Genomic DNA, 277,192 nt, shown 5'->3' on the forward strand with positions numbered 1-277,192 from the left:
GTCACAACTGTTGCTGCATGCACAGGATCTGACCCACAGTGAATGAATCACTGCCATATCATCCCTTACGGCCAATTCTGACCCCTCCCGTTATTCACATATAGAAAATAGGCTATGATTGTAGTTATGACATGGTGGTCCAGACGGGTGTGACGTAGTCCGATGGTTCCTTTATATACTCCACTCTTGCACACCTCACACCATTCAAGTTTAACTGACTTTCATACAGAACTCAATGAACTACTGTGCGTGAAACTGCTGCTTTAATACTCACCAGCTATGGAACGAACTGAACTGAAGCATCATTTCTCAGAAAGTGACATTATTCTCTAAGCCTATCTATTAAGAAACAAAAACTACATTTGTCAAGTCACTGCCAATTAACAACCAGTGACCGGCTGTAAATCGGACTGTGAATCGGACCATTTAATTCATCATTGTCCTACCTAACAAGAAGTGACTTCTTCACATCCGAAAAGTTTTTGGGGGAACAGTTTTTAAAACTCATCTCTCCAAGTTTTAAACTTTTACAACAGCGAATAACACGCTAAACCTTTTTGCAGATAATTTCACACATCGGTCTATCTTTCTGTATAAAAAGCCACACACAGAAACTGCCAGCATGTCAAGCAGTAATGCACATTACTATGACGACAGCCATCCACCACAGTACTACCAGGGCACTGACAACTCTGAAGGGGACAAGGAAGACGAGATGCCGGCTACAGAGATGGACCTTGCCGAGGATGCGCCATGGAAGAAAATACAACAGAACACTTTCACCAGGTGGTGCAATGAGCACCTCAAGTGCATCAACAAGAGCATCACTGACTTACAGAAGGATGTTGGCGACGGTTTAAAGCTGATCGGGCTCCTGGAAGTTCTGAGTCAGAAGAAGATGTACAGAAAGCATCACAATAGACCCAACTTCAGACAGATGAAACTGGAAAATGTATCGGTGGCCCTTGAATTCTTGGACGGGGAACACATCAAGTTGGTGTCTATTGGTAAGAGATAATTTAGCTTTTGGGGACAATTCTTTATTTATTGTTATTCATCTTTGGGAGAGAAAGGGGGGGAGAGAGAGAGAGGGAGAGAAGAGGGAGTTCAATCAAACTCCGGTGCATAATCGGGACAGAGGGAGTAACAGAACAGGACAATACATGTGCCTGTATTTATTTTAACAAAATATATCAAGATAATAGCTTTTTTACTGATTCATAAATCTATTTTCTTTAGGTTACAATATAGACTCTACAGATATTAATGAATTAATCAATGGATAATACATTCACTATAGACTGTCAGTGTCATGTCACAAAATATTTGTACTTAATACACAGTAGAGTAATAGTATGGGTTAACACATAAGTGGATCTTAGATTGTCGACCACATATAATGGAAAGACCAATTTGAATCATTCAGCTGAGTGACTAAACATCCATCCACACTGCAGTATTATGGCACCTCTGTAAACCCAGTTTGGAGTAGAGGTGTGTGGGTAAAATCACTGATGAAGCCAAGTCAGTAAAAAAGCCATATTAGGTTGTGATAATTGTGTTGTTTGCTCTATAACCTATTCGTTCATACGCCAACGTGATATACAATAAGGCCTAGACAACAAAAAGACAAGTCACACATTGTCAGAATAAATTCAACAACACATATGTTTGTTTCATCACAAAACTGGAGAGCAGTTCATGAAGCAAATACTGCACATACCAAACAGTTATATCACCTGCAGTATGGTCAAGCAAGATTTAGAACCACAGAGTTACCGCAAGTCAGCACAAAGACAACAGGAGCACTGCCTCTGCTATTTCAGCACCATTTCAACTTAAACATTTAAACATCATCAAATCAACAAGACTATATATGCTTAGTTTAATACACTAAAAACAAACTTAAAGATACCAAAAACAATTTAGTCTAATCAATGTTGCTAAAAAAATCATGTGGCTGTCCATGGCAAAAATATTGAAAAAAGGGAGACCATATGCTTGCTGGCATCAATCAATCAAATGCTACGGCGGCAACATGTTATACTCTTTTGGTCCAGATAGCATCAGATACATGGGGTACACATACTGAGACAGAGAGGCGCTCTTTCCCTCGCTCGGATGATTTCTCCAGTGAGATTCAGCCACTTGCTAATTTAGTGAAAACACAGAGAGAGACGGGATATAACATATTTTATAATTGTATTTATACAATGCCACTGCCAGTTTGTCAGGTGCTCTACTGAAGCATGGCTTTCACAAAGTAGAAATGGGTTAGTCAGCACTCTGGAAACTCTTACAGCAGAGGTGCCGTTGCGATCTCTCCCTCATGGGGCTCCTGAGTGGCGCAGCAGTCTAAGGCACTGCATCTCAGTGCAAGAGGTGTATCACAACTGGCTGTGATTGGGAGTACCATAAGGCGGTGCACAATTGGCCCAGTGTTGTCTGGGTTAGGGTTTGGCCGGGGTAGGCCATAATTGTAAATAAGAATTTGTTCATAACTGACTTGACTAGTTAAATAAAGTTTTAATAAAAAAATTTCAGGGCCAAGGCTGAAGCCAGCCATCCATCCTAAACTCTCAAATCTACTGAGGTGGGCAGTGGCAGGCCATCACTCTGGCCTCTGAAAATTTAGTAAGACCATGTTAATGAGAATCACACACAACGATGTTGTGCATGCGTGCACAGATGGACACACCCACAACACACACACCCCTCTCACTCTGCACTCACTCCACACCTCATAATCACACTCACTGAAGATCAGATGAGTCAGGCCAAGGGACAGGAAATGACACTAAAATAGCCTGGTGGTCCCAGATCAGTTAGGGCTGCATAGCCAAATCCGATGTTCATTGTTTTGTAGATCAATTATGAGAAATTATGAGAAAGATGATAGGAGTTGGCTGTAATACAAAACTGATCTAGGCCCAGTCTAGCTGAACAGTGGGTGCATGGCTAGAATCCTCCTGGGATGGTGTGATTATGAGGTGAGGTTTAGGCTGGCTGCAAGCATGTGCGATGTGTTAGGGATAATCATAGAGGTATTCTGTTCAAAGAGGTAGCTAAACCCCGGGATGAGTGATTGAGGCATAGATTGCTGAACCTTGGACTCTGTGGACCCTGGACTCCCTTAGCAGCAACTACTAGCTAGACATAGACACATACAGTACTTCCACTGGATAGAGCTGGTTGCAATAATGTCATTTTATACGGGCCAGGTTGTGTACTGGTTGAATAAGCAGGGGGCAAACTTAGCAGTAGCTTTAGATAAACAGTTATCTCGGTTAACCCAGAACTAATGCTCAATAGTCAGTCGACGAGAGACTAGGTAAATAGAGATACTGAACAGTAGCCTAAGTTTATGTCTGAGGTAAGAGGGCATCCTGGACATGTTGGCGCCATGCCTGCGAACATTCAAAGTTTTAAGTTTAAGCATAAGCCAATTTAAATAATTGACGCAGTTGCACGTGATCAAAAGCTGTTCCCATCATGCAACCTGGTAAATGTAGCCCTATGCTAACGTCACCATTTAGCTGTGATTTAATCCGGTTCAAACTCAATATTAACTCTTTAAAATCACTGACGTAGTTGGAAGGGATAGAACACTTTACCATGAGAGCGTCCTTAACAGCAGTCAAACGGCCCCATCTGCTAATGAAAGTTTTTAAAACACGCATTGGTTTAGCTGACAGATTAGCTGACAGTGTTGCAAGCCTGGCTTCTGGTGATTTTTGCTATGTTCTGCAAGTTCGAATACCAGCAGAAATATACGTTTTTCTTTTGAAATGTAGAATTACATTTATTGTGTTAGCATGTTGAGAAGGGAAGTGCAGCCAAAATACGTTTACTGAGAAGCTTCTTGTTGGAATCGCACTTGCAGACGGACATAAATAATCATTGCTACATAGACGTGTAGGGCTACATTTACATGTACAACCAAGGTTTTATACACATTCTTATAATCATCTGCTTCGTCGCATATGTGTGGACCAGCAGTGAACAGTGTTTTCCTTAAGAAAAATGCTTGAAATTCTTTAGCAGTTATTCACCATGAAAGCAGTTATGAATACAGTACATGACAGGATGCATGGCTCTCAACCTTCGCCTCCACCGAGTCCATATGGGAGTTGAAGCATTGGGACAAGACTAACTACTAACTACTAATAAAAAAGTACAAAAATATATATATATAAAATTAAAAAGGCTTCATTCTGGTTCACAGAGGAACTCTGGAGCTCTGTCACCTCCCTGACCAAGGCACTTATCCCCTGATTGCTCAGTTTGGCCGGGCTGCCAGCTCTAGGAAGAGTCTTGGTGGTTCCAAACTTCTTCCATTTAAGAATGATGGAGGCCACTCTGTTCTTGAGGACCTTCAATGCTGCAGAAATGTTTTGGTACCCTTCCCCAGATCTGTGCCTTGACAAGTCCTTCATGGCTTTGTTTTTGCTCTGACATTCATTGTCAACTGTGGGACCTTATATAGACAGGTGTGTTCCTTTCCAAATCATGTCAAATTAATTTAATTTACCACTGGTGGACTCCAATCAAGTTGTAGAAACATCTCAAGGATGATCAATCGGAACAGGATGCACCTGAGATCAATTTCGAGTCTAATAGCAAAGAGTCTGAATACTTATGTAAATAAGGTAGGCTATGATTGTAGTTTTAAGGTATTCTGTTTTCTATTCTATTCTGTTTTTTTTTATGTATATAAACATTTCCAAAAACCTGTTCTTGCTTTGTCAGAATGGGGTATTGTGTGTAAATTGATGAGGATTTATTTTTATATATTTACATTTTAGAATAAGGCTGTAACGTAACAAAATGTGGGAAAAGGGAAGGGGTCTGAAAACTTTCCGAATGCACTAAATAGCATTTACAAAAAATAATAGAATATAATCTATGAATTAGATATCTGAGAACAGCAATATTTTACACACACAAATGTACCCATAAGTAATCATTTCTGATGAAAACAAATGTGAAAAATTGGTGGATTTAGCGTTTTGGAAAGAAACTCTTCATATTGACATTTTGATTCATTTCAATATTGATGTGTCACAAAGATACAGATAGAGGGTTTTTGTTTCTTTGTTTCTTTTGTTCCATCTTATGATATGATAAGGGTTAGGACTATGAGAAGCCTAGCTAGCGTTTTCCAGACTCACATTTCACTAAGTAGATGTGTTATTAAACCCATGACACTGGTGACTGATTTCTCTCCCCACACTGCGCGATGAAATTCCTAGTGTGACCGCCGCTTTGAGCGGGTGGTTGTGAAGGGCATGGCGTGTGTGTCGTGATGCCCGGGGGTAGTCTCTATGGAGAGCGATGGACCTCATACCTCTGGAATGTCCCAACGTCCTGCAGTATAGTGTCAGCAAAGAAGTTAGGGGTCATTCACACAATGCCCACCTCAAAGTGTGTTTGTTGGGGAGTGGCAGGCAGAGAAGGTGTTTATACTTGCGACCTTGTCAGTCTGACAGAAACGGGACACGATAACGGCAGCACTGTCATTCCTCTCCTGACGCCTGCCTCTTGAGACTTGATGCAGCAACACCAAGTGACCAGTGAAAACAAACCATGAAATAACTTTTCTGTGTTGTCACTGCAACTGAGTATGTGATACTGAGTACGTGTCACTGGCACACACTTTTTGATAGGTGGTGATAGGCAGTATTAAAACTACATCAAGCCAAACAACCCTCCTACCTGTTGAGCTTGAAAATCAAGGCAGTGGTGCAGATCTTGACACAAACCGATGCGCCTGGCACCAACTACCATACCCCGTTCAAAGGAACATCAATCTTTTGTCTTGCCCATTCCCTCCCTGAATACATTGAGTATACAATACATGGATTACTGTGTATCTTCCTCTATATTTTTTACTACAAAACATAGAAACCTGCCATGTTCACATATGTTGATGTTGGGCTGGTGCTGGAGATGATGAATATGAAGTTGAAAATGGCCCTTATATATATAGTTGAAGTTGTAAGTTTACATGCACTTAGGTTGGAGTCATTCACATTCGTATTTCAACCACTCCACAAATGTCTTGTTAACAAACTATAGTGTTGGCAAGTCGGTTAGGACATCTACTTTGTGCATGGCACAAGTAATTTTTCCAACAATGGTTTACAGACAGATTATTTCACTTATAATTTACTGTATGACAATTCCAGTGGGTCAGCAGGAGTTGACATACACTAAGTTGACTGTGTCTTTAAACAGCTTGTAAAATTGAAGAAAATTATGTAATGGCTTTAGAAGCTTCTGATAGGCTAATTGACATCATTAGGGTCAATTTGAGGTGTATCTGTGGATGCATTTCAAGGCCTACCTTCAAACTCAGTGCCTCTTCGCTTGACATCATGGGAAAACCAAAATAAATCAGTCAAGACCTCAATTTTTTTTGTAGACCTCTGCAAGGAAGTCTACAATTTGGGAGCAATTGGGAGCAATTTCCTGAAGGTACCACTTTCATCTTTACAAACAATAGGACCCAAGTATAAACACCATGGGACCACGCAGCCATTATACCGCTCAGGAAGGAGACGTGTTCTGTCTCCTGGAGATGAACGTACTTTGGGGCAAAAAATGTAAATCAATCCCAGAACAACTGCAAAGGACCTTGTGAAGATACTGGAGGAAACAGGTACAAAAGTATCTATATCCACAGCAAAACGAGTCCCCAATATCGACATAACCTGAAAGGCTGCTCAGCAAGGAAGAAGCCACTGCTCCAAAACCGCAACTGCACATGGGGACAAAGATTGTACTTTTTGGAGAAATGTCCTCTGGTCTGATGAAACAAAAACTGTTTGGCCATAATGACCATCGTTATGTTTGGAGGAAAAATGGGGAGGCTTGCAAGCCAAAGAATACCATCCCAACCGTGAAGCACGGGGGTGGCAGCATCATGTTGTGGGGGTGCTTTGCTGCAGGAGGGACTGGTGCACTTCACAAAATTGATGTCAGGAAAAGGATGTGGATATATTGAAGCAACATCTCAAGACATATGTCAGGAAGTTGAAGCTTGGTCGCAAATGGGTCTTCCAAATGGACAATGACCCCAAGCATACTTCCAAAGTTGTGGCAACATGGCTTAAGGACAACAAAGTCAAGGTATTGGAGTGGCCATCACAAAGCCCTGACCTCAATCCTATAGAAAATGTGTGGGCAGAACTGAAAAAGTGTGTGTGAGCAAGGAGGCCTACAAACCTGACTCAGTTACCCCAGCTCTATCAGGAGGAATGGGCCAAAATTCACCCGTCTTATTGTGGGAAGCTTGTGGAAGGCTACCCAAAACGTTTGACCCAAGTTAAACAATTTAAAGGCAATGCTACCAAATACTAATTGAGTGTATGTACATTTACATTTACATTTAAGTCATTTAGCAGACGCTCTTATCCAGAGCGACTTACAAATTGGTGAATTCACCTTCTGACATCCAGTGGAACAGCCACTTTACAATAGTGCATCTAAATCATTTAAGGGGGGGGGTGAGAAGGATTACTTTGTCCTATCCTAGGTATTCCTGCAAGAGGTGGGGTTTCAGGTGTCTCCGGAAGGTGGTGATTGACTCCGCTGTCCTGGCGTCGTGAGGGAGTTTGTTCCACCATTGGGGGGCCAGAGCAGCGAACAGTTTTGACTGGGCTGAGCGGGAACTGTACTTCCTCAGTGGTAGGGAGGCGAGCAGGCCAGAGGTGGATGAACGCAGTGCCCTTGTTTGGGTGTAGGGCCTGATCAGAGCCTGGAGGTACTGCGGTGCCGTTCCCCTCACAGCTCCGTAGGCAAGCACCATGGTCTTGTAGCGGATGCGAGCTTCAACTGGAAGCCAGTGGAGAGAGCGGAGGAGCGGGGTGACGTGAGAGAACTTGGGAAGGTTGAACACCAGGCGGGCTGCGGCGTTCTGGATGAGTTGTAGGGGTTTAATGGCACAGGCAGGGAGCCCAGCCAACAGCGAGTTGCAGTAATCCAGACGGGAGATGACAAGTGCCTGGATTAGGACCTGCGCCGCTTCCTGTGTGAGGCAGGGTCGTACTCTGCGGATGTTGTAGAGCATGAAACCTGACTGATTTGGATCAAGAAGGTCATTCTGAGAGAGATAGCGGGAGAGCTGGCCAAGGACGGCACGTTCAAGAGTTTTGGAGAGAAAAGAAAGAAGGGATACTGGTCTGTAGTTGTTGACATCGGAGGGATTGAGTGTAGGTTTTTTCAGAAGCGGTGCAACTCTCGCTCTCTTGAAGACGGAAGGGACGTAGCCAGCGGTCAGGGATGAGTTGATGAGCGAGGTGAGGTAAGGGAGAAGGTCTCCGGAAATGGTCTGGAGAAGAGAGGAGGGGATAGGGTCAAGCGGGCAGGTTGTTGGGCGGCCGGCCGTCACAAGAAGCGAGATTTCATCTGGAGAGAGAGGGCAGAAAGAGGTCAGAGCACAGGGTAGGGCAGTGTGAGCGGAACCAGCGGTGTCGTTTGACTTAGCAAACGAGGATCGGATGTCGTCGACCTTCTTTTCAAAATGGTTGACGAAGTCATCTGCAGAGAGGGAGGAGGGGGGAGGGGGAGGAGGATTCAGGAGGGAGGAGAAGGTGGCAAAGAGCTTCCTAGGGTTAGAGGCAGATGCTTGGAATTTAGAGTGGTAGAAAGTGGCTTTAGCAGCAGAGACAGAGGAGGAAAATGTAGAGAGGAGGGAGTGAAAGGATGCCAGGTCCGCAGGGAGGCGAGTTTTCCTCCATTTCCGCTCGGCTGCCCGGAGCCCTGTTCTGTGAGCTCGCAATGAGTCGTCGAGCCACGGAGCGGGAGGGGAGGACCGAGCCGGCCTGGAGGATAGGGGACATAGAGAGTCAAAGGATGCAGAAAGGGAAGAGAGGAGGGTTGAGGAGGCAGAATCAGGAGATAGGTTGGAGAAGGTATGAGCAGAGGGAAGAGATGATAGGATGGAAGAGGAGAGAGTAGCGGGGGAGAGAGAGCGAAGGTTGGGACGGCGCGATACCATCCGAGTAGGGGCAGTGTGGGAAGTGTTGGATGAGAGCGAGAGGGAAAAGGATACAAGGTAGTGGTCGGAGACTTGGAGGGGAGTTGCAATGAGGTTAGTGGAAGAACAGCATCTAGTAAAGATGAGGTCGAGCGTATTGCCTGCCTTGTGAGTAGGGGGGGAAGGTGAGAGGGTGAGGTCAAAAGAGGAGAGGAGTGGAAAGAAGGAGGCAGAGAGGAATGAGTCAAAGGTAGACGTGGGGATGTTAAAGTCGCCCAGGACTGTGAGAGGTGAGCCGTCCTCAGGAAAGGAGCTTATCAAGGCATCAAGCTCATTGATGAACTCTCCGAGGGAACCTGGAGGGCGATAAATGATAAGGATGTTAAGCTTGAAAGGGCTGGTAACTGTGACAGCATGGAATTCAAAGGAGGCGATAGACAGATGGGTAAGGGGAGAAAGAGAGAATGACCACTTGGGAGAGATGAGGATCCCGGTGCCACCACCCCGCTGACCAGAAGCTCTCGGGGTGTGCGAGAACACGTGGGCGGACGAAGAGAGAGCAGTAGGAGTAGCAGTGTTATCTGTGGTGATCCATGTTTCCGTCAGTGCCAAGAAGTCGAGGGACTGGAGGGAGGCATAGGCTGAGATGAACTCTGCCTTGTTGGCCGCAGATCGGCAGTTCCAGAGGCTACCGGAGACCTGGAACTCCACGTGGGTCGTGCGCGCTGGGACCACCAGATTAGGGTGGCCGCGGCCACGCGGTGTGGAGCGTTTGTATGGTCTGTGCAGAGAGGAGAGAACAGGGATAGATAGACACATAGTTGACAGGCTACAGAAGAGGCTACACTAATGCAAAGGAGATTGGAATGACAAGTGGACTACACGTCTCGAATGTTCAGAAAGTTAAGCTTACGTAGCAAGAATCTTATTGACTAAAATGAATGAAATGATACAGTACTGCTGGAGTAGGCTAGCTGGCAGTGGCTGCGTTGTTGACTTTGTAGGCTAGCTGGCAGTGGCTGCGTTGTTGACACTACACTAATCAAGTCGTTCCGTCGAGTGTAATAGTTTCTACAGTGCTGCTATTCGGGGGCTAGCTGGCTAGCTAGCAGTGTTGATTACGTTACGTTACGTTAAAAGAACGACAATAGCTGGCTAGCTAACCTAGAAAATTGCTCTAGACTACACAATTGTCTTAGATACAAAGACGGCTATGTAGCTAGCTAGCTACGATCAAACAAATCAAACTGTTGTACTGTAATGAAGTGAAATGAAAATGTAGCTACCTGTGGAGCGAAGCGGAATGTTGACCGGGTTGTTGAAGTTCTATTCGGTAGACGCTGGCTAGCTGTTGGCTAGCTAGCTAGCAGTATCTCCTACGTTAAGGACGACAAATAGCTGGCTAGCTAACCTCGGTAAATTAAGATAATCACTCTAAGTCTACACACTCTAAACTACACAATTATCTTGGATACGAAGACAGCAAAGACAACTATGTAGCTAGCTAACACTGCACTAATCGAGTCGTTCCAGTTGAGTGTAATAGTTTCTACAGTTTCTACAGTGCTGGTAGACGGTGGACATTAGCTAGCTGCTGGGCAGATAGCAGTTAGGACGACGAAATACGATAATTACGCAATTATCTTTGATACAAAGACGGCTATGTAGCTAGCTAAGAAGAAATTGCTAAGATTAGACAAATCAAACCGTTGTACTATAATGAAATGTAATGAAAATGTAATGAAAAGTTATACTACCTGCGGACCGAAGTGTAGATGCGACCGCTCGCTCCAACCCGTAAACTTCTGACCCACTGGGAATGTGATGAAATAAATTAAAGCTGAAATAAATCATTCTCTCTATTATTATTCTAACATTTCACATTCTTAAAATAAAGTGGTGATCCTAACTGACCTAAAACAGGGAATGTTTTCTAGGATTCAATGTCAGGAATTGTGAAAAGCTTAGTTCAAATGTATTTTGCTAAGGTGTATGTAAACATCCGACTTCAACTCTGTATGTATTAGCCTATTTGACAATGGTTTTGGGTACACTTTACCCTCTCTAGTTTGTCTACTCTTAATCAAAGTATGAGACTATTGTTTGGTTTATTTAGTCTCTGAGTTTGGTTAGTTTTGAAGAGGTACGAAGAGTGATGACTGATCTAAGAATACACTGGTTAAGTTTGTTGGCATGATTACCAGCCTCTTTACTGTCCTACTACTTAGTGCATCTTCCTGGATTTATCTCACACTAAGATAACTTATTTTCCAAAGTACTTTCAAAGCAATTGAAATGCAAGTGCTGTTGACTTAGGGAAGGATTCCATATCAACATACTCTATGTCCTCAGCTGTTGAGCCAACCATGCCCCATTGTCTGTATGTGGAATTCCAGGGATACTCAGTCACTCTTGTGTTGGAGAGGAGTGTCTGGGGTGGGGTGAGAGAGTGGAAGTCAGGAAAGACTTGATAGATGTGATAGTAACTCGCTCTGAATAAGAGCGTCTGCTAAATGACTAAAATGTAGATGTAATATCACAAGGCCATTTTGATTATCTAAAGACTCAGATAGAATCAGATACCAAACAGTCCATTTGGCCTGAGAAAAAGCCATTGCTTCTTTCCATGATGAATGGGAACTAAAATCTGATTCTAGATCTGTGTTTCTCTCCCCTCCAGACTCCAAGGCCATCGTGGATGGGAACCTGAAGTTGATCCTGGGTCTGATCTGGACTCTGATCTTGCACTACTCCATCTCCATGCCCATGTGGGAGGACGAGGATGATGAGGAGGCCAAGGAACTGACCCCCAAGCAGAAGCTGCTTGGCTGGATCCGGAACAAGGTGCCTGAGCTGCCTATCAACAACTTCCACCGTGATTGGAGGGATGGCAAGGCCCTAGGAGCCCTGGTAGACAACTGTGCCCCTGGTTAGTACATGTGGATTTCATGTTGCCCCTTATATGTTCCCAGGATACACCTCACTGACAGACACAGCACTCCTCCCATGGGAAATTTAGTTCCTGGTAGGATAACATATATTCATCAGAACCCAATTACATACAAAACATCACAAACATCAAGATGTCAATTTCTGGTCGAGGCAGAAATCCTAACATCTCGCAATGTTGAAGATAACAATTTCAATTTGAGGCAGAAATGTATAAAACATCTTGGTATGGTCAATATACACATTTTTGGTAGACAGAAAATCTTTTTTTTAAATTATTAATTTTATACCTTTTTCATGGTATCCAATTGATAGTCATAGTCTTGTCTCATCGCTGCAACTCCTGTACGGACTCGGAGAGGCAAAGGTCGAGAGCCATGTATACTCGGGGACACAACCCAACCAAGCAGCACTGCTTCTTGACACAATGCCTGCTTAACCTGGAAGCCAGCCACATCAATGTGTTGGAGGAAACACTGTACACCTGGCGACCGTGTCAGCGTGCATGCGCCCGGCCCGCCACAGGAGTTGTGATGTGACAAGGATCTCCCTGCCGGCCAAACCCTCACCTAACCCAGACAGCGCTGGGCCAATTGTGCACCGCCCCATGGGTCTTCCAGTCACAGCCAGATGCGACCGACCCTGGACTCGAACCAGGATCTCAAGTGTCACAGTTAGCAACTTCAATGCAGTCCCTTAGACCACTGCGCCACTCGGGAGGCCTGAGAGACAGAAATTCTATGTAACATCTCGGGATGCTCAAGATACCGATTTCCCTAACTGTGCCCCTGGTAAGAACTGACTCGGGAACAGTTTAGTGCTAGTTAATGTGACTAAAGGACAATGGTAGTTTCCTGGTACGAACTGAATTGGGAACAGTTTGGTGCTATTAATGTGACAAATGGAGAATGGTAGATCCCTGGTAAGTGCTGTGCCAGGTCATTTCGTCTTCCATCAGACACATGTGTGGGAAGTTACTGTGGTGAGATGTCAGTGTCATACACAACACCCCCAAATTTGGGCACGATTCCTCTTCATCTGTCAAGGAAGATGTGCTTATATGCTTGGCATGGTGTTAAAAAGCAGGCCGTTCTGTGCTAGGGATTGATGGCACGAGGATAAGCATTGGAGGAGGAGTGGAGATTCACAGAGATGACTCGTTGACTTGAAATGCCTCCAATTTGACCAGAAGTTACTGCACAATCTGACCCTCTGACATAAAGCTTTAAATGTCTCATTTTGAGTTATAGAACAGAGAGAGGAGTCTAGAACACTGTGGTTGAATGTTTACATGACTCAGAAAGCCTGACGTGAAACAGCGACTTTCAAACACCTAACTAGCTACAGCTGAGACCATACAAGGCCCAGGTTCCTTACTGAATATGTGATATCATTTAGGAAGTTGACAAATCCTGCCCTGCTCAAATCCTTAGAGTTAGTTTGTAATGTACACTACTGTTCAACAATTTGGGGTCACTTAAAAATGTCTTGTTCTCCATGAAAACATACATGAAATTAGTTGCAAAATGAAGAGGAAATATAGTCAAGACATTGACAAGGTTATAAATAATGATTTTAAATTGAAATAATAATTGTCGTTCAAACTTTGCTTTTGTCAAAGAATCCTCAATTTGCAGCAATTGCAGCCTTGCAGAGACCTTTGGCATTCTAGGTTGTCAATTTGTTGAGTTATCTGAACAGATTTCACCCCATGCTTCCTGAAGCAACTCCCACAAGTAGGATTGGCTTGATGGGCACTTCTTACGTACGATACGGTCAAGCTGTTCCCACAACAGCTCAATAGGGTTGAGATCCGGTGACTGTGCTGGCCACTCCATTATAGACAGAACACCAGCTGACTGCTTTTTCCCTAAATAGTCATTGCATAGTTTGGAGCTGTGCTTTGGGTCGTTGTCCTGTTGTTGGAGGTAATTGGCTCCAATTAAGCGCTGTCCACAGGGTATGGCATGGCATTGCAAAATGGAGTGATAGCCTTCCTTCTTCAAGATCCCTTTTACCCTGTACAAATCCCCCACTTTACCACCACCAAAGCACTCCCAGACCATCACATTGCCTCCACCATGCTTGACAGATGGCGTCAAGTACTCCTCTAGCATCTTAAAAAATGTTCTGCGTCTCGCGAATTTGCTTTGTGATCCGAACACCTCAAATTAATATTTGTCTGTCCATAACACTTTTTTCCAATCTTCCTCTGTCCTGTGTCTGTTTTATTTTACCCATCTTAATCTTTTCTTTTTATTGGCCAGTCTGAGATATGGCTTTTTCTTTGCATCTCTGCCAAGAAGGCCAAGTTCCCAGAATCGCCTCTTTAATTTGGATGTTGAGACTGGTGTTTTGCGGGTAGTATTCAATGAAGCCAGATGAGGACATGTGAGGCTAGACACTAGACACTCTAATGTACTTGTCCTCTTGCTCAGTTGTGCACCGGGGCCTCCCAGTCCTCTTTCTATTCTGGTTAGAGCCAGTTTGCGCTGTTCTGTGAAGGGAGTAATACACAGTGTTGTACTCGATCTTCAGTTTCTTGGCAATTTCTCACATGGAATAGCCTTCATTTCTCAGAACAAGAATAGACTGACGAGTTTCAGAACAAAGTTCTTTGTTTCTGGCCATTTTGAGCCTGTAATCAAACCCGCAAATGCTGACGCTCCAGATACTCAACTAGTCTAAGAAGGACAGTTTTATTGCTTATTTAATCAAAACAACAGTTTTCAGCTATGCTAACATCATTGCATAATGATAAATTATTCTTTTAAAATTATAAACTTGGATTAACTAACACAATGTACCATTGGAACACAGGAGTGCCTCTGTACGCCTATGTAGATATTCCATAAAAAATCTGCCGTTTCCAGCTACAATAGTAATTTACAACATTAACCATGTCTATACTGTATTTCTCATCAATTTGATGTTATTTTAATGTACAAAAAATGTGCTTTTCTTTCAAAAACAAGGACATTTCTAAGTGACCCCAAACATTTGAACGGTAGTGTATTTATTCTTAACAGACAGTTTTGTTACAGATAGAGATTAGGTAGAACAAGAGTCGTCCCCACCTTTGTTTGAGAAAGTATTTCTCGTATATCCCTGCCAATATTCCAGCGCCAGATCAATGTAATGTAAACGTTTAAACGTCACGATAATGTTACAGGAACACAGCAGCACTGCGGTGTCAGTAATAATGACATACTAGACTTGTTGAGCTCTGGGTTCTTTGAGTCAGTGAACTCACTGCATTGATAACAGATAATTAAGCATTAGCAGCACAAGGCACATCATTTATGGCCTCACGAGTGGCACAGTGGTTTACGGCACTGCATCGCAGTGCTAGAGGCGTTACTACAGACCCGGGTTTGGTCCCTGGTTGTATCACAACTGGCCGTGATCGGGAGTCCAATAGGGCGGCGCACAATTGGCCAGCGTTGTCCCTGTTAGGTGAGGGTTTGGCCGGGGTAGGCCGTCATTGTACATAAGAATTTGTTCTTAATTAACTGACTTGCCTAGTTAAATAAAGGTACTTTAAAAATATAAAAAAATAAGCACATAGAAATAGAATTACATTGCGGTCCACACATCATAGACCCATTGACTTGAATGGGAATGCTAATTCCAATAATTCTATTTCTAGTGTTTAGCCTGTTTGCTTTAGCCCTCAGTGTCCGACAGGGAAAGTGAAAGGAAGTCTGTTGCTTTAGTTGAGGATGCCATCTTAACCCTGAGAGGATGCCATCTTAATCCACTTAGTCACTCCCTCCTTCCTCCCTCTCTACCTCTCTCCCATTGTTTCCCTCTCTCTTTCCCTGTAGGTCTGTGCCCTGACTGGCAGGTCTGGGACACTAACCAGCCTGTGGAGAATGCCAGAGAGGCTATGCAGCAGGCTGACGACTGGCTGGGTGTTCCCCAGGTAAGACACACTACTCTGGGGACTACTGGAGCCCCTTGAGGCTTGTCAAATTTGCAGTTTAACATGTTCAAATCACATGTTCAAATCCAAGTTCACATGTGAAAGTAAATCACATGTTCAAATCTAATTTGCAATTTCACATGTAAGAAAATTCCACGTGTGAAAATCTCACTTTCACATGTGTAATTGCAAGTTCAAATGTAGTGATGAAATAGCGTTATTCTCCTCACGTGAAAAGGTGGTGTTAACATGTTGCAGTAGCAATGTTACAGTATGTAATGCCATTCTGGAAGAAGGTAACTTAGCCTCCACGAGTATAATAATTAAGGTGCTTTAAAAATAATAATTTCTTATTTCTGAGCCATCCATTCGGAGTGTTACTCAATATTCTTGTAATGCTTAAATTACAGCTCAATTTGAGCAAATTATGAATTTTATGACTGACGTGCCCAAAGTAAACTGCCTGTTGTTCAGACCCTGAAGCTAGGAAATGCATATAATTGGTACCATTGGAAAGAAGACACTTTGAGGTTTGTAGACATTTTTAAATAATGTAGGAGACTATAACACAATAGATATGGTAGGAGAAAATCCAAAGAAAAACCAGAGAGCCCATGCTTTTACAATGGAAAGTACAGAGGAAAAATTAGTAAATTAGTAAATCTCCCAGTATGCAATTCCTATGTCGTCCACTGGGTGGCAACACTCAATGCTCAAGGTTTCTTCCAAAATGAGTAAGAATAATGAGTTTTACGACAGGGACATGGTCTTGGAAATACGTGTATGCGTGCCCGAAGAAGAGGAGACACATTGAACATACCTCTTTTCCTCTTTTACATTTTAGGGTTTCTGAGGAGTCAATAGAAAAGTATTTTGACTTGTTCTAACAAAGTTTATCGGTAAATGTTTGGATTAATTTCCCTGCATGTTGAACGAGTGGATTAATCAAATCGATGGCGCCAACTGAACAGACTTTTTGGGATATAAAGAAGGATTTTATCTAACAAAATGACACTATATGTTATAGCTGGGACCCTTTGGTTGACAAATCAGAGGAAGATTTTGAAAAAGGAAGTGAATATTTAATCGCTATTTGTGAATTTATGAAGCCTTTGTCGGTCAGTAAAATATTTTGATGTGGGGCTCCGTCCTCAAACAATCACATGGCATGCTTTCGATGTAATGGCTACTGTAAATCGGACAGTGCAGTTAGATTAACATGAATTTAACCTTTCAACCGATATAAGACACTTGTATGTACCTAAATGTTTAAAATCCATAATTTTTCTGATTATTTATTTGAATTGCACGCCCTCCAGTTTCATCGGAAGTTGTCCCGCTATAGCGGGGCCCCTAGCCTTAAGAAGTTTTAAAACTCGTTTTTCAAAAACTCCACAAATTTCTTGTTAATAAACTATAGTTTTGGAAAGCCAGTTAGGACATCTACTTTGTGCATGATACAAGGATTTTTTTACAACAATTGTTAACAGACAGATTATTTCACTTATAATTCACTGTATCACAATTCCAGTGGGTCAGAAGTTTACATACACTAAGTTGACTCTGCCTTTAAACAGCTTGGCCAATTCCAGAAAATGGTGTTATGGCTATAGAAGCTTCTGATAAGCTAATTGACATAATTTGAGTAAATTTGAGGTGTACCTGTGGATGTATTTCAACACCTACCTTTAAACTCAGTGCCTCTTTGCTTGGCATCATGGGAAAATCAAAAGAAATCAGCAAAGACACCAGAATTTTTTTTGTAGACCTCCACAAGTCTGGTTCATTCTTGACTGATGTCTTGAGATGATACTTCAATATATCCACATAATTCTCCTGCCTCATGATGCCATCAATTTTGTGAAGTGCACCACACCCTCCTGCAGCAAAGCACCCCCACAACGTGATGCTGCCACCCCAGTGCTTCACGGTTGGGATGGTGTTCTTCAGGTTGCAAGCCTCCCCCTTTTAATTTGTTTGAGTGTTGAGTAGGTGCATGAGTAGGTGCATGATTATAGCATATCATAGATTTATATGCTGAGATATAGATTTGCTAAATTCAATTCCAATACTGACACTGTCAGATGTACAATTTGAGTGCTTGTTTATCTAGTTGTTCACTTGTTTATCTGATACAACACGTGCATAAGTCTCAGTGAAGCATAGCCATTCATGACAAGGCATCACCCAAGGGTGGGATTCAAGCTGAGATGGCTTAGGGTGGATATTGAGCTGGCCTAGGGTGTATCTTCTTGTGACTAGGGGGCAGTATTTTCATTTTTGGAAAAATAACGTTCCCAAAGTAAACAGGATATTTGGACAGGACAAGATGCTAGAATATGCATATAATTGACAGCTTAGGATAGAAAAAAACTCTAAAGTTTCCAAAACTGTAAAAATATTGTCTGTGAGTATAACAGAACTGATATTGCAGGCGAAAGCCTAAGGAAAATCCAATCCGGAAGTGACTCATGTTTTGAAAGCTCTGCGTTCCGATGCGTGCCTATTGGGCAATGAATGGGCTATCAACCAGATTACTTTTTCTACGTATTTTTCTACGTATTCCCCAAAGTGTTTACAACATTGTGATGTAGTTTTACGCCTTTATGTTGAAGAATAAGCGTAAGCGGCTACATTGTGTAAGTGGTCACCTGATGGCTCTTGCGTAAAATAGCCATTTTTCCAATCGGTCCTACTGAAAAACCAATTGTCCTGGTGGATATATTATCGAATAGACATTTGAAAAACACCTTGAGGATTGGTTATAAACAACGTTTGCAATGTTTCTGTCGATATTATGGAGCTAATTTGGAATATTTTTCGGCGTTGTCGTGACCGCAATTTCCGGTCGATTTCTCAGCCAAACATGAAGAACAAACGAAGCTATTTCGCCTACAAAAATAATATTTTGGGAAAAAAGGAATATTTGCTATCTAACTGGGAGTCTCGTGAGTGAAAATGTCTGAAGCTCATCAAAGGTAAACAATTTCATTTGATTGCTTTTCTGATTTTCGTGACCGAGTTACCTGCTGCTAGCTTGACATAATGCTATGCTAGGCTATCGATAAACTTACACAAATGCTTGTCTTGCTTTGGCTGTAAAGCATATTTTGAAAATCTGAGATGACAGTGTGATTAACAAAAGGCTAAGCTGTGTTTCAATATATTTCACTTGTGATTTCATGAATAGGAATATTTTCTAGTAATATTTATGTGCGTTGCGTTATGCTATTAGGGTCAGTTGAGGATTACACTCCCGGACCCGGGATGGTGAGTCACTAAATATTGAGCTGGTGTAACGGATGTGAAATGCTTGCTTAGTTAGCGGTGGTGTGCGCTAAATAGTGTTTCAATCGGTGACGTCACTTGCTCTGAGACCTTGAAGTAGTGGTTCCACTTGCTCTGTAAGGGCCGCGGCGTTTGTGGAGCGATGGGTAACCATGCTTCGTGGGTGACTGTTGTTGATGTGTGCAGAGGGTCCCTGGTTCGCACCCGGGTATGGGTGAGGGGATGGTCTAAAGTTATACTGTTACATTGATGCTGTTGACGCGGATCACACTTAGGTAGTGGTGCTGCGCGCTAAATAGCGTTTCAATTGGTGACGTCACTTGCTCTGAGACCTTGAAGTAGTGGTTCCCCTTGCTCTGCAAGGGCTGTGGCTTTTGTGGAGCGATGGGTAACCATGCTTTGTGGGTGACTGTTGTTGATGTGTGCAAAGTGTCCCTGGTTCGCGGCCGGGTATGGGCGAGGGGACGGTCTAAAGTTATACTGTAACACTGGCCTAGGTTATACTGTATATTGAGCTGGCCTAGCGTGTGTATTGTAGTGAGAGATAAGGCCAAAGGTATGTTGTCTTGGATACCCAGGTCCCAAGGACTAGGGGGCTGAATTCTCCCCGGGCTGAGGGCTGTCTTGTGAGCTGTAGATGAGGTGGGGGAGAGGGCTTGGCTCTGGGCTAAATCATGGCTTACTGAGGCCGCAGTGCTTAACCCTGCTGTACTGGGGTCAAGATATTTACACCACACTGTGATATGGCCAAAAACAGGGAGGGAGGGGGAAAGAGAGTGGAGGAGGAGGGAGTCAATGAAATAGAATATAAATAGAATCTATGCAATGTGGAAATGTGCATTCACATTGGTGTATTTTATGCCTGTCTGTTATGTCTATGTCCTTAAATAAAGTTATACCTTTTGCCAAGTAGACAGGCCTACGAAGTCATTTAGTCCTGTATCGATTTCTTAAAAACTATTTACAGTAAAGACCAGACAACAATCCTCTTTAAGGGTAAATACAGATGTGCTTTGACCTATGCTTCCCATGGGGCAAAAGTGTTTAAGTCAAGTAAGACATTTGTGGCTATGTTGACCCCTAACCCAATGTTTGCCAACCATTTATTTTTATGTGGCACACCTAAAATGTTCCTATTAATTAATTTAGTGGTAATGACCTCCTTCTTGGCAGATCCATACTGCAAATCCTCTATTTTCAGTGTCAAATATTTTTTACAGATTAAATAGGGTTTATTTGAACTATTGTCATAGTTCATTTGTGTGTACCTCTTTAAGTGTCCCGTGAATCCCCACTAGGAAGATATTTGTTTAGCTCTGGTAAAAAATTAATTTAGTTTTGAACGTTTTGGGCTACAGACGAGCGGTTTTGTGCATTGGGGTGCAATCACGGACACTCAGCTAAGCCTAATCAGCCTAATCAGACCTGCCTGTGCTAATGCTTCTCACAGGCTAAGTAAAATGACAACCTTTGCTCATGATGCGCTCCCCTCAAATGATAATGAAACAACAATGCACCAGACTTGAAACAGTGATACAGAAGTAACCATGTACCATTCAATGTAGTGGCACTGTTGCTACCAAGTCAAAATTCCATATGCATTCCACATGTCACGTGGTGTGTGTTCCAAAAAAATTTACAAGATCAGGAAGACTTTTGTGGCACACCTGAGTTCCTCAAGGCACCGGTTAAAAATCACTTCCTAACCCATGACTTTCTGCTTGTTGACTAGGTAAGTAATTTTTCACACTCTCCTTGTGGCCTAGGTGATCAACCCTGAGGAGATTGTAGATCCGGAAGTGGATGAACAGTCCATGATGACATACCTGTCCCAGTTCCCCAAGTCTAAACTGAGGCCTGGCGCTCCCCTCAAACCTAAAGGGGATCAGCTGTACCCCAAAAAAGCTGAGTCTTACGGACCAGGTGGGTACCACTGGGATTGGGACCATACTTTACCACAGTGGTGAGTTGAATCTATCACTGATTTAGTAGATAAAGAAAGTTTTACTTGCAATAATTGTGAGGTTGTTTTACCTACTGTAGTTGAATGCACTTGGGGATAAAGCATCTGCCCAATGACTAAAGTAATGTAAGTGAATCAGGATCTCTGATAAGCATAATTTATTGTTTCATATACTGCCCATAGACCCAAACACATCTAACTGTCAGGACTTCCGCCGAAGTCAGTTCCTCTCCTTGTTTGGGCTGCATTCGGCGGTTGACGTCACCGGTCTTCTAGCCAATGCCGATCCACCTGTCATTTTCCATTTGTTTTGTCTTGTTTTGCCACACAGCTGGTTTACATTCCCTCATTACTTTTCGTGTATATAACCCTCTGTTCCCCCCATGTCTGTGTGTGAAATTGTTTGTTGTCAAGTGTTTGTGCACTATGACTTGTATGCAACGGGTTATTTAGTACCCATATTTTGTTGTTCTGGGTGCCGTTGGTTTTGCTTATTAAACTGCTCCGGTTTTTACCCAGTTCTGCTCTCCTGCGCCTGACTTCCCTGCAGCCAGTCACGCACTTCTTACACCAACTCTCTATTTTACACATATTTTTCTAACTATAAATTCTGCTGGAAGTTCATGGACATTGTACAATGAAGTAATCTTCCTCTCTCTCCCATAGGTATTGAGGCAAATGGTAATGTGGTTCTGAAGCCAGCAGTGTTCACGGTGGAAACTCTAAAGGCAGGTCAGGCTGAGGTGCTGGTGTATGTCATTGATCCTGAGGGACACACTGAGGAGGCTAAGGTGGTCTTCAACAATGACAAGAACAGGACCCACACTGTCATTTACATCCCCAAGGTTGAGGGCGCCCACAAGGTAACTGATCACTACCATCAATATCCCATATAGACTTATTTTACTTAACTTTACATTCTTACTTGATTTGACTTTACTATACACACATCTCATCATCACAATGTACTACTAGCCCATTGAAACTCTTTAAAGGAAAACTTAAAGGCCCAATACAGTCAAAAGTCATTTTCCCCTGTTTTGTATCATATTGTACAACAGCTGATGAAACTAACACTGTAAAAGTGTGAAAATATGTGATCAGTGTTATTTCCTGAAAGCTGCTGGTTGAAAATACCATCTACACAGGACCTTCTAATCACCAGGTTTGCATGGGCGGGAGTTTCAGCTTTCCATGGTGACATCACCATGCAGTAAATTGGTTAATAAACCAATAACAAAGTTCCAAACCTCTGCCAAACCTCAGCTAATTTTCACACCACTCCCACATTTTGCCAATGTAACTCTATTACAGTAAGCTATTTAATTGTTACCCAGAAATTATTTGAAATATATACTTTTTTTTAAAGTCTGCATTGGGCCTTCAAAGGAACATTTTACTGGTTCTTTTCTCAGGTGAAAGTGCTATTTGCTGGGCAGGATGTTGATAAGAGCCCCTACACAGTGAACATGGCCAAGGCCATAGGTGATCCCAACAAGGTCCAGGCCAGAGGACCAGGGCTGGAAGCTACCAGCAACATGGCCAACAAACCCACCTACTTTGACATCTACACTGCAGGTAAGGAGTGGGGACACACCAGACAAGGAACACATTAGTAGCAGTGATCAGATGAGTTCCTTGCAAAACTGCTAAAACTAGAGAAGGAATTTACTGTGAGGGCCCTAAACAATGTCCCACGTTTCCTTGTTTTGATCACAGGGTTGGTTAACAGTGTTTTGATTGATCTCTTCCTGTTATCCTGTCTAGGTGCTGGTAATGGTGATGTGAGCGTTGACATCATGGACCCTGAGGGGAAGAAAGACACGGTGAAACTGATCTTGGAAAACAAGGGGGACAGTGTTTTCCGTTGCACCTACCGGCCCATGTTGGAAGGCCCCCACACCATCCATATCCTGTTTGCAGGTCAGGAGATCCTTAAGAGCCCCTTCAAGCTTCAAATCACAGAGGGTAAGTTATCACTGAGCCAACTGTCCACTAACAGTTACCAACTGTCACTACACAAATCACTGTTGTTGGCACTACTGTTGCATTGTGTCATTCTGATGTTGATCTATCACTCTCTAGTTCCACAGTTATTTCAATCACTCGCCGCAGCCAACATGTCACCACAATGACCAGTCAGTGTTATGTTGAAGTTAAACCAACTTCCTGTCTGTGATGTTTCGCTCCTCCCTCTATCGTGGGTCCTCTTCCAGTTCAGATAAATCCCCAGTGGGGAGAAGGACCCAGAGGGCAAGAAGGGTGGTGTCCCTACCCTCAGAGGCAAAAAGTGCAGACCAAGTTAGTATGGGTTGTCTAGGTGGAGGCCTGCGCCCATTGGTATGCTAGCCGGGCCCCACTATACCTATGTCCTGTGCCCTATGCCATTTTCCCGATGCCCTGTATGCTTCCTGTGGCAATGCCATGCCCTCTGAGGGCCAAGAAAGAGTGCCTTGCTTGGACAGTTGCTGCCTTGCCTGTGGCAGCTTGGTGTTGGAGACAAATATCTCATACATTTCTATTATGCAGCCAAGTGAATGTTCTTGACTAGTAGGAAACTTTCCAGGAAAGTGATTTTAGTCTAAGTGAGTCAGTGCTTCCCAGATTGCATTATGAAATGTTGCATTTTAAATGTTTTGGCTTGTTGTGTTTCCTTGATTTGGGTTAGTATTCATAGGTGTTATTGCTTCAAACTTTTAAGTGTAACCAAGCCTGCAATCAATGTTTCTATTAGACTGACAAATTGTTAAGTCAGTTGTTGCCTGGAAGCTCAATTAGTTTCTTCATGCTGCAAGCAATACATCGTTGTATTGATATACAGTACTTGTCAAGTTTGGATACACCTACTCATTCAAGGGTTTTTCTTTATTTGTACTATTTTCTACATTGTAGAATAATAGTGGAGACATCAACACTCTGAAATAACACATATGGAATCATATAGTAACCCAAAAAGTGTTAAACAAATCTAAATATATTTCATATTTTTTTATTCTTCAAAGTAGCCACCCTTTTCCTTGATGACAGCTTTGCACACTCTTGGCATTCTCTCTTGTGATATTCCAATTGTGTCAAAGTTTGAAACTAGCATCATATGGAATTGATTGAATGATTATGTTCATTGACCTTAATAATGAAATTCATTATAGCCTCTTGCCTGCATCATGTTTGCATACGACATTGTTTCGTATGTGAATGTTCCTGCCAGGTTAGTCTGTCAATCTGTCAGTCTGTGTACCACTCTCCTTAATAAATCCTCAACTGACTCCCCATCCCGCATGCGGGAGCGTAATCATCGCCTGAATCTAATTAGCATAACGCAACGCACATAAATATCCCTAGAAAGTATTCATGTTCATGAAAATCACAAATGAAATATATTGAGACACAGCTTAGCCTTTTGTTAATCACCCTGTCATCTCAGATTTTAAAAATATGCTTTACAGCCAAAGCTAGACAAGCATTTGTGTAAGTTTATCAATAGCCTAGCATAGCAGGTAACTTGGTCACGGAAATCAGAAAAGCAATCAAATTAAATTGTTTACCTTTGATGAGCTTAGGATGTTTTCACTCACGAGACTTCCAGTTAGCTAGCCAATGTTCCTTTTTTCAAAAAATATTATTTTTCGTAGGCGAAATAGCTCCGTTTGTTCTTCATGTTTGGCTGAGAAATCGCCCGGAAATTGCAGTCACGAAAACAGCAAAAAATATTCCAAATTAGCTCCATAATATCGACAGAAACATGGCAAACATTGTTTATAATCAATCCTCAAGGTGTTTTTCAAATATCTATTTGATAATATATCCGTCGGGACAATTCGTTTTTCAGTAGGACCGATTGGAGTAATAGCTACCTCTGTATTTTACTCGAGAGTCACCCTGGGAGCCATCAGGTGACCACTTACGCAATGTCGCCGCCTACGGCTATTCTTCAACATAAATGCGTAAAACTATGTCACAATGCTGTAGACACCTTGGGGAATACGTAGAAAGTGTACGCTGGTTGATAGCACATTCACAGCTCAATAGGGACTCATTTGAACGCAGCGCTTTCAAAACATGAGGCACTTTCGGATTGGATTTTTCTCAGGCTTTCGCCTGCAACATCAGTTCTGTTATACTCACAGAAAATATCTTTACAGTTTGGGAAATGTTAGAGTGTTTTCTATCCAAGGCTGTCAATGCATATTCTAGCATCTTGTCCTGACAAAATATCCTGTTTAAAACGAAAATGAAAATACTGCCCCTAGAGTCGCAACAGGTTCCACCCCTTTCCTTCTCTCCAGCCATCAATGCCGACACGTGTCGTGCCACGGGCAGAGGCCTTCAGCCAAAAGGGGTGCGGGTCAAGGAGGTGGCAGACTTCAAGGTCTTCACCAAGGGAGCTGGCAACGGAGAGCTCAAGGTCTCAGTGACTGGACCATGTGGAGATGAGGAGCCAGTGAAAGTAAAAGATATTGGTGATGGTGTCTATGAATGTGAATATCTTCCTAACCAGACTGGTAAATACACCGTCAACATCACCTGGGGAGGACAGCCCATCCCACACAGGTAATGACTTTCAATAAGCTGTTTTAAATGCTTAGAAATGTGTAGAAATGCTTAATTAATTATAATGCTTTTTTAATGTTCTATTTGTGCTTGTTAATTATTAAATCCTAATTAATAATAGCATAGAAAGTATTTATAAAGTTATCATAATGTGTTTACTACACTTCCCAATGTCCAGCACCTACATAGTCTACTGCAACAGTCTCCTTTTCTTTACCTATTTCTGTGTGTCTCTTTCAGCCCCTTCGATGTGGAGGTGAGTGAGGTGGCAGGCCCTCAGAAGGTGAGAGCCTGGGGTCCTGGTCTGTTGACCGGCCGGGTGGGCAAGTCGGCTGACTTCATAGTGGAGGCCATCGGCACGGAAGTGGGAACTCTGGGTAAGCCAAGACATGAGGGGCATTATGGGTAAAGTAGTTGAACAAGTAGAGTAATGGATTAGATGACAGTAACAAAATCAAACTTCTTTAGTGGAATTTATCTTTACATTTTCTAAGAAAAGGCACATTACTTCTTCTTTATAGTCACAATTTCAGTTGGTATTCTAGCAGGTGTGCAGAGGAAAATGACCTATATGCTTCTTGACTAAAGTAAAACGTTCTCTCTCCAGGCTTCTCTATCGAGGGTCCATCCCAGGCTAAGATAGAGTGTGATGATAAAGGTGACGGCTCCTGCGATGTCCGCTATTGGCCCACTAAGCCAGATTACTATGCTGTCCATGTCATATGTGATGACGAAGACATCAAGGGCAGCCCCTTCATGGCCGACATCCTCTCTGAAACCAATGACTGCTTCCCTGATAAGGTTAGCTCCTCCCACTACACCAGCCTAGCTCCACCCTTACGGGAGTAGTTTTTATGACACACAAAAACACACTGATGTACAAACAACACACACATGTAGTTGTACCTCTATGCAACTCACATTAATGTTTACCTCTCTGTTGCAGGTGAAAGCTTTCGGTCCAGGCCTGGAGCCCATAGGGGTCATCGTAAACAAACCTGCAGAGTTCACCATCGATGCCCGCAGGGCTGGCAAAGGCCATCTGAAGATCTACGCCAAGGATACAGAGAGCGTCACCATCGACATTAAGATAACTGATAAGGGAGACGGGACCTTCTTGTGTGTGTACGTTCCCATCAAGCCCATCAAACACACCATCATCATCACCTGGGGAGATGTCAAAGTGCCCAACAGCCACTTCAGGGTGAGTAGGACCGACCCACTGGGATTTGAACCCGGGACCTCCTGTGTGTCACTAAACCGTGTTAGCCCACTGAGCTAAAGACTAGGCATTAGGTAAAGGACGGGGAGCCAATACAAGTCTTTATGTCTCATACAAGTTTACATAAGCCCAGCTAGCCTACTCTTATTTAGGGAAAATGATACTCCACTAGAAAGGGATATGAGTACTTTAGGTAGCAACAATAGTGTTGTGTGTCAAGTGTTGCCTATGTCTGAATAACACTGTGTGTTTCTGTGTGTATAGGTGATTGTTGGAGAGGGCTGCCACCCAGACAAGGTCAAGGTGTATGGTCCAGGAGTGGAGAAGACAGGACTCAAGGCAAACGAGCCCAACTTCTTCACTGTGGACTGCTTAGAGGCTGGACAAGGTATATGTGTTAATAGGAAATACTACTCAAAGTGTTCTTCGGCTTCTTCCTGTAGAAGAACCCTGTAGAGTTCTAGGTATAACATTTTCACCCTGCTGGAACCCTTTTAAAACCATTTCTTCCATTGAGAAGGCAGTTTATTTATTTTTTATGCAACTGTAAAAGATCAGAAAGTTATTGATACTGATAGGCACAGTATTATGAGATTTCTTCATATGTACCGGTAGATATACATATATATTGACCTCCCACAGGAGACATCAGTATTGGGATCAAGTGTGCTCCAGGAGTGGTGGGTCCAGCTGAGGCTGACATCAACTTTGACATTATCAAGAACGACAATGACACCTTCACTGTCAAATACACCCCCCCCGGTGCAGGGAAATACACCATCATGGTGTTGTTCGCTGAACAGGTGAGACTAAAACTACACTACCCAGGGTCCCTCAGTAGAGAGTTACTGTTACAATGGACATCAAATGTGGAGACACTATGGAGGCTCTAATCTAGAGCGCCCAGTTAATTTGTGTTTGAGCGCATTTTTTAACTCTCTAAATGGTTAAATGAGCGAGAAATAGATAGCGAGAAATAGCAACATATACTATCATCTTAAATTGACATGTTGAATTATTTTGCCATATTCAATTATTGTATATTTTGCACTAATTTCCCTAATGTGGACATTTGTTTTACTACCTTACACAATCTTGCATTTTCACCATAAAATTAAGTGGAATTCAACATCCTTTTTACCTCAGATTGGTGATGTTAGAATAAAAGTTTAGTCATCATGATAACATAAGATTGATTAAAACAGATCAATATCTTTGATCAATATCAATATCCGTTGAGTTTGTCACACGTGCTGGGACGCATCGGACTTAAAACGCAGAGTGGCCAGGAAATGGCACAGAAAATTAGTGGGTGGTCTCTCTATAAAAGTTACTGGCCACACACCAATAGAAGGTTTTGACAGTCAAACTAGCAGTTAAATAGCAACCAACCGTTGTCACTGTTGATATCCTATGCCGCGTCGTGATATGTTGAAGTTAACTAACAGAAAAAGTGGTCTGTTCCCTTTTCCGTGATGGCAGCCTCCCAAAATCAACATCCAAATTAAAATATAGATATAAGTTCTCATCTAACCAACTATGTATAGGTTATTCCAAGTTTCCATGTGCCCTTTGAATAGTGTTAGTTTAAACAGTGCAACACCCCAAACATTTGTCCCCTATTCTATAGATTTTGGCGTAATATCAATGGAAGTGATTAACAAAAAAAAGTGTTGTGTTACACTTACCCGGTTTGCGAGCCACCTGAAAACAAATGCAACACTTCAAAATGTAGCTAGCTGTCTTTTACAAATTGTCCTCTAACCAGTAATGTACACATTATTTTGAGATTCCGTGTGGTTTTTGAGCTTTATTAGTTTTAACAAGATGTGCAACCTCATCTCCTCCCTCTAGCGCCATTGAACTCAACAATGATATCGACATGAGTGATTGACAAATAGGTGTTGTGTTTCTCTTTCCATTTTGGCGACCCCCAAATCAAAATGCATCCCTCCAAAATGTAGCTGACTGTCATCTGCAGGTTGTTCTCTAACCAGCGATGTAAATAATAACTCCAGTTTCCATGTGTTTTTTTAGTTGTGTTAGTTTCAGCAATGCGTACAACCTGATTTTAAACCCTATTCGATAGGGTTTTTGGTGCATGTGCAGTTTATACAAAAACACATGTAATATGATTACTATTGTTGCACATTTACTTCATGTGTAGATACTACATTTAATATTTAGATTTTCAATACAGTATATCACAAACTGTTTCTGCGTATTGGTTATTGATTTGGACATGTTAAATCTGTGTTTTAATATTGGGATTCTTATCAAAATGTCTTCTCAACAGGAAGCAGCGACAGCATCATTTTCAACTTAAGTTTTAGGAATATAAATTGAACATTCAGCATTCATTTCCAGTGTTATTGTACCTGATCGGGTAAAAACTCCTGAATGAATCCAAAAATGTGCTATGGTTTATTTATTTTGATGATATACCAGAAATCACCTAAACAGGTTTGCCCTGCTTACTGTTACTATGTGGCTTAGCATTGGAACTATAATAATTATAACTATTCATTCTAAGGATGACCCGAATGGTACAAAAGTTGCCGTAGTTGGGATCTCGATTTGTGTTTGAATTTAAAAAAAAAATCGTACAGCTGCAAAACCATTCCATATTTATGTTACAGGAAATCCCCATTAGTCCGTTTAGAGTGAAGGTGAATCGTTCCCATGATGCTGGCAATGTGAGGGCTGAGGGTCCAGGACTCAACAAGACAGGCGTGGAGGCGGGCACTCCGACCCACTTCACCATCTTCACAAAGGGAGCAGGCAAGGCCAAGCCAAAGGTCCAGTTCAAGGCAGCAGAACTGAAGGGAGAGACTGTCAGGGACTTTGAGATCATAGACAACCATGACTACTCCTACACCGTTAAGTACACCGCTGTTCATCAGGGTCAGATGACCATCTCCGTCACCCATGGAGGGGACGCCATTCCCAAGAGCCCCTTCAATATTACTGTGGCTCCTCCTGTAGATCTGGGAAAGGTCAAGGTTACAGGACTGGACACCAGTAAGTTCTCAACATTTTACACAGTAACTTTGCAACGTAAAGCCAACAATGTAATTAATGTTAAAACTGGGTCTTGTTATCTTATTCATTTTCTTCTCCTTGGGATCATGTACATCTGACATTGCCCTAGATTATAGCTATATACCATAGCTAATTGTTATTTGCAATGGTGTTGTCAATAGTTTCAATGAGTAGCTGTTAAATGTGATGAATTTAAGATTTAAGCATGTTTGTTCTTGTTATTTTACAGAGGTGGACGTTGGCAAGGATCAAGAGTTCTACATCAACACCCAGGGAGCCGGAGGACAGGGTGAGGTGGCTGTCAAGATGACCTCACCCTCTGGCCGACCAATCCCTTACAAGCTGGATTCGGACACAGCCAATGGAGCCCACTCGGTGAAGTACATCCCCCCAGAGGAGGGGCCTTACAAGGTGGACGCCAGCTATGATTGCAACCCCGTCCCTGGATCCCCCTTCGCTGTGGAGGGAGTGATGCCTGCTGACCCATCAAAGGTGACTACAACATTTGACCCTATGAGTCTCAGTGGGATTTATTTTAATGCGAGGCTCATGAAAAGACAGTAACTGCCCGCTGACTGATACTCCAAAATGTAAAATGTAATCTGTACTGAAGCTTAGTGAAGCATTATGGATGTTTTTTGTCCTAATGTTTACACTACTGGCATCGACTTCTTATTTCTTCTTCATGACATTATGAGTCTCTCTAACATCTATTAACTTTATCCTTCAGGTGCGCGCATACGGCCCAGGCCTGAAGGGAGGCATTGTGGGTAAACCAGCCCCCTTTGCCATTGACACCAATGGAGCGGGCCCCGGCGGGCTGGGCCTGACTGTGGAAGGGTCGTGCAAGGCTAAGATCGAGTGCCAGGACAATGGACACAGTCCCTGCTCGGTGTCTTACATGCCTCCCGAGGCTGGAGAACATGCCGTCAATATCTTTTTTGGAAAGCAGCACATCCCTGGGTCTCCTTTCAAGGCAGCTGTTAAGCCATGCCTGGACCCCAGCCAGGTGAGATGATACTTTATTTAATATACTTTATGCCTTCGATATGCCAAGTTATTGATTTATTGACATGCCTATTGGTTGTGTATTCAGGCTGATTATATAGTTTATATATTTTCCATGTTTTTTAGGAATGTATGACATCAAATTTGAGATTGTGTGTATGTTTCTGCATCTCTAAAAATATCAACTAAACCTACAGGTAACCGCCAGTGGTCCAGGCCTAGATAAAGCCAAGGCAGGGGAACCAGCCTACTTTACAGTGGACTGCACCAGTGCCGGAGAGGCTAAGCTCACCATCGAGATAGTCTCTGAGTCCGGGGCTGAGTCTGAGGTCCACATCCAGAAGACAGCCGAGGGATCCTTCTCTGTCACCTACATCTCACCTTTCCACGGCACACACACCATCACCATTAAGTACGGGGGTCATGTGGTTCCCAACTTCCCTGCGCTCATCCAAGTGGAGCCGGCTGTTGATACCAGCGGAGTGCAGGTCTATGGACCAGGAGTGCAGCCCAGAGGTAAGGTGGAGTAGTTGTGGAGTGGTTAGGGCATATTACCCTTGCTTAGGTAGGCAAAGTAGGCAAAGGCTCCTATAGCTAAAGGCTACTTAAGCTATTTAACTATAATTTGGTAAATGCCTCAATCTAAGGCTAGTTAGCTACTATACACAGTAGTTTACGAGCAAAACTAAGCATAGCTTACTGATTAAGGCCATATAGCGAAGGCTATTATAGCATACTGGCAAAAAGCTACTATAGCTTAAGTATACTTTAGCTTACTGGAAAAGGTTACTAACACTACTGTAGCTAACAATTACATGCTAACAATTACAGTAGCTTGTGATCCTTCCTTGCGATCATCTATGTCTGTAGGTGTCATCAAGGAGGTTACCACTCACTTCATTGTGGATGCCCGGAAAATGCCCAAGACCTTTGGTGACCACTTGAAAGCATGCATCATCAACCCTTCAGGCACCAACACAGACACCTACATCACAAACAAGGGAGACGGAACCTTCAGAGTGGAATACACCGCCTATGAGGACGGTAAGAACATGTAGAAGATGAAAACTTTTCTGAAAGCTTTCTGATAGCTAAATATGTACAAATATTCTTCATCAGACAGGATAGAATTCTGTTAGTTATAGTTCTACGTTAAATGTATACATCATTTAGTCATTATTCATAAAAATCCCATAACATATATACATTACATTACATTACATTTAAGTCATTTAGCAGACGCTCTTATCCAGAGCGACCGGTTAGTAGGGCTGGTTGACGTAGTATGTACATGTAGATATGGTTAAAGTGACTGTGCATATATAATGAACAGAGAGTGGCAGTAGCGTAAAAGAGGGGTTGGCGGGTGGTGGGTGGTGGGTGGCTGGACCCAATGCAGGTGTTTGAGTGGAGGGTTCATTTAGAACTAGATAAATAGAGTAGATAGAAAGGGTATAAATACAGAATGAGGCAGAGGAGGTGATCTGAGGGGTTTAGAGATAAGAGGCAGAGAGGGGAGAGGGCTTTATAAGTAGAGTTAGTGCTGGAACAGAAGCTCAGGTATATATGCTCTGCTCTGTCCTGCTCTGAGCCTCTTCTCTCAGATACAGGAGTAATGGCTTCCGGCGCCAACAGAGATGGCCGCCTCGCTTCGCGTTCCTAGGAAACTATGCAGTTTTTTGTTTTTTTACGTGTTATTTCTTACATTAGTACCCCAGGTCATCTTAGGTTTCATCACATACAGTCGAGAAGAACTACTGAATATAAGATCAGCGTCAACTCACCATCAGTACGACCAAGAATATGACTTTCGCAAAGCGGATCCTGTGTTCCAGGACAACGGAATGGATCCCAGCCGGCGACCCAGAAAAACGACTTTGTAAAAGAGGGAAACGAGGCGGTCTTATGGTCAGACTACGTAGACGGGCACATCGTGCCCCACTTCCTAGCATTCTTCTCGCCAATGTCCAGTCTCTTGACAACAAGGTTGATGAAATCTGAGCAAGGGTAGAATTCCAGAGGGACATCAGAGACTGTAACGTTCTTTGCTTCACGGAAACATGGCTCACTGGAGAGACGCTCTCGGTGGCGGTGCAGCCAGCTGGTTTCTCCACGCATCGCGCCGACAGAAACAAACACCTTTCTGGTAAGAAGAGGGGCGGGGGCGTATGCCTTATGGCTAACGAGACGTGGTGTGATCACAGAAACATACAGGAACTCAAATCCTTCTGTTCACCTGATTTAGAATTCCTCACAATCAAATGTAGACCGCATTATCTACCAAGAGAATTCTCTTCGATTATAATCACAGCCGTATATATCCCCCCCAAGCAGACACATCGATGGCTCTGAACAAACTTTATTTTACTCTTTGCAAACTGGAATCCATACATCCTGAGGCTGCATTCATTGTAGCTGGGGATTTTAACAAGGCTAATCTGAAAACAAGACTCCCTAAAATGTATCAGCATATCGATTGCGCCACCAGGGCTGGCAAAACCTTGGATCACTGTTATTCTAACTTCCGTGACGCATATAAGGCCCTGCCCCGCCCCCCTTTCGGAAAAGCTGACCACGACTCCATTTTGCTGATCCCTGCATACAGAGAGAAACTGAAACAAGAAGCTCCTACGCTGAGGTCTGTCCAACGCTGGTCCGACCAAGCTGATTCCACACTCCAAGACTGCTTCCATCACGTGGACTGGGACATGTTTCGTATTGCGTCAGGCAACAACATTGACGTATACGCTGATTCGGTGTGCAAGTTCATTAGAACTTGCGTTGAAGATGTCATTCCCATAGCAACAATTAAAACATTCCCTAACCAGAAACCGTGGATTGATGGCAGCATTCGCGTGAAACTGAAAGCACGAACCACTGCTTTTAATCAGGGCAAGGTGTCTGGTAATATGACTGAATACAAACAGTGCAGCTATTCCATCCGTAAGGCTATCAAACAAGCTTAGCGTCAGTATAGAGACAAAGTAGAATCTTAATTCAACGGCTCAGACACAAGAGGTATGTGGCAGGGTCTACAGTCAATCACGGACTATAAGAATAAATCCAGCTCAGTCACGGACCAGGATGTCTTGCTCCCAGGCAGACTAAATAACTTTTTTGACCGCTTTGAGGACAATACAGTGCCACTGACACGGCCTGCAACGGAAACATGTGGTCTCTCCTTCACTGCAGCCGAGGTGAGTAAAAAATGTAAACGTGTTAACCCTAGCAAGGCTGCAGGCCCAGACGGCATCCCCAGCCGCGCCCTCAGAGCATGCGCAGACCAGCTGGCTGGTGTGTTTACAGACATATTCAATCAATCCCTATACCAGTCTGCTGTTCCCACATGCTTCAAGAGGGCCACCATTGTTCCTGTTCCCAAGAAAGCTAAGGTAACTGAGTTAAACGACGTCCGCCCCGTAGCACTCACTTCCGTCATCATGAAGTGCTTTGAGAGACTAGTCAAGGACCATATCACCTCCACCCTACCTGACACCCTAGACCCACTCCAATTTGCTTACCGCCCAAATAGGTCCACAGACGATGCAATCTCAACCACACTGCACACTGCCCTAACCCATCTGGACAAGAGGAATACCTATGTGAGAATGCTGTTCATCGACTATAGCTCGGCATTTAACACCATAGTACCCTCCAAGCTCGTCATCAAGCTCGAGACCCTGGGTCTTGACCCCGCCCTGTGCAACTGGGTACTGGACTTCCTGACGGGCCGCCCCCAGGTGGTGAGGGTAGGAAACAACATCTCCACACCGCTTATCCTCAACACTGGGGCCCCACAAGGGTGCGGTTTGAGCCCTCTCCTGTACTCCCTGTTCACCCACAACTGCGCGGCAACGCACGCCTCCAACTCAATCATCAAGTTTGCGGACAACACAACAATGGTAGGCTTGATAACTAACAACGACGAGACGGCCTACAGGGAGGTGAGGGCCCTCGAAATGTGGTGTCAGGACAATAACCTCACACTCAACGTCAACAAAACTAAGGAGATGATTGTGAACTTCAGGAAACAGCAGAGGGAACACCCCCCTATCCACATCGATGGAACAGTAGTGGAGAGGGTAGTAAGTTTTAAGTTCCTCGGCATACACATCACAGACAAACTGAATTGGTCCACTCACACAGACAGCATCGTGAAGAAGGCGCAGCAGCGCCTCTTCAACCTCAGGAGGCTGAAGAAATTTGGCTTGTCACCAAAAGCACTCACAAACTTCTACAGATGCAGAATCGAGAGCATCCTGGCGGGCTGTATCACCGCCTGGTACGGCAACTGCTCCGCCCACAACCGTAAGGCTCTCCAGAGGGTAGTGAGGTCTGCACAACGTATCACCGGGGGCAAACTACCTGCCCTCCAGGACACCTACACCACCCGATGTTACAGGAAGGCCACAAAGATCATCAAGGACAACACCCACCCGAGCCACTGCCTGTTCACCCCGCTATCATCCAGAAGGCGAGGTCAGTACAGGTGCATCAAAGCTGGGACTGAGAGACTGAAAAACAGCTTCTATCTCAAGGCCATCAGACTGTTAAACAGCAACCACTAACATTGAGTGGCTGCTGCCAACACACTGACTCAACTCAAGCCACTTCAATAATGGGAATTGATGGGAAAGGATGTAAAATATCACTAGCCACTTTAAACAATGCTACCTTATATAATGTTTACATTCATCTCATATGTATACGTATATACTGTACTCTATCATTTTTTTATTTTATTTTTTTATTTCACCTATATTTAACCAGGTAGGCTAGTTGAGAACAAGTTCTCATTTACAACTGCGACCTGGCCAAGATAAAGCATAGCAGTGTGAACAGACAACACAGAGTTACACATGGAGTAAACAATTAACAAGTCAATAACACAGTAGACAAAAAAAGGGGAGTCTATATACAATGTGTGCAAAAGGCATGAGGAGGTAGTCGATAAATTACAATATTTTCAGATTAACACTGGAGTGATAAATGATCAGATGATCATGTACAGGTAGAGATATTGGTGTGCAAAAGAGCAGAAAAGTAAATAAATAAAAACTGTGGGGATGAGGTAGGTGAAAATGGGTGGGCTATTTACCAATAGATTATGTACAGCTGCAGTGATTGGTTAGCTGCTCAGATAGCTGATGTTTGAAGTTGGTGAGGAAGATAAAGGTCTCCAACTTCAGCGATTTTTGCAATTCGTTCCAGTCACAGGCAGCAGAGTACTGGAACGAAAGGCGGCCGAATGAGGTGTTGGCTTTAGGGATGATCAGTGAGATACACCTGCTGGAGCGTGTGCTACGGATGGGTGTTGCCATCGTGACCAGTGAACTGAGATAAGGCGGAGCTTTACCTAGCATGGCCTTGTAGATGACCTGGAGCCAGTGGGTCTTGCGACGAATATGTAGCGAGGGCCAGCCGACTAGAGCATACAAGTCGCAGTGGTGGGTAGTATAAGGTGCTTTAGTGACAAAACGGATGGCACTGTGATAAACTGCATCCAGTTTGCTGAGTAGAGTTTTGGAAGCTATTTTGTAGATGACATCGCCGAAGTCGAGGATCGGTAGGATAGTCAGTTTTACTAGGGAAAGCTTGGCAGCGTGAGTGAAGGAGGCTTTGTTGCGGAATAGAAAGCCGACTCTTGATTTGATTTTCGATTGGAGATGTTTGATATGGGTCTGGAAGGAGAGTTTGCAGTCTGGCCAGGAGTTATCAACCAGGGTTGCGGTTTAGCTCGATAGCTAGTTGTAAAGATCCAGCTGAAAGATGTTCCGTTTGCGGTGGGAATCCGGGGATAAAAATAATAGGTCCGTTATGCTCTGGTTAGCGTCGCGTTGTTCGAACTGGCGAGAGCTTTCCGAGCTAAGGGTTAGCTGATGACCAGTTAGCTGAAGACCGCTAGCATAGCAGGTGGTTAGCTTCAGTTGAGGGGTTCCGGTTCCGAAGTAAATATAAATACTTTAGGAAAAGTAGCTACATTGGGTGAGACGGGTTGCAGGAGAGTATTTGGAAGCGAGCAAAAATGTTTTTAAAGATATGCGAAGAAAAATATCTAAAAAATATATATATATATATATCTAAAACGAAAAAGAGACGATATTTACAGAGAGACGATACGACAGGACGACTTACTGCTACGCCATCTTGGATATGACATGTCATCTACTGCATCCTAATGTAATACATGTATCACTAGCCACTTTAACTATGCCACTTTGTTTACATCCTCATCTCATATGTATATACTGTACTCGATACCATCTACTGTATCTTGCCTATGCTGCTCTGCACCATCACTCATTCATATCTTTATGCACATGTTCTTTATCCCCTTACACTGTGTATAAGAAATTAGTTTTGGAATTGTTAGTTAGATTACTTGTTGGTTATTACTGCATTGTCGGAACTGGAAGCACAAGCATTTCGCTACACTCGCATTAACATCTGCTAACCATGTGTATGTGACAAATAAAATTTGATTTGATTTGGCTAGCTGGAGGTTTTAATAGAGTTCTGTCAAGTTAATGTTATTACGGTATAACAATGGGGGGAAGATGTGTTATTTTTGTGTATTAATGATTAGTCTCACATCTCCATAGTTACCACGTCTCATTCATTATCTGAACGAATCTTAGGAAGAAAGGTTCACTCGAGATAAAATATCAGAAATGCATTGAAAGTCGTCTTAGATAGATATAACTTAATTGCCCTGCATAGTAAAACCAGCATGGCCATCATACAACATCATGTACAGTATATCTGCCATAAAATCACCTGTAATCATGTGTATCTGTCCACTGAGAGCACTACACACACACAGCACTGTGAGATATTGAAACCATCTGATTGGTCTGTCTGTTCCAGGTATGCATGTGATTGAGGTACTGTATGACGAGGTGGCCATCCCTAAGAGTCCCTTCAGGGTGTCAGTGGTGGAGGGATGTGACCCCACCCGGGTCAGGGCCTACGGGCCAGGGCTCGAGGGAGGACTCATCAACACACCCAACTGCTTCACCATCGAGACCAGGTACAATTTCAAGTTCTTGAGTCCAGGGGGTTACTCTGTCTTTCCCTATCCTGGTCCCATATCTGTTTGTGCTATCCTAACCCAAGATGGCGTAGCAGTCAGACGTCTTGTCGTGTCGTGTCGTGTCCCTTGTATATATATATTCATTTTTTTACATATTTTTCTTTGCATATCTTTTAAAACATTTTGCTAAACCTCAACATCTAAATTCTCTCCTGCAACCCGCCTCGCCCAATGTAGCGTGGATCTGCTTTTTTTTCTAAAGTATTTATATTTACTTCGGATCCGGAATCACTCAACTGAAGCTAGCCAGCTAACTACCAGCTATCAGTCAGCAAACCATTGCTAGCGTTCATCAGCTAACCTGTCATCAGCTAACCTTTAGCTCGGAAAGCTCTCGCCAGTTCGAACAACGCGACTCTAACCAGAGCATAACGGACCTATTATTTTTATCCCCGGATTCCCACTGCAAGCGGAACATTTTCAGCTGGATCTTCACAACTAACTAACCGCAACCCCGGATGATTACTCCTGGCTAGCGTTTCCATCCACTTAGCTTGAAGCTAGCCCGGCCAGAGCTCCTGTGCAACCACCGAAGCGTACTCCTGGGCTACAATGTCCGGACCCACGACCGGTCTATCGATGTCACCGCATGAAGAGGCATAAACAGACTCACCCCATCACAACGTCCCCCAAAGGCTAACTTTCTAGCCCTTGCTATCTGCTTGCTTGCTAATTCGGCCTGCTAACTGCTAGCTTGTTTAGCCCCCGGTCCGATAACTGCTAGCTTTTTCAGCCCCGGCCTACTAACTGTTAGCTTGTAAGCACAGGCCTGTCTGAATCGCCGTGTCCCCAGCCAGCCCAACCACTCACTGGACCCATATTTACGTTCAATCTCTTTTCGATTTTTAATTCGATTATACCTTCCGGTAACCTGCCTCACCCAATGTGATACGGAATAGCTATTATTTTTAATTTTTAGAACACATTCAAGAACCTCCAGAAACTAACCAGCTCACAAGCTATTTAGTCATTGTTAGCCACTGCTAGGGGCTTTTACCTTCTGCACTTCTGCACAGCCAGCCAGTTTTTTTTAACCTGGATAATACTCGCCAGTCTAGCTTCCCTGCCCCATCCACCGCTGCCCCCTAGACACTGATCACTTGGCTACATAGCTGATGCATGCTGGACTGTCCATTAATCACGGTACTCCATTCTGCTTGTTTATGTTTTATCTGTCGGCCCCAGCCGCACTCAGGCTCTGTGTGTAGTTAATCCGACCCTCCCTGCCTAGTCAACGCCATTTTACCTGCTGTTGTTGTGCTAGCTGATTAGCTGTTGTTGTCTCACCTACTGTTTTAGCTAGCTCTCACAATTCAACACCTGTGATTACTGTATGCCTCGCTGTATGTATCTCTCAAATGTCAATATGCCTTGTATACTGTTGTTCAGGTTAGTTATCATTGTTTTAGTTTACAATGGAGCCCCTAGTTCCACTCTTCATACCCCTGATACCTCTTTTGTCCCACCTCCCATACATGTGGTGACCTCACCCATTACAAACAGCATGCCCGGAGATACAACCTCTCTTATCATCACCCAGTGCCTGGGCCTACCTCCGCTGTACCCGCACCCCACCATTCCCCTGTCTGCGCATTATGCCCTGAATATATTCTACCACGCCCAGAAATCTGCTCCTTTTATTCTCTGTCCCCAACGCTCATACTACTCCTCCTCTGTTCCTCTGGTGATGTGTAGGTAAACCCAGGCCCTGCATGTCCCCAGGCACCCTCATTTGCTGACTTCTGTGATCGAAAAAGCCTTGGTTTCATGCATGTCAACATCAGAAGCCTCCTCCCTAAGTTTGTTTTACTCACTGCATTTTGCACACTCTGCTAACCCTGATGTCCTTGCCGTGTCTGAATCCTGGCTCAGGAAGGCCGCCTACAATTCTGAGATTTCCATACCCAACTATAACATTTTCCATCAAGATAGAACTGCCAAAGGGGGAGGAGTTGCAGTCTACTGCAGAGATAGCCTGCAAAGTAATGTCATACTTTCCAGGTCCATACCCAAACAGTTCGAACTACTAATTATAAAAATTACTCTCTCCAGAAATAAGTCTCTCACTGTTGCCGCCTGCTACCGACCCCCCTCAGCTCCCAGCTGTGCCCTGGTCACCATTTGTGAATTGATCGCCCCCCCATCTAGCTTCGTAGTTTGTTCTGTTAGGTGACCTAAACTGGGATATGCTTAACACCCCGGCAGTCCTACAATCTAAGCTAGATGCCCTCAATCTCACACAAATCATCAAGGAACCCACCAGGTACAACCCTAAATCTGTAAACAAGGGAACCCTCATAGACGGCATCCTGACCAACTGGCCCTCCAAATACACCTCCGCTGTCTTCAACCAGGATCTCAGTGATCACTGCCTCATTGCCTGTATCCGCTATGGAGCCGCAGTCAAACGACCACCCATCATCACTGTCAAACGCTCCCTAAAACACTTCTGTGAGCAGGCCTTTCTAATCGACCTGGCCCGGGTACCCTGGAAGGACATTGACCTCATCCCGTCAGTTGAGGATGCCTGGTCATTCTTTAAAAGTAACTTCCTCACCATTTTAGATAAGCATGCTCCGTTCAAAAAATGCAGAACTAAGAACAGATATAGCCCTTGGTTCACTCCAGACCTGACTGCCCTCGACCAGCACAAAAACATCCTGTGGCGGACTGCAATAGCATCGAATAGTCCCCGCGATATGCAACTGTTCAGGGAAGTCAGGAACCAATACACGCAGTCAGTCAGCAAAGCTAAGGCCAATTTCTTCAGGCAGAAATTTGCATCCTGTAGCTCCAACTCCAAAAAGTTCTGGGACACTGTGAAGTCCATGGAGAACAAGAGCACCTCCTCCCAGCTGCCCACTGCACTGAGGCTAGGCAAAACGGTCACCACCGATAAATCCATGATTATCGAAAACTTCAACAAGCATTTCTCAACGGCTGGCCATGCCTTCCGCCTGGCTACTCCAACCTCGGCCAACAGCTCCGCCCCCCCCGCAGCTACTCGCCCAAGCCTCTCCAGGTTCTCCTTTACCCAAATCCAGATAGCAGATGTTCTGAAAGAGCTGCAAAACCTGGACCCGTACAAATCAGCTGGGCTTGACAATCTGGACCCTCTATTTCTGAAACCCTCCACCGCCATTATCGCAACCCCTATTACCAGCCTGTTCAACCTCTCTTTCATATCGTCTGAGATCCCCAAGGATTGGAAAGCTGCCGCAGTCATCCCCCTCTTCAAAGTGGGAGACACCCTGGAACCAAACTGTTACAGATCTATATCCATCCTGCACTGCCTGTCTAAGGTCTTCGAAAGCCAAGTCAACAAACAGGTCACTGACCATCTCGAATCCCGCCGTACCTTCTCAGCTCTGCAATCTGGTTTCCGAGCCGGTCACGGGTGCACCTCAGCCACGCTCAAGGTACTAAACGATATCATAACCGCCATCGATAAAAGACAGTACTGTGCAGCCATCTTCATCGACCTTGCCAAGACTTTCAACTCTGTCAATCACCATATTCTTATCGGCAGACTCAGTAGCCTCGGTTTTTCTGATGACTGCCGTGCCTGGTTCACCAACTACTTTGCAGACAGAGTTCAGTGTGTCAAATCGGAGGGCATGCTGTCCGGTCCTCTGGCAGTCTCTATGGGGGTGCCACAGGGTTCAATTCTCGGGCCGACTGTTTTCTCTGTATATATCAATGATGTTGCTCTTGCTGCGGGCCCTGATCCACCTCTACGCAGACAACACCATTCTATATACTTCCGGCCCGTCCTTGGACACTGTGCTATCAAACCTCCAAACAAGCTTCAATGCCATACAACACTCCTTCCGTGGCCTCCAACTGCTCTTAAACGCTAGTAAAACCATATGCATGCTTTTTAACCGTTTGCTGCCTGCACCCAGCATCACCACCCTGGATGGTTCCGACCTTGAATATGTGGACATCTATAAGTACCTAGGTGTCTGGCTAGACTGTAAACTCTCCTTCCAGACTCATATCAAACATCTCCAATCGAAAATCAAATCTAGAGTCGGCTTTCTATTCCGCAACAAAGCCTCCTTCACTCACGCCGCCAAACATACCCTAGTAAAACTGACTCTCCTACCGATCCTCGACTTCGGCGATGTCATCTACAAAATAGCTTCCAACACTCTACTCAGCAAACTGGATGCAGTTTATCACAGTGCCATCCGTTTTGTCACTAAAGCACCTTATAACACCCACCACTGCGACCTCTATGCTTTAGTCGGCCGGCCCTCGCTACATATTCGTCGACAGACCCACTGGCTCCAGGTCATCTACAAGTCCATGCTAGGTAAAGCTCCGCCTTATCTCAGTTCACTGGTCACGATGGCAACACCCACCCGTAGCACGTGCTCCAGCAGGTGTATCTCACTGATCATCCGTAAAGCCAACACCTTATTTGGCCGCCTTTCGTTCCAGTTCTCTGCTGCCTGTGACTGGAACGAATTGCAAAAATCGCTGAAGTTGGAGACTTTTATCTCCCTCACCAACTTCAAACATCTGCTATCTGAGCAGCTAACCGATCGCTGCAGCTGTACATAGACTATTGGTAAATAGCCCACCCATTTTTAACTACCTCATCCCTATACTGTTTTTATTTATTTACTTCTCTGCTCTTTTGCACACCAATATCTCTACCTGTACATGACCATCTGATCATTTATCACTCCAGTGTTAATCTGCAAAATTGTAATTTTTCGCCCACCTACTCATGCCTTTTGCACACAATATATATAGACTCTTGTTTTTTCTACTGTGTTATTGACTTGTTAATTGTTTACTCCATGTGTAACTCTGTGTTGTCTGTTCACACTGCTATGCTTTATCTTGGCCAGGTCGCAGTTGCAAATGAGAACTTGTTCTCAACTAGCCTACCTGGTTAAATAAAGGTGAAATAAAAAAATATATAAAAAAATAAAAAATCACAGCAAAGGAAAAGATTGCATACACACAGCCAATGTTTTTGAGCTGGTGCTGGATATCAAATAATATGTTCAGTAAATGCTCAAAAACATTTTAGCTAGTTAAGCACATAAGAACACATGATCTGAGGAAAATCATTCACAAATCCAATGTCTTTCAATTCTTCCAAAAATGAGAAAGCCTTTCCTATGAAAGCAATGTAATTGATGTGAAATTACCATTAAAGTTGATCATTGTCTGTGTTCTCTAGGGGTGCTGGTACTGGAGGCCTGGGCCTGACCATAGAGGGAGCGTCAGAGGCAAAAATTACCTGTAAAGATAACAAAGATGGCAGCTGCAGCGTAGAGTACGTTACCTTCACACCTGGAGAGTACGACGTCAATATCAACTTCGGAGGACACCCGATTCCAGGTAATGCCTCATACACATACACATTCTAGTTACATTAGTCGTATGTACAGGATACACATGGTATACATCAAGGATGGGCAGCTGATGTGGGTGGGGGCCACAAAACATCTGAACTCATCGTGAGGGGCCACAGTGGCTCGTGGGTCTGTGTACCCACATCCATACACCCACATACAGGCATAGCCTGGCTGGCTAAATGACTGTGGAGAGAAAAAAAAGGTTTAAAGTGAATTTCCTGCAATTCTATACATGTTGCAGAGAGAAGATTTATTTGTATTTATTTTTAATTTCATGCAATTTTGCTATGGGGCGGAGAGAATAATTTGCAGTTTAACAGCTAATTTCCTGCAATTCTATTCATTTTGCCATAAGGTGGAGAGACATGTTTGTAGTTTTGATTGTGATATATTAGTGAGAGTGACTAACAAAGTCATTGGGGGCCTCCCGGTCAGTATTTTTACCATGATTACCTCAAGTTTTGACAGCAGGCTAGACATTGGCTATATTGAGTGACTGTCAGTGACTAACATAACAATAGAAAATCTGCTGAAACACAACCAAATTTCAAAATTGCATAGAGTTGATCAGGCTGTTGATTGTGTCCTGTGGAATGCTGTCCCACTCCTCTTCAATGGATGTGCGAACTTGCTGGATATTGGTGGGAACTGAAACACACTGTCGTACATGTCGATCCAGAGCATCCCTAACATGCTCAATGGGTGACATGTCTGGTGAGTATGCAGGCGAAGAACTGGGACATTTTCAGCTTCTAGGATTTGTGTACAGATCCTTGAAACATAGGGCCGTGCCTTATCATGCTGAAACGTGATGAGGTGATGGAGGCGGATTAAGTTGTCCTTAGTTTATAGATGCCCATACCATAACCCCACCACCACCATGGAGAACTATTTTGACAACGTTGACAGGAGTAAAACGGTCGCCCACAGGACGCCATACGCCAGGACGAAAACGGGATTCATCCATGAAGAGCACACTCTTCCAGCATGCCAGTTGCCATGGAAGGTGAGCATTTGCCCACTGAAGTCGGTTATGACGCCGAGCTGCGGTCAGGAAAAACCCCGGTGAGGACGACGAGCACGCAGATGAACTTCCCTGAGACGGTTTCTGATAGTATGTGCAGAAAGTCTTCGGTTGTGCAATCCCACAGTTTCATCAGCTGTCTCGTGGTTTGGTCTCAGATAATCCCGCAGGCGAAGAAGCCGGATGTGGAGGTCCTGGGCTGGCAGGGTTACAGGGTTGTAAGTCTGGATGGACGTACTGCCAGATTCTCTGAAATGACATTGGAGGCGGGTTATGGTAGAGAAATGAGCATTAAATTCTCTAGCAACAGCTCTGGCAGACATTTTTGCAGTCAGCATGCCAATTGCACACTCCCTCAACTTCAGACATCTATGGCATTGTGTTGTGAGACAAAACTGCACATTTTAAAGTGGCCTTTTACCTTCCCCAGAACAAGGTGCACCTTTGTAATGAGCATGCTGTTTATTCAGCTTCTTGATATACCACATCTGTCAGGTGGATGGATTATCTTGAGACAAATGCTCCCTAAAAGGGATGTAAACAAATTTGTGCACAAAATTTGGGAAAATAAGCTTTTTGTGAATATGGAACATTTCTGGGACTTTTTATTTTAGCTCATGAAACATGGGACTGACACTTTACATGTATACAGTGCATTCGAAAAGTATTCAGAAACCCACATTTTGTTACGTTACATCATTATTGTACAATTGATGTAATTGTTTTTTCCCTCCTCAAACCTTGCTGCAGAAATGTTTTGGTACCCTTCCTCAGATCTGTGCCTCGACACAATCCAGTCTGAGCTCTACAGACAATTCCTTTGACCTCATGGCTTGGTTTTTGCTCTGACATGCATTGTCAACTGTGGGACCGTTATATAGGCAGATGTGTGCCTTTCCAAATCATGTCCAATCAATTGAATTTACCACAGGTGGACTCCAATCAAGTTTCAATTTAGAGTCTCATAGCAAAGCAACTGAATACTTATCTAAATAAGCTATTTCCCTATTTATTTATTTATTTTGACAAATTTGCAAACATTTCTAAAAAACAGTTTTCGCTTAATCATTATGGGGCATTGTGCGTAGATTGCTGAGCATTTTTTTTATTTAATCAATTTTGGATAAAGGCTGAAACCTAACAAAATGTGGAAAAAGTCAAGGGGTCTGAATACTTCCTGAATACTTCCTGAAGTCACTATATATGCACTAACACTATATATTTATAATTATTTTTTATTTTTTTGTGTATGTGAAGTTTTTGAAAATTGATCCGCAGACCCACAAAAGAACGGTTCACGGGCTGCCAGTTGCCCATCCTTGGTTTACACCGTCCAAAGAAATGCTTTCTTGCAGGTTCCTTCTCGACAATGCAACAACAATAAGATTTAATAACAGATAAGACTCCTAACATAAAGTGAATGGCTCAGTAGAATAGAATAAACATTTTAGTGTGAGTATAATACAGGGAGGAACAATTGATAGTCCAATAATTAATAGACCCCACATAAACACACATACAATCACATACACTTACACACTGCATGGAGAAGAAGCAGCAGAATCATCACCATAATACAAGTTTCAAGTTTATTTGCTATGCATAATGAATAGTGAAAATCTTACCCCAGCTCTCACGATAAAAACACCACAAAAACACAATATCCAATACTTCTCAATATCTCTCTCTTCCACTGGCTGCCTCTGATTGCCTTCTTCCCTATCATCCTAATAAAAAAGCTGACCATACAGTGTCTCTCCATGTGTCGTCTGCAGGCAGTCCGTTCCGCGTGCCAGTGAGGGATGTGGTGGATCCCAGTAAGGTGAAATGTTCAGGCCTAGGTTTGGGTGACAGAGTCAGAGCCCACCTACCTCAGACCTTTACTGTGGACACTATACAGGCAGGACAGGCAAATCTGGAGGTCAGTCTCATAGGACCATCAGGTAGGACGAACTCGACATACTTGACTTTTCTCACACATGCACACACTCAAACATAAAAAAGCACCCATAAACACACACACACACATACACATGAATGTTTACAGTTTATAGTGACTTATTTGAATGTAGCTAATCTGTCCTCTTTTCCCCATAGGTTCAGAGCCTGTTGCTGTAATAAATAACAGTGATGGTACACACACAGTCAACTACACTCCAGTTCATGATGGCCCTTACACTGTGTCAGTTAAATATGGAGACCAGGAGGTTCCTCGCAGGTGAGACAGACTGGACAAAACTAGATTTACCGGAAACCCTTACTGTAAAATCCTCATTTGCTTTTCTGTATGAATTTCATACATTTTCAATAGGGTCATGAAATATATATACTGTATTTATAATTTTTTTGCTCTCTCTCTCTCTCTCTCTCTCTCTCTCTCTCTCTCTCTCTCTCTCTCTCTCTCTCTCTCTCTCTCTGTCCACAGTCCATTCAAGGTGAGATCTCAGCCTGGTCATGATTCCAGTAAGGTTTGTGCAAGCGGTCCAGGTCTGGACAAATCAGGTGTGCCCGCCAGCCTGCCAGTGGAGTTCACCATTGATGCCCGCGGCGCAGGAGAGGGACTGCTCACTGTACATATACTGGTGGGTAACCCCCCACCCCACCCCACCCACCCACACACACCCCACACACATTAACATCCTCTTAACATCCTCTTCCCCTGTAGGACCAAGAATGCAAGCCAAAGAAGGCTACCATCTATGATAACAGAGATGGGACCTACATAGTGTCTTACGTACCAGACTCCACCGGCCATTACACAATCATGATCAAGTATGGAGGCGATGAGATCCCCTACTCTCCCTACCATATCTTAGCCCTGCCCACTGGAGACGCCAGCAAGTGTCTGCTCACTGGTACACCTCTCATTTTCCCTTCTATTCTATTTTATTTTCTCTTTTCAATAGTCTGAATTTTCTCTCTCCTTATTCCCAGTGTTTATCGGAGGACATGCCCTGGCATCAGGTCTGACTAAGATGCAGGTGCACGAGGAGGCCATCATCTCTGTGGACACAAAGGCTGCTGGGAAGGGCAAGGTGACCTGCTCGGTCATGACCCCAGAGGGGGTGGAGCTAGACATGGATGTGCAGGAGAACCGTGATGGAACCTTCGACATCTACTACACCGCTCCAGAACCAGGAAAATATGTCATCACCATCCGCTTCGGAGGACAGCACATACCCAAGAGCCCCTTCCATGTTACGGTTGAGTACATATTAGTAATATATATTTGTGTGTTAATTAATATATATCCACACTAATATTCAAAAGTTTGGGGTCACTAAGATTTTAAAAGAAAGCACATTTTTTGTCCATTAAAATAACATCAAATTGATCAGATATATAGTGTACATATTATTAATGTTGTAATTGACTATTTTAGCTGGAAACGGCTGATTTTTTATGGAATATCTACCTAATGGGCCTCTGTACATAGGCGTACAGAGGCCCAATATCAGCAACCATCACTCATGTGTTCCAATTTTAAAAGGCTAATTGATCATTAGAAAAACATTTTTCAATTATGTTAACACAGCTGAAAAATGTTGTCCTGATTAAAGAAGCAATTAAACTGGCCTTATTTAGACTAGTTGAGTATCTGAGCATCAGCATTTGTGGGTTCGATTACAGGCTCAAAATGGCCAGAAACAAAGAACTTTCTTCTGAACTTGTCAATGTATTCTTGTTTTGAGAAATTAAGGCTTGCTCCGTTGTTTAAAGGGGCCTCCCACTCCTCTTTTTATTCTGGTTAGGGCCAGTTTGTGCTGTTCTGTGAAGGGAGTAGTACACAGCGTTCATTTCTCAGAACAAGAATAGACTGACAAGTTTCAGAAACGTCTGTGTCTTTTGCAGACGTTTTTATGCAGAACAACTTACAGTTAGTGCATTCATCTTATTAAGATACTGTGGCTAGTTGGGACAACCACATATCACAGTCATAGTAAGCGAGTGCAATAGAGGGTGCTGTGGGATTATTTACGATACTCTTTCAAGAGGTAGGGTTTCAGATGTTTTCAGAATATGGGTAGGGCCTCTGCTGTCCTAGCTACAGGGAGAAGCTGGTTCCACCATTGGTGTGCCAGGACAGAGAAGATCTTGGACTGGTAAGAGCGGGAGCCAAAAGACCAGAGGTGGCAGAAAGGAGGGCTTGGATTTGGGTGTAGGGTTTGAGCATAGTCTGAAGGGTAGGGAGGAGCAGTTCCTCTTGCTACTCAGTTGGTAAGTACTATGGTTGTCACGCCCTGGTCTATATTTATTATGTTTATCTTCATTTATTGGGTTAGGCCAGGGTGTGACATTGGTTTATTTGTGGTGTGTTTCGTCTTGGGGTTGTGTGGGGTGTATAGCATAGTCAATGGCTGCCTGAGGCGATTCTCAATCAGAGTCAGGTGATTATCATTGTCTCTGATTGGGAACCATATTTAGGTAGCTATATTCTTTGTGTGTTTCGTGGGTGATTGTCCTTAGTGTCCTTGTTCCTGTATCTGTGTTAGTTTACACTAGTATAGGCTGTTTCGGTTTTCGTTACGTTCTTTGTTTTGTAGTGTTTGTATTTAGATTCGTGTTACGTTTTTTGTTCATTAAACATGGATCGCAATCTACACGCTGCATTTTGGTCCGACTCTCCTTCACCGCATGAAAACCGTTACAGAATCACCCACCACAAACGGACCAAGCAGCGTGTCAACAGGCAGGTGCAGCAAAGAGAGGAATGGACATGGGAGGAGGAATTATTCGGAGAAGGACCTTGGGATCAGCCTGGAGAATATCGCCGCCCCAAAGAAGAACTGGAGGCGGAGAGAGCTGAGAGGCGCTGGTATGAGGAGGCAGCGCGGCGACGCGGATGGAAGCCCGAGAGTCAGCCCCAAAAATTTATTGGGGGGGCTCAGGGAGAGTGTGGCAGAGTCAGAAGTCAGACCTGAGCCCACTCTCCCTGTTTATTGTGAGGAGCCAAGGAAGAGACCAGAACCGGTGTTGGAGGTGAGCGAAGCAGAGACTGTGAAGGAGTTAATGGGGAAATTGGAGGAGAGAGAAATGAGGGAGTTGCTGTGTTGGTGCTTTTTGCATGGAATTCGCCCGACGGAACGTGTCAGGGATTTGATGGCACCTGGGTCAGCGCTTCATACTCGTCCTAACGTGCGTGTTAGTCGGCTGGTGAAGTTGGTGCCAGCCTCACGCACCAGGCCTCCTGTGCACATCCCTAGCCTTGCACGTCCTGTGCCAACACTGCTCTCAAGATCTCCAGTACGCCTTCACGGTCTAGCCCATCCTGTGCCACCTCCACACACCAGCCCTCCTGATGCGTGGTGCTGGCTCTGGTGGTACTGGCACCAGGCTTCCTGTGCACATCCCTAGCCTTGCACGTCCTGTGCCAACACTGCTCTCAAGATCTCCAGTACGCCTTCACGGTCTAGCCCATCCTGTGCCACCTCCACACACCAGCCCTCCTGATGCGTGGTGCTGGCACTGGTGGTACTGGCACCAGGCTTCCTGTGCGTGTCCTCAGCCCAGTACCACCAGTGCCAGCACCACGCATCAGGCACACAGTGCGCCTCGCATCTCCAGCGCTACCGGAGCCTTTCTTCTCTCCTGCGCTGCCGGAGTCTCCCGTCTGTTCAGCGCTGTCGGAGCCTTTCTCCTCTCCTGCGCTACTGGAGTCTCCCGCCTGTTTAGCGCAGCCAGAGCCTTCCTCCTCTCCTGCGCTGCTGGAGTCTCCCGCCTGTTTAGAGCAGCCAGAGCCTTCCTCCTCTACAACGCTGCTGAAGTCTTCCGCCTGTTTAGCGCAGCCAGAGCTGTCAGTCTACATGGAGCAGCCAGAGCAGTCAGTCTACATGGAGCAGTCAGAGCTGTCAGTCTTCATGGAACAGCCGGAGCTGTCAGTCTACATGGAGCAGCCAGAGCTGTCAGTCTTCATGGAGCAGCCAGAGCAGTCAGTTTACATGGAGCAGCCAGAGCTGTCAGTCTTCATGGAACTGCCGAAGCTGTCAGTCTGCATTGAGCTGCCAGTCTGCATGGAGCAGCCAGAGCTGTCAGTCTACATGGAGCAGCCAGAGCCGCCAGTCAGCCAGACTTTTCCAGATCTGCCAGTCAACCAGATTCTTCCAGATCTGCCAGTCAACCAGACTCTTCCAGATCTGCCAGTCAGCCAGGATCTGCCAGAACTGTCAACCAGCCAGGATCTGCCGGATCCAAATACCAGGCTGAGCTTCCTCTCAGTGCTGGGCTTCCTCTCAGTGCCGGGCTTCCTCTCAGTCCCGAGCTTCCTCTCAGTGCTGAGCTTCCCCTCAGTCTCGAGCTGTCTCTGCCCCGAGCTGCCCCTCTGTCCCGAGCTGCCCCTCTGTCCCGAGCTGCCCCTCTGTCCCGAGCTGCCCCTCTGTCCCGAGCTGCCCCTCAGTCCAGTGGGATTCTGGGTGAGGACTACTAGGCCATGGTCGGCAGCGAAGGTGGACTATCCTAGGATGCGAGGAAGGGGGACAAAGACATTTATAGAGTGGGTCCCTCGCCGGAGCCGGAGGCGCCACCATGGACAGACGCCCACCCGGACTCTCCCTATTGTTTTGATGTGTGTCCGGGAGTCCGCACCTTAGGGGGGGGTTCTGTAACGCCCTGGTCTATATTTATCATGTTTATCTTCATTTATTGGGTCACGCCAGGGTGTGGCATGGGTTTATTTGTGGTGTGTTTCGTCTTGGGGTTGTGTGGGGTGTATAGCATAGTCAATGGCTGCCTGAGGCGGTTCTCAATCAGAGTCAGGTGATTATCGTTGTCTCTGATTGGGAACCATATTTAGGTAGCCATATTCTTTGTGTGTTTCGTGGGTGATTGTCCTTAGTGTCCTTGTTCCTGTATCTGTGTTAGTTTACACTAGTATAGGCTGTTTCGGTTTTCGTTACGTTCTTTGTTTTGTAGTGTTTGTATTTAGATTCGTGTTACGTTTTTTGTTCATTAAACATGGATCGCAATCTACACGCTGCATTTTGGTCCGACTCTCCTTCACCGCATGAAAACCGTTACAATGGTCTTGTAGTGGATTCGAGCTTTGGCTGGAAGCCAGTGGAGTGTGCGGAGGTGTGGAGTGACATGGAAGAACTTGTGAAAGTTGAACACCAGGTTGTCTGCAGCATTCTGGAATAGTTGGAGGGGGTTTGATGGCACAAGCGGGAGCCCAGACCACATCGAGTTGCAGTAGTCCAGATGGGAGATGACAAGTGCCTGGACTAGGACCTGCACCACTTCATGTGTGAGGTAGGGTCGTACTCTACGGATGTTGTAGAGCATAAACCTGCAGGAGCGAGTAACTGCTTTTATGTTGACAGAGAACGACAGGGTGTTGTCCTGGGTCTCGGCAAAGGATTTCCACTCTGGGGGGGGCGACACTGTGGAGTTGTCAACCGTGATGGAGAGGTCTTTGAGTGGGCAGGCCTTCCCCGGAAATAAGAGCAGCTTCGTCTTGTCGAGGTTGAGCTTGAGGTGGTGGGTCGACATCCAAGCTGATATATCTGCCAGGCACACAGAGATGCGTGTCGCCACCTGAGTGTCAGAAGGGGGGAAGAAGAAAAGTAGTTGAGTGCATATAGATAGAAGAGGCCGAGCCCTGGGGGACACCAGTCGTGAAAGTACATAGTGCAGACACAGATCCTCTCCACATCACCTGGTAGGATCGGCCTGCCAGGTAGGATGCAACCCAAGAGTGTGCAGAGATGTCCAGCCCTGAGAGGGTTGATTTGATGTTTCAATGTGTCGAAGGCAGTGGATAGATCTAGGAGGATGAGAACAGAGGATAGAGATTTAGCTTCGGCAGTGCAGAGAGCCTCCATGACACAGAGAAGAGCAGTTTCGGTTGAGTGACCCATCTTGAAGCATGACTGGTTAGAGTCAAGAAGGTTGTTCTGAGAGAGATAACGAGAGAGTTGGTTAGAGACAGCATGCTCAAGTATTTTGTAAAGTACAGAACAAAGATACCGGTCTGCAGTTTTTACGTCAAAGGAGTCTAGTGTTGGTTTTTTGAGGAGGGGAGTGACTCGGGCTATTTTGAAGTCAGAGGGGACGCAGTCAGTGGTCAGGGATGAGTTGATGAGGGAAGTGAGGAATGGGAGAAGGTCTCCAGAGATGGTCTAGAAATGGGAGGGGGTGTGAGGTCGAGCGGGTAGGTTGTAGGGTACTAGTTGCAGGATTTAATCTGGAGAGAGAGGGGGAAAAGAGGTCAAGAAGTAGGGTAGTTCTGTGTGAGTGGGACCAGTGGACTGGGGGACACCAGTCCACTGGTCCCAGTGGCTGAGTGAATGAGGAGCGGATGCTGTCAACCTTTTCAAAGTGGTTGACAAAGTCTGCAGAGATGGAGGAGGGAGGGGGAGGAGGTGAAGAACTAAGGAAGGCTGTGAAGGTGCAAAAGAGTTTCCTGGGGTTAGAGGCAGAAGCTTGAAATGTAGAGTAGAAAGTGGCTTTAACAGTGGATACAGAGGAAGAGAAGGTAGATACGGGGAGTGGAGGGATGATAGATCCTCTGGAATTTTAGTTTTCCTCCAATTTTGTTCAGCTGCCCACATGCTGTTTTGTAAGCTTGCAATGAGTCACTCAGCCACGGAGCAGGAGGGGAGGGCCAAGCCTGCTGGTAAGAAAGGGAACAGTATGAGTCATAGGATGAGAAAAAGGGAGGAGAGTAGGGTTGAAGAGCAGAATCAGGAGACAGGAGGGAGAATAATTTAGCAGAAGGGAGAGATAATAGGATAAGAGGAGGGAGTAGTGGGAGAGAGAGAGAGCGAAGATTGCGACGGCGTAGGACCATCTGGCTTGGGCCTGAGTGGCTAGGTTTGGAGGAGAGGAAGACAGAAAAGGAAACAAAGTTGTGATCAGAGAGCTGGAGCGGGGTTGCAGTGAGATTAGTAGGTAAACAGCCTTTAGTAAAAATGAGGTCAAGCATATTGCCTGCCTTGTGAGTGGGAGAGGTCTGGGAAAGGTTGAGGTCAAAAGAGGCAATGAGGGGAATGAGAGAGTTGGAAAGAAATTAATCGAAGGCAGACAGACGTCAGAAGGTTGAAGTCACCAAGTATGAAGAGCGGTGAGCCATCGTCAGGAAATTAGCTTATCATGGTGTTAAGCTCATTGAGGAACTCTCTAAGGGCACCTGGTGGGTGACAACAATGAGTGGACAAGTGACAGTGACATCATGGAATTCAAATGAGGGGATGGACAGATGAGAGAGGGAGAAAATTCCAAAATATTCACTTAGGAGAAATGAGTAGCCATGTGCCACCACCACGACGACCAGATGCTCTCGGACTATGAAATAAAACACAATCAGATGAAGAGAGAGAAGCTAGAGTAGTAGTGTTGTCTGGGGTGATCCATGTCTGCATCAGGGCCAAAAAGTTAAGGGACTGAAGTGCAGTATAGACTAAGATGAACTCGGGCGTTCTTGACTGCAGATCGGCAGTTCCAAACGCTACCAGAGACCAGGAATTCCATATGGGTTATGCGCACATGGGTACACTAAATTAGGGTAGCAGCCAAGGAGTGTGGAGTGTCTGTATAGCCTACAGGGAGAGGAGCGAACTGGGATAGAAAACAGACACACAGTTGCCAAAGCTACAAAATAGCAAAAATTTGATTTAAAATGTAATTTTCAGGTAGTCATTTACCAGACACTCTTATCCAGAGTGACTTACAGTTAGTGTATTGATATTAAGTAGCTAGGTGGGTATCACAGGAATAGAAATTCATTTCGCCTGAATCAGAGACACAAATTGGGGGGAAGGGGGTCTGTTGAGAGAGTGGTGTGGAGCATTCTGGGGGACAATACTAACATTGGGTAATACTTCACTGCTTTATAACTTGTTGATATCATGTATCAATCTTTATAATGTCTTATAAGGGTTTAACAACATTTTAACTGAGTCAAAAAGGCTGCATTAAAGTTACATTTTTACTTTGTATAGACATAGCTTGCTATAGTTACTCGTACATGTATCATATGCCCTTTTAGGCAACAAATGAGACCATTGTCCTTAGTGACGGCATGGATCAGTTCCGCCCTCTCAACCTGGTCATCCCGTTCACTGTACAGCAGGGACCGATCACAGGTACAGGGACTTTTCCGTAAACTTTCCCAAATTTCCCAGGTTTCCCCCCAAAACCCTAGTTAAAGGATTCCCTCTCTGCTTATGCAAGGATGCAAAGATTATCCTATCAGGATTTGGGGAAAACCTGGAAATTTGGGAAACTTTACAGAACGTTGTAATCCTAACAGATACTCATTAACACATAAAACAGTACACAGGTACCTGTAGATACTCTCCCTGTTTCTGACACAATGACACACTCACTTTCCTTTCCTGGAATTTCCAGGTGAGGTGCGTATGCCCTACGGTAAGACTGCCCATCCCTACATAATAAATGACAATGATGGGACCATCACAGTTAAATTCAACCCTACTGAAAAGGGTCTGCACGAGATGGACATCAACTATGAAGGAAATCACATCCCAGGTAATCACATCCCAGGTACTGTCACGTCCTGACCTTAGTTCCTTTTGTATGTTTCTACTTTAGGCTGGTCAGGGCGAGAGTTGGGGTGGGCATTCTATGTTTTGTTCTTGTGTTTATATTTCTATGTGTTTGGCCTGGTATGGTTCCCAATCAGAGGCAGCTGTCAATCGTTGTCTCTGATTGAGAACCATACTTAGGTAGCCTGTTTTCCCACTCTTGGGTGTGGGAGGTTATTTTCTGTTTCAGTGTTTTTCACCATTCGGGACTGTTTAGTTTTTTCTTTATTCGCTTGTTCGTTTGTTTCCTGTGTTCAGTGTAATAAATATGATGAACACTTGCCACGCTTCGTATTGGTCCTATATTTCCTACTCCTCCTCAGAAGAGGAAGACGACAACCGTTACAGGTACAGTGTCTGTCAAAACCAGAGGAGAAAACACCTTGTCACCTTGTCACCTTGCCTGTCTTCAAACTTAACCCAGACTCAATTTAAGTAGTTATGCTCAATTAAGATTCTTATGTTTATATTTCAACAACAAAAAATCCAGCTCACGTAACGATGTGCGCTGAGAGCCACGAAGCAAGTTCAGGGAGTGAGTGTCTTAATAAATAACGCCTGGGGAATGAACAGCCTGGTGACCTAGAGGCCAGAGAGGGAGCACATGTGACAATATCCCCTCCCGACTCGTGGCTCCAGCCGCAGGACGCCGACCAAAATGATGATCCCGCGGATCAGGAGCAGACTGGTCACTTCTGCTGAGGTGCAGGAAACCTGTCAGTCCGGCTGAGAAGCGGGAGCATTGCAACCTAGAGCGCCGGAGAGAGAGCATACGTGACGGTACCCCCTCCCCAGCGAGTTCTGCTACTGCCGCAGGACGCCAACCAAAGGGACGTTCCCGGGGATCAGGAGCCGACCGGTCACCCCTGCTGATGCGCGGGAACCTGTCGCCGGCAGGGGCGCTGGAACCTGACAGACCCGCTGAGGCAGGGGAGCCTGGCAATCCGGCTGAGGCATGAGAGCCTGACGAGCCGGTAGAAGCAGGGGAGCCGGACTCTCCGGCAAAACCATGAAAGCCAGACGAGCCGGCTGAGGCAGCTCCGCTGGTAGCCTTTAGATCAGTCTGAGGCATGAGAGCCTGTAGCGGCTCCCAGACCCGACCAAATTCCCACCAAAACAAAAAAAAACAAAAGAATGATGCTTCCCTTAGGTAAGGCGTTATTTTGTAACAATGTGCGCTGATAGTCGGGAAGCAAGTTCAGGGAGTGAGTGTTTTAATAAATAAACCCAACATAATACAAAAATAAGAATCACGAACAACAACGCACAGAACTGACACAGGAACAGAAACAATAACACCTGGAGAAGGTACAAAAGGGAGTGACATACTTGTGTAGGGAAGGTAATCAGGGAAGTGATAATCATAATCAGGTGAGTCTGATTGTGCCCAGGTGCGTGTAACGATGATGACAGGTGTGCGCCATAACGAGCAGCCTGGTGACCTAGAGGCCAGAAAGGGAGCACACTCAGGTGTTTAAACAGGCGTATTTATGTAAATGAATGTTAAATAAACATTGATGAACATTGAACAAACTTTTTTCTGATGGTCCATTCCCTCCATTAAATCTCTCCCCCTCACAGGAAGCCCCCTTCAGTTCTATGTGGATGCTATGAACAGTGGTCTGGTGACAGCATACGGCCCTGGTCTCTGTCAAGGGTCCATCAACAAACCTGTCACTTTCATTGTGGTCACCAAGAACGCTGGAGAAGGTACTTCTTCTGAATATTTTTCTTATTTAAACCAATACTTTTGGAACAGTTTTATTGACTTGTATCCCCCTCTGCCCACAATGATGGGAAAACATTTCTCCATCTAATCCTATGTAGACAGTTGAGTAAAACTCTCTCTCTCTCTCTCCCTCTCTCTCTCTCTCCCCCCCCCCTTCTCCTACCCACCCTACAGGTGGTCTGTCCCTAGCGGTGGAGGGTCCTTCTAAGGCAAAGATCACCTGTGAAGACAATAAGGATGGAACCTGTATTGTATCCTACCTGCCCACCTCACCAGGAGACTACAAGATCATTGTCATGTTTGACAACAAACACATAGCCGGCAGCCCCTTCACTGCTAAAATCACTGGTGAGTGGGTCTGGACCAGAACACTCAGGGGTGCACCCACATACAGTCACAATGCCACTCATACTTTTGCCTTGAAATCACTGGTATAGTGATCAATCATATGTGTTGTAGGGCTCTACGTAAAATGGTATTCGGGATGGTTAGTAAAGGGTTAGCAAATTATCTTTAAGTGTAAGTAAATGGTCAGCCATTGTGAGTGAATGTTCGTAATTGTTTGTACATGTTAGTAACTGTTAGTTAATGGTAAGTAAATAGTTTGTAAATGGTTAATACATGTTACTATGTAGTTAGTAAATGTTAATAAATGGTGTGTCAATCTATTTTCTCTCTATCAAGGTGATGGCTCTATCAGGACATCCCAGGTCAACGTGGGGACAGCAGCAGACTTGTCATTGAAGATCACAGAGTCTGACCTGAGTCTGCTGACGGCTAATATTAGAGCTCCATCAGGCAACGAAGAGCCGTGTTTGCTCAAGAGACTGCCCAGCAGACACATAGGTGAGATACTACCCAATAGTCTGGCCTGAGCTAGAGACTTTCAATAACATGGCGCTGGTGGGTAGAATAAATGGTTTAGTTTCCTTACTCTGAAGCAAAGTATATTTTTCTCCGTGTGAACCATCAGTCTTGGGACTCACGACAGACAGACAGACAGACAGACTGCACTGAATTCAGCTTTCTTGAAGCATAAAATGATGACAGCACTGTCAGAATTTGTGAATCCTTTAACTAATCCCTGTTTAAGTATTCTGTTCAAATATCTACTTACACACTCCTCTCCTCCATCTCTCCATCTGCAGGTATCTCCTTCACCCCTAAGGAGGTGGGAGAGCACGAGGTGAGCGTGAAGAAGAACGGTAAGCACGTGACCAACAGCCCTTTCAAGATCCAGGTTGGCCAGTCAGATATTGGCGAGGCCAGTCGGGTCAAGGCCTTTGGTAAAGGACTGGTGGAGGCACACGCCTTCAAAATGGCTGAGTTCTTTGTGGACACTAGGGATGCAGGTAAGGCATGTTAGACATATTAAAGGAAAGATTCACCCATTTTGAATGTTTATAGTTTTTGTGCATCTCTGAGTGATGTTCTATCGATTCCCAGAGTCATTTCAAGTGTTCATGTGTGTCTGAGCTATTCGCCTTTCAAGCAGGCAGAAATACAGCCGGTATGACGAGTTTCGCATCAACATTCAAAATGGGTATATCTTGCTTTTAAGATAATCTTACCCATATCTGCTAAAGTTCATTGACAGATACAATGCTCTCTCCATTGCCTTCTCTTTTTCTCAGGTTATGGTGGTCTGGGGTTGTCGATCGAGGGTCCGAGTAAAGTGGATATTAACTGTGAGGTTGTGGAGGATGGGACGTGCAGAGTCAGTTACTGCCCGACAGAGACAGGCAACCACATCATCAACATCAAGTTTTCTGACAAGCACATCCCAGGTTAGTGTTTCTTTGTCTTACTTCAGTTTTGTAAATGTTATCAAAAATGTGTAAAATTAACTTGGTTTAGGTGAGATTGCGTTTCATTATCGAACAACATTGTCAGTCACTGTTACCTGTGATTTTTTTTTCTGCACCAATTCCGGTTTCGGACCTCTCCTTGGCTAATACACTTCTCCCTGACCTCACTAATTGGCTGTTGCTGGTACTCTCTGATTGGCTGATCCTCAGGAAGTCCTTTTACAGTGAAGGTGACAGGAGAAGGAAGGATGAAGGAGAGCATCACCAGGAAGAGAACTGCCCCCGCCATCGCTTCTGTCGGCAGCGCCTGTGGCCTCAACCTCAAAATCCCTGGTGAGCACAGCCTAACAACAGCTGGTGCGCGATATCTAATGTTAAGGGAGTCTCAGGTCTTTCCTCGCCTGAATTACAATACCTCATGATAAGCTACAGACCATACTATTTACCAAGAGTTTTCATCTATATGGTTTGTAGCTGTCTATTTACCACCACAAACTGATGCTGCCACTAAGACCACACTCAACAACCTGTATAGGGCCATAAGCAAACAAGAAAATGTACATTCAGAGGCAGCGTTTGTCATGGCCAGTGATTTTAATGCAGGAAAACTTAAATCCGTTTTACCTCATTTTTACCAGCATGTCACCCGTGCAACCAGAGGTGACAAAACTGTAGATCACCTTTATTCCACACACAAAAACCATCACCAGACAATAACTCTATTCTCCTGCTTCCAAGCAAAAACTCAAACAGGAAGTACAAGTGACTCGCTCAATACAGAAGTGGTCTGATGAATCTGATGCTAAACTATGGGACTGTTTTGCTAGCACAGATTTTAATATCTTCCAGGATTCATCCGATAACATTGAGGAGTTTACCACATCAATAACTGGCTTCATTAATAAGTGCATTGATGAAATCGCCCCCAGAGTTACTGTACAATACTTACATACCCGATCCAGAAGCCATGGGTTACAGGTAACATCCGCACTGAGCTAAAGGCTTGAGCTGCCGCTTTCAGGAGCGGGACACTAATACGGACGCTTATAAGTAATCCTGCAATGACCTCTGATGAGCCATCAAATAGGAAAAGCGTCAATATAAGACTAAGATCGAATCCCACTACGCCGGCTCTGATGCTCGACGGATGTGGGCTTGCAAACTATCACGGATTTCAAAAGGAAACTGAGCTGTGAGTATCCCAGTGACACAAGCCTACCAGATGAGCTAAATGCCTTCTATGCTCGCTTCGAGGCAAACAACAATGAGCCATGCATGAGAGCACCAACTGTTCCAGACATCTGTGTGATCTCTCTCTCCGTACGTGAGTAACACCTTTAAACAGGTTGGCATTCGCAAGGCTGCGGAGACAGACGGAATACCAGGCCACATACAGTGCCTTGCGAAAGTATTCGGCCCCCTTGAACTTTGCGACCTTTTGCCACATTTCAGGCTTCAAACATAAAGATATAAAACTGTATTTTTTTGTGAAGAATCAACAACAAGTGGGACACAATCATGAAGTGGAACGACATTTATTGGATATTTCAAACTTTTTTAACAAATCAAAAACTGAAAAATTGGGCGTGCAATTCAGCCCCTTTACTTTCAGTGCAGCAAACTCTCTCCAGAAGTTTAGTGAGGATCTCTGAATGATCCAATGTTGACCTAAATGACTAATGATGATAAATACAATCCAAAAGGTCAAAAGGTCGCAAAGTTCAAGGGGGCCGAATACTTTCGCAAGGCACTGTACTTAGAGCATGCACTGACCAGCTTGAAAGTGTCTTCACTTAAATTTTCAACTTATCCCTGACCGGGTCTGTAATACCAATACCATGTTTCAAGCTGAACACCATCGTCCCAGTGCCATAGTCCCCACCCCCGTGCCCAAGGACACCAAGGTAATCTGCCTAAATGAATATCACCCTGTAACCCTCACATCTATTGCCATGAAATATAAGAATGCTGTTCATTGACTTCAGCTCACCATATTCCCCTCCAACTTCATGACCAAGCTCAGGACTCTAGGACTGGATCCTGGACTTCCTGATGGGCCGCCCCCTAGGCGGTGAGGGTAGGCAACAACACATCCACTACACTGATCATCAACACAGGGGTCTCTCAGGGGTGTGTGCTTAGTCCCTCCTGTACTCCCTGTTCCGTGGCCATGCACGACTCCAATACCATCATCATGTTTGCTGATGATACGCCAGTGGTAGGACTGATCATCAACGACGATGAGGCAGTCTATAAGGGAAGGTCAGAGACCTGACAGTGGTGCCAGAACAACAAGTTCTCACTCAACGTTAGCAAGACATAGGAGCTGATCATGGACTACAGGAAACGGAGGAGCAAGCACGCCCCCATCCACATCGATGGGGCTGTAGTGGAGTGGGTCAAGAGCTTCAAGTTTCTTGGTGTCCAAATCACTAAGGAATTAACATGATCCACACACACCCACACAGTCGTGAAGAGGGCACGACAGCGCCTCTTCCCCCTCAGCTGGCCCGCAGATTCTCAAAATGTTCTACAGCTGCACCATTGAGAACATCTTGACTGGCTGCATCACTACTTGGTACGGCAACTGCTACAGAGGGTGGTGAGTATGGCCATTGCATCACTGGGGCCAAGCTCCCTGCCTTCTAGGACCTCCATACTAAGTGCTGTCAGAGGCAGGCCCAAAGAATTGTCAAAGACTCCAGCCACCCAAGCCATAGACTGTTCTCTATGCTACCGCACGGAAAATGGTACCAGTGCATCAAGTCTGGAACCAACAGGGCCCTGAACAGCTTTTACCACCAAGCCATAAGACTGCTAAACAAACAAGACTGCAAAATAGCTAATCAAATGGCTACTCCCTGCTGCTACTGTCAATTATATATCCTGTTTCCTAGTCACTCCATCCCACCTACAGTGCATTTGGAAAGTAATCAGACCCCTTAACTTTTTCCACATTTTGTTAGGCTTCAGCCTTATTCTACAATTGATTAAATTGTTTTTATCTTTGAATTAAATTGTTTTGTCACCTCTGTCACCTTGTTTTCCTCATCACTCTACACACAATACCCCATAATGTCATAGCAAAAACAGTTTTTTTCTTTCATTTATGCAAATATTTAAAAAATACCAATTTATTCGGACTCTTTACTCAGTACTTTGTTGAAGCACATTTGTCAGTGATTTCAGCTTGGCACACCTGTATTTTGGGAGTTTCTCCCATTCTTCTCTGCAGATCATCTCAAGCTCTGTCAGTTTGGATGCGGAGCGTCGCTGCACAGCCATTTTCAGGTCTCTCCAGAGATGTTCGATCAGGTTCAAATCAGGGCTCTGGCTGGGCCACTCAAGGACATTGTCCCGAATCACTCTGGAGCTGGTTTTCATCAAGGATCTCTCTGTACATTTCTCCATTCATCTTTCCCTCAATCCTGACTAGTCTCCCAGTCCCTGCTCCTGAAAAACATGGTGGGATGGTGCCAAGTTTCCTCCAGATGTGACGCTTGGCATTCAGGCCAAAGAGTTCAATCTTGGTTTCATCAGACCAGAGAATCTTGTTTCTCATGCCCTGAGAGTCCTTTCGGGTGACTTTTGGCAAACTCCAAGCGGGCTGCCGTGTGCCTTTTACTGAGGAAAGGCTTCCGTCTGGCCAAAAAGGCCTGATTGCTGCAGAGATGGTTGTCGTTCTGGAAGCTTCTGCCATCTCCACAGAGGAACTCTAGAGCTCTGTCAGAGTGACCATCAGGTTCTTTGTCACCTCCCTGACCAAGGCCCTTCTCCCATGATTGCTCAGGTTGGCCTGGCTGCCAGCTCTGGAGTCTTGGTGGACATGCAGACATTTTTTGGTACCCTTCCCTAGATCTGTGCCTCAACAATTTTTGGGGATTTGACATGCACTGTCAACTGTGGGACCTTACCAAATCATTTCATGTCCAATCCATTGAATTTACCTCAAGTGGGCTCCAATCAAGTTGTAGAAACATCTCAAGGATGATCAATGGAAACAGGATCCACCTGAGCTCAATTTAGAGTCTCTTAGCAAAGGGTCTGAATACCGATGTAAATAATATTTATTTTATTTTGATAAATTTGCCAAAAATTCTAAAAATCCATTTTCATTTTAGGGTATTGTGTGTAGATTGAGGATTTTTAAAAAAAATCAATTTTAGAATAAGGCTGTAACGTAACAAAATGTGGAAAAAGACAAGGGGTCTGAATACTTTCCCAATGCACTGTATTGTACATAGCTAATTCAATAACATCCTACACCTGAACATCGATGTGCTACTGGTACTCCCTGTATACAACCATGTTAGTTTTACTCGTCATTGTTATTCAGCATTCTCTGTATTTATTCCTCTTGTCACTATTTCATTTTTTTGTTACAATTTTTTCTTTAAATCTGCATTTTTTTAAAGTACCAGTAAATAAGCATTGTTTGCGAAGCATGTGACAAACGAATTTAGATTTTTATTTCATTTTAAACATGGTCACAATGTGGTCAAGTATTACTCTCATGGTGCTGAAGTGTGTTAATATCACCTATAGAATGAACACTACAGTGGTTGTTACCCCTATCACTCGACTCTCAATCAACTTTCATACAGCTTTTGCTCGCTGGCTTTAAAGCTAAGCTAGCTATCACAAGTCTTCAAGTATAGCTTGCATGTAAGACTAACCAAACACTAACCATCCCTGCTCTCTCTCCACCAATAGGAAACTGGTTCCAGATGGTGTCAGCCCAGGAGAGGATGACACGCACATTCACACGCAGCAGCCACACGTACACACGCAAGGAGAGCACGGAGATCAGCAAGATGCGGGGCGGCGAGACGAAGAGGGAGGTGAGGGTCGAAGAGAGCACCCAGACGGGAGGAACAGGAGGAGCCAGTCCATTCAAAGATGTTTTTGGAGAGTTCCTGGGCAGAGAGAGTCTGGCTAGCTTCGCTGGGATACCCGCTACAGTCACACCAGGTGAGAATGAATGAAGAAAAAATACAAATTTACTAACACTCAACGGTTGTACTTGTTTTCCTTTTACTGATTTTACATATAGCGACAATATTGAGCAAGGTTTTACTTGCAATGATCATAATCGATATATGGTTGTTTCAACTACACTCGTAAAAGAAAGCTGATAACAAAAGGTTTCTTCGGCTGTCCCGAGGAGAACTCTTTTGGGTTCCTTTCTCTGTGAAAAGGGATCATGGATCCCAAAAGTGTTGTATCTGGAACCAAAAAGGGTTCTTCAAAGAGTTCTCCTATGTGGACAGCCGAAGAACCCTTTTTCTCCCAGCCAGTCTGACACCCCCTATCCTTCGCTCCACCCTCCCCTAGGTGAAACCGCTACCAAGGGTAGTATGATGGCCGAGGTTACCAGCCCTGGGGGTAAAACAGAACAGGCAGAGATCATAGATGGAGGGGACAGCACCTACAGTGTCCGCTTTGTGCCCCAGGAGATGGGGGCCCACACGTTCAATGTGAAGTACAGCGGGCAGCATGTCCCAGGGAGTCCCTTCCAGTTTACAGTGGGACCCCTGGGAGAAGGGGGGTCTCACAAGGTTCGGGCCGGAGGCACTGGGCTGGAGAGAGGAGTGCCAGGAGCACCAAGTAAGTAGTCTGACCAGACCCTCTCTGTTTTTGAAAAAAAATACAACTGTTGTATTTGTCCTGTCCTTTACACTAACTAGCACTGATTTTGCATACAGCACATATATTTTTGAAGAATGTTTTACTTTCAATACGTGATTTTTTTGTCTACTTTAGTTGAACCAGGTTAATCCCGTCTCTCTCTCCCTCTCTATCTCCCTCCCTCCCCGTAGCTGAGTTTAGTATCTGGACGCGGGAGGCCGGTGCAGGCGGTCTGTCCATCGCTGTAGAGGGGCCCAGTAAGGCTGAGATCTCCTTTGAAGACAGGAAGGATGGATCCTGTAGGGTGGTCTACATTGTACAGGATCCAGGTGAGATAGGGTAGAAAAACCCCATCCAGCTCCAAGGACCAAAAATTGAACAAAGTATTTGGACAGTGAAACTTTTTTGAGGGGGGGGGGGGGGCTCTGTACACCAGCACTTTCAAATTATAATATGAGAGTGAGGTTAAAGTGCAGACTGTTTAGAGATTAGAGCACTTTTGTTGATAGTCCCCTCATTTTTGGAATCCTAAAGTATTTGAACAAATTCACTTATACAGTATGTGTATTCAGGATTATCCGTAATCATGGTAGCATCCACATTAATGTAGAAGTGTTCCGAAACATATTCTATTCTTATTTACAATTAAAATGACTCCAAAATAACACAATACATTATTTACCATTTATTTCTCTTGGGAACAAAATAATCTGAAACGCAACCAAAACAAACTGCCAATGCATCCAACAAATGTGTAGAGTCACAAGCTTGATGGAGTCATTGCGTGCTAGGAATTTGTGACCAAATACTAAGCTTTTGACTACACATATAAGTAAACTTGTCTAAATTATTTTGGTTCCCTAAAATGGGGGGAACATGTACAAAAAGTGCTGTAATTTCTAAATGGGTCACCCACATTGTATCATTTAAAATCCAAAGAAGCTACATAGCACTAAGAAGCTACATAGCACTAAGAAGCTACATAGCACTAAGAAGCTACATAGCACTAAGAAGCTACATAGCAGGAGGCTAGGCAGTAGTTGGTCTAAAAAGCTACATAGCAGTTGTCCCCAGTTAGAGGGATGAGGACACAGTAAGAAACAAACACACGGACTACAAGGTGTCAGTCTTTCCCACAGTTTATCAAAGAAACAGATAAGCTCTCATATTCAGCAGAGACACTGACAGCTATTGATCTGATCATACTAAACTGAGATCTTTTATGTAATTTACGCCATGTTTTTCTCCTTTCCTACTACTAGATTTCAATCAACTGATCACTGTTATTTGTCTCTAACTCCCTGGTTCCGCTGTGTCCTCAGGTGACTATGAAGTGTCAATCAAGTTCAACAACGAGCACATCCCCGACAGCCCCTTTGTTGTTCCCATAGCAACGCTGTCTGATGAGGCATGCCGACTCACTGTCACCAGCCTGCAGGTAGGAACACACACACACACACACACGCACACACACACACACACACACACACACACACACACACACAATATCACATATTTATGTATTGTGTTAGAACACTCCTCACAAGACCATAATTTAGCATAACAATAGTCGCTTGTTGGTCAGGCTTTGTTTGTCCTTGGAAGTGTAACTGGAGGCGTGGGCTATAGCAGTAACCAAGGCTATTTGAATGTGTTGTTGTTTAATGGTGAGTGAGAGGGATGTGGGGTCTTACTCATCAGTACTGCTCATCATCCCCCACTAGGAAACACATTAACACCTTCTCCCTCTTACACACACCCAGCCCGGGAATCTCTCGACTTACCTCCTTATTGTAGTTTCATATACAAGATGAGTCACAGTTAAAAACACACATTCTACACACACAAGGCAAGCTTAAAGAGCTTTACCAGGCCCTGACCCTGTTTTTCCTTCCTCCTCCCCTCAGGAGAAGGACCTAAAGGTGAACCAGGAAGCGTCGTTCGCTGTACAGTGTAACGGGGCAAGGGGCGTGGTTGATGCTAAGGTCCATACCCCCTCCGGCTCAGCAGAGGAGTGCTACATCACAGACCTGGACAGTGGTAAGATATAAGGATAGGTTTGGTGTTAGACCTCACAGTTATATGGTTCCTTACTCTGAAAGTAGTCCATGGGCCTAAAGAGACTAATTCGAGGTTCGGATTTCTGTACACACTATTCCTAACTTCAGCTAACTACAGCCACCACTAATCAAAATTAAATGGGAGAGATGGGGACAAATGTGTTACTTAATGTTGAACAAAACATTAACTTTATAACATTACATTTATTTATATCTAATCACTCATATTCCCCAGACAAGAACGCCATCCGCTTCATTCCCCGTGAGAATGGGGTGCACTCCATCGACGTCAAGTTCAATGGCAGCCACATCCCTGGAAGTCCGTTCAACGTGAGGGTGGGGGAGGCCGGACAGGCTGGAGACCCAGGCATGGTGACAGTTTATGGGCCTGGACTGGATGGAGGATCCACAGGTACATACACTACTCTATATTTTCTTCTTATCTTCTTACTCCCGCTGTACACAGACCCTCTGCTACTGACAACACATGTAGGAGAGGTTTGTCATCAATGATTAATATACATACAGTATATTAATCATTGGTTGTAATCTGGTTCCAGTGACATCATTTCAACCAGTTTTGCCTATTGTGATTAGGGCTGTTGCGGTGACCATATTACTGCCACACAAGCTTTCACGAGTCATGAAGGCAGTCAAATTCCACATGCCCGTTTAGTCACGGTAATTACGCTTCTCCTGGTCATTAGTAGCCTACCAAACATGCTAACTGCCTGGTACTCTATTGTCCCTTTAATCACTCTGACATCATTTTCAAATGTATTCAAAAATCTAATCAAACACTTCATGAAAGCCCATGAGTTCATGTTGCGCAACATTTCTATAGGCTATGCAATTGTGCGAGAAAAAGAGTATGGTGTTCTTTGGATGCAACTCAGCATTCTTTGTCCTCCAAACACAACGAGTAGAGTTTTTACCAAAAAGTTATATTTTGGTTTCATCTGACCATATGACATTCTCCCAATCTTCTTCTGGATCATCCAAATGCTCTCTAGCAAACTTCAGACGGGCCTGGACATGTACTGGCTTAAGCAGGGGGACACGTCTGGAACTGCAGGATTTGAGTCCCTGGCGGCGTAGTGTGTTACTGATGGTAGGCTTTGTTACTTTGGTCTCAGCTCTCTGCAGGTCATTCACTAGGTCCCCCCGTGTGGTTCTGGGATTTTTGCTCACCGTTCTTGTGATCATTTTGACACCACGGGGTGAGATCTTGCGTGGAGCCCCAGATCGAGGAAGATTATCAGTGGTCTTGTATGTCTTCCATTTCCTAATAATTGCTCCCACAGTTGTTTTCTTCAAACCAAGCTGCTTACCTATTGCAGATTCAGTCTTCCCAGCCTGGTGCAGATCTACAATTTTGTTTCTGGTGTCCTTTGACAGCTCTTTGGTCTTGGCCATAGTGGAGTTTGGAGTGTGACTGTTTTAGGTTGTGGACAGGTGTCTTTTATATTGATAACAAGTTCAAACAGGTGCCATTAGTACAGGTAACGAGTGGAGGACAGAGGAGCCTCTTAAAGAAGTTACAGGTCTGTGAGAGCCAGAAATCTTCTTGTTTGTAGGTGACCAAATACTTATTTTCCACCATAATTTGCAAATAAATTAATAAAAAAATCCTACAATGTGAACATTGAGAGATTAGATATTTTTCAGGTAATTTGCACCTTCCCACATGCCACAGCAGACACTGCCAGTACAAAATTAAAGTAACTACCGTGGGTCTCTCTACTCTGGAACACATACATCTCGAGTGTATTGTCAAAAACCTCTCAAACATCACGCCTGCTCCCGCTCACCCTCTCGCGCCAGGCTGCCCATCATTATGCACACCGGTCACCATCATTACACGTCAGTGGAGTCACCTGGACTCCTTCAAATCTCATTTGGAGAAAATATCCTTTCTATTTTATTTAGCTTTGTTCAATTGTATTCTTCATACTATAAAATAATGCCATGGAATTCTAAGTAAATCTTGTCTTCTAAATGAACTAGTGTAGCCCACAGCCATTTGGCATAGCCAGATCAGGACCTAACATAAGGACAACTCAGAGTGTGCTATTCTGTTCTTCTGAAATAGACTACATTTTCTTCATATCATGCTTCTTTAGACCTGTCTAAAATAAATCATGGATTTATTGCGGTGTAGGCTATATTACATCGATTTATTAGACTTTTCTAAATGTATATGTTCCAAAGGTCTGCATCAGTGGCTTGTAGGGTATGTGTGGAAGCCAGGAGATGCTAAATGTGTTTATGATAATTAACGGTCAATTACCATTAGACCGACAGTTATTTGCTTGACAATCACTGGCTGACGAAAATTGTGACCGCCACATCCCTAGTTGTGATGCTGTCTTAAAATGATGCATTATGAATGCTAGGTCTACTCACCATGTAGTCTTTCTCTCTCCCTCTAGGTGTAGCCTCAGAGTTTGTAGTGAACACCTGTAATGCGGGGTCGGGTGCCCTGTCCGTGACCATCGACGGTCCCTCTAAGGTGAAGATGGACTGTACCGATTGCCTTGATGGCTACAAGGTCATCTACACACCCATGGCCCCCGGCAACTATCTCATCACCATCAAATATGGAGGACCCAACCATATAGTGGGCAGCCCATTCAAAGCCAAAGTCACAGGTGTGTGTTCGGTGTGTGATGTGTGTGTGCAGCTTGACTGACAGATGTTGATGAAAAGGATGTTTGAGGTTTTCAGTATAAAACGAGACACTCTGAAAAGTTCAAAAGTTCAAAGTTTCTAGAAATGTAATATAAATAACAAATTACGTAAATGTTACTCAAGGGGATTCTTTGTAACTTCACAACAACATACGTAAGTAAAAACGTAGTAGGCACTGACGTCAGTGCTGAAGACTGAGTGCATCCTCTGAAGCACCGGCAAAATGTAGAAAATAAGGCTCGATACTGTATGTTGTTGTGAAGTTACAAAGAATCCCCCTGAGTATGAGGAATCTATGTTGTATGAATATGTTGAGATGGGGAAAACAGTAGCCTCAGGTTAACAGTGTTGTTCTAAGTAGCCACCCACCCTCTCATAAGAAACCCCCATTCATGGTGCTCTTGTCTGTTCTGAGGAGGGGAGGTGTTAGATTATGTAATCTCTGGTTTGAGTTGTTACTGCAGCTCTTTTGTAACATTGTAACCTCCCTCAGGTACCCGTCTGTCTAGTGGTCACAGCCTTCACGAGACGTCCTCGGTCCTGGTACAGATGATTACTAAGACGTCCAAGGTAGCAGGAGCGTACAGTACCTCGTCCTCCTCAAAACTGACCTCTGACGCCAGCAAGGTGGTGTGTTGAGGCGGCGGGCTCACCAAGGCTCTGGTCGGACAGAAGAATGTATTCAATGTGGACTGAGAGCAAAGCAGGTGAGAAGAACAGATTCAAGGAATATGTAACACACACACCAATATGTAACGCACACATACACACACTCCTCGAGTACCATTCCTAACCCTCCCCTCTTCCAGGTACTAACATGTTGCTTGTGGGAGTCCACGGCACCAGGACGCCCTGTGAAAAGGTGTATGTTAAACACATGGGCAACCGCCTGTACAACGTCACCTACACTGTCAAAGACAAGGACAACTACACCATTATCGTCAAGTGGGGGGATGACAGTGTTCCTGGCAGCCCCTTTAAAGTAGCTGTGCCCTGAAAGAACTCTGTTCTCCAACCCTTGAAATCTCACCCCTGAACCCCATTTCACCGCCACCCTGCTCCGCTGCACGACTGTAGAACGAACCTCCTCTCCCAATGTGCACAAAAAACATGCAGAGAAGTTTCTCTCCCTATAAGTAAAAAATAAGATTTCAACCTTTATTTAAAAATTATTAACTCTAACTGTTACTGTTTAGAGAAAGTTGTTTGTGACTAGTGACTATCATTGTGAAGCAGAATTCACCAAGCGTTGGATTGTTCACCCACTAATAGGGAACGTGAGCTGGGTTTAGACCGTCGTGACAGGTTAGTTTTACCCTACTGATGATGTGTTGTTGCAATAGTAATTCTTTCCAGAGTTGGAAAGAGGGCACTCCTATATTTTGCCATTAACTGTTTCTGTCACTGCATGGGCAGTGCGCCATCTATCGATCTCTATGTGTACTGTAGACGTGTTCCAAGTCATGTTGTTCAAAGTATTTTGATTGGTCCCAAGACCCTGTTCGACCAATAGAAAGGGATTGTTGTGTTGCAAAGGATGGCTTAATGTGTGAATGTTATAAACTGAAGATAATTTGCTATCAAACAGTATTAAATATCATATGGTTTGTATGCTTAAATAAAGAGAAACATGTCTTTTTGTTATATTAACCTATATTTTTTGGTAAACTTTGCAGATATATATGCCTTGACAAAAACACAAGTGTTTTTTTTTAGTGATTTTGACTGAATGTGAGTGTCATTATGAACATGCCCTGGGGCTTTTCTAGGATTTCTAAACATTTTGGGCTTAGCCCAGAGCCAGTAGGGGGATCCGGGGGCATCCTTCTCTGGCAAAAAAATAAGGATTTTCAACAGTTAACTTCTCTAGGGGGCAGTATTTGGAATTTTGGATGAAAAGCATGCCCAAATTAAACTGCCTTCTACTCAGGCCTGGAAGATAGGAAATGCATATATCTCGTAAATTTAGATAGAAAACACTCTAAAGTTTCCAAAACTTAAAATAATGTCTGAGTATATCAGAACTGATTTGGCAGGCGAAAACCTGAGAAAAATCCATTCAGGGAAATTTGTTTTGTTGTAGTTTTCTATTCAATGCCATTACAGTATCGATTGACTTTTCAGGCTTGTATTCTGAAAAATGAGGGCGTAAGAGCAGTCTGAATGAGTGGACCCTGCCGTGTCACAAAGCTTTTTCATGCGGCGACCGAGAGTGCCTTTCTTGTTTACCTTTTATATTTACGATGTTATTGTCCTGGTTGAAATATTATCAAATATTTAGGCTATAAACAACCTTTGAATATAAACACTGTTTTACATGTTTCTATTTGGATTCAATTCAATTTGGATTTTCTTGTCTGCCTGTTGCGACTGCGTTTGAGCCTGTGGATTAATGATGAAAACGCGTGAACAAAGGTTTTCGTATATAAAGAGAGACTTTATAGAACAAAGGTAACATTTATTGAATAAATGAATGTCTTCTGAGTGCAAACATATGAAGATCATCATAGGTAAGTGATTACTTTTATCTCTATTTCTGACTTGTGTAACTATTCTACTTGGCTGGTTACTGTTTGTAATGATTTGTCTGCTGGGCTATGTTCTCAAATATTTGTACAGTATGCTTCGCCGTAAAGCATTTTTGAAATCTGACAACGTGGTTGGATTCACAAGAAGTTAATCTTTAAACCTATGTAAAATAGTATCTTTTCTGTGTTTTTATAATGAGTATTTCTGTATTTGAATTTGACGCTCTGCAATCTCACTGGATGTTGGCCAGGTGGGACGCTAGCATCCCACATACCCTAGAGAGGTTAACTTCTTTGGGGTTGGGGGCAGTATAGGGAAGTTTGGATGATTTTGGATAGAAAACACTCTGAAGATTCTAAAACTGTTTGAATGATGTCTGTGAGTATAATGGAACTCATATGGCAGGCAAAAACCTGAGACAAAATCCAACCAGGAAGTGGGAAATCTGAGGTTTGTAGTTTTTGAACTCAGCCCCTATCGAATACACAGTACATTTTGCACTTCCTGAGGCTTCCACTAGATGTCAACAGTCTTTGGAAACTTGTTTGATGCTTCTACTATAAAGGAGGGGGGAATGAGAGGGGAATGAGTCAGAGGTCTGCCAGCAGCCACAAGCTCAATCTTGCGCGCTCACGTAGCTGCGTTCCGCTTCATTTCTGAAGACAAAGGAATTCTCCGGTTGGAACATGATTGAAGATTTATGTTAAAAACATCCTAAAGATCCTAAAGATGAGAAAGATGGCGGAACAGAGGGGAAGGGAGAGTTGGCAAGAGACGATGGGGGATCTCCACTAACCAAAGATAAATGTATGGATTTTCTTATATCAAATTAACAGCTATACAGAAAGACTTGTGTGAAGGCCAAATTACAGAGGAGGAACTTCTTGATGCAATTAAAGCCTTTAAGTCTGGGAAAAGTCCAGGACATTAGAACACTATGAAACATCTGGGAAATCACGCCTGGTATTCATAGCTGACTTTGAAAAGGCTTTTGAAAAAGTATGACTGGATATATTTAGATATTTTGATGAATTGTTTTATTTTACCTTAATTTAACCATGCAGGCCAGTTGAGAAAAAGTTCTCATTGACAACTGCGACCTGGCCAAGATAAAGCAAAGCAGTGTGACAAACACAGAGTTACACATGGGATAAACAAACGTACAGTCAATAACACAATAGAAAAATCTATATACAGTGTGTGCAAATGTACATCGTTTGACATGTTTCTACGTACTGTAATGGAACTGTTTTTTACTTTTTTTCTGAAACTAGTGAACGCGCTTCATGAATGTGGATTACTGGACTGAACGCGTTATCAAAAGGAGCTATTTTGACATAAACGATGAGCATTGTCGAACAAAACAAACATTTATTTTGGGACTGGGATTCCTGGAGGTGCATTCTGATGAAGATCAAAGGTAAGTGAATATTTATAATGCTATTCTGACTGTTGACTCCACAACGTGGCGGATATGTGTATGGGCTCTGTACTCAGATTATAGCATGGTGTGCTTTTTCGGTAAAGTATTTTTGAAATCTGAGACAGTGGTTGCATTAAGGAGAAGTTTATCTATAATTCCGTGCATAATAGTTGTATCTTATCAATGTTTATTATTAATATTTCTGTGAATTGATGTGGCTCTCTGCAAAATCATCTGTTAGCCAGCCTGCCGGCTTAGTGGAGTCTGCCACTAGCACAGTCAGCTCAGCTTGAGACCATGTCTGTGCCTCGACCTAGGTTGGGCAAAACTAAACATTGTGGTGTTCACCTTAGCAATCTCATTAGAATAAAGACCTCCTCCATTCCTGCCATTATTGAAAGAGATCATGTTACCTCACATCTCAAAATAGGGCTACTTAATGTTAGATCCCTCACTTCAAAGGCATTTATAGTCAATGAACTAATCACTGATCATAATCTTGATGTGATTGGCCTGACTGAAACATGGCTTAAGCCTGACGAATTTACTGTGTTAAATGAGGCCTCACCTCCTGGTTACACTAGTGACCATATCCCCCGTGCATTCCGCAAAGGCAGAGGTGTTGCTGAAATTTACGATAGCAAATTTCAATTTACCCCAAAAAATAGACATTTTCATCTTTTGAGCTTCTAGTCATGAAATCTATGCAGGGTGAGCAGATCAAGTAATTGGGCGTCACTCTAAAGCGGAAAGGTGGAATAAACGAGTCAGGAGTAGGTTCTTGATTGAACACAGTTCTCTATTGAGGGCATTTGGTCAACAAACACTCCAACATAAATCAATGAAAATCTCTCAAGGAAAAAACATACATCTTCTCCAGATCAAACAGGATCACAATACGATTATCTTTAAACTACAACAAAAGTCACGGGATTGTCACCGTCTTAATGGTTCTTCATGGCTCCTCTGTCTCGGTGGCCATCTTCCAGAGATCGTTTTTCCCCCTTCTCTGCTGGTTCCATACTCTCTCTTATAGGGGAAGGAGAATATGTCATTAGTACCGTCAGCTGTGCTTAATTGCCTCTGGTTATCTTGTCTCCCAGGACCACTATTGTTTTCACTATATATTTGACCTCTTGTGGATGTCATTCGAAAAACATAATGTTAACTTTCACTGCTATGCGGATGACACACAGCTGTACATTTTAATGAAACATGGTGAAGCCCCAAAATTGCCCTCGCTAGAAGCCTGTGTTTCAGACATAAGGAAGTGGATGGCTGCAAACGTTCTACTTTTAAACTCTGACAAAACAGAGATGCTTGTTCTAGGTCCCAAGAAACAAAGAGATCTTCTGTTGAATCGTGTACAGTCGTCTCAAATAAAACTGTGAAGGACCTCTGCGTTACTCTGGACCCTGATTACTCTGGACCCTCTCTTTTGACGAACATATCAAGACTGTTTCAAGGACAGCTTTTTTCCAATCTAAGTAACATTGCAAAAATCAGAAACTTTCTTTCCAAAAATGCAGAAAAATTAATCCATGCTTTTGTTACTTCTAGGTTGGACAACTGCAATGCTAGTAGAGCTACACAGATAAAGCACTAAATAAACTTCAGTTAGTGCTGAACAAGGCTGCTAGAATCCTGACTAGAGCCCAAAAAATGTATCATATTACTCCAGTGCTAGCCTCCCTACATTGGCTTCCTGTTAAGGCAAGGTCTGATTTCAAGGTTTTACTGCTAACCTATAAAGCATTACATGGGCTTGCTCCAATCTATCTTTCCAATTTGGTCCTGCCGTACATACCTACATGTACGCTACGGTCACAAGACGCAGGCCTCCTAATTGTCCCTAGAATTTCTAAGCAAACAGCTGGAGGCAGGGCTTTCTCCTATAGAGCTCCATTTTTATGGAATGGTCTGCCTACCCATGTGAGAGCCGCAGATTTAATCTCAACCTTTAAGTCTTTACTGTAGACTCATCTCTTCAGTGGGTCATATGATTGAGTGTAGTCTGGCCCAGGAGTGTGAAGGTGAAAGGAAAGGCTCTGGAACAACGAACCGCCCTTGTTGTCTCTGCCTGGCCGGTTCCCCTCTCTCCACTGGGATTCTCTGCCTCAACCCGATTACAGGGGCTGAGTCAGTGGCTTAGTGGTGCTCTTCCAATGACATGCCCGGCTATGGAACCCTGACCTGTTCACCCGACGTGCTATCTGTCCCAGACTTGCTGTTTTCAACTCTCTAGAGACAGCAGGAGCGGTAGAGATACTCTTAATGATCGGGTATGAAAAGCCAACTGACTCTTGAGGTGCTGACTTGTTGCACTCTTGACAACTACTGTGATTATTAGTGTTTGACCATGCTGGTCATTTATGAACATTTGAACATCTTAGCCATGTTCTGTTATAATCTCCACCCGGCACAGCCAGAAGAGGACTGGCCACCCCTCAAAACCTGGTTCCTCTCTAGGTTTCTTCCTAGGCTTTGGCCTTTCCAGGGAGGTTTTCCTAGCCACCGTGCTTCTACACCTGCATTGCTTGCTGTTTGGGGTTTTAGTCTGGGTTTCTGTACAGCACTTTGAGAAATCAGCTGATATAAGAAGGGCTATATAAATAAATGTGTTCTCTACACCTGCAGTTATTAGCTTCATTCACCTGAAGAAACAAAACATTTTCTCATCATGGCTTTTCTGTTAAGTGCTACTGGGCTGGGCTGCTGACTGTCAAAGGGTTGTGTGTACAGGTGCAATACAGGTATTGTCGCAGAAAAATAATGGATTTGAACGTTTAGTCCACAAAGTTGCTTGATCGGTGGTCAGGTATTAGCTGGTCGAAATGAGACTACATTAAAATTGGAATACTGTTAATATAACTGTGTGTTAGTGCAGTTTTTCAGTGAATTTCTGTAAATCACAAAGCTCATCTGCATTTCCTGCGACACAGGAATCTCTCAGCAACAAAAGGTTAATCAAGTTAAGATCTTACTGTACAATGACCACTGCTGAGCAGCTAGTACACACACACACTAGCTATAGTCTAATCGTCTAGTCTTGTTTGGCATGCATCCTGAGTCCGAGGTACATCTCTACGGGGACCTTCCATCAACTTCTTATGGCTGCAGGGGCACTACTGAGTAGCTTGGATGAAAGGTGCCCAGAGGAAACAGCCTGCTCCTCAGTCTCATTTGCTAATATTTGCATAACACTCTGAAGTTTCTGAAACTGTTTGAATGATGTCTGTGAGTATAACAGAACTCATATGGCAGGCAAAAACCTGAGAAGGAATTCAAACAGGAAGTGAGAAATCTGGAGAGGTATATCTATAATTCCATGTGTATATGCTAAATATTCCCTACATTTATGATGAGAATTTCTGTTGAATCGATGTGGCTATGCAAAATCACTGGATGTTTTTGGAACTAGTGAATGTAACACGCCAATGCAAACTCAGATTTTTTTATATAAATATGACCTTTATCAAACACAACATACATGTATTGTGTGTTTGAGTGTCATCTGATGAAGATGATCAAAGGCTAGTGATTAATTTTATCTCGAGTTGTGCTTTTTTTCCCTCTCTCTCTCTCTGGCTGGTAAAATTGGCTGTGTATTTTAGGGAGTTGTTGGTGACCTAACATAATCGTTTGTGGTGCTTTCCCCGTAAATCCTATTTGAAATCGGACACTGTGGTTGGATTAACAACCAGACAACCTTGAAAACGATATAAGATACATATCGTATGTTTGAGGAATTTTAATTATGATAAATCCTGCTCTTTTGAATATGGCGCCCTGCCCTTTCATACCTTAAGGGAACATTTTGACTATTGCCATATGGCTAGTGAGAATGTCCATCTTGCAAAGGTCCGTTACTAGACATCCGAAATCGTTTCTAAAATTCGCAGACGGCGTCGGGCCGGATCTTCCAGGAAGTCAAACGAACTCTCTCGGACATTCGGTTTCCGTTTTATAAAATATTCAAATTTTGGTCATTTTTCCGCTGTTCCGGCAACTCCCACAAGAGGGCAAATGGAATCATATTGCAAATGTACAAAACATCATGAATCACGACGTGGCCTTATCTCCTAAACGGAAAAGACTTTGAAGACGAAATTTGGTGAGCATAGGTTTGGCATAATGGGCAGTTGGCCCCGAAAAAGATGGCGTCTAGGCCTCAACGGTTTTTGACTTATGGCCATTTTTCTGGGTTTAAAGGTCCAAAATGAAAATAGAGCAATAATTTTTCCGCTCCACGTCAAAGTAAAGGAACCTACGGTGTCAATAAAAAAAGAACCAGCCATTTATCTACCGTCATTTAAGAGAAATCGTACAATGTCAAATTGGTGATGTTCAAAAATAGGTGTGTTTTTTTTACAGTTACAGATCCAGTTGCAGCGTGTTCATATCATACAAATCTTTTTAGTGTGCTTCAGAGATCTGTGAGATTTCTGTGATTTTCTGAAATAACACACACTTACTAAACCCTCCGTAAATAAGTCAGTAAAGACTTAAAACTCAATTCTATAATCGCCTACCCCAAGGAGGATATGTGTTCACTCTCAGCTTCCTGTGTAAACCGGAAGTGCCTTAAAATGGTGTCATAGGTGTAATTTCGAAGGGTTAAAAAGGTCAGATCTTTTCAAAACTTCATGTGTGTGATTAGGCAACCCTCATGACCTGTAAGTCAGTCATTTCTCCCAACAGATGTCAAAGAAAAGCTCTCTCTCACACACACACACACACACACACACACACACACACACACACACACACACACACACACACACACACACACACACACACACACACACACACACACACACAGCAAGGATGGAGTGACAAAGTGCGGTGCTTAAAGACACACAGAGCCTGCAATGGCATTTCCATATTCTCAAGGCTTTGCCGAGTTCAACGAGATGCCTCGCTTGACCGTAGCTCACTCTGAGTGCAGCGACCGTGAAAAAAGTAGGCCCAAAATGAAGCCTGGCCCTAAATGTAATTTGCTTTTGGGTGACAGTGTGAGAAGCACAATTTGACCTCAGGAACGTTCCTGAGGTTCTCCCAATCCGTGCAAGCCTAACCTTGACAGTTAAAAGGTGTTTACATCAAACAGTTTTCAATGACTTCTCTCCCCATAGGAATACATTGCCTGCACCCCTAAATTCAATCTGAAGCCTATGTGGGTTATGAATGTCGTATGAACCTGTCTTCGATGACAATCCATCAGGCCACTATGAGGTCTACCTGTGTTGATTCTAAGCTTCCTGGAGAAACCGGAAGTGGTTATAATCACCCTAAAAGTGTTTTTCCATACCCAACCAGCAGTTTGTGATAAATAGTGCATTCAACCCTGTGTAAATCGGTCAGTTCTTAAACGTAAACACTTAAAACTCAGGATTCTGTAAAGGCATACCCCAATCAGGATATGAGTTTACTTATAGCTTAAATGGTGTCATAGTGGCTGTTAAAAAGGGTTAAAAAGGTTAGATCTTTTCAAAACTTCATATGTGCGATTAGGAAACCCCCATGAACTGTAAATCAGTCCTTTCTCCCATAAAATGTCCAAGAAAAAAATCACACACACACACACACACACACACACACACATACAGCTAGGACAGAGGGACACAGTGTGGTGCGTAGAGACAGACAATGTCTGCAATCGTTACCTTTGTTCGAGCTAAAAAAGAACCGTCAGACCTAGAGTTCTGAAACCTGTTCTAGAGCTCAGGTCGATAGTGCGTGGTGAGTTACTTGGCTCTAGAAGGTTCTCGGACCGAGAAACAGCCTCATACATTTGCAATGACTTCAATTCATTTTGACCATTACGAAAATGACGACATTTAGAAAAGTCTCAGAAACGCAAGACTAGGTGTATTGAAACCGGCCCGGCCCAGAGAGACGGACCCCAACGTTTCTGTCCGATAGCTCATTCAAGGACCCCAGGCATGGAAAAAAGTGGATTTTCAGCACTAATTAAGGTCTTGCTCGGGCACCGGAGGACCTATCAAGCCGAAACTCGGGATTCGGGGTCTCCTCACATAGGCCCACACATAATGTCAGAACTTGGACCCGCAGCTAGAACATAACTATGTGTTTTACGTTTTTATTATGTTTTAAACTGAAAGTGCTGTGAATTATGGGCCTGCTCTGAAATATGTGATAGTTGGCTTCTAAATGAGTTGGAAAAGTGGGTTTGGTGTCAGATGGTTTCAGTTTGGTGTCAGAATGACATCTAATTGACTGATGGACACTGACTTGCTAGTTGACTTTTGTACATTTGCAATATGTTTAAACGGAGAGGGACCATCACCAAAATGGCATTCTGAAATCAACACTACAAATGGCATCACCATAGTCTCCAGACTGTGCCGAGTTCAACGAGACTCCCCGCTTGACCGTAACTCGCTCTGAGTGCAGCAACAGTGAAAAAAAGCATGCACAAAATGAGGCCTGGCCCTAAATTTCAGGGGCTTTTGAGGGACAGCGGCGGAACTGTTAGGTTTAGATGGACAATTCAACCACAGGAATGTTCCTGAGGTCCTCCCGATCTGTGCAAGCCTAACATTGACCGTGTGGCATTAACCCTTAACAGTAAATCAGTTTTTTTTATCTCACCGATGACAATGACTTCTCTCCCCATCGGAATACATTGCCTGCTCCTCTAAAGTCAATCTGAAGCCTATGTGAGTTATGAATGCCTTTATGAACTTGTCTTCGATGACAGTCTATCAGGCCACTATGAGGTCTACCTGTGTCGATTCTAAACTTCCTGAAGCAACCGGAAGCGGTTAAAATCACCCTAAAAGTGTTTTTCCATACCCAACCTTCAGTTTGATAGAAATAGTGCATTCAACCCTGTGGAAATCAGTCAGTTCTTAACGTAAAGACTTAAAACTCAGGATTCTGTAAAGGCATACCCCAATGAGGATATGTCTTTACTGTTAGCTTCCTGTGCCAACCGGAGGTGCCATAATTGGTGTCAGAGGGGCTGTTTCGAAGGATTAAAAAAGTCAGATCTTTCCAAAACTTCATATGTGCGATTAGGCAACCCTCATGAACTGTAAATCAGTCATGTCTCCCATAAAATTTCCAAGAAAAACGAAATCACACACACACGGCTTGGAAGTAGGGACACATTTAGGTGCGTAGAGACAGACAGTGTCTGCAATAGTTGACTTTGTTCAAACTATTAAAGAACCGTCAGACCTAGAGTTCTGAATCTTTAGAAACCTGTTCTTGACCCCAGGTCGATAGTGCGTGGTGGGTTATGTGGCTCTAGATGGTTCTCAGACCGAGAAACAGCCTCGTACATTTACAATAACTTCAACTCATTTTTACATCACGATAATGCCGACATTTAGAAATGTCCCAGAATCGCAAGACTAGGTGCATTGCGACCGCCTCGGCCCATATAGACCGACCCCAACGTTTCTGTCCGATAGCTCATTCAAGGACCCCGTAGCAAGTCAAGGAAAAACGTGGATTTTCAGCACCAATTAATTAAGATCTTGCTCGGGCACCAGACCTATCGAGCCGCAACTTGGGATTCGGGGTCGCCTCAGACCTGCAGCTAGAACGTAACTATGTGTTTTATGGTTTGAACAGAAGGCGGTGTGAATTTTGGGCCAGCTCTGAAGTATGTGATAGTTGGCTTCTAAACGAGCTGGATAAAGTGGGTGTGGTGTCAAAATGATATCTAATTGACTGATGGACGATGACTTGCTGGTGACTTTTGCCCATTTGCAATATGTATAAACAGTGAGGTACCATCACCAAATGGACATGATGAAATCAACACAACGAGTGATGGAGAGGAACCACTATCACTGCCCGGCCATCCCGAGTTCATCAGGCCAGTTAATTTAGCATTTCTGCAGGATTTTTGAGCATGTCAAATTCGTGATGGTACGTGGCAAATGGACATAACATCCTGATTTGGCATTTTCAAATCTTTCATATTGCATTTGGACATTTCTTATGGCATTTGACTTCACTGACTTCGGACTATGACTTCCTATGAAATCATATTGCAAATGGACAAAACATATGCATTATGCACAAGTAAAAAAATAGGAACACTGTGGACAATTTTCAGCAAGTTGCAACCAAGAAATACAGAAATAAACACTTTTCCAAAAACAAGGTCTAAATCATGTTTGATGCACTCTGTAAGTGATTTTTTTTTTGCAGTACTGTTTATTCGAGATGATATGGACACTGGACAATTTTCAGCAAGTTGCAACATTGAAATACAGATAGAAACACTTTTCCATGAACAAGGTCTAAATCATGTTTGATTTACCCCGGATGTAAAATTGTTTGCAGTACTGTGTGTTTGTTTGTGTGTCTACCCAACAAGGCTTTTCCTAGAAAGGAACAGCCAGCCATGACAGCGGTGTCCTTAAAATATCAAACCATGATGTTCCCAAGAAGAAGACACAGAAATTATTTTAAATCCTAAATAAATTCTGAACTATATTTCACTATGTGATCATTCTCTTCCTACCACACACACACACAGCAATAGTTAGCTGTTCAACAAGATCCTTTTACCTTTGTCTTTGTTTTATTGGTGATGTATTCCACTTTCAACATACAGAGTGAAATGTAAGTTCACAAGTCCTCATATTGAATGTTGAACTGTATACATAGTCTATAATGATAACACAAATGTATTACCATACTCATGAATTAACCATGCCTTGGGGTTCAGGAGTTCTAGTTAACACTAATGTAGTTAGTGGTCACAGGTGCTAGAAGGTTAGAGGTCATGCTTCAATGTACACGTTTGTATCGATCGGTTTCAACTAGTTACCACAGCCACAAAGTCAAAATAGGCTATATCGTAAAACTTAATGAAAACAAAAATTGGGTTTAAGGTTAGGGTTGGGTATAAGGGTAGCAGTGTGGTTATGGTTAAGGTTAGGTTTAAAATCAAATTGTAAGGAGATAAATTGTAGAAATGGCCAGGGTTTATGACTTTGTGGCAACTAGTGAAGATAGACACTATCAAATTGTTGACAACAGCAAGAGAGCCCAAGAATAAGCACTGTCATGCAATAATGGGTTGCCCATACAAGTCATCATTACCATTATCCCCATTTTATCTTAATCTTTATCTTAGTATTATCTTAATTTTAATCATCGGAGACAACATGAACATTATATGGATTGATGATTTAATTTGACATAATTTCAACAATAATAGGTTACAAAAAGAGCTTTCACATTGAAACAATAATTACACATTATGCTTAAAAATAAAAAAATCACAATAAACTACAGTATTTCATGGTATAAAAATAACAAATCTGCAAAAAATATTTACAAGATGAACAATGTCTACAAAAAATGCTGTATGTTACTTTCTACACAATTAAACTATTTCTTTACGCAGTTGTGTATAACAACCAAACCATAGTTTTAGTAGTACACTTAAAATCATTTATACATGTTTTTCTTTTCAAGTTTAGCACTTAATATAAAACATTCATTACCTTTTAAAGAACAGAACCATTTTAAATGGTTAACCCACTTTCACTGCAGACTGATGCAGTGGTGGGTTTAAAAATACAGAGGAAAGAGGAAACATTCTCTACTCTACCCAAAAAAAGGATGTAACATCTCTCCTCTGTCCAGGGTCCCTTCTGCTAGTCTCCTCCTTTCAAGGAACGACAGACGTAGAGGCTCCCATATACACCCACATCCTAAGAACAGGAGTTCTTCCCTTCTGTAGTCCTCTGTCCACAGAAGACTCCTTACAGACTGCAAATAAGGAAAAAGATGTGAGATTGTAGATACGACCTCACCAGTAGTTCAGACTGTAGGGACAATTAAAGGATCAGCTCTTGACATGTAATGCTTACCTTCGCTTCAGCTGCTTCTGTGGTAACGCTCTGAGGAGACATAACAGAGCGTATGTGAAGACATTTACATTTTAGTCATTTTGCAGACACTCATATCCAGAGCGACTTAGTGCATACATTTTCATACTGGACCCCTGTGGGAATCGAACCAACAACGGCGGTTTTGCAAGTACCATGCTCTACCAAGTGAGCCATACAGGGGAGGTTGTGTGTGTGTGTTTGTCAGATAGTATGAATGTGCCTGATAAAGACAGTCAGACGACGATGAGTGGGGTAAACTGGATTATAAAGTCCTTTACGTCCATTGGCCGGAAGTCTTATTTTTCTGTTGCGCCATCATGCAAAGTTAAAATCATCAGTACCTGCCCCCACTCTCCCTAAAATTGCTGGGACAGGACTGGAGCCGTGCCTCTGTTGCGTGCCATAATATCTCCTAATTTATGGCCGTTTTGTTATTTTAGGCACATTGTTTCAGTAATAATTTTCAGTCTTTTATGGCAGGTCATAAACCTAACCTTATTTTCCATTACCTTGCCGTGGCTATGGAAGTATGCCGCAATGAAGGATAGCCCTGCCCTGCACAGTGCTGCAGAAATCTTAATATAATGGATACTATGAGGGGGATTCAAGCTGCTAGCCTGGTCACTGAGGAGGCTATAGTGCCTTCAGGTCTTAGCCAAAGCCACTTGACATGCATTATCATGGTGAACCTTGCCCTTAGTTCTGGCAGTGTGCTTATACCTCACCTCATATTCCTCTCCAGCTTTCACTGCAGCCAATAGCATTGGAGAAGGCTGGGACAGCAATTATGAGCATAGGACACCTGCCTCTTCACATACACAGAGAACACACATCTCACATGGGAAATGGCAGTTTCATAACCACTTCTTTTTTTGGGCTTGACATCATTTTGTTCCTGGTGAGTGGTGTGAATGTGAAGAGGCTCAGTGTTTCTTCGCGGCCTGGATTTCTAGAGGGGAAGTCAAGGGTTGGCGCCACCTGGTGGGTAGCAGTAACGTGCAGAGATGGCACAGATCACAGACAGGGGCCTCTCTATGGCCACTCAGAGCTTATGGTATTAAGGCACTACATAGCCAAAAGTAGTACGCTTGTTGAACATCTCATTCCAAAATCCTGTGCATTAATATGGAGTTGATCCCCCCCCCATTGCTGCTATAACAGCCATTTTTCTGGTAAGGCTTTCCACTAGATGGAATATTGCTGCAGGGACTTGCTTCCATTCAGCCACACGAGTATTATTGGGGTCAGGCACTGACGTTGGGCGATTAGACCTGGCTGGCAGTCGGTGTTCCAATTCATCCCAAATGTGTTCTATGGGGTTGAGGTCAAGGCTCTGGGCAGGCCAGTCAAGTTCTTCCACAACGATCTCGAAAAAAAAAATTCTGTATAGACCTCGCTTGGTGCACGGGGGCATTGTCATGCTGAAACCAGTGGAGGTTGCTGAGCGGAGGACGGCTCATAATAATGACCTGAATGGAGTAAATGGAATAGTATCAAACAAATCAAAGACGTGGTTTCTATGTGGTTGACACCAGTCCATTCCAGCCATTATGAGCTACAGGCTCAAACAGGAAAAAGCCTTCCCCAGATAGTGAAGCGTAGTTCATGACTCCAGAGAATGCGTTTCCACTGCTCCAGAGTCCAATGGCGCTGAGATTTACACCACTCCAGCTGACGCTTGGCATTGCGCATGGTGATCTTAGGCTTGTGTACGGCTGCTCGGCTATGGAAACCAATTTCATGATGCTCCCGACGAACAGTTCTTGTGTTGGCGTTGCTTCCAGAGGCAGTTTGGAACTCTGTAGTGCATGTTGCAACGGAGGACAGACGATTTTTATGCGCTGTTCGCTTCAGCACTCGCGGTCCCGTTCTGTGAGCTTGTGTGTCCTACCATTTTGCGGTTGAGCCGTTGTTGCTCTTAGATGTTTCCACTTCACAATAACAGCCCTGACAGTTGACCGGAACAGCTCTAGCAGGGCAGAGATTAAACAAACTGACTTGTTGGAAAGTTGGCATCCGATGACGGTGCCCTGTTGAAAGTCACTGAGCTCTTACGTACGGGCCATTCTACTGACAATGTTTGTCTATGGAGATTGAATGGCTGTGTGTTCGATTTTATACACCTGTCAGCAAAGGGTGTGGCTGAAATAGCCGAATCCACTCAATTGGAGGGGAGTCCACATGCTTTTGGCCATGTAGTGTACTTTATTTTGGGGGCATCCAGATTTTCTTGTGATCACAACTTATTGACCAACGCACGCACGCACGCACGCACACTGACCTGTAGATGTTGGGGTCTAGTAGCATAGCGGTGTCTTGTGGTAGCTGGGATAAGTGAACCACTTTTGTCTTCAGCTGACAACGCTCCGTCTCGTTCACCCACACATCAGGCAGGCTGCAGGACGACACACAAACACAGAGGGAGAGAGACACAGAACATGTGGTTAGAGCATGGGCTTTGTTAGAACATGTGGTCGGAGAAAAAGAGAGAGAGGGGAGAAGGGGTGATAGATGGTAAAAAGGTAAGAGGAGAATGAGAAAGATGGCGGAACAGAGGGGAAGGGAGAGTTGGCAAGAGACGATGGGGGATCTCCACTAACCAAAGATAAATGTATGGATTTTCTTATATCAAATTAACAGCTATACAGAAAGACTTGTGTGAAGGCCAAATTACAGAGGAGGAACTTCTTGATGCAATTAAAGCCTTTAAGTCTGGGAAAAGTCCAGGACATTAGAACACTATGAAACATCTGGGAAATCACGCCTGGTATTCATAGCTGACTTTGAAAAGGCTTTTGAAAAAGTATGACTGGATATATTTAGATATTTTGATGAATTGTTTTATTTTACCTTAATTTAACCATGCAGGCCAGTTGAGAAAAAGTTCTCATTGACAACTGCGACCTGGCCAAGATAAATCAAAGCAGTGTGACAAACACAGAGTTACACATGGGATAAACAAACGTACAGTCAATAACACAATAGAAAAATCTATATACAGTGTGTGCAAATGTAGTAAGATTAGGGAGGTAAGGCAATGAATAGGCCATAGTGGCGAAAAAATTACAATTTAGCAATTAAACACTGAAGTGAGAGATGTGCAGAAGTGTAATGTGTATGTAGAGATACTGGGGTTCAAAGGATAAAAAATAAATAACAACATGGGGATGAGGTAGTTGGATGGGCTATTTACAGATAAGACTCCAGCTTCAGTGATTTTTGCAATTTGTTCCAGTCATTGGCAGCAGAGAACTGGAAGGAAAGGTGGCCAAACGAGGAGTTGGCTTTGGGGATGGTTAGTGAAATATACCTCCTGGAGCGCGTGCTACCGGTGGGTGCTGCTGTGGTGTCCAGTGTTCTGAGATAAGGCAGGGCTTTACCTAGCGAAGACTGAGAGATGACCTGGAACCAGTGGGTTTGGCGATGAATATGAAGCGAGGGCCAGCCAGCAAGAGCATACAGGTCACAGTGGTGGGTAGTATATGGGGCTTTGGTGACAAAACGGATGGCACTGTGATGGACTGCATCCAATTTATTGAATAGTGTATTGGAGGCTATTTTGTAAATGACATCGCCAAATTCAAGTATCGGTAGGATAGTCAGTTTTACAAGGGTGTGTTTGGCAGCATGAGTGAAGGACGTTTTGTTGCAAAATAGGATGCAGATTCTAGATTACATTTTGGATTGGAGATGCTTAATCTGAGTCTGGAAGGAGGGTTTACAGTCGAACCAGACACCTAGGTAGTGCCTTGCGAAAGTATTCGGCCCCCTTGAACTTTGCGACCTTTTGCCACATTTCAGGCTTCAAACATAAAGATATAAAAATGTATTTTTTTGTGAAGAATCAACAACAAGTGGGACACAATCATGAAGTGGAACGACATTTATTGGATATTTCAAACTTTAACAAATCAAAAACTGAAAAATTGGGCGTGCAAAATTATTCAGCCCCTTTACTTTCAGTGCAGCAAACTCTCTCCAGAAGTTCAGTGAGGATCTCTGAATGATCCAATGTTGACCTAAATGACTAATGATGATAAATACAATCCACCTGTGTGTAATCAAGTCTCCGTATAAATGCACCTGCACTGTGATAGTCTCAGAGGTCCGTTAAGAGCATCATGAAGAACAAGGAACATACCAGGCAGGTCCGAGATACTGTTGTGAAGAAGTTTAAAGCCAGATTTGGATACAAAAAGATTTCCCAAGCTTTAAACATCCCAAGGAGCACTGTGCAAGCGATAATATTGAAATGGAAGGAGTATCAGACCACTGCAAATCTACCAAGACCTGGCCGTCCCTCTAAACTTTCAGCTCATACAAGGAGAAGACTGATCAGAAATGCAGCCAAGAGGCCCATGATCACTCTGGATGAACTGCAGAGATCTACAGCTGAGGTGGGAGACTCTGTCCATAGGACAACAATCAGTCGTATATTGCACAAATCTGGCCTTTATGGAAAAGTGGCAAGAAGAAAGCCATTTCTTAAAGATATCCATAAAAAGTGTTGTTTAAAGTTTGCCACAAGCCACCTGGGAGACACACCAAACATGTGGAAGAAGGTGCTCTGGTCAGATGAAACCAAAATTGAACTTTTTGGCAACAATGCAAAACGTTATGTTTGGCGTAAAAGCAACACAGCTCTTCACCGTGAAACACATCATCCCCACTGTCAAACATGGTGGTGGCAGCATCATGGTTTGGGCCTGCTTTTCTTCAGCAGGGACAGGGAAGATGGTTAAAATTGATGGGAAGATGGATGGAGCCAAATACAGTACCATTCTGGAAGAAAACCTGATGGAGTCTGCAAAAGACCTGAGACTGGGACGGAGATTTGTCTTCCAACAAGATAATGATCCAAAACATAAAGCAAAATCTACAATGGAATGGTTCAAAAATAAACATATCCAGGTGTTAGAATGGCCAAGTCAAAGTCCAGACCTGAATCCAATCGAGAATCTGTGGAAAGAACTGAAAACTGCTGTTCACAAATGCTCTCCATCCAACCTCACTGAGCTCGAGCTGTTTTGCAAGGAGGAATGGGAAAAAATTTCAGTCTCTCGATGTGCAAAACTGATAGACATACCCCAAGCGACTTACAGCTGTAATCGCAGCAAAAGGTGGCGCTACAAAGGATTAACTTAAGGGGGCTGAATAATTTTGCACGCCCAATTTTTCAGTTTTTGATTTGTTAAAAAAGTTTGAAATATCCAAAAAATGTCGTTCCACTTCATGATTGTGTCCCACTTGTTGTTGATTCTTCACAAAAAAATACAGTTTTATATCTTTATGTTTGAAGCCAGAAATGTGGCAAAAGGTCTGTTACGCACGCCTCTATGAAGAGGGAACGCAACACCCTGCTACAACTAAACTCTCCGTGAAGTGAAAAAGGTATGGACTGTAGGTGCAAGAAAGAATGACAACAGGCAGAATGTGGTACCGTTTACCAGGACTTTATTCCTTCACATGGTAATATGGGGAAAAGGGGCTGGACGGAACCAAAGCAAAGAAAGTAAAACTCAAAGCCCCCCCTCTCCTATCTTACCTGCCTACCCACTACTTACCTAATTTAGCACCACCTGCTGCCCTAACCAAAATAAAAGGGGGTGGTTCGCCCAGGTCTTACCTAGTGTGCCTAGACAGCGAATATGCTACGGGTATATGTATGCCCGCGGGCCTCTTGCCTAAGCACTCCCTAGGTGACTTCCCCTTCCCCCATGGGAACAAATGAAACAGAATATTAAACAATTTCACAAAAAAACTAAGAAACAAAGGACATCAAATAAGCTCTATCTGAGCAACAAAATCACAAAACATACCAACTCTCAGCCTAGCAAAATCTCTCTAGCAAAATCTCTCTAATGACCTCCCAGCAAATCTCTCTCGCAAAATCTCTCTAGCAAAATCTCTGCAATGACCTCCCAGAAAAATCTCACTATAATGACCTCCCAGCAAATCTCTCTCTCTCCTGAAAAGAACACTGGCATTTATATAGCTTCAGAATGAATGGGTAATTGGAGACTGCGTCTTGACGAGGGGGCGGGGTCAGCTCTCCAATTAGACATGGAGTCGACCAATCAGCTGCTTGAGGGATTTCAGGAAGCCATTTCCTGAAATAAAACACATGCAAATACAAACTACAACACATAAACTGGGAAACGTAACAAGGTCGCAAAGTTGAAGGGGGCCGAATACTTTTGCAAGGCACTGTATTTGTAGTTGTCCACATATTCTAAGTCAGAACCGTCCAGAGTAGTGATGCTAGACAGGCGGGTGGGTGCGGGCAGCGATCGGTTGAAGAGCATGCATTTAGTTTTACTTGCATTTAAGAGCAGTTGGAGGCCACGGAAGGAGTGTTTTATGGCATTGAAGCTCATCTGGAGGTTTGTTAACACCGTGTCCAAAGGAGGGCCAGAATTACACAGAACGGTGCCGTCTGCATAGAGGTGGATCAGAGAATCACCAGCAGCAAGAACGACATCATTGATGTATACAGAGAAAAGAGTCAGCCCGAGAATTGAATCCTATGGCACCCCCATAGAGACTGCCAGAGGTCCGGACAACAGAGGCCCTCCGATTTGACAAACTGAACTCTCTGAGAAGTAGTAGGTGAACCAGGCGAGGCAGTCATCTGAGAAACCAAGGCTGTTGAGTCTGCCGATAAGAATGTGGTGATTGACAGAGTCAAAAGCCAGGTTGCTGAAGACGGCTGCAAAGTAGTCTTTTAATGATGGCGGTTATGATATTGTTTAGTACTTTGAGCGTGGCATGTCCACCTCGGAAACCAGAATGCATAGTGGAGAAGGTACGGTGGGATTCAAAATGGTCGGTGATCTGTTTGTTAACTTGGCTTTCGAAAACTTTAGAAAGGCAGGGCAGGACGGAAATAGATCTGTAACAGTTTGGGTCTAGAGTGTCTCCCCCTTTGAAGAGGGGGATGAACGCGACAGCTTTCCAATCTTTAGGGATCTCAGACGATACGAAAGAGAGGTTGAACAGGCTCGTAAGAGAGGTTGCAACAATTGCAGTGGATAGTTTTAGAAAGAGAGGGTCCAGGTTGTCTAGCCGAACTGATTTGTAGGGGTCCTTATTTTGCAGCTCTTTTAGAATTTCTGAACATCAGCTATCTGGATTTGGTTGAAGGAGAAATGGGGGAGACTTTGGCAAGTTGCTGTGGGGGGTACAGAGCTGGTGACCGGTGTAGGGGTAGCCAGGTGGAAGCTCGGCCAGCCGTAGAAAAATGCTTATTGAAATTCTTGATTATTGTGGATTTATCGGTGGTGACAGTGTTTCCTAGCCTCAGTGCAGTGGGAAGCTGGGAGGAGGTACTCTGGGCGGCAGGGTAGCCTAGTGGTTAGAGCGCTGGACTAGTAACCGGAAGGTTGCGAGTTCAAACCCCCGAGCTGACAAGGTACAAATCTGTCATTCTGCCCCTGAACAGGCAGTTAACCCACTGTTCTTTATTAAAGATGTTCAACCATAAGCATGCTGCATTTTGGTCCTCCTCTCCTTCCCAGGAAGAAAACCGTTACAGAACCACCCACCACAACAGGACCAAGCGGCGTGGTAACGGGCAGCAGCAACAGCGGCCAAAGACACAGGACTCTTGGACTTGGGAGGAAATCCTCGACGGGAGAGGACCCTGGGCTAAACCAGGGGAGTGTAGCTGCCCCAAGGTGCTGCATGAGAAGCGGTAACAGGAGCAGCTCAAAGAGGAATGGACATGGGAGGACGAATTGGACGGTGAAGGACCCTAGGCAGAGCCAGGAGAATATCGCCGCCCCAAAGAGGAGCTGGAGGCAGCGAAGGCGGAGAGGCGCTGGTATGAGGAGACAACACGGCGGTGGGGATGGAAGCCCGAGAGTCAGCCCCCAACATTTCTTGGGCGGAGGCACACAGGGAGTATGGCGAAGACAAGTAGGAGACCTGCGCCAACTTCCTGTGCTTACCGGGGGGTGAGAGAGACCGGGCAGGCACCGTGTTATGCTGAGGAGAGCACGGTGTCGCCAGTGCAGGTACATAGCCCGGTGCGGTACATGCCAGCTCCTCGTATCGGCCGGGCGAGAGTGGGCATCGAGCCAAGTGCTATGAAGTCGGCTCTACGCATCTGGTCTCCAGTGCGTCTCCTTGGGCCGGCGTACATGGCACCAACCTTGCGCATGGTTTCCCCGGTTCGCCTGCACAGCCCAGTGCGGGCTATTCCACCTTGCCGCACTGGCAGGCAAGGTTGGGCAGGCTCGGTGCTCAAGACATCCAGTGCGCCTGCACGGTCCGGTCTATCCAGTACCACCTCCACGCATCAGCCCTCCGGTGGCAGCTCCCCGCACTCGCCCTGAGGTGCGTGTCCTCGGCCCATACCACCAGTGCCAGCACCACGCACCAGGCCTACAGTGCCCTTCGCCTGTCCAGCGCTGCCAGAGCCTTCCTCCCCTCCAGCGCTAGTAGAGTCTCCCGCCTGTCCAGAGCCGCCAGTCTGTCCAGAGCCGCCAGTCAGCCAGGATCTTCCAGAGCCGCCAGTCAGCCAGGATCTTCCAGAGCCGCCAGTCAGCCAGGATCTTCCAGAGCCGCCAGTCAGCCAGGATCCTCCAGAGCCGCCAGTCAAGCAGGATCCGCCAGAGCCACCAGTCAGCCAAGAGCCGCCAGTCAGCCAAGATCCGCCAGTCAGCCAGGATCCGCCAGAGCCGCCAGTCAGCCAGGATCTGCCAGAGCCGCCAGTCAGCCAGGATCCTCCTGAGCCGCCAGTCAGCCAGGATCCGCCAGAGCCGCCAGTCAGTCAGGATCCGCCAGAGCCGCCAGTCAGCCAGGATCCGCCAGAGCCGCCAGTCAAGCAGGATCCGCCAGAGCCGCCAGTCAGCCAGGATCCGCCAGAGCCGCCAGTCAGCCAGGATCCGCCAGTCAGCCAGGTTCCGCCAGAGCCGCCAGTCAGCCAGGTTCCGCCAGAGCCGCCAGTCAGCCAGGATCCGCCAGAGCCGCCAGTCAGTCAGGATCCGCCAGAGCCGCCAGTCAGCCAGGATCCGCCAGAGGCGCCATTTGTTGGGGTTACTAGGCCAAGGTCGGCGACGAGGGTCTCCACTCAAGGGACGCGGAGAAAGCGGACTAAGACTATGTTGGAGTGGGGTCCACGTCAGACGCGCACCCAGACCCTCCCCTATGGGTTTAGTTGTGCCTTTGTATTCTGTGTTTTCTTTATTATTTTGGTTAGGCCAGGGTGTGACATGGGTGATTTTTGTGTTTCGTTTTGTCTAGGGGTTTATTAGATTCATGGGGTTGTGTTCAGTGTAGTTGTCTAGGTGAGTCTATGGTTGCCTAGAGTGGTTCTCAATATGGGAACCATATTTAGGCAGCCATATTTTTGGGGTATTTTGTGGGTGGTTGTTTCCTGTCTCTGTGTTTTGCACCAGTTAGGACTGTTTCGGTTTTTCCACGTTTTCTTATTTTGTATATGTATATTGTTCACGTTATCATCTTTATTAAAGATGTTCAACCATAACCATGCTGCATTTTGGTCCTCCTCTCCTTCCCAGGAAGAACACTGTTACACAACCAATTGTGCTATTATGTGTTTTTTTCTCATTATTTGTAACTTATTTTGTACATAACGTTTCTGCAACCTTATCTTACGGCAAACAAGAGCTTCTGGATATCAGGACAGCAATCATTTACCACGGATTAGACACATGTTTTTTCTTCAAACAGCAGGACGCACAGGACACAAGTTCAAACCCCCGAGCTGACAAGGTACAAATCTGTCGTTCTGCCCCTGAACAGGCAGTTAACCCACTGTTCCTAGGCCGTCATTGAAAATAAGAATTTGTTCTTAACTGACTTGCCTAGTTAAACTGTTTTGCTATCAGAGACTGGAACATGTTCCAGGATTTTCTGATGGCATTGAGGAGTACAACATATCAGTCACAAGGCTTTATCAATAAGTGCGTGCATCGAGGACGTTGTCTTTAAAAAAAGGAAGCATGTTGTTTTGTGTTCCGTGCGTGTCTGGGTGATTCCTTGAACAATAAAAGACTGAGTTTTCACAAAATGTAATCCATAGAAGGGTCCTTTTGAGGAATATGAATATCTGTAAAATGAGTATGAACATTTAAAAATATAAACATGAATATTGAAAATATATATATTTTTAGATTAAGCACATGGTACTGTATGTACCGATGAATCGGAATGGACGATTAATTAGGGCCGATTTCAAGTTTACATATTTAATCTTTATTTAACTAGGCAAGTCAGTTAAGAACACATTCTTATTTTCAATGACAGCCTAGGAACAGTGGGTTAACTGCCTTGTTCAGGAGCAGGATGACAGATTTTTACCTTGTCAGCTCAGGGATTCAATCTTGCAACCTTACGGTTAACTAGTCCAACGCTCGAACTACCTGCCTCACGAGGAGCCCGCCTGTTACGCGAATGCAGTAAGAAGCCAAGGTAAGTTGCTATCTAGAATTAAACTTAATCAATCATAATCACTAGTTATAACTACACATGGTTGATGATATTACTAGTTTATCTAGCGTGTCCTGCGTTGCATCAAATCGATGCAGTGAGCATTCACAAAAAAAGGACCGTCGTTGCTCCAACGTGTACCTAACCATAAACATCAATGCCTTTCTTTAAATCAATACACAGAAGTACATATTTTTAAACCTGCATATTTAGCTAAAATAAATCCAGGTTAGCAGGCAATATTAACCAGGTGAAATTGTGTCACTTCTCTTGCCTTTATTGCACGCAGAGTCAGGGTATATGCAACAGTTTGGGCCACCTGGCTCATTGCAAACTAATTTCCCAGATTTTTACATAATTATGACATAACATTGAAGGTTGTGCAATGTAACAGGGATATTTAGACTGATGGATGCCACCCATCAGATAAAATACGGAACGGTTCCGTATTTCACTGAAAGAATAAATGTTTTGTTTTCGAGATGATAGTTTCCGGATTCGACCATATTAATGACCTAAGTTTCGTATTTCTGTGTGTTATTATGTTATAATTAATTCTATGATTTGATAGAGCAGTCTGACTGAGCGATGGTGGACACCAACAGAATCATAAGCATTCATTCAAACAGCACTTTCGTGCGTTTTGCCAGCAGCTCTGCTGTTTATGAATTCAAGCCTATCAACTCCCGAGATTAGGCTGGTGTAACGATGTGATGTGAAATGGCTAGGTAGTTAGCGGGGTGCGCGCTAATAGCATTTCAAACATCACTCTCTCTGAGACTTGGAGTAGTTGTTCCCCTTGCTCTGTTCCCCTTGCTCGAGGGTGGCTGTTGTCGATGTGTTCCTGGTTCGAGCCCAGGTAGGAGCGAGGAGAGGGACGGAAGCAATACTGTTACACTGGCAATACTAAAGTGCCTATAAGAACATCCAATAGTCAAAGGTATATGAAATTCAAATGGTATAGAGAGAAGTAGTCCTATAATTCCTATAATAACTACAACCTAAAACTGGGAATATTGAAGACTCATGTTAAAATGAACCACCAGCTTTCATATGTGCTCATGTTCTGAGCAAGAAACTTAAACATTAGCTTTCTTACATGGCACATATTGCACTTTTACTTTCTTCTCCAACACTTTGTTTTTGCATTATTTAAACCAAATTGAACATTTGAGGCTAAATTGATTTTATTGATGTATTATATTAAGTTAAAATAAGTGTTCATTCAGTATTGTTGTAATTGTCATTATTACAAATACGGTACCGGCTTTTTTTGTCCTCCAATAATCGGTATCGGCGTTGAAAAATCATAATCTGTCGACCTCTAGTACATACCCCAACCAGAAGCCATGGATTACAGGCAATATTCGCACTGAGCTAAAGGGTAGCGCCACCGCTTTCAAGGTGCGGGACTCGGAAGCTTAAAACCCGGAAGCTTAAAAGAAATCCTGCTATGCCCTCCGACGAACCATCAAACAGGGCTAAGATTGAATCGTACGACACCGGCTCCGACGCTCGTCTTATGTGACAGGGCTTGCAAACTATTACAGACTACAAAGGGAAGCACAGCCGCGAGCCGCCCAGTGACACAAGCCTACCAGACGATCTAAATCACTTCTATGCTCGCTTCGAGGCAAGCAACATTGAGGCATGCATGAGAGCATCAGCTGTTCCGGATGACTGTGATCAAACTCTCCATAGCCGACGTGCTCCGGGCATGTGCTGACCAACTGGCAAGTATCTTCACTGACATTTTCAACATGCCCCTGATTGAGTCGGTAATACCAACATGTTTCAAGCAGACCACCATAGTCCCTGTGCCCATGAACATGAAGGCAACCTGCCTGAATGACTACAGACGTCCGTCATGGCTATGAAGTGCTTTGAAAGGCTTGTAATGGCTCACATTATCCCAGAAATCCACTCCAATTTGCATACCGTCCAAACAGATCCACAGATGATACAATCTCAAGTGCACTCCACACTGCCCTTTCCCATCTGGACAAAAGGAACACCTATGTGAGAATACTATTCATTGACTAGCATTCTACACCACAGTACACTCAAAGCTCATCATTAAGCTAAGGATCCTGGGACTAAACATCTCCATCTGCAACTGGATCCTGGACTTCCTGACAGGCCGCCCCCAGGTGGTGAGGGTAGGTAGCAACACATATGTTCACCCATGACTGCATGGCCAGGCACGACTCCAACACCATCATTAAGTTTGCAGACGACACAACAGTGGTAGGCCTGATCACCGACAACGACGAGACAGTCTTCAGGGAGGAGGTCAGAGACCTGGCCGGGTGGTGCCAGAACAAAAAACTATCCCTCAACGTAACCAAGACTAAGGAGATGATTGTGGACTACAGGAAAAGGAGGACTGAGCACGCCCCCATTCTCATTGACGGGGCTGTAATGGAGCAGGTTGAGAGCTTCCAGTTCCTTTGTGTCCACATCACCAACAAACTAGAATGGTCCAAACACACCAAGAGAGTCGTGAAGAGGGCACAACAAAACATATTCCCCCTCAGGAGACTGAAAAGATTTGTCATGGGTCCTCAGATACTCAAAAGGTTCTACAGCTGCACCATCGAGAGCATCCTGACTGGTTGCATCACTGCCTGGTATTGCAACTGCAAGTCACTACAGAGGGTAGTGCGAACGGTCTAGTACATCACTGGGGCCAAGCTTCCTGCCATCCAGGAGCTCTATACCAGGCGGTGTCAGAGGAAGGCCCTAAAAATGGTCAAATACTCGAGCCACCCTAGTCACTGTTCTCTCTGCTGTTCTGTTCTCTCCGGTACCGGAGCACCAAGTCTAGGTTCAAGAGGCTTCTAAATAGCTTCTACCCCCAAGCCATAAGACTCTTGATCAAATGACTACCCAGACTATTTGCTTTGCCCCCCCACGCACAACCTCTCCCGCTCTTTTACACCGCTGCTACTCTCTGTCATCTCTATCATCTATGCAGTCACTTTAAAAACTCTACCTTCATGTACATATTACCTCAACTAACCGGTTCCCCCGCACATTGACTCTGTACCAGTACCCCCCTGTTTATAGTCTCACTATTGTTATTTTACTGCTGTTCTTTAATTACTTGTTACTTTTATTTCTTATTCATATCTGTTTTTTTTCTTCTGCATTGTTGGTTAGAGGCTCGTAAGTAAGCATTTCACTGTTGTATTCGGGCGCAAGTGACTAATAAAATCTGATTTGAAACAAACATGAAGTCAAACTTTTCCCTGAAAGCGACACGAACACACAAACACATTAACACTGTCCCCTACAAATCCAGTGAGGGTACATTACTCCAGGTGAGTAATAGATCCACTCACACTCCCAGAATGGACTGAAGATTATGCCGATCTAATATGCCCACCCTCTCTCACTTCTACCCCATCAGTAAAAGTCTCAGTAAGTGATATCTCCTCCCTCTCAACTCTCCTCTATAGAAAGACCGATAGAGAGCCGCACAAATGTGTCGGAGGAAACACCGTACACCTGGCGACCTGGTTAGCGTGCACTGCGCCCGGCACAGGAGTCGCTAGTGCGCGATGAGACAAGGATATCCCTGCCTAGTATGGAGGAGGATGGAAAAGACATGCATAAAAACATCAGCAACAGATACAAACACACAAACAAACACCATCGCCTGCCCATCAATTTCCTATGTTGCTTTATTGTGAATTTTTCTGATTTATTAAATGTGATGTTTTTATGGATCCCTCGAAAACAGACAGGGCTGTTGCTAAGTGACCTATCCTGGTTACAAAGACAAATTGAATAGACCATAATACTCCCTTCAGAGTCAATTAGGGTGTCCAAGATAGTCCATACTACTTACATGTCCTCTGGAGTCCAGTGGAGCAGCACCTTTACCTTCCCAGAGCCCTCTTTCCTCCTGGCTATCACCTGGTGAATGGAGAAGATGAGTCAGGAATGCTGTAATATTCATTAGATGATTAAAGTAATACCAAAACACAACACTGGTGGAGCAAAATGTTGACTGAGATAAATGACATTCAGCAGAGCTGGGGCACAGTGGAGAAAATGAGCAAAGACAGACGGAAGTCGAAAGTTTAATAGTTTGATAGGGATGAATGAGTGAAGTGAAGACATAACAGTTATATTTTGGAATGGAATCTCTTCTACATGCCCCTTTCTGTGATGTACAGTACAGTAAGAAGCACATGGTATTCCACAATCGAGACAGACAGAAGCCAGAGATCTTGGAATATCTCAGGTTCCATTCCAGGGCAGATGCTAAAGGAATTCTTATCACATAGCTCCCATTCCACGGTGCTAGAAACAGACGCAGGAATCTAGAGAGACAGTGAGCAGTTAGCCTCATAAAAAACTCTGATGTTTGTGGAGAATCTCAGTCCTGTAGAGTAGATACTTCAAATGGGTTTGTGGGTTCAAATCCCACACGTATCACACACACATCCTGTCCTGGGGTTGGGACATTTGAATTTGGAAAATATAAATTGACTCATTCATCATGTTTCAGCCTACTGAACTCAGAAATCTATAGCTTGGAACGAGGTCTCTGAATTGTCTTGCCATCTCTGTCTGGTTTGGCATGACAATGACCAAAAAAAGTTGGCAAGATGCCACAAACAGATCTAAGACCAGGTTAAGAAATCCACCGTCCCACCAAAAATACAGTCAATCATACGATTTGTTTGAACATTTGGCACACTTTTTTTTGTAAAAACACAAGATCAAAAGGACTCAAGTTTCCAGTAACAGTTCTGAAATTTGGAATTCACTCACCCAAACATTGTCAGTGGGGAGTAGGCCGGAGAGGGAGAGTAGAAGAACTAGAATGCTCAAAAATAGTTGCAGATATAAACTCTTGTGTCAAAGTGTTTTATTTTTTTATTTGGTTAAGTCTTTTTATAGTGTTGCTCATACAGTATGTGAAGAACTTGTCCTAGTCACGAGAATATTTTAAATAATTCTCCCCAGTCCAGGGAATGGCTGAGTCATTCATGCGAACTGGTTGCAGGACAGGAGGAGGGAGAGAGATATAGAGAAAAAGAGAGGGAGTAGAGGGGGAGAGAAAAGAGAGGCCCAGAGAGAGAGAGTGAGGGGGAAGAGTAAAGAGCGAAGGAAAGGGACCTAGAATCTCTCTCCACACTCCTGTCTTCACATCTCTGCCCACCACAGAGTACCTTATCTTAGTTTCTCAATGTTTCCTTTTAACAACCATGTCCACCTCTTCCTACTTTTTTTCTCTTCCTGCAACTCTCCCTCTCTCCGCCTCCCCACCTGGCTCTAACTTTCCCTCTCTTTCACAACGTCCTGTACACTTGTCTCCATCCCCCTCTCTAGCCTTGAGTGCCCAGACGAGACTCAGCAGCTCTCTCTCTCTCTGTGTAATTCTGCATAAACTGAAGCCTTAGCTCTCAGGAGGCCACAAGCCAACCTGAAGTCCAACTGTTTGCCTGTACAAAACTAAAAGTGGCTATCTTTTTCATGGTCCTTTGAACTGGATAGGGACATTGCCTCCTCATTTACTTCTGTCAGGCTGCAGACTATCAAGCTCCTTCTAGAACGAACTGGAACGCTCCATTCATTTGGCTAAGCCTTCTATGTCTGGGTTGGAGTTTCGGACAGGGATAACCAGTTTGAGGAATGCCCTGTTTGCTCAAGGATGGCTGCGGTGAGGGATAGAGGCACACAGAGAGACACACTAGACACCACAGCCTGGCAGAGCACCATGCCAGGAAGTTCTGGAATTGGTTTGAGACGGTAATGAATGAGGATCAGGCTGGAAGATTGCTGGGAGACTGCTGGGAGACTGCTGCAGTGGGAACAGGGTGGCAGGAACCAAAGTGGCACACTGACACCAACTAGGGTTGTGCAGTATCCAGATTTTCATAACATCATACCATCCTTCTCTCATCCCGGGATTTACGGTATTACCATTTTAGTATACAAGGCACAAAAAAGCCTATTGGGCGTCTATTACCAGAATGCTAAGAAAATTAGTGTAACAGTATAACTTTAGACCGTCCCCTCGCCAATACCCGGGCGCGAACCAGGGACCCTCTGCACACAACAACAGTCACCCACAAAGCATCTTTACCCATCGCTCCACAAAAGCCGCGGCCCTTGCAGAGCAAGGGGAACCACTACTTCAAGGTCTCAGAGCAAGTGACGTCATCGATTGAAACACTATTTAGCGCGCACCACCGCTAACTAAGCTAGCGTTTCACATCCGTTACATTAGCACAAGTAATAACAATTTCCATGGAGGCTGCGAGCTAAATATGCTAACGACTGCAAAAATAATAAATTGCAAAAACAGGCAGTCCAGCTCATAAAGTTATATGGTTTTCATTGCAAGTTAAAGCGTACTGTTAGCTAGCTAGTGAACGTTAGCTTGCTGGCTCGCTAGCTAAGGTTACATGTATAATATGTGTACCGTAATTTCCGGACTATAAGCCGCTACTTTATTCCCACGCTTTGAACCTTGCGGTTTATACAATGACGCGGCTAATTTATGGATTTTTCCCGCTTTCACAAGATTCATGCCGCCAAAAAACTGAGCACCGTCACATAATGTGACCTAAATCGAGCGCGCTCAAACTTTCTGATTACATTCTGATTACGGTAGTAATTTTGTCACCCTTATCATGGCAAAGACACGGAGAAATGCATATGATGCAGCTTTCAAGTTGAAGGCGATCGATCTGGCTGTTGGAAAAGGAAATAGAGCTGCTGCACGGGAGCTTGGCCTTAATGAGTCGATGATAAGACGTTGGAAACAGCAGCGTGAGGAACTGACTCAGTGCAAAAAGACAACAAAAGCTTTCAGAGGGAAGAAAAGCAGATGGCTCAAAGTATTTGTAGCCACTCAACATCAGTGTAAATCGTGCATTTAAGGTGGCGCTCCTTGTTCAGTGGGAGGCTTGGATGACAAGTGGGGAGAAATCCTTCACTAAAACGGGCCGCATGCGAAGAGCAACTTATGGTCAAGTCTGCCAGTGGGTCCTGACAGCGTGGAGCATTGTCAAAAAATCCACTATCATCAACGGGTTTTGAAAGGCTGGACTGCTGCGTGTTGAAGGGGCAGCATGAGCTCAGCGGGGTATTTGCCTCCGGATGAAAGTGACGAGAGCGACAATAAAAACGATCCAACATCGGATGTAGCAATTCTGAGGCTATTCAACTCCGACACCGAAGGAGATGACTTCAGTGGTTTCAGTGCACAGGAGGAGGAAGATAGTGACCAATGACTTTCTTGGTAGGCTACTGTTTAATTTTTGCTACAAGCTGTGTTTCGTAAAAGCCTATTTTTGTTTCGTTTCGTTTAAAGGCTGTGTAAAGTTCATTTGTTTCAATGTACCGGTAGGCACCTGCAGCTTATAGACATGTGCGGCTTATTTATGTACAAAATACATATTTTTTAATAATTCAGTGGATGCGGTTTATATTCAGGTGCACTTAATAGTCCAGCAATTACGGTAGTAATATTATTTGAATCAGAAATCCATTTGCATTGCTAGTTATAGCGTAATGTTATCTATCTAGCTAACATTGAACCTAGTGGTTAGCTTTAGCTACCTGCAGATTCATACTACAGCTATGACAATCAGTTTGGGTTGGTGGTAGTAGAATGAGTTGGGAATATGCCAGTTTATTGTTTAGCTAGCTACATGTCTAAACAAAAGACTCCACTTCTTCCGATGATTACATGACCCATCAAGTTAGCCAGGTTTGGCTGGGGGTGAGTACGGCCATCTATTGTATTTTACACGTGTAAATGTCTAGACAATAGTGACCCATTCACTTAGCTAGATGTGGCATGGGGTGGTTACAGCATTGCTTTCACATGACCAATCAGTTTAGACAAGTGTGTCTGGGAAAGCATCATAAAATAATTATAACATATTTTTATCTGGACACTTTCTGTTTTTGATATTGCTACTATGCAAATATGCAAGTAACCATTTTAAAGTACCGTTCACACCTTCCGTACCCTGTGCATGTGACAAATAAAGGGCCTTATTTCTATTACAGCATATTCTATGACCGTCAATCATGTTCCATTCACCCCGTTTAATGTAACTTTGATAGGTTTAGGCTACTACAGTTGAGGACGGAAGTTTACATACAATTAGGTTGAAGTTATTAAAACTCGTTTTTCAACCACTCCACAAATTTCTTGTTAACAAACTATAGTTTTGGCAAGTCGGTTAGAACATCTACTTTGCTCATGACAAGTAATTTTTCCAACAATTGTTTACAGACAGAATATTTCACTGTCTCACAATTCCAGTGGGTCAGAAGTTCACATACACTAAGTTGACTGTTTCTTTAAACAGATTTTAAAATTCCAGAAAATTATGTCATGGCTTTAGAAGCTTCTGATAGGCTAATTGACATCATTTGAGTCAATTGGAGGTGTACCTGTGGATGTATTTCAGGCCTACTTTCAAACTCAGTGCCTCTTTGCTTGACAACATGGGGAAATCAAAAGAAATCAGAAAAAATGTAGACCACCACAAGTCTGGTTCATCCTTGGGAGCAATTTCCAAAACGCCTGAATGTACCACGTTCATATGTACAAACAATAGTGCACAAGTATAAACACCATGGGACTACGCAGCCATCCTACTGCTCAGGAAGGAGACATGTTCTGTCTCCTAGAGATGAACGTACTTTGGTGGGAAAAGTGCAATTCAATTCCAGAACAACAGCAAAGGACCTTGTGAAGATGCTGGAGGAAACAGGTACAAAAGTATCTATATCCACAGTAAAATGAGTCCTAAATCGATAAAACCCGAAAGGCCCTCAGCAAGGAAGAAGCAACTGCTCCAAAACCACCATAAAAAAGCAAGACTACAGTTTGCAACTGCACATGGGGACAAAGATCATACTTTTTGGAGAAACATCCTCTGGTCTGATGAAACTGTGAACTGTTTGGCCATAATGACCATCGTTATATTTGTAGTAAAAAGGGGGAGGCTTGCAAGCCGAAGAACACCATCCCAACCGTGAAGCACGGGGGTGACAGCATCATGTTGTGGGGGTGCTTTGCTGCAAGAGGGATTGGTGCACTTCACAAAATAGATGGCATCATGAGGCAAGAAAATGATGTGGATATATTGAAGCAACATCAAGACATATGTCAGGAAGTTGAAGTTTGGTTGAAAATGGGTCTTCCAAATGGACAATGACCCCAAGCATACTTTCAAAGTTGTGGCAAAATGGCTAAAGGACAACAAAGTCAAGGTATTGGAGTGGCTATCACAAAGCCCTGACCAAAATCCTATAGAACATTTGTGGGCAGCGTGTGGGAGCAAGGTCTACAAACCTGACTCAGTTACACCTGTTGTCAGGAGGAATGGGATAAAATTCACCCAACTTATTGTGGGATGGTTGTGGAAGGCTACCCGAAATGTTTGACCCAAGTTAAAAACAAAAATGTAAAGGCAATGCTACCAAGTACTAATTGAGTGTATGTAAAGTTCTGACCCACTGGGAATGTAATGAAAGAAATAAAAGCTGAAATAAATAACTCTACAATTATTCTGACATTTCACATTCTTAAAATAAAGTGGTGATCCTAACTGACCTAAGACAGGGAATTTGAGTTTAAATGTATTTGGCTCAGGTGTATGTAAACTTCTAACTTCAACTGTATATGATACTCCCTGTACCCATCATGAGGTTGCTACAACCTAGCCTATGAATGAAAGTTTAGAACGTAGCACGTGCACAGGTCAAAATAATTTTGAGTAATCACTGACAGACAGTGACACATTCAATACTGCCCTGCACACTCTTGCCTACATCTAGCTAATCATCAGTCCAAAAGTTACAAATGAGAGTTTCTATTAGACAAATTCAGGAATGTTTATCCCAGTTTCATTCCGTTTGCTTCAGTTTAAGAAACAGAATCGGCGCAATGAATACACCCGATCACACACAAACACAGTTCACTTTCATTCCAGACACATACTAAAGATTTCTTGTATATATGCCGGGTTCAAACAACTGGGAACTCTGAAAAATATGAGGTCAAATCATGACGTCAGTGATCTTCAGGTCGGAAAGTCGGAGCTCTAGAAACAAGCCCATGTTCACGAGTAGCAATTCTGAGTTGGATGACCATTCCAATCGATTTTCCCCAGTCGGAGATCGTTTTCTTTCTGAGTTCCCAGCTGTTTTGAACGCACTGTAGCTGGAAGTCAGAGATTTTCAAGTTCCGAGTTGTTTTGAACACGACAAGATAATATCATCTCACATCTATCTATGCGCACTCTTCCTCTCACCTTTTCCATTTGTTTGTGGACTTCAGTGCACAACACATCAGCTATCTGTGACCAGACAGCTAAACCTTCATATCATGGTCGTTAACCGCTGCACAAATCAAATCGTATTTGTCACATGCGCCAAATACAACAGGTAGACCTTATAGTGAAATGCTTACTTACAAGCCCTTAACCAACAATATAGTTAAGAAAATAAGAGATAAGAATAACAAATAGAGAGCACCAGTAAATAACAATAGCGGGGCTATATACAGGGGTACTGGAAAAGAGTCAATGTGTCAATGTGTGACGGCACCGGTGCCGAGGTAATTGAGGTAATATGCACATGTAGGTAGAGTTATTACAGTGGATATGAATAAATAATAACAGAGAATAGTAGCAGCATGGGGGGGCGGGGCAATGCAAATAGTCTGGGTAGCCAATTGATTGGCTGTTCAGGAGTCTAATGGCTTGGGAGTAGAAGCTGTTCAGAAGCCTTTTGGACCTAGACTTGGTGCTCCGGGACCGCTTGCCGTGCGGTAGCAGAAAGAAGTGACTATGGTGGCTGGAGTCTTTGACAATTTTTAGAGCCTTCCTCTGACACCGCCTGGTATGGAAGTCCTGGATGGCAGAAAGCTTGGAACTAGTGATGTACTGGGCCGTACGCACTACCCGCTGTACTGACTTGCGGCCAGAGGCCGAGCAGTTGCCATACCTGGCAGTGATGCAGCCCGTCATGATGCTCTCGATGGTGCAGCAGTAAAACCTTTTGAGCATCTGAGGACCCATGCCAAATATTTTTAGTCTCCTGAGGGGGAATAGGTTGTCATGCCCACCTCATGACTGTCTTGGTGTGTTTGGACCATGTCATACCCCTCTTCAAAGGGGGGACACTCTTGACCAAACTGCTACAGACCTATATCTATCCTACCATGCCTTTCTAAGGTCTTCGAAAGCCAAGTCAACAAACAGATTACCGACCATTTCGAATCTCACCATACCTTCGCTGCTATGCAATCTGGTTTCAGAGCTGGTCACGGGTGCACCTCAGCCACGCTCAAGGTCCTAAACGATATCTTAACCGCCATCGATAAGAAACATTACTGTGCAGCCGTATTCATTGATCTGGCCAAGGCTTTCGACTCTGTCAATCACAACATTCTTATTGGCAGACTCGACAGCCTTGGTTTCTCAAATGATTGCCTTGCCTGGTTTACTAACTATTTCTCTGATAGAGTTCAGTGTGTCAAATCGGAGGGTCTGCTGTCCGGACCTCTGGCAGTCTCTAAGGGGGTGCCATAGGGTTCAATTCTTGGACCGACTCTCTTCTCTGTATACATCAATGAGGTCGCTCTTGCTGCTGGTGAGTCTCTGATCCACCTCTACGCAGGCGACACCATTCTGTATACTTCTGGCCCTTCTTTGGACACTGTGTTAATAACCCTCCAGGCAAGCTTCAATGCCATTACAACACTCCTTCCGTGGCCTCCAATTGCTCTTAAATACAAGTAAAACTAAATGCATGCTCTTCAACCAATCGCTACCTGCACCTACCCGCCTGTCCAACATCACTACTCTGGACGGCTCTGACTTAGAATACGTGGACAACTACAAATACTTAGGTGTCTGGTTAGACTGTAAACTCTCCTTCCAGACCCATATCAAACATCTCCAATCCAAAGTTAAATCTAGAATTGGCTTCCTATTTCGCAACAAAGTATCCTTCACTCATGCTGCCAAACATACCCTTGTAAAACTGACCATCCTACCAATCCTCGACGTTGGCGATGTCATTTACAAAATAGCCTCCAATACCCTACTCAACAAATTGGATGCAGTCTATCACAGTGCAATCCGTTTTGTCACCAACGCCCCATATACTACCCACCATTGCGACCTGTACGCTCCCGTTGGCTGGCCCTCGCTTCATACTCGTCGCCAAACCCACTGGCTCAATGTCATCTACAAGACCCTGCTAGGTAAAGTCCCGCCTTATCTCAGCTCGCTGGTCACCATAGCATCTCCCACCTGTAGCACACGCTCCAGCAGGTATATCTCTCTGGTCACCCCCAAAACCAATTCTTTCTTTGGCCGCCTCTCCTTCCAGTTCTCTGCTGCCAATGACTGGAACGAACTACAAGAATCTCTGAAACTGGAAACACTTATCTCCCTCACTAGCTTTAAGCACCAACTGTCAGAGCAGCTCACAGATTACTGCACCTGTACATAGCCCACCTATTATTTAGCCCAAACAACTACCTCTTTCCCTACTGTCTTTAATTTATTTATTTTGCTTTTTTGCACCCCATTCTTTTTATTTCTACTTTGCACATTCTTCCATTGCAAATCTACCATTCCAGTGTTTTACTTGCTATATTGTATTTACTTTGCCACCATGGCCTTTTTTTGCCTTTACCTCCCTTATCTCACCTCATTTGCTCACATCGTATAAAGACTTGTTTATACTGTAGTATTGACTGTATGTTTGTTTTACTCCATGTGTAACTCTGTCATTGTATGTGTCAAACTGCTTTGCTTTATCTTGGCCAGGTCGCAATTGTAAATGAGAACTTGTTCTCAACTTGCCTACCTGGTTAAATAATGGTGAAATAAAAAATGTTAGTTTGTTAATGATGTGGACGCCAAGGAACTTGAAGCTCTCAAGTTCCTTGGCGATGACGTGACAGCCTACATCATTCTCACGTCATCATCAACATAGCTACTACCAACAACTAACGTATTAGTAAACGCGCTACAATCATGCAGTACATTGTAGTCAGCAGCAATCAGTTTAGCGGTTACACCCGTGAGCCCCGGGGTCAATAAATTCATAACATCAAAAGCTTACCTTGACATTGAAGAGTTCCGGTATTGGCTACCAATAGCTAGCAAGCTAACATACCTCTGTTTGAGTAGGCTGAACTAACTGGCTGCATTTGACTAGCTAAGTAGGTGAAAGTGAAAAAAACACTATGAAATGTTGCGCTCTCTTCCTTAATTTTGGAAGAAATTAATTTATTCAAAACTGTCTATCTCTGAGTCAACTACTCAATGCATTTTATGCACTGCAGTGCTAGCCAGCTTATACTTTCAGTACTACACTGCTCAAAAAAATAAAGGGAACACTAAAATAACACATCCTAGATCTGAATGAATGAAATATTCTTATTAAATACTTTTTTTCTTTACATAGTCGAATGTGCTGACAACAAAATCACACAAAAATTATCAATGGAAATCAAATTTATCAACCCATGGAGGTCTGGATTTGGAGTCACACTCAAAATTAAAGTGGAAAACCACACTACAGGCTGATCCAACTTTGATGTAATGTCCTTAAAACAAGTCCATTTGAGGGTCATTAGTGTGTGTGGCCTCCACGTGCCTGTATGACCTCCCTACAACGCCTGGGCATGCTCCAGATGAGGTGGCGGATGGTCTCCTGAGGGATCTCCTCCCAGACCTGGACTAAAGCATCCGCCAACTCCTGGACAGTCTGTGGTGCAACGTGGCGTTGGTGGATGGAGCGAGACATGATGTCCCAGACGTGCTCAATTGGATTCAGGTCTGGGGAACGGGCGGGGCAGTCCATAACATCAATGCCTTCCTCTTGCAGGAACTGCTGACACACTCCAGCCACATGAGGTCTAGCATTGTCTTGCATTAGGAGGAACCCAGGGCCAACTGCACCAGCAGATGGTCCCACAAGGGGTCTGAGGATCTCATCTCGGTACCTAATGGCAGTCAGGCTACCTCTGGCGAGCACATGGAGGGCTACGCACAGGGCTGTGGTTTCTGCCCACCAAAGAAATGCCACCCCACACCATGACTGACCCACCGCCAAACCGGTCATGCTGGAAGATGTTGCAAGCAGCAGAACGTTCTCCACGGCATCTCCAGACTCTGTCACGTGCTCAGTGTGAACCTGCTTTCATCTGTGAAGAGCACAGGGCACCAGTGGCGAATTTGCCAATCTTGGTGTTCTCTGGCAAATGCCAAACGTCCTGCACGGTGTTGGGCTGTAAGCACAACCCCCACCTGTGGATGTTGGGCTCTCATACCACCCTCATGGAGTCTGTTTCTGACCGTTTGAGCAGACACATGCACATTTGTGGCCTGCTGGAGGTTCCTACTTGCACAAAGGCTGAGGTAGCGGTCCTGCTGCTGGGTTGTTGTCCTCCTACGGCCTCCTCCAAGTCTCCTGATGTACTGGCCTGTCTCCTGGTAGCGACTCCATGCTCTGGACACTACGCTGACAGACACAGCAAACCTTCTTGCCACAGCTCGCATTGATGTGCCATCCACTTACCTGAGCCACTTGTGTGGGTTGTAGACTCAGTCTCATGCTACCACTAGAGTGAAAACACCACCAGCATTCAAAAGTGAACAAAACTTCAGCCAGGAAGCTTAGGAACTGAGAAGTGGTCTGTGGTCACCCCCTGCAGAACCACTCCTTTATTGGGGGTGTCTTGCTAATTACTTTTCTGCTCTTTTGCTCACCAATATCTCTACCTGTACATGACCATCTGATCATTTATCACCCCAGTGTTAATCTGCAAAATTGTAATTATTAGCCTACCTCCTCATGCCTTTTGCACACAATGTATATAGACTCCCCTTTTTTTCTACTGTGTTATTGACTTGTTTATTGTTTACTCCATGTGTAACTCTGTGTTGTCTGTTCACACTGCTATGCTTTATCTTGGCCAGGTCGCAGTTGCAAATGAGAACTTGTTCTCAACTAGCCTACCTGGTTAAATAAAGGTGAAATAAAAAATCAAAAAATAATAATTGCCTATAATTTCCACAGAAGTGTGATTGACTTGGAGATACATTGTGTTGATAAAGTGTTCCCTTTATTTTTTAAGCAGTGTATATTAAGTATCTGATCCTTTGCTTGGGTGGACAACATGTCAGTTCATGCTGCAAGAGCTCTGACAGGTAGCAGGACGTCCTCCGGAAGTTGTCATTATTACTGTGTAAGTCTATGGAAGGGGGTGAGAACCTTGAGCCTCCTAGGTTTTGTATGAAGTCAATGTACCCAGAGGCGGACAGATGCTAGCCTACACCATGATGCTACCCTACAGAGTGCTGTTGAAGCTACTGTAGACCTTCATTGCAAAACAGTGTTATAATCAATTATTTGATGACGTGAATATACAGTCGTTCCTCCTTAGAGGACTTAGAGGTACCAAGCGTCACAGCTTCATTGCTCCAGACCACCACAAGGGAGCGTTATAGCAGTCATTATGCAATTGGATCACAAGATTTTTATATGACCAATCAGATTGAGTGGTTCCAATGACAAATTTAACGCGGAAAGATGGCTGACAAAACATTACGGGAAAGCAAATGTATGTAGTTATAACGTCATAACGAGTCAAGCAAAAAATGTACAATTGAGAGGAATATGTTGGTTAATGTAGAGACAAACGATTGTGCATATTTTTGTCATTAAGTTAATTTAAGGAAATATCTATTTAACAAGTTTTTTTTCAGCCATACTCAAAATCAAATCAAATGTATTTGTCACATACACATGGTTAGCAGATGTTGTTGTCCGGCACCGACAGATGTACCCACAGCAACTATTAAAACCTTCTCCAACCAGAAACCATGGATTGATGGCAGTATTCGTGCAAAGCTGAAAGCACGAACCACTGCTTTTAAATCAGGGCAAGGCGACCAGAAACATGACCGAATACAAACAGTGTAGCAATTCCCTCTGAAAGGCAATCAAACAAGCTATGCGTCAGTATAGAGACAAAGTAGAGTCACAATTCAACGGCTCAGACACGCAAGGTATGTGGCAGGGTCTACAGTCAATCATGGACTACAAAAAAATAAATAATGGACTCACTTTCAGGACAATGCAGTGCCAACGACATGGTCCGCTAACAAAACCTGCAGACTCTTCTTCACTGCAGCCAACGTGAGTAGAGCATTTAAATGTGTTAACCCTCGCAAGGCTGCCAGCCCAGACGGCATCCCTAGCCGCGTCCTCAGAGCATGCGCAGACCTGCTGGCTGGTGTGTTTACGTACATATTCAATCAATCCTTATCCCAGGCTGCTGTTCCCACGTGCTTCAAGAGGGACACCATTGTTCCAGTTCCCAAGAAAGCTAAGGTAACTGAGCTAAATGACTATCGACCCATAGCATTCTCCTCCGTCAGGAGGGATTGATGTATAATGACTAATTGAATTGAGAATGTTGTAGTATGTAGTATATAAAACTGAAGTGCATTAGGAGTAGTGACTAGTGTGTTATGGGTTTGATGGACTGATATATGTGCAAATGTATCTGTAGTAGGAGGTGTTTGAGACAGAATATTTACACAGGGCTGTTAAGTGGGATTGAACGTGACTGCAGTAAAGATCTGTGGGGGCTCATAAATTAAGGTTGTGGTGATATAGAAGTGTCATTCCCAGAGACTGTATATTGTTACAGGAGATAGCTCATAGGAGAGGGAGGACAGCCAACTGTGCACAATATAGGGAGTTAATGAAGTTAAATTGAAAATTACACATACCCAGAGCATGGTGAGAGTAAAAGAGATAGTGGTGACATTTCAGACACTATGGCAAACTTTCAAGAAACCTGTGGCTCAGACTTTTGTTAAGTTGGATATTCTTGACACACTTGACAGATTACATGCAGGAATTATTCTTACGGCAGCTGCATTAGGGGCCGTAATTGAGGCATAGGCATGGGCCATGTTAGTAGTAGCAGGGGTTATTTTAGTAGCATTGTTGGGATATCAGTTTATGAAGACCTCTGCCACATGGCTTGGTAACTGGGACACTGATGGAAGTACAGGGGGGGCTGTTATTTAAATATCACAAATTAGTGATCTTGCCATTGGAGGAGAGTCTATGTTGTCAGGAAATGACCCATGTGTTGCAGTGTGTATGTCCTCAGTTGAAAGCAGCACATAAGGAGCCAGAGATAACCAAGGGCATGGGCTGAATTCTGGAGATTGAGTGTACATCAAGATACACCAGGTGGGGGTGTTGGGACATCGTTGTTCTGGTCCACACACAGTACTCCTTACAGCACCTGCAGCGGTGGAGATCGTCATGTCTCTCCTCGGTGGGTGCATAGTTCTCCCGAGAAGAAAGGTCCAGCTGCATAATGGGTGAGCTTGAAGACATGACAGAGGAAGCGGCACCAAAGAGAGAGACTAGATTCCACTGTAGACATGCAGATGGGTTGGGTCTGGGAGCTACTTTAACATCATAGTTGGGTTAGCTGCTTTATTGGTTAATGCATCATATGAAAGAGGATAGATGTAGAGGTAATTGCATTCTAAATAATATTTTGAAGGCATTTATGTGAAAGCATATGCAGTGCTGAGTTACCTCAAGAGAATGTAGCGTTGATTAGGGATACACACTTTCCTATCAGGTGACGTGCCTATCAAGTGGCAATGAAGGAGATGGGGAACAAAGTGAAATGACATAGCTTGGGTACACCTCTCAGAACCTGAGGCCGGAAAGGGGAAGACTGGTCGAAAGCATGAGGAGGCTTTTTAGGGCCTTCATTTTTGTGGTGTCCAGCAGAAAAGTATACTGGCGGTATAGAGCACGGTGAAGAGAGAGTGGGAATTGTCATGGTCTCAGTCTTTGGTCTTCATGCATATATAATTATGCATAACTTACATTGCTAATACTGTTATGTTTTGTGTTTTTCGTTGCTTTCCAATACTTATTATTATGCTACCAATCTCTTAGGAACCAGAAGGAGAAAGTGGAGAGACTAAAAGCAGCTCAGATGAAGTGAAGGAATCCACCAGCTTCAGCTGGAATGTCATTTTGTTGTGTGATGAGAGATGGAAATAAGATTATGTATGGTGTAACCATAGAACAGAGGCCATAAGTCTCTGAGTTTGAAAACCTCCCGGAAAAAGGTGAAAATCTGAACCAGGATCAGAGGTTCCCTGTCCGGTGATCCCAGGGGACCAGGTCTACAGAGTGTTCCGGAGGAAGTGGAACGAGCCAAGGTGAGAGGGTCCCTACGAAGTGGTCCGAGCAACACCAACAGCCGTCCAGGTGACAGGAAGCACTACATGGTACCATTTAAACCAGAGTTCCGGAGGGGATCGGCGATCGACCATCGAGCCATGAGGAAGAAGAGGATGCTGATACACCAGGCAGGAGCCTGGAGGAAACAGAAGGAGAAGAGGACCAAGGTGCATCTCCCAATAGCCAACAGACACTCTCTCCTGAATATCCAGAGTCCAGGGATAAAGAGGAGTGACATGCCTGTTACTCCTGATGACATACCTACTCTGGCAGATATCCCTGACGGAGGCACTGTCCAAGGGGACGGAGAAATAACGTCAGGAGAATGGGAATGAGACTCCCTACCATCGACTTCTCTGCCCTCACATGGTCCTCCTAACAGACAGTGGAAACCAGGACAGATGATGAAACCACAAGAAAGTGGGTTGCTACAGAAAATCTGGACATCTGTTACAACCTGGGGTAGCCACAATGAAGAAACTACCCCAGAATCAAACATTGACCCAAAATTGAGAAAAGCAACAAAAAATGGCTGGTATAAGTGGGCCAGCCCAAAAACATAGAATGGACAATTGTATACTGTGTAGCAAATCCCCCGTTACAGGAATATTAACAGTACCTGAACCTGCAATGTTTGAGGTTTGTGAAAATGGTACAAACTAGATGATGTGAAACTTGGACATTTTCATCATGCTGACCCAATTTTCTGTGCCATGTGCCAAAAGGGGGACTGCCCCTTATGTTGGGATAAGGAATGTGTTTAAAGTGTGCACATAGTACAACAGAATATAACCATGTACTCAATGTAACAGTTGCTGAATGATAAATTATGTTAGACCTTCTGAATATCTGTTCGCCTAGACATGTATGTGACATAGGGTTTTCCAGTTACAAGAGTCCATGGACCATGCCCTTAATTCTTTAACAGGTTTTTTCACTTATGACCAAATAGTTGTTAGAGAGGTGTCTGTGAGGGAGGGCCAGATGTTGTGTCATATTGAGAACATCATTATAAAGGATTATGAGGTTTAGTTAATTATTTTTTTTATGTTTTTGTTATTCTTATATTTTACATAACCGAGAACCTCGGGCAGTGCTAAAAAATGCATACACTGTATGTTAAAGAACACTTGGCTTGAGGAGGGATCTTTTACTTCCTTCTAGCAATATGTGAAAGGAGAGGTTTGGTCCCGACTCCCCAGTATGAATGAGAAAGTGAAGCAAAGGTTGATAAGGTGAAAGGGAGGCAGATTGTCTCCTTAGCAACATAGAAGATGCTTTCCTTCTCACTTGTACTGGAACAAACTTTAAGGTTTGGGACTTAGTACGCCCCAGAGGAGGAATATATTGGGAATTTTGCTTGCACATTATACAGCTTAGACATGCACACAATAAGTGCACTCTCTGTGTGTGTCTAGGTCATTAGGCACCATTAGAAAGGCACCTGTCTTAGGAGTGGGCATGTCTGTTTATTTTTTAACCATTGCTATGGCCTAATGTTGACTGTTGCTATGGTTACACCACCAAAAAGATAGTGGCTAAATGCCAGAGGGGATTAATCATTAACATAAAGAGGAGGTACTGTGTGTGTGACTTAAGGATGAAACCTGTATAAAAAGTGTGTGCCAAGACTGGAAAGTCAGTTGCTTCATGAACCAGCTCAGCTTATATTACTTTGTAATAAAGTCGATTTGAACTCACCGGATTCAGTATTTGAGAAATATTATTGACTGAACATTTCCATGACAGTAGTGTAGCTAACTGACATGTAACGTCAGCTAATGTTTCATCCCCTCTCAACTGAAGTTCTGTCTGAAGTGAATGAACTAGCTAAAGTAGCTAGCTAGTAGCTACCACAGCCAATTTAGCTCTAGGCTCTAACTATCTCAGTGTCTGTCAGGTAGCAGTATCTAATAGCTGTTGTGTGTATGGAAAGGTTTTGTAGTCTTTGTTTTGTCCCGTTTTAAAAGAAGTATATTAACTTGGCTAGTCTTCGCCAGTTGATGTACCTAGTTAGCTCAAACTTCAGCTGTTATTTTTGCATCAATCACACTAGACCTGAATAAAACAATGAAACTAGCAGCCAAATAATTGAAGACCGATATTATGAAGTTTTCCGACAGCACAATGTGAGTTTTTTATTAGAGGCAGTATGTAACATAATTGAGCTGTCAGTTTCCCTAGCCAATTCCCTATATTTCACACTGACACGGCATGAACAGCTCTACAAGCTTCACTGTCCTGGTGCACAGTCAGTACACACTACACAATACTATGCTCATCATGTCTTAGTAGGATCAGATGGTGACAGGTGTCAAACAAAAATGTGATGAAGACCAGGGAGACACTTAATGATGATTAATAGATAAAGAAATGATTGAATGCCCAATCAAGTTCATATAATCTCAGAAATACATATTTGCCTTCGGAAAGTATTCAGATCCATTAACATTTTGTTACGTTACAGCCTCATTCTAAAACAGATTAAATAAAACAAGATCCTCAGCAATCTACACAAAATTCCCCATAATTACAAAGTGAAAACAGGTTTTAAGAAATACCTTATTTAAGATTTCAGAACCTTTGCTATGAGACTCGAAATTGAGCTCAGATGTATTCTGTTTCCATTGATCATCCTTGAAATGTTTCTGCAACTTGATTGGAGTCCACATGTGGTCAATTCAATTGATTGGACATGATTTGGAAAGGTACACGCCTGTCTATATAAGGTCCCACAGCTGACAGTGCATGTCAGAGTAAAAACCAAGCCAGTAGAGCTCCAAGACAGGATGGTGTCAAGGTAAAGATCTGGGAAAGGGTACCGAAAAATGTCCTTAAAACAGTGGCCTCCATCATTCTTAAATTAAATAAGTTTGGAACCACCAATACTCTTCCTAGAGCTGGCCGCCTGGCCAAACTGAGCAATCAGGTCAGAAGTGCCTTGGTCAGGGAGGTGTCCAAGAACCCAATGGTCACCCTGACAGAGCTCTAGAGTTCCCTTGTGGAGATGAGGGAACCTTCCAGAAGGACAACCATCTCTGCAGCACTCTACCAATCAGACCTAAATGGTAGACTGGCCAGACGGAAGCCACTCCTCTGTAAAAGGCACATGACAGTCCGCTTGAGTTCGCCAAAAGGCACCTAAAGACTTTCAGACCATGAGAAACAAGATTCTCCGGTCTGATGAAACCAAGATTGAACACTTTGGCCTGAATGCCAAACGACACAACTGGAGGAAACCTAGCACTATCCCTACAATGAAGCATTGTAGTGGTAGCATCATGCTGTGGGGATGTTTTTCAGAGGCAGGGACTGGGGTACAAGTCAGGATCAATGGAAAGATGAATGGAACAAAGTACAGATTCTTGAAAACCTGTGCCAGAGAGCTCAGGACCTCAGAATGGGGTGACGGTTCACCTTCCAACAGGAAAATGACCCTAAGCACACAGCCAAACCAACGCAGTGGCTTCAGGACAAGTCTCTGAATGTCCTTGAGTGACCCAGCCAGAACCCGGACATGAACGCTATCGAACATCAATGGAGAGACCTGAAAATAGCTGTGCAGCGATGCTCCCCATACAACCTGACAGAGCTTGAGAGGATCTGCAGAGAAGAATATCCGATGCACTTGCTAATAAACTCGCTCACCGAGTCAGCGTATACGTCAATGTTATTGTCTGAGGCTATCCGGAACATATCCCAGTCAACATGATCGAAACAATCTTGGAGCGTGGAATCCGATTGGTCAGACCAGCGTTGTATTGACCTGAACGCAGGCGTTTCCCATTTTAGATTATGTCTATAGGCTGGGAACAACAAAATGGAGTCATGCTCAGATTTGCCGAAGGCAGGGCGGGGGAGGGCTTTGTGTGCGTCGCAGAAGTTAGAGTAGCAATGATCCAGAAAGCTACCAGCCCCTGTCAAGCATTTGATATAACGATAGAATTTAGGAAGTATCATTCTTAGGTTAGCTTTGTTAAAATCCCCAGCTACAATAAATGCAGCCTCAGCATTTATGGTTTCCAGTTTACATAGAGTCCAGTGAAGTTCTTTCAGGGCCGACAAGGGATCTGCTTGGGGGGGATATACATGGCTGTGACTATAATCGAAGAGAATTCTCTTGGAAGATAATGCGGTCGGCATTTGATTGTAAGGAATTCTAGGTCGGGTGAACAAAAGGACTTGAGTTCCTGTATGTTGTTGTTATCATGAGTCGTTTATCATAAGGCATACACGCCCACCCTTCTTCTTACCAGAGAGATTTTTGTTTCTGTCGGCGCGATGCTTGAAGAAACCGGGTGGCTGTACCGACTCTGACAATATATCCCGAGTGAGCCATGTTACAATCTCTGATGTCCTTCTGGAAGGCAACTCGTGCCCTAATTTCATCCACCTTGTTATCTAGAGATTGGACATTGGCGAGTAAAATGCTCGGAAGTGGTGGATGGTGTGCTCGCCTTCTGAGTCTGACCAGTAGGCCGCTCTGTCTGCCTCTCCTGTGGTGACTGCGCTGTTTTGGGAAGGCCTCTGGGATAAGATCGCATGTCCAGGGTGGAGGACTGCTTCGGGAAGGACGTATTCCTGGTTGTAAGTTGACATCGCTTTTATTTCCAATAGTTCTTCCCAGCTGTATGTAATAACACTTGAGATTTTCTGGGCTAACAATGTAGAAATAATGTCAACAAGATGCTGTGTTTTATTTACAGTAGTGATGGACAGCTGGTGGGTTTTTGAAAACAGGTTTTCAAACACTTGTAGCCCGATTCGGAGGACAATAGACTCTTTATGGCTACTGTAGGTGTGAACATCCCCCTACCGGCAATGTATTCGATGCTTAAGTACTCTGAAGTGTTACATTTCTAACTCAAAACAGCAGTACAGTATTTCTTCATCAACATCTTTATGCTTTTGTTAATAAAATAATGATAAAAATACTCTTTCAAAATGCTGATGTTTATTTAGCTATGGATTCATAATGAATTACTATGGGAATAAATATCACTGAATTACAGAAATATTGGAACAAAGTTTTTTTTTCTTTTTTTCTTAGGGGTGGATCAGCTTCATATTGCGGAAAGAACGCTGCTTCCATCAATGTAATTGTCTGCATATAATATCGGAACAAAGTTGTCTAATGAAGATAAACTAATTGTTGCTTACTGGAAAATATTATTTCAAACACAAGGTCACATTGTATAGCGCCATTATAGCTATTAGCAGGGCTATATTTTGGCCTTTATGGGCGGCGCACAATAGGCCCAGCATTTCTCTCCCTCTAAAAACAGAAATAAATGTTTTGGCCTTTAGAAATTTTATTTGGGCCTTTATTCAGATTACAATCGCTCTCTATTGTTTTTTTGAAAGCAAAATAACCTCCAAAATATCGTTATATATTATCAGGTTGATGACACAAAGCTAAGTAACTCACTCATTCATGGCTTTGATCAAATTAAATAAGTACCAACAATCTTTCTGATAGTTTTAATGAAGAAATGTTTTGTTTACCCTGACCTGGACACCATGAACATTATTATAATAGCCATTTGAAGAATCCAAGATAGCGTAGCAGTCAGACGTCTTTGTCCTGTTGTGTCCCTTGTATATATCGTTTTACATCTTCTTTTTTTTTTGCTAAACCTCAACATCTAGGATCTTGGAGCAAGGATCTTCTTTTTTTTCTAAAGTATTTATATTTACTTCGGATCTGGAATCCCTCAACTGAAGCTAGCCAGCTAACTACCAGCTATCAGTCAGCAAACCATTGCCAGCGGTCATCAGCTAACCTTCAGCTCGGAAAGCTCTCGCCAGTTCGAACAACATGACTCTAACAAGAGCATAACGGACCTATTATTTTTATCCCCGGATTCCAACCGCAAACTGAACATTTTCATCTGGATCTTCACAACTAACTAACAGCAATCCCGGATGACTTCTCCTGGCTAGCGTTTCCATCCCAGAGCAAGCACCAATTAGCTTGAAGCTAGCCCAGCCAGGGCTCCTGTGCTACCACCGAATCATACTCTTGGGCTACAATATCCGGACCCCTTCTAAAGCCGGTACGGGGCATGGACACCTGCAGATCCCCTACGACTGGAATAGCGACATAATCTGACCTGAGGACTCCAACAGGCCCCTCAGGCGCGACGGCCACTGAAGGCCCATTATGCTAGGCCTGCTAGCTACCTAGAGCTACTTGGAACCCTACTAATTCCACGACTGGCCTATCGGCGTCACCGCACGAAGAGGCAAAAACAGAACTACCCCCATCGTGACGTCCCCCAAAGGTTAACTTTCTAGTCCCTGCTTGCTTGCTAACCTGGTCTGCTAACTGCTAGCTTGCCTGCCCGGTCTGTAACTGCTAGCCCCTGCTAAATGCTTGCTTGCTAACCCAGCTTGCTAACTGCTAGCTTGTTTAGCCCCGGTCTACTAACAGTTAGCTTGCTAGCATCGGCCTGATAACAGTCTGAATCGCCGTGTCCCCAGCCAGCCCAACCACTCATATGTTCACTTGTTTACGCATGCCTCTCTCTAATATCAATATGCCTCGTTCATTACTGTCCAGGTTAGTGATTACTGTCTTATTTCACTGTAGAGCCTCTAGCCCTGCTCAATATGCCTTAACCAACCATGTTGTTCCACCTCCAACATGTGGGATGACATCACCTGGTTTAAACGTCTCTAGAGACTATATCGCTCTCATCATTACTCAATGCCTAGGTTTACCTCCAATGTACTCACATCCTACTTTACCTTTGTCTGTACACTATGCCTTGAATCTATGCTATCGTGCCCAGAAACCTGCTCCTTTTACTCTCTGTTCCGAACGTGCTAGACGGCCAGTTTGTGTAGCATTTAGCCGTACCCTTATTCTACTTCTCCTCTGTTCCTCTGGTGATGTGGAGGTTAATCCAGGTCCTGCAGTGCCTAGCTCCACTCCCACCCCCCAAGTGCTCTCATTTGTTGACTTCTGTAAATGTAAAAGCCTTGGTTTTATGCATGTTAACATTAGAAGCCTACTCCCTAAGTTTGTTTTACTCACACCTTTAGCACACTCTGCCAACCCAGATGTCTTAGCAGTGTCTGAATCCTGGCTTAGGAAAACTACCAAAAACCCTGAAATCTCCATCGCTAACTATAACTTTTTCCGCAAAGATAGAACTGTCAAAGGGGGCGGTGTTGCAATCTACTGCAAAGATAGATAGTAATACAGAACTCTGCAGGCTAAGTCTGTACCCAAACAATTTGAGCTTCTACTTCTAAAAATTCACCTTTCCAGAAACAAGTCTCTCACTGTTGCCGCTTGCACCCTGCCCCCAACTGTGCCCTCGATACCACATGTGAATTGATTGCCCCCCATCTATCTTCTGAGTTCGTGCTACTAGGTGACCTAAACTGGGACATGCTTAACACCCCGGCCACCCTACAATCTAAGCTTGTTGCCCGCAATCTCACACAAATTATCAATGAACCTACCAAATCAGTAAACACGGGCACCCTCATAGATGTGATCCTAACTAACTCACCCTCCAAATACACCTCTGCTGTTTTCAATCAAGATCTCAGCGATCACTGCCTCATTGCCTGCGACCAAACGACCACCCCTCATCACTGTCAAACACTCCCTGGGAGCAGGCCTTTCTAAATCGACCTGGCCGGGGTATCCTGGAATGACATTGACCTCATCCCGTCAGTAGATGATGCCTGGCTATACTTTAAAAGTGCCTTCCTCAACATCTTAAATAAGCATGCACCTCTCAAAAAAATGTAGAACTAGGAATAGATATAGTCCTTGGTTCACTCCAGACCTGTCAGCCCTTGACCAGCACAAAAACATCCTGTGGCGTTCTGCATTAGCATCAAATAGCCCCTGTGATATGCAACTTTTCAGGGAAGTTAGGAACAAATATACACAGGCAGTTAGAAAAGCTAAGGCAAGCTTTTTCAAACAGAAATTTGCATCATGTAGTACTAGCTCAAAAATGTTCTGGGACACTAAAGTCCATGGAGAATAAGAGCACCTCCTCCCATCTGCCCACTGCTCTGAGGCTAGGAAACACTGTCACCACCGATATATCCACTATAATTGGGAATTTCAATAAGCCTTTTTTCTACGGCTGGCCATGCTTTCCATATGGTTACAGCTACCCCTACCCCGGTCAACTGCCCGGCACCCTCCACAGCATCACGCCAAAAGCCCCCACCATTTCTCCTTTACCCAAATCCAGATAGCTGATGTTCTGAAAGAGCTGCAAAATCTGGACCCCTACAAATCAGCCGGGCTAGACAATCTGGACCCCCTCTTTCTAAAATTATCTGCCGAAATTGTTGTAACCCCTACTACTAGCCTGTTCAACCTCTCATATCGTCTGAGATTCCCAAAGATTGGAAAGCTGCTGCGGTCATCCCACTCTTCAAAGGGGGTGACACTCTTGACCAAAACTGCTACAGACCTATATCTATCCTGCCCTGCCTTTCTAAGGCTTTTGAAAGCCAAGGTAACAAACATATTACTGACCATTTCGAATCCCACCATACCTTCTACGCTATGCAATCTGGTTTCATAGCTGGTCATGGGTGCACCTCAGCCATGCTCAAGGTTCTAAACATCATAACCGCCGTCAATAAGAGACATTACTGTGCAGCCGTATTCATCGACCTGGCCAAGGCTTTCGACACTGTCAATCACAACATTCTTATTGGCAGACTCGACAGCCTTGGTTTCTCAATCAATTGCCTCGCCTGGTTTACCAACTACTTCTCTGATAGAGTTCAGTGTGTCAAATCGGAGGGCCTGTTGTCCGGACCTCTGACAGTCTCTATGGGTGTGCCACAGGGTTCAATTCTCGGGCTGACTCTCTTTTCAGTATACATCAATGTTGACTTGCTGCCGGTGATTCTCTGATCCACCTCTACGCAGACGACACCATTCTGTATACTTCTGGCCCCTCCTTGGACACTGTGTTAACTAACCTCCAGACGAGCTTCAATGCCATACAACTCTCCTTCCGTGGCCTCCAACTGCTCTTAAACGCAAGTAAAACTAAATGCATGCTATTCAATCGATCACTGCCGCACCTGCTCGCCCGTCCAGCATCACTACTCTGGACGGCTCTGAATACGTGGACAACTACAAATACCTGGGTGTCTGGTTAGACTGTAAAATCTCCTTCCAGACTCACATTAAGCATCTCTAGTCCAAAATTAAATCTAGAATTGGCTTCCTATATCGCAACAAAGCATCCTTCACTCATGCTGCCAAACATACCCTTGTAAAACTGACCATCCTACAGATCCTCGACTTTGGTGATGTCATCTATAAATTGGCCTCCAACACTCTACTCAACAAACTGGATGCAGTCTATCACAGTACCATCTGTTTTGTCACCAAAGCCCCATACACTACCCACCATTGTGACCTGTACGCTCTCGTTGTTTGGTCCTCGCTTCATACTTGTCGCCAAACCCACTGGCTACAGGTTATCTACAAGTCTCTGCTAGGTAAAGCCCCGCCTTATCTCAGCTCACTGGTCACCATAGCAGTACAACTCATAGCACGCGCTTCAGCAGGTATAGCTCACTGGTCACCCCCAAAGCCAATTCTTCCTTTGGTCGTCATTCCTTCCAGTTCTCTGCTGCCCATGACTGGAACGAATTGCAAAAATCTCTGAAGCTGGAGACTCACATCTCCCTCAGTAGCTTTAAGCACCAGCTGTCAGAGCAGCTTACAGATCACTGCACCTGTACATAGCCCACCTGTAAACAGCCCATCTATCTACCTACCTCATCCCCATACTGGTATTTATTTATTTATTTTGCTCCTTTGCACCCCAGTAGCTCTACCTACACATTCATCTTCTGCCGATCTACCATTCCAGTGTTTAATTGCTATATTGTAATTACTTCGCCACCATAGCCTATTTATTTCCTTAACTTACCTCATTTGCACTCACTGTATATAGACCTTTTCTTTTACTGTATTATTGACTATGTTCTGTTTATTTTTCATGTGTAACTCTGTGTTGTTGTATGTGTTGAATTGCTACGCTTTATCTTGGCCAGTTGCAAATGAGAACTTGTTCTCAACTAGCCTACCTGGTTAAATAAATAAAGGTGAAATAAAAAAATGTAAATAAAATTTGCCTTCACAGAATATACAATAGTGCAACCCTTTCAGCAGAAAATAGCTTAATTTTCATCAGATGACAACAGAAGTGCTATGATATTTATTTTGAAAATGCAGAATTCTGCGTAAATGTGACCCCTGGGTAAGAGTACTCCTACTATTTTCTATTTATAAAATGTCTTACTTTTTTAGTAAGCATTTCACAGTAAAGTCTACACCTGCACATTTGAGTACTGTAATGAGAGCATTACAAGAATTTCGCTACACCCGCAATAACATCTGTTAAACTTGTGTGTGATAAATACAATTTGATTTGACTTGATTTGAGTATGAGAGTGTGTGCAGGCAAACTCACTGATGCATGGGTGCCCTGTGATACTGCCCAGTGACAAGTGCCATTCCTCTGCAAACTAGGAATCAGTCAGCTACTGGGTGAGCGATAAAATAGCACAGTTGATTGTGATACCCTTTACTTTCCTCTGCTTTTAAGGAAGAGACAAACCAACCTACAACCATTATAATGAAGGGGACAAACTGCCCCCTGGTGATGCTCTACGATATTACAGACTGTCATTCACAAAACTCAGTCCACCATTCATATTCACACTGACAATCACTATTCAATATGCATCTATTAATACATGGCTGAAAAGTCAACCAATCGCCACACAAGAGGAGAAAGCCTTAGTCAGCAAAACAGAAACAGCCTTATCTGATAATTTTTAAAAATACGGAAATCAAAGAAGTGCCTCGGTGAGGTCGGTCCACTCCTTAACTGCATCCCAAATGGCACCCTTTACCCTATATAGTACACTATTTTTTAACTTAGCCCTATGGGCCCTGGTCAAAAGTAGTGCACTGTAGGGAATAGGGTGCCATTTGGAATGTAACCCTTGTCCCCCGGAGGCAGTAAAGTGTTGAATCAATCCTAGGGGCATTCACAAGGTTCACTGCAAGTGCATTGAGAACATCTTCAGTGAGAACAGAGACCATTTTGTAAAATGTTGGTCTCTGACATCCCCTAGAGCTAAAGTGAAAAAGACTGATAAAAAAAAACAGCACAGACGGACTTAAGAACACTTTCAGGATGAGAGAATCTCTAACTCTGAATCCCAAATCAACCATTAAACCCTAACGCCCTGACACTTGTGTAGATTTCCGAGGATTGGATATGTCTAAGTAATATGGTGGTAGCTCCATCTTGCCCTTGATAGTCCAAGTGGAATTGTTGCCATTTTACAGATTCCTATCCAATCCTCTCAGATCTACACCAGTGCCTAGGGGGTAAGGACTAGGGGGTTAATTTGGGGTTATGTACCATGCCTTGTGGCCAGGCCTTGTGCCTTGTGGCCAGGCCTGGTGTAGCAGGATCCCAAGGGTTAATAGACTAAACGTGCTGTTGAAGACCACATTGTGTCCATTGCCGGTGCTCTGTGTGTGTGTGTGTGTGTGTGTGTGTGTATGCCCTTTACGGACTAACCGTGCTGTGGAACACCACACTGTGTCCTTTGCCTGTGCTCTCCATGTGTGTGGCCAGGTTAAGGCAGATAGCCCGGTGTCTGATGGCGTCCATGGTTTGGGCATCGAAGAAGTCATGGGGCCTCGCTGGTGGGAGAGGAGACACTGGGATGAGAGCAGAGAGAGTCTGGGATGAGAGGTGAGGAGACACCATGTAGACAAGTGAGACAGCAGTGAGACCAGGCCAGCACCAACACTACCGTCTCCTCACGAAGATGATTACTATGAAACAGTGTGAAATAGGACAACTTGCTGAATGGTTCCTTGCAGCTTTTTTACTGTATTACTACTATGAGCTGAACATATTATTCTAGAGAGCAGGGATATTGTTGAGAGAGAATGTGTTGGCTGACTGGCTGAAAATTAATCAAGGGCATTTTCATGTCAAAAGATTTTTCATTTTAAATTTTACTAGGCAAGTCAGTTAAGAACAAATTCTTATTTTTAATGACGGCCTAGGAACAGTGGGTTAACTGCCTGTTCAGGGGCAGAACGACAGATTTGCACCTTGTCAGCTCGGGGATTCGAACTTGCAACCTTTCGGTTACTAGTCCAACGCTCTAACCACTAGGCTACTATTTAGAAAAGTGTTGTCTGTCCTACTCTCACATTTCTCTCTCTCCTGACAAAGAGCCAGACACCATCCAAACTTCCTCCCAAGTGCTGTCCCGAGTCAGAAGTAATATTTTGACCCATCTTGACTTTATACGGCCCTTTATCAATCTTTCTTAGAAGTCTAGACGAGCTCAAAAAGCCAGTTTGCCCGAGAATGGCCCATTCAAGCTGAAGGAGGTGCCTGAAGTAACAAACCATTCCAACCCCTGTCTGTCAGGAAACCTGTCTGTCTGTACAGTGCCTTCAGAAAGTATTCATACCCCTTGACTTACTCCACATTTAATTTAGTTGTTTCAGCCTGAATTCAAAATGGATTAAAAATAATGATACATCTTACCCATCTACATACAATACCCTATAATGACAACATGACAAATAATGTTTTTAGAAAGACTTGCTAATTTATACAGAAATATTTAATTTACACAATTATTCCCACCCCTGAATCAATATTTTTGTAGAAGCACCATTGGTGGCGATTACAAGCTTTGAGTCGTCTGTGGTGTATGTCTATCAGATTTTCTTTCATTTTTCCTTGCAGATTTTTCTCAAACTCTGATAAGTTTGATGGGGAGTGATGGAGAACAGCAATCTTCAAGTATTTAACAGATTCCCAATGGGACTTAAGTCTGGGCATTGGCTGGGCCACTCAAGGACTTTCAAAATCTTTTTCTGAAGCTATTCCTGCATTGCTTTGGCTGTATGCTTGGGGTCATTGTCCTGTTGGAATGTAAATCTTCACCCAAGTCTAAGGTTGATTGCACTGTGAAGCAGGTTCCATCCAGGATTTACCTGTATTTGGCTCCATTCATTGTTCCCTCTATCCTAACCAGTCTCCCAGTCCCTGCCACTGAAAAGCATCTCCACAGCATGATGCTGCCACCCCCATGCTTCACGGTAGAGATGGTGTTAAACGGGTGATGAGCTGTGCCTGGTTCTCTCTAGACGTAGCGCGCATTGCACTCAGGTCAAATACTTACATTTTTGCCTCATCAGACCACAGAATATTTTGCCATATGATCAGAGTCTTTCACGTGCCTATTGCAAACATGCATTTTTCATAGGTGTGGCTTCTCTCTGGCCACACTCCCATAAAGCCCAGATTGGTGAAGTGCTGTTGAGACTGATTTCCTTCTGGCAGGCTCTCCCATCTTAGTGAAGGAACTCTGTAGTTCTGTCAGAGTGGTCATTGGGACATTGGGTTCTTGGTCCTTCTTGCCCGGTTGCTCAGTTCTGTCAGACGGCAACCTCTACACAGAGTCTGGGTAGTTTCATATTTGTTCCATTTCCCAATGATGGAGACCACTGTGCTCTTGGAAACTTTCAACACTCTAGAAATTGTTTTTAGACCCTTCCCCAGATACAGTGGGGCAAAAAAGTATTTAGTCAGCCACCAATTGTACAAGTTCTCCAACTTTAAAATATGAGAGAGGCCTGTAATTTTCATCATAGGTACACTTCAACTATGACAGACAAAATGAAAAAAAAAAAAATCCAGAAAATCACATTGTAGGATTTTTTATGAATTTATTTGCAAATTATGGTGGAAAATAAGTATTTGGCCACCTACAAACAAGCAAGATTTCTGGCTCTCACAGACCTGTAACCAGAACTTCTTTAAGAGGCTCCTCTGTCCTCCCTCTGTCCTCCACTCGTTGCCTGTATTAATGGCACCTGTTTGAACTTGTTATCAGTATAGACCTGTCCACAACCTCAAACAGTCACACTCCATACTCCACTATGGCCAAGACCAAAGAGCTGTCAAAGGACACCAGAAACAAAATTGTAGACCTACACCAGGCTGGGAAGACTGCATCTGCAATAGGTAAGCAGCTTGGTTTGAAGAAATTTTGTGGGGTCAAAATGATCACAAGAACGGTGAGCAAAAATGCCAGAACGGAGGGACCTGCAGAGAGCTGGGACCAAAGTAACAAAGCCTACCATCACTAACACATTACGCCGCCAGGGACTCAAATCCCTGTTTAAGCCAGTACATGTCCAGGCCCGTCTGAAGTTTGCTAGAGAGCATTTGGATGATCCAGAAGAAGATTGGGAGAATGTCATATGGTCAGATGAAACCAAAATATAAATTTTTGGTAAAAACTCTACTCGTTGTGTTTGGAGGACAAAGAATGCTGAGTTGCATCCAAAGAACACCATACCTACTGTGAAGCATGGGGGTGGAAACATCATGCTTTGGGGCTGTTTTTCTGCAAAGGGACCAGGACGACTGATCCGTGTAAAGGAAAGAATGAATGGGGCCATGTATCGTGAGATTTTGAGTGAAAACCTCCTTCCATCAGCAAGGGCATTTTAGATAAAACGTGGCTGGGTCTTTCAGCATGACAATGATCCCAAACACACCACCCGGGCAACGAAGGAGTGGCTTTGTAAGAAGCATCTCAAGGTCCTGGAGTGGCCTAGCAAGTCTCCAGATCTCAACCCCATAGAAAATCTTTGGAGGGAGTTGAAAGTCTGTGTTGCCCAGCAACAGCCCCAAAACATCACTGCTCTAGAGGAGATCTGCGTGGAGGAATGGGCCAAAATACCAGCAACAGTGTGTGAAAACCTCGTGAAGACTTACAGAAAACATTTGACCTCTGTCATTGCCAACAAAGGGTATATAACAAAGTATTGAGATAAACTTTTGTTATTGACCAAATACTTATTTTCCACCATAATTTGCAAAAACATTCATTAAATATCCTACAATGTGATTTTCTGGATTCTTTTTCTCATTTTGTCTGTCATAGTTGAAGTGTAACTATGATGAAAATTACAGGCCTCTCATATTTTTAAGTGGGAAAACTTGCACAATTGGTGGCTGACTAATTACTTTTTTGCCCCACTGCATATGACTCATCACAATTATATCTCAGGTCTAAGAACAGTTCCTTGGACTGCATGGTATAGTTTCTGCTCTGACATGTACTGTCAACTGTGGGACTGTCACACCCTGATCTGTTTCACCTGTTTTTGTGATTGTCTCCACCCCCCTCCAGGTGTAGCCCATCTTCCCCATTATCCCCTGTGTATTTATACCTGTGTTCTCTATTTGTCTGTTGCTGTGTATTTCGTTTTCAATACATTTGCAAAAAATTCTAAAAACATGTTTTCACTTTGTCATTATGGAGTATTGTGTGTAGATTGGTGAGAAAAACATACATTTCTTTGGCTAATCTGTACCCCCACACATTGACTCTGTACTGGTACCTCATGTATATAGCCTCATTACTAACCTGTACCCACACACATTGACTCGGTACCGGTACTCCATGTATATAGCCTCGTTATTGTTATTTTATTGTTACTATTTTATATATTTTCTTAAAACTGCATTGTTGGTTAAGGGCATGTCAGTAAACATTTCACAGTAAGTTCTAGACCTGTTGTATTCGGTGCATTTGACAAATAACATTTGATTTGATTTAATCCATTTTAAATTCAGGCTGCAACAACAACATGTGGAATAAATTAAGGGGTATGAATGCCTTCTGAAGGCACTTTATGTGTGTATGTGCAGTCCAATTCTAACCTCTCTTCCCAGAGGACTAAAAGCAGGCTAAAACATCTCTTTTAGAGTGACACACACACAGAAACCACTTGCACACACAGCAACTACTCACACACACTAATAAATAAATAAGTCTACTGCTATTCCTTAATAAAGTTTACCATGTATTCCACTAGAAGGCATGTATTCCATAGATCAAATATAAAGTAGGCTATAACTAGTTATAGAAAATGTACATGAAGGCATATTAGTAAAACATTTTCCAGAACACAAACACACACTGTAGTGGGTACATACGTAGGGAGCGCCTGCGTTTGTTCATCAGGATTCGTTTCTTTCTCTTATTAAGCCCAGCCTTAGAGGGTGACTCCTCCTTCAGTCTGCCCTGACTGGACAGCTTAGAGGAGCTCTGCTGGCTGAAGTGGGTGGGAACATGGCGCGCTAGCCCCCCCTGGGACGCGAAACTGGCATTGCAGCCCCCGACCACACACTACAGTGGGAGAGAGAGGAAGAGAGAAAGAGAGCGAGGGTCAGTGACAAGCAGGTCACCATCTGGTAACAATGCTACAATTTCTGCAGGGATCGCATGCATATACAAAAAAATATATGCACTCACTGTACTCTGGATAAACGTGTCTGCCTAGTAGAAAATACTATTAAATTACCTTGAAGGGTTTGTCTCCGCTGTGTGTCAGCATGTGTCTCTGGAGCCAGCTTTGACTGGTGGAAGGGGTGTTGTACACCTTACAGCCCTTCCACAGACACACAAACACCTGGAGGAAGAGTGTGAGAAAGTGAGAAAGAGAGAGCGAGATGGCATGAGCAAGAGAGTTGAGAGAGGAGACAGAGAAGAGAGACAGAGATAGAAAAGAGAGGGAGAAAGAAAACTATTTTAGAAGAAGTCGCTTCTCCAGACAGCCGTTTGCGGGCACACAAGTGGGTCTAAAGAGGAATACAGAGAGGGAGAGTGATCCCACAGAGACACACAAAGCTTAAATACTTGTAGCCTACAGAACAGCCTGTATTACCCTGGTTCTACCCACCCCTCCTCTTTGTCCATCGACATGCATGCCCCTGATGTGTTCAGCCAGGTCAGGGCTGCAGGTGAAGCAGAGGCCACACTGGTCCCAACAACAGGTATAGCCAACCGCCTGGCCCTTGGTAGTGGAGTGGCACTGGGCGGCACTGCCCTGTCCATTCATCATGGCTGGGGTGGAACGCCCGCTGGATACCGTGCTCTCCATGTCCATTAGGGTACTGCTGACACTGAGAGAGAGCAAGAGAATGAGGAAAAATAGTGATTGAGAGGTTAAAGAGATGTTACAATTAATCACTGTAGCAAACTGACCAGAGCAAAACAGTCCAGCAGTTCTGGTAGTCTCCATCTCTATATTATCTCTGTCTTTAGACTGTGATCCATTACTAAGAATTAAGAGTGCAAAAGAAGTAGACATTTGTATTCTATACATGACAGTAAAGAACAGGTGTGTAAAGATTGACAGTAGGGTGGAGCATTGTTTCTAATGGAACAGATTGCCTGTGTGTGTGTGTGGGTGTGTACTCAAAGCTGTACATGCACCTGCTGCAGCGGCTGATTTGATACACATGTCATTTCTGGGGGTCTTAGACATGCATTATGGTCAGGGCATAACATGAACACCCGCCACCCACCAAATGCGGCTAAATTTAGGTATTGGCTGATAAGAACGTTTATTTCACAAACTGGGCTGGTGGTCGATTTTTAGGGCTCTACAGTGCGAGCATTACAATCATAAAAATAAAATAGAGTAAAAAGTAAAGTATGAGTTATGATCAAGTATGAGCACATGTGGAATATGTGATTTATAGAAGAAAAATATAAAAGTACTGCATATCTGCTGTTTTGTTTCATACCTGCTAATCACACAAAGAAATATAAATCATGCCTGGCTGGGGAGCACTGCGCACTGAATTAAGTGCTGATACTGATAGATACATTTTTAGAGGTAGAATGCACAGGCCTAAAAGTTAGTCTAAATTACATTAAATTCTTCAAAGTGAGACTTTGTCCTCATGTTTCTTGGTTATTTACAATGTTTTGTTCACAAGCTCGGTTGTTTCTCAATGTTAGTTTGAGTCTGATGCTTCAACTGATAACAAATTACAGCTACTACTCGTTAGAGCCAAAATCTCACTCACTCACACACACACAATAGGACTGCCCCGTAACCACGGTAATCTCCCGCCCTTAAAGGGGAAGCTGAACATTTGTGACTCGTTTCAGGACCCAAGGCATATGTCGTCTGTCACTACTCCACAGGAGAGCCATTTGAACGGAAAAAGAAGAAATTGTTGGCAAAAGCGTGTTTTTAAAACTTTCATGTGCCTTAATAACAAACTTGTATGCTATCTGTAAATACAATTTTTTATGTTTATTATGAGCCTAGTTGGTTTAGCCACAGAAAAAGTCAGCATCCTTCCCGCTAGCCATGATTGGCTGAGAAAATGAGTGGGCTGGACATGCCGAGAGATGAGTTTGGACTGGTCTGCCATGGAGCATGCTTCTGTCTATTTGAACTGATCAGTATGTGTAGGGTAATCTTTTCTAACACGGCATGTTTTGAAAGATATTGTAACGTAGACTCTGGGAGTCGAGAAGCAGGTGCAGGTGGTAAGTTTAATATAACAAAGAACATGGAATAATACAACATAGGAGTAGCATCTTGACATGAAACAATACTGCCTGGGGAAAGAACCTAAGGGAGTGCCAGATAAAGGGGAGGCAATTAGTAAGGTAATGGAATCCAGGTTGTGCCTCATGATGAAGCGCAGGTGCGCATAATGATTGATGCCAGGTGAGCGTAATGATGGTTTCCAGGACAGGTGGTTAGTAAATCTGCGACGTCGAACACCGGAGGGGAGGAGCAGGAGTAGATGTCACAGATATCACATAGTAGATCTGCTCTCCACTTTCTGGAGGACCCCGTTTTGAAATCAGTGGAGTTAGAGTATGATAGCTAAGGAGATGGATTACATCTTCAAACTAAGGGCAACCATGGCATCCGTGACAGAGAGGTAGAAGCGTCCATCCATGTATACGGGGGTATGATAGTGTAGCTAGCGACATTTTCAGATATTACACATCTGAAAATTCAAGTTAAAGCATACTGTTAGCTAGCTAGTTAACGTTAGCTGGCTGACTCAATAGTTAACGTTATGTGTATGATCTGTGTAGTAATATTATTTGTATCTCATCTCTGTCACTGCAACAACTGTTGATAGACGTAGCTGGGAACATTTGCTCTGGCTATCTACTCTGATTTCAGAGCACTCTCGTCTGAGTGACACATTTACGAACGCTCAACACCCGCTGAATATGGCTGGTGTCAGTAAACGTTGGGAAAAATGTTACTGTATAAATATTCAAAAATTAAATTGTTGCCAGCAGCATAGTTGCAGTTACCAACGCTCTGGATAACATAAAAACAGACGAACCAGCTCTGCTAAGGTGAGTAAATGGTCAGAGTGAGCTGTTCTCTCATTTGCATCTGGAAGTAGCTAGCAAACTAGCCAACGTCAGCTAGTTAGCTTGGGTGCTTGACTGCTGTTTGTTAGGTCAGCTAGCTAACGTATGATCTGTGAAGTAATATTACTAATATCTCAGATCCATTTGTTTTGCTAGTTAGCTAGCTAACATTGAACTGGTTGGTTATCTACCTGCATATTCATGCAGGGTAGTAACGTCATGAGTTGGGATTATGGTTAATTGTTTAGCTAGCTAGCTACATGTCTTAACAAAAGACTCAACTATGCAAGTAACCATTTCAATAGAATATTAATGGATGTCACTGTGACAACTGCTAATAGACGTAGCTGGTATATTCGAGAGAGGATTAACTGACGAATTTACGAACGGTCAACACCCATTGAATATGTCCGTTGTCAGTAAACGTTAGCAAAAAAAAGCGTAATAAAATTGTTTCCAGAAGCACATGTTGCAGTCACCAACACTCTGGATAACATATAAACAGCCTAACCAGCTCTGTTAGGGCAAGTAAATTGGTTAGAGTTTTTTTGTCTCATCTGATATTTTGATTAAAAGATTCAGGTCAAAAAAATGTAATGAAATTGAACAATATAGCCTACCACATTACTTCTTACTTACTGTTTCAGAAACATTACAAAGCATGGTCATTCGCAGTGGTGTAGTGGTGCCTGGAGAAGTCAGTATACCCTAATTTTGCCAATTAGAGTACACCCAGGGAAGAAAAGGCACCCTGTGTGAAACATTCTATGAGGAACAGTGACACACAAGCTGAATGATAAATCCCATATTGGTTTTTCACAGTCAGGCCAACTCAAGCTGTACTGTGCAAGTAGGCTAATAGTGGGCCTACTATTGAAACAGAAATGAGACAGTGTCATAAATTCACAGGTTTCAGATATATTTTCCCCCCGGGTTTTCACTCTCAATGTCATGTTTTCTTAATAGAACAACAAAAACATTTGATTTCCCAAGTCCATAACAATGCTTAAACCACACCGGGAGACCTCTTGAGGTCTAGGAATGATCATTTTAGGTTTTTGTTTGCATTTACCCTTTAATTCAAGTGCACAGGCACCTAGCACTGTTTGGTTATCATGTTTCTATAGAGATTGCAAAACAAATGGCCACTGGATTGAAGCAGATAATTATGATATTAATTTGCTAGGTAGGCAAAGGCTATTTTGTAGCTAGTTAACATTTAAATAAGAAGGTTTTTGGGAAAGCTTTTCCATCTACTAGAAGACTGCTAGGTCTATCATTAGCATACCTATATTTTTCCTGTTCCTTAAATCGTTTGAAACCAATAAATTTTACTTCATATTATGAGTCATGTTTTACCTTGCTTCAAAGTAGCCTATAGCCAAAATCACCACCATAGAAACAATTATTTTAAAAGACTTCCTCATATTTATTTTTATTTAACAATTATTTAAGACTTCCTCGTGTGCATTCTCCTCTATTGTTTTTTCTCTCCAACTTTCTTTCATTGTCTAGCAGCCAAAGGCATTATCCTAGTCATATTAGCACCCCATGATAGTTGTTGCATTTTTAGATCTCCCCTCTTTCAACATTGCTAATGGATATTTCCGAACATATCATGACGTTTTCGATGACAGCTTTTTTCCATCTACGTAACATTGCAAAAATCAGAAACTTTCTGTCCAAAATTGATGCAGAAAAATTAATCCATGGTTTTGTTACTGCAATGCTCTACTTTCCGGCTACTGTTTAAAGCACTAAATAAACTTAAGTTAGTGCTAAATACGGCTGCTAGAATCCTGACTAGAACCCCCAAATTTGATCATATTACTCCAGTGCTTGCATCCCTACACTGGCTTCCTGTTAAGGCATGGGCTGATTTCAAGGTTTTACTGCTAACCTATAAAGCATTACATGGGCTTGGGCCTGAGCCCAAGGACCATGCCTCAGGACTACCTGGCATGATGACTCCTTGCTGTCCCAAGTCCACCTGGCCGTGCTGCTGCTCCAGTTGCAACTGTTCTGCCTGCGGCTATGGAACCCTGACCTGTTCACCGGACGTGCTACCTGTCCCAGATCTGCTGTTTTCAACTCTCTAGAGACAGCAAGAGCGGTAGAGATTAGAGGTCGACCGATTAATTGGAATGGCCGATTAATTGGGGCCGATTTCAAGTTTTCATAACAATCGGAAATCGGTATTTTTGGGCGCCGAATGTATGAAATACTTATGTAATGCAATACATTTAACATTAATTACTTAAAAATCATACAATGTGATTTTCTGGATTTTTGTTTGTTTCGTCTCTCACAGTTGAAGTGTACCGATGATAAAAATTACAGAACTCTACTAGTAGGAAAACCTGCAAAATCGGCAGTGTACCAAATTCTCCCCACTGTATCAGTTTGCAAACAATGTTTAAAAAATATATATTATTGAGTAAATAAAGCCACATACAAACAAGGCAGCTCCAAAAAGCAGGTCTTTCAGCTTAGCTCAGTGCTTTCTGTGGTGGTGGGGCAGCCAGCGGAAAATACATAGCATAAGGGTTGATAATGTTTTCTAGTTGCGCCATGATTGGTTCAGTGTTCTGTCACTCATTGGTTCACTACATCACCACCAAATCGAAGGGTAGAGCTTGAAAATTCAAGCCTCTTGGGTGCTACGTGTAACTTTATTTAACTAGGCAAGTCAGTTAAGAACAAATTCTTATTTAAAATGACGGCATACCCCAGATGATGCAGGGCCAATTGTGTGCTCCCTATGGGACTCACAATCACGGCCAGATGTGATACAGCCTGGATTCTAACCAGGGACTGTAGTGATGCCTCTTGTACTGAGATGCAGTGAATTAGACAGCTGCGCCACTGGGGAGGCACTTGCCATAGAATTACATTAGAAGTGCCCATTCAAGAAGGCTCAAGGTCATTAGCCAGAGATAAAATTACGTCAAATCACGTTATGCTAGCAAGCTAGCAGTCATCATGAATCAAGTGGACAATCTACTGGCAAATATTTTTCAATCCTTGTCATATGAAGAGAAATATTGAAGAGAAATGATAGATAAAAAGTATTGGTAATCATCAGCCATTGGAGATGAACATTATACAATAAGTTGGAAATCACAGATTCAACAATGAGTGGTTTAGAAGGAATCAGTGGCTAACTGCAAGCATTGCAAAGCAATCACTAGCCTGATATGGTGTGTAGTCCCAAGCTGTACATAGTCCATCTGTATATAGCCCACCCAAGTTACCTACCTCATCCCCATACTGTTTTTATTCATTTAATTTTCTGCTATTTTGCACACCAGTATCTCTACCTGCACATGATCATCTGATCATTTATCACTCAAGTGTTAATCTGCCAAATTGTAATTATTCGCTCCTATGGCCTATTTATTTCCTACCTCCTCATGCCTTTTGCACACAATGTATATAGACTCCTTTTTTTCTACTGTGTTATTGACTTGTTTATTGTTTACTCCATGTGTAACTCTGTGTTGTCTGTTCACACTGCTATGCTTTATCTTGGCCAGGTCGCAGTTGCAAATGAGAACTTGTTCTCAACTAGCCTACCTGGTTAAATAATGGTGAAATAAAAATAAATAAAGTTTAAGTGGCTCTTTTCCAAGTTTATAATGGATAAACATTCAAAATTGGCCATGCTGTTAATCCAGCATTACTTCTGCCGCGCTCAAAACAACTGGAAATTTGGAACTGGGAAATCTGACATCAGTGACTTCAAGATGACTAGGAACTCTTAAAGAAAACTAGCTCTGACTGGGAAAACATGTTTTGAATGGTCATCCAACAGGGAATTGCAAGTCAGGAACTCTTTCTAGAGGTCTGACCTGAAGATCACTGACGTCATCATGTCATCATGATTCAACCTGTTTTTTTCCCCCCAAGTTCCCAGTTGTCTTGAAAGCACCATAAATCCCAGACTTTGATTTTATTTTTTAAATTTATTTTACCTTTATTTAACTAGGCAAGTCAGTTAAGAACACATTCTTATTTTCAATGACGGCCTAGGAACAGTGGGTTAACTGCAGACAGATTTGTTCCTTGTCAGCTCGGGGGTTTGAACTTGCAACCTTCCGGTTACTAGTCCAACGCTCTAACCACTAGGCAACCGTTCCGCCCCAACAAATTTTTATGACAAAATTTGCCCACGAAGGACCGCCGCACCACCTTCCTGTTCAAGTGAGAACAGCACAACAAGGTGATTCCAAAGCTACCAAACACACTAAGTGTATGTTGTTTAGTAAGCTGTTAGTAGCCCATGTGGCTCACCTGAATATTTTGGTCACTTTTCTCCTCATAATTTTGCCTACTGTTCTGACTTGGTGGTAAACATGTAGCCTATAGCCTGTTTTAGAGAAATGTAACTATCGAATATTGTAAGAGTTTGTCTGCCCCCTTTATTTATCCTACGGTGCTGACTTGGTGTACAGGGAGAACACTGTAAGAAAGTGTTGAACAAATACTTACATTGACTACGTCCGCCCTAGCTCTCTCATTAATGTCTTCATTTAAATTACGGATTGCCTTTTATCCGCTCGTCGCCCCCTTAAGGCATAGTTTGTATATTCCAATCGTCAGTAGAAACCACATAGCCATATCAGCTATGTTTTTTAAAAGGCAGTAAATGAGGCTGAATGAACTGTTTTGCTGCCAGACAAGTCTCTGTGGATAGCCAGGTGTAGCAGTGGTAAGATGTTGGGACTGCTGTTGGTACTCTGCTATTGGGCTTTATGTAGGCCCTAACAGTTTGTGGGCACCGTTTGTCTCTGTTATAGTGCATTTTTTAGTGTCGTGTTGTGGCTTTGCTGGCATGTGTCCCCAATATTTTGGGGGGAGTTTGAGCCACCAAAATGTACATGCTAAAATAGCCACTGAGGCCATACTGTTCACAAGAGGCCTCCAAAAAAGTACATTAATCCATATAGCCGAATAATAATTCATAATAGATCAATGTTTTTCCATACATTTCATATCAATATAATCAATGTTTTTCTCATATAGTAGAAATATGTGTCAATCACCCATGGACTGGTTCATATTTATAATGGACTCTTCCATCCTAACTTGAGTTCCCATGCTGCCGGGTCATGGCTAGATTTTTACGAATTATCTTTGAAATACAGATTTTTTTGTGCAATTAATTCATTTGCTAAGGCATCACGCTAGTGTTCCAGCTCAGCCAAAATTCTTTGGCCATTTTTCACCCTTGGGTGATGCTGCATACTATTTTGCACAATGACGCGGTTGATGTGTTCAAAGCGTTATTTCATCTCCTGAAGTTGTTTTCACCTTTCGGCTCTTATTTACGTGTGTGTGTATAGCCGGATGGATAACTCGATTCAGTCAAAGTAGAAAGATTGAAGGACTCCCAGCTAGATGGAGATGCACTCACCCACATATTCTGGTAAGTGAAGTTTGGGGCTTAAAAAGAAAAAAAGAATTGCTCCCTTGTGTGAACTACCACTAATACCGTATATCCCAGCAAGATGACACAAGCACTGTGTGAAGGTATGGAAATCTGGATAAGACCCAACACTACAGGACAGACCTGATGAAGATCACCACTCAGGCAGAAAACCTCAGCAGCCTTAATCACAAGATGGCACGCACGCACACACACAAAGCAGCACTTAAGAGGATCCTAAGAGGGGCCCAGCCAATAAATATAATGTATTAATAATCATATCAAATAAAACCAATGAATTTAAAAGAGTAATATTATTATCTATTTTCCTGCCTCCTTGTCTTCTATGTGGTGATGTAAAAAAACTTTACTAGTGATGGGAATTGCAAGTCTGCATTTGCAATTTTCTTCAAGCCAGCGCCAAACAGCTCTGGGCTGAGACTGACATTAAAAAGGTAATACATTTTGATAGTTATAAACTGGTCTGTCTCTGCCTTGGGCCTCAAAATCCGCACCCGAATGAAGCCTACATAGAAATGATTTGTGAAGCAAAATGGGTTAAGTACATTTCTTTAGCACAAGGATACAATGGATACAATGTACTGGATCATGAATGCGCCAGCATATAAGCAGAAAAACTTTTCTTATAGTATTCGTGGTCGCACATTCACTCAATATGATTAGGGTTCTAGCTGAGTGTGAAATCAAAACATATGCGGATGTTTGTCTCGACATATTAGAGGAACCAACCTGTCCTCTGAATCCATCCGACTGAGTGGCTCTCCGTCTGAGGATGACATTTCAACACTGGCTCTCCTCTTGTCCCCAACTGCAAGCTCCCCGCCTCCTGTGTTTGTTTTCTCTTCCGCAGACTCCGGGGCATCCTCACTGGTGGCTTTGCCTTTCACGCAACTCACTATAACAGGCAACTGGCGCTCTTCTGGTTTAATTTCTATTTCATTTACCGTATCGTCAAAAACATTATCACTGGTATCAACATCGTCCTCCGGGCCCAGGCTATCTTCCTCTGATTTGGCAAGTTGGCATCCCACCACCACGTCATCATTCGCGTCCCTTGTTGCTGCTGCGACTGTTGTTGCCACTGTCACCACCACTACCGCTTCCGCAGCCGCTACCGCTCCGACAGCCACGGCCTCCTCTGCAGCAGGTTTCGCATCCCCTACTTCTCCGTCTTGCACGCACTCCTCAACCGCTTCCGCAATTTTCAGCGGTGCATCAATACAGCTATCACCCGCCTCATCTTTCACTGCTTCTGGATCTTGCTGCTTTTCCTTTTCGGTCTTTTCTGTAAGCATTTCGCTGTTTTCCTCGCTCAATACGGGAGTCTCCAACTCAGAAGCATCGGTAGCCATGTTTGCAGAACACCAATGGCTACGTTCACGATTTGCACAGCTATTGCTGTACTGCCCATCGTCATTTGTCGCACGACTTGCCTGGTGTACACATTGGACAGAAGCGTAGCGGGGCGGGGATAAATAGTGACGTCATATTTTCGCTCCTTGACAAATCACGTGTGTGAGAAACGGGTTTACAAGGGTGCCTGCAGATATTTGAGATTGAACGGATAGGTCAATCGCCGATACATTTCACAATTGTATCTCAGTTGCAAATGTTTATAATCACGGGTCTAAAAACGGGTAGCAGTTACGCCAATCCAGAGCTGTTTTATCTGTGACCACACGGGGGAGCCATTGCTCTAATTTTAAACCTTCCGTTCGAGGGGTTTCCTTTGAACTTCACCTTACTATATCAGCGACATTCCATTGTTATATGCCTAGTGCAAAAACGACCAACATCTCATTTAAAATCTTATGGATGCACATGCAGATTGTGATCACTTTTAAGACCTTCATAATGGTCTCCTGTAGCAGTTTTACCTCTTAAGCCACAACTTCAGCGTTGGTTTGAGATCCATTCAGTTGTTTATGGATCATCCAAGATCACCTGTGCCTGAGTTTCTTATTGTTCTCCAAGCAACTGGAAAGTTAAAGAAAACCTCTGCACAACCACATTACTGCTGTACACAAGCTTCTTAGCTACCACGCCACCTCAAAAGCTTGCTAACGAGGCGATGCAAGAGGGACACTTAAGGCTGAGAAGGAAGTTTCCAACATCCCTATGTGCTACATGCGCATAGTCTAACAGCCCTCAGGATGGTTAGGTGTAAATACTAATCATTTTCAATACATCTCTATATGACAGAATAGTAACCACCACCAAACGACCACTGTGTAATATCAGAAACATTTAACATTATATACAACAGATCATATGCAAATGTTCATATCCCAACTCTAATAATAGCATTGTAGCTTGTTATGGATGTGCATTCGGAAAGAATTCAGACCCATACCCTTTTTCCACATTTTGTTATGTCACACCCTTTTTCTAAAATTAAAAAAAAATTTTTAAACAATCTACACACAATACCCTATAATGACCATGTCAGTGAAGCATGGTGGTTGCAGCATCATGCTGTGGGGATGTTTTTCAGTGGCAGGGACTGGGAGACTAGTCATTCTCGAAGGAAAGATGAACGGAGCAAAGCACAGCGAGATCCTTGATGAAAACCTGCTCCAGAGTACTCAGGACCAGGTTCACTTTCCACCAGGACAATGGCCCGTAGCACACAGTCAAGACAACGCAGGAGTGGCTTTGGGACAAGTCTCTGAATGTCCTTGAGTGGCCCAGCCAGAGGTCGGACTTGAACCTGATCGAACATCTCCGGAGAGACCTGAAAATAGCTGTGCAGCGACGCTTCCCATCCAACATGACAGAGCTTGAGAGGATCTGTAGAGAAGAATGGGAGACACTCCCCAAATACAGGTGTGCCAAGCTTGTAGCGTCATACCCAAGAAGACTCGAGACTGTAATTGCTGCCAAAGGTGCTTCAACAAACCACAAAGTAAAGAGTCTGAATACTTATGTAAATTTCCTTATTTTTCCGTCTCTCTTTTTTTTTTACATTTTCAAACATTTCTGAAAACCTATTTTTGTTTTGTCATTATGGGGTATTGTGTGTAGATTGAGGGTAATTCTGGGATTAAACTAAAATGTAAACTCAATACGAACTCAAATATGAACTGAAATGCAATAAGAGTTATGAAACAATGCTGAACAGTGGAACTCTTAAACTATGAACAAATCAATGGCATAACAGTGTGCCATCCTCATCACAGAAGGGTTCAGTCCATATATTCTTGACACACACATCAGCCATATTCAAACAAACTCCAAACAATATAAATTACGACAATGAAACTAACTACTGTGTGGCTCAGTCGGTAGAGCATGGCGCTTGCAACGCCAAGCGTCGTGGGTTCGATTCCCGCTGGGGCCACCCATATGTAAAAGTAGTGGCCCCAGCCAACTTGTAAGTCGCTTTGGACAAAAGCGTCTGCTAAATGGGATATATTTATTTTTTTATTTATTTAACAGCAAACAACAGTATCGATGCCTTATTATTGTTTTTTTTTTTGCAAAGTTGTGATCCCATGGGGCAAGGGGAGATTGTGGTGATGACGTTAAAGGGTGATGACATCACAGGAAGTGACGCCATGGCACAGGAGGATGTGATGTCACAGTGAGGCATAGATTGAGCAGACAGCATATAAGGCCCAGCTCATGGCGTGGTCCAACTATCTGTCTGTCGAGTACAGTTATCTTGGTCTACACTTTGTGCTGGGTGTATCATGTCCTTGTGTAGAGGTCTTCTTTACAGCAAACAGGAGCCTCCTCATCTCTCTGTGTCACATCTCTCACCTGTAGGTCTTCACTGAAGCCAGGGCCTGGGCTAAAACAAGAGGGAGAGAATAAAAAGAGAGAAATAAAAATTGTGAGAGAGAGAGAGACAGGTCAGAGAGAGAGAGGAAAAGTTGGAAAGATTTATGCCAAAAATGTTTTCAGCAATTGAAAGGCTGAGAGGGGGCAAGTGTAAAGAGAGTCTGAACAGAGAGGAGAGACTGTGTAGAGATGGAGGCTCTTACGGGCAATCCTACACACAATTACTGATGCCACTCCTATTACACACACATGAAGTGGGACCCATCAGTGAGCTGGGGTGGTGGTTGTGTGTTACGAGGTGGAGATGAGGAAGGGGTTCAGGACAAGGTGAGGAGGACAAGCTGTGCACTGCAAACCACACAGGACGCACGTGGACCATACACACATAATCACACACACAATGGCAAATACAAACAAGTTGCGGGAAGTTAATGAATGATAAAACAAGTAAAGGAAATACATTTGATCTAAATCAAATGAATACTGTTATTAGCAGGATGATCATGGATCGCTTATTATAAAAAGAACTGGACAGATTAAAGAGGATTGCAATCATTTGTGATTCAAAGGTCTAATCTCCACCATCTTTGTCACTTAGTTTAGTTGGTCCAACTAAACTACCTCCTCCCATACTTCATACTGTCATGTGCTGCACTGTACCTGCGACCAGCTTGCTGCGTTTGGAAGCCTCAGCAGCCAGGTCATAGGAGATGTTGATCATCTTCTCCTGCTCTTGAGCTGTAGCCTCCTCCTCTGGGCTCAGCACCCCACTGGGAGGTGAGAGCACATTCTGCATACTGGGCAGACATATGGCATTTAGCAGACTGTTTTATCCAAAGGGACAAAGTATAGTGAGTACATGTGAGTTTTATCTCGCCAGGGATTGAACCCACAGCCACAACCTTCCCCATTTTACCAAGAACTGAGACACACAGGACCTTGTTTCTTACGCACACACACTTCAAATTGGTTAATTTCTTGTGTCTGATATTTAGAATGTAGCTAATGGAAATAGCATGGTTTTTCTATGCACTGATCTGCACTGACCAGGAAGGAAGCATGTGTGGTGGGGACTCATTTGAGCCTGCCTGTCCTGATATCCAGCTATTCCGGAGAGAGCACTAGTTACACAGAAACTCCTTCTACACTGTATATAGTATTTGCTGTGTACTGTGCACTGGTAAACATCAACCAGCTGTAATAAATTACACAGGGTGATTCAGATACCTGGGAAAGATAAGTAGATATGGTTGAGTCATAGGTCACGTTTCTTTACCACAGTAATACCCTTTTGAAACTACTGAGCCAAGCTGAGCCAAACTGTACTGTGTTGGTCTAAATGCACATCCACCATAGTACCTGCAACCAAACTGTCAAGGACAAAGCGAAACGAAAATTACCTGTTTTTGGCGATGAGGGATTTAATACGGTCCACCTTCTTCTGTTTGCCAGCCTCCTGCTCTGGGCTGAGAGCCTCCTCTGGATCTGACTCTACATAACGCTCTGGAATCAACACCTTCTCAGGGACTGACAACTAGAGAGAGGGAGAGAGAGAGAAAATGGAATGGTGTTAGAGATCTGATACAGCAGATGATAATGACAGACACTATGCCCTGTTCAAATTTCCTCTCTGCCCCTTCCCCTTGGCCGTAACCCTTCAATAGAGGTAGATCTGTAAGGTTGAAGCAATATGGTGTAAGCTCCACCACTACACTGCTTATACCAATCCAAACCATTCAGATCTACAGATCTTAGAGCCAAGGGGAAGGGAATGATTTGGGATCAGGTGACAGACATTAATTCCCCCCCCCCCTTTCCTACCTCTCTGTCCATGTTGTAGTGGTCAGTGTGCGAGGCCTCTTTGAGTCGTGCTATTTCCTCGGCAGGTGTCTCCTGCTCTCTGAACACTTCCTGTTCTCTGAGTGACGCCTCCAGCTCCAGGATGTCACTGCTCATCACCTCGTCACGCTGACGACGGTTCTGGAACACAACATATGACTCTTAATTGTAAATTCTACCTATTACAGGAAATTAAATGAGCCCTGGGTTCTTTTCATTAAACCTCTACAGGATCGTCCCCCCCGTTTGAGCTAACGTAGGCTAATGTGATTAGCATGAGCCAGAGAGCGTCAGCGAGTCGAAGGAGGAACTCGATGAAAGATTCAGGAGAGAGGTGGTGGCGATGAGAGCGCTGCAGTGTGGGCGTGCTAAGGAGCGTGACACCAGTTCGGTGTCATCTGCACCGGCTTCACGCTTCTGGCCTCCAGTTCACCTCCCCAGTCCGGTACATCCTGGGTTTCCTCCACGTACTCGCCCTGAAGTGTGTGTCACTGTTCCGGTACAATTTGTGCCAGCCCAACGCACCAGGTCTCCAGTGTGCCTCCACAGCCCAGTACGTCCTGCGCCAGCTCCCCGCACCCGCCGTGCGAAGTGTGTCATCGTTCCGGTACAATTTGTGCCGGTTCTACGCACCAGATCTCCAGTGCGCCTCCATAACCCAGTACGTTCAGTGCTAGCTCCCCGCACTCACCGTGCGGAGTGTGTCATCGTTCCGGCACCATCTGTGCCAGCTCTACATACCAGGTCTCCACAGCCCAGTACGTCCTGTGCCTCCTCCTCGCACTCTCCCTGAAGTGCGCCTTCCCAGTCAGGTACGTCCTGTGCCTGCTCCCCGCACTCGCCCCGAAGTGCATGTCACCAGTCCGGTGCCACCTGTGCCGGCCCCACGCATCAGGCCTACAGTACGCCTCCCCAGTCCAGAGCTTCAGGCGACAGTCCCCAGTCCATGGCGTCCAGTCTCGCTCCATGGCAGGAGCCTTCCTCTGCGCCGATGTCCAGTCCAGGCATGGAGTCCGGCCCTGCTCCATGGGAGGAGCCTTCTTCGGCGCTGGGGCCCAGTCTGGGTGCGGCTAAAACAAAGCTCCTAGGCCGGGGCCCTCCTCTGTGCCGATGCCCAGTCCGGCCGACCCGTGGTCTGGGTGGGGGCAAAGTCCCGCACCAGAGCCTCCACCGATGCTGGCGAAACCACGAGCGGGGTGGGTACTTCGCCCCGCACCGGAGCCGCCACCACCACTAGACGCCCACCCGGACCCTCCCCTATAGAGTCAGGTTTTGCGACTGTCACGCCTTTTTATTCTCTAAGTTGGCTAGCTCGGGGTGTGACTCGGGTGGATGATTTAGTGCATTTATTTCTATGTTGGCCTTATATGGTTCCCAATCAGAGGCAGCTGTTTATCGTTGTCTCTGATTGGGGATCATATTTAGGCAGCCATTTCCCCACAGTGTTTTGTGGGATCTTGTTTCTGTGTCGTTGCCTTTGAGCACGGCTTGAGCTTCACGTATCGTTTATTCTTCTTTGTTGTTTTTGTGAGTTTCATTTGACTAAACATGTGGAACTCTACGTACGCTGTGCCTTGGTCCGTTCATTCATGAAACGATCGTGACAATTATGGCCTTTCTCTTGCATTTCAAAATTGATGGTAAAATCAAATAACCCCCAAAAATGTATGTATTATCTTTTACCAGATAAAATGTGTTATATTCTCCTACATTAATTTCACATTTGCACAAACTTCAAACTATTTCCTTTCATATGGTATCAATAATATGCATATCCTTGCTTCAGGTCCTGAGCTACAGGCAGTTAGATTTGGGTATGTCATTTTAGGCGAAAATTAAAAAAAAGGGTCCGATCCTCAAGGTACACATAGCAAACTATTTGAACTGCACCTGTTTGAACTTGTTATCAGTATACAAGACTCCTGTCCACAACCTCAAACAGTCACACTCCAAACTCCACTATGGCCAAGACCAAAGAGCTGTCAAAAGACACCAGAAACAAAATTGTAGACCTGCACCAGGCTGGGAAGACTGAATCTGCAATAGGTAAGCAGCTTGGTTTGAAGAAATCAACTGTGAGAGCAATTATTAGGAAATGAAAGACATACAAGACCACTGATAATCTCCCTCGATCTGGAGCTCCACGCAAGATCTCACCCCGTGGGGTCAAAATGATCACAAGAACGGTGAGCAAAAATCCCAGAACACGGGGGGACCTAGTGCATGACCTGCAGAGAGCTGGGACCAAAGTAACAAAGCCTACCATCAGTAACACACTACGCCGCCAGGGACTCAAATCCTGCAGTGCCAGACGTGTCCCCCTGCTTAAGCCAGTACATGTCCAGGCCCGTCTGAAAATTACAGGCTTCTCTCATCTTTTTAAGTGGGAGAACTTGCACAATTGGTGGCTGACTAAATACTTTTTTGCCCCACTGTATGTATGCTTATATTGTGCTCTGGTGTGCATCCTTGTGCGTCTACCTACCTGTAGGCTATGCAAGGGGTTCTCTTTGGTGAACGAGGTGCTTCGTGAGGGTGTTGGTGTGTTACTGTGTGGATGGCTGTGTGTGTTGTTGTCCTGCAGGCCTCGCTGTCCCTGCTGTGGGCTGTTGATCACCATGATGTGAAGCCCCTTCGTCTTCTCTCTTAGCGCCCACTGTTGGTGTTTCCTGATTCTCTCCAGCTGCTCCTCTACACTCATCCTGGGCCTGCCACTCTCCTTCTCCACAGGCCCACTACACAGCTGGTCTACTGCACTGCGGGAACGCTCCTAGAGGGGAACAGGAAATTGGTTAGAGAAGGACACAACATACATGTAAGAAACTCACATGGACGCATATTATACGATACACAGCTGCTCTATCACACAGTAAGGTCGCTCCTTTGGAGAGTGAATAAAGATGCACTCGCAGTAGGACACAGCACAGCACATGGCACACATAGGTACGAGCGCAAACACACTAATGTGACATTAATGCCTGCCAACCCTGTGTCACCGATGAGCGCTGCCCCAAGAGCACAACAAGGTGCAGTACTTCATGGATACAGTGGCTTTAAGTTCAACACTGTGAAGTGTATGCATGCATGCATGACTGTAACATTGCTAAATGGCATTAGGAACACCAGCTCTTTCCATGACAGACTGACCAGGTGAATCCAGGTGAAAGCTATGATATCTTATTAATGTCACCTGTTAAATCCACTTCAATCAGTGTAGGTGAAGGGGAGGAGACCCGTTAAAGAAGGATTTTTAAGCTTTGAGATAATTGAGACATGGATTGCGTATGTGTGCCATTCAGAGGGTGAATGGGCAAGACAAAATATTTAAGTCCCTTTCAACAGGGTATGTTAGAGGTGCCAGGTGCACCGGTTTGAGTATATAAAGAACTGCAACGTTGCAGAGATTTCACGCTCAACAGTTTTCCGTGTGAATGGAGCAGGAGGGGATAGCTGTCGTTTTATGGGCTCAAAACCAACTGCCATTTTTTTTGTTTTTACGCGTTGTTTGTAACTTATTTTTGTACTTATTTTGCACATAATGTTGCTGCTACCGTCTCTTCTGACCAAAAATAACTTCTGGACATCAGAATCTTCTCACAGTAATCGCTGTTCTGTTCTTTAACTAGTCCGACAAAGGATATACTGCTTTCTCGGGAACGGGCCCGAACCACCTCCATTTGCATGAAGAAAAGACAGAGAAAAAGGGGAGGAGGTCGGGCTGCCTTCTGAGAATTCGTAGGCAAGTGAATAAACCTCCACTACCATCCGTTCTATTGGCCAACGTGCAATCATTGGAAAATAAAATGGATGATATGACTATTTTACCAACAGGACATAAAAAAATGTAATATATTATGTTTCACAAGTCTTGGCTGAACGACAACACGAATAATATAGAGCTGGTGGGATTTTTCATGCATCGGCAGGACAGACAAGCTACGTTTGGTAAAACAAGGGGCAGGGGTGTGTGTCTATTTGTCAATAACAGCTGGTGCACAATGTCTAATATTAAAGAAGTATTGATGTATTGCTCGCCTGAGAGAGTAACTTATGATAAGTTGTATACCAAACTATCTACCAAGAGAGTTCTCATCTACGTTATTTGTTAGACGTCTATTTACCACCACAAACCGATGCTGGCACTAAGACCGCACTCAAAAAGGGGTTGTATATTCCGCCATAAGCAAACAAGAAAATGCTCATCCAGAAGCGGCGCTCCTAGTGGCCAGGTACTTTAATGCAGGGAAACTTGAATCCGTTTTAACTCATTTCTACCAACATGTCACATATGCAATCAGAAGAAAAAAAACACTCGACCACCTTTACACCACGCACAGAGGCACATACAAAGCTCTCCCTCGCCCTCCATTTGGCAAATCTGACCATGATTCTATCCTCCTGATTCCTGCTTTCAAGCAAAAACTAAACAGGTGGTCAGATGACGCGGAATATGTTCCAGGATTCATCCAATGGCATTGAGGAGTACACCACCTCAGTCAACGGCTTCATCAAAAAGTGCATTGACGATGTCATACGTACATATCCCAACCAGAAGCCATGGATTACAGGCAACATCCACATTGAACTAAAGGCTGGAGCTGCCACTAATCCGGACGCCTACAAGAAATCCCGCTACGCCCTTAGACGAACCATCAAACAGGCAAAGTGTCAGTATAGGATTAAGTTTAACTTCTTGCGTCGAGCAATCCCGTATCTGGGAGCGTAATCATAGCCTCAAGCTAATTAGCATAACGCAACATTAACTATTCATGAAAATCGCAAATGAAATGAAAGAAATATATTCACTCACAAGCTTAGCCTTTTGTTAACAACACTGTCATCTCAGATTTTCAAAATATGCTTTTCAACCATAGCTACACAAGCATTTGTGTAAGAGTATTGATAGCTAGCATAGCATTAAGCCTAGCATTCAGCAGGCAACATTTTCACAAAAACAAGAAAAGCATTCAAATAAAATAATTTACCTTTGAAAACATCCGAAGTACTTCAATGAGGAGACTCAGTAAGATAGCAAATTTTCAGTTTTTCCAAAAATATTATTTGTGTAGGAGAAATCGCTCCGTTTTGTTCATCACGTTTGGCTAAGAAAAACCCCCGAAAATTCAGTCATTACAACGCCAAACTTTTTTCCAAATTAACTCCATAATATCGACAGAAACATGGCAAACGTTGTTTAGAATCAATCCTCAAGGTGTTTTTCACATATCTATTCGATGATAAATCATTCGTGGCAGTTGACGTTCTCCTCTGAAGCAAATGGTAAAATGCACGCAGCTGGAGATTACACAATAATTTCGATGGAGGACACCAAGAGTGCACCTGGTAAATGTAGTCTCTTATGGTCAATCTTCCAATGATATGCTTACAAATACGTCACAATGCTGCAGACACCTAGGGGAAACGACAGAAAGTGTAGGCTCATTCCTGGCGCATTCACAGCCATATAAGGAGACATTGGAACACAGCGCCCTCAAAATCTGGGCCATTTCCTGTTTGAAATTTCATCTTGGTTTCACCTGTAGCATCAGTACTGTACTGTGGCACTCACAGATAATATCTTTGCAATTTTGGAAACGTCAGATGTTTTTCTTTCCAAAGCTGTCAATTATATGCATAGTCGAGCATCTTTTCGTGACAAAATATCTTGTTTAAAACGGGAACGTTTTTTTATCCAACAATTAAAAGAGCGCCCCCTATATCGAAGAAGTTAAATCCTACTACACCGGCTCTGATGCTTGTCAGATGTGACAGGGCTTGAAAACTATCACAGACTATAAAGGGAAACTCATCTGCGAGCTGCCCAGTGACGCGAGCCTACCAGATGAGCTAAATACCTGTTTTCTGCTTGCTTCGAGGCAAGCAACACTGAAGCATGCATGAGAGCACCAGCACTGTTCCAGATGACTGTGTAATAACGCTCTCAGTAGCCGATGTGAGCAAGACCTTTAAACAGGTAAACATTCACAAAGCCGGGGGGCCAGACAGATTACCAGGACATGTACTCCAAGCAAGTGCGGACCTACTGGCAAGTTAGTGTGTCATCACTAACATTTTCAACCTCTCCCTGACCAGGTCCTACATGTTTCAAGCAGACCCCCATAGTCCCTGTGCCCAAGGAAGCGAGGGTAACTTGCCTTAATGATTAACATCCATTAGCACTCACGTCGGTAGCCATGAAGTGCTTTGAAGGGCTGGTCATGGCTCACATCAACAGCATCATCCTGGATACCCTAGACACACTCCAATTCGCATACCTCCCCAACATATCCACAGATGATGCAATCACACTCTACACTGCCCTTTCCCACCTGGACAAAAGGAACACCTATGTGAGAAAGCTGTTCATTGACTACAGCTCGGCGTTCAATACCATAGTGCCCACAAAGCTCAACACTAAGCTAAGGATCCTGGGACTAAATATCTCCCCCAGCAACTGGATCCTTGACTTCCTGACAGGCCGCCCCCAGATGGCAAGGGTAGGCAACAACACATCTGCCAAGCTGATCCTCAACACTGGGGCACCTCAGCGGTGCATGCTTAGCCCCATCCTTTTCTCCCTGTTCACCCATGACTGTGTGGCCAAACATGACTCCAACACCATCATTAAATTTATTGACGACACAATGGTTGTAGGCCTGATCACCGACAACAATGAGGCACCCTATAGGGAGGAAGTCAGACACTGCCAGGACACCAACCTCTCCCTCAATGTGAGCAAGACAAAGGAGCTGATTGTGGACTACGGAAAAGGAGGGCCGTCAGGCCCCCATTAACATCGATGGGGCTGTAGTGGAGCAGGTCAAGAGTTAAGTTCCTTGGTGTCCACATCATCAACGAACTTTCATGGTCCAAACACACCAAGACAGTTGTGAAGAAGGGACAGCAACACATTTTCTCCCTCAGGACACTGAAAAGATTTGTCATGGGTCCCCAGATCCTCAAAGTTATACAGCGGCACCATCGAGAGCATCCTGACCGGTTGCATCAGCGCCAGGAATGGCAACTGCTCGCCATCTGACCGTAAGGCGCTACAGAGGGTAGTGCGTACAGCCCAGTACCTCACCGGGGCCAAGTGCTTCCTGCCATCCAGGACCTATATACTAGGCGGTGTCAGAGGAAAGCCCCAAAGATTGTCTAAGATAATCCAGTCACCCAAGTCATAGACTATTCTCTCTGCTACCGAAAGGCAAGCTGTACCGAAGAGCCAAGTCTAAGACCAAAAGGCTCCTTACCAGCTTCTACCTCCAAGCCATAAGATTGCTGGACAATTTACATTGACCCCACCATTTGTTTTACACTGCTGCTACTCACTGTTCATTATCTATGCATAGTCACTTTACCCCTATCTACATATACAAATGACCCCGAATAACCTGCACCCCCGCACATTGACTCGTTACCGGTACCCCCTGTATATAGCCTTGTTAGTGTTATTTTAATTTGTTAATTTTTATCATTTTTTACTTAAGTTTATTTGGTCAATATTTTATTAACTCTTTCTTGAACTACATTGTTGGTTAAGGGCATTTAAATAAGCATTTCACGTTAAGGTCTACACCTGTTGTATTCGGCGCATGTGACAAATAAAGTTTGATTTGATTAAGAATGGTCCACCACCAAAAGGACATCCAGCCAACTTGACACAACTGTGGGAAGCATTGGAGTCAACATGGGCCAGCATCCCTGTGGAACGCATTCAATACCTTGTAGAGTCCTTGCCCTGACGGATTGAAACTGTTCTGAGGGCAAAAGGGGGTGCAACTCAATATTAGGAAGGTGTTCCTAATGTTTAGTACATTACACAGTACCAGTCAAAAGTTGACACACCTACTCATTCAAGGCGTCAAAACTATGAAATAACACATGAAATCATGTAGTAACCAAAAAAGTGCTAAACGAATCAATATATATTTTAGATTCTCCAAAGTAGCATCCCTTTGCCTTCATGACAGCTCTGACACACTCTTGACATTCTCTCAACCACCTTCACCTGGAATGCTTTTCCAACAGTCTTGAAAGAGTTCCCACATATGCTGAGCATAGGGTGGCTACTTTGGGGAATCTAAAATATATTTTGATTTGTTTAACACTTTTTTTTAGTTACTCCATGATTCCATATGTGTTATTTCATAGTTTGTAGAATAATGGTGAAGACATCAATGTAGAAATTAGTAAAAAAAATAATGAAAAACCCTGGAATGAGTGGGTGTGTCCAAACGTTTGACTGGTACTGTTTATTATAAGTCTACCCCGACTGGGCAAAATGTGTGATTTTGATTTACCCGTTTCCAGTGTGCCCGCCGAGCAGAGATTCTCTCCGCAAAAATTGCACCTTTTTGTGGACAAAGTAACAACGCTGATGCGCATCGCAAGCTGCTTCAGGGAAGTGGACAGTTTTGACTTCCCAACAGCAGCGGCTCACTTTGAGTAGGCCACGGTCTGCCCCATACAAGTAATCTAGAGGTGAATTATTGAGTTTGTAGACAGCCATGTTTAGTTATTTATGAATTAAAATGTTCTTGCCAAGGCTAAATTAAATTAGTAAGGCATAGACTATTTGAAAACAGCTGTGTTTTATTAATTAATTAAAATGTTCATACAAATAGCCTAAAACAGGTTGTACAACTACAAGCACATACCACATCACCCTTGCCAATAACAAAAAAAACTAACTCATGCACATCATACAGGAATACACATATATACAGCGCAACCGATATGGGATTATTTTAACCGATACGTTTCTGATTTTACAGTGGAAATATTCACAGACAACCAATATTTTATTATTATTGTCACGGTCTTCCTCCTCTTCATCTGAAGAGGAGAGGCGAAAAGGATCAGAGGACCAATATGCGACGTGGTAAGTGTCCATGGTTCTTTTTAATACGTACTGTACACATGAACAACTGACTACATAAAACAAGAAATGTGAAAACCCTAACAGTCCTATCTGGTGCAAACACAGAGACAGGAACAATCACCAACAAACACAGTGAAACCCAGGCTACCTAAGTATGATTCTCAATCAGAGACAACTAATGACACCTGCCTCTGATTGAGAACCATACTAGGCCGAAACATAGAAATACCCAAAATATAGAACAAACAAACAGACTGCCCACTCAACTCACGCCCTGACCATACTAAATAAAGACAAAACAAAGGAAATAAAGGTCAGAAAGTGACAATTATAGCTGGAATGAAAACAATAATCTGTATGGATTGAGCTTAAAACAGAAGTATGATTTCTTAAATTAGAGGAAATAACATTAATTTAAACATTGCATAAAATTTAGGAGCAACTGAAATATGCTCTAGTGAAAGGATGATGGATTGCACTGATTCCAGCCCAAAATTTGCCTAGGCTCTGAAGATTGAGCTGCCTCATTCTCTGCAGCTGGAAAACAATAACATAGGACATTTTCTATGTATTGGTATTTAGCAATTTTTTTGTTGATTGTAGAGCTGTAGCCAGGGAATTTCTGGTAGTTGTCACTTGAAAAGAAAAACATCCATCACAAAATTTGCCACTGGACCATCGCTGCCTCTAGCCCCAAGCATTGCGTCAGTGAACTGTCCCTGCTATTTTGGGATACTTGGGTGTTCCTACCCCATTGAAGTTGAAATGTGGTTAGGGTAAGAGTTAGGATTCAGGTTAGTTATGGGTTATGGTTAGGGTAAGGGTTTAGTGTAGGGACGTCTCAAGGATTCTAGGGAGCACTAAACCTCAGTGAACGCCGTCAAGTACTCTGACACAGCTAGTTAGCTGGCTTGCCAGCACGCATCATAGAAATGGGGGTGGCGAAACGTGAATTTGGACCATTCCCTGACAAATGACAACTCATACATCAAAACGTAGCAGCGTTACTTTGTAACATGCTTTGTTTTTTGTGTCTCTGAAATGTTTGAATAACAGAGCTTGACGAATAACATTCACAATGAGCAAATATAACACCAGATTTGTATGGGTTAACCTTCAGACGAGTCCCCTGTGACACTTGTGGGGGTCATAGAGCAAAACAGAGAACAGCATGCAGTTCATATTATACTAAACAAAATTATAAACGCAAAATGCAACAATTTCAAAGATTTTGCTGAGTTACAGTTCATATAAGGAAATCAGTCAATTGAAATTAATTAATTAGGCCATAATCTATAGATTTCACGACTGGGCAGGGCCTAGCCATGTGTGGGCCTGGGATGGCATAGGCCAACCTACTTGGGAGCCAGCCAGTCCCACTGAGGAGCCAAGCCCAGCCAATCAGAACACGTTTTTCACTACAAAAGGGCTTTATTACAGACAGAAATACTTCTGAGCATTTCTGCTTCACCCTCCCACCTGATGATCCCGCAGGTGAAGCAGCCGGATGTGGAGGTCTTGGGCTGGCGTTGTTATACGTGGTCTGAAGTTGTGAGGCCAGCAAATTCTTTAGAACGACGTTGGCAGAGAAATTAACATTCAATTCTTTGGCAACAGCTCTGATGGACATTCCTGAAATAAAATAAAATTGCACACTCCCTCAAAACTTGAGACGTCTGTGGCATTGTGTTGTTTGACAAAACTGCATATTTTAGAGTGGCCTTTTATTGTGCCCAGCACAAGGTGCACCTGTATAATAATCAGCTTCTTGATATGCCACATCTGTCAGGTGGATGGATAAACTTGACAAAGGATAAAATGCTCACTAACTGGGATGTAAACAAATGTGTACACACAATTTGAGGGCAATAACCTATTTGTGCATATGGACTGGCCGATTAATTAAGGCTGATTTCAAGTTTTCATAACAATCGGAAATCGGTATTTTTGGGCGCCGATTTGCTAAATTATTATTATTATATTTTTATTATTATTTATTTTTTTATACCTTTATTTAACTAGACAAGTCAGTTAAGAACACATTCTTATTTTCAATGACGGCCTAGGAACGGTGGGTTAACAGCCTCGCTCAGGGGCAGAATGACAGATTTTCACCTTGTCAGCTCGGGGGATCCAATCTTGCAACCTTACAGTTAACTAGTCCAACGCAATAACGACCTGACTCTCGCTCGTTGCACTCCACAAGGAGCCTGCCTGTTACGCGAATGCAGTAAGCCAAGGTAAGTTGCTAGCTAGCATTGAACTTATCTTATAAAAAACAATCATAATCACTAGTTAACTACACATATTATCTAGCTTGTCCTGTGTTGCATATAATATGACTGAGCATACAAGCATTCAAGTATCTAAGTATTTGACTGAGCGGTGGAAGGCAGAAGCAGGCGCGTAAACAATCAAACAGCACTTTCGAGCGTTTTGCCAGCAGCTCTTCGTTGTGCGTCAAGCATTGCGCTGTTTATGACTTCAAGCCTATCAACTCACGAGATGAGGCTGGTGTAACCGAAGTAAAATGGTTTAGCTAGTTAGCGTGCGCTAATAGCGTTTCAAACGTCACTCGCTCTGAGCCTTCTATTAGTTGTTCCCCTTGCTCTGCATGGGTAACGCTGCTTCGAGGGTGGCTGTTGTCGTGTTGCTGGTTCGAGCACAGGGAGGAGCGAGGAGAGGGACGGAAGCTATACTGTTACACTGGCAATACTAAAGTGCCTATAAGAACATCTAATAGTCAAAGGTTAATGAAATACAAATGGTATAGAGGGAAATAGTCCTATAATAACTACAACCTAAAACTTCTTACCTGGGAATATTGAAGACTCATGTTAAAAGGAACCACCAGCTTTCATATGTGCTCATGTTCTGAGCAAGGAACTTAAACATTAGCTTTCTTACATGGCACATATTGCACTTTTACTTTCTTCTCCAACACTTTGTTTTTGCATTATTTAAACCAAATTGAACATGTTTCATTATCTACTTGAGGCTAAATTGATTTTATTGATGTATTATATTAAGTTAAAATAAGTGTTCATTCAGTATTGTTGTAATTGTCATTATTACAAATACATTTAAAAAATGTGCCCGATTAAATCGGTATCGGTGTTGAAAAATCATAATCGGTCGACCTTTTTTTTTTTTTTTTTTTTTCACCTTTATTTAACCAGGTAGGCTAGTTGAGAACAAGTTCTCATTTACAACTGCGACCCGGCCAAGATAAAGCATAGCAGTGTGAACAGACAACACAGTTACACATGGAGTAAACAATTAACAAGTCAATAACACAGTAGAAAAAAAAGGGGAGACTATATACAATGTGTGCAAAAGGCATGAGGAGGTAGGCGAATAATTACAATATTGCAGATTAACACTGGATTGATAAATGATCATGTACAGGTAGAGATATTGGTGTGCAAAAGAGCAGAAAAGTAAATAAAAAAAAACTGTGGGGATGAGGTAGGTGAAAATGGGTGGGCTATTTACCAATAGATTATGTACAGCTGCAGCGATCGGTTAGCTGCTCAGATAGCTGATGTTTGAAGTTGGTGAGGGAGATAAAGGTCTCCAACTTCAGCGATTTTTGCAATTCGTTCCAGTCACAGGCAGCAGAGTAATGGAACGAAAGGCGGCCGAATGAGGTGTTGGCTTTAGGGATGATCAGTGAGATACACCTGCTGGAGCGCGTGCTACGGATGGGTGTTGCCATCGTGACCAGTGAACTGAGATAAGGCGGAGCTTTACCTAGCATGGCCTTGTAGACGACCTGGAGCCAGTGGGTCTTGCGACGAATATGTAGCGAGGGCCAGCCGACTAGAGCATACAAGTCGCAGTGGTGGGTAGTATAAGGTGCTTTCGTGACAAAACGGATGGCACTGTGATAAACTGCATCAAGTTTGCTGAGAAGAGTGTTGGAAGCAATTTTGTAGATGACATCGCCGAAGTCGAGGATCGGTAGGATAGTTAGTTTTACTAGGGTAAGCTTGGCAGCGTGAGTGAAGGAGGCTTTGTTACGTAATAGAAAGCCGACTCTTGATTTGATTTTCGATTGGAGATGTTTGATATGGGTCTGGAAGGAGAGTTTGCAGTCTAGCCAGACACCTAGGTACTTATAGGTGTCCACATATTCAAGGTCGGAACCATCCAGTGTGGTGATGCTAGTCGGGCAAGCGGGTGCAGGCAGCGATCGGTTGAAAAGCATGCATTTGGTTTTACTAGCGTTTAAGAGCAGTTGGAGGCCACGGAAGGAGTGTTGTATGGCATTGAAGCTCGTTTGGAGGTTAGATAGCACAGTGTCCAATGACGGGCCGAAAGTATATAGAATGGTGTCGTCTGCGTAGAGGTGGATCAGGGAATCGCCCGCAGCAAGAGCAACATCATTGATATATACAGAGAAAAGAGTCGGCCCGAGAATTGAACCCTGTGGCACCCCCATAGAGACTGCCAGAGGACCGGACAGCATGCCCTCCGATTTGACACACTGAACTCTGTCTGCAAAGTAATTGGTGAACCAGGCAAGGCAGTCATCCGAAAAACCGAGGCTACTGAGTCTGCCGATAAGAAAATGGTGATTGACAGAGTTGAAAGCCTTGGCAAGGTCGATGAAGACGGCTGCACAGTACTGTCTTTTATCGATGGCGGTTATGATGTCGTTTAGTACCTTGAGTGTGGCTGAGGTGCACCCGTGACCGGCTCGGAAACCAGATTGCATAGCGGAGAAGGTACGGTGGGATTCGAGATGGTCAGTGACCTGTTTGTTGACTTGGCTTTCGAAGACCTTAGATAGGCAAGGCAGAATGGATATAGGTCTGTAACAGTTTGGGTCCAGGGTGTCTCCCCCTTTGAAGAGGGGGATGACTGCGGCAGCTTTCCAATCCTTGGGGATCTCAGACGATATGAAAGAGAGGTTGAACAGGCTGGTAATAGGGGTTGCGACAATGGCGGAGGATAGTTTCAGAAATAGAGGGTCCAGATTGTCAAGCCCAGCTGATTTATACGGGTCCAGGTTTTGCAGCTCTTTCAGAACATCTGCTATCTGGATTTGGGTAAAGGAGAACATGGAGAGGCTTGGGCGAGGAGCTGCGGGGGGCCGGAGCTGTTGGTCGAGGTTGGAGTAGCCAGGTGGAGGCATGGCCAGCCGTTGAGAAATGCTTGTTGAAGTTTTCAATAATCATGGATTTGTCGGTGGTGACAGTGTTCCCTAGCCTCAGTGCAGTGGGCAGCTGGGAGGAGGTGCTCTTGTTCTCCATGGACTTCAGTGTCCCAGAACTTTTTGGAGTTGGAGCTACAGGATGCAAACTTCTGCCTGAAGAAGCTGGCCTTAGCTTTCCTGACTGACTGCGTGTATTGGTTCCTGACTTCACTGAACAGTTGCATATCGCGGGGACTGTTCGATGCTATTGCAGTCCGCCACAGGATGTTTTTGTGCTGGTCGAGGGCAGTCAGGTCTGGAGTGAACCAAGGGCTATATCTGTTCTTAGTTCTGCATTTTTTGAACGGAGCATGCTTATCTAAAATGGTGAGGAAGTTACTCTTAAAGAATGACCAGGCATCCTCAACTGACGGGATGAGGTCAATGTCCTTCCAGGGTACCCGGGCCAGGTCGATTAGAAAGGCCTGCTCACAGAAGTGTTTTAGGGAGCGTTTGACAGTGATGAGGGGTGGTCGTTTGACTGCGGCTCCGTAGCGGATACAGGCAATGAGACAGTGGTCGCTGAGATCCTGATTGAAGACAGCGGAGGTGTATTTGGAGGGCCAGTTGGTCAGGATGACGTCTATGAGGGTGCCCTTGCTTACAGAGTTAGGGTTGTACCTGGTGGGTTCCTTGATGATTTGTGTGAGATTGAGGGCATCTAGCTTAGATTGTAGGACTGCCGGGGTGTTAAGCATATCCCAGTTTAGGTCACCTAACAGAACAAACTCTGAAGCTAGATGGGGGGCAATCAATTCACAAATGGTGTCCAGGGCACAGCTGGGAGCTGAGGGGGGTCGGTAGCAGGCGGCAACAGTGAGCGACTTATTTCTGGAGAGAGTAATTTTCAGAATTAGTAATTCGAACTGTTTGGGTATGGACCTGGAAAGTATGACATTACTTTGCAGGCTCTCTCTGCAGTAGACTGCAACTCCTCCCCCTTTGGCAGTTCTATCTTGACGGAAGATGTTATAGTTGGGTATGGAAATCTCAGAATTTTTGGTGGCCTTCCTGAGCCAGGACTCAGACACGGCAAGGACATCAGGGTTAGCAGAGTGTGCTAAAGCGGTGAGTAAAACAAACTTAGGGAGTAGGCTTCTGATGTTGACATGCATGAAACCAAGTCTTTTTCGATCACAGAAGTCAACAAATGAGGGTGCCTGGGGACATGCAGGGCCTGGGTTTACCTCCACATCACCCGCGGAACAGAGAAGGAGTAGTATGAGGGTGCGGCTAAAGGCTATCAACTGGGGTGCGGGTACAGCGGAGGTAAGCCCAGGCACTGGGTGATGATGAGAGAGGTTGTATCTCTGGACATGCTAGTTGTAATGGGTGAGGTCACCGCATGTGTGGGAGGTGGGACAAAGGAGGTATCAGGGGTATGAAGAGTGGAACTAGGTGCTCCATTGTGAACTAAAACAATGATAACTAACCTGAACAACAGTATACAAGGCATATTGACATTTGAGAGAGACATACAGCGAGGCATACAGTAATTACAGGTGTTGAATTGGGAAAGCTAGCTTAAACAGTAGGTGAGACAACAACAGCTAATCAGCTAGCACAACAACAGCAGGTAAAATGGCATTGACTAGGCAACGGGGCCGACAGATAAAACATAAACAAGCAGAATGAGGTACCGTGATTAATGGACAGTCCAGCGTGCATCAGCTATGTAGCCAGGTGATCAGTGTCCAGGGGGCAGGGAAGCTGGATTAGTGAGTGTTATCCAGGTTAAAAAAAAACTAACAATGACTAAATAGCTTGTAGCTAGTTAGCTAGTTAGCCTCTGGAGGATCTTGAGTGTGTTCTAAAAATTAACAATAATAGCGATTCCGTATCACATTGGGTGAGGCAGGTTACCGGAAGGTATAAACAAATTAAAAATCGGAAAGAGATAAAGAGTAAATATGGGTCCAGTGAGTGTTTGGGACGAGGCGATTCAGACGGGTTAGCAGGCCTGTGCTAACAAGCTAACAGTTAGTAGGCCGGGGCTAAACAAGGTAGCAGTTAGCAGGCCGAAATAGCAAGCCAGGGGATAGCAAGGGCTAGAGAGTTAGCCTTTGGGGGACATCGCGATGGGGTGAGTCTGTTTATTCCTATTCATGCGGTGACATCGATAGACCGGTCGTGGGTCCGGGTAATTGTAGCCCAGGAGTATGCTACGGTGGTAGGTATTGTAGCCCAGGAGTATCCTACGGAGGTAGCACAGGTGCTCTGGCGGGGCTAGCTTCAGGCTAAGTGGGTGGAAGCGCTAGCCAGCAGTAATCGTCCGGGGTTGCGGTTTAGCTAAATAACTAGTTGTGAAGATCCAGATGTTCCGTTTGCGGCGGGAATCCGGGGGTAAAAAAAATAAAAAAATAGGTCCGTTATGCTCTGGTTAGAGTCGCGTGAGCTTTTCGTGCTAAAGGTTAGCTGATGACCGGTTAGCTGAAGACCGCTAGCATAGCTGGTAGTTAGCTGGCTAGCTTCAGTTGAGGGGTTCCAGTTCCGAGGTAAATATAAATACTAAATACTTTAGGAAAAAAGAAAAATAGCTACATTGGGTGAGGCGGATTGAAGGAGAGTATTTGGAAGCTGAGGTTTAGCAAAATGTTTTAAAAGATATGCGAAGAAAAAATATGTAAAAACGAAAAAAGACGAAATATACACGGGACAGGGGACACGACACGTCTTACTGCTACGCCATCTTGGATCAATCTCTAGTTTTTATTATAAAATACTTTTATTCTGAAATAAAATGATACCTGAGTACAGTACCGGTCAAACATACCTACTCATTTCAGGGTTTATCTAAAAAAAATACGATTTCTACATTGTGAAATTATAGTGAAGACATCAAAACTATGAAATAGCACATATGGAAACATGTAGTAACCAAAACAGTGCTAATAAACAGAGGAAACCTAATTTAGCACCACCTGGTGCCCTAACCAAAATACAGGGGGTGGTCCGCCCAGGTCTTACCTATTGTGCCTAGACAGAGAATATGCTAAGGGTATATGTATGCCCGCGGGCCTCTTGCCTAAGCACTCCCTAGGTGCCTTCCCCTTCCCCCTGTATTTTGGTTAGGGCACCAGGTGGTGCTAAATTAGGTAAGTATTGGTTAGGCAGGTAAGATAGGAGAGGGGGGGGGGCTTTGAGATTTACTTTCTTTGCTTCCGTCCAGCCCCTTTTCCCCATATTACAGTGTAAAGGAATAAAGTCCTTGAAAACGGTACCACATTCTGTCTGTTGTCATTCTTACTCGCACCTACAGTTCATACCTTTTTCACTTCACGGAGAGTTGAGTTGTAGCAGGGTGTTGCGTTCCCTCTTCATAGAGGTGTGCGTAACATAATGGGGGCTCGTCCGGGATCTTTCCATTAAACCCACCGGACCCTGCTGCTCTGAGCGCTCTGTGGTTGGTGATTGAGGTGTGATGGTAGTTTGTGAGTTTGGATGACTTGTTTAGTTAGTGTGTTCAGGAGACTGCATTGTATATAAGATGGCTACATCAGCCATCTCCAAGTTTTTTGAAGCGCCCTCTATTGATTGTTTGGTGAGGTTTCGTAAAGTAGACCTTATAGCTATAGCTGACCATTATGGATTTGTTTTCCCTGAGAAAGCCCTAAAGGCTGAACTTTTGGTGCTAGTCAGGGAGGGTTTAGTGAGAGAACGGATTCTCTCATTGCAAGGAGAGGAGACGGGTAGACCTTCCGATGCCAAGTCGGAGGACAGGGCGTACCCCCCTTTACATTGCCCCGATTCGATCCTTTATCTTCTGCTTCGGGTAGTTCAGATGGGACTGCTAGGCTGAAGGTGAGGCTGGGTCGGTTAGAAATGGAGCAAAATGATAGAGAGACAGATGAATTTTGAACTTGAAATAAGGAAAATAGAAGCTGACAAGGAGGTGAGGATCCGACAACTGGAGCTAGACGCTGGCTCCAGTGCGACTCCACAAGCTGCTCATCATCAAGCCCACTTCGATGTGAGTAAAAACATAGCTTTAGTGGGGCACCTCGTTTTGAAGGCCGGACGATTACGTCATCAGTTCCTCGTTCAGGTCGCTTTACCTCTGACAACCCTAAGCCTTTTCATGAAATCCGTGAATGTTTTTACTGTCACCAAAAGGGTCACATGATTGCGGACTGCCCAGTTTTGAAAAATAAACCGCAACAGTCCCAGTCACCGTCCCCAAAAATGAAAAGTTTGGGTTTAGTCAAGTCTTTGGCTCGTCCCTTGGATCGAGTTATTGATTCAGCATTTGAGAAACAGGATCCTGTCTATGCTCCGTTTATCTCTGCCGGTTGTGTTTCCTTAACAGGAGAACAAGCTGATCAAAAGCCTATCCAAATCCTACGAGACACCGGGGCGGCACAATCAGTAATCATTAATGATGCTTTACCCTGGTCTCCTGAAATGTATTGTGGCTCGCATGTCATATTACAGGGGATAGAGACAAAACCCGTACCTGTACCATTACACTGGGTCCACTTAGTGTAAGACTTGGTATCAGGACGTTTCCGTGTTGGTGTAGTGTCTACACTGCCAGTAAAAGGAGTCACATTGCTACTAGGGAATGATATTGCTGGTGGTAATGTCACTCCTGTGTTAGAGGTAGTACACAACCCAGAAATCAGAACTACAGATGAGAAATTGGTTCAAGCATTTCCACATGTTTTTCCTGCTTGTGTGTTAACGAGGGCACAATCTCGCAAGCTAGGAGATGTGGTGGATTTGGCTAGTTCCATTTTTGAGAACGTTGAGGTAGAAGACAACGCATCGAGTATGCCTTCTGCAATGCCGACAGTTTTTACCCCCGTAAAAAAAACTAAGGCAGGGGAAAATGAAATTGTGCCCCAATTACATGACATTCTTTTGTCTGTCACCCCCGAGAAGGTGATTGTATGTCAAAAAGAAGACACCAGTCTTCGCAAGTGTTTTGCTTTGGTAATTTCCATTGAGGAAGCTAAAACTAGAGAGACCGCCTACTTTATCCTCTTGATACTCCCCATCCCGGATCCGGGATCGTGAATAAAGCCTCAGGCTCATTAGCATAACGCAACGTTAACAATTTCTGAAAATCGCAAATAAAATGAAAATAATGCACCTGCTCTCAACCTTAGCCTTTTCTTAACAACACTGTCATCTCAGATTTTCAAAATATGCTTTTGAACCATAGCAAATCACTAATTTGTGTAAGAGTATTCTAAGCTAGCTTAGCATTTTGAGTAGCATTTAGCACGCAACATTTTCACAAAAACCAGATAACCAAATAAATAAAATCATTTACCTTTGAAGAGCTTCGGATGTTTTCAATGAAGAGACTCTCAGTTACATAGCAAATGTTCAGTTTTTCCTGAAAAAAATCTTTGTGTAGGAGAAATCGCTCCGTTTTGTACATCACATTTGGCTACCGAAACGAACCGAAAATTCAGTCACCAAAACGTCAAACCTTTCCGAATTATCTCCATAATATCGACCGAAACATGGCAAACGTTGTTTGGAATCAATCCTCAAGGTGTTTTTCACATATCTCTTCATTGATATGCCGTTCGTGGAAGCCTGCTTTCCCCTCAGAATCGCATGGAAAAATACCAGCAGCTGAAAAAGACGCACCAATTTCGACGGAGGACACCGGGCGGACACCTGGAAAATGTAGTCTCTTATGGTCAATCTTCCAATGATATGCCTACAAATACGTCACAATGCTGCAGACACCTTGGGGAAACGACAGAAAGGGCAGGCTCATTCCTCTCGCATTCACAGCCATATAAGGAGACAATGGAAAACGGAGCCTCAAAAATCCTGCTCATTTCCTGGATGCCGTTTCATCTTGGTTTTGCCTGTAGCTCCCGTTCTAGGGCACCCACAGAGAATATCTTTGCAGTTCTGGAAACGTCAGAGTGTTTTCTTTCCAAAGCTATCAATTATATGCATAGTCGAGCATCTTTTTGTGACAAAATATTGCGCTTAAAACGGGCACGTCTTTTTATCCAAAAATGAAATAGCGCCCCCATAGCATCAAGAGGTTATGGAAGCAGGAGTTTTGATGCGGAAATGGGCTTCTCATGACACCGTTAATGACTGGAGTGAAGTGTGTCAAGTGGTTGTTCCTACACCGTTCCGACAGCAGGTGCTGTCACTCGCCCATGACCAGGCGTGGTCTGGACATTTGGGGGATCAAAGACTTATAACCGGGTCCTTCGTAATTTCTTCTGGCCAGGTTTGAAGTCTGACGTTGTCCAATTTTGTAAAACATGTCACATATGTCAACTCACTGGGAAAGTGAATCAAACAGTTCCTCGAGCGCCGCTCTGCCCGATTCCTGTGGTGGGGGAACCGTTTGAAAGAGTGATAATTGATTGTGTAGGTCCATTGCCGAAAACCAGGTCAGGTAACCAGTTCCTACTAACAATAATGTGCAGTGCTACTCGATACCCAGAGGCTAGTCCTCTCCGTACTATAACGGCTAAGACTGTGGTGAAGGCACTAGTGAACTTCTTCTCTACGTTTGGACTCCCTAAAGAAATCTAAAATGATCAGGGATCCAACTTCATGTCTAAACTGTTTTCAAATGTGTTAAAGACATTGTGTATTTCCCATCAGGTCTCCAGTCCGTATCATCCAGAGAGTCAAGGGGCTCTAGAACGCTGGCATCAGACACTGAAGGCAATGCTACCCAAGTATTGTATGGATACCAGTACTGATTGGGATGAGGGGGTGCCCTTTGTCCTATTTGCTATAAGGGAAACGATACAAGAGTCCTTAGGGTTCAGCCTTGCTGACCTTGTGTTTGGACACACCCCACGGGGTCCGCTGAAAGTTTTGAAGGAGCATATCTTATCTCCTACACCCAGTAGCGCCCCTAAAAATGTGTTGGATTATGTCAGTAAGATGCGGGAGAGACTGCATGCCGCATGTGCGTTAGCCCAAAAGTCTCTCTCCTCGTCTCAAAAACGCATGAAGTTGCATTATGTCAAAAAGGCTGTTGGCCGTTCATTTGCACCAGGGGATCAAGTTTTAGTTTTGTTGCCAATCCCTGGCTCATCTCTGTCAGCACGTTTTTCTGGACCATATCTGGTGGAAAAGAAACTCAATGACACCAATTATGTGATAAAGACACCAGATCGAAGGCGTTCTTCCCGTGTGTGTCATGTTAACATGCTGAAAACATATTATGTGCGTGATTCTCCCGACAGCTCCTCAAGTAAGCCGGTCCAGCCCGCCGTCTCCAGTGTGGCTACGGTGGTGCTGAAGCCTGGTTGGGACCTAGATGAGAATAAGGAGGACGGGTCACAGCAAGGTGAACGCCTATGTAATTCAGAGATGCTGAAGAAGTTACCCTCTCAAATGGAACATTTGGATAACGATCAAACTAAGGATCTTATCCCGTTGATAAACAGTTTTCTCAGTGTGTTTCAGGACATTCCAAGTCGCACATCCATCTTGGAACATGACGTGGATGTGGGGAACGCTGTTCCTATACGTCAGCATCCGTACCGGGTTAATGCTAAGAAAAGGGAGGTAATGAAAAGTGATGTAGCTTATTTATTACAGAATGACATGGCAAAACCCAGTAACAGCTCCTGGAGTTCCCCATGTATTCTTGTTCCTAAGCCTGATGGTGCGTCCCGCTTATGTACGGACTATCGTCGCGTAAATGCAGTTACAAAGTCTGATTCTTTTCCTCTACCTCGCTTAGATGACTGTATTGATAGAATTGGTTCTGCTGCTTACGTTAGTAAGTTAGATTTGCTAAAAGGTTATTGGCAGGTGCCTCTGACCTCTCGAGCTTCTGACATGTCGGCTTTTGTTACGCCAGATAACTTCGTACAATACACTGTGATGCCCTTTGGCATGTGTAATTGCACCTGCTACTTTTCAGCGGCTAGTTAACGTTGTGTTTGCAGATGTGTCAAATTGTACTGCTTACCTTGACGATGTGGTGATTCATTCATCTACTTGGTCTGATCATCTCTCCACTTTGAAAAGTGTGTTTCAGCAGTTGGAGAATGCTTCTTTAACCCTCAATTTGGCCAAGTGTGAGTTTGGGAAGGCTACAGTGACTTACTTAGGGAAACAAGTTGGACGAGGTCAAGTGCGCCCAGTAACTGGCAAAATGGAAGCAATTGTTGCTTTTCCTGCTCCCACGACTCGCCGCCAGTTGCGCAGATTCCTAGGGATGGTACGGTACTATCGTACATTCTGTAAAAAATTCTCAACGGTAGTAGCTCCCCTTTCATCTCTGCTTAGTCCCAAGGTACCATTTAAGTGGTCCAAGGACTGTCTTTGCTTTTGAGTCTGCTAAAGCGCTACTTTGTAGTGCTCCAGTGCTTGCCGCCCCCAACTTTGACAAACCTTTTAAGTTGGAGGTAGATGCTAGTATAGTGGGGGTGGGTGCGGTTATTTTACAGGAAGATGAAGACGGAGTGGATCGGCCCGTCAGTTTCTTCTCCCGTAAGTTCAACTCTTGTCAGTCAAGGTACTCTACAATTGAACAAGAGACGCTGGCTTTATTGCTTGCCTTACAGTTCTTTGAGGTATATGTGGGCTCCAGTACCTTGCCTGTAATGGTCTTCACGGACCATAAAGCCATTGGTGTTCTTGAAACAAATGTACAACCAGAACCCGCGCTTATGCGTTGGGCTCTGATTGTACAAGGATATAATGTACAGATCGCTTATGTGAAGGGCTCGGCAAATGTGGTTGCTGACGCTCTATCACGGGTTTACTAACTGGGGATGCGTTGGCTTTTGTTATTGCAAAAACTAGGTTTGCAATTTTTGTGGTGGGCGTGTTACGTTCCCCAGTTTGTGTTGTAGTTTGTGTATTTGCATGTGTTTATTTCAGGAAATGGCTTCCTGAAATCCCTCAAGCAGCTGATTGGTCGACTCCATGACTAATTGGAGAGCTGACCCCGCCCCCTCATCAAGACACAGCTGTCTCCAGTTACACATTCATTCTGAAGCTATATAAAAGCCAGTGTTCTGTTCAGGAGATTTTTATTTTTTTGCTGGGAGGTCATTGCAGAGAGATTGAATGTGATAGAGAATCATTGCTGAGAGAGGAGGCTGATGGCTGTGGATAATTTACTATGTTAGTTTTTGGTAGCAGTTGGTATGTTCAGTGAGTTTGTTGCTCAGATAGCTTATTTGATGTCCTTTGTTTCTTAGTTTGTTTGAGAAATTATTTGTTCTCCTGTTTCATTTGTTCCCAGGGGGGAAGGGGAAGGCACCTAGGGAGTGCTTAGGCAAGAGGCCCGCGGGCATACATATACCCGTAGTATATTCACTGTCTAGGCACAATAGGTAAGACCTGGGCGGACCACCCCCTGTATTTTGGTTAGGGCACCAGGTGGTGCTAAATTAGGTAAGTATTGGTTAGGCAGGTAAGATAGGAGAGGGGGCTTTGAGATTTACTTTCTTTGCTTTGGTTCCGTCCAGCCCCTTTTCCCCATATTACCGTGTAAAGGAATAAAGTCCATGTAAACGGTACCACATTCTGCCTGTTGTCATCCTTACTCACGCCTACAGTCCATACCTCTTTCACTTCACGGAGAGTTTAGTTGTAGCAGGGTGTTGCGTTCCCTCTTCATAGAGGCGTGCGTAACACCATTGTCACCAGCGAAGCACCGCCACACCATCACACCTCCTCCTCCATGCTTCACAGTGGGAACCACATGTAGAGATCATCCGTCTCACAAAGACATGGTGGTTGGAACCAAAAATCTCCAATTTGGACTCATCAGACCAAAGGACAGATTTCCACCGGTCTAATGTCCATTGCTCGTGTTTCTTGGCCCAAGCAAGTCTCTTCTTATTGGTGTACTGTTGTAGTGGTTTCATTGCAGAAATTCATCCATAAAGGCCTGATACACGCGGTCTCCTCTGAACAGTTGATGTTGAGATGTGTCTGTTACTTTGGGCTGCAATATCTGAGGCTGGTAACTCTAACTTATCCTCTGCAGCAGAGGAAATTCTGGGTCTTCCTTTCCTGTGGCTGTCCTCATGAGAGCCAGTTTCATCATAGCGCTTGATAGTTTTTGCAACAGCACTTAAAGAAATTTTCCGGAGTGACTGACCTTCATGTCTTAAAGTAATAATGGACTGTCGTTTCTCTTTGCTTATTTGAGCTGTTCTTGTCATAATATGGACTTGGTATTTTACCAAATTCTGTATACCAATCCTAACTTGTCACAACAACTAATTGGCTCAAATGCATTAAGAACGAAAGAATTTCCACAAATTAACTTTTGACAATGCACACCTGTCAATTTGAAATGCATTCCAGCTGAATACCTTATGAAGCTGGTTGAGAGAATGCCAAGAGTGTGCAAAGCTGTCATCATGGCAAAGGGTGGCTACTTTGAAGACCATAAAATCTAAAATATATTTTGATTTTACTCTTTTTTGGTTACTACATGATTCCATGTGTGTTATTTCATAGTTTTGATATCTTCACTATTCTACAATGTAGAAAATAGTAAAAATAAAGAAACCCTTGAATGAGTAGGTGTGTCCAAACTTTCAAGTGGTACTGTATGTGTGTGTAATTTTGTCACATGCCTATGGGTTCCTGTGAGTGCATGCGTGTGTTTGTAATACATGTTGAGTGTGTACATGTGGGTATATAACAGTATGTGTTTTCTTGCAGCACTTATGAAATTATTAATGCATGTTCCAGTACCATTCATCATATCCTTCATACCACATTAAACATCAATCATATGTAATCTTCAAAACAAAAACCCTGATTTTATTACAGTATTAGAAGTTCATTTATAGTAGAAATACCTGGTTGGATTGAGTTGGAACATTGCTGGTGTTCCTAACTGGGTTAGTTCTGTACAGCAAAATACTTTGATTGCCTCTGCTGGGCTTATGCCAAGGTTTAAGCTTGCAGAGCTAATGCTTCAGGTTTCAGGCAAGTTTACACAACATGTTAATTTGACACCAATTTCCCTGTTGCCATCCAGATTTGATTTGAAATTGTTCAAAAACTTTGAGCGTTTGGCTTGAACTTTCCAGGAGTGCCAGATTGATGATTTTTGGTACTACTACTACTACTACTACGATTGATGATTTTTGGTACTACTACGATTGATGGTTTTTGGTACTACTACGATTGATGGTTTTTGGTACTACTACTACTACTACTACTACGATTGATGATTTTTGTTACTACTACGATTGATGGTTTTTGGTACTACTACTACTACTACTACTGGTACTACTACGATTGATGGTTTTTGGTACATTTACATTTACATTTAAGTCATTTAGCAGACGCTCTTATCCAGAGCGACTTACAAATTGGTGAGTTCACCTTCTGACATCCAGTGGAACAGCCACTTTACAATAGTGCATCTAAATCATTAAGGGGGGGGGGGGTGAGAAGGATTACTTATCCTATCCTAGGTATTCCTTGAAGAGGTGGGGTTTAGTACTACTACTACTACGATTGATGATTTTTGGTACTACTACTACTACTACTACTCAGATTGATGATTTTTGGTACTACTACTACTACTACTACTCAGATTGATGATTTTTGGTACTACTACTACTACTCAGATTGATGATTTTTGGTACTACTACTACTACTACTACTACTCAGATTGATGATTTTTGGTACTACTACTACTACTACTACTCAGATTGATGATTTTTGGTACTACTACTACTACTACTACTACTACTACTCAGATTGATGATTTTTGGTACTACTACTACTACTACTACCATCAAAAGAAAATAATACATGAAGACATTGATTTTGGTATGTTATTGCATGATCGGTTAAATTTATTATGTTATTCATCATGAAAGTTGCTACTGAACTGATAATGTAATAACCAACGGATAACATAATAAGCTGTGTGTGTATGTACATTTCAATGTTAGCTTGTGAGTGTCTATGTATGAGTATTCCTGTAGTATGTGCATGAGTTTGTGTTGTAATTGGCAGTGGGCGTTGGTATGTGCATCAAATTGAGGGAAGCAGTACATAAAAACATGTTCTTAGATGATTGGTTGAAGTTATTACATCATTTATTTAAAAAAGTTGTTACAAACCAGTTAATGTAATAATAATAACTTTTTCTGCTAAATGTAATAAGTTGTGTAACGTTCAACATTTTATTATGTTTACCGGCAAGTTATTACATTCACTAGGTTTATTACATTAGCAAAAGAGTTTTTACTTTTACCAGTGTTATTACATTTACTATTGTTACAACCTGCTTTCTACGCAGCACCATAATGACTAGCCACCTTTTAAATTAACATGCCCCTGCGGGGCTTGTGGGCTAAGCAAGATATTGAATGGTTCTGGATTGTGGATTGTTAAACCTACAAACAAAATTAGAAGAAAAAAAATCCAGAAAAATCACATTGTAGGATTTTTAATGAATTTATTTGCAAATTATGGTAGAAAATACGTTTTTGGTCAATAACAAAAGTTTATCTCAATACTTTGTTATATACCCTTTGTTTGCAATGACAGAGGTCAAACATTTTCTGTAAGTCTTCACAAGGTTTTCCCACACTGTTGCTGGTATTTTGGCCCATTCATCCATGCAGATCTCCTCTAGAGCAGTGATGTTTTGGGGCTACTGCTGGGCAACACGGACTTTCAACTCCCTCCAAAGATTTTCTATGGGGTTGAGATCTGGAGACTGGTTCGGCCACTCCAGGACCTTGAAATGCTTCTTACGAAGCCACTCCTTCGTTGCTCGGGCGGTGTGTTTGGGATCATTGTCATGCTGAAAAGACCCAGCCATGTTTCATCTTCAATGCCCTTGCTGATGGAAGGAGGTTTTCACTCAAAATCTCATGATACATGGCCCCATTCATTCTTTCCTTTACACGGATCAGTCATCATGGTCCCTTTGCAGAAAAACAGCCCCAAAGCCCCCCCCATGTTTCACAGTAGGTATGGTGTTCTTTGGATGCAACTCAGCATTCTTTGTCCTCCAAACACGACGAGTTGAGTTTTTACCAAAAAGTTATATTTTGGTTTCATCTGACCATATGACAAACTGCAGACGGGCCCGGACATGTACTGGCTTAAGCAGGGGGACACGTCTGGCACTGCAGGTTTTGAGTCCCTGGCGGCATAGTGTGTTACTGATGGTAGGCTTTGTTACTTTGGTCCCAGCTCTCTGCAGGTCATTCACTAGGTCCCCCCGTGCGGTTCTGGGATTTTTGCTCACCGTTCTTGTGATAATTTTGACCCCACGGGGTGAGATCTTGCATGGAGCCCCAGATCGAGGGAGATTATCAGTGGTCTTGTATGTCTTCCATTTCCAAATAATTGCTCCCACAGTTGATTTCTTCAAACCAAGCTGCTTACCTATTGCAGATGCAGTCTTCCCAGCTTGGTGCAGGTCTACAAAATTGTTTCTGGTGTCCTTTGACAGCTCTTTGGTCTTGGCCATAGAGGAGTTTTGAGTGTGACTGTTTGAGGTTGTGGACAGCTGTCTTTTATACTGATAAGTTTAAACATGTGCCATTAATAAAGGTAACGAGTGGAGGACAGAGGTGCTCTTAAAGAAGTTCTGGTTACAGGTCTGTGAGAGCCAGAAATCTTGCTTGTTTGTAGGTGACCAAATACTTATTTTCCACCATAATTTGCAAATAAATTCATAAAAAATCCTACAATGTGATTTTCTGGATTTTTTTTTTCATTTTGTCTGTCATAGTTGAAGTGTAACCTATGATGAAAATTACAGGACTCATCTTTTTAAGTGGGAGAACTTGCACAATTGGTGGCTGACTAAATACTTTTTTGCCCCGCTGTATGCCTAACTTCAACGCTTAGCCTAATATCACCCACTTAACCGATTTCACTTCAATTCTACTTAGATATGATCTAATATCCAACTCCTTAACTATATTGATTATGTCCATACATCCCAGACACACTCGCCATGCGTGGGTCTGGCCTTCTGACCTTCCTTTGGGTAACTACACTGATCATGCCACACACACACACTCACCATGTGTGGGTCTGGCCTCCTGCCCTTCCTCAGCGTGACACAGGGGGCGATGGTGGAAGACTCTGGTATTATGGGAGATTTGGTTCTGGGGGGAACGATGCCAACGGGGTATGACAATCCTGGAGGGAAAACATAAATATTAAAGTTATGTAACACATCTGCGCTCATACAGCTTCTGAAAGGTGAAGCTAGTTCTGCTAATTTACATTTACATTTAAGTCATTTAGCAGACGCTCTTATCCAGAGCGACTTACAAATTGGTGAATTCACCTTCTGACATCCAGTGGAACAGCCACTTTACAATAGTGCATCTAATAGTTTAGTAATGCAGCTAACAGAGTAGCACCTCTATCCAGGGTCGTGTTCATTAGGGCACGCGGTAATTTAAAAAAAATCTAATTGGACAAGGTAAAATAGTCCCTCCCCTTTTCATTCCATTTGGGAGTGTTTTCTATTGTGTACCTTTGGTGTCAGAGGGGTCTCTGTCAGACTGTTCAGATCCGTCCTCTCCGTTGGTCTCATCCACCTCAGCTACAGTGGTGAGCTCTGGTTCACTCTTATACAGCCTGTAGTCTGGACCCTACAAGGGGACATGAGAGAGAGAGATCAGTTACTAGACAGAGATACATGACAGGTGAAAAATCAGTACACGCACTGACATCAGAAGAGATGGGTGAAGAAATGATTTATTCACAATAAAGACATGCTGACAAGCTCAAATCGAAATTATATATTTCCATGATCTGCTAAAGAAATGAACAATAAAGTGTTCATAATTCCCAAACGTCAAAATGAGAGGACAACAAACCAACCAACCAATAAACAAAATCAGTGTAGTTAACTGAAATAACCTCCAAAACGACAAACTAATTAACAAAATAAAACAAAGAAATGTGAATGATTCAAAGAAAGCTGATGAAGCTTATGAAAAAAATAAAAATAACCAAAAAAATACATCCACATTTATGACAAGTAAGGTTTGAGGGAAAACTCAAAAGAATCCCAAAATAATAATACGTCCACCAAAATAATATTTTAATAATGAAATGGAAAGAGGGGACATCTGGATGATTCACAAAGCAAGCGGATGAAGGAACATCATAAACGTATTGGTCCTTATGAGGAAAAATGGAAAATGATCAAAAAATAAGCACCAAAATGATACTGAAAAAAAACAAGAGCGGGATCAATGTGATTATGCGTGATGACAGCACCGCAGGGGTAATGACATAGGTCAGCGATCAACAGCTTACGCTGTGTGTTTCGTTCCTCTGGCTGGCTTTCCGGTCCCTATCCTCGGGACCCCGATGTGGTGGCTGTGGCGGTCGCCAGATGGTGGTCACCGGAGAGGACAGGGGGGGTATGGCAGGGAGGTTGGGCTGGTTCGGCTTGTAGGCCTGGGGTAAGGGTGGCCACGGGGGAGCTGAGAGATTCTCCACTTCTAACTCCTCCTCCTGGAGATGTTATTTAACCTTTATTCAAACAGGATGTACTCATTTTTGTGTGATCAATTTTGTTATTGTTATGACAGGTACACATCATACACATGAACAAAAACCTGTGACAGGACTAACTTTTTCACTCCCACGGGACTTCCACAACACATCGGTGTCAGAAGCTGACAGGCTGGGCTCAAACCGGTTTGAGATATCTTGTTCACAAGAGAGAGCTGCTCAGCAACATCACTTAAAATTATATAAATACACAAACAGTGTATTCAGTCCCCTTCCCCTTTTCCACATTTTGTTACGTTACAGCCTTATTCTAAAATATACATTTATGTCCTCTTTAATCTACACCTCTTCATGACAAAGTAAAAATGTTTTTGGGGAAATACTTTAACATAGGTTTTCAGACCCTTTGCTATGAAACTCAAAATTGAGCTCAGGTGCATCCTGTTTCCATTGATCATCCTTAAGATATTTCTACAACATGTTTGGAGTCCACCTGTGGTAAATTCAATTGATTGGACATGAGTTGGAAAGGCACACAACTGTCTAAATAAGGCTCCACAGTTGACAGAGCATGTCAGAGCAAAAACCAAGCCATGAGGCCAAAGGAATTGTCCGTAGAACTCCGAGACAGGATTGTGTCAAGGCACAGAACCTGAGAAGGGTACCAAAAATGTCTGCAGCATTGATGGTCCCCAAGAAAACAGTGGAAGAAGACGTTTGGAACCACAAAGACCCTTCCTAGAGCTGGCCGCCGGACAAACTGAGCAATAGGGGGAGAAGAACCATGGCCGGGAGATGGCCAAGAACCCAATGGTCACTCTGACAGAGTTCTAGAGTTCCTCTGTGGAGATGGGAGAACATCCAGAAGAACCACCATATCTGCAACACTGTCAATCAGGCCCTTATGGTAGAGTTGCTGGTTTGGATCTTTGGACTTTGGATCTCTTTATAAAGAGTCACAGTACATCACCCAGGGATAAGGTCACTGAGTTACACATCTAACACTGCACATGACAGCCCACTCAGAGGAATTCCAACCATCTATGGCATCAAGAGAGAAAGGATAGAGCCTCCTGAGTAAAGCCTCTCACAAACTAGATACTGTACATACAGGCAGTCTAGTGGACAAAACATTCAGAACACCTTCCTATTATTGAGTTGCACCCCTTTTGCTCTCAGAACAGCCTCAATTCGTCGGGGCATGGACTCCACAACAGGGTTCCCCAACTGGTGGCCCACGAGCAGAATTTTGCCCACCGGATGGTTTTCTTTTGTTGGTTCAATTTTCATTGTTGGACATAAACTGTAAAAACACCAGGAAATAAGCTCCAAGTTATTTTAATTTGGGAAATCTGTTCAAGTATTTCCATGTATAATAGAGAGACAGGTGATCATATACAAATGTAAGCAAGGTTAGAAAATATTATGTTTTCGTCAAATATTAAATCTGTTTGGGTTTTTGTGGTCATTTTGCAGTCTACAAATTATTTGTGATTATGTTCCGGCCCTCCGATTAGCAGCTTAACAAAATAATTGTCTCGTGGCTGAATCTAGTTGATGATCCCTGCTCTACAAAGTGTCGAAAGCATTCCACAGAGATGTTTACTTCATTGCGTCCCACAGTTGTGTCAAGTTGGCTGGATGTCATTTGGGTGGTGGACCATTCTTTATACACACGGGAGACTGTTGAGCGTGAAACCCAGCAGCGTTGCAGTTCTTGACATACTCAAACCGGTGTGCCTGGCACCTACTACCATACCCCGTTCAAAGGCTCTAAATAATTGTCTTGCCTATTCACCCTCTGAATGGCACAAATACACAAACCATGCCTCATCCAATTTGTTGGAATCGGCTAAACTTTGAACATTGAGATATTCAATGAATGATAGGAAATGAAAGAGACTGGGTGTTATGTTAGAAGTTAATGCTTCTCTGAAGAAAGACAGAGGGCTTTGGAATGTGTTTGATGGAGGAGAGGAGAGCGAGGGGTTGATATAGGGAAGACAGATAGACATTGTGTATTAGATGAAAGAGGGTTAAGGTCAGAAGGTGAGAACAGATTAATAAATATTTGGAATCCTGTTACCCTCTTTATTGGCTTCCTGTAGAGTCATAAAATCTAAGGATTGGAGAGAAAGAGGAGTGTCTTAAGTGGGATGTATAGAAATTGTGATGTCTGAAATGTTTTGTGGCCTGGTCACAGCTGTACAGAACCTTTGGGGATGATTAAACTTGATTAAAGTTTCTCTAGTGTCCGTGAGTCATTTACTTTGAAAAATAAGAACCTAACACATTAATCTACACTGATTGTAAGTGGATTTAATAAATGTACTTCAGGCTAGGGTCTATTTTTCTCCACAACCTGTCTGACTGACAAGCCCAAAGTAAACTGCCTGTTACTCAGGCCCAGAAACCAGGATATGTATATAATTGGTACCATTGGATAGAAAACACTTTGAAGTTCATAGAAATGTTAAAATAATGTATGAGACTATAACACAATAGATATGGTAGGAGAAAATCCAAATTGTTTTTTTTTGAGAGCCCATGCTCCTACATTGAAAAGCAATTCCAGCTCCCAGATTGCAATTCCTATGGCTTCTAGATGTCAACAGTCTTTTTTCCCAGGTTTCATGCTTTTCGCTGCTTTTGCTGTAAAGCCTATTGTAAATCGGACAATGCAGTTAGATTAACAATAATTTATGCTTTTAACTTCTCTAGGGTAGGGGGCAGCATTTGGAATTTTGGATGAAAAGTGTGCCCAAATTAAACTGCCTTCTCCTCAGGCCCAGAAGATAGGATATGCATATAATTCGTAGATTTGGATAGAAAACACTCTAAAGTTTCCCAAACTGTTAAAATAATGTATGTGAGTATAACAGAACTGATTTAGCAGGCAAAAACCTAGGAAAAACCATTCAGGAAGTAGGATTATTTGATTTTTTTTGTTTTCTATTCAATGCCATTACAGTATCCATTGACTTAGGACTCAAATTGTTTCAGGCTTGTATTCTAAAAAATGAGGGAATAAGAGCAGTCTGAATCAGTGGACCCTGCCGTGTCACAGAGCTTTTTCATGCGCGCGACCGAGTGCCTCTCTTGTTTACCTTTTATATTGACCACGTTATTGTCCGGTTGAAATATTATCGATTATTTCGGCTAAAAACATCGTTTGTCATGTTTCTATGAACTTTACGGATACAATTTGGATTTTTTGTCTGCCTGTTGAGACTGCGTTTGAGCCTGTGGATTACTGAAGAAAATGTGCGTACAAAACGGAGGTTTTCGGATATAAAGAGAGACTTGATCGAACAAAAGGAAACTTTATTGAATAAATGAATGTCTTATGAGTGCAACCATATGAAGATCATCAAAGGTAAGTGATTCATTTGATCTCTATTTCTGACTTGTGTAACTCTTCTACTTGGCTGGTTACTGTTTGTAATGATTTGTCTGCTGGGCTATGTTCTCAAATAATTGTTTCGCCGTAAAGCATTTTTGAAATCTGACACCGTGGTTGGATTCACAAGAAGTTCATCTTTAAACCTATGTAAAATAGTTGTATATTTTCTGAATTTTTATAATGAATATTTCTGTATTTGAATTTGGTGCTCTGCAATCTCACTGGATGTTGGCCAGGTGGGACGCTAGTGAGGTTAACTGATATAAGACACTTGTATGTACCTAGATGATTAATATCCATAATTTGTATTATTATTTATTTGAATTGAGCGCCCTCCTATTTCACCGGAAGTTGTCGACAAATGTGCAGCTGGCAGGACGCCTAGCCCTAAGAATTAGCAGGTAACATCAAAAGAGCAGGTGTTTTTCATGTTTTGTACACACAGTACGTGTGTTCCTCACTTCACTCTTCTGTTTGTTGGAGATGGGTGTGGAGCCATAGTATCCCTGTGTGTCTGAGCTCCTCTGGGCCTTGTTCTTGCTGAGGGCTTCCATCACGTCCTGGATCCTCCACAGCTCCTTCTGGATGTGGACATGCTGCTGGCTGGGGGGCCCCATCTGACAGAGAGAGAGAGATACATGTTCAGAGAGAGCCACTCTTTTTACACACACACAGGCTATAACATAACTATAACAGTTGAACAGAAAGATAAAGAGTTTGAAAAAAAAATAGGAGATGATAAAAGTTAATGAGAGAGGGAGTGAGTAAGGCTGACAATGCTTTTATACAAGTGAGACATTGTATTAGCCTTGTGGCTGAGGGATAAGAAAAGAGAGGAGCAGATAATGAGCCACTCCCTGCTGATGACATGCCTGTGTGTGTCTATGAAGGCCACTAAGGCTGTATTAATGAATCTGGGCTCTGACTGGGCTGAGCTCTGATTTACAGATGTATTTGTTATTACACCTCTATCAGATACAGGATGGGGGAGCAATTGAGAGGGAGTGAGAGATTGAGAGGAATGAATGGATGGATGCACGGCGGGACGCATCCGATCCTACCTCACTAAATAAGAAACTATTCATCACTCTCAATAGGTACCCCTCCGACACTCAAAGTCACACAGGGTGTGCCCCAGGGCTCTGTGCTGGGACCCCTACTCTTCATAATCTACATTCTCCCAAAGAGTAAGGCAGAGTAATGCAGGGGTTAATGGTGGTTGTTGTTGTGTACCTGAGGGCTTCCCAGTGCCTCTAGTTGCTCCAGCAGGTTGTTCTTGGCCAATGAAACGTCTCTCTCCATCTTCTCATATTTCCTCCATGACCACTCCAACTCCTGGGGAGAGGAAGAGAGGCAATGACATTGCTTCAAATCATACAGCATCTTCTCTCAGGCATGCAGTGTTCGTTCGTGTGTGTGTGTGTGTGTGTGTGTGTGTGCATGTAGTGTATACATATACTCACAGTGTTAACTCTGAATAGCTCTCTACAGGTACTAAGCAGGCCACTCTGTAGCACTTCATTCTGCTGGATGACACCATGTACAGTGGCTGGGTTTTCAAAGCTCATCTCTATCAGCAGGGCCATCTCCAGGGTATGCTGTGGAGGGGACCACCATTAGAGACAACAACACACAAAGCCTTTCCATCTCTACCAGAAGAAGGTTATCATTAGCATTATCGCTAACGGCTACGTAAAGGCATTCCTGCATTCCAATGCCGCTTCAGAAAGTTGCGGGAAAATACGAATCACTGATGCATTTTGTTCATGTCTTATGATTAACTTTGTAAGATTAATTTTCATTTTCTAATCAGTTCAATACATTTAGTTGATTTCCTACTAAGTCTAATACAGTTTTAAATATTGTTGAATTCCATTTCAATGTCTGGATTCTGTGATTCCATCCGCAGCGTGGATTTTACAGGGCCATAAAGCATCAGGACACATCTATTTTGGGTCCACTCCATGTGTTAGGCTTTGTTAAGTAAGTGGTGAGGAGACAGCACATCAGCAGGGTGTATTGTAGACAGATCCATTACCTTCTCTCTGTGTAGCTGCTGTAGCTTGTCCTCCTGCGTCCGGACAACCTTGTCCTGTTTCCACAACCTGCTCAGCTTGAACTGAGGAGAACAGAAACAATCAGATCAGATACTAAACACTGGTACAACTATGTGCTTACTCAACTGCAATGTCAGACTATCAGGGCACCAACTATGTCTGGTGGTCCAACTGCCATCATACTTTGAAAGGTCAGTCTGCAATTCTACAAACAATGGCAGCCCTGCTACTTGGTTTGCCAAGTGGAACCACGTATTTCTTTAAAGTCTAAGCCGTTATGAGGGAGGTTGTTGTAAGCTGACATATGCTTTTAAGAAGGTCATACCATGGATCATTTAGCTATTTGATTTGGAATTTTAGGACACCTCCTAAAGTATATACAGCTAATTATTTGATAAAATACTGTATAGGCCATTACCACTAAAGCCCAAAAATGAATAGAATAAACCATTCACAAATAACAACAACAAAAATAAGGAAAAGGGTTTGGAGGTATCTGTGCTATATCTAGAACATATAAGAAAGCTCTGGAAATATGTTTTTTTAACACAGTATTTAACATAGGCAGAAGCGAGGGATTGAGACACAGCCCATGCAAAACTGATATCTTTAGCTTAAATTGACTGATTTTGATGTTTTTTTGGATGGATTTGGAGGAGAACAGAAACAATCAGATCAGAAACTGTACACTCTATGAAAAAAGTAATGTGGAGACCTGCTCGTCGAACAAAATCATTGGCATTAATATGGAGTCGGTCCCCCCTTTGCTGCTGTAACAGCCTCCACTCTTCAGGGAAGGCTCTACTAGATTTTGGAACCTTGCTGCGGGGACTTGCTTCTATTCAGCCACAAGAGAATTAGTGCGGTCGGGCACTAATGTTGGGCGATTAGGTCTGGCTCGCAGTTGGCGTTCAAATTCATCCCAAAGGTGTACGATTGGGCTGAGGTCCGGGCTCTGTGCAGGCCAAATTCTTCCACACCGATCTCGACAAGCCATTTCTGTACGGACCTCACTTTGTGCACGGGGCATTGTCATGCTGAAACTGGAAAGGGCCATCCCCAAACTGTTGCCACATAGTTGTCACAAATGTCATTGTATGCTGTAGCGTTAAGATATCCCTTCACAAGGGGCCTAGTCCAAACCATGAAAAACAGGCCCAGGCCATTATTCCTCCACCAAACTTTACAGTTGGCACTATGCATTGGGGCAGGTAGCATTATCCTGGCAAGAGCCAAACCCAGATTTGTCAGTTGGACTGTCTGATGGTAAAGAGTGATTTATCACTCTAGATGATGCATTTCCACTGCGTTTCCACTGAGTCCAATGACAGCAAGCTCCACACCACTCCAGCTGACAATTGGCATTTCCCATGGTGATCTTTTAACTATTTTTTTTTTTACTTCTATTTAGCTAGGCAAGTCAGTTAAGAACAAATTATTTCCAATGTCGGCCTAGAAACAGTGGGTTAACTGCCTTATTCAGGGGCCAAACGACAGATTTTTACCTCGTCAGCTCTGGGATTCGATCTTGCAACCTTTCAGTTACTAGTCCAACACTCTAACCACTAGGCTACCTGCCACCCCATCTTATGCTTGTGTGCGCCAGCTCGGCCATGGAAACCCATTTCATGAAGCTCCCGACAAACAGTTATTGTGCTGAAGTTGCTTCCAGAGGCAGTTTGGAACTCGGTAGCGAGTGTTGCAACCGAGGACAGATGATTTTTACACACTTCAAAACTCGGCATTCCCCTACTGTGAGCTTATATTGCCTACCACTTCGCGGGAGAGCCGTTGTTGCTCCTAGACGATTCTACTTCAAATAACAGCAGGGCAGAAATTTGACGAACTGACTTGTTGGAAAGGTTGCATTCTATGACGGTGCCACGTTGAAAGTAACTGAGCACTTCAGTAAGGCCATTTTACTTTACTGCCAATGGAGATTGCATGTGTTAATGTGGGAGGCAGGGTAGCCTAGTGATTAGAGCGTTGGACTAGTAACCGAAAGGTTGCAAGTTCAAACCCCCGAGCTAATAAGGTACAAATCTGTCGTTCTGCCCCTGAACAGGCTGTTAACCCACTGTTCCTAGGCCGTCATTGAAAATAAGAATTTGTTCTTAACTGACTTGCCTAGTAAAATAAAGGTAAAAAAAATAATACACCTGTCAGCAATGGTTGTGACTGAAATAGCCAAATCCACTTATTTGAAGGGATGTCCACATACTTTTGTATATATTGTGTATATCTTTGCAGATATTTCCAGAGTCAACACAACACAGGGCAAAGGTCAGTACAGGCTGTACATTATATAGTTCAGTTTATAGAAGATCCATATTTGTATTGCTTACACCATACCTAAGACTTTCATATGCAAGACAGTCCACAGTATTTCCCATAGGAAAATCTGTCACAGTAGCCATACTTGAGTGTTTTGGACTTACATCAATGTCGACTTCCTCCGGCCTGCACATGCAGGAGTGTTCCCCGTATTCCTCTGGGCTCATCTGTAGAGAAGGACATGCTGTTACAGTAGAATCAGAACAACATGCAGCTTCATAAGGTCATATTTTGACCTGTTGTATTAACTAAGTGCATGTTATTGTCTTTCAATCTGTATCCTATGCCTGCCAGAAATAATTGCACCTCTGGGATTGGTAAAGTTGATTGAATTCAATTGTGCTAATGGTTTGTCATTTCTCATTGAACCAGATACATCTACATTTCCAAAACCACCAAAGACAGATAGCTACCAGGACATCAGGCAGTCTAGTCTAAGCAGCCTGTCTATTCTGAGACTTCTGGTGCATTCAACACCCAGAGGGATTTGTCTTCCTCCGCAGAATATAGTGGTTATAGAGGGCACTCCAACGAGAAGGCAGGTACAACTATGTGCTTACTCAACTGCATTGTCAGACTGTAAGGGCACCAACTATGTCTGGTGGTTGTTGTCCAACTGCCATCATTACTTTAAAAAGGTCAGTCTGCAATTCCAAAAACAATGGCAGCCCTGCTACTTGGTTTGCCAAGTGTAACCGCTTATTTCTTTAAAGTCTAAGCCGTTATGAGGGAGGGGGGGTTCTAAGCTGACATATGCAATTGTTTTAAGAAGGTCATACCATGGATCATTTAGCTATTTGATTTGGAATTTTAGGACACCTCCTAAAGTATCCAAAAAAAATATAGCAAATGATTTAATAAAATACTGAATTTGGCCATTACAACTAAAGCCCATAAAATGAATTGAATAAACCATTCACAAATGACAAAAAAAGACAGTAAAAAAATACAAATAAAGAAAAAGGTTTGGATGTGTCTGTGCTATATCTAGGACATATAAGAAAGATCTGGAAATATTTTAGTTTTTTTAACACAGTATTTAACATAGGCAAATGCGAGGGATTGAGACACATCCCATGCAAAACTGATATATTTAGCTTAAATTGACTGATGTTTTTTAAAATTATGTTACTTAGATTAGGGGCAGCAGGTAGCCTAGTGGTTAGAGCGTTGGGCCAGTACCGAAAGGTTGCTAGATTGAATCCCTGAGATGACAAGGTAAAAATCTGTCGTTCTGCCCCTGAACAAGGCAGTTAACCCACTGTTCATAGGCCGTAATTGTAAATAAGAATATCTTCTTAACTGACTTACCTAGTTAAATAAAGGTTAAATAAATAAAAAAAATGAAAAAAGATTGACACACTGGTGCGTCAATAGACTCTAGGGGATATTATAGGCATAAGTGATGTGTATAAATAGGACATTTCATTCAAAATAACAGGGTGTGCACCAAGGCTCTGTGCTGGGACCCCAACTCTTCATAAGCTACATAATCACACTCCTACTCACAGGCATATCCCAGATTGGGCCTTGACCACGGATAAAGTCTTCAGAGGAATCTGTTTGTCTAGTCTCTGTGGTCTTGGCTAGGGTTAGTGTTACAAAACAGAACAGTTGAAACGTGTCCCAAACTGACACACAGATTTATATAGATAGAGAGCCAAACAGACCTATAATATTAGCAATGCTAAGAAAAATAAAATGCCAGAGGGTTAAATAATGAACAAGTAAATTGGAAGAGTGAAACCGGGTGTGTAAGACAAAACAAATGTAAAATGAAAAGTGGATCGGCAATGGCTAGAAGGCCGGTGACGTCGACCACCGAACGCCGCCTGAACAAGGAGGAGGGACCGACTTCAGTGGAAGTCGTGACAGTCCAGACAAACAGTAATCTTTCTCCTTCTCTCTTACACACACACACAGTTCTGTCAGCACCACACCAAAGAAAGCATGTGGACCAAGTGGTATGTTGGTGACATTCCATACGGAGCATGCAGGCTCTCTGAATTCACAGGGAGAGGGGGGGGGGTCATTTCTCTGACAGTCAGGTGTGGATAGTGGATATGCAGCAACCGCTGTTTTTTATTTAACCATTATTTAACCAGGTAGGCTAGTTGAGAAGAAATTCTCATTTACAACAGCGACCTGGCCAAGATAAAGCATAGCAGTGTGAACAGATAACACAGAGTTACAATGGAGTAAACAATAAACAAGTCAATAACACAGTAGAAAAAAAAGTCTATATACATTGTGTGCAAAAGGCATGAGGTAGGCGAATAATTACAATTTAGCAGATTAATACTGGAGTGAGAAATGATCAGATGGTCATGTGCAGGAGGAGATACTAGTGTGCAAAAGAGCAGAAAAGTAAATAAATACAGTATGGGGGAGAGGTAGGTGAATTGGGTGGGCTATTTACCAATGGACTATGTACAGCTGCAGCGATCGGTAAGCTGCTCAGATAGTAGATGTTTGAAGTTGGTGAGGGAGATAAGTCTCCAACTTCAGCAATTTTTGTAATTCGTTCCAGTCACAGGCAGCAGAGAACTGGAAGGAAAGGCGGCCAAATGAGGTGTTGGCTTTAGGGATGATCAGTGAGATACACCTGCTGGAGCGTGTGCTACGGGTGGGTGTTGCCATCGTAACCAGTGAACTGAGAAGGCGGTGCTTTACCTAGCATGGACTTGTAGATGACCTGGAGCCAGTGGGTCTGGTGACAAATATGTAGCGAGGGCCAGCCGACTAGAGCATACAGGTCGCAGGTGCTTTAGTAACAAAACGGATGGCACTGTGATAAACTGCATCCAGTTTGCTGAGTAGAGTAGTAGAGTAAGGCAAGCTATTTTGTAGATGAAATCGCGGAGGTCGAGGATCGGTAGGATAGTCAGTTTAACTAGGGTAAGTTTGGCGGCGTGAGTGAAGGAGGCTTTGTTGCGAAACAGAAAGCCGATTCTAGATTTGATATTAGATTGGAGATGTTTGATATGAGTGTGGAAGGACAGGTTACAGTCTAGCCAGACACCTAGGTACTTATAGATGTTCACGTATTTTAGGTCGGAACCATCCAGGGTGGTGATGCTAGTCGGGTGTGCGGGTGCAGGCAGCGAACGGTTGAAAAGCATGCATTTGGTTGGTTTTACTAGCGTTTAAGAGAAGTTGGAGGCCACGGAAGGAGTGTTGTATGGCATTGAAGCTCGTTTGGAGGTTAGATAGCACAGTGTCCAAGGAAGGGCCAGAAGTATACAGAATGGTGTCGTCTGCGTAGAGGTCGATTAGGGAATCGCCCGCAGCAAGAGCAACATCATTGATATACAGTGGGGCAAAAAAGTATTTAGTCAGCCACCAATTGTGCAGGTTTTCCCACTTAAAAAGATGAGGCCTGTAATTTTCATCATAGGTACACTTCAACTATGACAGACAAAATGAGGGAAAAAAAAATTCCAGAAAATAACATTGTAGGATTTTTAATGAATTTATTTGCAAATTATGGTGGAAAATAAGTATTTGGTCACCTACAAACAAGCAAGATTTCTGGCTCTCACAGACCTGTAACTTCTTCTTTAAGAGGCTCCTCTGTCCTCCATTCGTTACCTGTATTAATGGCCCCTGTTTGAACTTGTTATCAGTATAAAAGGCCTGTCCACAACCCCAAACAGTCACACTCCACTATGGCCAAGGCCAAAGAGCTGTCAAACGACACCAGAAACGAAATTGTGGACCTACACCAGGCTGGGAAGACTGAATCTGCAATAGGTAAGCAGCTTGGTTTGGAGAAATCAACTGTGAGAGCAATTATTAGGAAATGGAAGACGTACAAGACCACTGATAATCTCCCTCGATCTGGTGCTAAAACAAACTTAGGGAGGAGGCTTCTGATGTTGACATGCATGAAACCAAGGCTTTTTCGATCACAGAAGTCAACAAATGAGGGTGCCTGGGGACATGCGGTGCCTGGGTTTACCTCCACATCACCAGTGGAACAGAGGAGTAGGATGAGGGTGCGGCTAAAGGCTATCAAAACTGGTCGCCTAGAGCGTTGGGGACAAAGAATAAAAGGAGCAGATTTCTGGGCGTGGTAGAATATATTCAGGGCATAATGCGCAGACAAGGGTATGGTGGGGTGCGGGTACAGCGGAGGAAAGCCCAGGCACTGGGTGATGATAAGAGAGGTTGTATCTCTGGACATGCTGGTTGTAATGGGTGAGGTCACCAAATATGTGGAAGGTGGGACAAAGGAGGTATCAGAGGTATGAAGAGTGGAACTAGGGGCTCCATTGTAAACTAAAACAATGATAACGAACCTGAACAACAGTATACAAGGCATATTGACATTTGAGAGAGACATACAGCGAGGCATAAAGTAATTGCAGATGCTGATTGGGAGAGCTAGCTAAAACAGGTGAGACAACAGCTAATCAGCTAACACAACAACAGCAGGTAAAATGGCGATGACTAGGCAGAGAGGGTCAGATTAACTACACACAGAGCCTGAGTTCGTGGCTGGGGCCGACAGATAAAATAAATAAATTAACAGAATGGAGTACCGTGATTAATGGACAGTCCAGCAGGCATCATCTATGTAGCCAAGTGATCATAGTGTCCAGGGGGCAGCAGTAGATGAATCAGGGACTACGCTAGCACGCGGGCGACACAGCGTTTAAAGTTAGTAGCCCGGGGCTAGTAGGAGCATCTTCTCCGACGGAGGCCGGTTGAAGGCACAGCGGATGGAGTACTGATATGCCGACAACATATGGGGACAGAGGAAGACAGCAGTAGTTTTACGCTTTCCGAGGAGTTCACAAAAGTGGCAGAGAAGTGGTGTGCAGTGTCATACAATCGGCACAAATAAAACAGCTTCTCAGGCAAATACACACCTGAATAGGAATTTAGAAAGCATGAATACATAGGCCACTTTACACTCTTGAGGGAGCAAGCAAGGGACATCTAAAATAGCAAATTGATGTCAGCCCTAGTAGTTCATGCTATCAAAACAGAACAACAATGACATGTGACTAGTTTAAGGAAACTAGGCGTATGTCGCACATCACTAGGAGCAGCAACGTAAACATTTATTTTTTATCAAAATGCTTTTTTTGGCAGAAATGTCTTCTGGAACATGTGAACTTTCATGTGCCTTAATAACAAACCTGTATTCCATCCATAAATACAATTGTTTAATTACGAGGTAAGTTGGTTTAGCCATGGAAAGAGCCAGGAACCTTCCCACTAGCCATGATTGGCTGAGATAATATATGGGCAGGACATCCCGGGAGGAGTTTAGATTGGTCTGCCATGTAGCACGCTTCTGTCTATAATGTGAGCTGTTCAGTATGTATTGACAGACCTTTCTTGTCACGTATACTCTCTCTCTGGCACTCGAGGGCACCAGGCTGCTCATTATGGCACACACCTGTCACCATCGTTACGTGCACCAGCGCGTCATCACTCACTCCCTTCCCCAGGCGTTGTTGTTTCTGTTTCATGTCTGTGCGTTGTTTGTGTTTCTTGTTCTGTCTTATGTTTTGTTTATTGATTAAATGATTCACTCCCTGAACATGCTTCCCAACTCCCAGCGCACACGTGACAGAATAACGCCTCAACTAAGGGAAGCATCAGGGAGTGTTTTTCTTTTTGTGGTGGAAGGCATGTCGGGTCCGGGTGTCAGTACCGGAGCTACCGGGGAGTCCTCAGCCGGCTCATCGGGCTCTCACTCTTCAGCCAGCACCTTGGACTCTCAAGCTTTAGTTGGTTCGACTCTCGCACATCAGCTGGCTCGTTGAGCTCATACGCCTCGGCCGGCTCATCAGGCTCTCACACCTCAGCCAGTTCATCTGGTTTCCGCGACTCAAGAGACGACCGGTCCTCTCCTGATCCTCGGGATTGTCCCCTTGGTCGGCGTCTTGCGGCTGGAGCCCCGCGCAAGGGGGGGGATACTGTCAGGTATACTCCCTCTCCGGCGCTCTAAGTCTCCAGATTCCCGCGCCTCAGCCAGTTCGACAGGTTCACGTGCCTCAGCAGAGTTGACCAAACCACTCCTGATCCCCGGGATCGTCCCTTTGGTCGGCATTCTGAGGCTGGAGCCGCACGTTGGGGAGGGGGGGGGGTTCTGTCACATATACTCCCTGCCGGTGCTCTAGGTCACCAGGCTGCTTGTTATGGCGCACACCTGTCACCATCGTTACGCACCTCAGTGCATATTCAGACTCACCTGGACTACCATCACCTTCCATATATATGTCATTCCATTTGGTTCCTTCCCCAGGCGTTATTGTTTCAGTTTCATGTCTGTGTGTTCATGTTTCTTGTTTTGTAATATGTTTCATTTATTGAGTAAATGATTCACACCTTGAACTTGCTTCCCAACTCCCAGCACACGTTACATTTCTACCGCTCCGTTTTTGAAAGATTTAACATTAGCCATCAAACTATAAAGGTTCTTACTTTTCTCAACATCATTGATGCCCTGTATTTAGCAGGCACTATAGACAGGTCAGTAGGAAAGAGTGATGGGCTACTTTCTGCACATGCCACGGTCAGTATAAACTGGAGTGACTTGACACAAAGCTGGCCAAAAAAGATGTAGCTATAAACAACAGAATTAAATGGTTCCAGTCTTCCGTGTCTGTGTTTGAGATTCTTCAAAATTCTTCAAATAGCCATGCTTGTCTTCATGACAGCTTTGCACACTCTCAACCAGCTTCATCTGGAATGATTTTTCAACTGTCGTGAAGGAATTCCCACATATGCTGAGCACTTGTATGCTGCTTTGCCTTCACTCTGCAGTCCAACTCAACCCAAACAATCTCAATTTGGTTTAGGTCAGGGGAATGTGGAGGCCAGGTCATCTGATGCAGCACACCATCACTCTCCTTGCTAAAATAGTCCTTACACAGCCTCTAGGTGCGTTGGGTCATTGTTCTGTTGAAAAAGCCCAAAACAGATGTGATGGCATATCGCTGCAGAATGCTGAGGGAGCCATGCTGGTTAAGTGTGCCTTGAATTCTAAATAAATCAGACAGTGTCACCAGAAAAGTTCCCCCACAAAATAAACGCCACCTCCATGCTTTACGGGTGGGAAATACACATGTGGAGATCTGTTCACCCACATCACATCTCACAAAGACACGGTGGTTGGAACCAAAAATCTCATATTTTGACTCCAGACCAAAGGATAAATGTCCACCGGTCTAATGTCCATTGCTCATGTTTCTTGGCTCAAGCAAGTATCTTCTTATTATTGGTGTCCTTATTAGTGGTTTCTTTGCTGCAATTCAACCATGAAGGCCTGAGTTACCTCTGAACAGTTGATGTTGAGATGTGTCTGTTACTTGAACCCTGAAGCATTTATTTGAGCTGCCATTTCTGAAGCTGGTAACTTCTCCTCTGCAGCAGAGGTAACTCTGAGTCTTCCCTTCCTGTGGCTGTCCTCATGAGAGCCAGTTTCATCCTAGCGCTCGATGGTTTCTGCAACAGTAATTGAAGAAACTTTCAAAGTTCTTGAAATGTTTCGTATTGACTGACCTTCACGTCTTAAAGTATTATTTGAGCTGTTCTTGTCATAGCCCTAGTTAGTATAACACCAAGTTATCTTCTGTATACCACCCCTAGCTTGTCACAAAACAACTGATCGGCTCTAACGCAAGAAGGAAAGAAATTCCACAAATTAACTTTTAAGAAGGCACACCTGTTAATTGAACTGCATTCCAGGTGACTACCTCATGCAGCTAGTTGAGAGAATGCCAAGAGTCTGCAAAGCTGTCATCAGGGCAAAGGGTGGCTATTTGAAGAATCTCAAATATAAAATATATTTTGATTTGTTTAGCACCTTTTTGGTTACTACATGATTCCATATGTGTTATTAAGGCTTAAGAGGGTGTGAATGGGTGTAGACAAAGAGGCGCTCTCCAAATAGCTGTACCAAAACATTCAAGGACCATTTTCTCAAAAGTCGGGTTACAAGTTGATCAACTTTCAAAGCAGAATTACTTCCCCATTGTTCCTCAACTGTAGTGTATGACATACAATTTTTTTAGCTCTGAGTATCTACTTTTATCCAATGTAAAAATAAAAAAATAAATCGAATTTTGCTACATAAGACCTAATCAAATAGTTAGTTTTAAGTGGGAATTCTCACTGCCCATGCTGAGACTGGTGGAAACAGAGTTGTGCGCTCGGCCCATAACACTGGCAAAACAACAATATAATATACTGTATGCAAACCATGCTCACATTGGTGGTATGACTTTCCAACAAATAGAGGAGACAGAGTAGAAGCTGTATGAATGAGAAGTGCTACATTCACAAACAATACAGGGAGGAGATATTGAGATGCCATGAAAGATTTTGCCACCAGAGGAGGATTGCAGGAGCAAGACAGACCAAATAAACAACTGTGGATGGATTGAAGAAATCAATGTTTTGCCGGCGTTGGCTGGCCAATACCTTATCTTAAGTTGTGGTGGTACTGTTGAGGTCTGGGGGCTGAGTTCTCTATCAATGTGTGAATCACCACGATTAAAGGCTACTTTTCCTTCATCTGTTCATTATGGAGGAAAGGAGGAGGAGCACTAAGGGAACAGTTTAGAAACAACACTGACTGTCAATTATGCAAGCTCCACCTTTTTAAATCATAATAGATCACACACACAAACACTCTCATCCAAAATGTCACACAACAAGGGAAAGCCCCAAAGAAATGTTACACACACAAGAGAGTATTCACCGCATACTTTCAAACTTTTCAAATATTGACCTACATCTCGAATGCAGTTTGGAAAAACAACTACTTTTAGACAGCATAGCCATCCACAAAGACACACAGACAGAGACAGAGCAAGTCTGAAACTCGGTAGGTAGATCCGTCTCAAAATAAGAACCACGTGTTAGAGTTACCCCACCTGGTTATCCAGATACATGAGGTTCCTCTGGAGGTGATGAGACAAAATGGCATTCTAGCGTCGGTCAGCAGTGCAGAGGATAGCAAAAGGAGAGGAAAAAGAAAAAGGGAGGGGGCAAGGATAGTTAGGCATAAGAAACAGACAAAAGGATGTACATGTCAGGATTTGGCCAGGGTTGTTCCGGGTTTTGGTCAGTAGATGTCCCCATTGTGCTTTTTGTCCCTATGTTTTTCCCTTGATCCCCATTATTATTTGCACCTGTGTCTCGTTTCCCCTGATTGTATTTAATCCCTTTGTTTCCCTCAGTTCTGTGCTCTGTGTTTGTATGTTAGCACCCTGCCCTAGTGTTCTGTGTGCTCTTGTCGATTCCGGGTGAAGTTCTTGTGGTATTCTGTTTTTTTGTTTTTGTTTATTTTTGGTGAGTTTCTTTTGAGGTCTTTTTGTGTTTTTCCTACCACCTTTTGGATTTGCCATTTTTTGTATTTTAGGATTTTTTCTTTATTAAATACACCGTCTTAAGTACTGCTGTGTCTGCCTCATCTTCTGGGTTCTGCTGTCTATTCGTGGCTCAGTTGGTTAAGTGACTGTTTCTCACTCCGGAGACCCAGGTTCGAAACCGGGTCCTGACAGTACAGAAAGATAGAATGACAGAAAAAGACAGACAGGGTAAACAAGTCAGATCTAAGAGATACATAGAAGGACAAACTGTTGGACATGAGAAGATGAATGTGAGTAAAGGGAGGATTGAAAACCCCACTATTTTTCTTACTGTCATAGGCATGTCATGTGTCACACAACACCACTGACTGCGTGAATGCCATGACGACTAGGTGAAGAAAATCAATGTCACACCATTGACAAAAGTGTCACCATTATTCATGTAGTGGTGTGACTATTAACCCCTTTATCACAAACAACCGTTTCCCATCGCAAGTTTGGGTGCCCTACATGACATAAATCCCTGTCTGACGACTTAAAAGACACTTAAAAAACAAAGTCCTGAATTCATTACTGTACCCAACCCCACTAAGCCTACTTAGTCGGTCCACTTTTCAAGATCACTAAGTTGGAGTTTCTAATTTCCGGGCAACATCTGCTGAGATTCTTTTTAGGGAGTAAGCTGTGCGTGTCTCTTCGGCGTACCTTACCTCAATTTGAAAATCTGGGAAACCAGGCTTTTGATAAAGTACGACTGGAGTTTACATATAAATGCCTGGACCATTTACATTTTAGAGAATTTCTTATAAAATGGGTTAAAATCATGTATAATAACCCTAGTTGTAAAATAGTAAATAGTGGCTACTTCTCAGAAAGTTTTAAACTGTCAAGAGTAGTAAAACAAGGTTGTACACTATCAGCATATCCATTTATTATGGCCATCGAAAGGTTAGCTATTCAAATCAGATCCAACATTAATATCAAGGGGTTAGAAATCCAGGGCTTAAAAACAAAAGGTGTCCTTGTACGCGGATGATTCATTCATGATCATTCTTTTAAATCCACAATTAGAATCACTCAGCCTCATAGAGGATCTAGATATTTTTTCTAACCTCTCTGGATTACAAGAAATTATGATGTGTACTATATTAGGTATTGGATAAGTAAAAAGTACAACTTTTACATTACTGTGTAGTTTACCAATAATATGGTCTGACGGTGATGTGGACATACTCAGTATACATATCCCAGAACAAATAAATGATCTGTTTCTAATACATTTTTATATAAAGTTAGCAAAAAAATAGGTAAGATCAAGCTACCATGAATAGGAAAATACCTGTCTATTTGTGGAAAAATCATCCAGATTAACTCTTTAGTCATATCCCAGTTTACCTACTGTATTTGATTATGGTATTGCCTACACCTAGCGAACAGTTATTTAAAATATATGAGAAAAAAATATTAAATCTTATTTGGAACGGCAAGCCGTAAGGAATATGAATTTGGAAGACAGAAATGATTAAATATTAAAGCATTACATCTCTCACTTAAGGCTTCAGTCAAAAAAAGGTATTCAGATTTCAACCTCTCACTTTCAGTTATTTGAAAAGGAAATAATCTCACAAATATTGCTATTTTTAAAACAAGCCATAGAAAGTTGGTTGCAAATCCAATTTAATCCACCTGGGAAAAAAAAACAGAACAAAAAATACAAATGTTATGGTTAAATTCAAATACTAATAGATATAAAAATAAAAAAAGGGGAAAGGTATAATCTTTCTAAATTATATCATAATAGGCTGGTGGAGTTATGTCACACATGCAGGAAACAAAAATATATGGAAATGTCTGCTCTACCCAAAACTACAAGCAACTAATTGCAGGATTACTGCAAAAATGGAAGAGGGAAGTGGAAAGGGGGAAACTTGTCTGTCGGCCCTGCGTTAAAGACCATAATTGGTTAAAGAAAATTGTGATAAATAAAAAAAGTACACCAGTTTAATTTAAGGACCAAAAAAATTACAGCGCTGAAATATAGATTGCAAAATAGTTGGGAAGAGCTTTTTGACGTACCGATTCCATGGCACATGGTTTATGAACTGATTCTCCAAACGACACTGGATTCAAAACTTCACATTTAAATTTAAATTATACAAAATTCTTGCAACCAATAGAATGATATATATTTGAAGTCGGAAGTTTACATACACTTAGGTTGGAGTCATTAAAACTCGTTTTTCAACCACTCCACAAATTTCTGTATGAGATTGAGGTCAGGGCTTTGATGGCCACTCCAATACCTTGACTTTGTTGTCCTTAAGCCATTTCACCACGACTTTTGAAGTATGCTTGGGGTCATTGTCCACTTGGAAGACCCATTTGCAACCTTTAACGTCCTGACTGAAGTTGAGATGTTGCTTCAATATATCCACAATTTTCCTGCCACATGATGCCATCTGTAGTTTTGGCAAGTCGGTCAGGACATCTACTTTGTGCATGACACAAGTAATTTTCCAAGAATTGTTTACAGACATATGATTTCACTTATAATTCACTGTTCCACAATTCCAGTGAGTCAGAAGTTTACATACACTAAGTTGACTGTGCCTTTAAACAGCTTGGAAAATTCCAGAAAATGATGTCACGGATTTAGAAGCTTTTGATAGGCTAATGGACATAATTTCAGTCAATTGGAGGTGTACCTGTGGATGCATTTCAAGGCCTACCTTCAAACTCAGTCCCTCTTTGCTTGACATCATGGGAAAAGCAAAAGAAATCAGCCAAGGCCTCAGAAAACAAATTGTAGACCTCCACAAGTATAGTTCATCCTTTGGAAGCAATTTCCAAATGACTGAAGGCACCACGTTCATCTGTACAAACAATAGTACGCAAGTATAAACACCATGGGACCACGTAGCCATCATACCGCTCAGGGAGGAGACGCATTCTGTCTCCTAGAGATGAACGTACTTTGGTGCGAAAAGTGCAAATCAATTCCAGAACAACAGCAAAGGACCTTGTGAAGATGTTGCAGGAAACAGGTACAAAAGTATCTATATCCACAGTAAAATGGGTCCTGTATCGACATGACCTGAAAGGCCGCTCAGCAAGGAAGAAGCCACTGCTCCAAAACAGACTACGGTTTGCAACTGCACATGGGGACAAAGATCATACCTTTTGGAGAAATGTCCTATGGTCTGATGAAACACATATAACTGATTGGCCATAATGACCATCGTTATGTTTGGAGGAAAAAGGGGAGATTTGCAAGCCGAAGAACACCATCCCAACCGTATAGCATGGGGGTAGCAGCATCATGTTGTGAGGGTGCATTTCACAAAGTTGTGGGGGTGCACTTCAAAGTAGATAGCATCATGTGGCAGGAAAATTATGTGGATATATTGAAGCAACATCTCAAGACATATGTCAGGAAGTTAAAGGTTGCAAATGGGTCTTCCAAATGGACAATGACCCCAAGCATACTTCAAAAGTCGTGGCGAAATGGCTTAAGGACAACAAAGTCAAGGTATTGGAGTGGCCATCACAAAGCCCTGACCTCAATCTCAGAACATTTCTGGGCAGAACTGAAAAAGTGTGTGAGCAAGGATATGCTATTTGCCTTCATCAAAACAATGTTTTGGTTGCATATTTCATCTTGGAACCTGCCTAGGCACACTGTAGCTGCAGAGTTTGCAAAAAGCCTCAAATAGATGAGACATCTATTATTCCAGAACTGCAGCTAGTGCTTGGAAAACACTATTTCCTTACTATTTCAACCAATCAATTTTAAATGTTTTATAAGAGTTATAAGTTGACGATATATCACAGAAGTCAGCCTGACTGTGTATCAAGGCCAAGGGCAGGGTACAGTAGGCCAGACAAGAGGGAGGGAAAGAAGGAGAGAGAGAGAGGGAAGTGAACTGACTGTTTTGACTTGCAGAGATTGGGCAGTGATGGTTTGGACAGGGATCCCAGCTGGCAATGGCCTACTGTCAGGCGGGTAGGCATACTGGAGAAAAGAGAGAGAGGCAGGGTTGTATTCAATCAGGGGGCCTGGGTTGTCTTCATTAGGCACCAAACGGATGAAAACAGACTGGACCATGGAGGAACTTCCTACAATTGTTCAATAAGAATTGTTGATACTCATGTCACGTTGCAAAAATAATAATAATAATACAGCCAGGTGTTAGAAGACCCAGGTCCATACTGGTCCTCTTACCTTATTGAGGTGTGATGTCCTGCTGTGTCTCCTGTCTATAGTGATATTCCCCTGGTATACAGGCAAGCCCACTTCTGACCCAGTGGATCTGTGGTTGTAGGAGGAGCGGAGGGGCGAGTAGCCTCCGTACATGGACAAGGAGCCGTGGGAAGGCGAGGGGGGGATAGATTGGTGACTGTCACCCTGGTGCTCAGACAAGTTGATCATGGTCTTGGGGCTGGGCAGGGTCCCATACGGCCCGGGCGTGGACGACGTTGGCCTGGGGCTAGGTGTGACATTATACTGCTTAGGGTAGATTTCATTTCAATTCCATCAATTCAGGAAGTCAATTGACATTCCAATTCAGACCGCTGCAATTTGACTGGTGCACTCATGGGTACACTCAATATGGCTGACGGTCCAGCATTACAGAACATTAACTTGAATGGGAATTCCAATTCTAGAAATTATATTTCTAAAGTCTTATGCCTACCTGGGAGTGTAGCCCATTCTCTGCTGCCACTCGTACAGCTGCCACATGGTGTCGTCGCTCATGGAGCACATCTTGTCTGCAGGCGAGATCCCCAGGCCCAGTCCCATGCCTAGGGTCTGGTCGTATATGGTAGGGGACATGCTGCAGATACTGTCCGGCCGCACCATGCTGTTCCTGGGTAAGGTACGGTAGCCAGGGTCCCCACAGTGGGGCCTGACTGGAGGTGCCCGGTGGCTGGGCATGTTCCTAGGCAGGGTCTGGTACGACATGATACTGAGAAGAGAGAAGAGAAAGGGGAGGATCAGAGATGTGATCAAGACAAATCTGACCACAACTCCATTTTGTTGCTCCCAGCCTATAGACAGAAACTAAAAAGGAAATGCCCGTGCTCGGGTCTGTCTTTTTAAATATTTTTTTTTAACCTTTATTTAAGTTAATGACTGCCTAGGAACAGTGGGTTAATTGCCTTGTTCAGGGGCAGAACGACACATTTTTACCTTGTCAACTCAGGGATTCAATCTTGCAACCTTTCAGTTACTATTCAAAACGCTCTAACCACTAGGCTACCTGCCGCCCCAACGCTGGTCCGACCAGTCGAAATCTACGCTTCAAGATTGCGTCGATCACGTGGACTGGGATATGTTCCAGATAGCCTCAGACTGTCACAGTCGTCCTCCTCTTCATCTGAAGAGGAGAGGCGAGAAGGACCGGAGGACCAAAATGCGGCGTGGTATGTGTTCATCATGAATTTTAATAAAGAAAACACTGAAACACTATACAAAAACAATAAACGAAATAACAACCGTGACGCTAATGAGAACTGTGCTGAATCAAGCAATCAACATAGACAATCACCCACAAACAAACAGTGCAACCCAGGCTACCTAAGTATGATTCTCAATCAGAGACAACTAATGACACCTGCCTCTGATTGATAACCATACTAGGCCGAAACATAGAAATCCCCAAATCATAGAAAATCAAACATAGACTGCCCACCCCAACTCACGCCCTGACCATACTAAATAATGAATACAAAGCAAAGGAAATAAAGGACAGAACGTGACACAGACAACAACATTGATGTATATGCTGACTCGTTCAGCGAGTTTATTAGCAAGTGCATCAGTGATGTTGTACCCACAGTGAGTATTAAAACCTTCCCTAACCAAAAACCGTAGATTGATGGCAGCATTTGCGCAAAACTGAAAGCCGAACCACTGCTTTTAATCATGGCAAAGCATCCGGAAACATGACCGAATACAAACAGTGTAGCTATTCCCTCAGCAAGGCAATCAAACAAGCTAAGCATCAGTACAGAGACAAAGTAGAGTCGCAATTCAACGGCTCAGACACGAGACGTATGTTGCAGGGTCTACAATCAATCACGGATTACAAAAAGAAAACCAGCCCCGTCGCGGACACCGATGTTTTGCTGCCAGACAAATTAAACAACTTCTTTGCTTGCATTGAGGACAATACAATGCCACTGACACAGCCCGCACCAAAACCTGTGGGCTCTCCTTCACAGTGGCCAACGTGAGTAAAACATTTAAATGTGTTAACCCTGCAAGCCTGCCGGCTCAGACGGCATCCCTAGCCGCGTCCTCAGAGCATGTGCAGACCAGCTGGCTGGTGTGTTTACAGACATATTCAATCAGAATATCCCAGATTGCTGTACCCATATACTTCAAGAGAGTAATAAAGGTTTGGTATCCTGTTACCCTTTGTTTTGACAACATATAACACCAGTATATAGAGAATATTGATTTGGGCTGTAGGTCAATTTCAGTGATATACAGTGCATTCAGAGTATTTAAACAGTTTGTTATGTTACAGCCTTATTCTTAAAAAAATATATATATATCCCCATCAATCTACACACAATACCCCCTAATGACAAAGAGAAAAAAGGTTTCTAGATATTTTTGCAAATGTATATAAAATTAAAATTCGGACTCTTTGCTATGAGACTCGAAATTGAGCTTGGGTGCATCCTGTTTCCACTGATCATCCTTGAGATGTTTCTACAACTTGATTGGAGTCCATATGTGGTAAATTCAATTGATTGGACATGATTAGGAAAGGCACACACCTGTTTACATAAGGTTCCACAGTTGACAATGCATGTCAGAGCCAAAACCAATCAATGCATGTCAGAGCCAAAACCAATCATGAGGTCAAAGGAATTGTCCGAGACAGGATTGTGTCGAAGCACTGACCTGGGGAAGTGTACCAAAACATTTCTGCAGCTTTGAAGGTCCCAGTGTCCTCCATCATTCTTAAATGGAACTGAACTCCTTGGACTGAGCCAAGACAACGCAGGAGTGGCTTCGGGACTAGTCTCTGAACATCCTTGAGTGGCCCAGCCAGAGCCCAGACTTGAACCCGATCTAACATCTCTGGAGAGACCTGAAAATAGCTGTGCATCAGTGCTCCCCATCCAACCTGACAGAGCTTGAGAGGATCTGCAGAGAATAATTGGAGAATCTCGCCAAATACAGATGTGCCAAGCTTGTAGCGTCATACCCAAGAAGACTCAAGGCTCTAATCGCTGCCAAAGGTGCTTCAAGAAAGTACTGAATAAAGGGTCGGAATGTTCATGTGATTTCAGTTTTTTATTTTTAATACATTTGCAAAAACTTCTAAAAATCTGTTTTTGCTTTGTCATTATGTGGTATTGTACATAGATTAAATGAGGGAAAATACATTTTAGAAGAAGGCTGTAAAGTAACAAAATGTGGAAAAATTAATTGGGTCTGAATACTTTCCGAATGCACTGTATGCAGAGGATGAAGAAAACACATCCCTGGAGGACAAATACACTCAAGGAAGAGTTAAAGACTTCCTCTTCTTAGCAAACTCTGTATCTATGAAACTTTATATACATGCTAACAGCAAGCAGCTTTAATTGTAAAACTTCTCACCACTATCCTGCGAGTGCATACACACACTGTTAACGACACATTTTCCGAGCTGAAATCCAGATTACATTTTTTGTCCAACCTTGTGGTGAGTTCATCTGTGCTATGAACCCTTAGCCACTGTTATTTTCAATAATTTGTCAGCTGCCATAACCCATGTGCGTGTGTGTGTAACAGATATGATAAACACACCATGGTGTTTGAGGAGTGTGAAATGTGTGAACAAACGTACGCACACACCGACATGCTTCAAAGGAAAGAGAAGAAACACCCTTAAGCCAAATATGATTATTCTACCAACCAAAGATATTTGCACAGGTTAGAGACAGTGCAGATAGAGACTGAGAGATAGCCAGAAACAGAAAGAAAAGATAGCCAGAGCAGCCTATTACCCTCACCTACAGATGCTGGATAACGCAACTAGAGACTGGAGTCTGCTACTGAACTCAGGGGAAATTAAGCATCATGTGTAACTGCTGCGGTGGAGCAGGTTGGGGTGAGGCATGGAGACCATTTATGCCCAGTAATGGTAAACAGAGCACGCATCCACACACAAACACACAATGCTGAAGAAGTAGGAGTTCAGATGGAGCAAACATTTAAGTGGCTGCTGTCTGGATGGAGATATCAGGCCATAGCCCAAATTAAGATGAGGAGATGCTCTGAAGGATCTGGCTGGATGGGTCAAGCTGAGAATTCCTCCCCCAATTAAGCGGGCAAGCCCTGGGTTGTGTTCAGTAAAGCACAGTAGCAAAACATTTTGACTCTTAAAATGAAAAAAAAGTTGTTCTTATTAGAGTCCAGATAATTTCTTCCTGCTTCAGTCCATTTTATTCCGTTTGGTGCCTAATGAACACCAACTTGCCCAGATGAGCAGTCGGTTAGTCAGTCCATCTCTCGTCCTCTGCCCAATGTACTGTCATTGTTTACCTCTGCATCTCTGTGGTTTCCTGCATTACCATGAATGATTTATGAGTTCCTATCTGTTCTGTTTGGCTCGAGGTACAGATTTACCACAATACTGAAATCCAAACACCCAGCAATGATCTCATATTGCAGAATGACTATTCGCACTTTAGACTGTAGCGTTTGAAAATGCTGCTGCCTGCTTGGTTTCGGGGAGATAGTCATAGTCATAGTTCATGCCAAATATGTGTGGCTTAAAATAATGGATGTAATAATTGTCATTCTTGTTTTAAAAAAAGAGGTGCTTTAAACTGCAGTGTTTTGTAAACATAGTCCAGAATGAACAATACACAATTAACTGTCCTACAATAACCTCTACTGCACTGAAGACAGGAGCAGACTCTCATACATTTGGCATCAAGGGTAGGCCTACAGTATGTCTTCTGGTCTGGTCAGTGTGACTGGAATCAAAAAGTAGGAAACTACAGAGGGCTTTACATTTCTAAAAGGGTTTGTTGGTCTGAAAATGTATCAGAGAGGTCAGTGAACAATGTGTAAAAAATAAAGAAAAAAAAGTCATGCACACTACTTGTAGTGATCACAAATATGTAAAATATGTAAAATATGTAATAAAAATAATAAAAACTGCACCAGAAGTGAAGGAACTGAGGCAGTTAATGCAGTCATTTACTGTATTGGCTTCTGCATTGACTTTCTATTACGGAATTATTTGTTCAGTCCAGGAATACATAAAAATGTCAAGTTCTCTGTGATAACTTTTTGGGACACCAAGAAAATACCCACCCACCCACCTTCTAGTGTCGTCGTCCTGGTTGCGTACTCTCTGTGTGCGGACCCACTGTTCCAGCTGCTGCATGGAACTGGTCCTGGTCAGGGCCCTGGGCTCAGGCTCTTGCTGGGGGTACTGGGGGGTAGGAGTGGTAGGGGTCATGCTGCCCAAGATGGAGGGGCTCTGGTGGGGCTCGTGGTGGGCCATCATCTCCCCTGGGCTCTGGTCCCCGGACCCATTCACCTAGAGTTTGAAGTTCAAACTTATTCTCACATTGTAGAAATACCACAAGCTCTCCTTGAAATGGATGACATTTACAATAAAAGACTACAGCTGCAATTTACAATGAACAATGTTTCAACTAATAAAAATTACATAAAATAGAGTATACCAATAAAGGAAACAACAGCAATAAAATGTATATCATTAAGGGGGCCTTCACACCAAATTGTTTTGGAGCGGTTTAACCATACACTGGTGCATTTACTCCCTTAGTTCAGTTAGTTTGGACTGGTGTGAACACACTATCCACACTCAGAAGAGCACCAAAAGTCACACTGTGGTTCACTCAAAAAGAGTGGTCTCGGTCATTCTCCATTTATACCATGGTAAGGTTCGTTGCAGGTGTGAACACAGTCCGTTCCTGTGGCGGTCATCATAGCGCTTGATGTTTTTTGCGACTGCTCTTGAAGAAACGTTCAAAGTTCTTGAAATGTTTCGGATTGACAGGTTACTACATGATTCCATATGTGTTATTCATAGTTTTGCTGTCTTCACTGTTATTCTACAATGTAGAAAATAGTACAATTAAAGAAAACCCTGGAATGAGTAGGTGTGTCCAAACTTTTGACTGGTACTGTATAGTGTATGTGTTGAAGATGCCATCAGGGACAGTCTGGATCATCAGGGACAGTCTTGATAAGTAAGTGTTCATTTAACAGTGTTGTTAGGTAGGCATGGCTGACTTCAAGCTAGTGCTCTGTTCTTATCAGTGGTGTAAAGTACTTAAGTAAAAAATACTTTAAAGTAATATTTAAGTAGTTTTTTGGGGTATCTGTACATTACTATTTATATTTTTGACAACTTTTACTTTCACTACAGTCTTAAAGAAAATAATGTACTTTTAACTCCTTACATTTTCCCTGACACCCAAAAGTACTCATTACATTTTGAATGCTTAGTAGGACAGAAAATGGTCCAATTCATCCCCTTAACAGAACCTCCCTGGTCATCCTTACTGCCTCTGATCTGGTGGACTCAAATACAAATGCATCGTTTCTAAATTATGTTTGACTGTTGGAGTGCGCCCGTGGCAATCCGTAAACTAAATAAAATAAAAATTGTGCAGTCTGGTTTGCTTAATATAAGGAATTTTAAATTATTCACACTTTTACTTTTAATACTTAAGCATATTTTAAACCAAATATTTTAGACTTTAACTCAATACTAATGTACTGTGTGAGTCACTTTTACTTGAGTAATTTTCTATTAAGGTATCTTTACTTTTACTCAAGTACTTTTTCCACCACTGGTTCTTATGTCCATTTGTATGTCTTGTGTTCACCTGTGGGGATCTGTAGAGCCCGTCTGGTGTGTCTGCCTGTTGTGGGGATCCATCTCTGATGTTAGCAGCAACAGCTGCTGCCTGGTCCGGCTGAGGTTTGATGCTGTTGATCTTAGTAAGTGGACGGTCTCTCTCTGCTCCTTCTTTCTGGAAACCGTAGCGCTCCGCGTCACACTGCTTCCTGTTCCCCTTCTCCTCGGTGGAGGATACCGTGGTTATGGCAGCAACGGTGTAAAGCTCCTGTTCCTGCTCAGCCTCAGCTTGGTTCCGCTTGTTGTTCTGGATCACTGGTCGGGTTAGGACTGGTCGGTGGTTCTGGGTAATGTGGTTACTGAAGTCCTGAGGACGGCACTGTTCTACTTTTATTAACCTGCTGGAGAGATGGAAAGAGGGAGAGAGGATGGATCGGAGGATGATGGGAGGATGAGGAAAGGGGAGGAGGGAGGTGAGGAGAGAGGGGTATGGAGAGAGGGAGGAATGGGGGTAATTAAAGGAGAGCAAAGTCAACGATCCAAGATACAAGATATAATCAAGATACCGTTGCACAGGAGAGAGTGAGAGAGAGAAGGGAGCAACACCCCACATAGAGACCAATAACTAAATCAGCCAAGCAAACCTTATACACGTCAGAATATATCAAGAATAGAACCTTCCTCTCTGACACTCATAACAACCTTCCTCTCTGACACTCAGCCAAACCTTATAATATGTGGGCAGCAGCTCTGAGACAGACTTGGGTTCAAATAATATTTTAAATGTTTTCAAATACTGGTACTTTATCTGGAATTGATTGAGCTTGCCTGGCACAATGGAACCAATAGAATAGTCACAGAAGTGCAAATTCCACCCAAATGGCATTACAGACAGACTAAAGCAAAAACTCAAAGGATTTGAAATATTTCAAATAGTATTTGAACCCGGATCCATCTCTGACACTCAGCCATGCTTTATGCTGATATTGCTGCTGTTCTGAGACAAAGGTAAAGTGATTCTATGAGGGGCTAAGCTACAATAGATCCTGCAGCTGCCAGCCCAGTGCTGAGAGAGGAAACCAGAGAAGACCAATAAACTATTGGCTCTGACTCCAGTCCAGACTGACAGGTCCGGAAGATGCTGCCGCTCATCAGACCTACTGGCAACCCCTCCCTGACCTCTCTGGGGTCAAGCACTCATGCAGTTCCATATGAGTTCCACACACACACATGCAGGCGCGCACACATATCTGTTAAACAGGTTGGTGCCTTGGCTCTCTCAAGGTAATGGATACCATTGGTCCTTTGCCTTGTATGAGCTGAAGGTCACATCAACAAAGGCAATCCACCGGAAGACACAGTGTGGAAATCTCAGTGTTAAGAGAGAGTGAAAAGTGAGAAGAGAGTGAAAAGTGAGAAGAGGGTGAGCGAGATAGAGAGTGGAATAGAGGCACAGAGAAAAAAAGATAGAAAGAAAAGTAAGAGAGACCAATTTGTTTGACAGCCGTCCCAGTTTCCAAACTCAGACTGTTGGTGTTTAATGGCAGTAGCCAGCAACATAATGTGTTTCCCTGCCCTCTGCTTGTCTGTGTCTCTTTCAGGACTATGGAAGTCACATGAAAACCTATGAAAACCTTGTCTGTATGACCTCATCAGGCATGTTTCAGCTGCATTGCACACCACTGACTGGCTGATCAGGAGTATATTTAGCTGGAAGAAAGCCTGCGAGGTAGTTTTATTTTTGTATTTAAGGTTGTTAACTTCTGGGTGTTTTTATGAATGTATGAAAGGTTTTATGCTCAAACAACTAGAGTAGAGGTAAAATGGGTACAAATACAGTAAAGGTTATTATGAGTTCCAAGATAAAGCAACATATTGGGATGTTTTGGTTGAATTACAAGAGGTAAATTTTAAGACTGTACCACCAGGTTTTAAGAGTAAGAGAAGGTATGGAAAAGGGCAAAAGCAGTAGAGGAGATGGGATGAGACGAATAAATAGACTAAAGTGTCATTTGCGCCAGTCCCTACAGGGAGAAGGTTAGAGCCCTGGCAGAGTGGTGCCCGGAAAATAGCCTCTCCCTCAACGTCAACAAGACGAAGGAGCTGATCGTGAACTTCAGGAGACAGCAGAGGAAGCACGTCCCCATCCACATTGACAGGGCCACAGTGAACAGGGTGAAAAGCTTCAAGTTCCTAGGTGTGCACATCACTGACAACCAAAAATAGTCCATCCACACAGACAGTGTGGTGAAGAAAGCAAAACAGAGCCTCTTCAAACCTCAGGAGGCTGAAGAAATTTACTTTGGCCCGTAAGACCCTCACAAACTTCTACAGATGAACCATTAAGAGCATCCTTTTCGGCTGTATCACCGCTTAGTACGGCAACTGCACCATCCACAATCGCAGTGCTCTCCAGAGCCCAACTCATTAACTGGGGCACACTGCCTACCCTCCAGGACATTGACAGCACCAGGTGTCACAGGAAGGACCTCAGCCACCCGAGCCATGGCCTGCTCACCCCAGTACCTAGAAGGTGGAGACAGTACAGCTGCATCAAAGCTGGTTCCGAGAGACTGAAAAACAGCTTCTATATCCAGACCATCAGACTGTAAAATAGTCACCACTAGCTAGCCTCCGCCCAGTATCCTGCCCTGAACTTTACTCACTGTTACTAGCCGACATCCATCTGGTACTCAAGCCTGCACTTTATAGTCTGCTGCCCTTGTGTAAACTGAAGAAAAATATAAATGCAACATGCAGCAATGTTGAAGTATTGTTGGTGCAGGAGAGGATGCAGACGTTTTGTGTTTTTTTTTGTTTATCTGCGTTGTAAAAACCTATTTTTTTAAATTATTTTGTACATAACGTTGCCCCTACTGTCTCTTATGACCAAAAATAACTTATAGACATCATGACTGCGATTACTCACCACGGACAAGCAGAATCCTTTTTTTCCTTACACAAATCTGACGAGCCCGACACAAAAGTTCTACAGCTTCCTTGGAAACAGGCCCCGATCCCTGTGATCTGCATGAAGAGGCGGCGGAAATAGGGGGACCGAAGAGTGGCTGCCTTCTAAGAATTCGTAGGGCGATAGAATAAACCCCCACTTCCCTCCATTCTGATAGCAAACGTGCAATCTTTGTAGAATAAAATCGACGAGTTTCACGGAAGATTAAACTACCAACGGGACATTAAAACTAAAATCCTATGCTTCAGAGTCGTGGCTGAACAACGACATTATCAACATACAGCTGGCTAGTTATACGATGTACTGGCAGGATAGAACAGTGGCGTCTGGCAAGACGAGGGGCAGTGGTCTATGTATTTTTGTAAATAACAGCTGGTGCACGATATCTAAGGAAGTCTTGAGCTATTGCTCGCCTGAGGTAGAATATCTCATGATAAGCTGTAGACCACACTACCTACCGAGAGTGTTTTCATCTGTATTCTTCATAGCTGTTTACATACCACCACAGTCAGAGGCTGGCACTAAGAAAGCATTGAATGAGTTGTATTCCGCCATAAGCAATCAGGAAAACGCTCACCCAGAGATGGCACTTCTCGTAGCCAGGGACGTTAATGCAGGGAAACTTAAATCTGTTTTACCAAATTTCTATCAGCATGTTAAATGCCAACCAGAGGAAAAATAAGTGGTCAGATGAAACAGATGCTAAGCTACAGGACTGTTTTGCTAGCACAGACTGGAATATGTTCTGGGATTCCTCCGATGGCATTGAGTAGTACACCACATCAGTCATTGGCTTTGTCAATAAGTGCATCGATGACATTTACAGGCAGCATCTACACTGAGATAAAGACTAGATCTGCCGCTTTGGGACTCTGGAGCCATGAAGTTCTTTGAAAGGCTGGTCATGGCTCACATCAACACCATCATCCCAGAAACTCTAGACCCACTCTAATTTGCATACCGCCCCAAAAGATCCACAGATGATGCACTCTCTATTGCACTACACACTGCCCTTTCCCACTTGGACAAAAGGAACACCTATGTGAGAATGCTATTCACTGGCTATAACTCATGCTTTCAACACCATATTGCCCCCATAGCTCATCAATAAGCTAAGGACCCTGGGACTAAACACCTCCCTCTGCAACTGGATCCTGGACTTCCTGACCGGCCAACCCCAGGTAGTAAGGGTATAGGGGCCCATCCAGGGTGTGTACTCAGTTCCCTCCTGTACTCCCTGTTCACTCATGACTGCATGGTCAGGCATGACTCCAACACCACCATTAAATTTGCTGATGACAAATTTTCTGATCAGGTAGGCCTGATCACAGACAACGATGAGACAGCCTATAGGGAGAAGGTCAGAGACCTGGCTGTGTGCTGCCAGGACAACAACCTCTCCCTCAACGTGATCAAGACAAACGAGATTGTGGATTACAGGAAAAAGAGGACCGAGCACACCCCCATTCTCATCAACGGTGCTGCAGTGGAGCAGGTTGAGAGCTTCAAGTTCCTTGGTGTTCACATCACCAACAAACTAACATGGTCCAAGCACACCGAGACAGTTGTGAAGAGGGCACGACAAAACCTATTCCCCCTCAGGAGACTGAAAAGATTTAGCATGAGTCCTCAGATACTCAAAAGGTTCGACAGCTGCACCATCTAGAGCATCCTTACTGGTTGCATCACTACCTGGTATGGCAACTGCTCGGCATCTGACCGCAAGGCAATACCGAGGGTAGTGCGAACAGCCCAGTACATTACTGGGGCCAAGCTTCTTGCCATCCAGGACCTCTATACCAGGCGGTGTCAGAGGAAGGCCCCTAAAAATGGACTTCAAAGACTTCAGCCATCCTTGTCATAGACTGTTCTCTCTGCTACTGCAGAGGTCCAAGAGGCTTCTAAATAGCTTCTACCCACAAGCCATGAGACTCCTGACCATCTAGTCAAATGGATACCCAGACTATTTGCATTGCCCCCCCCTCTTTACACCACTGCTACTCTCAGTTGTCATCTATGCATAGTCACTTTAATAACTGTACCTAAATGTACATACTACCTCAACTAACCGGTGCCCCCGCACATTTGACCCTGTATCGGTACCCTCCTGAAAATGGCCTCAAAATAGTTATTCTGCTCTTTAATTACTTGTTACTTTTATCTTTTATTCTATTCCATGTTTTCTGAAACTGTATTGTAGGTTAGGGGCTCGTAAGTAAGCATAAGGTTGTATTTGGCATGTTACTAATTGTCACGCCCTGACCTTAGAGATACTTTAAGTTCTCTATTTGGTAGGTCAGGGTGTGACTAGGGTGGGAAATCTATGTTTATATTTCTTTGTTGGCCGAGAATGGTTCCCAATCAGAGGCAGCTGTCTATCGTTGTCTCTGACTGGGGATCATACTTAGGCAGCCCTTTTCCCTCCTTCAGTTGTGGGATCTTGTCTTTGGGTTCTAATCTACGGATTTCACATGCGCGGGTATACTGATATGTATCTGATGGTCTGAGAAAATACCAAAACACCATCAGAAAACACCATTTGCCTCATGCAGCGCGACACATCTCCTTTGCATAGACTTCTTCAGGCTGTTGATTGTCACCTGAGGAACATTGTCCCTCTTCAATGGCTGTGCAAAGTTGCTGGATATTGGCAGGCATTGTAACACGCTGTCGTATACATCAATCCAGAGCAACCCAAACATACTCAATGGGTGACATGTCTGGTGAGTATTCAGACCATGGAAGAACAGGGACCTTTTCAGCTTTCAGGAATTGTGTACATATACTTGCGATGGCTGTGCATTATCATGCTGAAACATGAGATGGCAGCGGATGAACGGCACTACAATGGGCCTCAGGATATCGGCACGGTATCTGTTCATTCAAATTGCCATCGATAAATTCAAATTGTGTTCATTGTCCATAGCTTATGCCTGCCCATACCATAACCCAACTGCCACCATGGGGCATTCTGTTCACAACGTTGACATCAGCAAACTGCTTGCCACACGATGCCATACACGCTATCTGCCCTCTGCCTGGTAGAGTTGAAACCAGGATTCATCCGTAAAGAGCACACTTCTCCAGTGCACCAGTGGCCATTGAAGGTAAGCCTTTGCCCAATGAAGTCGGCTGCAACGCCGAACTGTAGTCAGATCAAGACCATGGTGAGAACGACGAGCAATGCTTTACCGAGACGTTTGAGTATTTGTGTAGAAATTCTACAATTGTGCAAAGCCACAGTTTGATCCGTTGTCTGAGTGGCAGGTCTCAGATGATCTCACAGGTGAAGAAGTCGGATGTGGAGGTCCTGGGCTGGCTTGGTTACACGTGGTCTGCGGTTGTGAGTGTCAGAAGGTGAGTGTAGTTGGTGCATGAAGTCAGGCACAGGAGAGCAAAAACTGAGTGAGCAATGTACTTTACTCATAAACCAAGGCTCAATGTACTTTACTCATAAATCAAGGCACAAGGTAACAAATACACTTGACCAAATACAAACTGTAAATATTACGCACGGGTGAAAACAGCACCCGTCAAAAAAACAGCCATCATGAACCGACATGAACATAAAAACAATCATGCAAAAAAACCAGGGGGGAAACAGAGGGTTAAATACATGAACATGTAATTGGGGGAATGAAAACCATGTGTGTAGAAAACAAAGATTAAAGGTGGATCAGCGATGGCTCTAAGACAGGTGACGTCGACCGCCGAACGCCGCCCGAACAAGGAGAGGGACCGACTTCGGCGGCGGAAGTCGTGACATTGAGGCCGTTTGGACGTACTGACAAATTCTCTAAAACGATATTGGAGGCAGCTTATGGTAGAGAAATTAACATTAAATTCACTGGCAACAGCTCTGATGGACATTCCTGCAATTTCACGCTTTCTCAAAACTTGAGGCATCTGCTGCAATGTGTTGTGTGACAAAACTGCTGTACACACATTTTTTTATGTATATACTGTCCTTAATATCTATACCCACCATCATACAGTATACATACAGTACCAGTCAAAAGGTAAGAAGACAAAGTGACTTGCTTGGACCAAGGTCCTTTGGTCTGATTAGTCCAAATTTGAAATTTTTGGTTCCAATCGCATGTCTTTGTGAGACACAGAGTAGGTGAACGGATTATCTCTGCATGTGTGATTCCCACCATGAAGCATGAAAGAGGAGGTGTGATGGTGTGTGGGTGCTTTCCTGGTGACACGGTCAGTGATTTATTTAGAATTCAAGGCACACTTAACCAGCATGGCTACCACAGCAGTCTGCAGCGATACGCCATCCAATACAGTTTGTGCTTAGTGGGACTATCATTTGTTTTTCAACAGGCCAATGACCCAAAACACCTTCAGGCTGTTTAAGGGCTATTTGGCCAAGATAGAGAGTGATGGAGTGCTGCATAAGATGACCTGCCCTCCACAATCACCCGACCTCAACCCAATTGAGATGGTTTGGGATGAGTTCTACAGCAGAGTGAAGGAAAAGCAGCCAACAAGTGCTCAGCATATGTAGAAACTCCTTCAAGACTGTTGGAAAAGCATTCCTCATGAAGCTGGATGAGAGAATGTCAAGAGTGTGCAAAGCCGTTATCAAGGCAAAGGGAGGCTACTTTGAAGAATCTAACATGTAAAATATATTTTCATTTGTTTAACACTTTTTTGGTTACTAAATGATTCCATATGTGTTATTACATAGTTTTGATGTCTTCACCATTATTCTACAATGTAGAAAATAGTAAAGAATATAGAAAAATCATTGAATGACTAGGTGTTTCCAAACTTTTGACTGGTACAGTATATATTTACAGTGCATTTGGCAAGTATTCTGACCCATTTAAAAACAAAATCTCATCAATCTACACACAATACCTAATAATGACAATGCAAAATCAGGTTTAACATTTTTAAATATAACTTTTACATAAGTTTTCAGACCTTTTACTCAGTACTTTGTTGAGGCAACATTGGCAGAGATTACAGCCTTGAGTCTTCTGGGGTATGACGCTGAAAGCTTGGCACATCTGTATTTGGGGAGTTTCTCCCATTTTTCTCTGCAGATTCTTTCAAGCTCTGTCAGGTTGGATGGGAAGCGTCGCCGCACAGCAATTTTCAGGTCTCTCCAGAGATGTTCGATTGTGTTCAAGTCCGGGCTCTGGCTGGGCCACTCAAGGACATTCAGAGACTTGTCCCGAAGCCACTCCTGCTTTGCCTTGGCTGTGTGCTTAAGGTCGTTGTTCTGCTGGAAGGTGAACCTTCGGCCCAGTCTGAGGTCCTAAGCGCTCTGGAGCAGGTTTTCATCAAGGATCTCTCTGTACTTTGCTCCATTCATCTTTCCCTCGATCCTGACTAGTCTCCCAGTCCTTGCCACTGAAAAACATCCTCTAAGTATGATGCTGCCAAAGCCATGACTCACCGTAGTGAGGCTCCAGGTTTCCTCCAGACGTGACCCTTGTCATTTAGGCCAAATAGTTTGGTTTCATCAGGCCACAGAATTTTGTTTCTCATGGTCTGAGAGTCTTTAGGTGCCTTTTGGAAAACTCCAAGCAGGCTGTCATGTGCCTTTTAGTGAGGAGTGGCATCCGTCTGGCAACTACCATAAAGGCCTGATTGGTGGAGTGCTGCAGAGATGGTTGTCCTTCTGGAAGGTTCTCCCATCTCAACAGAATAACTATGGAACTCTGTCAGAGTGGCTCTTGGTCACCTCCTTGACCAAGGCCCTTCTCCCCCTGATTTCTCAGTTTGGCCCGGAAGGCCAGCTCAAGGAAGAGTCTTGGTGTTTCCACTGTTTCCACTGAGGCCACTGTGTTCTTGGGGACCTTCAACGCTGTAGACATTTTTGGGTACCCCAAATCAAATCAAATGCTATTTGTCACATGCGCCAAATACAACAGGTTTCACCTTACAGTGAAATGCTTACTTAAGCCGTTACTTAACCAACAACCAAGTTCAGAAAAATAAGTATTTTGTAAAAAAAAAGATAAGTACAAATTCAAAATAAATGTAAAAAAGTATTAAACAGCAGTAGTAAAATAACAATAGTGAGGCTATATACAGGGGGAACCGGTACAGAGTCAATGTGCGGGGGCACCGATTAGTTGAGGTAATTGAGGTAATATGTACATGTAGGTAGAGTTAAAAAAGTGACTATGCATAGATAATAAACAGAGAGTAGCAGCAGCGTAAAAGAGGGTAGCCCTTTGATTAGCTGTTCGGGAGTCTTATGTCTTGGGGGTAGAAGCTGTTAAGAAGCCTCTTGGACCTAGACTTGGTGCTCCAGTACAGATTTCCGTGTGGCAGCAGAGAGAACAGTCTGTGACTAGGATGGCTGGAGTCTTTGGCAATTTTTAGGGCCTTCCTCTGACACCTCCTGGTATAGAGGTCCTGGATAGCGGGAAGCTTGGCCCCAGTGATGTACTGGGCCGTATGCACTACCCTCTGTAGTGCCTTGCGGTCGAAGGCCGAGCGGTTGCCATACTAGGCAGTGATGCAACCAGTCAGGATGCTCTCGATGTGCAGCTGTAGAACCTGATGACTTGGTTTTTGCTCTGACATGCACTGTCAGCTGTGTGACCTTATATAGACAGGTTTGTACCTTTCCAAATCATGTCCAATCAATTGAATTTACCACAGCTGGACTTGTAGAAACATCTAAAGGATGTGGAAACAGGACGCACCTAAGCTCAATTTCGAGTCTCAAAGCAAAAGTTCTGAATACTTATGTAAATAAGGTATTTCTGTTTTTTATTAGTAATAAATTTGCTAACATTGTGTGTAGATTAATAAGGGGCGGAAAAAACGATTTAATACATTTTAGAATAGGGCTGTAACGTAACAAAGTTATGAGGTCTGAAAACTTTCCGAATGCACTGTATATTCCGGACTCTGACATTGATCGTTCTAATTTTTCTACATTCCTTAATTCCTTCTTTATATTTTTGGGATTTGAGTGTATTGTTTTGTATTGTTAAGAATTGCTGCACTGTTGGAGATAGGAACATAAGCATTTTGCTACACCCGCGATAACATCTGCAAAATATGTGTATGCGACCAAAACAATTTTATTTTGTTTTATTTTGATTTGGTAGCAGAGTTGGTCCGGTGTCACCTACTCAATTAGCTATCGTATCTCCCTGAGGACTGCAGCCAGAGACACCATCACATCACTTCATTTAATTAAAAATCACTTCACCGTTTAGCCCTCCTCTTCACTCTGCCAGGTAGATGACATACACACACGCTGTTCTGCCGTGTAGAGAGGAGGAAGCGTTGTTGAGGAAGGTTCGCAAGTGACTGCTATTTCACTCTAAATCCCCATAATCCCTTCACATGACGCCTCTATCACTCTCTCTCACACACACACACACACACACACACACACAAAATACAGTAGCTAATGTGTCCTTCACACTACTACTGCATCGTGCATCCATGACACACACACACCCCTACCATCAGACAATAGCCAGGTTATGCAACAGTGAAGAGCCAGCGTTTTCTGTATCAGTCAGTCTCACTCTAGAGGACTGGAATATGCTGAGGTGGATGAGACTCTTCCCTAATCAACTACATGCTGAGGAAAGCAATTCAGAGAGCTCAAATAACAGTAAAACAGAACAGCTCCTTAATATTTCGATTTAGGAGGTTACCACAGTTCAAACACTGTCTGAGATCCAATTAAACTATTCCTCCAAGTTCAGTAGGTAAATTGACTAAGACAATTGTCCAGTATAGACTGAGCCTCACAGCTCGACTGAATGGGAAATAGGGTCTCTGTTGTGTTACTACTCGGTACTGACATCTCAACTGAATAGGAAACGAAGTGTCACTTATTGATTGATTGAGTACAGACCTCTTGATAGGCTCTGAGTGCACCAGGGCAGCATCTGTCATCACCTTCATCCATGACTCCATGTCTTTGGCTGCGTCTGTGCAAAAGTAGTACGTTCGCATGTTGGGATGTGTCGCCTGCCAGATCAGAGTTGAAGAGAAGAGACCTGGAAGAGAAGAGAGAAAGGGCAAGAAGCAGGTTAGTTGAGTCAACTGGGATGTGGTCTCTTTTACTCTGGTTTTATTTAAGTTCTAAAGCCAACACTGTATATGTGAACAGTCAGTCAGAATAGTTTGCTACAGCCGCATCTTCTCTTATCAATGATGGACATAACCAATCTCAGTTAATTTGTTATGACAGAATCATTGACTAGTTAAATTCTTCCTACTGGTGTGAATGTTTTTTTTTAGGACACATAGAAAGTATATTTTAGGACATAATATCATCCTGACATAATTATATCCTGACATAATAAAATCCACACCACCAGGCCAAACCCATCTAAACCCATGACGCATCAGATTTGAAAACTACTACATTACGGAATTAGGACTCAAGACTTACCATGCAACACTTGGACTGGTAAACAGGCTGCTAATTCTCCTCACTCAAAACCCGCTCGCAGTAGACAAACAAAGGCATTGTTAGTGTGTGCATGGAAGAAGGAGACAGCAGAGAGAGAAAGACAGTATTCTGTTTACCAGGGATTGAAGACTAAAGGCAGCCATTCCTGTGTCATCCAAAAATGTATTTGTAACAAAAGTCCGTGAGGAATGAACAGTCAGTGAGGCTTATGAAACTACCATGTTTGCCACAAGAGACAGGAATATGGAGAGTTTAAAATGATTGGCATAATGTTGAGTTAACATCATTCCATTTCCTTTGAGTTATGTAAAATATTGCTATTATTATTAATCCTAAAATCTACAGGGGTCATGCACAGTTTTCTTCCTCCTCCCCCTTCATTTTCCTTCCTCCATGATCTGTCTCCCTCCCTCCTTCTCTCTCTGAGGATATGGAAACTGAGTATGTGTGGTTGGTTAGAGAGACCTTGGGAAGACTCCTGGGCATCTGTGTGGCTGTGCTGTTTTGCAGGGCTGAGCCGAACCCTCGTCTCTCTCTGTGGCTTTGGAAAGGAACCCGACCAGAGAGAAAGCCACAGCACCGAGAGAGATGCCATAAAATTAAATAGGACTGGCTGCCACTGGACTTGCAGGCTCTAGAGCTGAATGCGGTTCCTGCTGCTTACTACCAATACTCTATAGCAGTAGCAGCAGATAAAACAGCCTTATTTTTCCTCTCTTTGACCAAGACTAAACTCTTAGCTTACTAACAATGCTTAAAGTAGTGGTAGCACACACCAGAAAAAAACTGCATTTTCTCTTCCCTCTTAATCCTTGACTAAACTAACTATTTTCTTCTTGTTCTCGCATTTTTTTTTTTTATATATCAAAAAAACTCACATTTTCACCTCCTAATGAATCTCTCACTCGTTTCCCCTTAACTCGGGAATCTCAGACACCAAATAAAAATAATCAACCACTGTAGCCAAACGACAATATGACAAAAGAATGAAAACAAGTACTGACCTTGAAGGCATATTTCCTGTTGATGTGGTCGTCGACAGACAGCATAGATATATGAAAGCTAGGCAGGAGGATGCTGCCGAGGATACCCTCCTCTTTCTCATCTGAAGGAAACAAAAACAAACAGGAAACAAAGATGAGTTGTATTTCATCTGTAGAGTAGACCCTTATTTTATCTTCTTCAGGAGTTTGTCTATGCAGTTATTGCTGCTGTGAAACAAATCCCTCTTCCTCACTGGGATAATTATATAAAATCATATTAAGGAGGTTACCTAGTGATTTAAATGACAGGCAGGAAAAGAGATTAGCATATATCCATTGATTAAACTCCAGCAGAGAGATAACCTTTCGCTAAGCCGTATTACATCCAGCTGAGAGACCATACTGGGTGGAAGTGTGTGTGTGTGTTTGTTCTCGCGTGCATGTGTGTGTGTAATCAAGTGCGTGTTCCTGTGTGTGTGTGCGCACGCGTGTGTGCGTGTGTACGTGTGTACTGCGAACCGTGTGTGTGTGCTCTCTGTAGTAGGAAGTGGATGGAAACCGTTTGTCCTGGGGCTCTGACTGGGAGGCCTGGTCTCCAGGATCGATCGGTGTCCTCCAACCTGTTTTGTTCTCCATCCTTCTCTCCCTCCCAGCCTCTCTCTCACCCTCCCTCCCTCAGGCAGTAAAGTGCAGTAAATGAGATTTCACACTAACTGGGGGAAGAGTGTGAGACCAATCTGGCCCCGGAGGACTGGAGATGCCCATCCCTGACCTAGACTATGGGTGCGTCCCAAATTTGACCATATAGGGTGCCATTTCAGATGCAGCCATACTATATGTAAGCTATACCTGCTGTTCAAAGGGCTCTGTGTATTTGATGTATCACTTACCATTTTCCTGTGGAATCACTGGTTTGTAATAAAACTGTTTCCGTTTCTCTCTTACTCTACCACTCACTGCTGCCCCCAAGCTAGCAATGGCACCCTTGAGACTAAAACAATTGACCTCTCTTTTCCCCATTTGTTTTTCAGTTCAAAGTAAATGGCTCAGATCCATATAAGTAAATGGTCTATTTGCATATAGGCCTACTGCAACTGAATGGTTATGCCAGCACCGTCTGTGTCGAGCACATCTGTGTAGAGTCGTGTGTGTCAATGCAATAGAATCCTACTCCAATGCGTTCTGCCTACAACACAATTTCTTGCATATCTAGTTTTGCATACTAAGTGTTACATATTCAATTTTGTTTCGGCATGTTGCATTGACTACGTTACTAACTACAATTTGGAACAGATAACTAGTAACTTTAACGGATTACATTTAGAAAGTATTGCATGAGTGTGTGCGTGCATTATATACAGTAGATCTGGTATAAGCCACTCAGTGTTGTTGTCTACCAGGTTATTTATATGTTTTATTTATTTATCCGTTATTTTACCAGGTAAGTTGACTGAGAACACGTTCTCATTTGCAGCAACGACCTGGTGATGACCTGGGGTTATAAAACAGAGGTGCCTAGTTATTCTTCAGTTGTTGATATCAAGTAAAGTGCAACCTAACCCTGGCCCTGATATGTCTCTAAACCCCCTCAGATTTTAAATCTAGATCTGGTTTTGGTATTTTTCATGTAAATGTGGGCAGCCTGTTGTCAAAAATTGATGGGGTTTGGATTTGGGCGAGATCAACTGATGCTGATGTAAGTGTGTTTTCTGAGACCTGGCTCAGCAAGTCTATTTTTGATAAGGATAATTGTATAAATGTTTACAATGTGTATCACACTGACTGAGTTAAGAAAGATAGGGGTGCGGCTATATATGTGAAGACTAAATTCCTTGTAGGTGTGGCAAAGTCTGAAACTATTTGAAAACAGTTGGAATTTCTTGCTTTGAATCGTGAGGTTTCAAAGGGTTTCTCTATAACTGTGATTGGCTGTTATAGACCTCCACTCTGTTCTCTGTGATGCATTTTCTTCTCTGATGCACCTTATGTCTAAACTTCTTTACAGTGAAATTATCTTGATTGGTGATCTCAACTGGTGTTGGTTAAAGCCGGTGTCTGATGATTTTAAAATGTGTTGTAATTCTATGAATCTTACCCAGTTGATTAACTCACTCACCAACCCAAATCTCAAATGTCCAGAGAAATCTACCCTGATTGATTTGATATTGACAAATGTTCCACATAAATATTCTGCGGTTGGTGTTTTTTGTAACGATTTAAGTGACCATTGTGCAGTTGTTGCTGTTAGAAATTCTAAGGTTCCTAAGACAAAGTTTTAATGAAAAGGCTTTCTTTCATGATTTGTTTTATTTTGACCTGAGCAAGATTGAGCTTAATCCTGATGTGGAAACTGCCTGGAAATTCTTTCATGATGTTTTTTTTTTCCAAATAGTAAACAAAAATGTCCCATTCCACAGGTTCAGAGTTAAAGGAAGGGATAATCCATAGTTTTCTTCTGAGCTGTCTTGTATTATTCACAAACATAATCTTGAAAATAAAAAGGCAAGGAAATCATGTTCTGATTCTGATTGGCTTCCTTTTAGGCAGATACGAAACAAGTGTTATTTTCTTCTCAGGAAGGCCAAGTCTGAAATATTTTATGTCTGTTACCACTGATGACCATAGAACGTTTTGGAAGGCTATTAAGTCTATGTCTGGTAACAGTAATGTTAATGAATTACCGTCATGTGTATTGAAGGACTCTGTTGCTGGATATGACAAAACTGAAAAGCTGAATTGTTTTAATGAGCACTTCGTATCATCTGGTATGCTGTTTGATTCAGTATCCTCGGTCTCTGTAGAACCCTGTCTGGATGAACCAGTGAGAGCTGGTCAAACTTGTATCTTTTTGCCATTCTCAGTGCAGGAGGTACATAAAGTCCTGAAATACTTAGATCTGTTATGAACTTGAGTGAAGACCCAAAAGCGGTTTTAACAGAAAACAGAGTTCTTTAATGAAAAACAGGAATGGCATAAATCCTCTTCCAACGTTGTCAGCGGAACAAAAAGAACGTTAGCATAGTGCAGGATACACCTGCCAGGCAGACTCCGACAGGACAGGACAAGGTGGAAGCAAACGAGACGACAGCTTGCTTCTGGCATCAAAAAACACAAACAAGAATCAGACACTGAAAGTAGCAGGAACAGAGAAAGAAATAGAGACCTAATCAGAGGGGGAAGAGAGAACAGGTGTGAAAGAGTGAATGAGCTAGTTAGAGGAGATGTAGAACAGCTGAAGAATGAGAGACAGAGAAGGTAACCTAAAAAGACCAGCAGAGAGAGAGAGTGAAGAGAAAGGACAGGAACAGACATAACAAGACATGACAGTACCCCCCACTCACCGAGCGCCTCCTGGCGCACTCGAGGAGGAAACCTGGCGGCAACGGAGGAAATCATCGATCAGCGAACGGTCCAGCACGTCCCGAGAGGGAACCCAACTCCTCTCCTCAGGACCGTACCCCTCCCAATCCACTAGGTACTGATGACCACGGCCCCGAGGGGCGCATGTCCAAAATCTTACGAACCCTGTAGATGGGTGCGCCCTCGACAAGGATGGGGGGAGGGACGAGCGGGGGCGCGAAGAACGGGCTTAACACAGGAGACATGGAAGACCGGGTGAACGCGACGAAGATAGCGCTGGAGAAGAAGTCGCACTGCGACAGGATTAATGACCTGGGAAATACGGAACGGACCAATGAACCGCGGGGCCAACTTGCGAGAAGCTGTCTTAAGGGGAAGGTTCTGAGTGGAGAGCCATACTCTCTGACCGCAACAATATCTAGGACTCTTGGTCCTACGCTTATTAGCGGCCCTCACAGTCTGCGCCCTATTACGGCAAAGTGCCGACCTGAACCCCTTCCAGGTGCGCTCGCAACGCTGGACAAAAGCCTGAGCGGAGGGGACGCAGGACTCGGCGAGCTGAGATGAGAACAGCGGAGGCTGGTACCCGAGGCTACACTGAAAAGGGGATAGACCGGTAGCAGACGAGGAAGCGAGTTGTGGGCGTACTCTGCCCAGGGAGCTGTTCTGACCAAGACGCAGGGTTACGAAAAGAAAGACTGCGTAAATGCGACCAACAGTCTGATTGGCCCGTTCGGCTTGACCGTTAGACTGGGGATGAAAGCCGGACGAGAGACTGACGGAAGCCCCAATCAAACGGCAAAACTCCCTCCAAAATTGAGACGTGAACTGCGGGCCTCTGTCGGAAACGACGTCAGACGGAAGGCCATGAATTCGGAAAACATTCTCGATAATGATCTGAGCCGTCTCCTTAGCAGAAGGGAGCTTATCGAGAGGAATGAAATGAGCCGCCTTAGAGAATCTATCGACAACCGTAAGAATAACTGTCTTCCCCGCTGATGAAGGCAGTCCGGTGATAAAATCTAAAGCGATGTGAGACCACGGTCGAGAGGGAATGGGAAGCGGTCTGAGACGGCCGGCAGGAGGAGAGTTCCCAGATTTAGTCTGCGCGCAGACCGAACAAGCGGCGACAAATCGACGCGCGTCACGTTCCCGAGTGGGCCACCAGAAACGCTGGCGAATGGAAGCGAGCGTACCCCGAACGCCGGGGTGGCCGGCTAACTTGGCAGAGTGGGCCCACTGAAGAACGGCCGGACGAGTAGGAACGGGAACGAACAGAAGGTTCCTAGGACAAGCTCGCGGCGACGGAGTGTGAGCGAGTGCTTGCTTTACCTGCCTCTCAATTCCCCAGACAGTCAACCCGACAACACGCCCGTCAGAGAGAATCCCCTCGGGGGTCGGTGGAGACCTCAGAAGAACTGAAGAGACGAGATAAAGCATCAGGCTTGGTGTTTTTGAGCCCGGACGATAAGAAATAACAAACTCGAAACGAGCGAAAAACAGAGCCCAACGAGCCTGACGCGCATTAAGTCGTTTGGCTGAACGGATGTACTCAAGGTTCCTATGGTCAGTCCAAACGACAAAAGGAACGGTCGCCCCCTCCAACCACTGTCGCCATTCGCCTAGGGCTAAGCGGATGGCGAGCAGTTCGCGATTACCAACATCATAGTTACGTTCTGACGGCGATAAGCGATGAGAGAAAACGCGCAAGGATGGACCTTGCCGTCAGAGAGAGAGCGCTGAGAAAGAATGGCTCCCACGCCCACCTCTGACGCGTCAACCTCAACAACAAACTGGCTAGAGATGTCAGGTGTAACAAGAATAGGAGCGGATGTAAAACGATTCTTAAGAAGATCAAAAGCTCCCTGGGCGGAAACGGACCACTTAAAGCACGTCTTAACAGAAGTAAGGGCTGTGAGGGGAGCTGCCACCTGACCGAAATTACGGATGAAACGACGATAGAAATTAGCGAAGCCCAGAAAGCGCTGCAGCTCGACGCGTGACTTAGGAACGGGCCAATCAATGACAGCCTGGACCTTAGCGGGATCCATCTTAATGCCCTCAGCGGAAATAACGGAACCGAGAAAAGGGACAGAGGCGGCATGAAAAATGCACTTCTCAGCCTTCACATAAAGACAGTTCTCCAAAAGGCGCTGGAGGACGCGTCGCACGTGCTGAACATGAATCGAGAGAGACGGAGAAAAAAATCAGGATATCGTCCATGTAAACGAAAACAAAAATGTTCAGCATGTCTCTCAGGACGTCGTTAACTAGTGCCTGAAAGACAGCTGGAGCGTTAACGAGGCCGAAAGGAAGAACCCGGTATTCAAAGTGCCCTAACGGAGTGTTAAACGCCGTCTTCCACTCGTCCCCCTCCCTGATGCGCACGAGATGGTAGGCGTTACGAAGGTCCAATTTGGTGAAAAACCTGGCTCCCTGCAGGATCTCGAAGGCTGAAGACATAAGAGGAAGCGGATAACGATTCTTAACTGTTATGTCATTCAGCCCTCGATAATCCACGCATGGGCGCAGGGACCCGTCCTTCTTCTGAACAAAAAAAAACCCCGCTCCGGCGGGAGAGGAGGAGGAGACAATGGTACCAGCGTTGAGCGTAACCGACAAATAATCCTCGAGAGCCTTACGTTCGGGAGCCGACAGAGAGTATAATCTACCCCGGGGGAGTAGTTCCCGGAAGGAGATCAATACTACAGTCATACGACCGGTGTGGAGGGAGAGAAGTGGCCTTGGAACGACTGAACACCGTGCGCAGATCGTGATACTCCTCCGGCACCCCTGTCACCGCCAGGCTCCTCCTGTGAAGTAGAGACAGAGGAAACAGGAGGGATAGCAGACATTAAACAGGTTACATGACAAGAAACATTCCAGGATAGGATAGTATTACTAGACCAATTAATAGAAGGGTTATGGCGCACTAGCCAGGGATGACCCAAAACAACAGGTGTAAAAGGTGAACGAAAAATTAAAAAAGAAATGGTTTCGCTATGATTACCAGAGACAGTGAGGGTTAAAGGCAGCGTCTCACGCTGAATCTTGGGGAGAGAACTACCATCTAAAGCGAACAAGGCCGTGGGCTCCCCTAACTGTCTGAGAGGAATGTCATGTTCCCGAGCCCAGGTCTCGTCCATAAAACAGCCCTCCGCCCCAGAGTCTATCAAGGCACTGCAGGAAGCAGATGAACCGGGCCAGCGGAGATGGACCGGAAAAGTAGTGCGTGATCCAGAAGGAGAGGCCTGAGTAGTTGCGCTCACCAGTAGCCCTCCTCTTACTGATGAGCTCTGGCTTTTACTGGACATGAGGTGACAAAATGACCAGCGGAGCCGCAGTAGAGACAGAGGCGATTGGTGATTCTCCGTTCCTTCTCCTTGGCCGAGATGCGGATACCCCCCAGCTGCATAGGCTCAGCATCCGAGCCGGCGGAGGAGGGTGGCAGTGATGCGGCAGGTGGCAGTGATGTGGAGAGGGGAGCAGCGGAGAACGCGGAGCTCCTTTCCACGAGCTCGGCGATGAAGATCAAACCGTCGCTCTATGCGAATAGCGAGAGCTATTAAGGAGTCCAGACTGGAAGGAACCTCCCGGGAGAGGATCTCGTCCTTAACTCGACGAGGAGACCCTCCAGAAAACGAGCGAGCAAAGCCGGCTCGTTCCAGTCACTTGAGGCAGCGAGAGTGCGAAACTCAATAGAATAATCCGTTATGGATCGATTCCCCTGACATAGGGAAGACAGGGCCCTGGAAGCCTCCTCCCAAAAACAGAACGGTCAAAAACCCGTATCATCTCCTCCTTAAAGTCTTGATACTGGTTAATGCACTCAGCCCTCGCCTCCCAGACTGCCGTGCCCCACTCACGCGCCCGTCCGGTAAGGAGAGAAATGACGTAGGCGATGCGGGCTGCGCTCCTGGAGTAAGTGTTGGGCTGGAGAGAGAACACCACATCACACTGAGTGAGGAATGAGCGGCACTCAGTGGGCTCCCCAGAGTAACACGGCGGGTTGTTGATCCTGGGCTCCGGAGACTCGGAAACCCTGGAAGTGGGCGGTGGATCGAGGTGGAGTTGGTGAACCTGTCTTGTGAGGTCGGAGACTTGGACGGCCAGGGTCTCAACGGCATGTCGAGCAGCAGACAATTCCTCCTCGTGTCTGCCTAGCATCGCTCCCTGGATCTCGACGGCGGAGTGAAAAGGGTCCGGAGCCGCTGGGTCCATTCTTGGTCTGATTCTTCTGTTATGAACTTGAGTGAAGACCCAAAAGCGGTTTTAACAGAAAACAGAGTTCTTTAATGAAAAACAGGAATGGCATAAATCCTCTTCCAACGTTGTCAGCGGAACAAAAAGAACGTTAGTATAGTGCAGGATACACCTGCCAGGCAGACTCCGACAGGACAGGACAAGGTGGAAGCAAACGAGACGACAGCTTGCTTCTGGCATCAAAAAACACAAACAAGAATCAGACACTGAAAGTAGCAGGAACAGAGAAAGAAATAGAGACCTAATCAGAGGGGGAAGAGAGAACAGGTGTGAAAGAGTGAATGAGCTAGTTAGAGGAGATGTAGAACAGCTGAAGAATGAGAGACAGAGAAGGTAACCTAAAAAGACCAGCAGAGAGAGAGAGTGAAGAGAAAGGACAGGAACAGACATAACAAGACATGACAAGATCAGAGAAAGCCTGCAGGTCCTGATCTTCTTGATCCCTGCTTTTTAAAACTGGCAGCTGGTTAATTTTTTGTAATTCATTAACAAAAGATTTGATCATATTAGTCCAGTGCTAGCCTCTCTACACTAGCTTCCTGTTAAGGCAATGGCTGATTTCAAGGTTTTACTGCTAACAAAGCATTACATGGGCTTGCTCCTACCTATCTTTCCGATGTGGTCCTGCCGTACATACCTACACGTATGCTATGGTCAGAAGACGCAGGCCTCCTAATTGTCCCTAGATTTTTAAGCAAACAACTGGAGGCAGGGCTTTCTACTATAGAGCTCAATTTTTATGGAATGGTCTGCCTACCCATGTGAGAGACGCAGATTTCTGGACTATTCTCGGCCTTGTCTCAGGATAGTAAGTTGGTGGTTGAAGATATCCCTCTGGTGGTGTGGGGGCTGTGCTTTGGCAAAGTGGGTGGGGTTATATCCTGCCTGTTTGGCCCTGTCCGGGGGTATAATCGGATGGGGCCACAGTATCACCTGACCCCTCCTGTCTCCGCCTCCAGTATTTATGCTGCAGTAGTTTATGTGTCGAGGGGATAGGGTCAGCCTGTTATATCTGGAGTATTTCTCCTGTCTTACCCGGTGTCCTGTGTGAATTTAAGTATGCTCTCTCTAATTCTCTTTCTCTCTTTCTTTTCTTCTTTCTCTCTCTCAGAGGAACCTGAGCCCTAGGACCATGCCTCAGGACCACCTGGCCGTGCTGCTGCTCCAGTTTCAACTGTTCTGCCTGCGGCTATGAACCCTGACCTGTTCACCGGACGTGCTACCTGTCCCAGACCTGCTGTTTTCAACTCTCTAGAGAGAGCAGGAGCGGTAGAGATACTCCCAATGATCGGCTATGAAAACCAACTGACATTTACTCCTGAGGTGCTGACCTGTTGCACCCTCGACAACTACTGTGAAATTATTATTTGACCATGCTGGTCATTTATGAACATATGAATATCGTGGCAATTTTCTGTTCTAATCTCCGGCACAGCCAGAAGAGGACTGGCCACCCCTCATAACCTGGTTCCTCTCTTGGTTTCTTCCTAGGTTCCGACCTTTCCTAGCCACCATGCTTCTTCACCTGCATTGCTTGCTGTTTGGGGTTTTAGGCTGGGTTTCTGTACAGCACTTTGAGAGAACAGCTGATGTAAGAAGGGCTTTATAATTTTTTTGATTTGATTTGATTTGATAGTTGAACCACTTACATATGTGTTACATTTAACTCTGGAATGTAATGCAATTCCAAAGATCTGGAAATCAGCATTTGTCCTACCAATTTTAAAAGGGGAGATCCAAATCTTTTAAATAATTATAGACTAATCTCAAAGCTGTCACCCCTGGTGAAAATACCTGAAACCCTTGTTGTGAACAGCTAAAATAGTTTTACATACTTTATATACTGATTTTATCAATGAAGGTTTTAAATAATATCACTGAAGCCCTTGACAAAAATCAGCACTGTGTCTCACTTTTTTTTTACCTCTCTAAGGCTTTTGATGCACTTGGTCATTCTAAACTGAGGCAGAGACTGTCGAGCGAACTGTAGGTCTTTCGGAGCATGAAGCTGCTTGGTTTGCTACAATCTGTCTCATAGAACTCAATTTTATGGGCTCATCTGTTTGTTAAATTGTCTGTCTGTAATGGTGTGCCCCAGGGCTCTGTACTTGGTTCCCTCTTATTCACTATTTATATAAATAAGTTAGACAAAAATGTGCAAAATGCGCAATTTCACTTCTATGCTGATGATACTGTTATGTATTGTTGTGGCTCTCACAAAAGCTTTCCAGAACTTGCAAACTGCTTTTCATACTGTTCAACATACCTTGTGTCAATTGAAGCTTATCCTCAATCTGACAACTAAGCTAATTGTGTTTTCTAAAGCAAGAAATAGACCTCTGAATCTTTCACCTATTACTACCTGTCAGGGCCATGAGATTGCGACAGTAACAGTAATTATCTTGGAATTTTAATTGATGATGGTTAAATTGCATATTCAACAATTTACAAAAAAATTGAAGCTGAAGTTGGGATTTTATTTTAGGAATAGGGCCTGTTTTTCTTTTGAAGACAGAAGGACGCTTGTATCAGCTACATTTATGCCTTTACAAGACTGGGGATATTTTATATATGAATGCTTAGTTCAGTGTTTGAGATCAATTGACACCCTTTACCATGGAGCATTGAGATTTATTTTAAACTGCAAAACCCTTACGCACCGCTGCACTTTATATACAAGGGTTGGCTGGCCTTATCTAGTCAATCGTAGGCTCAGTCACTGGTATACTTTTATTTACAAAGCCATTTTTGTCACGTTCGTTATAAGAATCAAACCAAGGCGCAGCGTTGTATGCGTACATTCTTATTTATGGGTTCACATTCTTATTTATTTAAAGAATGAACACAGAACAAACTAACAAAATTAACCGTGAAGCTATACAAACAAGTGCTGACAGGTAACTACACATAGACAAGATCCCACAAACACCAAAGGGAAATGGCTACCTAAATATGATCCCCAATCAGAGACAACGATAAACAGCTATATCTGATTGGGTCCCATATCAGGCCACCATAGACATACAAATCACCTAGACCTACAAAAACCCTAGACATACAAAATATCCTAGACAATACAAAAACTAGCGTACACACCCTAGTCACGCCCTGACCTAACCAAAATATAAAGAAAACAGAGATATCTAAGGTCAGGGCGTAACAATTTGGGGTTTACTACCATTTCATTTGGCCATTTTTATTGTTCAGAAATGTGGTGGGTACTTCGTTTCTAGGACGTTATCCTGCTAATTGTTCCAAATGTCCGAACTGAATTTGGTAAAAGGGCTTTTATGTACTCTGCGCCATCGGTTTGGAGCACCTTATAAAGTACTTTAAACTGGAAGAACTTGTCCCGTTTTTTAAATCATTGATGAAGGATTTTAAGGCTGATTCCCTGACTTGTCAATGTTTTTAAATAGCTGTTTTATGATTTTGTTATACTCTTGTGAATTCTATGGTTTTTTACTAGATTACCTGTAGTTTTTCATGTTGTCTGTCTGTAATTGTGCAGTGACTTGGTGCTGCCTATCTTGGCCAGGACACTCTTAAAAAATAGATTTCGAATCTCAATGAGTCCTTCCTGGTTAAGCCAATAAATGTTTACTTCTGACAAGTTACAGCAAGAGATTCAAGACACCGTGAACATCAAAATGGTATTTCTGTACCACACATTTGCAGATATAGGCAATAGAATCCAGGATGAGGCTAGTATCTATTGTGATATATTTATGCTTACTGTTTAGAAAGAATATAGGTGTTCTTCATAGTGGACTCACCTCTGTAGTAGTACAGGCACATATCTGACAGCACAAACCACCTCTTCTTCCATAGCTTCATCCCCGTGCTGTCCTGAAACATAACAGAGGGACACAGAAACAGTCAGACCAAATTATGTCTCCTCAGCTCACCTTACGACTAGTCAAAGACTTGATTATGTAGCAGTTGAATACATGTAATGGCTTTGGAACCCCAAGGAGAGGTTTGAGAAACTATCCCACCTTCTGTAGACAATACCACTGATTCTGGTTATTTAACCCAACGAGTACAAAAAGAGAATAACTTAATTGTTACGATGCATTTCTGCTGAGTCACTCGTTCTAAGAGCTAGAAATAAAGATCATCAGACAGTCTTCTGGTGTTCTGTTCAGACGTAGAATGTGGTTACTGGTACTAAATAAAGAAGATTAAAGAAAGTCAGTTGTATACTCCAGATGTGATAGAAACGTAAACAACCTTCCCCTAAGACAGGGTCATTGTTCTGTATTAAAATAAAAAGGTACACACACATAGTTCTGAGTTCTTTGTTAGATTTAGGTCCACCTCTATGCAGACACCATTCTGTATATTTCTGGCCCTTCTTTGGACACTGTGTTAACTAACCTCCAAACGAGCTTCAATGCCATACAACACTCCTTCCGTGGCCTCCAACTGCTCTCAAACACAAAGCAAAACCAAATGCATGCTTTTCAACCGTTCGCTGCCCGCACCCGCCCGCCCGACTAGCATCACTACTCTGGACGGTTCTGACCTAGAATAAGTGGACAACTACAAATACCTAGGTGTCTGGCTAGACTGTAAAATCTCCTTCCAGACTCATATCAAACATCTCCAAACCAAAATCAAATCTAGAATCGGCTTTCTATTTCGCAAACAAAGCCTCCTTCAGTCACGCCGCCAAACTTACCCTAGTAAAACGGACTATCCTACCAATCCTCGACTTCGGCGATGTCATCTACAACATAGCTTGCAATACTCTACTCAGCAAATTGAATGTAGTCTATCACAGTGCGATCCATTTTGTTACCATCTACAAGTCTATGCTAGGTAAAGCTCTGCCTTATCTCAGCTCACTGGTCACGATAACAACACCCACCCGTAGCACGCGCTCCAGCAGGTATATCTCACTGGTCATCCCCAAAGCCAACAACTCCTTTAGCCGCCTTTCCTTCCAGTTCTCTGCTGCCAGTGACTGGAACGAATTGCAAAAATCGCTGAAGCTGGAGACTTGCATTTCCCTCACTAACTTTAAACAACAGCTATCTGAGCAGCTAACCGATCGCTGCAACTGTACATAGTCCATCTGTAAATAGCCCACCCAATCTACCTACCTCATCCCCATATTGTTTTTATTTACTTTGCTGCTCTTTTGCACACCAGTATCACTACTTACACACCATCATCTCCTCATCATCATCTGCTCGTATATTACTCCAGTGTTAATCTGCTAAATTGTAATTACTTTGCTACTATGGCCTATCTATTGCCTTACCTCCTCATGCCATTTGCACACACTGTATATAGACTATTTTTTTTTTATTGTGTTATTGACTGTACGCTTGTTTATTCCATGTAACTCTGTGTTGTTGTTTCTGTCGCACTGCTTTGCTTTATCTTGGCCAGGTCGCAGTTGTAAATGAGAACTTGTTCTCAACTAGCTTACCTGGTTAAATAAAGGTGAAATAAAATAAAAAATAAACTTGAATAATAAAGCCACTCCACTGCAGTCCTTCTCCGGTATCACTGGATGCTGTGTTCAAAGGGGTTTTCAGGCTACTGTTTGTAACAGGAGGGGGTGGGGTAAGGGGTTGAAAGAGAGGGCAACAACTGCCTCGGTTCGGTACTCTTTATTGGAAAACTAAGTGTTCTCCTTCTTGTTTAAACTCTAAACTCCTTAAATTAATCTAGGATTCCAGAACTACAATCTAGGACTCGATTCTGATTCTGTAAGCAGCACGGACCCCGAGTGATTTTAACTCACTCTCATTACCATTTAGTGGAAAATCCTCAGGCCACCAATGTTTATCCATCTGTAAACTTGCCTGGTGTGTGGTTGGCTGGTTCTGGTGGCATTACACTACAATACATAGATATATGCTCCCAGGACATTTGCAGATCAGACAAATACAAACATTCCCGGGTGGTATATGCATTTGAACATGTGGCATTTTTTTTCTATGGCGGTATTGAGATGTATTGAAATGCCTTTGTTCCAATAACAGAATCCACCACCAACCCAGCTCTCTTATGATTCTATTCATGTCTGTGCTTTGCGTTCATGAATGAGGTACCATTCCATTCTCAAACTGTCATATTTGTCAGATAGATCACACACACGGCGAATAATAGAGCTTGGGCTGGGCGGGAAGAGAAAAATGAGGGTTTGCGTCTCAAATGGCTCCCTATTCCCTACATAGTGCACTACTTTAGACCAGAGCCCTATAGGCCCGGGCTCTGGTCAAAAGTATTACACTATGTAGGGAATAGGGTACCATTTGGGACACATGTTAGGCCTTCACAATGAATCAGTGTGACATCATGTGGTGCTCAGCCTGAATCAATTGAAGTAGTACTGCAGCCCTTTTCAGCGGAGAACAAAACTTCAATAGATTGCACGTTTGAATGAATGGAACCAGAAGAGAAGTGTAAATCCACCTCTCTCCCTCTGAACTTGAACTACTACGATCACCTCGAATGAAGTCCCCTCGAAGAAAAAACAAACTTGCACACACACACTTGCATGTGCATGCCCAGATACCATCAGCTCAAATGGGGTCCCCTTCCAAACATCAGCTGCCAGCTGTTGGAGTGAAAGCCCCGGATCTTGGGTCAACTGTGCACCGTCGTAATCACAACTAAATGAGGAGGCCCTACTTTGTGCACGAGTGTAAAAGAATAAGAAGGACCCCTCTGGTTACCTGTCTCCCTTAGGCTCACCACTCTTCAACCTGGGGCCGCTATTCACAAATAGTCTCATCTCAGAGGAGTGCTGATCTATGATCAGTTATGCTTTCTGAATGATAATGAACACGATGAAATGGGCAGGGTGAACCTCATTCTAGATCAGCTACTCTACTACTTTGAGACGCTTTATGAGTACAGGCCTTGGTGTATGTAACCATGGAAATGTGATTAAGGAAACTGCTATTTAAATACTGCTTTGCATTGCTTGTTTGACTGACACACACACACACACACACACACACACACACACACACACACACACACACACACACACACACACACACACACACACACACACACACACACACACACACACACACACAGTTTGACTGCCAGAGCAGAGCAGAAAGGCTCGAGGCTGTACAAGATCCTGTGCTGCCCGTCTTAAGACTGTTGATCAAACTCTGACAGCACAGGGAGGGAACGTAAGCCCCTCTACATTATTCATGGAAGAGAAGAGAATGGCACACTAGGAGAGAACTTGAAAATAGTGTATATTTTGTGCTGTAGAGTGAAGATTTGAGGTACACTACATTATCAAAAGTATGTGGACACCTGCTCGACGAACATCTCATTCCAAAATCATGGGAATTAATATGGTGTTGGTTCCCCCTTTGCTGCTATAACAGCCTCCACCCTTCTGGGAAGGCTTTCCACTAGATGTTGGAACATTGCTGCGGGGACTTGTTTCCATTCAACCACAAGAGCATTAGTGAGATCGGCCACTGTTGTTGAGCAATTAGGCCTGGCTCGCAGTCAGCGTTTTAATTCATACCAAAGATGTTCGATGGGGTGGAGGTCAGGGTTCTGTGCAGGCCAGTCAAGTTATTCCATAACGATCTCGACAAACCATTTCTGTATGGACCTCACTTTGTGCATGGGGGCATTGTCATGCTGAAACCGTAAAGGGCCTTCCCCAAACTGTTGCCACAAAGTTGGAAGTACAGAATAGTCTAGAATGTCATTGTATGCTGTAGCATTAAGATTTCCCTTCATAGGTCCTCCCAAGTGGAGCAGCGGTCTAAGGCAATGCACTGCTTGAGGCGTCACTACAGATCCGGGTTCGATGCTGGGCTGTGTTGCAGCCGGCCGCGACCGGGAGACACATGAGGAGACGCTCAATTGGCCCAGCGGTTAGAAAGGGTTTTGGCCGGCCGGGATGTCCTTGTCCCATCGCGCTCTAGCGACTCATGTGTCGCCAGCCTCGAAACCTTAATGACTTGGAGAAGATCTGCAAAGAGGAGTGGGACAAAATCCCTCCTGAGATGTGTGCAAACCTGGTGTTCAACTACAATAAACATCTGACCTCTGGGGTTGCCAACAAGGGTTTTGCCACCAAGTACTAAGTCATGTTTTGCAGAGGATTCAAATACTTATTTCCCTCATTAAAATGCAAATCAATTTCTAACATTTTTGATGTGTTTTTCTGGATATTTGTTGTTTTTCTGTCCCTCACTGTTCAACAAAACCTACCATTAAAATTATAGACTAATAATTTCTTTGTCAGTGGGCAAACGTACAAAATCAGCAGGGGATCAAATACTTTTTTCCCTCACTGTATAGTGTAGGTTGAGGTCAGTTGTACCAGCTTTCGAAATAATCAAAAACAATTACATAATTTCTAAAATTACATGTCAAGACTCTGGGTGTATCTCAATATGCATACTACCGTGCTCCACACTCTCATGCTCCGAGTGCATTCTCCGACGACGTACTCTTGAGCATGTTCTTGTGAGGACGAGAGTGTGAAGAATCCATAAAACATTACATTAGAGAAGCACTTGCACTACTGTATTACCTTACGCTTCACCTCCCTATTCACGTTTCCTTCTTCCAGCCAGGACAATGGCAACAATAGACTAAACAAGATATACACAAAGCAAAGGTTTTACTTCATAATTATCAGCTACATATCTGAATCATAATAATCTAGCTAGCCAGCTAGTTAAACAGGCAAAAATGGCCAGATTATGCATTATAGATTCTTCGTGGCTATCTGGCTAGCTAACAGTAGTAGCTAGCCAGTTAGCCCTATTGACTTATTATGGGCTTGTGATAACATGCTAAAATTAGCACAGCATGTATTTATTAACGTATCAATATAAACTATTGTAGTCAGGCAACATATGAGATGTGAATAGGCAACATTTAATTCCAAAGTTTGATTGTATTTTCTCTCGCTTCAGCTCAAATAATGGCCGCCATTGATTTCAAGAAAAGAAAATGTATGCCGTTTCGCATAATTTGATTTGGACTCATACTCAGACCCTCCAGTTCTCCAATTTGCGTGATCAGAGCATGGTAGTATGCATTTTGAGAAACACCCTTTGTCTCCCTGACTCATAGATTGATTCACTGTATACTGCTATACAATGCCATCAACACACACACACTCACCTGTTTGTAAAGCCAGTTACTCTTGATTTCCGTTGCATTTGGGTTCCTTCTTATCAAGTTAGATCTCTTCCCAAAGTTGTGAATTTTTTTAGAGGATCTTGAGGGCTGAAAATGAGTAAATTATACACTCACATTGATGTTAAGTTACTCTAGAATCAAGATCATTGTAGTTTGTCCCTTCATGTGTGTGTTTGTGTGAGTGTGTGTGAGCGTGTGAGTGTCTGTGAGCATGCGTGTGTGTGAGTAATCATGATAACTCACTCTTGCTGCGGGGCTACTGGGGTGAGTAGCGTAGTCTGAGCCGCCTGTGTAGTTGGAGGCCTCACTACTCATGGTGCTCATTGGGCACTCCTTCTCATTCACTGGGGCTTTGGGGCTGGACCTACACAACAGGAAGTAAAAGTGGTAGGACATTATCACAGATGAGCTCCGTATAATTCCGTATTCTACATATTAGAGGCATGTTTGATCTACATAAGATACTTCTCAGCAAAACTTTCTCGAAGCCTCTCAGAGTCACTCATTCTTGGCCTACATCACTGCTGCATAAACTGATGGAGCTCAATTTGTCAGTCAGACTTCTACAGCCTATTTAAAGTTGTTAGAGAGACAAGACAGGGAAATGTATGTGCAGTGACATGGACAGAGTAATTGGCTTGATTCAGAGGGGCCATGTTGAGATTATAGCTGAGGGCTGAGGCTTTCAACTGCTGAAGACTGACTCCCTGAGCACAGTGTAGATGTGTTAAGTGAGGTCAATTTTACTGATTAAAAAAGGGGGTCTTGCTGAAAGGCTGGAAAGATTTAAAAGTAAAGTTTAAAAGAAAAGAAGGTTAAATGTCCATTTCAATATATACCCTTAGGGTTGATGGGACTCCTTGCAGTGAAATAACAACAAGTTCTGTCTTAGCCTACAATCTGTAGCTATGGTACAATGTTGTGGTCTACAAGGAATGACACTATAAAAAGAGAATTGAATAAAAATACTGCAGTAAAAAAACAAACAATGAATCTCTTGGATATATTGGGTTTCAGGACAGTGAACAAGGACAGTCAGAAACCCTGGTTCCAGCTGTACTGTGGGGCAGTCTACAACACCTCCTCATTCTAAACTCAATTCAGCCATACAGTAGCCTAATCCATACCCGGACATATACTACCACTCGATACATCCACTCCTCCCTCCATCAACTCATACACCCTTTGTTCCCTCCCTCAATCCACCAATACAACCCTCAGTTTATCCATGAATGACACTTCAGTGACCCTTTAACATCAAATGCAGATTTGAGTAGTAAGTCTGCATGCTTTTGCTCAACAGGTAGGTAAACACAGAGTAGAGGGGTGAGCACCAGGAGGTTTACACCAACATACAATACTGGGAGGGTCATGCTGCAGTAGCCTAGCCCCAGATCTACTTGTGCTGAATACTGCCCTCCCAAGAAAACAGGCAGTAACTGTTCATAGTGTGGAACTGAGAAAAATGGCTTCAAAGTTTAATTGTCCAGCCAAATTAATTCTAGGGAGATCATTGGAGATGTAGTGTTCTGTTGCCTTACTATGAGTAAATGTTTTATTCATGTTGACCCTGACATCTGACATGACCTTTGACACTTAAAACGGCAGTTACTGCCTTCTTCCTTGCCATGATACAGTATGTTATACATTGCAGTGTAATATGAAAGCAAAGAGCAGTATCTGCCATTTTAATTTGTTAGTTTACTATACTTCTCATTTATGCTATTTATAAAATAGCAGTGTAATTACTGACAGTGTAACAAAGTTGAAACTGCATCATTTGTGTGTCTTCTACTAAGATACCAGTTGAAGTCAAAAGTTTACGTACACCTTAGTGAAATACATTAAAACTCAGTTTTTCACAATTCCTGACATTTAATCCTAGTAAAAATTCCCTGTCTTAGGTCAGTTAAGCAATGCTAACAAATACTAATTGAGTGTATGTTAACTTCTGACCCAAGGGGTATGTGATGAAAGAAATAAAAGCTGAAATATAAAATTCTCTCTACTATTATTCTGACATTTCCAAATCATAAAATAAAAAGTTTACCGCTTGTGTGAAATGTCAGAATAATAGTAGAGAGAACGATATATTTCAGCTTTTACTTCTTTCATCACATTCCCAGTGGGTCAGAACTTTATATACACTCAAGCAGTATTTGGTAGCATTGCCTTTAAATTTCTTAACTTGGGTAAAACGTTTTGGGTAGCCTTCCACAAGCTTCCCACAATAAGTTGGGTGAATTTTGGCCCATTCCTCCTGACAGAGCTGGTGAAACTGAGTCAGGTTGTAGGCCTCCTTGCTTGCACACACTTTTTCAGTTCTGCCCACAAATTTGATATAGTATTAAGGTCAGGACTTTGTGATGGCCACTCCAATACCTTGACTTTGTTGTCCTTAAGCCATTTTTCCACAACTTTGGAAGTATGCTTGGTGTCATTGTCCATTTGGAAGACCCATTTGCGACTAAGCTTTAACTTCCTGACTGATGTCTTGAGATGTTGCTTCAATATATGCACGTAATTTTCCTGCCTCATGATGCCATCTATTTTGTAAAGTGCACCAGTCCCTCCTGCAGCAAAGCACCCCAACAACATGATGCTGCCACCCTCGTGCTTCACGGTTGGGATGGTGTTCTTTGGCTTACAAGCCTCCCCATTTTTCCTCCAAACATAAAGATGGTTATTATGGCCAAACAGTTCTATTTTTGTTTCATCAGACCAGAGGACATTTCTCCAAAAAGTACGATCTTTCTCCCCATGTGCAGTTGCAAACCGTAGTCTGGCTTTTTTATGGCGGTTTTGGAGCCGTGGCTTCTTCCTTGCTGAGTGGCCTTTCAGGTTAGGTTGATATAGGACTCATTTTACTGTGGATATAGATACTTTTGTACCTGTTTCCTCCAGCATCTTCACAAGGTCCTTTGCTGTTGTTCTGTGATTGATTTGCGCTTTTCACACCAAAGTACGTTAATCTCTAGAAGACAGAACGCATCTCCTTCCTGAGCGGCTGCATTCCCCATTTTGTTTATAGTTGAGTACTATTGTTTGTAGAGATGAACGTGGTACCTTCAGGCGTTTGGAAATTGCTCCCAAGGAGGAACCAGACTTGTGGAGGTATACAATTTGTTTTCTGAGGTCTTGGCTGATTTATTTTGATTTTCCTATGATGTCAGGCAAAGAGGGACTGAGTTTGAAGGTAAGCTTGGAAATGACGTCAATTAGCCTACCAGAAGCTTCTAAAGCCATGACATCATTTTCTGGAATTTTCCAAGCTGTTTAAAGGCACAGTCAACTTAGTGTATGTAAATGTCTGACCTACTGGAATTGTGATGCAGTGAGTTATAAGTGAAATAATCTGTCTGTAAACAATTGTTGGAAAAATTACTTGTGTCATACACAAAGTATATGTCCTAACCGACTTGCCAAAACTATAGTTTGGTAGAAAAACTAGTTTTAATGACTCCAACCTAAGTGTATGTAAACTTCCGACTTCAACTGTATATCTGAAATGTTTTGTGAGTACCCGCGCATTTTAAGTGCATCCGATGCAGAGTTGCGTACTGTCTCCCCTATAGACTGCACGCCACAGTGGTTAACTGAACGTATTATGAAGATTGGGACACACAAGTGATGCTCCATGATGATTATAGATTGATTTAATATGAGCATTATTCTGCCCTACAAAAGGAAAAGTGCAGTAACTACGAATTTGGTAAAAAATTTTGATCTGTTGTAATTGCCAGGTAAACACTGAGTATACAAAACATTACCAGCACCTGCTTTTTCCATGACATAGGAAGGACATTTTAGCCTACCTTCACCTGTTTTTGTTGTGTAAAATTAGATGTTTGTTTTTATATTATGTCAAATAGATGCATTGACCAGGTCAATCCAGGTGAAATCTACTGATGTCACTTGTAAAAACCATTGGGTTTTTCACGCTTAACAGTTTCCCGTGTGTAATCAAGAATGGTACACCATCCAAAAGACATCCATTGGTGTCAATGTGGGTCAGTATCCCTTTGGAACACTTTCAACACCTTGCAGAGTCCATATACCGACACATTGAGGCTGTTCTGAGTGCAAAAGGGGGTGCAACTCAATATTAGGAAGGTGTTCCTAATGTTTTTCTCTCTAAGTGTATGTGGTGATGGCATAATTTCAAGTCAGATTGCAGAGTGGAAAACAGTTTGCTAAAGTTAAAATAGAAACTATTACAGCTTCAATCTTTAAAAAATGAATTTGTGCTCACAAAGGGGGGCCATGATGATTTCTATAGAGATGGCTGTTTGTCAGGCTGGTGGGGTACAGAGCTGGCTGTTGATAATGTAGTGGGACCATGTTAGGCAGGGGGTAAGCAGTGCTTGGGCTGTGTTAATGATTAAGCATGGGTAAAGAGGATTAGCCTAGCCGAGGCTGACTGTGCTTTTTGAGGACAGGACAGAGGTTCTTCATGGTGAGTGATTTTTCATTATCATGATGATGAAAAATACAGCAACTCTTGGTTGGACATGGGGAATTGTCTTAAAAATGACTATTTATTGTTGAAATCAACACGTTTTGGGCTTTCGGCACTTGCCTTCATATGGCTTCTGGGTAAATTTGAGTGGTGCTTTATGCCCCAGTGCTGCAATGCCTACACACAGGGGAGACCACCAATTCCTTCCATCGTCACGAAGCTCTGCTGTGGTTGTTAACAAGGAACCCCACATGGTTAACTTCACAATTCTTCCAAGTCTTATTTTGGTCTTCTCCAATATTGCTTTCTCCGCTGCTCTGCTGTGGTTGTCAGCAAGTACACCGCACATGGCTTCACATGGTTTCCCTAGCTCTGTTTGTGGCCTCTTTCCGTCAACACTTCACTGTGTGGGTTGGTGTATCACTCCTCTGTCACAACACTGTTCTACTCTGTCTGGCATAGTTAGATTATTATTCAGGATGTCAACAAGTACACCCCACATAGCTAACTTTACAATTCTTCCCTTGTTCTGGTTTAGTATATCTGTATTCTCCAATATTGCTTTCTTGTGTGGCTTGGTGCATAGCTCCCCTGTCACAACATTCTTCCTGAATGGCTTACTCAGAATGTCAACAAGTACACACCACATGGTTAATTTCACAATTCCTACATTCTTCCACTTCTTGTTTTTGTCTCGGGTCTCCTTGAGTCTTCTCCAATAATTATTTATTTTGTGAGTTGGCACAACGCATCACAGCATTAGTCTTAAAATACATTTGGTAGAAAATAAGACGACAACCCACACTCCTCTAGTTGTGGCAGTCTGCTACACAAGAAATTAGCGTAATTCCCTGCTGTAAATCAAATCCAATTTTATTTGTCACATACACATGGTTAGCAGATGTTAATGCGAGTGTAGCGAAATGCTTGTGCTTCTAGTTCCGACAATGCAGTAATAACCAACAAGTAATCTAGCTAACAATTCCAAAACTACTGTCTTATACACAAAAGTGTAAGGGGATAAAGAATATGTACATAAAGATATATGAATGAGTGATGGTACAGAGCAGCATAGGCAAGATACAGTAGATGGTAACGAGTACAGTATATACATATGAGATGAGTATGTAAACAAAGTGGCATAGTTAAAGTGGCTAGTGATACATGTAATACATAAAGATGCAGTAGATGATATAGAGTACAGTATATACGTATACATATGAGATGAATAATGTAGGGTATGTAAACATTATATTAGGTAGCCTTGTTTAAAGTGGTTAGTGATATATTTTACATCATTTCCCATCAATTCCCATTATTAAAGTGGCTGGAGTTGAGTCAGTGTGTTGGCAGCAGCCACTCAATGTTAGTGGTTGCTGTTTAACAGTCTGATGGCCTTGAGATAGAAGCTGTTTTTCAGTCTCTCGGTCCCAGCTTTGATGCACCTGTACTGACCTCGCCTTCTGGATGGTAGCGGGGTGAACAGGCAGTGGCTCGGGTGGTTGTTGTCCTTGATGATCTTTATGGCCTTCCTGTAACATCGGGTGGTGTAGGTGTCTTGGAGGGCAGGTAGTTTGCCCCCGGTGATGCGTTGTGCAGACCTCACTACCCTCTGGAGAGCCTTACGGTTGTGGGCGGAGCAGTTGCCGTACCAGGCGGTGATACAGCCCGACAGGATGCTCTTGATTGTGCATCTGTTGAAGTGTGTGAGTGTTTTTGGTGACAAGCCAAATTTCTTCAGCCTCCTGAGGTTGAAGAGGCGCTGCTGCGCCTTCTTCACGATGCTGTCTGTGTGGGTGGACCAATTCAGTTTGTCTGTGATGTGTATGCCGAGGAACTTAAAACTTACTACCCTCTCCACTACTGTTCCATCGATGTGGATAGGGGGGTGTTCCCTCTGCTGTTTACTGAAGTCCACAATCTCCTTAGTTTTGTTGATGTTGAGTGTGAGGTTATTTTCCTGACACCACACTCCGAGGGCCCTCACCTCCTCCCTGTAGGCCGTCTCGTCATTGTTGGTAATCAAGCCTACCACTGTTGTGTCATCCGCAAACTTGATGATTGATTTGGAGACGTGCGTGGCCACACAGTCGTGGGTGAACAGGGAGTACAGGAGAGGGCTCAGAACGCACTCTTGTGGGGCCCGAGTGTTGAGGATCAGCGGGGTGGAGATGTTGTTGCCTACCCTCACCACCTGGGGGCGGCCCGTCAGGAAGTCCAGTACCCAATTGCACAGGGCGGGGTCGAGACCCAGGGGCTCGAGCTTGATGACGAGCTTGGAGGGTACTATGGTGTTAAATGCCGAGCTGTAGTCGATGAACAGCATTCTCACATAGGTATTCCTCTTGTCCAGATGGGTTAGGGCAGTGTGCAGTGTGGTTGAGATTGCATCGTCTGTGGACCTATTTGGGCGGTAAGCAAATTGGAGTGGGTCTAGGGTGTCAGGTAGGGTGGAGGTGATATGGTCCTTGACTAGTCTCTCAAAGCACTTCATGATGACGGAAGTGAGTGCTACTAATGGTAGTCGTTTAGCTCAGTACTGTACTGTACTGTAAGTCACAATGATTTACTTTGTCACAGCGACTGTGTCTCAGAGACTCAAATAGACAGAGGAGCATAGAGGAGCATAGCTGCAGGACACCTGATATTTTCACTTTTAATCACAAACGCTGTCACTCCAGTAGTTTAAGAGCCATGCTACAGCCAGTTGGTGTACTAGTTTTAATGTCAGGGCTGTACTCAGTTACACTGGACCAAGTGTTACCCTGCGCTGCCCTCATGTAGAGGGAGGATTATGTGTATGCTCACACAAAATACTACAGGCAGCACCAACAAAGCCCTTTTATTAATTTGTGCACAAAAAGACAATCTCAGATGTGCAGATAGCACCCCATGCTTGGCCCATTGGTGCCGTATGTGTGCGCATGTGAGTGCTCTTGTGGGTATTAAGGGATTACCCAGCCAGAAAAGCACATTGGGGAGACACTAAACTGACTGTCTGTGAATGCAGTTTAAAATGACCATGACAGCATTTCTAATGAAAAGGGGGAGACTGAGGGCTGCTTTCGTTTAGGAGACATGCTTTGTGGTGAACCTGACCCTTCTTCAAGCTCATCATTTCATGACAAATTGGCAACTAGACAAGGGCCTATATTCATAAAGTTAGATCACAATGAATATGATTATTTGGACACAGGGGACCTGATCCTACATACAGGCCCATGACAGGTTAGTAAGACACATCTGCTTGCATACACATTAGACCTATAAGAGATTGCCTAGCATAGAGACTGCATGTCAGTAGGGAAATCTACAGCTCCCAAACATGTCTTTAAATCGATGCTGTATGCTTAGTTAGGCCCTACTCCTATTGTTTGATGCATGACTCATGTGCGCAGCTCCTGTCAACAGCATGTGTAAGTGACTTTAACGGGTGACAGGCCTTTCAAAGCAGGCTCTGTTATGCATGTTGTCACTGAGTGACAGAGGAATGCTGAGATTGACACTTCCTGAAGTGGGCGGAGCTTGGTATCAACAAAGGTTAGTTTGACAAGTAACTCACTCAGACTGGAGCTGTATAAGTGGATTTTTTACATAGTTTAGAAACAGCGCATTCGGGAGTATTCAGACCGCTTGACTTTTTCCACATTTTGATACGTTACAGCCTTATTCTAAAATTTAATTATTATTTTTTTTCCCCTCATTACACAACACCCCATAATGTTGAAGCAAAACAGGTAAAAATAAAATAAATACTCAGACCCTTTACTCAGTACTTTGTTGGAGTACCTTTGGCGGTGATTACAGCCTCAAGTCTGAAGCTACAAGCTTGGCACCCCTGTATTTTGGGTGTTTCTCCCATTATTCTCTAAACATCCTCGGGAACTCTGTCAAGTAGGAAGGGGTGTAATGGTTTTCTTCCGTTGAAGGAGAGGACCAAAGCGCAGCGTGGTTAGTGTTCATCTTATTTAATAATAAATCCAAACTAAACACTTCAATTTACAAAAACAACAAATGTGAAAACCGAAAACAGTACCGTGTGGTGAAAAACACAGACACAGAAACAATCACCCACAAACAAACAGTGAAACCCAGGCTACCTAAGTATGATTCTCAATCAGAGACAACTAACGACACCTGCCTCTGATTGAGAACCATACTAGGCCGAACACAGAAAAACAACCTAGACACACAAAACATAGAATGCCCACCCAACTCACGTCCTGAACAACTAAAACAAACAATTAACACAATAACTAGGGTCAGAACGTGACAAGGGGAGGGACAGCTGCACAGCTATTTTCAAGTTTCTCCAGATATATTAGATCGGATTCAAGTCGGGGCTCTGGTGGGGCCAGTCAAGGACATTCAGAGACTTGTCCCAAAGCCACTCCTGCGTTGTCTTGGCTGTATGCTTAGGGTCATAATCTTGTTGGAAGGTGATCCATAGCCCCAATCTGAGGTCCAGAGCACTCAGATGCAGGTTTTCATCAAGAATCTCTCTGTGCATCTTTTCCTCGATCCTGACCAGTCTCCCAGTCCCTGCCGCTGAAAAACATCCCCACTGCATGATGCTGCCACCCCCATGCTTCACCGTAGGGATGTTGACAGGTTTCCTCCAGACGCCAAAGAGTTCAAACTTGGCTTCATCAGACCAGCGAACCTTATTTATCATGGTTTGAGAGTCCTTTGGCTGCCTTTTTCATGTGCCTTGTAGTGAGGAGTGGCTTCCGTCTGGCCTGATTGGTGGAGTGCTGCAGAGATGGTTGTCTGTCTTGAATGTTCTCCCATCTCCACAGAGGAACTCTGGAGCTCTGTCAGAGTGGCCATCGAGTTCTTGGTCACCTCCCTGACCAAGACCCTTCTCCCCCGACTGTTCAGTTTGGCCGGATGGCCAGCTCTAGGAAGAGTCTTGGTGGCTCCAAACTTATTCCATTTAAGAATGATGGAAGCCACTGTGTTCTTGGGGACTTTCAATGCTGCAGAAATGTCTTGGTACCCTTCACCAGATCTGTGCCTCGACACAATCCTGTCTCGGAGCTCAACCAACAATACCTTCGACCTCATGGGTTTCTTTTTGCTCTAACATGCACTGTCAACTGTGGGACCTTAAATTTACCACAGGTGGACTCCAATCAAGTTGTAGAAACATCTCAACGATGATCCATGCATACAGGATGCACCTGAGCTCAATTCCGAGTCTCATATCAAAGGGTCTAAAAACATATGTAAATGTGTCCCCTGTTTTTTTATTTTAATACAGTTTCAATTTTTTTTATTGAATAACTGTTTTCGCTTTGCCATTATGGGCTATTGTGTGTAGATTGATGAGGAAAAAACATGTATTTCATCAATTTTAGAAAAAAGGTTGTAAAATAACAATGTTTTTTTTAAGTCAATGGGTCTGAATACTTCCCAAATGCATTGTATAAGTCTGATCAAACAGCCACAGGAATCAATTTGAATAAACAAAGCCCATACAGAGCGAGCCTTGGAATTGTAAGAGTATTAGGCAGTACTTCCAACTGGCCTCACTACCGGAGACTATGTTTAACCACGCCATCCCAGGACCTCCACATCCAGCTTCTTTACCTGCGGGATCGTGGGGAAAACTCATTCTGATTGGTTAGGCCTGGTTCCCCATCTATATTGAACAAAAATATACAGGCAAAGATTTCCACAATTTTACTGAGTTACAGTTCATATAAAGGAAATCAGTCAATGTAAATAAATTCATTAGGCCCTAATCTATGAATTTCACAAGACTGGGCAGGGGTGCAACCATGCGGTTTAGAAAATATTTAGTAGTCGCCAAAGTTCCGGAGCATGTATTTAAATTATTGTACTGTAAACCAATGTATAATACAATCCAAATGTTACTGTATATAATGATTTACTCAAATATATTTGTGCATTTATATCTTGTCTAAAGAAACTTTTTCCAAAACAAATACGTTAAGTGAGTTTAATTTAAAATGAAGTGTGAGGAGATCCTACAGTCTTATAAAAATAGAATCAGGGTGTAATCCCAACTTCATTGTCTGGGTTTCACAAGCCTCCATCTTACAATGTGACATTTCCAAGATCCAAACTAAGATGAGGTAATCTTTTTCTGCCCATTTTCCTCCTGAGCGCCGGATTAAACAGTGATTTTCAGAAAGGTCTTTATGCAGGGGGTTTGAGGAGAGCGGAAATAATCTTCCTCAGCCTTTTCTCTACTGATCCCGAGTGAAAGATTTACTCCTATTAATATTTTTTTCTCCAAACACTATACATATACCTTGGCCTAAACATCAGCGCCACAGGTAACTTCCACAAAGCTGTGAACTATCTGAGAGACAAGGCAAGAAGAGCCTTCTATGCCATCAAAAGGAACACAAAATTCGACATACCAATTAGGATCTGGCAAAAAATACTTGAATCAGTTATATAACCCTTTATAGATGTGAGGTCTGGGGTCCGTTCACCAACCAAGAATTCACAAAATGGAACAAACACCAAATTGAAACTTTGCATGCAGAATCCTGAAAAAATATCCTGTTTACAATGTCAAACGCCAAATAATGCATGCAGAGCAGAATTAGGCTGATACCCGCTAATTATCAAAAATTCAGAAAAGAGCTGTTAAATTCTACAACCACCGAAAAGGAAGCGACTCCCAAACCTTCCATAATAAAGACCTTAAGAGAGATGAACCTGGAGAAGAGTCCCCAAAGCAAGCTGGTCCTGGTGCTCTGTTCACAAACAGACTGCACAGAGCCCCAGGACAGCAACAAAATTAGACCCAACCAAATCATGAGAAAACAAAAAGATAATTAATTGACACATTGTTTTTTGTGAATTCTTTCCAGAGCAAATAATGCTATTTGGCCCTAAACAGAGAGTACTCAGTGGCAGAACACCTGACCACTGTGACTGACCCAAACGTAAGGAACGCTTTGACTATGTACAGATTCAGTGAGCATAGCCTTGTTATTGAGAAAGGCTGCCGTATGTGCACACTGCCCATAACATGAGGTGAAAATTGAGCTGCACTTCTGAATCTCCTGCCAAATGTATGATCATATTAGAGACACATATTTCCCTCAGATTACACAGATCCACAATGAGATTTATTTTTTAAAGTTTGATAAACTCCCATATCTACTGGGGGAAATACCACAGTGTGCCATCACAGAAGCAAGATTTGTGACGTGCTGCCACAAGAAAAGGACAACAAGTGAAGAACAAACACCATTGTAAATACAACCCATATTTATGTTTATTTATGTTCAATTTTGTACTTTAACCATTTTCATATTATTACAACACTGTACAGTCGTGGCCAAAAGTTGAGAATAACACAAATATTAATTTTCACAAAATCTGCTGCCTCAATTTGTATGATGGCAATTTGCATATACTCCAGAATGTTATGAAGAGTGATCAGATGAATTGCAATTAATTGCAAAGTCCTTGGAATCATTGTTCTTCCTCTGTCAATCATGGTTAACTTACAAGAAACACATGCCTTCATCATTGCTTTGCACAAAAAAGGGCTTCACAGGCAAGGATATTGCTGCCAGTAAGATTGCACCTAAATCAACCATTTATGGGATCATCAAGAACTTCAAGGAGAGCGGTTCAATTGTTTTGAAGAAGGATTCAGGGCGCCAAAGAAAGTCCAGCAAGCGCTAGGACCGTCACCTAAAGTTGATTCAGCTGCGGTATTGGGGCACCACCAGTACAGAGCTTGCTCAGGAATGGCAGCAGGCAGGTGTGCGTGCATCTGAGAGATGCGAAAGGTGAAGACTTTTGGAGGATGGCCTGGTGTCAAGAAGGGCAGCAAAGAAGCCACTTCTCTCCAGGAAAAACATCAGGGACAGACTGATATTCTGCAAAAGGTACAGGGATTGGACTGCTGAGGACTGGGGTAAAGTCATTTTCTCTGATGAATCCCCTTTCCGATTGTTCGGGGCATCCGTATAAAGGCTTGTCCGGAGAAGACAAGGTGAGCGCTACCATCAGTCCTGTGTCGTGCCAACAGTAAAGCATCCTGAGACTATTCATGTGTGGGGTTGCTTCTCAGCCAAGGGAGTTGGCTCACTCACAATTTTGCCTAAGAATACAGCCATAAATAAAGAATCATACCAACACATCTTCCGAGAGCAACTTCTCCCAACCATCCAGAAACAGTTTGGTGACAAACAATGCATTTTCCAGCTTGATGGAGAACCTTGACATAAGGCAAAAGTGATAACTAAGTTGCTCGGGGAACAAAACATATTATTTTGGGTCCATGGCCAGAAAACTCCCCAGACCTTAATCCCAATGAGAACTTGTGGTCAATCCTTAAAAAGGAGAAACAAAAACCCACAAATTCTGACAAACTCCAAGCATTGATTATGCAAGAATGGGCTGCCATCAGTCAGGATGTGGCCCAGTAGTTAATTGACAGCATGCCAGGGCAGATTGCAGAGGTCTTGAAAAAGAAGGGTCAACACTGCAAATATTGACTCTTTGCATCAACTTCATGAAATTGTTAATAAAAGCCTTTGACACTTATGAAACGCTTGTAATTATACTTCAGTATCTGACAAAATTATCTAAAGACACTGAAGCAGCAAACTTTGTGAAAATGTATATTTGTATTATTCTCAAAATTTTTGGCCACAACTGACATTTGAAATGTCTTTATTATTTTGGAACTTCTGTGAGTGTCATGTTTACTGTTGATTTTTATTGTTTATTTCACTTTTGTTTCTTATCTATTTCACTTGCATTGGCAATGGTAACATATGTTTCCCATGCCAATAAAGCCCCTTGAATTGAATTGACAGAGGGTGCAGCTATACTATTAGAGGAGTAATTTTCAGGTCATTGATCTGAGGCATAGATAGAGAGAGTGGGTGGGAAACTAATGCTGCAATTATGGCCAAATTGACAGTAAATAACAGACAACTTCCTGCTTTTCACGGAGAAAAACAAAATAAATCATGATTAGGTCATAAAGCTTTGGAATGCAGTCTGGAAAAACTTTTCCCTGTATTCCAAGAGCTCTTGAAAACATATGCTCTATCCATCAATAAACTGTAGGTCGAACATTTTGAAAATGGCACAGCAATAACAGCTTTGCTAATTTGCATTTGAGACACAATAATGACATCCCTATGTAATAAAATACAAACAAAATGTAGAAGCAACAGTCACAGCCATTCACCAGTGAACTAAACACATTTTGCAACTGACATCAAGAGTTGAACAACATTCAACACATCGACAAAACATTATGCATACTCTACGCAAACAAAGATAACAGGTTTTCAAACCTGCAGAGGTCTGGAGTGTTTTCTTATATTCGCCTTTAGACAGAGAGAGGGGGGGGGGTATCTGTACTCTACTATTTATATTTTTAACAACTTCTACTTCACCACATTCCTAGATAAAATAATGTACTTTTTACTACATACATTTTCCCTGACACCCAAAAGTAATCGTTACAGTTTGAATACAGGACAGAAAATGGTCCAATTCACACACCTATCAAGAGAACATCATTGGTCATCCCTTCCCCCTCTGGTCCGGCGGACTAACTAAACACAAATGCTTAATTTGTAAATGATGTCTGTGTTGGAGTGTGCCCATGGCGATCCGTAAATAAAACATATTAATATACATGCCTTATATTGCTTAATATAAGGCATTTGAAATGACTAATACTTTAACTTTTACGTTCGATACTTATGTTTATCTATAACCAAATACTTTTAAACTTTCACTCAAAAAGTATTTTACTGGGTGACCTTCACTTTTATTTGAGTAATTTTCTATTAAGGTATCTTCACTTTCATCAAGTATGACAATTTGATACTTTTTCCACCACTGCCAATGCGTGAAAATGACAACATCAAAATCGCTATTACATAATGAACTCGCATCTTACTTCTATCACACACACACAATTACGCTAATGTGCTATTCCTATCTAATGCAAACACAAACAGCGCCATAAATAGCCAAACCAAGCATTGCAAAATGACACATCTACTTACAATGAAAAGCTTCCACAAAAAAATCCAGACAGGTGGTGCAATAATATCTTCGGTAATCTATTAGCGAAGAGGAATCTTCTAAACCCTTATCCAGATGCAGATCAGAACAACGGAACATCAGTTGTTGGTCGGCAGGAGAGAAACAGCAGTGTAGAAGAGTTGAAGGAAAAAATATAATAACAAGTGGAAAGATAGTTCGTTGCTAGGAAGCGTCTCCTGTGAAGAGCACTACGATGGCACAGAGCTCGCGAGGAAGTAAAGCGACACAGCTGTCAAGATGCCTGGAGCCTTGCTCCCTGCCCACGTACCATGTGGTGTGGTTGCAGCCTGGAGTAAAAATGCTGCTGAAACCTGAGAGGCAGGGTGTGTGACGTCATGCTCCAGCTCCAGTCTGAGCTCTATTCAAACCAAAGTGGCCAGCGCTCTCTCTCTGTTCCCTCTCTCAGCACAAATCCAAACAAAGGGAAAAGAGAGAGGAGTCAAAAAAACGGTTACAACAGCATTTACGGTCTCTGTGTGTGCAGGAGCCAGTGAGGGGATGCACAACCTGCATTGAGATAATCACCCTCCTATTCCCTTTAGAATTAAAGCGCACTCTTCTGTATGTCAGTTGCTCCCAGTGGCTCGTGGTCAAACCAGGGTGAGATAAAACATTTTTTAAACTTTATTTAACTAGGCAAGTCAGTTAAGAGCACGTTCTTATTTACAATGAAAGCCTAGGAATGGTGGGTTAACTGCCTTCTGCAGGGGCAGAACGACAGATTTTTACCTTGTCAACTCAGGGATTTAATCAAGCAACCTTTTGGTTACTGACCCAACACTAACCACTAGGCTACCTAGCGCCCTGATTGAGAGGAAGGTGTTACTGGAACGATGAGAGGAAGGTGTTACTAGAATGTTAATAGAAGAGAAAGATAGAGGTGTTAAAAGAACTATAATTTAAATCAGGATTAAGGAGTTTTCTGATGAAAAAATCTGCTCACAGCAATATTAGTAGGAAGGAGCCTCAATAATGACAAACTCCATAGCTGTGCTATCACCCCAACAAGTGAGTATAGAGGTTCAACTATCTAACATAATAGTGTGACTCTTTTTGCATTGACATGAAATAGGTATAAACTATACTGAAAAAAATATAAACGGAAAATGTAAAGTGTTGGTCCCATCTTTCATGCGCTTAATTAAAAGATCCCAGAAATGTTCCATATGCACAAAAAGCATATTACATTCAAATTTTCTGCAGAAATGTGTTTACAACCCTTTTAGTGAGCATTTCTCCTTTCCCAATATAATCCATCCACCTGAAGCTGATTAAACAGCATAACACAATGCCACACAACACAATGCCACAGAAATTGTGAAATTGGCATGCTGACTGAAGGAATGTCCATCAGAGCTGTTGCCAGTCAATTGAATGCTCATTTCTCTACCATAAGCCGCCTCTAAATCGAGGGTGCTGTTGCAGAGTCACATCACTGCAGCACTAGACATTTTTGCAAATGTATTAAAAAACAGATACCTTATTTACATAAGTTTTCAGAACCTTTGCTATGAGACTCAAAATTGAGCTCAGGTGCATCCTGTTTCCAATGATCATCCTTGAGATGTTTCTATAACTGTGGTAAATTCATGATTGGACATGATTTGGAAAGCTGGTGACTGTAACTGTGCAGCTGGCAACAATTTAATTACTTTTTTTGCCAGCATTTACCGACACCGACCATTTTTAACGGGTGTTGAGCGTTCGTAAATTTGTCAGTTATTCTGCGCTCTGGCACACTCAGACGAGAGTGCTCAGATATTGGAGTAGATAGCCAGAGCAAATTTACCAGCTACGTCTATCAACAGCTGTCGCAGTGACATCAAAACTTTCTATTGAAATACATAGTTACTTGCATAGCAGAGTCTTTTGTTAAGACATGTATCTATGACACTGTAGGCCTATGTGACAGTCTCATTGTATAGTTATGTTTTCCTATCACTCTGTTTAATTAACTTTGAATACTTTTGCTGGAGCAAGAAAATAAATATTGTTTATACATATCAAGTCACCTGACAATAATGGGCCACTCTCTCCTTTTATTTGCCTGTCACTCTCCTGCCATGTCTCTGACAAATCCCTTTGCTTATATTCTTTTGAGCTGCATAACCAAGTCCAAGTTCATGGGCTGGAGGAAGCATCCAAACATTTATATCAAATGCCACTCCTGGAGAAAGTGTAAACACTCCTCCTAAATTCATCACGATCACCTTCAGTCTGCACATTCTGCCTGGTGAACTTTGGAAGAGTTTAACAGGCCACATTCCATTATATTTACATAATACAATTGTTGAATTAAACATTAGATAAAAAATTCCCAATATCTAAGATAGGCCTCAAAAATGAATGTATTTAGTAGGCTATATACTCGTATGGTCTAAATGAACAAAAGCCTGAATTAACATCATAATGAAATTCTTCTTGGTTGGGGGCAGTATTCGGAAGTTTGGATGACTGAGGTGCCCAAAGTAAACTGCCTGTTACTCAGGCCCAGACGCTGGGCTCTGCATGTAATTGATAGTATTGGATAGAAAACATTCTAAAGTTTCTAAAACAGTTAAAATAATGTCTGTGAGTATAACAGAACTGATAGGCAGGCGAAAACCCGAGGAGAATCCATCCGGAATTTAGTTTTTTGAGATCACCACTCATTATAACGCTGTCTATGGAAATATAAAAGGAATACTTCCCAGATTGCACTTCATAGGGCTCCAGTAGATGTCAATAGTCTTTAGAAAGAGTTTCAGGCTTGTTTTTTGAAAAATTAGCTAGAATTTCTAGTTTTTCTAGGTGGCTCCCTTTTTGGCTGTAGTATTGTGGCGCACTTCATTACTTATCTCCGGTAATGAACATGCTATTCTCCGTCTTAAATGTTATTGATAATTTGCATATTAGGGTACCTGAAGATTGATGAGAATTGTTTGGACAAAGTTTATTGTTAACTTTCGGGATTCATTTGTCTGCATTTTGAATGACGGAAACCGGTGGATTACTGAGTCAAGCGCGCCAACTAAATATACTTTTTGGGATATAAAGAAGGACTTTATCGAACAAAAGGACCATTTGTGATGTAGCTGGAACCCTTTGGATTGCAAACAGAGGAAGATCTTCAAAAGTAAGTGATTTATTTTATAGCTATTTCTGACTTTTGTGACGTCTCTGCTTGGTTGGAAAAGATATGTAATGCTTTTGTACGCGGGGCACTGTCCTCAGATAATCGCATGGTGTGCTTTTGCTGTAAAGCCTTTCTGAAATCTGACAAAGCGGCTGGATTAACAAGAAGTTAAGCTTTTAAATGATGTAGGACACTTGTATGTTCATGAATGTTAAATATTACAAATACTGTATTTTGAATTTCGCGCTCTGCAATTTCACCGGATGTTGGCGAGGTATGACGCTAGCGCCTGGGCCTGAGTAACAGGCATTTTACTTTTAGTTACTGGGTGTATTTGTATTGATACGCCATCCAAAGGGTAATTAATAACTTCACCATGCTTAAAGGGATATTCACAGGCAGTTTTATGTTAACACATCTACCAATCAGTGTCCTTCTTTGCAAGGCATTGAAAAACCTCCCTGGTCTTTGTGGTTGAATCTATGTATAAAATTCACTACTTGATTGAAGGACCTGTGTGTGTGGGGTACAGAGATCGGGTAGTCATTTAAAACCTCTTTGGGATAGGTGGGATGCTAGTCCACCTCGTTTAAAAGCTTAACTTCTTGTTAATCCAACTGCATTGTCAGATTTCAAAAAGGCTTTACGGCAAAAGCATGCCATACAATTATCTGATGACAGCGCCCCTCTTACAAAAACATTTTCCAAACCAACAGAGGCGTCACAAAGGTCAGAAATAGTGATGAAATAAATCAGTTACCTTTGAAGATCTTCCTCTGTTTGTAATCCCAAGGCTCCCAGCTACACAACAAATGGTCATTTTGCTCGATAAAGTCCTTCTTTATATCCAAAAAAAGTCAGTTTAGTTGGCGCGTTTGATTCAGTAATCCACCCGTTCAACATGCAGACAAAGCCATCCCAAAAGTTACCAATAAACTTCGTCCAAAGAAGTCAAACAATGTTTCTAATCAATCTTCACATACTGTAATATGTAAATACACAATACAATTTAAAACGGAATGTAGTATGTACAATACCGGAGATAAATAACGAAGTGCGCGCCCTCATCCACACAAGACTACAGTCAAAATGAGAGCCACCTGAAACTACAAATCCTATCTAATTTTTCACAAAACAAGCCTGAAACCCTTTCTAAAGACTGTTGACATCTTGTGGAAGCCATAGGAACTGCAATCTGAGAGGATTTCCTTTGAATTTCCCATAGACAACCATTTGAATGGGTGGTCACCTCAACAACAAAAAACATTCTGGATGGATTCACCTCTGGTTTCACCTGTTATACACACATACTTTATTTGAACAGTTTTAGAAGTGTTTTCTATCAAAATCAAAAAAAATGTATGCATATCCTAGCGTCTGGGCCTGAGTAACAAGGCAGTTTACTTTGGGCACGTCAGTCATCCAAACTTCCGAATACTGCCCCCTATCCCAAAGAAGTTAAAAATGATGTTAACCACTATTATTGAACATGGAATGAGTCCATTCAACTTATTATGCAACTTGTTAAGCACATTTTTACTCCTGAACTTATTTAGGCTTGCCATAACAAGGGGGTTGAAAATGTATTGATTCAAGACATTTTAGGTTTACAATTTTTGATCATTTCTAAAATGTTCTACAAACAAAATTGCACCTTGGCAATATGGGGTATTATGTGTATATCAGTGATACAAAATCTAAATTTAACCCAAATTCAGGCTATAACACAACAAAATGTGGAAAAAGAAAAGGGATGTGAATACTTTCTGAAGGTACTATGTCTGCCTCAACATCTTGATTTTTAAAAATTCCAACCCACAATATAATTGTTCTGAACCATGAACCGACCTCTCAGGTTGAAAGAATGTTTTCATTCCACCCACCAGCTGATTTCTTATGTGGATCAACTGCGGGGAACCGCGGAAATCCGACACGATGCAGGACTGTCGTCCACGGCAATTGCAACAGGCTAACAGCACCGATTCATCTGATGATGAATGGTTCTGCTCATGGGTGGAGCTGTATGTCAGCTGGTGTTCTGGGAGAAAATGTAGAAGTCATTTGGGGTGACAGGTAGCCTAGTGGTTAGAGCAGTGGGCCAGTAACCGAAAGGTTGCTAGATTGAATCCCTGAGCTGACAAGGTAAAAATCTGTCATTCTGTCCCTGAACAAGGCAGTTAACCCACTGTTCCTCGGCCGTCATTGTAAATAAGAATTTGCTCTTAACTGACTTGCCTTTAAAAGAAATACTAAAATAATTGATAGGAGACATTAATACAGTGGCTTGCGGAAGTATTCTCCCCCTTGGCATTTTCTTATTTTGTTGCCTTACAGCCTGGAATTAAAATGGATTTGGGGGGGGGGGGTTGTATCATTTGACATTTGACATGCCTACCACTTTTAAGATGCAAAATATTTTTTATTGTGAAATAAACAAGAAATAACACCAAAAAAACTGAAAACTTGAGCTTGCATAACTATTCACCCCCCCTCCCCTAAGTCAATACTTTGTAGAGCCACCTTTGGCAGCAATTACAGCTGGAAGTCCCTTGGGTATGTCTCTATAAGCTTGGCACATGTAGCCACTGGGATTTTTGCCCATTCTTCAAGGCAAAACTGCTCCTTCAAGTTAGATGGGTTCCGCTGGTGTACAGAAATCTTTAAGTCATACCACAGACTCTCAATTGGATTGAGGTCTGGGCTTTGACTAGGCCATTCCAAGACATTTAAATGTTTCCCCTTAATCCACTCAAGCGTTGCTTTGGCAGTACTGTATGCTTAGGTTCATTGTCCTGCTGGAAGGTGAACCTGCTGTAAGTTTTTTTTCATCTCATATTAGGGCTGGGCGATATTGCCTAAAAACCATCTTGATTTTTTCCAACTTATGGACGATTCATGATACAGTGCCTTGCGAAAGTATTCGGCCTCCTTGAACTTTTGCCACATTTCAGGCTTCAAACATAAAGATATAAAGATATAAAACTGTATTTTTGTGTGAAGAATCAACAACAAGTGGGACACAATCATAAAGTGGAACGACATTTATTGGATATTTCAAACTTTTTTAACAAATCAAAAACTGAAAAATTGGGCGTGCAAAATTATTCAGCCCCCTTAAGTTAATACTTTGTAGCGCCACCTTTTGCTGCGATTACAGCTGTAAGTTGCTTGGGGTATGTTTCTATCAGTTTTGCATATCGAGAGACTGAAATTATTTCCCATTCCTCCTTGCAAAACAGCTCGAGCTCAGTGAGGTTGGATGGAAAGCATTTGTGAACAGCAGTTTTCAGTTCTTTCCACAGATTCTCGATTGGATTCAGGTCTGGACTTTGACTTGGCCATTCTAACACCTGGATATGTTTATTTTTCAACCATTCCATTGTAGATTTTGCTTTATGTTTTGGATCATTGTCTTGTTGGAAGACAAATCTCCGTCCCAGTCTCAGGTCTTTTGCAGACTCCATCAGGTTTTCTTCCAGAATGGTCCTGTATTTGGCTCCATCCATCTTCCCATCAATTTTAACCATCTTCCCTGTCCCTGCTGAAGAAAAGCAGGCCCAAACCATGATGCTGCCACCACCATGTTTGACAGTGGGGATGGTGTGGTCAGGGTGATGGGCTGTGTTGCTTTTAAGCCAAACATAACGTTTTGCATTGTTGCCAAAAAGTTCAATTTTAGTTTCATCTGACCAGAGCACCTTCTTCCACATGTTTGGTGTGTCTCCCAGGTGGCTTGTGGCAAACTTTAAATGACACTTTTTATGGATATCTTTAAGAAATTGCTTTCTTCTGCCACTCTTCCATAAAGGCCAGATTTGTGCAATATACGACTGATTGTTGTCCTATGGACATAGTTCATCCAGAGTGATCATGGGCTGCATCTCTGATCAGTCTTCTCAATGTATGAGCTGAAAGTTTAGAGGGACGGCCAGGTCTTGGTAGATTTGCAGTGGTCTGATACTCCTTCCATTTCAATGTTATAGCTTGCACAGTGCTCCTTGGGATGTTTAAAGCTTGGGAAATCTTTTTGTATCCAAATCCGGCTTTAAACTTCTTCACAACCGTATCTCGGACCTGCCTGGTGTGTTCCTTGTTCTTCATGATGCTCTCTGCGCTTTTAACGGACCTCTGAGACTATCACAGTGCAGGTGCATTTATACGGAGACTTGATTACACACAGGTGGATTGTATTTATCATCATTAGTCATTTAGGTCAACATTGGATCATTCAGAGATCCTCACTGAACTTCTGGAGAGAGTTTGCTGCGCTGAAAGTAAAGGGGCTGAATAATTTTGCACGCCCAATTTTTCAGTTTTTGATTTGTTAAAAAAGTTTGAAATATCAAATAAATGTCGTTTCACTTCATGATTGTGTCCCACTTGTTGTTGATTCTTCACAAAAAAATACAGTTTTATATCTTTATGTTTGAAGCCTGAAATGTGGCAAAAGGTCGCAAAGTTCAAGGGGGCCGAATACTTTTGCAAGGCACTGTATACAGTGCATTTGGAAAGTATTCAGACTTTTTCCACATTTTGTTACGTTTATTCTAAAAGGGATTACATTTTTTTCCCCTCATCAATCTATACACAATACCCCACAATGACAAAGTGAAAACAGTTTAGTTTTTTTTGCAAATTTAGAATAAAATTACATCACAATTACGTAAGTATTCAGACGCTTTACTTTGTTGAAGCACATTTGGCAGCAAATACAGCCTTGAGTCTTCGATATGACGCTACAAGCTTGGCACACATGTATTTGGGGAGTTTCTCCAATTATCCTCTGCAGATCCTTTCAAGCTCTGTTGGATGGGGTGGTTCTGCCATAGATTATATTAGAAGTGCCCATCCAACAAGGCTCAAAGTAATTGGCCACAGATAGAATGGCATCAAATCATGTTATATTTACAGTAGATTTGAAAAGACTGATCATGTCAACATCATACTTTCAAAATCTTAGCTTGCAAGATAGTAGTTGTCACCATGTATCAAGTTAACAATCTACTGGCTTTTCAATCATTATCATATGAAGAGAAATTAGAGATAAAATGTCTCGGTGCTCATCGGCCATTGGACATAAACATTAAACAACAAATAAACATCACAACGACGTGAATCCAAACATTTCTTATGCGGCTTCATAAAATTATGTAGGATGCCAGAGAGACATGTATTGTTTAGTGTTGTGTTGTGTAGTGGCTTTGCTGGCGTGCATTCCCCATTTTATTTTGCCCCACCAAGACTTACATGCTAAAATCGCCACTCAAGGACATTCAGAGACTTGTCCCGAAGCCACTCCTGCGTTGTCTTGGCTTTGTGCTTAGGGTCGTTGTCCTGTTGGAATGTGAAACTTTTCCCCTGTCGGAGGTCCTGAGCACTCTGGAACAGCTTTTCATCAAGCATCTCTCTGTACTTTGCTCCGTTCATCTTTCCCTCGATCCTGACTGGTCTCCATGTCTCTGCCGCTGAAAAACATCCCCACCTCATGATTCTGCCACCACCATGCTAGGGAGGGTGCCAGGTTTTCTCCAGATGTGATGCTTGGCATTCAGGCCAAAGAGTTCAATGTTGGTTTCATCAGACCAGAAAATGTTGTTTCTCATGGTCTGCGAGTCCTTTAGGTGCCTTTTGGTAAAGTCCAAAGGTGCTGTCATGTGCAGTTTAGTGAGGAGTGGCTTGTGTCTGGCGGAGTTCTACAGAGATGGTTGTCCTTTTGGAAGGTTCTCCCATCTCCACAGAAGAACTCTGGAGCTTTGTTTTTGGTCACCTTATCTTGATTTAAAAATAATGTTCTCTCTAACTAAGCTTTGTTGTACATTTAAAGGCCCTTTTTGTTATAAATTCAACCAGAACTGTCAGGATTTGGCCAGGGTTGTTCCGGGTTTTGGTCACTAGATGCCCCCATTGTGCTTTTTGACCTTATGTTTTTTCCTTTGTTCCCCATTATTATTTGCACCTGTGCCTCGTTTGCCCTGATTGTATTTAAACCCTTAGTTTCCCTCAGTTCTGTGCTCTGTGTTTGTATGTTAGCACCCAGCCCTAGTGTTCTGTGTATTCTTGTCGTTTCCGGTGGATGCTCTTGTGGAATTCTGTTTTTGTTTTTGAGTATCTCTTGAGGCTTTTTTGTGCTATTCCTACCACCTTTTGGATTTGCCATTTTTGTATTGAAGGACTTCTCCTTTTTACTTTATTAAATACACCGTCTTAAGTACTGCTGTGTCTGCCTCATCTTCTGGGTTCTGCTGACTATTCGTGGCTCAGTTGGTTAAGTGACTGTTTCTCACTCCGGAGACCCAGGTTCGTAACCGGGTCCTGACAGAAACACAGAGCCAAAAATGAACCCAGAGGCAGCCAGTTCCCAGGACCTTTTTGCCATGCTGTCCCACCACCAGGAGACTGTCCAACGCAACGAAGCCGCCCTGGTTCAGCAAGAGGCCTTAATGGCTAGACATTCTCATCTTCTGTCGGAGATGCTGACTTCCATTAAGCAAATATCTGATCGTCTTACCCCGGGAACAGTTCCCGTCCCAGTACCTCAGATTCACGTACCCATGGCAGTTAACCCCCTGGCTGAACCCCGTCTTCCACCTCCCCAACGGTTCTCAGGTGATCCAAGTGCTTGTAAAGGGTTTCTCACCCAATGTTCTCTCTCCTTTGAGCTACAACCCTCGTCGTTTCCCACCGACCGGTCTAAGATCGCTTATATCATCACCCTGCTGTCGGAAAAAGCCCTGGCCTGGGCTACTGCTGTGTGGGATGCCCATAGTTCCTGCTGTGCCAGCTACTCTGCCTTTGCTGAGGAATTCAAACGAGTGTTTCAAGGCCCAAGCAGTGGTTCTGACTCAGCCAAACAGCTCCTGACTCTCCACCAAGGTTGGCGCAGCATGACGGACTATGCCATCCAGTTCCGCACGGTGGCAGCAGCAAGTGGCTGGAACAACGAGGCGCTCACGGTGTGCTTTCTGAAAGGCCTTTCCGACACTATCCAAGATGAACTGGCCACTCGGGAACCACCGGACAATCTCGAGTCCCTGATCAAGTTGGCCTCACGCATTGACCAGCGTCTGAGAGAGAGAGAACTCAACCGTAGACCTCTAGCCCCTATCAGTCCCAGCTCCGAGTCCCCACCTTTATCCTCGCTGGCTCCATCGGAACCCATGCAGATTGGACGCATCTCCCAGGCTGAGAGAGACCGCCGGATGAGGGAGCGACGCTGTCTATATTGCGGCAAACCGGGCCATTTCCGTTCCACGTGTCCCGGGCTCCAGGGAAACGCTCTGTCCCGTACAGACCGGGGGAACTGTAACGGGAAACATAACCTCCTCCCATCCGTCCAACTCCCGTCTGCTCATTCCAGTCACCCTCTCCTGGGACAACCACAAGCTTCACCTTCAAGCCTTGGTAGACTCTGGAGCCGCAGGTAACTTCATGGATGGTGTCTGGGCGAAGGAGAATGGCGTTCCTCTGAACCTCTAAGTGAACCCATGAGGGTCACTACATTGGATGGAAGCCCTTTGGGATCTGGACTTGTCACTCATGTCACTACCTCCTTGCGACTTTCAGTTTCACAACACCAGGAATTGATGAACTTTCATTTGATCTCCTGTTCCGAGTTCCCTCTCGTCCTTGGATACCCCTGGCTTCACAGCCATAACCCTCACATCGACTGGTCTATGGGCACTATCAAGCAGTGGGGTCCTACGTGCCAAGCTACTTGTATTTTCCAGAATTCCCGAGTTCTACTCCCGAGTCTTTAGAATCCATCGACCTGACCCGAGTTCCCGAGTGTTACCAAGACCTCAAACTGGTGTTTAGCAAACAGAGGGCCACCATGCTACCACCCCATAGACCTTACGATTGCCCCATCGACCTGTTTCCGGGCACTTGCCCCCCAGGGGTCGGATCTTTTCCCTATCTCCACCCGAACGAGCTGCTATGGATACCTACATCAAGGACGCTCTGGAAGCAGGCCTCATGCGTCCATCCACCTCCCGGCGGGAGCAGGGTTTTTCTTTGTGGCCAAGAAAGACGGTGGATTACGTCCTTGCATCGACTACCGGGGACTCAATGCCATAACCGTCCGTAACCGTTACCCGCTACCCCTTATGGCCACAGCCTTCGAGCTGCTCCAGGAAGCAGTTGTTTTCACTAAGCTTGACCTGCGGAACGCATACCATCTTGTGCGGATCAGACCTGGTGACGAGTGGAAGACCGCTTTCAACACGCCTACTGGTCACTATGAATACTTGGTGATGCCCTTCGGCCTGACCAACGCCCCAGCGGTGTTCCAAGCGCTCATAAACGATGTGCTTAGGGATATGCTTAACATATTTGTGTTCGTTTACTTGGATGACATCCTCATCTTTTCGAGCTCCCTTCAAGAACACACTAAGCATGTCAGACAAGTACTCAAACGCCTCCTAGACAGCCATCTGTACGTTAAGCCGGAAAAATGTGAATTCCATTCATCCCGAGTACAATTGCTGGGATTTGTAGAGGAACCCGGTCGAGTCCAAATGGACCCCAGGAAGGTAGGGGCGGTAGCGGATTGGCCCACCCCCAAATCCGTTAAGGAAGTTCAGCGTTTCCTGGGCTTCACAAACTTTTACCGCAAGTTCATCAAGAACTTCAGCTTGGTAGCAGCCCCTCTCTCAGCTTTAACCAAGGGTGGCAATGCAAGGTTTTTGTGGGGAAGAGAAGCTGAGACGGCCTTCCAAGGACTCAAGCAGCGCGTTCTCTCTGCTCCCATCCTGATACTACCGACTACGGATGAACCATTTGTGGTGGAGGTAGACGCATCAGAGGTTGGTGTTGGAGCTGTCCTGTCTCAGAGGGGTGAAGACAAGAAGCTTCATCCGTGCGCTTTCTTCTCACACCGGCTTACCCCGACTGAGAGGAACTACGATGTGGGGGATCGTGAACTCCTAGCGGTTAAGATGGCATTGAAGGAATGGAGACACTGGCTCGAGGGGGCTTCTCACCCGTTTCAAGTGCTTACGGACCACAAAAATCTGGAGTATATCCAGCAGGCGAAGCGGTTGAACTCTAGACAAGCTAGATGGTCTCTTTTCTTCAATCGATTCCAGTTTATCCTCACCTATCGGCCCGGGTCGAAGAATCTCAAACCGGATGCCCTGTCCCGAGTCTACGCTCCTGCCATTCGAGATGACACGGACATGCCTGTCCTTCCTGCTGCTAAGATTGTGGCTCCGATCTCGTGGCAAGTTGAGGATACCGTGAGACGTGCTCAAGCTAGCGAACCGGACCCGAAAGGAGGTCCTGCCAATCGGTTGTTTGTCCCCAAGGCAGTGAGGACTCAGGTCCTTCTGTGGGGGCACTCCTCTCGCCTCACCTGTCATCCGGGCGTACGTCGCACCTTGGAGTTCATCCAGCGTAAGTTCTGGTGGCCTACCATAAGAGAAGACGTTGCCACTTTCGTCAATGCCTGTCCCGTGTGCTGCCAGGGCAAATCTTCTCACCTCCGCCCTCAAGGACTCCTTCACCCTTTACCTGTTCCCCACAGACCTTGGTCCCATATCTCATTGGACTTTATTACTGGACTTCCTCCATCCCATGGCAATACTACTATCCTAGTCATAATCGACAGGTTTTCAAAGGCGGCCAGGTTCGAACCCTCTGACTAAGTTACCTTCTGCCAAGGAAACGGCTGAGTTGGTAATTAATCATGTGTTCCGAGTCTTCGGCATTCCTCAAGATATGGTTTCTGACAGAGGTCCCCAGTTCGCCTCAAGGTTTTGGAAGGCCTTCTGCCAACTCATGGGGGCTTCTGCCAGTCTATCTTCAAGGTACCATCCGGAGTCCAACGGCCAAACAGAGAGGATGAATCAAGAGCTGGAAACCACCCTCCGATGTATGACTCGTGACAACCCGTCCACATGGTCATCCTTTATTGTTTGGGCCGAATACGCGCACAACACCTTGCGCTCCTCCTCCACTGGTATGTCCCCGCACGAGTGTCAGTTTGGCTATGCTCCTCCATTGTTCCCGGACCAGGAGGCAGAAGTCAGAGTGCCTTCAGCCTTGAAGTTCGTCAGACGCTGTCGGCTTATGTGGAGGAAGACCCGTCTTAATCTTATGCGTTCCTCACAGAGGTACCAACAACAAGCCAACAGACGTCGCCGTCCCGGGCCTACCCTGCGCCCCGGCCAGAGAGTCTGGCTCTCCACAAGAGACTTACCTCTACGGGTGGAGTCTCGCAAGCTGTCCCAAAAATACATCGGTCCCTTCAAGGTTGCCAGGAGAGTTAACCCAGTTTCTTATCGCCTACACTTACCCAGATCCCTTAAGATTAATCCCACATTTCACATTTCATTGTTAAAACCTGTTGTTTTTTCTCCCCTTGTCCCGGCAGACAGACCTCCCCCTCCGCCTCGTGTCATTGGAGGCCAGCCGGTCCTGGCAGTATCTGGTGGACTGGGAAGGCTACGGTCCCGAGGAGCGCTCCTGGGTTCCTGCCAAAGACATCCTGGACCCTGACCTCATTCGTCAGTTCAGGGCCCTGCACCCTGAGAGAGCTGGTAGGAACGTCAGGAGCCGTTCCTAGGGGGGGATTCTGTCAGGATTTGGCCAGGGTTGTTCCGGGTTTTGGTCACTAGATGCCCCCATTGTGCTTTTTGACCTTATGTTTTTTCCCTTGTTCCCCATTATTATTTGCACATGTGCCTCGTTTCCCCTGATTGTATTTAAACCCTTAGGTTCCCTCAGTTCTGTGCTCTGTGTTTGTATGTTAGCACCCAGCCCTAGTGTTCTGTGTATTCTTGTCGTTTCCGGTGGATGCTCTTGTGGAATTCTGTTTTTGTTTTTGAGTATCTCTTGAGGCTTTTTTTGTGCTATTCCTACCACCTTTTGGATTTGCCATTTTTGTATTGAAGGACTTCTCCTTTTTACTTTATTAAATACACCGTCTTAAGTACAGCTGTGTCTGCCTCATCTTCGGGGTTCTGCTGACTATTCGTGGCTCAGTTGGTTAAGTGACTGTTTCTCACTCCGGAGACCCAGGTTCGTAACCGGGTCCTGACACAGAACCATGCATGCATAGTGCACATTCACTAATAATGATTAACTTATTATAGCAGGTCTCATAAACAAATCTCTCAAGCACAAGCTCACATGCTAGGAATAGCCAGCTTATCTTTATATTTAAATTTGAGCCAACTTGGACCTATTTGCTAGCTAACTGGATCTATTTTCTAGCTTCTGTCCGTCTCCAACTGTTTGAACAGCATGCTCATCTGTTCACTTAGTTCAGATGTTGAAATCACTTGACCTACCTTATTTCTCAGAATGAGAACGAGTTGCCAGTTCAGTTTTTTTGTAACGCAATGCGACAAACTGAGCATTCATTTTCCAGAATCAAATATTCTAATCAAAGTCCTGTTTGAGTAGTGGCTGCTCTGCACCCAATTTGAGGAGTTGTGACATAAGGGTATGGTTAGAAAGGTTCACTGCTCCTATTACAGTACAATAATGTCTCATTGTCTTTTGATGTCCATATGATTGATTCTGTTGGACCAAACCTCAAATGCAAATAGTGAGTTAGAGATCTCTCATCTTTGTTGTTGTGATTGGCAGGGGGAGGGGCTTGGTGTGAGTGAGTAAATGGGAAGGAGCACACGGCACAGAATGGAATGGAGATGAGACCAAAAAGACAACATGAGAACAAGTGGAAATAAACTCATAAATAAAATTACGTTAAAAAAAAGTGATACTTTGTCACTTGTACTCCCTCTCCGGACTCTAGTTCACCAGGCTGCTCGTGATGGCGCACACCTGTCACCATTGTTACGCGCACCTGCACGTCATCACTCAACTGGACTCCATCACCTCCCTGATTACTCTTCCCTATTTATGTCACTCCCTTTGGTTCCTTCCCCAGGCGTTGTTTCTGTTTCAGTTCCATGTCTGTGCATTGTTATTGTTTCTTTTTTTGTATCATGTTATGCTTATTCATTAAAACTCTCACTCCTTGAACTTGCTTCTCGACTCTCAGCGCATATCGTTACACACTTGCAATACAGGCATTTGAAATTTTGCGCTAAAACATATGCTCAAATGAATCCAATATATCGGCCAGCCCTACTTCAGATTTACTCAGAGGCGGAAATCCCAGGGGGGAAATGACCTCCCCATCCTGGGAAAATTTTGATTTGTCCTCCCCAATATATCACTGTAAACATAACTATGTCATTTCAATAATATTAATAATACACACTTGTCCTGATTATAGATTAGAGGCCACACGGATGACATTTATGATTATTTATGTTAAGAACATCCTAAAGATTGATTCTATACTGATTATAGACACTTAATAGCGCGCCCTTTGACTCACAATGGTTTGATCCACTGCCAGTTCCTTAGCTGGCAAGGTAACAGAGGGTTCGTATCTACTGTCTGAAAGACACTCAATGCACATAACTGACGTGAGGTTAATCCAGTCAATCACGCCATAGCAATGTTTTTTATTTTTTATGTTGGCTCACACACACGAGCTGAATTTGCAGAGCTAGCGCACAAACTAAAGCAAACATTAACTATCAAGCTAGCTAGTACCTATTCCATTTATGTGTGTAATTCCAAGATCAGCATGCAGCTGTAGTGCTTCAAAGTCCTTGTGTTCTTCTCCCATTGTCTTAAATATATTTAATGGTCTCATTGCAAAAGCTAAAGTGTTGCTAGGGAACTTTTTTTTATATTATTTTATTTCACATTTATTTAACCAGGTAGCAAAGATTATAGCAAACACCACAGAAACGGAAGTGGTGCTTGCTAGCTTTGCAAATTCAGCTATTGTTGGAAGCCAGCCAATATGAAACAAACTATATTACAATTACAAAAAGTTGCAACATATGTTGTGTGAATGGTGAACTCATACAGCTGTCAACTCTTTTCACTGCAATCCATTTTACATTTGACGCCTACGTTTTTAGATCGAAGCCCATATAGAATGATAGAAGATAAGATAGAAGCCCATCTCCTACTGTAAATAACCTACACCCTTTGTTTGTGTGTGTGCAGCCAGCCAGTCAGCTAGCCAGCCAGCCAGGTAGAAAAATGGCAGAAAAAGGGAAAAAAAAGACAGAGTATTTTTCAGTACACCAAAACACAAAGTAAGAACCCTAGTAGCAGAATCTCAAAGACTAGTTGATAAAATGTTCATAAGAAAGAAGAGAAATGCTAATGGAAATGTTTCACAATGATGTCATTAGGCAGAGCAGGCAACAGATGGCACACAGACAGCAGAGCTGGGGACAGACTGGCAGGGAAAGACTGGCTGAGACAGGGAGTCTCAGGTAAGTTTGTTGTGTCTTTGTTTGGCAAAATTAAGAAAGGTTCTCTTTTTGACTTGTGAAATAGGGACATAACTGGAAAATGTCATGGATACCCCCACTCTCAACTTAAACTGGTGACTGAACTAAGATTTGTTTAAGGCAATGGTATTGCTGTTGTGAATAATTGTGTAGTTTTGGGTACCGGTAGTTAGGAGTACGGCAAACACCTTATTTATTTTCTAGGAGACAGACTGTGAGTCACTGTGGGTGGTGAAAGGGAAAGAGCCAGGGAGAGAGACTTCAGAGGACAGTGTCAAAGCCACGGCAGGACCAGGTGTCAACCTTGTTGCCAGCAGCACCAGGCAGAGACAGTGGCACAGCATTGTCCAGTTACCTCAGTGATGGCACAAAACCATATCAGTCACACCCACAATTTATAGAACCGCAAACTCTTGCCAACAGAGTGTTGACGTTTCAAGAGAGATGGTTTTGCGATTTCCCCTGGCTACAATATAATCCATCAATAAAAGGGTTTTGTGTTTTCACTGTAGCCAAGGGTTTTCAAGCCAGCCATCTTTTGGCCAAAGAGCAGATGCTGCCTTCATTAGTGCAGGATTTAGGAACTGGAGAAAAGCCATTGAACAATTCCCAGTACATCAAAACAGCCAAACCCACCGCCACTTTGTAACTGTAACAGCACACCAGCTAAATCCAATCAGTGCCCAGTTATCCAGCGCGTGGGGTAAACAGCAGGAGGACACAAGGAATTGCTTGATGAAAATTGTTAGTGCGGTGCGGCAGGGACAAGCCTTTAGAGGCCACACGTATGTCAGTTGGAATTTATACCAGATTTTGAAACTTAGGGCAGAAGAGGATGATCCCATTTTACTGAAATGGTTAACAGAGCATACCACAATGTACACAGGCCCCAAAGCACAAAATTAAATCCTGTATTGCAGCTGAAATTCAGTCTCTTCCGATTGTACAATTTTCCGTAATTGTTGTGGTATATGTCTCTGATGCTGAACAGGAGAGTGTCTGTCTGCGTTATGTTGACCATGACCTTGTACCACACAAGGAGTTTATTGGGCTATACAGGGTGTCAGAGACAACAAGCGAGGGCATTGCGAAAGTGGCAACTGATGTGTTGTTGAGTCTCAATTTGCCCATGTCTGACTTACATGGGCAGAGTTACGATGGTGCCTCAAACATGGCAGGAAAATACTCATGTGCACAGGCAATTGTGAGGAGGCAGCAGCCATTAAATCTGATTACACAAGCTGGCTGCTCAGCCTCCCACTGATCCGGGATTCCCTTTCTTGGGTGCATCAGTTAGGTGTCCTCTGACCAGTCAGGAAAGTTTAAGAGCATATTTGAATCAATTGCCACGTCTATAGATACAAATCTGCCCACCCTGAAACCCCTATGTCCAACAAGGTGGACTGTGCGGAATACTGCTAGAGCTGTGCTAGGGCAGTATGATCGGGTACTAAGCAGCCAACCAGCCTAGAGGAGATGGCAAAACTGCATCCAAGACAGCTTCAACTGCCAGTGGCTTATTCGAGCACTTCAGCAAAGGCAAGACTGTGTTGGGCCTCACACTTGTCTCAGCTGTTCTTGGAGAGCTTGAATGTTTAAAACCTGTTTGGGATAGGGGGCAGCATTTTCACATTTGGATGAAAAGCGTGCCCAGAGTAAACTGCCTGCTACTCAGTCCCAGTTGCTAATATATGCATATTATTCATATATTTGGATAGAAAACACGGTGAAGTTTCTATAACTGTTTGAATGATGTTGGTGTGTTTTGTAGTTTTTCAACTCTTGGCCTATCAAATACACATATGGGGTCATATTGCACTTCCTAATGCTTCCACTAAATGTCAACAGTCTTTAGAACCTTTTTTGATGCTTCTACTATGAAGTGGGGGCGAAAGAGGATTGAGTAAGGTCTCTGCCAGATGGCCATGAGCTGACCATGCTAGTTCACGTGAGAGTTAGCTTGAGTTCCATTGCATTTCTGAAGACAAAGGAACTCCCAGGTACGAACATTATTGAAGATTTATGTTAAAAACATCCTAATGATTGATTCTATACTTCGGTTGACATGTTTCTACAGACTGTAACGGAACTTTTTGTCTGCTCCTAGTGATTGCGCATCATGAATTTGGAATACTGGGCTAAACGCTCTAACAAAAAGGAGGTATTTGGACATAAAGATTAACTTTATCGAACAAATCAAACATTTATTGTGGAAATGGGATTCCTGGGAGTGCATTCTGATGAAGATCATCACAGGTAAGTGAATATTAATAATGCTATTTCTGACTTCTGTTGACTCCATCATGGCGGATATGTGCTTGGCTTGATTTGTTGTCTGAGCGCCGTACTCAGATTATTGCATGGGTTGCCTTTTCCGTAAAGTCTTTTTGAAATCTGACACAGCGGTTGCATTAAGGAGAAGTATATCTTTAATTCTGTGAACAACACTTGTATCTTTTATCAATGTTTATTATGAGTATTTCTGTAAAGTGATGTGGCTCTGTGCAAATTCACGGGATGTTTTGGAGACAAAGCCAAATGTTAACTGAGGTTTTTGGATATAATTAAGAACTTGATCGAACAAAATATACGTGTCTTGTGTAACATGTTGTCCCGGGAGTGTCATCTGATGAAGAATATCAAAGGTTAGTGATAAATTTGATCTTTATTTCTGCTTTTTGTGACTCCTCTCTTTGGTTGGAAAATCGCTGTATGCTTTCTGTGACTAGTTGCTGACCTAACATAATGATATGTTCTGCTTTCGCCGAAAAGCCTTTTTGAAATCAGACACTGTGGTTGGATTAACGTGAATTTTATCTTTAAAATGGTGTCTAATAATATGTTTGAGAAATTTGAATTATGAGATTTCTGTTGATTGAATTTGGCGCCCTGCAATTTCATTGGATGTTGGCTAGCAGAACCCCGTTCCCAGACAGGCTAAACATTTCACTGCAGAAGAAAACTCAGACTGTCTCTGGTATGCAGGCTGCAGTCGAGTGTGTGCGGTCATCTCTTAGTGGCAAGAGAAAGCTACCTTGCACTGTATGAGAAAGCAACAACATTGATTGACTCTATTGAATTTATTGAATCCATTGAGACGCACTCAAGACGATTTGCTGGCAAAGCAGTGGATCACTACAGGGCAGTATTTTTTAAAGTGTTGGATGGTGTGGAGGTTCACTTTGGCGACCGTGTTGACCAGGACAGTCTAAACGTCCTGCAAAAGTTGGAAAGAGCGCTTCTCACGGGGGAGTTGGATGAGTTTCTAGATCAGTACCCAGAGCTGAACATAGATTCTCTTTCAGTGCAGATCCCTCTCTTTCACAACAAATACCCCTGTAGCAGCAGTGGAGAGGCAGCAGAGGTCCTCGGGAGGCTTCCAGTGGAGGTGCGGGGGTTGTTTGATCAAGTTGAGGTACTGATCAGAATTTTGTTTGTGGTGCCAGTGCCTTCATGTGAGACTGAGAGGAGTTTCAGTGCACTCCGCAGGTTAAAGACTTGGCTACGGGCTAGCATGAGAGAGACTGAATGGCGCAGTTGTCTGTAATGTACATAAAGACATGCTGGACAGTCTCAAGAGGGACACCATGTTCATTGTATTTACTAAAACTGCACCCATACAGTGCCATTGCCACCTACTGGCCTTTCTTGGCATTGCTGGTTGTAAGTACAAATACCTGCATACATACTGGACTGATAAGGAACACTGCTATAACTATTATTATTATTAGTATTATAATGATTTAAACATTTGAACAAGTTGGGACGACCCTGTACCTATCAATTATCCAGTAGTAGTGATTATGGTTCCTTAATATACATTTAACATATTACAACATAGGCTATGTGTTACAGCACTACTTTTGGTGTGCCTCTCAGGAATTGTCCTCTCCAAAGTTGATATCAGATTTTCACCCCTGGATTTACTCAAGAGGTATACAACACAGCAGCATAGCATATATGCCTAGTGATTACATTTTGTATTTATATTTTTTTACGTACTCATTTGGGTTCTCAGTGCGAACCGAACGAGGACCTGTACTGAACAGTTGAAACATCGCCAATTCCCAATATAGCATTCATTGTACATCGGCCCAACCTTGCACACCAGTGAGTACCAGAGCCAGATTTAGATGTAGAAGATCTTACTCTGACACTATCATGAGAAGAAGCAGAGCAGAGCAGGGACTCTGAGTAGGCTGGGCTGCTGCAGGATAGGCTGCTCTACTTCCTCCAGGCCCCGAGGGCAGAGTTAACCAATGCAGGCCATTGGCCTGGCCTGATAGAGAGACAGAGGAACTGCCTATGATGGTCACGCTCAGACAGAGTGCTGACTGATCGGAAGTAATGATGGGCAGGGCAGTAACTGGGTCATCAAGAGTGTATGGATGTGTGTGACAGAGGGAGAGAGAGAGCGCAGTAATGCGCCCAGGTGTACTATTGTTCTCCTTCTCATTATATGATAAATTGCATCTGACATGCTCAATTAGGCTCTTCATATGTTTCGTTTCATTGTTTGCAAACCAGGATCTTTTCGGCACTACATGAGCAAAATGTGCTGATCATGAATAATGAAGTGTGTTGTGGCTCCTCAGGCAATGTCTCTGTATGGTCCTTCTCAGTAGCAGCATAGCAGCATTGAAGAAGCAGACTGCAGCTAAGGGGAAGTGCATGCTCAGACATCAGCCTAGATCTGGCTAGATTGTCCTCAGCACATGCACAAACTTCCTTCATTCCAGAACATACCAAACAGCATTTCAGAATGTTCTGAAGGAAGACATTCCATTCAGTTGCAACAACCTAGTGCAACTAAAACCCAAACTGCCCTGATTTTATTTTTCCAAGATAGTCTGCAGTAACAGTTATTTAGCATCAGCCTCATTTAATGAAGGAAGATATGATTAGTATAATATCACTACAGAGACTATTACTATACTAACTAGAAATCCATCACAGTGTCCCACATCCACATCAATGTTGATAGTATAATATCCTGTGAATCGACATGTAAATGATGCCAATCAATGTGTGTAGCCTAACTCTACAACAAGAGAGAGGGGAGGGAGAGAGGTATAGAGCGAGACAGACAGAGATCAAGGTAGTAAGGGAGAAAGAGAGAGACAGAGAGAACTGGGAAAACAAGGCCAGCTTGCTTTCTAGAGCAGAACAGACATCTAAGCCTGAAAGGTAGACTGTCTGGCTAGATTGAGTTTGTCAGGTGTCATATTTCACTCTCAACAGCATCCTGTTTTGCAGGGTCCTAGCATCCAACTTTTTTGCTGTATTCCTGTGGCACATAGGACACACACAGACGTGCGCACACTGCTGGTTTTGCATTTGGAAGCCTATTGAGGCATCTGTCACAATGACATGTTGAAACAGTTGACTTATGTTGTTTTCTCCATCTAATCACAATGAAAAACAGAGGAGCAAGAAAGACAGTCTCCCCTGTCATAGCCACTACTGGGGGTGCTGTGCTACAAGCTTTCTCTGCTCTGTCCAGTATAAAGCAAATACACGATTGTTGATTGGTTTGGATAAATAACAGCTCTTTTTTAGTAATGCCTTAAACTGCTATAGTGTGTAGAGCATTCTACTTTTGCTAGTTTCTTCTGTCGGGCAATACTGATTTAGCATCCTAGAGAGTACTACGACAACCATAGTTTTACAGTTGACAGACTCTTCAAAACACAGTACATCCTAATAAGCCCCCCCTCTTACAGCTGTTTCTGTCAGCTTCAGCCTCCAGTAGTATAACAGTATAAACAGCAGACAGAAATAGAGGTTTCGTAGATCAATAGCAATAACAGAGTAGGGCAGCACTATTAACACAGTTGGAGAGGGATGACAGCTGATAATTAGGACCGTCATTCTCCCAGCACAAGTGATCGATAGAGTTAACAGAGGCTCCCAGTCCCAACCATTAGAATGGTAAGCTTAGCTGTCAATCCAAAATAAAAATGACCATGTACATTTACATCAATGGCCCGTTTCCTGGACACAAAATCAGCATGCTTTTTTGTCCAGGACCAAGCTTCAAAAGCGTCGGAAACCGGCCCCAGATGTGTTGGATAGTACATCCACTCAAGCTGGAAAAATGTATTGTAACTTACCTGAATGGTCAGAGAAGGGCAGCACAACAAGCCAGGGTAAAGTGAAAGGTAGATGGAGTGAATTAGTGATTGCAATAAATTTATCCAACACTGCCACCACCTGGTCGATTAACACAGGTACATCCCTACCACACTGCCTGAGTCTCAAAATACTAGTCTGTAGGACTTTAAACATGAGCTGCAGCAAACATCTGTAGCTAATAGTACTTCATTCACAAAGATAATGCTGCTTTGATGCCCTCTACTGGGTACAACTGACCATTACATTCAGTGTGTGTGCTGCAGACCCCAATGTACAGTAGTAGCATGTTAGCATGGCATGGCAACACAGCACAACCTGATCTGGGAACAGGTTAAATGTACAACAGTCAGCTGTCAAGATCTATTCAAGTGGTCATTGTCATTTCACCACTTCTCAGTTCTCACAGTCAGCTGAGTGAACTCTTCAAAATCAACAAATTACACTTAATTCAAGGAAAACCGTTTTTAATTTGAATACCCATTGGTTGATGCCTAAATGACAACAAACCACAGGCCACACCATATAGCATGGGAGCGTAGTATTTAGTCCAAAGATGATCCTCTCACAGATGATAAATCTCTCACTCACTGGAATTTTAGAAAAGTCATAAAGAGAGACAGAGAGTCAACTGAGGGCAGCAGCTGGAGCTTGGAAACAGCCCTGCTTATGGGACAGCAGCCAGGCGCACACACAAAGAACACACACAGACACAGAGACACACACACAGTCACACACTCACACACAGACCAGACGCACACACACACACACAGACCAGACGCACGCACGCACAACACACACACACACACACACACACACACACACACACACACACACACACACACACACACACACACACACACACACACACACACACACACACACACACACACACACACACACACACACACACACACACACACACTCTTTCTCAAATGAGATCACTGCCTCCACCTTTCTGCTCTCAGCTCAGTGCTCAGGAGCACTGTACTGTAATGCATTATGAAGAGATTATGAAGAGATGTGATTGTCACACTAATTACTGACAGAGCTCAGTGGAACTGAGTGGTGGCCTTCATGCATGTAGGAGCACACGCAGGCAAACGGACACACACACATACACACAGGACAGTGACTCTCTTTCTCTGTCTCTTTCTATGTCTCTCTCTCTCTGTCTCTGTCTCTCTCTCTGTCTCTGTCTCTCTCTCTGTCTCTGTCTCTGTCTCTCTCTCTGTCACTCACTCACTCACTCACTCACTCACTCACTCAAGATGGCTACATTAGCTGTCTAAATCAATAAAATACGAGTTTAGGTTTCTTTGGCTTTTATAAACCAACAGTCTAGCTTGCTCGTTAACTAGCTAGCTAACTTAGATGGTGAAGCTAGGGCTAGGCGTTATTTATGATGTATGTTTGTGTCTGTTGGTGAAGGTTGGGTAGCCTACTTCAAGTACTATTTGACTTGTAGCGTCTCTAGCTAGCTGCATACTTTTAGTCTGGCTTTTTGAAAGGTTTCAGAGATTGACTGATTAGCATCCTCTCTTGGGTCAACAGTGTGCTAGGTTTAATGCAGAAAAACATTGATATGTTTGCTGTTACCCTCTGGACAGCAGATCATTAGTGTAGCTAGTAGGCAAGGTTATGTAGCCTTATCTAGTCCTACCGCTATGGTGGATTTTTTTCAACTTGGAACACTATTCTCCTGCTATGGTCTGTTTCAGCCATTGCAGGAAGTGATGAAGAGAAGGAGTGTGTGTAGGGTTTTGTCCCAGCCCAGCTCTAACACCTGACTTAAATAATCAAAGTACCAAATCCCTGCGATAGGCTATCAGGTATGTGCTGGAACAAAAGCTTATGCACACTCCTGCCATTCAGATCTGGATCTGGGGTGGAGGTATTGATATATAACGCATGCTGCAGTCAAGTTGAACTTAAACTTGTTGACTGATGCCATGGCGGCGGCTGCTAAGAAGAAAGGTGGAACTGCGAACCAGAAGACTGCAGCATAGGCAGCACGGGGTAGTATTGATTGGTACTGTATATGCGTTTGGGTTCCTTTTCCATGTGTAGGCCATTGTATTGGCCTGCGTGGTCCTGTCTTTCATACAGTACCAGTCAAAAGTTTGGAAACACCTACTCCTTCCAGGGTTTTTCTTAATGTTTTATATTTTCTACATTGTATAAAAATAGTGAAGACATCGAAGCTTAGAAATAACACATAAGGAATGTCGTAGTCGCCTAAAAAGTTCTAAACAAATAAAAATCTGTTATATTTGAGATTCTTAAAATTACCCACCATTTGCCCTGATGACAGCATTGCACACTCTTGTAAATATCTCAACAAGCTTCATGAGGTAGACACCTGAAATGCATTTCAATTAAAAGTTGTGCCTTGTTAAAAGTTAATTTGTGGAATTTCTTTCATTCTTAATGTGTTTGAGCCAATCAATTGTGTTGTGACAAGGTAGGGGTGATATACAGAATATAGCCCTGCCATATTATGGCAAGACAGCTCAAATTACCAAAGAGAAAGACAGTCCATCATTACTTTAAGACATGATGGTCAGTCAATCTGCAAAATGCCAAGAACTTTGAATGTTTCTTCAAGTGCAGCCGCAAAAACCATCAAGAGCTGTGATGAAACTGGCTGTCACAGGAAAGGAAGACCCAGAGTTACCTCTGCTTGTCAGGACCCGGTTTCGAACCTGGGTCTCCGGAGTGAGAAACAGTCACTTAACCAACTGAGCCACGAATAGACAGCAGAACCCAGAAGATGAGGCAGACACAGCAGTACTTAAGACGGTGTATTTAATAAAGAAAAAATCCTAAAAAATGGCAAATCCAAAAGGTGGTAGGAAAAAACAAAAAGACCTCAAAAGAAACTCACCAAAAATAAACAAAAACAAAAAACAGAATACCACAAGAACTTCACCCGGAATCGACAAGAGCACACAGAACACTAGGGCAGGGTGCTAACATACAAACACAGAGCACAGAACTGAGGGAAACAAAGGGTTTAAATACAATCAGGGCAAACGAGACACAGGTGCAAATAATAATGGGGATCAAGGGAAAAACATAGGGACAAAAAGCACAATGGGGACATCTACTGACAAAAACCCGGAACAACCCTGGCCAAATCCTGACAGAATCCCCCCCCTAGGAACGGCTCCTGACGTTCCTACCAGCTCTCTCAGGGTGGAGGACCCTGAACTGACGAATGAGGTCAGGGTCCAGGATGTCTTTGGCAGGAACCCAGGAGCGCTCCTCAGGACCGTAGCCTTCCCAGTCCACCAGATACTGCCAGGACCGCTGCACCCGGCGGGAATCCAGTATCCGGTGGACGGTATAAGCCGGCTGGCCTCCAATGACACGAGGCGGAGGGGGAGGTCTGTCTGCCGGGACAAGGGGAGAAAAAACAACAGGTTTTAACAATGACACATGAAATGTGGGATTAATCTTAAGGGATCTGGGTAAGTGTAGGCGATAAGAAACTGGGTTAACTCTCCTGGCAACCTTGAAGGGACCGATGTATTTTTGGGACAGCTTGCGAGACTCCACCCGTAGAGGTAAGTCTCTTGTGGAAAGCCAGACTCTCTGGCCGGGGCGCAGGGTAGGCCCGGGACGGCGACGTCTGTTGGCTTGTTGTTGATACCTCTGTGAGGAACGCATCAGATTAAGACGGGTCTTCCTCCACATAAGCCGACAGCGTCTGACGAACCTCAAGGCTGAAGGCACTCTGACTTCTGCCTCCTGGTCCGGGAACAATGGAGGAGCATAGCCAAACTGACACTCGTGCGGGGACATACCAGTGGAGGAGGAGCGCAAGGTGTTGTGCGCGTATTCGGCCCAAACAATAAAGGATGACCATGTGGACGGGTTGTCACGAGTCATACATCGGAGGGTGGTTTCCAGCTCTTGATTCATCCTCTCTGTTTGGCCGTTGGACTCCGGATGGTACCCTGAAGATAGACTGGCAGAAGCCCCCATGAGTTGGCAGAAGGCCTTCCAAAACCTTGAGGCGAACTGGGGACCTCTGTCAGAAACCATATCTTGAGGAATGCCGAAGACTCGGAACACATGATTAATTACCAACTCAGCCGTTTCCTTGGCAGAAGGTAACTTAGTCAGAGGGACGAACCTGGCCGCCTTTGAAAACCTGTCGATTATGACTAGGATAGTAGTATTGCCATGGGATGGAGGAAGTCCAGTAATAAAGTCCAATGAGATATGGGACCAGGGTCTGTGGGGAACAGGTAAAGGGTGAAGGAGTCCTTGAGGGCGGAGGTGAGAAGATTTGCCCTGGCAGCACACGGGGCAGGCCTTGACGAAAGTGGCAACGTCTTCTCTTATGGTAGGCCACCAGAACTTACGCTGGATGAACTCCAAGGTGCGACCTATGCCCGGATGACAGGTGAGGCGAGAGGAGTGCCCCCACAGAAGGACCTGAGTCCTCACTGCCTTGGGGACAAACAACCGATTGGCAGGACCTCCTTTAGGGTCCGGTTCGCTAGCTTGAGCACGTCTCACGGTATCCTCAACTTGCCACGAGATCGGAGCCACAATCTTAGCAGCAGGAAGGACAGGCATGTCCGTGTCATCTCGAATGGCAGGAGCGTAGACTCGGGACAGGGCATCCGGTTTGAGATTCTTCGACCCGGGCCGATAGGTGAGGATAAACTGGAATCGATTGAAGAAAAGAGACCATCTAGCTTGTCTAGAGTTCAATCGCTTCGCCTGCTGGATATACTCCAGATTTTTGTGGTCCGTAAGCACTTGAAACGGGTGAGAAGCCCCCTCGAGCCAGTGTCTCCATTCCTTCAATGCCATCTTAACCGCTAGGAGTTCACGATCCCCACATCGTAGTTCCTCTCAGTCGGGGTAAGCCGGTGTGAGAAGAAAGCGCACGGATGAAGCTTCTTGTCTTCACCCTCTGAGACAGGACAGCTCCAACACCAACCTCTGATGCGTCTACCTCCACCACAAATGGTTCATCCGTAGTCGGTAGTATCAGGATGGGAGCAGAGAGGACGCGCTGCTTGAGTCCTTGGAAGGCCGTCTCAGCTTCTCTTCCCCACAAAAACCTTGCATTGCCACCTTTGGTTAAAGCTGAGAGAGGAGCTGCCACCAAACTGAAGTTCTTGATGAACTTGCGGTAAAAGTTTGTGAAGCCCAGGAAACGCTGAACATCCTTAACGGATTTGGGGTGGGCCAATCCGCTACCGCCCCTACCTTCCTAGGGTCCATTTGGACTCGACCGGGTTCCACTACAAATCCCAGGAATTGTACTCGGGATGAATGGAATTCACATTTTTCCGGCTTAACGTACAGATGGCTGTCCAGGAGGCGTTTGAGTACTTGTCTGACATGCTTAGTGTGTTCTTGAAGGGAGCTCGAAAAGATGAGGATGTCATCCAAGTAAACGAACACAAATATGTTAAGCATATCCCTAAGCACATCGTTTATGAGCGCTTGGAACACCGCCGGGCGTTGGTCAGGCCGAAGGGCATCACCAAGTATTCATAGTGACCAGTAGGCGTGTTGAAAGCGGTCTTCCACTCGTCACCAGGTCTGATCCGCACAAGATGGTATGCGTTCCGCAGGTCAAGCTTAGTGAAAACAACTGCTTCCTGGAGCAGCTCGAAGGCTGTGGCCATAAGGGGTAGCGGGTAACGGTTACGGACGGTTATGTCATTGAGTCCCCGGTAGTCGATGCAAGGACGTAATCCACCGTCTTTCTTGGCCACAAAGAAAAACCCTGCTCCCGCCGGGGAGGTGGATGGACGCATGAGGCCTGCTTCCAGAGCGTCCTTGATGTAGGTATCCATAGCAGCTCGTTCGGGTGGAGATAGGGAAAAGATCCGACCCCTGGGGGCAAGTGCCCGGAAACAGGTCGATGGGACAATCGTAAGGTCTATGGGGTGGTAGCATGGTGGCCCTCTGTTTGCTAAACACCAGTTTGAGGTCATGGTAACACTCGGGAACTCGGGTCAGGTCGATGGATTCTAAAGACTCGGGAGTAGAACTCGGGAATTCTGGAAAATACAAGTAGCTTGGCACGTAGGACCCCACTGCTTGATAGTGCCCACAGACCAGTCGATGTGAGGGTTATGGCTGTGAAGCCAGGGGTATCCAAGGACGAGAGGGAACTCGGAACAGGAGATCAAATGAAAGTTCATCAATTCCTGGTGTTGTGAAACTGAAAGTCTCAAGGAGGTAGTGACATGAGTGACAAGTCCAGATCCCAAAGGGCTTCCATCCAATGTAGTAACCCTCATGGGGTCACTTAGAGGTTCAGAGGGAACGCCATTCTCCTTCGCCCAGACACCATCCATGAAGTTACCTGCGGCTCCAGAGTCTACCAAGGCTTGAAGGTGAAGCTTGTGGTTGTCCCAGGAGAGGGTGACTGGAATGAGCAGACGGGAGTTGGACGGATGGGAGGAGGTTATGTTTCCCGTTACAGTTCCCCCGGTCTGTACGGGACAGAGCGTTTCCCTGGAGCCCGGGACACGTGGAACGGAAATGGCCCGGTTTGCCGCAATATAGACAGCGTCGCTCCCTCATCCGGCGGTCTCTCTCAGCCTGGGAGATGCGTCCAATCTGCATGGGTTCCGGTGGAGCCAGCGATGATAAAGGTGGGGACTCGGAGCTGGGACTGATAGGAGCTAGAGGTCTACGGTTGAGTTCTCTCTCTCTCAGACGCTGGTCAATGCGTGAGGCCAACTTGATCAGGGACTCGAGATTGTCCGGTGGTTCCCGAGTGGCCAGTTCATCTTGGATAGTGTCGGAAAGGCCTTTCAGAAAGCACACCGTGAGCGCCTCGTTGTTCCAGCCACTCGCTGCTGCCACCGTGCGGAACTGGATGGCATAGTCCGTCACGCTGCGCCAACCTTGATGGAGAGTCAGGAGCTGTTTGGCTGAGTCAGAACCACTGCTTGGTCCTTGAAACACTCGTTTGAATTCCTCAGCAAAGGCAGAGTAGCTGGCACAGCAGGAACTATGGGCATCCCACACAGCAGTAGCCCAGGCCAGGGCTTTTTCCGACAGCAGGGTGATGATATATGCGATCTTAGACCGGTCGGTGGGAAACGACAAGGGTTGCAGCTCAAAGGAGAGAGAACATTGAGTGAGAAAGCCTTTACAAGCACTTGGATCACCTGAGAACCGTTGGGGAGGTGGAAGACGAGGTTCAGCCAGGGGGTTAACTGCCATGGGTACGTGAACCTGAGGTACTGGGACGGAAACTGTTGCCGGGGTAAGTCGATCAGATATTTGCTTAATGGAAGTCAGCATCTCCGACAGAAGATGAGAATGTCTAGCCATTAAGGCCTCTTGCTGAACCAGGGCGGCTTCGTGGCGTTGGACAGTCTCCTGGTGGTGGGACAGCGTGGCAAAAAGGTCCTGGGAACTGGCTGCCTCTGGGTTCATTTTTGGCTCTGTGTTTCTGTCAGGACCCGGTTTCGAACCTGGGTCTCCGGAGTGAGAAACAGTCACTTAACCAACTGAGCCACGAATAGACAGCAGAACCCAGAAGATGAGGCAGACACAGCAGTACTTAAGACGGTGTATTTAATAAAGAAAAAATCCTAAAAAATGGCAAATCCAAAAGGTGGTAGGAAAAAACACAAAAAGACCTCAAAAGAAACTCACCAAAAATAAACAAAAACAAAAAACAGAATACCACAAGAACTTCACCCGGAATCGACAAGAGCACACAGAACACTAGGGCAGGGTGCTAACATACAAACACAGAGCACAGAACTGAGGGAAACAAAGGGTTTAAATACAATCAGGGCAAACGAGACACAGGTGCAAATAATAATGGGGATCAAGGGAAAAACATAGGGACAAAAAGCACAATGGGGACATCTACTGACAAAAACCCGGAACAACCCTGGCCAAATCCTGACACTGCTGCTGTAGGTTCATTAGATTTACCAGCCTCAGAAATTGCAACCAAATAAATGCTTCACAGAGTTCAAGTAACAGACACATTTTGACATCAACTGTTCAGAGGAGACTGTGTGAATCAGGCCTTCATGGTCGAATTGCTGGAAAAAAACTACTAAAGGACACCAGTAAGAAGATACTTGCTTGGGCCAAGAAACACGAGCAATGGACATTAGACCAGTAGGAATCTGTCCTTTGGTCAGATGTTTCCAAATTTGAGGTTTTTGGTTCCAACCACTGTGTCTTTGTGAGACGCAGAGTAGGTGAACGGATGATCTCCGCATGTGTGGTTCCCACCTTAAAGCATGGAGGGGGAGGTGTGATCGTGTGGGAGTGCTTTGCTGGTGACACTGTCTGTGATTTATTTAGAATTCAAGGCACACTTAACCAGCATGGCTCCCTCAGCATTCTGCATTCATATGCCATCCCATCTGGTTTGTGCTTAGTGGGACTATCATTTGTTTTTCAACAGGACAGTTACCCAACACACACCCAACACGCATCAGATGATCTGGCCTCCACAATCACCCGACCTCAACCCAATTGAGATTGTTTGGGACGAGTTGGACCGCAGAGTGAAGGAGAAGCAGCCAACAAGTGCTCAGCAGATGTGGGAACTCCTTCAAAACTGTTGGAAAAGCATTCCAGCTGAAGCTGGTTGAGAGAATGCCAAGAGTGTGCAATGCTGTCATCAAGGCAATGGGTGGCTACTTGGAAGAATCTGAAATGGGTTGGGTTATTACATGATGGGTTATTGGGTTAATGGGTTATTACATGATGCCGTAGGTGTTATTTCATAGTGTTGATGTCTTCACTATTATTCTACAATGTAGAAAATTGTACAAATAAAGAAAAATCCTGGAATGAGTAGGTGTGTCCAAAGTTTTGACTGGTACTGTATGTGCATGTTTGTACTGTATGGATGAGGCTTGTCACTCACGTGTCTGCCAGGCTGTCCGTTAGGGGGTAGACGGCCTTTTTCCAACCTTGGGCAGGGACGAAGATACTGGGCTGGGAGATCTGTCCTCCACAGCAGGGGTCAGCAGGGAGACACTGGTGCAGTCTGGCAGTCTGACGGACAAATCTGGGGTTGGCAGATGCCAGGAGAACGCTACCTGCCCAAATGCATATTATCAACTGTAAAGTTTGGTGGAGGAGAAATAATAGGCTGGTGCTGTTTTTCATGGTTCAGGCTAGGCCCCTAATTCCAGTGATGGGAAATCTTAACGCTACAGCACAGAATGACATTTTAGACGATTCTGTTCTTCCAACTTTGTGGCAACAGTTTGGAGAAGGCCCTTTCCTGTTTCAGCATGACAATGCCCCACAAAGCGAGGTCCATACATAAATGTCTTGTCTATATCAGTGTGGAAGAACTTTACTGTCCTGCACAGAGCCCTGATCTCAACCCTCAGAAACCTTTACAGATGCACAATTGAGAGCATCCTGTCAGGCTGTATAATCACTCGGTACGGCAACCGCACCGCCCGCAATCGCAGGGCTCTCCAGAGGGTGGTATGGTCTGCCCAACGCATCACCGGGGCCAAACTACCTGTCGTCCAGGACACTACAGGTGCATCAAAGATGGGACCGAGAGACTGAAAAACAGCTTCTCTCTCAAGGCCACTCAAGGCCACTAGCCGGCTAAATAGCCATCACTAGCCGGCTTCCACCCGGCTACTCAACCCTGCACCTTACAGGCTGCTGCCCTAAATAGTACATGGACATGGAATCACTGGCCCCTTTAATAATGGAACATTAGTCACTTTAATAATGTTTACAAACTGCTTTTCCCATCTCATATGTATATACTATATTCTATTGTACTGTATTCAGTCAATGCCCCTACCGACATTGCTCGTCCTTATATTTATATATTTCTTAATTCCATTATTTTACATTTAGATTTGTGTGTTGTTGTGAATTGTTAGATACTAATGCGCTGTAGGAGCTTAAAAACACAACAATTTCGCGACACCTACAATGACATCTTCTAAATATGTGTACAGGTACAGTATGTGACCAATACATTTGATTTTGATTTGATTGAACACCTTTGGGATGAATTGGAATGCCGCCTGCAAGCCAGGCCTAATTGCTCTTGTGGCTGAAAGGAAGAAAGTCCCCGCAGCAATGTTCCAACATCAAGTTGAAAGCAGCAAAGCAGGGACCAACTCCATATTAATGCGCATAATTTTGGAAAGAGATGTTCAATGAGCAGGTGTCCACATACTTTTACTCAATTACAAGTGGGTACTTTTTTCACCACTGCTGGTTAGTAAGTTCTATTATTTATAGGGAGACTCACAGAAAGCAGCGTATAGCGCCCGGGCCATGCCATTGGGACTGCCCAGTTGAATGTCATTTTTGTAATTATTTAACCTTTATTTAACCAGGCAAGTCAGTTAAGAACAAATTCTTATTTACAATGACGGCCTACTCCGACCAAACCCAGACGACGCTGGGCCAATTGTGCGCCGCCCTATGGGACTCCCAATCATGGCCGGCTGTGATACAGACTGGACTCAAACCAGGGACTGTAGTGACGCCTCTTGATCGCTGCACCTCTCAGGATCCCAAATGTAAGGAATAGTAAGGGAAGAGCAGGGGATTTCTCTGTTAGAACACAGCAGTGTTATGCAGTGTTATGTGGGTCATCAGCGGGCTTGCTGACTATCTTTTAACATTCAGCAGACCATTCTGAGTCATAACAGGATGCTGAGCAGAGTGGTCGGTTTGTCTCGTGAAAGGCTTGAAAGGGCCGATGTCAATGACAGAATCTGTAAATCTTGGCATGGAATGACATGAGTTTTCCACTCGTGGGCTCAATGACACAACCACTAAGGAACATGTGTTTCTCTTGAGTGTTTCCATTGAGGAATTAAGACAAATTACATACAACTGTGCATTGCAGTGAGAACCTGACCTGGTCCTGGTTTCCCGATAGCGATGGAATTTAGGCTAATGTATCTTTCCTGCAACAGCCGAAGATGTAACATACATTTCCCAAAACACCACGCAGAGAGAATGTTCTCTGTGTATTGTTGAGGCCTGTGTTCTTACTGATCTAATTGAAAGAAAGCCAGCTCTGCTCTCGGATCAGTGTTCCATTCAAATCTTACCTTAACATTAGAATTATTCCATGATAGTGATGACGGATCAGCTCCTAGAGAGAAATGATCACCTATGGCTGCTTACCCTATAATAATGCACTTAACCAAAATTTGGCACATCATTGCACACATTAGGCTACACATCAGGAAATGTATTGACAGTAGTTAATTAAATAGCAAAATAAATCTATTAAATGTACATGAAATTGATTCCAATATCTTTGAAATATATAGGCCTATGTAGCAAAGACATTGGCAACTTTTTATTTGTAGTCAACTCATTGTGAAGTTAACGGTGGTCACAGTGAGACAGATAACCGTATTGATTATAGGTTTAACGGAGATCGTCTGTGTATAAAGTGACTCGGTGGGGGAAAAAATGCATCTAACGACACACTTAGCTGTTCTGTGACTGGTCTGAGGCAGTCAATAAATAACGACTGTTTTCAAGTTCAACTTTAGTAATGATGGTTTTGGGAAACCACTCAGAGATTTAATAATGCTCTTCCAAAGGTTCTAATGATGAACTTAGCCTTAAGATGCTTTTAAGA

The 277,192-nt window shown here is 43.7% G+C and overlaps 2 protein-coding genes and 1 pseudogene across 6 annotated transcripts; 1 reads left to right on the forward strand and 2 right to left on the reverse strand.

The window, feature by feature from the left end:
- The first annotated feature begins 622 nt into the window (after nucleotides 1-622).
- LOC135525215 (filamin-C-like) lies at nucleotides 623-70,416 on the forward strand (annotated as a pseudogene).
- Nucleotides 70,417-80,987: 10,571 nt separating this feature from the next.
- Nucleotides 80,988-137,635, reverse strand: LOC135524028 (zinc finger protein aebp2-like). Of its 2 annotated transcripts, none has more exons than XM_064951155.1 (9): nucleotides 136,928-137,635; nucleotides 128,288-128,510; nucleotides 127,910-128,017; nucleotides 127,542-127,734; nucleotides 123,078-123,202; nucleotides 97,028-97,095; nucleotides 85,001-85,114; nucleotides 82,699-82,728; nucleotides 80,988-82,597 (listed from the first exon to the last, which is right to left on the reverse strand). In XM_064951155.1, exons 1-9 carry the CDS (start codon nucleotides 137,548-137,550, stop codon nucleotides 82,591-82,593), a joined length of 1,491 nt encoding a protein of 496 aa, XP_064807227.1. In that variant the 5' UTR covers nucleotides 137,551-137,635; the 3' UTR covers nucleotides 80,988-82,590. The 2 variants fall into 2 exon arrangements, with proteins under 2 accessions (XP_064807227.1, XP_064807226.1); XM_064951154.1 differs by having other exon boundaries at nucleotides 123,078-123,220.
- A 1,973-nt stretch (nucleotides 137,636-139,608) lies between these two features.
- Nucleotides 139,609-243,264, reverse strand: LOC135524030 (pleckstrin homology domain-containing family A member 5-like). Of its 4 annotated transcripts, none has more exons than XM_064951157.1 (24): nucleotides 242,961-243,264; nucleotides 228,714-228,834; nucleotides 228,453-228,557; nucleotides 223,091-223,163; nucleotides 211,713-211,813; nucleotides 210,145-210,260; nucleotides 199,350-199,719; nucleotides 197,808-198,028; nucleotides 193,166-193,438; nucleotides 192,694-192,958; nucleotides 192,400-192,483; nucleotides 179,241-179,303; nucleotides 176,784-176,864; nucleotides 176,209-176,343; nucleotides 175,979-176,080; nucleotides 175,207-175,362; nucleotides 170,351-170,468; nucleotides 169,889-170,007; nucleotides 144,306-144,590; nucleotides 141,803-141,961; nucleotides 141,382-141,515; nucleotides 140,642-140,778; nucleotides 140,185-140,329; nucleotides 139,609-139,991 (listed from the first exon to the last, which is right to left on the reverse strand). In XM_064951157.1, exons 2-23 carry the CDS (start codon nucleotides 228,792-228,794, stop codon nucleotides 140,193-140,195), a joined length of 3,315 nt encoding a protein of 1,104 aa, XP_064807229.1. In that variant the 5' UTR covers nucleotides 228,795-228,834; nucleotides 242,961-243,264; the 3' UTR covers nucleotides 139,609-139,991; nucleotides 140,185-140,192. The 4 variants fall into 4 exon arrangements, with proteins under 4 accessions (XP_064807229.1, XP_064807231.1, XP_064807230.1 ...); XM_064951159.1 differs by having other exon boundaries at nucleotides 144,438-144,590; nucleotides 199,350-199,722; XM_064951158.1 differs by lacking the exon at nucleotides 140,185-140,329 and having other exon boundaries at nucleotides 199,350-199,722.
- Nucleotides 243,265-277,192: the final 33,928 nt, after the last annotated feature.

Source organism: Oncorhynchus masou, chromosome 31 (genome assembly GCF_036934945.1).
Source record: "Oncorhynchus masou masou isolate Uvic2021 chromosome 31, UVic_Omas_1.1, whole genome shotgun sequence".
Classification (NCBI taxonomy): domain Eukaryota; kingdom Metazoa; phylum Chordata; class Actinopteri; order Salmoniformes; family Salmonidae; genus Oncorhynchus; species Oncorhynchus masou.

Bases quoted from the DNA above. Each gene is read 5' to 3' on its own strand.
- LOC135524028 (XM_064951154.1), bottom strand. From the start codon at position 137,550: ATGGCTACCGATGCTTCTGAGTTGGAGACTCCCGTATTGAGCGAGGAA. The intron at 85,115-97,027 runs GTAAGTAGTATG...GTCGTCCTGCAG, and splicing joins CACTGGACTCCAGAGGACAT to CCTGCCTGATGTGTGGGTGA. The intron at 82,729-85,000 runs GTCAGTGTGCGT...ATGTCTCCTCAG, and splicing joins CTAGACCCCAACATCTACAG to AGCGTTACCACAGAAGCAGC.
- LOC135524030 (XM_064951157.1), bottom strand. From the start codon at position 228,794: ATGAGCACCATGAGTAGTGAGGCCTCCAACTACACAGGCGGCTCAGAC. The intron at 198,029-199,349 runs GTGAACACAAGA...TTCAAACTCTAG, and splicing joins GGCTCTACAGATCCCCACAG to GTGAATGGGTCCGGGGACCA. The intron at 175,363-175,978 runs GTACACAACAAC...TCTCTCTGTCAG, and splicing joins AGGCACTGGGAAGCCCTCAG to ATGGGGCCCCCCAGCCAGCA.